The 288,358-nt window shown below is 40.3% G+C and overlaps 2 protein-coding genes across 5 annotated transcripts; one reads left to right on the forward strand and one right to left on the reverse strand.

Annotated features, from left to right (window-relative positions):
- The first annotated feature begins 19,412 nt into the window (after nucleotides 1–19,412).
- On the forward strand, nucleotides 19,413–48,935 carry PANK2 (pantothenate kinase 2). Of its 3 annotated transcripts, none has more exons than XM_020877070.2 (7): nucleotides 19,413–19,467; nucleotides 32,868–33,220; nucleotides 38,330–38,583; nucleotides 39,624–39,800; nucleotides 42,015–42,138; nucleotides 44,522–44,647; nucleotides 48,484–48,935. In XM_020877070.2, the coding sequence occupies exons 1-7, from the start codon at nucleotides 19,428–19,430 to the stop codon at nucleotides 48,532–48,534; spliced, it is 1,125 nt and encodes a 374-aa protein (XP_020732729.1). In that variant the 5' UTR covers nucleotides 19,413–19,427; the 3' UTR covers nucleotides 48,535–48,935. The 3 variants fall into 3 exon arrangements, with proteins under 3 accessions (XP_020732729.1, XP_020732732.1, XP_070328478.1); XM_020877073.2 differs by lacking the exon at nucleotides 19,413–19,467 and adding an exon at nucleotides 19,932–20,040; XM_070472377.1 differs by lacking the exon at nucleotides 19,413–19,467 and adding an exon at nucleotides 20,403–20,772.
- A 5,100-nt stretch (nucleotides 48,936–54,035) lies between these two features.
- RNF24 (ring finger protein 24) lies at nucleotides 54,036–159,144 on the reverse strand. Of its 2 annotated transcripts, none has more exons than XM_020877075.2 (6): nucleotides 159,016–159,144; nucleotides 97,638–97,787; nucleotides 79,828–79,870; nucleotides 77,682–77,723; nucleotides 58,972–59,051; nucleotides 54,036–58,169 (listed from the first exon to the last, which is right to left on the reverse strand). In XM_020877075.2, the coding sequence occupies exons 2-6, from the start codon at nucleotides 97,778–97,780 to the stop codon at nucleotides 58,031–58,033; spliced, it is 447 nt and encodes a 148-aa protein (XP_020732734.1). In that variant the 5' UTR covers nucleotides 97,781–97,787; nucleotides 159,016–159,144; the 3' UTR covers nucleotides 54,036–58,030. The 2 variants fall into 2 exon arrangements, with proteins under 2 accessions (XP_020732734.1, XP_070328479.1); XM_070472378.1 differs by lacking the exon at nucleotides 159,016–159,144 and adding an exon at nucleotides 123,952–124,248.
- Nucleotides 159,145–288,358: the final 129,214 nt, after the last annotated feature.

Raw genomic sequence — 288,358 nt, forward strand, 5'->3', positions numbered from 1 at the left:
ATGACTTCCCAAATCAATTTGCTGAAACCAGAGAGCCATGTTCTCCATGTTGTTTATGGTGGAGTAAAAGGATGTGTGCTTATCTCCTGTGAGAACACCAAAATTGCAGCTAGGTGCTGAACGACTATCCACAGGAGGATGTTGGAACCCACCACAAAAAGATACACATCCGGGGGCAAAGGAGAAACCACAAGATGGTAGGAGGGGTGCAATCAGGATAAAATCAAATACCAAGCCTGCTGGCTGGGCAACTCACAAACTGAAGAACAAGGATAGCAAAGTAGTTCTCCCACGGTTGTGAGGGTTCTAGGGCCCACATCAGACTTCCCAACCTGGGGATCCAGCAAAGGGACTGGAAATCCCCAAGGAATCTGAAGCACAGCAGGATTTGATTATAGAACTTCCCCCACAGGACTGGGGGAAACCGAGATTCTTGGCAGGCACAAACAAAATCTTGTGAGCACCAGGACCCAGGGGAAAGGAGCAGTGACCCCACAAGAGAATGAGCCATACCTACCTTTGAGGATCTCCTGTGGAGGGAGAAAAAGTTGATGCTGTTAAAGTGCTGCACTCAATATGCCAGCAAATTTGGAAAACTCAGCGGTGGCCACAGGACTGGAAAAGGTCAGTTTTCATTCCAGTCCTAAAGAAAGGCAATGCCAAAGAATGTTCAAACTACTGCATATTTGTACTCATTTCACATGCTAGCAAAGTAATGCTCAAAATTCTTCAAGCCAGGCTTCAACAGTACGTGAACTGTGAACTTACAAATGTTCAAGCTGGATTTAGAAAAAGCAGAGGAACCAGAGATCAAATCGCTAACATCCACTGGATCATCGAAAAAGCAAGAGAGTTCCAGAGAAACATCTATTTCTGCTTTATTGACTATGCCAAAGACTTTGACTTTGGATTAAAACAAACTGTGGAAAGTTCTTCAAGAGATGGGAGCACCAGACCACCCTACCTGCCTCCTGAGAAATCTATATGCAGGTCAAGAAGCAACAGTTATAACTGGACATGGAACAACAGACTGGTTCAAAACTGGGAAAGGAGTACGTCAAGGCTGTATATCGTCACTCTGCTTATTTAACTTATATGCAGAGTACATCATGTGAAATGCTGGACTGGATGAAGCACAAGCTGGAATCAAGGTTGCTGGGAAAAATATCAATAACCTCAGATATGCAGATGACACCAGCCTTATGGCAGAAAGTGAAGAAGAACTAAAGAGCCTCTTGATGAAAGTGAAACAGGAGAGTGAAAAAGTTGGCTTAATACTCAACATTCAGAAAACTAAGATCATGGCATCTGGTCCCACTTCATGGCAAATAGATGGGAAAACAATGGAAACAGTGACAGATTTTATTTTGGGAGGCTCCAAAATCACTGCAGATGGTGACTGCAGCCGTGAAATTAAAAGATGCTTGCTCCTTGGAAGAAAAGCTATGACCAACCTAGACAGCATATTAAAAAAGAGCCATTACTTTGCCAACAAAGGTCCATCACTAGATGGACCAAAGCTATGGTTTTTCCAGTAGTCATGTATGGATGTTAGAGTTGGATTATAAAGAATGCTGAGCGCCAAAGAATTGATGCTTTTGAACTGTGGTGTTGTAGAAAACTCTTCAGAGTCCCTTGGACTGCAAAGAGATCCAACCAGTCCATCCTCAAAGAAATCAGTCCTGAATATTCATTGGAAGGACTCATGCTGAAGCTGAAACTCCAATATTTTGGCCACCTGATGCGAAGAACTGACTCATTGGAAAAGACCCTGATGCTGGGAAAGACTGAAGGCACAGGAGAAGAGCATGACAGAGGACGAGATGGTTGGATGGCTTCACTGCCTTGATGGACATATGAGTTTGAGCAAACACTGGGAGTTGGTGATGGACAGGGAAGCCTGGCATGCTGTAGTCCATGGGGTCACAAGGAGTCGGACATAACTTAGTGACTGAAGTGAACTGAACTGTGGAGGGAGGATCAAAAGTGGCCTGCAGGAAGGATAGGGGCTCTGGCAGCAGCAGTCCTGGGAGGCACGTGTTGGCACAAGTCCTTTTTGGAGGTCGACAGTAGCCCCACCACAGAGCCTGTAGACTCCAGGACTGGGTCTGTCTCAGGCCAAACAACTAACATGGAGGGAGCACAGCCCCACCCACTCAGCAGACAACTTGATTAGAGATTTACTGAGCATGGCTCTGCCCACCAGAGAAAGACCCAGTTTTCCCCACAGCCAGTCCCCCACCATCAGGAAGCTTGCATAATCCTCTTCTCCTCCTCCATCAGAGGGCAGACAGAAGAAGCAAGAACAATAATCCTACAGTCTCTGGAACAAAAATCACAATCACAGAACGTTAACTGAAATGATCACATGGATCACAGCCTCGTGTGACTCAATGAAGCTCTGAGCCATGCTGTGCTGGGCCAGCCAAGATGGATGGGTCATGGTGGAGAGCTCTGACAAAATGTGGTTCCACTGGGGAAGGGAATGGCAAACCATTTCAGTGTTCTTGCCTCTAGAACCCCATGAACAGTATGAAAAGACACAAAGATGACACCAGGAGATGAGTCACCCAGGCTGGTAGGTGTTCAATTTGGTACTGGGGAAGAGTGGAGAAATAGTTAGAGAATGATGTCTGGTGGTGAAAGTAAAGCCTGATGTTGTAAAGAACGATATTGCATAGGAACCTGAAATGTTAGTTCCATGAATCAAGTTAAATAGGACTTGGTCAAGCAGGCGATAGCAAGAGTAAACATCAACATTTTAGGAATCAGTGAACTGATGAACTGTGAAATGGACTGGAATGAGCAGATTTTAATTCAGATAACCATTATATCTACTGTTGTGGGAAACAATCCCTTATAATAAATGGAGTAGCCCTGATGGTTTTTTTTTTTTTTTTTTTTTTTAGTTGGAGGCTAATTACTTTACAGTATTGTAGTGGGTTTGTCATACATTGACATGAATCAGCCATGGATTTACATGTGTTCCCCATCCCGATCCCCCCTCCCACCTCCCTCTCTGCCCGATCCCTCTGGGTCTTCCCAGTGCACCAGGCCCGAGCACTTGTCTCATGCATCCAACCTGGGCTGGTGATCTGTTTCACCCTAGATAATATACATGTTTCGATGCTGTTCTCTTGAAACATCCCACCCTCTCCTTCTCCCACAGAGTCCAAAAGTCTGTTTTATACATCTGTGTCTCTTTTTCTGTTTTGCATATAGGATTATCGTTACCATCTTTCTAAATTCCATATATATGTGTTAGGATACAGTAATGGTCTTTATCTTTCTGGCTTACTTCACTCTGTATAATGGGCTCCAGTTTCATCCATCTCATTAGAACTGATTCAAATGAATTCTTTTTAATGGCTGAGTAATAGCCCTGATAGTTTAAAAAAAAAAAAAAAAAGAGCCTGAATGAAGTACTTGGGTGCAATCTCAAAAATAATAGAATGATCTTGGTTTGTTTCCAAGGCAAACTGTTCAAATTCATAGTAGTCGAAGTCTTTGCCCCAACCACTAATGGTGATGAAGCTGATGTTGAATGGTTCTATGAAGACCTACAAGACCTTCTACAACTAACACACACACATACACATCTATATATATATATCCTTTTCATCATAGGGCACTGGAATGCAAAAGTAGGAATTCAAGAGATCCTAGGAGTAACAGGCAACTTTGGCCTTGGAATACAAAATGAAGTAGGGCAAAGGCTAATAGAGTTTTGCCAAGAGAATGCACTGGTCATAGGAAACAGCCTCTTCCAACCACACAAGAGATGATTCTACACATGGATCCAGGTGGTCAACAGCAAAATTAGATTGATTTTATTCTTTGTAGCCAAAGATGGAGATACTCTGTTTAGAGTATCTCCAAGTCAGCAAAAACAAGACCTGGAGTTGACTGTGGCTCAGATCATGAGCTCCTTATTGCAAAATTCAGACTTAAATTGAAGAAAGTAGGGCAAGCCACTAGACCATTCAGGTATGACCTAAATCGAATCCCTTATGATTATACAGTGGAGGTGACAATAGACTCAAGGGATTGGATCTGGTAAACAGAGTACCTGAAGAACTATGGTGGGAGTTCATAACACAGTACAGGAGGAGGTGACCAAAACCACTGCAAAGAGAAAGAAATGCAAGAAGGCAAAGTGGCTGTCTGAGGAGGCCTTACAAATAGCCGAGCAAAGAAGAGAAGCAAAAGGCAAAGGAGAAAGGGAAAGATATACCCAACTGAATGCAGAGTTCCAGAGAATAACAAGGAGAGATAAGAAAGCCTTCTTAAGTGAATAATGCAAAGAAATAGAGGAAAACAATAGAATGGGAAAGATAGAGATCTCTTCAAGAAAATTAGAGATACCAAGGGAACATTTCATGCAAAGATGGGCTCAATAAAGGACAGAAATGGTATGGACCTAGCAGAAGCAGAAGATATTAAGAAGAGGTGGCAAGAAGAACTATGTAAATAAGGTCTTAATGACCCAGGTAACCATAATGGTGTGGTCACTCACCTAGACCTAGACATCCTGGAATGTGAAGTCAAGTGGGCCTTAGGAAGCTTTATTACAAACAAAGCTAATGGAGGTGATGAAATTCCAGCTGAACTATTTAAAATTTAAAAGATGGTGCTCTTAAAGTGCTGCACTCAATATGTCAGCAAATTTGGAAAACTCAGCAGTGGCGACAGGACTGGAAAAGGTCAGATTTCATTTCAATCCCAAAGAAGACAATGCCAAAGAATTTTTAAACTACTGTAGAATTGCTCTCATTTCACATGCTAGCAAGTTAATGCTCAAAATCCTTCAAACTAGGCTTCAACAGTCTATGAACCAAGAACTTCCAGATGTACAAGCTGGATTTAGTAAAGGCAGAGGAAACAGATCAAATTGCCAACGTCTTTTGGATCATAGAAGAAGAAAGGGAATTCCCCCCAAAAATCTACTTCTGCTTCATTAAATATGCTATAGCCTTTGACTGTGTGGATCACAACAAACTGTGGAAAGTTCTTAAAGAGGTGGGAATACCAGACTACCTTACTTGCCTCCTGAGAAAGCTGTATGCAGGTCAAGAAGCAACAGTTAGAACCAGACATAGAACAATGGACTGGTTCAAAACTGGGAAAGGAGTACGTCAAGGCTGTATATTGTCACCCTGCTTATTTAACATATGCCAAGTACATCATGCGAAATGCTGGGCTGGATGAATCACAAGCTGGAATTGAGACTGCAGGGAGAAATATCAACAACCTCAGATATGCAGATGACACTACTCTATTGTCAGAAAGTGAAGAGAAACTAAAAACCCTCTTGATAAGGGTGAAAAGAGGAGAGTGAAAAAGCTGGCTTAAAACTCACCATTCTAAAAACTAAGATCATGTCGTCAGTCCCATCACTTCATGACAAATAGATGGGGAAAAAGTCCAAATAGTGAAATTTTATATTCTTGGGCTCCAAAATCACTGCAGATGGTGATTGAAACCATGAAATTAAAAGACTCTTGCTCCTTTGAACCAGATCTGAAAGAGACACGTGCACCCCAATGTTCATCACAGCACTGTTTATAATAGCCAGGACATGGAAGCAACCTAGATGCCCATCAGCAGACGAATGGATGAGGAAGCTGTGGTACATATACACCATGGAATATTACTCAGCCATTAAAAAGAATTCATTTGAATCAGTTCTAATGAGATGGATGAAACTGGAGCCCATTATACAGAGCGAAGTAAGCCAGAAAGATAAAGACCATTACAGTATATTAACACATATATATGGAATTTAGAAAGATGGTAACGATAACCCTATATGCAAAACAGAAAAAGAGACTCAGATGTATAGAACAGACTTTTGGACTCTGTGGGAGAAGGAGAGGGTGGGATGTTTCAAGAGAACAGCATCGAAACATGTATATTATCTAGGGTGAAACAGATCACCAGCCCAGGTTGGATGCATGAGACAATTGCTCGGGCCTGGTGCACTGGGAAGACCCAGAGGGATCGGGTGGAGAGGGAGGTGGGAGGGGGGACCGGGATGGGGAACACATGTAAATCCATGGCTAATTCATTTCAATGTATGACAAAAACCACTGCAATGTTGTAAAGTAATTAGCCTCCAACTAATAAAAATAAATGGAAAAAAAATGAAAAAAAAAAAAATAAAAGACTCTTGCTCCTTTGAAGAAAAGCTATGACCAACCTAGACAGCGTATAAAAAGCAGAGACATCACTTTGCTACAAAGGTCGATAAAATCAAAGCAATAGTTTTTCCAGCAGTCATGTATGGATATGAGAGTTGCACCATAAAGAAGGCTGAGCACCGAAGAACTGATGCTTTTGAATTGTGGTGCTGAAAATGACTCTCGATAGTCCGTTGGACTGCATGAAGTTCAAACCAGTCAATCCTAAAAGAAATCAACCTTGAATATTCATTGGAAGGACTGATGCTGGAGCTGAAGCTCCAATACTTAGGCTAGCTGATGTGAGGAGCCGACTCATTCGAACAGACCCTGATACTGGGAAGGATGAGGGCAGGAGGAGAAGGGTGGACATAGATGAAACAGTTGGATAGCATCAAGTTAGTAAATGTGAATGTGAGATAGTGAAGGTCGGGGAAGCCTGGTGTGCTGCAGTTCATAGAATCGCAAAGAGATGGACATGACTTAGTGACTGAAGAACAACAACAAAATAGTAACTGTACAACAAAGGAATATTTGTTAATACTTGTTAAATAGCTGATATTTGTTAAGCACTTACTATGTTGTAGAAAAAATGCTAACTGCTCCTTGTATATTATTTAATTATCCCCCAAGCCCATTTAAAAAGTTTTTATCTTTCTATAACACAGACAATATATGTGTTTATATTTTTGGTTTTTTTTTCAGTTAAAATATTGTAGGAATCACTCCATAGCATAAAAATTTTTATAAATTCCTTTTGACGGCTGTATAGCTTTCCATTGTTTAGACCTGTCATAGTTTATTCAAATAAGATTTAGCTGGGTTAAGCATCTTAATCTAAATTGCTCAGTTGGTGCAGCCAAGATTACAAAAGTTTTTGTTGACTCTTAAATATACATTCGAAACTAATCTGTCTCAAACCTTAATGCATGTATTAATCACCTGGGGCTCTGGCTAAAAATGTACATAAAGTGGGTCTGGGAGTGAGGCCTAAGAGTATTCATTTCTTACAAACTATTAATTATGCCTAAGAAAGTCATCCTAGTATGCTGGCTATCAACACTGACTGCACGTTGGAATCACCTGGGGAGTTTTAAATATTACTGATGCCTGGGTTCCACCTCTAGAGGTGCCAGCTTTATTTGTCTGGGATATAGCCTGGCTATCTTTTTTTCCCCAAAGCTCCCCAGGTGGTTCCTGGGTGCAGCCTGAGCTACTCACTACTGCCCCAGAAGTCTGATTGTTCTGAGGGATTCTTCTGCTATCACTAACCTGCTCCTTATCAAGCTGGCTCCTGCTCAGGAGTTGATTGGCATCAGAAGAATTCTAATTGAGAGTAATCTGATGCCATATTACAGCCCTGCTCCAATCATCTTATCTGGAGTTAGTTCTGCTTTTATATTTGTGGCCCACTGTGTGCTAACCATGTATCTATTGGGCCGGGAAAGGGTATACAAAGATGATAAAGCCACAGCTCTTTCTCTCAAAAATGTTTATGAACCAGCTGTTTTTCTCCTTGAGGTAAGCCCTAGAAACAGTAAGAAGAATAGAGAGTATTGAGTTTATGAGCCCAAAGCATCACGCCCCTTTCTAATATTTTTCTAGGAGATGGAGACAGGAGTCCGATAGTGTTCAAAATACCATCTTTCTAAACTTCTGAAGCTAGTTGAAGAGTATGGTTTTAGGTCTATGGATCGTGCTCAAGCCTTGATTTTGACAGTCTTGTCCATCTGTTCACAGTGTTCTGTATACTTCAGGCCTCCCCCTCATCCCCACAGGGCTGACTTCTTACGAGGTGGCAGATAGCAGAGCAGAAAGACACACCCCACAAGCCCCTGACAGCAACAGGGGAGGGAGTTAGGGCCCAGCCAAGCCTGCCCAGTTCCTTCTTTCAAATTGATCAGTGAGATGATACATTCCTTCTTCTATGGGGAGAGAAGCATCCTTATCTTGTACCACATGGGTAGCAGCCATCTCTGGGCATGCTTAGGGCCAGCCCCAGTGCCATGGATCGTTGTGCACATGATTGGAACTTACTGGTTCTTGGAGTCTGTCAGGTTTATTTGTTAACTTCAGCTGCTCTGACTTTTGTGGTCCGCAGGAAAGGTAGGTCACTATGCATGCTTCATCCTTGAGTATTGATAGGTGTTTTGGAAGAGTTTCGTTTTTGCTTTGTTTTGTTTTACAAATCATTTGATTCCTTTGGGGTTTATAGTTAAGACCTTGTTCATTTGGAGACCTTTGATTTCAGATTCAAGATATTTTAGGCAGGGGCCAAATCTGATTTTTCTTCTGCTCAGGTAGTCAAAAATATTTATTAAGAGCACTGTACTAGGCCCTCTGGATCCAGTGACAAACCAGTGACACAGGGTCCCTGCCTCCTGGAATTTCAGTCTGGTGGAGAGCTGAGTTGGAAATGAAAAAAGAAACAAGTATGCAACAAAAAGGAGTTTTTTAAGTTATTGAAAGCTGTAATGAAGAGTAAATGAGGGAAAGTTTCTTTTTTTTTTTTTTGGCAGCATGGCTTGTGGGACCTCAGTTCCTTGACTAGGAATTTAACCTGGGCCCTTGGCAGTAAGAATGCGGTGTCCTAACCACTGGACAACTGGGAAATTTCAAAGGGAAAGTTTCTTTTCTTTTTCTTTTTTTAACTTTTTATTTCATATTGAGGTATAGCTGATTAACAAACAATGTTGTGATAGTTTCCGGTGAACAGTGAAGGGACTCAACCATACATATACATGTATCCATTCTCCCCCAAACCCTCCTCCCATCCAGGCTGCCATATAACACTGAGCAAGAGTTCCATGTGCTATACAGTAGGTCCTTGTTGGTTATCCATTTTAAATATAGTAGTGTGTACATGACCATCCCAAACTCTGTGTTTGGAGGGAAACTTTCTTATAAACATTTGCCATATGACTCAGTCCTTGGGATGAAATCACATACACACAAAAAGACTTGTACACAAATTTCATAGTAGTTTTGATTGTAATAGCCAACAATTGGAAACAACTCAAAGATGCCCACCAGGTGGTGAAAAGAGGTATTTTCTATATAATGGAGTACTACTCAGCAATAAAAATGAACTAACTACTGATACACCAACAACATGGATGCCTCTTGGAAACATTATGCTGAGAAAAAGAATTTAGCCTGAAAAGAATATATTCTGAATGATTCTATATATATGAAAGCCTGGAAAAATCAAATATAACCCGAAGAGATGGAAATCAGATCAGTGAATGCCTGGGTCCAGGGGTGGGAATGCTTGGGAAGGGGTACAAGGGAATCTTCAGGATAATGAAAAAGTTTTTGATTTTGGTGATGGTGGCTACATTTATCAAAACTCATCAACCTGTGCATTTAAAATGGGTGCACTTTATTATATAAATTATACCTCCAATATTTTGGCCACCTGACATGAAAAGCTGACTCATTTGAAAAGACCCTGATGTTGGGAAAGACTGAAGACAGGAGGAGAAGGGGACGACAGAGGATGAGATGGTTGGGTGGCATCACCAACTCAATGGACATGAGTTTGGGTATACTCCGGGAGTTGGTGATGGACAGGGAGGCCTGGCAAGCTGCGGTTCATGGGGTCGCAAAGAGTCAGACACGACTGAGCGACTGAACTGAACTGAACTGAAATTTGATCAAAATGCAATTGGAGTAGAGAGGAAGGAAGTGAAAAAAAGAAGAATGGGCAGGAAAGGGAATACCTATTTAGAGAGGGTGGTGGTGAGGGGTTCTCTGAGGGAGAACATTTAAGCTGAATGATCTGCTTAAATGTATCTGCCTGCCAATGCAGGAGACACAGGAGATGGGGGTTTTATCCGTGGTTCAGGAGGAACCTCCTCCTTTGGAGGAGGAAATGACAACCTACTCCAGTATTCTTGCCTGGAGAATCCAATGAACAGAGGAGCCTGGGGGGCTATAGTCCACGGGGTCACAAAGAGTTAGACATGACTGAGCTTCTGAGCACACCTGCATGCTATGTATGGAAAAGCTAAAGGAATAATGGATGAAGATAGTTGGGCTGGGGTGGGGGAAGGGGTTCTCCAGGCAGGAAGAAAGGCAGATACAAAGGCCTTGAGGTAGGGAAGAGAAAGTAAAACTGCTTTGGCTGTGATAGTTAATTGGATGAAGAAGATTGACCGGGAGATGTCTGGCCTACCTAAAGTAACAAAATATCTGAGAAATTTGAGTAGCACCCTCATAACCTGCAAACATTTTAACAACAAAGCATCTTCATCTATTCACTGGTGAAGTGAAGTGAAGTCGCTCAGTCATGTCCGACTCTTTGTGACCCCATGGACTGTAGCCTATCAGGCTCCTCTGTCCATGGGATTCTCCAGGCAAGAGTACTGGAGTGGGTTGCCATTTACAGGTCCCATAAAGACCTCTTGATACTTTATAAGCCACTCATTTAAGTCAATGTAAGAGGGTACTTGAGAGTAATGAAAATAGTATTTCATTAAAATAACCTTCATTAATGTAGACTGTGATCTCTTTCAGTGACTATGACCAGTAGTAGGGATTCTGAGAGGAGAGCATAATAAAGAAAGTTCTGCAGAAGACTCTATTTGCCAAAATAAGGTAGACATTTCTTCTTTTGTGCATTTCAGTCTCTTCAGCGGCCTGAAATTTAAGGTTCCTTCAGAAATGGATTCTTAGCCCTTACGGTTGTTGTTCAGTTGCTAAATCATATCTGACTCTTTTGTGACCCCATAGACTGTAGCCCACCAGGCTCCTCTGTTCATGGGATTTCCCAGGCAAGATGCCGTGTCCCTCACCAGGGGATCTTCCTAGCCCAGGGATTGAACCCTAGTCGCCTGCATTTCAGGTAGATTCTTTATCATTAAGCCACCAGGGAAGCCTCAGCCCTTAAGGTAGGAAAGTTATAATTCAGGACATTAGATCTAGGGAGAGGACAGGGTAAGTGGCCTTGACAATGAGGGCTTGGTGTCCATCATTATTATTTTAAAGCTCTGGTTTCAGGAAACAATGAAAGCTAGATTAAGAAAAAAGCGGGGGGATAGGGTGACTAGAAGTGTCTTTGAATGTTATGGAAAGAACCAAAAAACACGCATGTGTTTAGTTCAGGAAAAGATGAAAATAGGCAGGACTGGGAGAGCTGGAAAAGCATTCTGTTTTGCTTTGTGTATCTGTTTATTCTTGGGTTTATTTGCAGACCAGCTTTCTCTGTTTCCTTGCCTCCATGGGGAATATGGCATTACACTTTCAGAAGTGAGTCCTCATTTCAAAGTGGTAGGGTTATGATGTATACAAACTTGGCTGTTGGGGCCTAATCTATACATGGATAGGGGGATTTCTTGGAGAGGAGTGGATGGTTGGAAGCTAGGCAGATACCAAACTTGTTTACTACAAAGATGTTAGTATTTTAAAGAATTCCAAAGTTGCTCTATTGGCTTCCCAGGTAGTTCAGTGGTAAAGAATCTGCCTACCAATGCAGGAGACCTAAGAGACGCGGGTTTGATCCCTGGGTTGGGAGGAGGAAATGGCAACCCGTTGCAGTATTCTTGCCTGGAAAATCCCATGGTCAGAGGAACCTGGTGGCCTACAGTTCATGGGGTCGCAGAGTCGGACACGACTTAGTGACTGCGCACACAAAGTTGATATTGCCACTGTAATTATTTCGTTATCAACACATTTGTGTGTGTGTGTATTACTCTGTGACAGGCACTGTAGGTGATATGAAGATGCAAACTCTTATTTTAGTAGTCCTCATAATCTAGCTGGGATTACTATGTATACCAAGAATTTTAAGACAAGGAATTGTTGTAAATAGCATTAAGAGTGATATAACATCTCTTCACAATTAATTAAAATTTGAGATATTTCCCTTTTTATTATTTCTAGTTTTGTCTATTTGAATAAACTTTTTTATTTAGCTAATACTATGAAAGTATTAACTTTTAATTTCTTCATTTTGATCCTTCTACTATGGTTGTGCAGGATGTTAATGTTAGGAGTAGCTGAGTAGGGGTACATGGGAACTCCCTCAGTATTATTCCTGAAACTTTCCTGTAAGTTGAAAAATTGTTCAAAATAAAAGATTTTTTAAAAGCAAAAAAAAAGTGAGATATTGTAAAAGATCAGGAGGTTTACAGCTAATTGTAATCAATGAAGACTTTAAGGAGGAGGTATCATTTGGACTAAGCCATGAAAGTTGGGTTGGATTTCGATAAGCAGAAATATGGTGGGAAGGAATTTCATGTTGGATGAGCCAAGCCTTAGAGCAGAATAAAAGTAAGGTGTCTCTCTGGAGAACTGTGAAATTTACTTTGCTGCATGTTGTGTAAGCGTATGAGAAGTAATGAGGAAAAGTGGAAAAATGCCAAATGGTGGGGTTCTTTGGATATTAAGTTGTTTGGACTTTATTCTATAGACAAAGAAGCCATTGAAACCTTTTAAACAGAGGAGAGATTATAAATAGGATGATGGGGAGTCCCCTGGCGGTCCAGTGGTTAAGACTCCAAAGCAGGGGACACAGGTTTGATCCCTGATTGGGAAAATAAGATCCCACATGACATGCAGCATGTCCAAAAGATTTAAAATAACAGCACAATGGTTTAATAAGATTAACTGATCAGTAGGCTGGAAAGTAGAGAAACTAGAAGTGGAGCACACATTTAGGAGGTACCTGAAATAAATGACTGATTAGATAATGCTTCTTTGTCCAATATGATAGCCACTAGGCACTGTGGCGTTTGGCCACTTTTAGCGTCATAGGTTGAAATGATAGTATTTGGGATATATTGGATTAAATAAAATATAATATTAAAATGAATTTAACCTGTTTGTTTTTACTTTTTAAAACATGGCTACTAGAAATTTTACTTTTTTTGAGGGGTGGGGGCTGTGCGGCTTGTGGGATGTTAATTCCCCAACCAGGGATTGAACCTTACTCTCTCCACAGTGAAAGCATGTAGTCCTAACCACTGAACCACCAGGGAATTCCCTAGAAATTTTAAATTACACACATGATTTACATTTTATTTCTATTGAACACTGCTGGATTCAAAGAAAGAGGGAAATAAATCAAGTTACTCAGGGCAATGGAAATGGCACTATCATTATGAAAACTAAGGAAAGTGGGACTGTGAGGAAAAGAGGATAAACTTGTTTTCAGAAAAAAATGCTTTTACATAGATTTATTTGGGAGTGAAATAAGAAGTTGTACTTAACTTTACCTTAAATTTCTCAAACTTATTTGACCATAGATTGCTTTTCTAACAACTATTAAGTGCTAAAATGTTAGTGCTTATCTAGTGTGGGTGTGTGCTCAGTCACTAGATTGTGTCCGACTCTGTGACCCCCCATGGACTGTAGGTCACCAAGCTCCTCTGTACATGGGATTTTCTGGGCAAGAATACTGGAATGGGTTGCCATTTTCTCCTCCAGGGAATCTTTCTGACCTAGGAATCGAACCCGTATCTCTTGTGTCTCCTGTGTTGGTAGGTGGATTCTTTACCACTGCTGGGAAGCCAATCCACATCAGAGACATTCAGTCAAAGATAAGATAGGCTTTGAACTTGCAAACTAGGAGAAAATTTCAGTCCTTTCAATACCTGGGAAGGAATCAGTTCAGTTCAGTTCAGTGGCTCAGTCGTGTCCAACTCTTTGCAACCCCATGAATCGCAGCATGCCAGGCCTCCCTGTCCATCACTAACTCCTGGAGTTTACTCAAACTCATGCCCATCGAGTCGGTGATGCCATCCAGCCATCTCATCCTCTGTCGTCCCCTTCTCCTCCTGCCCCCAATCCTTCCCAGCATCAGGGTCTTTTCCAATGAGTCAACTCTCCGCATGAGGTGGCCAAAGTACTGGAGTTTCAGCCTCAGCATCAGTCCTTCCAATGGACACCCAGGACTGATCTCCTTTAGGATGGACTGGTTGGATCTCCTTGCAGTCCAAGGGACTCGCAAGAGTCTTCTCCAACACCACAGTTCAAAAGCATCAATTTTTCGGCACTCAGCTTTCTTCACCGTCCAACTCTCACATCCATACATGACAACTGGAAAAACCATAGCCTTGACCAGACGGACCTTTGTTGGCAAAGTAATGTCTCTGCTTTTTAATATGCTATCTAGGTTGGTCATAACTTTCCTTCCAAGGAGTAAGCGTCTTTTAATTTCATGGCTTCAGTCACCATCTGCAGTGATTTTGGAGCCCCAAAAAATAAAGTCTGTCACTGTTTCCACTGTCTCCCCATCTATTTCCCGTGAGGTGATGGGACCAGATGCCATGATCTTAGTTTTCTGAGTGTTGAGCTTTAAGCCAACTTTTTCCCATCTCCTCTTTCACTTTCATCAAGAGGCTATTTAGTTCCTCTTCACTTTCTGCCATAAGGGTGGTGTCATCTGCATATCTGAGGTTATTGATATTTCTCCTGGCAATCTTGATTCCAGCTTGTGCTTCTTCCAGCTCAGCGTTTCTCATGATGTACTCTGTATATAAGTTAAATAAGCAGGGTGACAATATACAGCCTTGACGTACTCCTTTTCCTATCTAGAACCAGTCTGTTGTTCCATGTCCAGTTCTAACTGTTGCTTCCTGACCTGCATACAGGTTTCTCAAGAGGGAGGTCAGGTGGTCTGGTATTCCCATCTCTTTCAGAATCTTCCACAGTTCATTGTGATCCACACAGTCGAAGGTTTTGGTATAGTCAATAAAGCAGAAATAGATGTTTTTCTGGAACTCTCTTGCTTTTTCAACGATCCAGCAGATATTGGCAATTTGATCTCTGGTTCCTCTGCCTTTTCTAAAACTAGCTTGAACATCTGGAAGTTCATGGTTCATGTACTGTTGAAGCCTGGCTTGGAGAATTTTGAGCATTACTTTACTAGCATGTGAGATGAGTGCAATTGTGCAGTAGTTTGAGCATTCTTTGGGATTGCCTTTCTTAGGGATTGGAATAAAAACTGACCTTTTCCAGTCCTGCGGCCACTGGGAAGGAGTAGAACCTTCCATATCTAGGATCTCTATCCCTCCTCAATAGTAGATTCTGGGCTGGGGTCAGGTCTTGGTAGAATGTCTAGGAGCTTAAGAACTTCATGTTCTATATATCTTCGTCCTTTGGGAAAGACTGTAGGCAAGGTTTTGCCAAACTCCCTACACTATTATACTCTGAAAAAAGTTCTTGTGCTTGAAAGAGGCCTGATCTACACTTTTTATTTCCCTGGCACTAATGAACTGTGGTGTTGGAGAAGACTCTTGCGAGTCCCTTGGACTGCAAGGAGATCCAACCAGTCCATGCTAAAGGAGATCAGTCCTGGGTGTTCATTGAAAGGACTGATGCTGAGGCTGAAATGCCAGTACTTAGGCCACCTCATGCGGAGAGTTGACTTATTGGAAAAGACCCTGATGCTGGGAGGGATTGGGGGCAGGAGGAGAAGGGGACGACAGAGGATGAGATGGCTGGATGGCATCACCGACTCGATGGGCATGAGTTTGAGTAAACTCTGGGAGTTAGTGATGGACAGGGAGGCCTGGCATGCTGTGATTCATGGGGTCGCAAAGAGTCAGACATGACTGAGCGACTGAACTGAACTGAACTGAATGGAATCCAGTGAAAGGAGAAAGAACTTGTGGCTTGACATGCTTGTGATCATACTTTTCTTTTTATTTTTCAGTGATGCTTTACTTTAGTTGCAAGAAAACTCAGTGGAAACTCAGAGAGTCTGTCCCCTGATTTTTGAAAAGTACTTAAGAGGATATGGGACTTCCCTGGTGGCTCAGACGGTAAAGCGTCTGACTACAATGCGGGAGATCCGGGTTCAATCCCTGGGTCAGGAAGATCTCCTGGAGAAGGAAATGGTAACCCACTCCAGTATTCTTGCCTGGAAAATCCCATGGACGGAGAAGCCTGGTAGGCTACAGTCCATGGGGTCGCAAAGTCGGACTCGACTGAGTGACTTCACTTTAAGAGGATGTGACTCATTAGGAACCAGAAGGCACACTGAGGGCTCCAAGATGGTTTCCAGTGATTCTTTCTCTCCTGGTATTCTTATCCTTGTGTACTACCAACTCATGTTGGGCTGGTCTGTGTAATATGTAGAATATTGTAGAAATGACAGAATAGGACTTCACAGGCTAGATCTTAAGACATTGCAACTTCTACCTTGTTTTCTCTTGGATCACTCGCTCTAGAAGCTAGCTGCCATGTTGTGGAGACACTCAAGACAATCCTATGAGTGCTCCCATGTTGTGGGAGCTGAGGCCCCCTGCCAACAGCCAGTTTTGTGAGTAAGTCATGTTGGGAGTGGATACTGAACCCTATCATGCCCTCAAATGAAAGATCCTAAACCAGAACCACGCAGCCAAGTCACTCCCGAGTTCTTGACTTACAGAAAGTGTGATAATAAGTATTGCTATTTTAAGCTACTAAATTTGAGGTTATCTTACCTAGTAATCAAATTCCCACACATGTATATATATGTGTGTGTGTATATATATATATATATATATATATATATATATATATAAAATATATAGTCTCTTGATATTTCTTGATTTTTCTGTACTGTAACTGGGTGAATTACTCATGTATTGGGCTTTCTACACAGCTCAGTTGGAAGAATGTGCCTGCAATGCAGAAGACCCCAGTTCAATCCCTGGGTCAGGAAGATCTCCTGGAGAAGGAAATGGCAACCCACTCCAGTATTCTTGTCTGGAGAATCCCATGGACAGAGGAGCCTGATGGGCTACAGTCCATGGGGTCACAAGAGTTGGACCTGGCTTAGCGACTAAACCACCAATGTGGTAGAAATATGTTTTGTTGACTCTAAATTTGCAAGTCATTACTTTAGAATTTGATTAGTTCTTCTGAAGCACTATGCTTACCATGACCCCTGTGCTTCTTATTCTGGTGTGTACATCACAATATTCACTTCTCCCCAAGGATAAATAATTGAGAGAAATGATAAAGAACTTAATAACTGAGAGAAGTGATAAAGAACTTAATAATGCTCTCCCTATAAAATAAACTAATAATCACAGAGAAAGAAAGTCTCTTACTTGCTACTTTCATTTTTTTTTTTGCAAAAAAAACAAACAAAAAACCCCTGAAGCTTAATCATGGATTTACTTTGTTCCAAGTCAAATCTTCAATTTTTTAAAAATAAGTTTTACTTAGATCTAATACACATACAGAAAAAGTGAACATCTGGATGAAATGTTACAAAGTGGACACACTCATGTAACCACCATCCAGACCAAAGAAACCAAACATTACCAGCCTTTTAGAAGCCTGTCTGGTAAATTCTACCTACTACTCTTTTCTTACCCCTCAAAGTAACAAGTATTCTGCCTTCTAAATCATTTATTTATTTTATTTTTTATTACTTTTTAACACCAAAAACATTTTGTATTGGGGTATAGCCAATTGACAATGTTGTGATAGTTTCAGGTGAACAGTGGAGAGATTCAGCCATACATATACATGTTTCCATTCTCTCCCAAATCCCCTCCCATCCAGGCTGGCACACAACATTGAGCAGAGTTCCATGTGCTATCCAATAGGACTTTTGTTAGTTATCCATTTAAAATATAGCAGTATGTTCGTGACCTTCTCAAAGCCCTTAACTATCCCTTCCTCTGCCAGGAACCGTGAGTTCATTTTCTAAGTCTGTGAGTCTCTTTCTGTTTTGTAAGTTCTTTTGTATTATTTCTTTTTAGATTCCACATACAAGGGGTGTCATATGATATTTCTCCTTCTTTGACTTACTTCACTCAGTATGACACTCTCTAGGTCCATCCATGTTGCTGTAAATGGCCTTATTTCATTCTTTTTAATGGCTTAGTATTATTGTATTATTCCATTGTATCTATATATACCACATCTTCTAAATCCATTTCTTTGTGGATGGACGTTTAGTTGTTTCCATATCTTGGCCATTGTAAATAGTGATGCAGTGAACATTGTGGGTGCATGTATCTTTTCAGGCCATGTTTTTCTCTGGATATATGCCCAGGAGTGGGGTTCCAGGGTCATATGGTAGCTGGTTTTTAAGGAACCTCCATACTGTTCTCCATAGTGGCCTTACCAATTTACATTTCCACCAACAGTGCAGGAGGGTTCCCTTCTTTCCACATCCTCTCCAGCATTTGTTGTTTGGGGATTTTTTATTTTTAATTTTTACTTTTCCTGGTTGTGCCACACAGCTTGCGGGATCTTGATTCCCTCACCAGGGACAACCCTGAGTCCCCTGCAGTGGAAGCATGGAGTCCTAACCACTGAACCACCAGGGAAGTCTCTAACGTTTTTTTATCAATGTTGAACATCACATAAGTGGAGACATATAGTATGTATTTTTTCATATATGATTTCTTTTCCCCAATTTATTTACCTTTTTTTAACTTTGGATTATAAACACCTTGCCTAATTGTCATTTGTGTCTGCTTCATCTTTTATTTTGGATAAACTTTAATGACAGCCAGAGACTTCAAGTCCACACTAGTGAGTGAAGCTGTGCCTATGTATTTAAGACGAGAAAAAGCCTCCCAGTAATTTATTGGAACGTCACAGAATCCGTGCCTTTTGGTTATCATAAGGCAGAGAGTAGTTGAATTTCTCAGGAATCCAGATTGTCAATTTTTCAAGCTGTATACCTCTGGATAAGTTGCCTCATCATTCAAACGTTCCTAGGAGGATTAAGTAACACGTAAAGACATGTAAAAAGGGAAGGGTACACATATTTCAAGTGTTGTTTTGATGTTGGGTTTGTCTTGGAAGTCTCAGGTGATGATGATTTTTGATTCTTCAGAGTGATCTATTGGAGCTCAGAGACTTGATGTAAAGTCCCTCAAGTCAAGGAAAACCATATTATTTTTTGTTGGGGGAGGCAGAAAAATATGCATTGTTGGGCACCGAGATTTAGAAGAGTAGCTATAGGTTTTCTTGGTTCTTGTAGGATCCCTATGGTGTGGCTTCCTGCAGGAGGCAGAATTTCCAGAGCTAGGAAATTGGATTTCCAGAGTTATTCCTACAGTGAGGGGAGCTAGTTTTGGGTGAACACGGTAATTCTATTCAACAAGCAAGAGAAAAGCTCATCCTTCTTGTTCAACCTGCCACTAGCTGTCTTAACAGGAAAGATGAACACAAGGGGAATTACAGGCTCTGAGGGGAAGCACTCAAGATATAATTAGTGAGCCAGGTCCCACTAAACTTGACGGAGTACCTAGGGGGAACAGCCTTGTGGATCATTCCAGGCATGGGCAACCTATGGGAGAAGAGCTGCTTGGATGGACCTTCAGTATCTCAGGTGAGTTATCTCAGGGCTGGAGGTGACCACGTTCTCGCCCCCCAAAAGGTGATGATTCAAAAAAACAAACAAACAAAAACCAAACAACTAAACAAAATCCCCAAGAACCCAGCCCCCGAGGCGACCACCAAACCCTTCTACGTCCCCCAGGGCACACCACACAGAAAGAGGATCCAGATTCCATACAAAAGCCAATCCTACTTTCTGGCTCCCACACCCTCCCTCCTTCACTACAGGAGGGTGGTGAAGGATTTACGACCCACCTAGTTCTTCCAGTTGCCATGGATACCAACCCCAGTCCTTTCATTCCTTCTGGTACTGGGAACAGTCTCCAAGGCAGGAGGAATGGAGGGCTCCTTACCCAAACCCGCCAGTGGGAGTGCTGGGGGAGGGGTGGCGGTTAAACAGAGCGCGACGGACTGGAGGTCTAGACTGCAGCGTTAGAATCAGGACAAAAGCTAAGTTCAGCCGCGGTTCAAGCCTTTCTGTTCGCCAACACCTGCGACCAGACCCTGCGGGACACTGCTGGGCTTAGGGGAGGGGCAAGCCGAGAAGACGGGACGCAGCAGCGAGGTGGGGCTCGGGGACGCGAGGCGGCTCCCGGGAGAGTTCCGGGGGCCGGAGCGCCGACCTGTGCACTAGCTCAGGAGGGTGCAGCGGCTGGAAGAAGGTGCAGGCCCCTCCACCCACTTGTCCATTGGGCGGCGGCGCCATCACTCTGCTCGGCAACACCGCTCTCCACCTCCGCCCAGCGAGGATCCCCTCCCCCGCCTTCCTCTGCTCCGCCTCGTCCTGGGAGCTTTTCATTGGGCGGAGGCGCGGTCGATTCTCCTCGAGTCAGAGAGCCGATTGGACAGGAGGCCGTCGGGCCGCCCCCAGCCAGCTTGGATTGGCTGGCTGCGCGTTGGCGCAACGGAAGAGGCGGCCTGCCGAAGGTGCTCTTTTGCTCCGACTGGCTTGCCGCGGAGGAGGCGAAGAGGGGACCAGCTCTGGGGGGCTGGCTCGGGCGGCAGCGGTGGCTGCTGCGGATGGGAGCCGGCTGGCTTGCCGCGCCCATGGAGCGCCACGCCAGGGCCGCCGCCACCTCTGCCTCGTCGGCCCGGGAATCGGTGCTCGGGGGCCCCGATGGGCGGCGGCGGGAGCCACTGCGGCGCCGGGCGAACAGCGCGTCAGCCCCTGCCGTCGGGGCCTCGGCTTCGGCCTCGCCTTCGGGGGAGGGCGTAAGGCGGGATCGGCCAGGCTCCTACAGCGGCGCTACCTCGGCCTCCCGTCAGCGCGTAGAAAGCCTCCGGAAGAAGCGGCCGCGTAAGTGCCCGGCGGGGCGCCTTAGCGCCTCGCCCTGCCCCCTTCCGGCCCGGCCGCCGTTTTTCCCGCGCGCGCGGGCGCGGAAACAGTGCCCCCGCACGGTGGTCCCAGTTGGTGCTTGAGGCTGGAGGCCTCAGGTCCCTCGAACACGCGGGCTTCGGGGTCGGCCCCGTCCGCCCCTTTTGTGCAGTGGTTCTCTCTTCTGCTTTTCAGTTGTCCCGATGGAGCGTCTTTTCTCAGGACCTTTTCTCCGGTTCTTAGCTCTTTGTCCGAGAGTCACATGATTTTTTTTCCTCGAGAAGGCTTTTTGACTCTTTCACCACCTCCCTTCCCCCCGAGTCTTTTGAATCACCAGTGTCTCTCCAAGACGTTACATCCTTTTCATCTGGAGGTTTTGGCCTCAAGGGAGATGGTTGAGTTGTTGCAAGCCTAAAACTGGATTCCGTGTTCTGTGCGCTAAGCTTTTGGCTGCTTTTCTTCCCATGAGAATTCGGGTCATCTCTCACCCAGATATCGTATCCATCTTACTGAATCTCACAATTCATTACTGTAGCATTCTGGGCTTTTTAGGAATTTTTCTTTTGAGGGAAAAAGACGTCTTCCTGAATATCGTCTTGGCGATTGCACATGCCTTTCACAAAGAATCGGTTTCCCTGTTTTATTATAACGTTTCTTTTTCTGCTTTGTGATCTAGTCCAGATTTTTTTTTCTCTTTACGTGTCTTCAGTTCAAGTCCTCTGTCAAGCAGCCATTGCAACTCTTGAAAATATCCACTGTCTTGATACTCTAATGTGAACTTCTCGGATATAATAACAGTTTACTAATCCATATAGTTATGCTGTTTTTTTCGCTTGTTGCCAGATTCCTATTTCAGGAAACCAACTTGTTTTAAATGCAGAATTTGAGAGTGAGAACGTGGCAGTATGAGTGTGAGGTCTTTACTGGATATTACCTCAGTCTTTATTGGATAGTACCTCAGCTCAACAACCCATTTGCTTTACTCTTCTATGATTTGGATGATTAAATATTAAATGCAGCTCTAGTTGGCTATGAACAGTTTGAGAGTTTTCAGTTCTTTTGTCTTTCTCTGTGTTCTTGTAAGAAAGTTGGAAAAGAGATTATTCACTCTCAGCCTATGCCATTTTTAGAGCCTGGTGTTGAGAAGCACCTGATTTTTAAGTGATGCAAAACTCCTTCATGGTTTTGAACTGCTTTAATTCCAGAGATTCAGCAAATAATCGCAGCCAGGCAGCCAGCTCTTTGTGACCATTGACTACAAAGATTCTAAGTAATATTGTAATTTGGATGTTTGCCACAAATCAGGCAATCTTTAAAAAATTTTTTCATGTACTCTTCTGAAAGCTTTAATAAACTCCTTGCGACCCTGTGGACTCTACAGTCGGTGGGATTCTCTAGGCCAGAATACTGGGGTGGGTAGCCTTTCCCTTCTCCAGGAGATCTTCCCAACCCAGGGATCGAACCCAGGTCTCTGCATTGCAGGCGGATTCTTTACCAACTGAGCCACAAGGGAAGCCCACCAACAGGTGTACCACTGAACAGTACAGAAAGACCAAATGGAAGGAAAAACAATACCTTGTCTATTTCTTTAGGTCTCGTTATCAGAAAGATGGTTTTTCATGACTTTTATAAGGACTGGTGAGTTCATTAAGGGCTTTCCCAGGTGGCTTAGTGGTAAAGAACCTGCTTGCCAATACAGGAGACGCAGGTTTGATCCCTGGGTTGGGAAGATGCCCTAGAGAAGGGAATGGCAATCCACTCCAGTATTCCTGCCAGGAGAGTTCCATGGATAGAGGAGTCTGGCAGGCTATAGTTCATGGGGACACAATTGAGCGACTTTCACTTCACTTCACACCAGTTAGCTGTATTGACTGCTGATCCCTTCAAGAGTTATACTTTGCTGTTAACTTTGAGAGAATTCAATAAAGATGAAATCTTTGTATTTTTTATTAGGAGAATTAGGTATAGGGTGGTGCCACCTTTCTTTTGTTTGGAAACCTCACTCTGATGTTATTGTACTACTTATCTAAAGATATAGGAGACTAGTTATTAGAAATTAGGAAGAGCTGTTTGGTTTATCTTAGGAATTATGAACCCTGATTATAGTCATATTCTGCCAAACATGTTCCCTAGAGCAGCGTGATTCCCTAATCTGTCCCCATCTCAGACTTAACACCACACATCGTAGTCCTTAGAGATATGGCTAGGGGTGTGTGTGTGTCTAAGAAGTTCTTTGAACATTTTAGATTAGCTGGAGTATGTTTCATAGGTCTGCGGCTAAGTCGCTTCAGTTGTGACAGACTCTGTGCAACCCCATAGATGGCAGCCCACCAGGCTCCTCCATCCCTGGGCGTCTCCAGGCAGGAACACTGGAGTGGGTTGCCATTTCCTCCAATGCATGAAAGTGAAAAGTGAAAGAGAAGTCACTCAGTCATGTCCGACTCTTAGCGACCCCATGGGCTATAGCCTACCAGGCTCCTCCATCCATGGGGTTTTCCAGGCAAGAGTACTGGAGTGGGTTGCCATTGCCTTCTCCTCATAGGTCTGAGAGAAATATAAAGATTGGTTTAAAATAATGGAAACAAAGATGCTAATGATGGTAACATAATACTTAGGTGTTTATATTAAACACTGAGCCAAATACTTTATAAGCATTTCTTTTGAGTCTTGCAATTATTCTCTGAGATGGATATTTGTGATCTCCAGTTTCCAGATGAGGAAACATTTTCCCTTGGTCCAAGGCCATATAGAGAGAGAGTAAGGGAGCTGTGTTTTGATTCTAGTTGTGGGTGTCTTACGTCAGACCCAGTGTTTCTTTGACTTTCCACATCTTGGAAGGTACAGGTGACATAATCCAGAGTAGTGGTGGAATCACTCAGAAGCTAAAAAACAAAAACTGATCTGCAGAGAGGTCCAAAAACATCTTTTAATTTTTAAAATTTTATTTTTTTAAGTTTATTTATTTTGGTTGTGCTGGGTCTTCATTGCTGCATGGGGTTTTCTCTAGTTATAGCCGGAAGGGGCTACTCTCTCATTGTAGTGCACAGGTTTCTTACTGCCATGGTTTCTCTTGTTGAGAAGCAGGGACTCTAGGGTGCCCAGGCTGCAGTGGTTTTGGCTCCTGCGTTCTATAGAGCGCAGGCTCAGTAGTTTTGGCACGCGGACTTTAGTTGCTCCAAGGCATATGGGATCTTCCCAGGTCAGGGTTCAAACTGTCTCTTGCATTGATAGGTGGATTCTTTACCACTTAGCCACCAGGGAAGCTCCAATTAAAAAATTTTTATTGAGGCATAATTACATACAGTAAAATGTACGATTTTGACAAATGTAACAAGAGAACATACATTTTAATCTGGAGCCCCAGATGTACAGCAGATGTGTAGGAGGTGTGTGAAACTCAGGGATCACAGTGCTTTTTGGCAGTGTGGGGGGATGAACTGGCTCTTGGAAGGTGATGTTTAAGCATGTGAAGCATATTTCAGTACTCCAGGGAAAGCTTCGTGACGTGCTGATTTTGAACTCGTACCAATCATTGAATGTCCTTAACCTCCATTAGTCTAGAAGATAAAGCTTTTGTTTGTAGCTTGATAGTACTAATCTAGAAAATAGTTAGCTTTTCCTTGGTATTTGGGGGAGCAGCAGTGTTGTCAGAATGAAACTGGTGCTTGGGCCCTGAGGGGCTGGCTGCCTTTTATCTGGTGTAGAGTTTCATCTTCAGTTAGGGAATTAGAAAGGCCACCACCAGGAGCTCGGGAAAAAAGTTAGATTTCTATTTCTTTGTAGCCCATTTTTGAGGGACAGAATAGGAGAGGATGCTTTAAAAAAGAAAATTAATTCATTTGGCTGCCTCTGGTCTTAATTGCGGCACGAGGATCTTCCCTTGCGGCACACGAACTGTCTAGTTGTGGCGTGGGCTCGGTAGTTGCTGTACTCTGGCTCAGTTGCTCCATGGGGTGTGGGATCTTAGTTCCGCAACCAGGGATAGAACCTGCGTCCCTTCCATTGCAAGGTGAATTCTTAACCACTGGACACCAGGGAAGTTCATTGACTGGTCACTTAAAATAGCATTGAGGGATTTCCCTGGTGGTGTAGTGCTTAAGAATCATCCTGCCAAAAAAAAAAAAAAAAAAAGAATCTCCCTGCCAGTGCAGAGAACGGGGGTTTGACCCCTGGTTCTGGGAAGATTTCCCATGCTGCAGGGCAACTAAACCTATGCGCCCTAGAGCCTGTGTTCCATCCACAGCAAGAGATGCCACCACAGTGAGAAGCAGGTGCTGCAACTAGAGAGTAGGCCCCACTTGCTGCAACTAGAGAAAGCCCCCAAGCAGCAAGGAAGACCCAGTGCAGCCAAAAATAAATACATTAAAAAAAAAAAAGGATTGAGGTTCTTTGGGCTTAAATTTATAACCTTGTGAGCTCTTTTCAGGTTCATAACTTGGGGTATGAAGTACATACTTGGGGTATGTAACTTTATCTTTAAACACTTCTTTCTCAATGTTCTTTTCTCAGTTTTTGTCAGCAAGGTAGACTAAGATTGAAAGTCCTTTATAATGGCTTAAAGTTTGCTTTCTAAAAGTGAAAGCTATCTTGCAGTTTTTGGTTGGCTCTTAGGTTTTGTTATTTATACTTCTTAAATGTAAAATTTATTGTTGAATCTGCTGGTTTTATAGTAGGTAGTATTTTATAAGTATCTGGTCCCTGAGTTAAACTATTTAGGGAATATTTTTGAGGTCTGTCTTTTAATCTGAGGCCAAAGCTTGCTGCTTAGACCAGCCTAGGGGTTTGGGTTTGCAGTGTCTTAACCATGTGTGTGGTCTGGTAAAGATGTAGTTCATAATGTTGAAAAATTGAGCACACTTTTATAAATCATATATTTCTCATTGGAAAGGATTTCAGTTGGCACCTATTATCAGAGTGCTAATGATTTGTGTATAGATTTGTGAGAGAAAGTTTAAATTCTTTCTAGGAAAGTATCCTAAGTCAAGTGCACATTGTCTAACACAGTGCCTTGGAGGAAATATATCAGAAAATACGCTGAAGGCTGAAAACAGACTCAAATATCTGTGAAAATTGAAAGTGATAAAATAGGCCTTCATTTAAGAGATGAGGAGTGTGATGGCATAGCAAAAGCTACTTTTACCATATCTTTTTCTTGCCAGAAATATGTAATTTTTGAATGAGAATTGGGAGGCTTATTCCAGTTATGTTATAGTATATGGGGCAGTCTCTGAGTCATTGAGAAGAATCTAAACCCCCTTTGACAGGCTGAATGTTTAGAAGTAACGGAATGTATGGCCTGAGAGATTATCAGAGAGCATGTTCTAATGGACCTCCCAGGTCTTTCATTGTCTTTCAGTTCTTATGGGTATGTAAATAGTTTGATAGTATTATAATGGAAAATCCAGAAACCATTGCAATCAGTGAAACCAGTGAATAAGAATATGAACTGAGCTATTATCTTTCACCCTAAGACTCCTTACTTTTTCTTACATATTGTTGGTCCTCTTTTTCTAAGGTATGTGTATTTTTTTAAACTACATTTTACTTAAAAAAAACAAATTAACCCCAAAATATGTGTTTTGTGCCCTTAGGTTTGTGTAGATACTGATTAAAAGATACTTGTTAAAGGATTTAGGAAATCTGGGCTTGAGTCCCACCTTTTCCTTTTCTTGACTGTGACCCTGGGCTCCTTCCTTTGCACTTCAGTTTTTTAACTGAAAGTGAAGTGGGTGATTACCTTGTATGGTTATTGTAAACATTAAATAAGTTCATGCAGTGAAGTGCTTGGCTATTAATAGATGGTCATTTAAAACATAATAGCCGTAAACTAATGTGCCAACTTTTTAATCTAAGGAAAGGGGAATAAGGCTTAATTTGTTTTAAGCCTTGCAATCTTCCATTGGTGTTAGATATGTTCAAACCTTCAGATTCCAGTGCTGTTGATGAGATGTATTTGTTAGTAGAGTGCTGTGTCTTTGCTGTCCTTGAGGTTGGCATCATCTTAAAGTTGATGCTTAAAGAATGGTGCTTTTAGTAGGAAAATAAGAATTGAATCTCCTTGCTTCAGTCATACCTAACATTGTTGTTTTCATGATTGGAGAAACTTTTTATTCTTCCAGTCAGGGCCAGATTTCATGATTTATGCAGTGAAAGGTTCAATTAGTCCCTCATCACTGGGAATGGAGTTTCTGTGGGTATTTTAAAAAAGAAAAAATCATGACTCCTTGCAACTGAGGTGAATGGCTACTGGGGAGTCAACCGTAGTGTTTTCTTTAGAATTGCACTGACATTGTTAGATTAATTTGGGGGAGAATTGATGTTTAATAGTATTTAAGTTTTCCTTCCTGGAACATGGTATATTTTCCTATTATTATGTCTTTCAGTACACCATTTTAATAATAGTCATACATGTTTTAGTATTTATTTCTAATTATTTTATGGTTTTTGTTATGCATGACATTTTTTTCATATTGTTTTCTTGCCGGATTTTGCTTATATAGGAAAAGCTATTGGTATGTGTATTTTTTTGGTGTGTCCAGTTACTAAAAATTTTTAAAATCTGTTGGCTTATTGATTTATCTTAATTTTTACTGTATGGAGTCTCTTGAGCTAATCATGGTTCATCTTCCTTGACTTTGTTTTTTGGTCTAAAGAAAAGCTATATCTTCTTTTCTTGGATATACTTACCAGAAATTTGTTTGTTCTAATGGCTTTCTCAAAGCTTGATTTTACTGATTAGCTCTGTTGTGGCTTTGTTCACAATGATGTTTTTCTAATTACATTTACTTCTTGCTTTCATCTTTAATAACTTTCTTCTGCTTATTTTGAGTCTGTTTTATTTTTCTAGCATTTCAAATTGTATGTGACATTCTCTCATTTGGACTTCCATATTTTGAATACATTTGATATTTAAGGATAGAAGTTTCCATTTGAGTTCCACCTTGGGTAGATATCCTATTGTTTTTGATACATTATGTTCTCATTGTCATTCACTTAAAAACACATTTTGTTTTGATTTCATCTTCAATCTCAGAATTGATAGAAGTGAGTCTGAAGATTGCCAGGTGGATAGACTTATTCCTTTATGTCTGTTGGATTCATTTCTTTTTAAGAAAATATTTATTTGGCTGTGTCGGGTCTTCATTGTGGCATGTGGGCTTAATTGCCCTGTGGCATGTGGAATCTTTGTTCCTCAACCAGGGATTGAACCGTCATCCCTGCATTGCAAGGTGGATTCTTAACTACTGGACCACCAGGGAAGTCCCCTTAGTTTCTTATTTTGAGATATTGTGGAAAGTGAGTGTGGTTTTGTTATTTGGCATTTTAGATCTGCTGATTTGTAGATTTGATAATTTCTTGTTTTTAATATTTTTTGAAGCATATGTCAGGGTCATATCAATTATACTTTTATATGCACATGACATAATTTCTTTTTGTCCCCTTACAATGCTTTTTGTTTTGAATGCTTTGTAGACTGCTAGTATTGTATTTGGTTTCTGTTAATACTTGCTTGATAGAGTGGAGTAACACTGTCCAGGCGTTTGTTTTGCTTACCTGAATTCAGCTGTGTAAATGTGACAAAGTGTGGTGCCAGTGACTCTGCAAGTGAGTTAGGGGATGGTAGACCACTGTTTGGAGGGGCACCCCTTATATTGTGAGCCCTTGATAAATGCAGTGTTGGTCTTGAAACGCAAGGTTTGACTTTTACTATATCATGTTTCCTAAATGTAAGTCAGCTGCTCTATCAGTCTCCAGTGAGGTGCTTAAGATTTTGGTTTACTCATTTTTGACTGAATGTCATTTTCATCTTAAAGCATCCAACTCCTCCTTATGGGACTCCATTGTGAGTGTTTTACTGTTTATTTACCTTCAATCTATTTGTATTATCTTATTTTAGATGTCTCTTTATATAAGCATATAGTTGAATTCTTTGTTTTTGAACTGATTTTTTTCTCCCTAGTTGTTTGAAGGTCATATGTTCATTTTCTCTTCTTCTGAAGTTGCCTGTAAATTTTTGACACATTTAAACCATCACTTCTTTATTCTTGTTTAGAAATAATCAGAATCTATATCTTCTGTTCCTCCACAAGACAGCTGCTGCTTGCTTTGACTTCCCTCTCCTTTCTCTTCCCTCTTTGACTTCTATGTTGAAATCATGCAAGTGTTTTAGTTCCATATTGCTTGTTTTCCTCAAAGTCAGCATGTATTGCTTCCTGTACTTATCATTGTTCCTTATAACTCATATCATCTTGGGTGATTTAAAACATTATATTGGAGTGTATCTACTAACTGTTTTAGAGAAGGTCTTTGAACAGTAAATGTTGAGCTCTTTGATGCATGGAGTTGTCTTTCTCTTGCACTCCCATTTGAAAGCTGATTTGATTGAATGAGTTTCAGATTATTTTCCTTATAACTTTGCCAGTGCTCTGTTTTCATCTAGTGTCTGTGTTATTGATGTGAAGTCTAATTTTACCTTTATGTGATCTATGTGTCTTTATAGGAATTCACTTTTTTCCTTTGGGAGTTTTTAGGATTTCCTGAAATTTCAATAAGATGTCACTGTAAATCTTCTCTTACTCCCCCCAGAAAATTTCTAGAACTCCTAAAACATAGATGTTGGACTTTCTGGTTCTGTGTTTTATATATTTACCTTTCTTTCACCCTCGAGGCATTTTGGGAGAATTTCTTAATTTTGTTTCCCATTTGTTTTTTTCCTGCATCTTTTTTGTTATTAAATGTATCTGTTGAACTTTATTTTGAAAATAGTTTCATTTTTCTGTTATTAAAGTGTCTTTATTGAATATAATTTACATATAATAAACTATATCCACTCTAAGTGTACAGTTCCATGCATTTTGATAGATATATACAGCCATGAATCTCCCCTCTTGCCCCCAACAATTAAGTTTTGGGTTATCACAGAGCGTTTTCTCTTACCCCTGTACAGTCCTTCCCTCTCTCCCTCCCTAAGCCAGTGATTGGCTTTCTGTCAGATGCAGAAATGGTTAGTTTGCATTTTCTAGAGTTTCATATAAATGGACTCATACATTTGTGGAGTTTCTTTCACTCAGGCTTTAAAAAAAAAAAAAAATAAGTATTTATTTATTTGGCTCTGTTGGGTCGTATTTGTGGCATGCCGGGATACTAGTTGCCACTTGCAAACTCTTAGTTGTGGCATGTGGGATCTAGTTCCCACACAGGACCAGGGATCAAACCCGGGGCCCCTGCATTGGGAGCCTGGAGTCTTAGCCACTGGACCACCAGGGATATCCCCACTTACCCTGTTTTTGAGAGTTACTTGTAACTCAGTTGGTAAAGAATCTGCCTGCAATGTGGGGGACCTGGGTTTGATCCTTGGGTTGGGAAGACCCTCTGGAGGAGAGAAAGGCTACCCACTCCAATATTCTGGCCTGGAGAATTCTATGGACTATACAAGTCCACAGAGTCGCAAAAAGTTGGACACGACTGAGCGACTTTCTTATCTATCATTATTATTACCTTAAGTGTATTGTTACCACCCCCCAGAATCCTTTTTTGGTTTTGAAAGCTTTGTATATCATGCGAAATGCTGGGTTGGATGAAGCATAAACGGGAATCAACATTGCTGGGAGAAATATCAGTAACCTCAGATATGCAGATGACACCACCCTTACAGCAAAAAGCAGAGAGGAACTAAAGAGCTTCTTGATGAAAGTGAAAGAGAAGAGTGAAAAACTTGGCTCAAAACTCAACATTCAGAAAACTAAGATCATGGCGTCTGGTTCCTTCACTTCATGGCAGATAGATGGGGAAACAAGGGAAATAATGACAGACTTTATTTTCTTGGGTTCCAAAGTCACTGCAGGTGGTGACTGCAACCATGAAATTAAAAGATGTTTGCTCCTTGGAAGAAAAGCTACGACAAACTTAGAAAGCATATTAAAAAGCAGAGACATTGCTGACAAAGGTACATCTAGTTAAAGCTATGGTTTTTCCAGTGGTCATGTATGGACGTCAGAGTTGGACCATAATGAAGTCTGAGCACCAAAGAATTGATGCTTTTGAACTGTGCTGTTGGAGAAGACTCTTGAGAGTCCCTTGGACTGCATGGAGGTCAAACCAATAAATCCTAAAAGAAATCAAACCTTGACTACTCAGTGAAAGGACTGATGCCAAATCTCTGTACTTTGGCCACCTGATGGGAAGAGTTGATTTCATTAGAAAAGACCCTGATGCTGGAAAAGATTGAAGGCAGGAGGAGAAAGGGACAACAGAGGATGAGATGATTGGATGGCATCACAGACTCAATGTTCATGTGTTTGAGCAAGCCCTGGGAGATGGTGAAGGACAGGAAAGCCTGGCATGCTGCAGTCCACGTGGTCTCGAGGAGTTGGATGTGACTGAGCGACAAAACAACCCCCCACCCCCAACTGGGAAATTAAAATTGATACCACAGACCTTATTTAGATTGAACCAATTTTACCTTAGCTCTTTGGTGAATGTATATTTAGTTCTGTATACTTTTATCACATGTGTAGATTCTTGCAGCCAAAACCATACTTGGCAATCATATCTTAATTTCTAATTTTTCTTTATGGCAGCTTATTCATTTTTAAAATTAATTTATTATTTTTTATTAAAGTATAATTGATTTATAATAGCTTATTTTTCATGGATGAAATCTCCTTTTACCTTGGCCGATATTTATGATTCTTTTAAAGCCTCCTCTTTGTTCCTGCAGCTGTTTCTTAAGATGTTAGCATCTTGTTTTTGTGGTGTTGATTTCCCTTTTGGTAATTCTGGTTTGTAAAGTGATAGTCTCTGGTTTAAGGAATGCTATTCTCCTGTCCGTGGGTGCACTGTCCGTTTACTCATCTGTCAGGATGGATTGTAGGGAGAGATGGGAAATATGGCCAGATGTAGGGGCTTCCCACTTCTGGGTACTAGTAGCTGCGTGGATGCCATACTGATTGTTGAGCTCAAGTGCATGTGCTCAGTGAAGAATTTGCCTCCTTGGAGGCCGAGGAGGGGAGTGACTGGCCTGTCCAGTTGTGCCAAATGCATTTTCCCACCATATGACTTAAATAACTGCACTGGAGCCTGCTTCTGTTTCCCCATGGCAGCGACCTTATCGACACCTTGAATGGAGCACCTCTCTGCTTCCCCCACCTTCATAGCTGCTCCCCATTCTAACAGCATTTTTCTCTTGAGAGTTATGGACAGTTACTGCCTCTATCAACTTAGTTCTGGTGATAGTGTCACTTCTTGTTTCTCAGAATTATTTTAGAAAATCAATACATCTGTCTTTAGTCATTTCTAGGATTTAAGATGGGAGGAGAAGACATGTATAGCTAATGCAGTTTTATCTTGATCCAGTCTCCTTAAGCCATTTTTTTGGGGATGGATTTTTTGGGGGATGCTGTGCCGCATGGCATGTGGGATCCTAGTTCCCTGATCGGGGCTTGAGCCCACACCCCCTGCATTGGAATCACGGGAGTCTTAACCACTGAACCTTCAGGGGAGTCTTGGAGTAGATTTTTGGAGATGGATATTTGAGTCACTGGTAGAGAATCCACCTTACCAACGTAAGAGATGCGGGACTGATTGCTAGATTAGGAAGATCCCCTGGAGAAGGAAACAGCAACCCTCTCCAGTATTCTTGCCTGGGAAATCCCATAGATGAGAAGTCTGGCGCAGGCTGCAGTCCATGGGCTCGCAAGAGAGTTGGACACAACTTAGCAACTAAACAACAAATTTGGTATTAACTTTGAAATGCCTGTTCTACTGATGGCCATTTAACCCTGATTGATTGACATTGACCGCTAGAGCTTATATGTTACACAGGGCTCGGAATTTCTTCTGCCCCTAAGTTGGGTTGGCTATCACTGTGATATTTTTCTTTTTGATCTTGGTAGTTTTTTAAAATAGATTTGCTTCCAGATCAGACAGTCATATTTCTTCTCCCCCAGATCTTTTTGTTTATATTTTGTATGGTTCTTGGGAACCTCAGGGTATGAGATGGTTAATCTAATAAGTGTGAATTTAGTTTTCAGGGGGAAAAAAGCTGTTTTGACTTTTTTTTTCCTTTCCCCATTTAGTTTTCCCTTGGTTTGGCTTGGATATTGGTGGAACCCTGGTCAAGCTGGTTTATTTTGAACCCAAAGACATCACTGCTGAAGAAGAAGAGGAAGAAGTGGAAAGTCTTAAAAGCATTCGGAAGTACCTGACCTCCAATGTGGCTTATGGGTCCACGGGTATTCGGGACGTGCACCTGGAGCTGAAGGACCTGACTCTGTGTGGACGCAAAGGCAATCTGCACTTTATACGCTTTCCCACTCATGACATGCCTGCTTTTATTCAAATGGGCAGAGATAAAAACTTCTCGAGTCTCCACACTGTCTTTTGTGCCACTGGAGGTGGAGCATACAAATTTGAGCAGGATTTTCTCACAGTATGCATTTTTTAGCTTATATACAATTTATGGTAATTTGATTGTTAAAAATAATACCAATAGCAAGTGATGGAATTGTTTCCATCTCTAATGGAATTTGAATTTTCTTGAGTCAAATTAAGATTAAATAGTGATAGGAGTTGCCATTTAGAGATTGTTGTATAGTTTATTTTTTGCCCAATTCAGATGAGTTGAGAATCAGAACCACTGAAAGCGTAGCATTTTGTTGTTATTTTAGTATGAAGAAACAATAAAATTGTAATAAGCAGAGTAAGGAACTACCAGTGAGGAGCTAATATCATTGTTTTGAACAACTAAATTGAAAAATAATTTTTAAAAATTAATGTCATTTCATGTTATAAAGTTGTTTCCAGTCTTATCTACCACAAAAGTTTTCTTAACCTCCTTAATTGTTTCTTGGCAGTTTTACTATTTAGAAATACGAGGAACTCAGGTCCGAAGCAGTGTTTTTTTCAGGCCTCCGGGCTAGTCAGAGATGGTTGACGGTGCTGTATGTGCTTAGTCGCTCAGTTGTGTCTGACTCTTTACAACCCCATGGACTGCAGCCTGCCAGGCTCCTCTGTCCTTTCGGATTCTCCTGGCAAGGATATTGGAGTGGATTGCCATGCCCTCCTTCAGGGGATCTTCGCAACCCAGGGATCGAACCCAGGTCTTCTGCATTTCAGGCGAATTCTTTACCGACTGAGCCGCTGGGGAAACACCATTCTGTATTCCCCAAATGCCCTTTGATGTATCCTGAGCTGCATGCTTGTTACCAGGAGTGTGGACACTAGGGGGAGTGCCAGTGGGCACTTGATTTTGTTTTCATTCAGTAAATGTGTGTAAGGCCTTGAGGCTAGGTCTTTTGAGGGTGGGTGTGGGAATAGATGGGAGAATTGATAAATGAATTTGCCAGGACTCTGATCTTCAGGGTGCAGTGTAGATTTAAAATATCTTCAATGACCATGGTTTTTATGCCACCAATGAAAATGTTATTGCAGAGATTCTGTCTTTGCTTATGTTCTTTTTCATCTATCTCCCCACTTGAGTGTCATTGTGTGTTTGTGACTTTGTCTTCTTTCTTTGTCCTCAATCTTCTTTCTCCCATAACTGAGTATAACCATAATATAGGATTGACATGAATTTTAAAATGAGGTTTCGCTTGAATTTTTCGTGGTTTCTTTTCTACCTGTGAGTTAATGGGGAGATAGCAGGAGGAGAGGAGGTCCCCTCCCTTTGAGGTCGTCGTAGTGGACTCTGGATTGTAACTGATAGGTAAGGGTGAAACTGATAGGCATCACCACCTCGATGGACATGACTTTGAGCACGCTCCAGGAGTTGATGGCCAGGGAAGCCTGTCGTGCTGCAGTCCATGGGGTTGCAAAGAGTCAGACACGACTGAGCGACTGAACTGACTGAAAGGAGAAAACCTACATATTTCTCTAACCTGTAAAGGTGCCTTTGGAACATATTCAAAAACCATTCAGACTGTTACCAGAGAATAAGGGCTTCCCTCATAGCTCAGTTGGTGAAGAATCTGGCTACAATGCAGGAGACCCAGGTTCAATCCCTGGGTCGGGAAGATCCCCTGGGGAAGGAAATGGTAACCCACTCCAGTATTCTTGCCTGGAGAATCTCATGGACAGAGGAGCCTGGCAGGCTACAGTCCGTGGAGTCACTAGAGTCGGACGCAACTTAGCAACTAAACCACCACCAGAGGTTGTATGGTAATCCAAGGAGAGAGGCAGGGTAGATTTTAGACCTTAGGAGTTGCCTCCTAGGCTATTGGGGTTTCTAATCTGTATGCATCAGTGCTATTCTTGAAAACTGTATGAAAATGAAATGCCTTACCAATCCTGCTTGTGCATTGGGAATGATGATTATTTAATAAACCACAGTGAAATATTTCTAATAATATGGAGTTTATCCTGTCTCTTTTTAAATATGAATCAGATTTCCTTGTATTGAGTTTTCTTGTTGGTACAACACCTGCATTATGAGTAATGTGATGAAATAACCTATGTATTAGACATAACTATGTCAGTTAGGCTGAGATTCTTTAGGAATAATGGCACAGCAGGACAGGAAAGATAAAAAGGAGGTCTTGGTGGGCATGAAGTGACAGAAAACTACTTTGATTTCAGTTAGGCCACTAGAGTAAAACAATTTAGCTTTGAAATGAAAATGACACTTGAGATTCAAATGTCAGGAAGTCAGAATTCATTGTGACAGGGAGGGCATGAGCAGATGAAATAAGGGTGGCAGTGAACATTTTCAAGGGTTTGGGTTTTATCAGAGGAGTAACCTAATATTCTTAATTAGGGATTAATTAAGGATTAAAATGAAGTTATCTGTTAACTCCCATCTCCTCTGGATCAGAATAAATTGAATATAAATGTAATCAAACAAGAGTTGAATTAAAGGGGGAGGACTTACGGGGCTAAACTTGGTTGTAAACAGAAATAGTCATTTTATGGAGTTGAGGCATCTTTGTTGCATATATTGAATAGATATGCTGGTAGCATTCGTTTGAAGGTTGGGGTAGAAGTTCATAGGTAAAAAGTGAAAGTTTATATCACCTCTCCAAAGTTACCACTGTTAAAGGTTAAAGGTTTGTGTATCTTTTTTGTTTTTCTGTGTATGACTGTGTATGACATATACATGGGCATCTAAACATGGTTTTAAAGATAGGCAGATAGAATCATATTTTATAAAATATTTCTAAGCTTATTTTTTTGACTTGCTTGGAGTTCTTCCCACTTCATCGTAATTGAGTAAAGATCCTCTTCATTCTTGGGATTTCCCTGGTGGTGTCCAGCTGTTAAGACTCCGCATTTCGACTGCGTGAAGCATGAGTTCTGTCCCTGGTTGGGGGGCTGAGATCCCACACACTGCATAGCATGCCCAAGGGAAAAATAAACACATGTGTGTAAGGATCCTCTTCATTCTTTTACTATGCAGTGTTCCATAACATGGATAATAATTTAATCATTCTTTCTGAATTATTTAAATGAAGTTAAATTGATAACACTTATTTATGTATTTATGGCCCAAGAAAGACTTATTTTATTTATACACCCGCAATACAAATAACATTGTTCCTAACTTTATAGTGGTTGTTTCATTGCTTCTTTTGTCCCTTTTATGGACAACATCCAGTAATTATTTATATATAGTCACTTAGATCATAAAGCAGACAACATTAATGTTATTTGCCTCTTTAACAGGGACTCCAGTATCTGGAATTTTTATTAAGAAGGCTTAATTTGAGTGGTGAATTCTCAACTGTGTGATCTTATAACTAGAAAATGACCCTTTTAACTTTTAAATTTTGATTGTGCTAAACTCCCTCCACCCCCCACAGGCTATCACCAGTTTAAATAGTGAAATATTTTACTTTCTTATTGGACACTTTCAGACCTTTGTTTTTTGGCCACACTGTGTGGCATGTGAGATCTTAATGCCATGACCAGGGATTGGACCTGGGCCCCCTGCATTGGAAGGTGGAATCTTAACTACTGGATACCAGGGAAGTCCCCTGGCCACTTTCAGTTCTTTAGCTGGTTGTTAATATAAATTGTGGCCTACTTTAATGCTGCTCTGTAGCCTTGAAGGTAGTCTTTGGAAGGTAGATGTTAGAGTCCTTGTTGCTCGCACCATATGTTTCTAGGTCCTTGCATCTTAGGTTTCTTAGAATCTGCTTTCTGAGGCGGCTGTGCCCTCAGCTGTGCTCCTGCCCTGTGGCCCCCATAGCAGGTATCTTGTTTTCTGCTTGGGTTTTTGGCACATTTCTTCAGCTCCTATGGTGGTTTATAGGTAGAGTGTATTGGATCTGTGGGAGTAGGAATCATGTCTTGTCAGTCCTTCCCTATATTTGTTGTCTCCAGACAGCAAAAGCAGATCTTTTCTGTAGTTCAGTTCAGTTCAGTTGCTCAGTCCTGTCTGACTCTTTGCAACTCCATGGACTGTAGCATTGCAGGCCTCCCTGTCTACCACCAACTCCTGGAGTTTACTCAAACTCGTGTCCATTGAGTTAGTGATACCATCCAACCATCCCATCCTCTGTCGTCCCCTTCTCCTCCCGCCTTCAATCTTTCCCAGCATCTGGGTTTTTTCAAATGAGTCCGTTCTTTGCATCAGGTGGCCGAAGTATTGGAGTTTCAGCTTCAGCATCAGTCCTTCCAATGAATATTCAGGACTGATTTCCTCTAGGATGGACTGGTTGGGTCTCCTTGCAGTCCAGGGGACTCTGAATAGTCTTTTCCAACACCACAGTTCAAAAGCATCAATTCTTTGGTGCTCAGCTTTCTTTATTTAGTCCAACTCTCACATCCATACATGACTACTGGAAAAACCATAGCCTTGACTAGATGGACCTTTGTTGGCAAAGTAATGTCTCTGCTTTTTAATAAGCTGTCTAGGTTGGTCATGACTTTTCTTCCAAGGAGCAAGTATCTTTTAATTCCATGGCTGCAGTCACCATCTGCAGTGATTTTGGAGCCCCCCAAAATAAAGTCTGTCACTGTTTTCATTGTGTCCCCATCTATTTGTCATGAAGTGATGGGACCGGATGCCATGATCTTAAGTTTTCTGAATGTTGAGCTTTAAGGCAACTTTTTCACTCTTCTCTTTCACTTTCATCAAGAGGCTCTTTACTTCTTCGCTTTCTGCCATAAGGGTGGTGTCATCTGCATAACTGAGGTTATTGATATCTCTCCCAGCAATCTTGATTCCATTTTGTGCCTCATCCGGCTCAGCGTTTCTCATGATATACTCTGCAAATAAGTTAAATAAGCAGGGTGACAATATATAGCCTTGACGTACTCCTTTCCGATTTGGAGCCAGTCTATTCTTGTCCAGTTCTAACTGTTGCTTCTTGACCTGCGTACAGATTTCTCAAGAGGCAGGTCAGGTTGTCTGGTATTTCCTATCTCTTTTAAGAATTTTCCACAGTTTGTTTTGATGTGTTCTGTAAAGCATGCACAAATAATACACATCAATGAGCACTTTTATGGTTTGTCTTATGTAGAGGGGATGCCTTATTAAATGGAATTTTTATTGCTGTTTGGCTTGTTAAAAAAATCTGAATGTATTTTTATTTCATTACAGATAGGTGATCTTCAGCTTTGCAAACTCGATGAACTAGATTGCTTAATAAAAGGAATTTTGTATATTGACTCAGTTGGATTCAATGGACGCTCACAGTGCTATTACTTTGAAAACCCTGCTGATTCTGAAAAATGTCAGAAGTTACCATTTGATTTGAAAAATCCATACCCTCTGCTGCTGGTGAACATTGGCTCTGGGGTTAGCATCTTAGCAGTATATTCCAAAGATAATTATAAGAGGGTCACAGGTACCAGGTAGGTCTTTTGTATAAAGGTCATTGTTTATTTTTGATATCATAATGGGTTAAAACTGAGTTTTCCGGTATTGTGTATCAGTACATCTTCAAGAACTTGTTAAAATTATGTGAAAGGTATATTTCTGTGGGATTATGCAGGCAAATATTGTTACTCTTTGAAAGTTATGATTTCATGATCTACTTCTCTTTAATCTATAATCCTGAAGTTTCATTGCCATAGTTTTACAAAATATCTCGTCAGCCTCATTGAGCCCATGGTCCCTGCCCTTAGATAGTGTATGCTGTGTATATACCATAAAGTAACCAAAGCCACTAGGTGACATTTATAAGGAGAGGGCAAGGCAAGATCTAACCTTTGAAACTGGCCTAGATTTTACATGTATACGTACATATATGTAGCTGGGGGATGTTGTGAGATCTAGAAGTTGAGGTACCGAACAGTAGAAAGATAATTGGGGGAGAGTAGTTAAAAGGGAGGATTAGGTGGCAGGTGAACATAAATACCTTTTGGTTTAAGGATTAGTGATCACTTGAAAAGCAGGAGCTGGAGATTGGGATAAACAAGTTTTGAACATGTGTGAGTTAAAGGAATAATTTTGGGAAAGAAAACATATTCATGGAGGAGTTTTAGTAGGGTAGAGGGGCTAAAGATCCCAGATGACAAGAGTCTTGGATGAGGATGATGTGGGGCTTGCACTTGGAGAGAGAAAAGAAAGAGGTGCCATCATGGCCCTGGTGGGCTGATCTGTACCTGAGACTCCTGGTATCCAGCAGGTGCCCAGCCCGCATTGGGAACGTAAGGAGGTGGGCCCTGTGTTTTGCCACTTTGTTGGCTTGTGTGAATATGTTATCCTCAAAGTGTCTATTAGACACTTTGTTTTTGTCTTTTCACAGACTTGTTTTCTACTAGTGGCATCTGCATGATGGAGATGGGGCAAGATTGGATTGTTACATGAATATGGTTTTCAGATCATAAATTTTACTTTCCTCTTCTTATTTTGAAAAGTGTTTCAATACTATGTTTGTTTTTAATCACAGTCTTGGAGGAGGAACTTTTTTTGGTCTTTGCTGTCTTCTTACTGGTTGTACCACATTTGAAGAAGCTCTGGAAATGGCATCACGTGGAGATAGCACCAAAGTGGATAAACTAGTGCGAGACATTTATGGAGGGGACTATGAGAGGTTTGGACTGCCAGGCTGGGCTGTGGCTTCAAGGTAAGGGAAGAGGGCATGTGTGCTCTAAGAAATACAGGGTGTACAAAATGGAACATTATCAGCCATAAAAAAGAACAAAATTATTTGTGGTAACATGGATGGACCTAGAGATTCTCATGCTGAGTCAAGTAAGTCAGAGAAGAACAAATACATGGTATTTCTTACATGCAGAACCGTAAAAAAAGCTACAAATGAACTTAAGTACAAAACCAAAACAGTTGCAGATGTAGAAAATAAACTTAGTGTTATGGTGGGGGGTGGGTGGTAAGAGGAGGAGGTAGGAATAAATTGAAAGATTGGGATTGACTCATACACACTACTATACATAAAATAGACAACTAGTAAGGACTTGCTGTATAGCACAGGGAACTCTGCTTAACACTCTGTAATGTCCTATATGGGAAAAGAATCTAAAAAAAGTAGATGTGTGTGTGTGTAACAGAGTGCCTTTGCACGTGAAACTAACAGTGCTGTAAATCAATTATATACACCCCAGTAAAAATTTTAAAATGACACGGGAATAAAGTATTAAGTATTGGGTGTGTTTTTTACTCTTTAAATAGCTTTGCATACTATGAAGTCACCTGTTTAAAGTGTACAATTTAGTAGTTTCTAGTATATTTATAGAATTTTGCAGTCATCTTTGTAGTGTAATTTTGGAATATTTTCATCGTCCCAGAAAGAAACCTTGCTTCCATCAGCTCTCTCTCCCCATTCCCTCCCTCCCCTCTCTTCCTGGTAAACACTAGGCTGTTTTTTGTCTCCATATGGCATCATATAACAAGTGATTTTTGTGACTGGCTTTTTCACTTAGCATAATGTTTTCAACATTCATCCTTGTTGTATCATAAATCAGTACTTTGTTCCTTTTATTGCTGAATAATATTCCATTGTATTGATATACAACATGTATATTTTGGGTTTTAACTGCCTTAACAGGTGTAAAAGGATATCTCATTTTGATTTGTATTTAACTGATGAATAATGATGTTCATTTTTTTATGTTTAATAAGTTTAATATTTTAATAAACATTTTTAATATTTAATAAGATTCGGCTTATGGGATCATCCTGGACCAGGGATGGAGCCCATGACCTCTGCATTGTCAGGGGGATTCTTATCCACTGTACCACCAGGGAAGTCTGGGTGCAAGGCTTTTAATAATAGAAAAGGCACTGTATACTTGCTTGTTTACTAATTTTAGGTACTTCGTAAATTGTGTAGATTTCATTTTCTGTGTTTGCAACATTTGCTCAGTGATAAGATCCCTTTTCTGATTGGTTGGGTTTGTGATCAAGTCATAGTTATCTATGTATCAGTTTTGCTCACCAGGCTTCCCTGGTGGCTCAGACGGTAAAGTGTCTGCCTGCAGCTTGAGAGACCTGGATTCGATCCCTGGGTCAGGAAGATCCCCTAGAGAAGGAAATGGCAACCCACTCCAGTGCTCTTGCCTGGAATATCCCATGGACAGAGGAGCCTGGCAGGCTACAGTCCATGGGGTCACAAAGAGTCAGATATGACTGAGCGACTTCTCTCTCTGCTCATCAGGTACCTTGAAGTACTTGATCTTCTAGGGAAATCGGAAACTGTTAAAGTAGTTTACTCAGGGACTCGGCTGTCTGTACTATGCTTTGCTCAGATAAAGCTGTTTACCAGATGTGAATGTGACCCTTTAGCTGAGCGGAACAACTCTACAGTTGGGAGAAGATCACTAATTGAGGCATGTTCCTGGAACTTAGCCTGGTTTCAGAAGGAGCGTGGTACTTTCAGTGGATCTGAATGTGCTTAGTTGCTCAGTTGTGTCCGACTCTTTGCGGCCCCGTGGACTGTAGCCTGCCAGGCTCCTCTGTCCATGGGGATTCTCCAGGCAAGAATACTGGAGTGGGTTGCCATGCCCTCCTCCAGGTGATGTTCCCAACCCAGGGATCGAACTTGGGTCTCCCCATTGCAGGCTGAACCTGCAGGGAGGCCCACACCTGGTGTCAAAGCTAGATTTCGTAGTACCCTCAGGGAATGCCATTTGCTCATTCAGAATGCTTGAGTTCTTGAAGTTGCATTTCTTTTTGAGCAGATGTTCTGTTATTTTGTAATAAAAGTTAGAAGATTTGAACAGTGTTGCCCTAAAAGTTACTTTTATCTTAGTAAAGTACCCTTAAGTTCTGTTATGCTGTTTTACCTTTGGTTTAGCAACCATGTATTTTTTTTCCATCACAGCTTTGGAAACATGATGAGCAAGGAGAAGCGAGAGGCTGTGAGTAAAGAGGACCTTGCCAGAGCGACTTTGATCACCATCACCAACAACATTGGCTCAATAGCAAGAATGTGTGCCCTTAATGAAGTAAGGGGACATGGATTTCTTTAGTTGCTCTGAGGAAAATACAGAACTTACTATGTGGGCCCCACCTTGTATACAGCGTCTGTCTTCTCCGAACAGTGCCTAAATGTAGTTGTAAGTGGTGGATTTTGTTTCATTGGCATAGTTAAAATGCTTCACATGTAGATTAATCTTAACAGATTTTTATTTTATTAATCAAGATAAACACTGCTACAATCTAGAAGTAGAGCAGAAAGCAGAGGAAGAAGGTAGGGAAGGTAGCCAGTTTTGCAGATAATGGGGACTGTTGGGTGGTGGTGAAGGGTGGTGATGCTGAATATAGATACCATGCTCACTGTTGAGCTCAGGAGTCCCTGGGAATGAATCCAGAGGAAGGCACTGAAGCTGGGAGAAAATGGAGTGGGCCGAGGAATGCCCACCCTGCTCCCCTCCAGCTGGCTGCAGCAGAGCTGTCTTTGTGCTTTCAGCTTCTTTACAGTGCTGCCTTGTAGCATTCAGGTCAAGCAGCATTGTACAGGGCTATGAAAGAACTAAGAATGGCCTTCCCTTGGGGATCCAGTTGGTATAACTTGTCCCTATTTATACACTTTGGTTTAAAATAAGGCTTTTAAATAGATAATTCAGGCATGTGACTTAAATCTCAGGTTACAAAAGGATTGTCTCTTTTTAGTTAAAAGATACTGTATTTTCATGAAGAAATTTAAAATTCTTTATTTGAATGTTTTAACACTTCTGTTTTCTTTGTTGCACGTTCCTTTTCTAGTGCTTATGTATTTTAAGATATTTTAGTTGATGTACATACAATTTTGTTTTTTACTTATGTATTATAAATTGCAGGGTTGTATATTTGATTTCTTTTTATATCATAGGTCATTCACATAGAACTGGTCATTTGGTTGCTTGTCAGTGATCGCTCTGTGATAAAGCATTTTTAAGCGTGAAACTATTTCCTTGGATGGTTTTATTTATTTATTTTTTTTAATGTTTATTTTTGTTTATTTGGCTGCAGTGGGTTCTTGTGGCATGTGGGATCTAGTTCCCCGACCAGGGATTGAACCCAGGCCCCCTGCACTGGGAGTTTGGTGTCTTACCACTGGACCATCAGGGAAGTCCCTGGATTTATTCTTGATAAGGGATTTATTCAGGAGTGAGATTTCTTATCTAAAGAATATCATACTTGTGGGGCTTCCTTGGTGGTCCAGTGGCTGAGACTCCACGCTCCCAATGCAGGAGGCTCAGGTTTGCTGCTTAGTCAGGGAACTAGATCCCACATGATGCAGCTGAGACCTGGAGCTGCTAAGTAAAGAGATAAAGTAAATATTTTAAAAAAGAATACCATGGTTATGAATCTTGATGGATATTGCCAAGATGTTTTGCACAAGGGCCGCACCATTTTAGATCATTCTTAGCAATGAATGAATGGATCAGTTTTACCACAACTTGACTAATATTGGGGGTTAGTTAGAATTTCTGTTAGTTGTTTTGCTGACTTTTTTTTCTTTTAGTGCCTATCTAAAATACAGTTTTATTTAAGACTGTGTTTTCCATTTACAGTGCGTATAAAGTACAGTGTTATTTCCTTTCCCTGTGCGCATATTCAGCAGTATCAAGAATGCCCAGTTGTTTACTGTAGGAGCTCAACTTAAAACCGCCTTGGAATTTGTTTGTCCTTCAATGTTTTTGTGTGAAACAATGCTAAATCCATACTAAGTTGATGTAATCAAACTTCAGTGGTGAGCCCAGGTGGAGGTGCTCAGCCACCAGGCCAGCCCCCAGGCATTCCTCCTGGCTAGCCTCCAGTGCTCTCCTATAGCTTGGTAGTGATAGACTTGCAGACTTTTTTTTCCAGCTCCATCTGCCTTTGTTTCGATTCTTCCTTCACAGTTTGTAGTATGTAAGATCTTGGGTCACTCAGACATCCAAGGAAGGAAACTGTCAACATCTAGAGTCTTTGCTAACTTTTAATGGCTCTAAAATTTTACTTTGCTCATTTAGTGAGGTTGAATTTTTGTGTGTGTGATATTTTCTCTTATAATTTGCCTGTGTGTTACTTTTCTTCTTTGAATTGGTCTTAGTTTTTTTTTTTTAACTTATCTGTGTAAAACTTTGAATTTAATTGTAGTTATGGTTTTTCATGTTAATTCAGATGCTTTTCCTAATCTTTATTCTGCTGTGACACTTTCTGGCGTGCTTTGGAGTGGGTTTAGAGTGTCTGGGGCTCAGATTTAAGTAGCCCTGGATCAAATGGAGTAAATGTAAACACTTGTTTTTGGCCAGCAGTCAGCTTACTGACAGAAGCTATGTACATGATACTCTCCTTGGGGTAGCTTTTAGGAGAGAACAGAAATTAACATGAAAACTAATCGCCTTTTTTTGATGTGCTCAGAACATTAACCAGGTGGTATTTGTTGGAAATTTCTTGAGAATTAATACGATCGCCATGCGGCTTTTGGCATATGCTTTGGATTATTGGTCCAAGGGACAGTTGAAAGCACTTTTTTCGGAACATGAGGTAAGCAGAGTTATTTCCTGTGACATGTTACCTTCATAAAGGGTGTGCTGTTCATGCTATGCTAGAATTTGAAGCAGTACTTATTATTTGTTTCTGTACTTGTATAATGTGGTTAACTTTGTTCGTATTCAAAAGCTGTTTCTTACTTGGTTTAATGTAAGGTAAATATTTGGTTAATTTTATTGTGAGCTTTAATTTTTTGATGTCAGTTTTTATCGTGTTAATATAGTTCTTGTGCCAGTTACTTTATTTAAGATGTATGTCCTGAAACCAACTCCCATCAGTAAAAAGCATTCCAGAATTAGAGCCACACTGTTGTAAGAACTTAACACATAGGCTGTGTGAAAAAGAATAATTGAATTGCTCAATCTGATATCCTATTTTGGAAAGTGTCTTTCTGATTTGAGGAACAGTAAAACCAGAGATATGAAAGGGACTTTGTCTTTCCTCCCCTTGGTTTTGGGGCAGTTGGACTCTTAAAGTGTTAAAGGGGATTGCAGATAGTGTTAGCATGAACACTTTTCAGCATTGTGTTTGCATACTTACTTTATGATATGAACCCTTTATCAAGTTTGGTTTTCCTCTCTGGCTAGCCTGTTTGCTCTTTGTCCTTGTATTTTCCATTTTCATTTAGGCCTCTGGCTCTAATGTTGATCTCTGTACTTGTGGAGCTCTGATTATTTTAGGTTCTCTGAGTCATGAAATATACTCCTGCTTGCACACTGAAGTCATTGAGATTACTGTTGTGAAAGCTTTGTATAGATTGTTTTCAAGCCTTTTTCATTTTTCATTGTTCTCATCTCACACTTCTTGGCTTGTAACAATCTCTGTCTGTTACTAGATAGGAACTTGGGTCTGGAGTGGAACTCAGTATAATGGTTAATTTTATCCCTTCTTTTCTGTAAACTAAAACCGAGATATAGAAAATCACGTAAAACAAAAGTGTGTAACTAACTGTTACGACTGCATTTCCTCTGCAGGAGGTGCTGGTTTAATTCCTTGAATGGGAACTAAGTCTGTGCATGCTGCAGGGCATGGCCAAAAAATTTAATAATAATAATAAAGTGAACACCCTTGAATTCTGTCCTCTGGCAGAATTGAGGGTTTCTGAGTGTTGCTGAATCTTGCTCAGCTGTGTCCTCCTACAGTTTCTGACTTTGTCGTAACACGTTTGTGGCTGCTTTTTTTAAGAAATTTCTTTTTAATTGAAGAATAATTGATTTACAGTATTGTGTTGGTTTCTGCCATACACGAACATGAATCAGGCATGGGTGTACGTATGTCCCCTCCTTCTTGAACCTCCCCCCCACTTCCTATCCCTCTGGGTTGTCAGAGCACCAGTTTGAGCTGAGTCATACGGCAGACTCCCACTGGCAGTTTTACATGTGGTAGTGTATATGTTTCACCGCTACTATATTTGTCCTGTTCTCCTCCCCTACTCCAACCCCCTGGCCTCAAGTCTGTTCTCTACATCTGCGTCTCTATTGCTGCCCTGCATATAGATTCATCAGTACCACCTTCTTAGTTTCTATATATATGCATTAAAACGCAATATTTGTTTTTTCTCGTTCTGACTTCAGTCTGTATAATAGGCTCTAGGTTCATCCACCTAATTAGAACCGACTCAGATGTGTTCCTTTGTATGGCTGAGTAATATTCCATTGTATATATGTACCACAGCTTCTTTATCCATTCATCTGTTGGTGAACATCTAGGTTGAGTCCATGTCCTAGCTATTGTAAATAGTGCTACAGTGAACATTGGGGCACATGTGTCTCTTTCAGTTCTGGTTTCCTTAGGGTATTTGCCTCGTAAGGGGATTTCATATGGAAATTTTATTCCTATTTTTTTAAGGAATCTCCATACTGTTCTTAATGGTGTTTGTATCAATATATATTTCCACCAACAGTGCAAGAGGGTTCCCTTTTCTCCACACCCTCTCCAGCATTTATTGTGTGTAGCCTTTTTGATGATGGCCATTCTGACTGGTATGAGGTGATAGGTATCTCATTGAAGTTTTGATTTGCATTTCTCTAATAATGAGTGATGAGCATCTTTTCATGTGTTTTTTAGCCATCTGTTTATGGGTATGGCTATGTATGTTTTCTTTAGAGAAATGTCTTTTTAGGTCTTTTCCCCACTTTTTGATTAGGTTGTTTGTTTTTCTGATATTGAGTTGTATGAGTTGCTTGCACATTTTGGAAATTAATTCCTTGTCAGTTGTTTCCTTTGCTATTATTTTCTCCCATTCTGAGGGTTGTCTTTTCACCTTGTTTGTAGTTTCCTTTGCTGTGCAAAAGCTTTTAAGTTTAATTTTTAAATTTTTGTTTAGTTTTGCTTTTATTTCCATTACGCTAGGAGATGGGTCATAGAAGATTTAATTTTTGTTTAGTTTCGTTTTTATTTCCATTACACTAGGAGATGGGTCATAGAAGATCTTGCTTTGATTTATGTCATCGAGTGTTCTGCCTATGTTTTCCTCTAAGAGTTTTATAGTTTCTGGTCTTAGGTTAAGGTCTTTAATCCATTTCGAGTTTATCTTTGTGTATGGTGTTAGGAAGTGTTCTGATTTCATACTTCTACACATAGCTGTGCAGTTTTCCCAGCACCACTTTTTGAAGAGACTGCCTTTTCTCTATTGTATATTCTTGTGGCTGCTTTTTTTTTTTTTTAAGCCAAGAAGTAGAGTGAAAGGGCAGGCCTCTCTTGTGTGGCCGCGTGTTCTTTGGAGAAGCTTTTCTTGGAAAAGCTTGAGGAATCTGAACCTTAGTTATTTATAATACTGCAGAGTCTTGTCATATGTTCTGTTCCACAGCAGGTCTTTCAGGATCTTCCCATGCTCCTTTTGCATTCACTTCTCTCTCACACTGCCTTACTGTGTGATCACATCCTTTGGAGACTGGTAGATTCTGTATCATTGTACGATTATTCTGATTGTTACTGGCAGTTTCTTTCTGCCAGTATGGGTTTTGTCTCGTTTTCTTTTAAATTTATTCATGTCTTGGTTGTTTTTGACCTCGACTGCTTACTTCAGGAGGTGGTCCAGCATGGTCTTCCTTCAGCCGCTGCTTCTCTGTCTCACGTCTCTGCCTCCCCCCCCGCCCCCAGTGCCTCTGTTCTTCACATGTTGCTCCTCTGACCTCATGCCTCTCTACGTGTTGCCTGAGGGTTCTGTGATCCTGCTGGCTGCTGCCTCGCTCCAGATCTAGACATCTGGTGGGTGTGTACCTCAGCTTTGCACATCCTGTATGGAGCCCCCTTCCTCGCTCTCCACATCTCTTGCTCCTGTGTCCTTGTTCTCAGGGGTGGTGTGACGGGATGTGGGGGAGGGACCTCAACCTCCCTGCCACCCTCCTTCTCTTCTTCAGGCCAAGTCTTGAACCCATCCCACCCTGTTCTTTGCTCTCCACCTCCAGCCCAGCAGGGCCCTCACCCTCTGTGACTTGTCCTGGCTCCTGCTCCATTGCACTTCATGTCTCATCTTCCCTTCATTCTGGAATTATCTTGAAATCCTCCAGGCCCCCATTGCTTCTCATTGCCTCATTCCCCAGGAGACGGCCCAGGTCCTGTCTCTTAACCAGAGGTAATGGCTGCTGTGGGCCTCAGAGCTTGTGGAGCCCTCGCTGAGCGCTCTGGTCTGATGTGCCAGGGTGCCCTCACCTGCCTGGGAGCTCCTCAGAACTGCTCTGCTGGCCTTGGGGTTGGCAAAATGGGCATCAGGAAATGAGTGGCAGGAATTAAGGGCCGTGTTGGCTTTAATACTAGTAATCATATTTATGGTAATATAAGTAAGTCTAAGGAGAATTGCTCTTATTTTTCTTTCTTTTTGCTTTCAGGGTTATTTTGGAGCTGTTGGAGCACTCCTTGAGCTATTGAAGATCCCCTGACTGTTACCTGGGGAGGGGTTCCTGGAACCTTCCACAATGGGATCTGTGGATGGACTCTTTTTTTTAAGACTTACTCAGTTTTATGATTGTGTACTACCTGAATCAAAGCGAGAAAGGACAAGTGTATTTTTATAAGTCATCAAGATAAATTCTTAAAAATTCAGTCTGAACTAATAACCAGTAAGGAAATATATATGCATTAAAAAAAAAAAGTGGACCATGTCGGTGAGGATTCTCTGTATTTAAGTTGCTCTTCAGTATAGCTTTGTTCAACGTGCTGTGTACTTTTGAAATTCAGCATCACTCAGTGGAGCCACTTCAGGAGAGAGCTGTTCTTTGTTCAGCTGGCTTTGGTTTTGTGTCCTGTTGAATTTGGTAAATATAAGGCAAGCAACTCTGTATTACAGTCTAATCACACTTTTGTCAGTGTGGCCTTGGAGAGCGTCATCTTTGCATTAACTTTGTGTGTATGGCCTTGTGTGAACATTGAAAAATGTTTCAAGGTTCTGCAGACTTATCGGGTAGGTGAATTCTTAATTCTGTGCCTGTAACTTTTAACAAGCTACTTTTGGAAGGGCAGTTCCAGGTTCCACTAGATCCGGGGAAGGTCTGTTTGGGATGACAGGATTTCTCCCCTGGGCAGGATTTCCTTGGGTATTGGATGGATTATGGATGTGACAGAAGTGAGTAAGCTAGTAGAAAAAGCATATCTGGAAGGGCCAGACAGAAAAAACAGAAAGGGCTGCTAGTATTGACGTCTTTTCAGGGAATGGGGGGAATCTGGTTATTGCAGGCCAGTAGAAAGGGGAGAATGGAGCTGTCCATCAATTAGCCATGGAGAACGGGGCGGGGCTTCTGCTCCTCCCCTTGTGCTTGCCTGAAAGTGCCTGGGAGTTTGCCTCAGTTGGATATAGTGGAGGGGCTGTATGTGGGAGGCTCAAAAGGCTGTTTGAGGAGAGGCGGATTTTTAGATAAGAGTCTTGGTGGAGGTTGACTTTGAATTTTTTGTTTCTGCTGTGCAAAATGATTTAAAAACCTCCTTGGAGAGAGAACAACATTTGTATCTCATTTTGGTATTACTTGGTGCCTGCTTCCCTGGTGAAGGCAATGAAGGTTTTATGTAAAGCAGCCTTTGAAACAGAAGGAAACCCCAAGGCTCTCTGGCCTCCCTGTGCCCCTTGGCTTCAGGCCAGGAGACTGGCCTGGGAGGGACCACATATGGTAGGTGATATTCCAAGGGACAGAGGGGCACAGGAGAGTGGGCTTGGACCACCGAGGGAGGAGGGAGTTTGACCCCGCAGTCCCCTCCCTCTTGGCTGTTGTCAAGAGTCATGGCCCGCCCACCTGCCCGGAGGGCACAGCCTGCGTGGGGTCAGTGCAGGGCCATTTCCCAAGGGTGGCCACCCTTGCACACGTCCTGGGCACGTGTCGGTTGTGGTGCTGCTGGCTGGTGCAGGCTGTAAGCTGGAGGGACACTGGGGGATGGGAGTTGCAGCCCAGGGCCATGTGATCAGCTTCCTCTGCTGCTGCTGCCCCTCCTGGGCCTCAGCCTGAGTCACCTCCAGTCCTGTCCTTCTGCCTTCGGCCCACTCCAACCATGTGCTTGTAGCCCCAACTTACCCCACGACCACCAGAGTCAGTGCCACCACCCTCTCACTGGTACCATAGTCATGCTTTTCAAGCCCCTTGTACCCCAGACCCTCTTTCCTGCTTCCACTGGGCAGAGGAAGGGAGCCTGAGTAAGCCTGGTTGCTGCCTATGGACACCCAGGTTGGCCTCTTAGGCCTCATGGGGTCCTGCCTTTTCTCCTTGCACTTACTACTGTGTTCGTGAGGCTGTGCCAGTGCTTTTTGTGGGTCGTGTCACGCAGCCCTTGTCATCCCCACCATTTAACAGAAGAAGGAACCTGCCCAAAGTCACACAATTAGGATCCAGCAGAGCCCCCTTTCCTCTTATGCCTTGCAGTTGCCTTCCACCTCCATGGATTCACCACTTCCTGCTCTTGAGAAACTGCTTCTGTGGCTACACTTTGTGCTTCTGATTAGCCCATCCTTTTACTACAGTGAATCTCATTGCTAAATCTGATGGACATTTCATGTTCTCATCTTCTTTAGTTCTATCATTGCAGACCACACTTGCTTTTCCTTCTACCTTCTAGGCCACTTTGTCTCTGTCAGTTTATTCTCCACTGAAGACAGATTGCCAGCTCTCAGGCTCAACCCTGGATCTACTTAAGCAGACATCACTCATTTTGATTTCCAGGGTAGCATGTCTGGTCCAGTCCTTGCCTCTAAGCTTGTCTCAAGGCAGTGACTGCCTTTTTCCTCTGCCCCCTTTTCTGTATCTCCAGGTCATCTTTACACAGAAATGTCTCCATCCTTTCCCCTGAACCTCTGCCAGCATCCTCTCCTAGTTACTGCTACTTCACTTAACTCCAGTTTGTAAGATGCGTGGAAGCTTAACCTTCACCACAGGCACCTCCCTGATCTAAACCACTGCCCTGTCTCATCAGCAGTTACCCCTTCCAGTCTGCCAGCCTGGGTAGCCTGAGGGTCTCACCCCACACTCCCCTACTAGAGGCAGTGGGGGTGGTAGTGGCTGTAATAATGGTGTAGGTGTGAAAGGAAGGTGGCCAGCCTAAGATGGGAGCAGTGTATGGTCAGGTAGAGAGAGGTGCTTTAGTGGGTTTAGAGATGTGGAGATTGGAAGTGGGGGAAGGAGGTTCTGTGAGGGTACTTAGGCTTGCTGGGGGGACTTGATCTTGGGCTGCCTGAATTTTGATGCCAGATAGGCCGCTGGATATTTAGGTTGGAGACAATAGACCTGACAGTGATGTGCATGTAGGTGGGAATTTAGTGAATCCCAAGGTAGAGTGAGAATAACAAGAGATGGACAGAGAAGGACAGGGCTGCGAAGAACATTGAAGAGGGGACTAGTGCAGGGGGCCTGTTGCTCAGGAGACTGGAGGGGAGAGGAACCCTCCAGGCACCCGCGCTAGGAGGAGGTTTCAGAGTTGGCACAGATTTGGTTGCAGGTCATGGAAGGCCGTGAGGGGAGCAGTTTCCCTGAATCTGTGGAGCCAAAGCTGAGCTGTGCAGAGGTCCTAGTGAGTGAGGGTTGGTGAGTAGAAACAGTAGCTGCCACAGGATGGCTTTGGACTGAGATTTTGTTTCTCCTCCAGCAGAATAGTTGGTATCTCCAGGCCTGGGATATAGCTAGAGGAGTGAGGTGTGGGCTGGTTCCACCACTGCAACCCTCCTGGGTACTGGCGTCCACATTTGGGAGACTGCTTGACTGTGTCCCCCCACATCTCCGGAGCTGAGGCCAGGGGTGGCAGGGAGCCCTTGACCTCTCTCTGCCTTCTCCTTTGCTGTGGCCTGGTGCTCTACTGCTCAGCCCTGACTGGCACCCCACACCACAAGGAGACAGGCTGGCTCCTCTGTCAGTCACCTGTTGCTGGTGATCAATTCCCATTTGTTCAGAAGCACTTACCTTGACTTTTCAGCTCTTGCCACATGGGCTTAAATGGGATGTGGGTGACCAAGGGTATGTATGTGCTCAGCACAAAGTATTTTTAAAATCTGCTTTTTATTTACATTTAAGTCAATTACATGCATGTTTTATCTTTTAAACGAGTAATTAGCAAAATGCATTAAGATTTTAAAATAGCAATTAAATATACAAAAATATATAGCTTATAAAAAAACTGCAAATGTTTAAAAATATTCTGCTGCAGAATTCATAGTGTACAAACATGTCTATGAAACCTGAGGCTCAGCGTTTCATAAACTTTTTTTTTGAAGGAGTTATACAATATCTAGTGAATAAACCCCAGTGGGCTTAAAACTACAAGACTAATATCCCCTCTTTCTGGCAAAGATCTGTCAAGAGACCAAGAGAGGACAGTTCAGGAACACTTTCTTGGAAGACAGCTATCATCAGGAAAGAAACACTAGCCCCGTCTTATTCTTCTGTTCTAGGCCTTAGATGGAAGGATGGATGGAGGGATGGTGTGCACCTGGCCCGAGATGCAGATTTTCCAGGCTTGTACTAGCTCAGGGAACTGCAGGGCTATACTTCATCGAAGTATAGCCAAGGCCCTTGACACTGGTAGGTATGTGTCTCTGGAGCAGGGAGCCCCTGACTCTATAGCCACAGAACTGAGTTCTGGGTTGATAAGCCACATGTGCTGATGCTTGGTCTAAAAGTGGAATAAAACTCTGCATCTTGCAACAACAGTTCAGGCTCTAAAGCTGAACTGAAACAATAACAGATTTACTGAATAAGCCCCTCTATTTTCCTCCTCATGTTCCAATCAAATGGAAGCACATTCTGTGGCACACAGGAGCCTTCATTAATCTTATATACTAAAGGAATGTGACCCAGCATTTTCCAGTTATCAACTGCAGATTTCATCAGAATTCAGACACATTCATCTCCTTTGCTCAGATTCCTAAATACTAATAATGAAAGAGGTTCATCGATAGAAGGTGGTTTCACACATAGTTCCTTTCCAAATTTCTGGTCACAGGCTTAAGTTACACTTTTAATCCAGGGAATCCCTGGGCTGCTGCTGTGGGTGGCAGGATACTGGGGAGGTGGGTAAAGAATAAGAGGCACAGGTCCCTGCCCCTCCCCCCAAGGGCTGCCTGGAGGAAGTCGCTTTAACTCTGATCTCCTGCAGAGGGAAGAATGAACTTTTTAGAAAAACTGTTGGTGGGGTAATTTCTCGTTGACTGGAAAAAAATGTTGGGTGAGAAGATTCTGTGGGAACATTTGCTTTTTAGTGTGTGCATAGAGTGGGGAGGGAAAGGGAATAGGTTCACGAAACTTGAACATGGACATTCAGCCATGAGGCAGCTGACCACCTATTTGCTTAGCAACATTTGAGACATCTGCCCCACAAAAAGAATTGCTCAGCCTTCTGCTTCTCCAACTCCTGCCTCAGAAACATAGGTTTGCCTAAGAAACTGTGACAGTTGTAGCCAGATGTCACTGCTGGGCTGTCGGTCCTCACTGGAAACTGGGTTGGGGGCTGGGGTGCACCTGCAGCCTGTGCTGCTGCTCTGAGTGTCCTGCCACAGGCTGGGGACTTCCCCGGTGGTCCAGTTGCTAAGACCTCGCTCGCCCAGTGCAGGGGGCCCGGGTTCAATTCCTGGTCCGGGAACTAGATCCTACATCCCACATTGGGGAAGGAGAAAAAGGAGGGAAAAAAAAAAAAAGCTTGTGCTCTCTGTTATTTAGGCATCTGTGGTTAGGGTCAGGGAGGGACTGTAGTTCGATTTGTATAGGAAACGGAGATTTCATCATGCTGCAATCAGTGGAAAATATGCCTTATTCAAAAGGAATGTGATTCCAAAAATATCCCCCAATTCTGGGCTCACCTTTTACAGATATTCTGACTTCTGGGATGGGTCTTCCCACATGACTAGGAATTGTCCTTGAGTAGTACTTGTCTGGTATTACAGAAGTGGAAAAAGAAAAAAATTACACACATAGAGTTGATTCTTGAACAAGATGGATTTGAACTGAGGTCTACTTACACATGGATTTTTTTTCAATAAATACATTCTACACGGTCCAAGGTTGGTTGAATCCACAGACGCAGAACCACAGATGTGGATAGCTGACTGTCAAGTTACATGCAGGCTGTACAGGGTTTCAGCACCCCTAACCTGTGTTGTTAAAAGAGTCAGCTGTGTGTGTGTATATATACACACACACACACACACACATACACACACACATACCTACATGTACGCGTGTGTGTACTTGGTTGTATATGCATGAACGAACTCTGGAAGTTCACAGGGAACCAACTAATAGTGTGTACTCAAGGGGTGGGAAACTTGGCTTACTGGAGTCCAGGAATGCAAGGACAACTTAACTTTATGATTTGTGAACCACGTGAAGGGATTACCTATTCAAAGAATTTAGAAGGAATATTCAGCACTGAGTGAAACCACATTGAGGAGCACAGTGGGCAAAGGTAAATGGAAGTGACTGAGGCAGATGAGGGGAAAGGGGAGGGAGCCAGGTGAACTGGGGCTCAGCGGAGAGCCCCTAAATCTCAGGAGGCTCTCAGCTGTGGTGGTTTCTATCAGAACAACAGGGGAGTCCCATGTGGCCAGCATGATGATGTCACCTAGTAGCACCAGCACCTATGACCCCCCCAGGCCTGCCTGCTGGGCTCCAGACATGGTAGTCAATCCCCATAAGGGCTGGTGGGGGCACCCTTAGTACACATTCCTGGGCGAGCAGCTAAGGAAACGGGCTTTGAGAGGCTAGGAGAAAGGCACATGGCTAGTGAGTGGCAAGGGGGTGACTGAAAAAACCTGAGCAGCTTTTTGTCCAGAGTTCTGGGGATGTCTCCCTGTGTGCATTTCATAATTCCCAGAAAACCTCTCACAAACAGTTACTATAGTTGTTAACGTAACTTAGAGTGGAATCAGGCCATGAAGATGATAGGCTTTGGAACAGGGATGTGGAAAGAAAGGATCTTTGTTAAGAACAGGGCATTTAGCCATGGTGGGAGGTCCTCAGTATCCCTCAGCCCTGAACTCCCCATGGGCCACTTGCTCCTATCTGACCATTACTTTCTTGGCCTGACCAAATCTCTGTACCTAGTCAGCCAGGAATCGGGTCAGGCTGGTTTTGCTTCCTGTTCCTGCAGCCAGCTGAACTCAGCTGTACCACTAGTAACAACTAGATAATGATTGACCTACCTGTGGAGTCAAGTTGAGGCTAAGTTCTCCTCTAGCCCATGGTATACAAGCCACACCCAACTCTGGGCTGCTTGACATGTTAAGACCAAGTTAAAAAACCATGTCACCTGCCAGCGGCCCAAAAGCGGACCAGAGTCCTCACACAGGTTAATAAAAGGTGAATAACTCATGGAAATAGATCTGGACAGGGCAGCCTCACTGTCTCACTGTGAGGTGTGAGCCTGATCAAAGAGTATTAATGAATCTTTAACTTCCTTAATAATGGGGATTTAACCTTGTCCCTCACACAAAACTGATTTTAATCAATTAAAGGAAGATGTAAGTTAAACCTTGGCCACTCCGTTAGAGCAGTGCAGCCCAGTTAAGTCCTGGAGGAGGACCTAGATGTGGGGCGCAAACACTTGTGTTAAGAGGCATAAGAACTCATGAGTGACACTGACCAGGTGACACTGGCCATGTTCCAGTAGGACACTAAGCCAGGAAAGAGAAGATGACTACTAGCAGAGTGAACACAACCACTTCAGTGTCAAGCCCCACCTTAGTGGGAGAGCTGAGTTTTTAAAAGCCCTCCATATTCACAAATGCTGAGATTACTACAGATACAGGGACTTCATGAGTCTGTTTCCTTGGTACTGACACCCTGAAATCCTATGAAAGCTGTGAGATGAAAATAATATGCAAGCACAGAACACAAGAATTCCTCCTCTGAAGGGAAAAATTCTTTTTCCTATTGGAACTCCATAAGGAAGATGTGACATTTGTCCCAAGGCTGTTACATGAAAATGGTGAGTGTTGGCTGTTGGTGAGGCAATTCCAGAAGCAAGCCTACCTCTGACATTGGTCACTGAAAACATTTTACTGTAAACTGAGTGCTTTCCAGCATTCAACTCTATTGTGCTACAAACAGTGAATGCAGAAATGGTGAAAGTAGGAGTGTACAAATAGTTCTTTTCATGGGTTCCAGACAGGCTAATAAGGCTTTCATATAAAAATATTCCACACTTCCCTTGCCCTGTTTAAAGAAGCAGTCCAGTTGGCATACCACAAATAGGTCACATAGGGTACAGCCAATTCTGACCAATGGATTTGTAATTTTCCAAACTGGATTCTGCCCAGCACTTTCCTAGGGTAATGGGAATTTTCCTCCTCATCTGATCCCAGCCATCTGAGCCAAGGACAGGTTCCCTCTCCCATTCTAAGACAGTAGAGGCTAGATTCCAAAAATATTCCTGGAGACATTCCATGAACAGAGTACAGTTTCCTCCCCCCTCGCTCCATGTCATACACGCTGTATTTCCAATGAGAAACTGCCCCTATTCACACCTGGTGGGGTGGAGCAGAGGCAACACTGTTGAGGAGTCCACCTCTATGATGGAAGGAGGTGGAGAGCAGGGCTGTGGAAAAGAACTTTATGTCTGACCCAGTGCTGCTTCACATAGTGAACTTATAAAGTAGTCATGAATCCTGCTAGACTCAGTCATTTCTAGAAAAGTAAGACAGAAAGAACCAAAGAGCAGCATGCGTTTTTCTCCTATAACGACAGTTATCGTTAAGTCTGAATACTGAGGCACACTACAATGATGAATAGCCCTGCAGGAGCTTCCTGAAAACTATTTATAATTGCAAGTGCATCCCTGGCTTCAGAATTCCATAGGGATCTTATCTGGGATGCTTTAAATAGTTAAAATGTCAACGACAGGCATTTTCTCTTGAAGAAGAAACAGATAGGGAAGGGAAGGGAGGGAAGAGAACAGAGGGCAGGACAAGGAGAGGCAAGGGGTTAGCATCCTCAGCTCAGCAAGGCCAGAAGGACTGGCCATTATCAGAGAGATGCGCCTTTTCAGAGCCATGTGAAGGGCTCACAGCAGCTTCCTATGGGGGCAGTGGGCCAAGACTAGCAGCTACACTGGAGCCACATTGTATATGTGGGGATGTGGGCAGCACCCTGGGGCCCTTGGGTCATACAGGGACAGCATGGGCTCAGAGACCCATCCCCTGCTGGGGCTCCTGATGGTGGCTTGGCTGTGCCTCATTGGTGAGTAGGAGGGGAAATACGAGGAAATGGCTTTTGACCAGACCTTTCCAAGCACATCTGTTTTTAGCTCAGATGATTTGATAAGCAAATGTTGTGAACTTGAGGAAGAATCAGTGGTGGCAGGTACTGCTGCTTTGTTGTAACCAAGCCCCCGGGTTGCCAAGATGGCCTTATCAAAGGACATAATGTGAATAGCCTTGTTGGCACTGCCTCCAGCATTGCAACCGGTTGTGCTTGGGCTGAGGTAACCGCTGTTTTCACTTGGCTTAGAGGCTGCTGGGAGGGTTTGCTGCTACAAAGGTGTGCAGGGTCTGCAGAGAAGCTCGTGTCCCCAGGGTGTGTGTGGGGGGAGGGTAGGGGCTTTAAAGACCTGCCTTCAGTTCCCCTCTGGAACACTTGCGTTTGTCTTCCCTTCTGGTTGATAAAGATTCACCTTGGCGTGGAGATGAGTGTCTGGGAGACAGAATGTAATGGAGTTAGCAAGAGATCCTCATGAGGTTTCTTGAACCAGATCGCGGGCTCATCCGTTCCTCTTGGCACGGGGTAGTGTCAGAGCACTTTGGTTGTCACAAGACCCAGAAGTCTGGGTTCCCAGCCTGGCTGGCCCGAGAGTTCTTCAGGAGACAAAGGAAGCAGCAGCTGGCGCCCTAGGTAGAGCAGTCAACGCAGAGACCACTTGTGTTCCTTCCAGCTCTGCTCCTCCCAGATCCTGCAACAGTTTGGTCCTTGTGGTGAGCTATACAATGTTCTCTGCCCCAGGGAGGGGCCCCTGTAGGGGTCCACGGTCCTGCTTACTGTGCAACTGGGCCAGCTGCAGAACTGGCATGTTGCACAGTGGACATACTTTGCGAACTTCCAGCCATTTAATAAGGCACCTACAGAATGAGACACCACAAGAGGCAAGACGTCAGTCCCGTGTTTGTGGCACCACCTGCCCACACACCTCACATGCTGAACATTTTGGAAACCCAGATCTGGGGAGTAGAGTGAACAGCCAGGTCTTGAAGAGTTCTACCACTGGGTGGAGAATGCATTTCATTCTCTGGAGGACCCAGAGACTCCAGTTTTCCAAGAAGCTACAGTCAGCATATATCCTCAGTCATCCATGACTTCTTAAAGAAGGAAGTACACTGAGGAGGATGGTGGGAAGGAGGAGGAATAAAGTTTTCTAGTATACATACAAAACATAAAATTGTAAGAGAGGGAGGAATATTAAACATGTCTGTAGGAAGGGGGAAGAGATGGTCCTACACTACTACTTACACTGACATTTATTTTGATTTAAAATAATTATGGTTTTGATTAAAATAAACTTTTAGGAAAGGAAATTCTTATTGAAAAGTTCCAGTAAAATAGCTTTTTATAGCCTGGGTCTCCAAGGAGGTATGGGCTTGTCTGACTCTTGCCTTAAGTCCTGCCTTGGTAGTCACATTGCCATTACCCTGGTCCCTCCTAATGTCTGTGTCTGTCTGTCTGTTTGTCTCTCTCTCTCACTTACACACACACACACACACACACATAAATACAAACGCCACTCAGTAAGGTGCTTTCAGCCTTCTCCATCATAAACCAGTCATGAGTCATCAAGCTTGTCCGGTGCTGCCCCAAGCCCATGGGTGAGCTGGTCAATGTGCCTCAAGCTCAGGTCCTCTTAAATAGTGCCATGCTAATACTCACTTTCTGTGGAAGGCATGCTTACATGGACAGATCCCCAACTCATCTCGAGGCTTGAAGTCTTCTAGACACACTGCACAGAGCTGAAAGACAGATTTGCAGATGAGGCAAAGTATCTTCTAAAGTCACTCCCCAGGCCAATGTAAAGTGCAGGCCCCTGAAACCCAGCCATTTGAAGGGACTTCCAGTATCCCACAAGTATTTTGAATGAAAGAAACAGGATCAAATGGGCAAGGCCTTCTGAAGAAGAGTCTCCTGCTCTTCCTGCACATATCTCAAAATTTGAGGGCAGATGAGAGAAGACGGGAAGCAAGGGGCAGGTTCCTTCAGTCCATCGGAAGAGTCTGACTTAGGTTTCTTTGTATCAGATAGACTGAACATAACTTAATTTTTTGTGCTGTGCCAAGGAGCTGACTTTCTGTAGGAAATGCTCTGCCTACCCAGCAGTAGAGCCCCTGAAAGGACTGCTCGGATCCTGAGGGTGCTGGGGCTCTCCTTTTTCTGCTCTTCATAATGTGGAATCTGTAAACCATAGCACAGCCTTCAGTAATATGCCTCTTGTAGTTCCTGGGGTCCCTTACTCTGACACTGTCCTGTCAGTGTCTGTCTTTGTCATATAAAAAGTGATTGAAGAGTCACTGAATTTAAACTTAGCAAAATGTGCAGATGGGGCCAGGACTGCTCTGATAGGTGGCTAGCCTCAACTGCTTGGAAAGAAGCCTTATTCAAACCAGATGATGGGTTCCAACCACTACTTCTTGAGCACTTAACAGTGCCAAGGGACACCAAATATCGTCCCACTTACTCAATTTACAGATGGGGAAACTCAGAGCAGTAACCATGTTGCCTAGAGGCAATGCAGTTGGTGAGTGGCCAGGCCTGGCTGAGGATCCAGGTCTGTAAACATTTTCATCTGCCCAAAGCTTGAACTCCTCCCTGCTTGCTTCCCTGTCCATCTCCAGGGATCCTGGTTAAACCATCACCATTTCTTGTCCAGACTGCTGACCAGCCTCCCTGTCACCCATTTCTTAACCTATAATATATAATCCAATATTCGTAGGTTTTGTGACAGGACATGTGGCTCTTTGTGCCCTGTGGGTAGTGCTATGAATGTTGGTCTTCCATCACCCTTCTCCACAGAACTCTCAGGGCCTTGCGTATGTAGCAGATAAGATCTTCACAGGAGGAGGAGAATGGATAAGTGTCTTCTCAGACTTGGATTACTGCTGACACAGCACAAGAGCAGGGAGGAAAGCAGGACAGATGGCTGGCCTTGGTTTGGACACCCAAGCTGTGTGACTTCTGCCATCATGATGCCTCTCAAGCTCTGTTCCTTCATCTGCAGGGTAAGGATATTATGTGCCTCTCCTTCCCTCCACCTGAGACTGTCATCATGTCATCAGGTTGGGGGCAGGCCTGAGGAGGTAGGAAGGCATTCTACCAGTTTTTATTCATATTTAAATTTAGTGACGGGAACACTATTTTCAAGCCCATTTTTGCTTTCTGGAGGAAGGTTAAGAACAAGCTGTGGGTAAAGATGAGAAACTAGGAGTTTTGGTCTTGGGATGATCTTTTGGGCTTCAGCTTCCCATCTGTAAAGGGGGAATGATGTTCCCACCTCCTACACTATGTGAACAGGTCCTCTGGCCTTAACATCCAGCTTTCCTCCTGGCATAACCTTCTGAAAAAAAACAACAAACACTGTGAGGACTGCTGGCTCTGCCCTGTAGAGATTCAGTGCTGATCCTACCAAAGGGCAAGATGTTGGATGAGTCATTCATTTTTATTTGGTTATTTTCCCAGAATCCAAAATTAGATTTGTAGCCTTTTCAAATGGAGTTACTATTAATGGCTATTATGTTCTTTTAAAAATATTCTAAAACCATAGTCACTTGAAAAAAAAGAACAAGATAAACTCTGACATGTTAAGTGCTAAAGGTGACCAAAAGCCAAGGGCAGTCATGATGAGAAAAGCTTAGATCTGACTACTTAGCAGTTCCCTCAAGGGTCAAACTAATTTTACAAATTTATAGATTGTACTTTGCAAATGAGCTTTATTCTGCAGTATTTCAATGAGACTGTTTTTCTCACTCCTTCTTTTAAAATGGAGATATAATTCATACACCATAATATCCACCCTGTAAAGCATACAATTCAGTGCATGCTAAGTCAGTTCAGTTGTGTCTGACTCTTTGCAACCCCATGGACGGTAGCCCATAAGGCTCCTCTGTCCATGGGCTTCTCCAGGCAAGATACTGGAGTGGGTTGCCAATTCCTCTTTAGGGGATCTTCCTGACACAGGGATTGAACCTGGGTCTCCTGCATTGCAGGCAGATTCTTTACTGTCTGTGCCACCAGGGAAGCAATTCAGTAGTTTTTTTTTTTTTTTTTAATATATTCACAGAGTTGTGCAACCATCACCACTATCTAATTTGTACGTCAGCAGATTTGGAAAACTCAGCAGTGGCCACAGGACTGGAAAAGGTCAGTTTTCATTCCAATCCCAAAGAAGGGCAATGCCAAAGAATGTTCAAATTACTGTACAACTGTGCTCATTTTACATGCTAGCTGGTGGCTCAGATGGTAAAGAATCTTCCTGCATTGCAGGAGACCTGGGTCGGGAAGATTCCCTGGAGAAGGAAATGGCTACCTGCTCCAGTACTCTTGCCTGGAGAACTCCATGGATGGAGGAACCTGGGACTACAGTTCATGGAGTCACAAAGAGTCGGACACAACTGAGTGACTAACACACTATACATGCTAGCAATGTTATGCTCAAAATCCTTCAAGCTAGGCTTCAGCAGTACATGAACTAAAAAATTCCAGATTTATAAGCTGGCTTTAGAAAAGGCAGAGGAACCACAGATCAAATTGCCAACATTTGCTGGATCACAGAGAAAGCAAGGGAATTCCAGAAAAAAATCTACTCCTGCTTCATTGAGTATTCTAAAGCCTTTGACTGTGCAGATCACAACAAACTGTGGAAATTTCTTAAAGAGATGGGAATACCAGACCACCATACCTGCCTCCTGAGAAACCTGTATGCAGGTCAAGAAGCAACAGTTAGAACTGGACATGGAACAGCAGATTGTTTCAAAATTGGGAAAAGAATACATCAAGGCTGTGTATTGTCACCTTGCTTATTTAACTTATATGCAGAGAACATCATGTGAAATGCTGGGTTGGATGACTCATAAGCCGGAGTCAAGATTACCAGGAGAAAAATCAACCACCTCAGATATACAGATAATGATGCCGCTCCAAAGGCAGAAAGCAAAGAGGAACTAAAGAGCCTCTTGATGAGGGTGAAAGAGGAGAGTGAAAAAGCAGGCTTAAAGCTCAACCTTCAAAAAATAAGATCATGTCATCTGGTCCCATCACTTCATGGCAAATAGAAGGGAAAAAGTGTAAACAGTAAGAGGCTTTATTTTTGGGGGCTCCAAAGTCACTGCACATGGTGACTGTAGCTATGAAATTAAAAGATGCTTGCTCCTTGGAAGGAAAGCTGTAACAAACCTAGACAGCATATTAAAAAGCAGAGACATCACTTTGCTGACAAAAGTCCATCTAGTCAAAGCTATGGTTTTTCCAGTAGTCATGTACAAATATGAGAGTTGGACTGCAGAGAAAGTTGAGCACCAAAGAATTGATGCTTTCAAATTGTGGTGCTGGAGAAGACTTGAGATTCCCTTGGACTGCAAGGAGATCAAACCAGTCAGTCCTCAAGGAAATCAACCCTGAATATTCATCAGAAGGACTGATACTGAAGCTGAAACTCCAATACTTTTGGCCACCTGATGTGAACAGCCAACTCACTGCAAAAGACCCTGGTGCTGGGAAGGATTGAGAGCATGAGGAGAAGGAGGCAACAGAGAATGAGATGGTTGGATAGCATCACCAACTTCATGGACATGAGTTTGTGCAAACTCCAGGAGATAGTGAAGGACAGAGAAGCCTGGTGTGCTGCATGCAGTTCATGGGGTTGCAAAGAGGTGAACATTGCTTAGCAACTGAACAACAACAAATAAGCAGTCACTATCCATTCTGCCTTTTCCCCTGGTAACCACTAATTAATTTCCTGGCTTAATGTATTTGTTTATTCTGGTCATTTCAAAATGGACTGGAATCACGAAATGGCATCATACAACATGTGGTCTGTTGTGTTTGTCTCCTTTCACTTAGAATGACACCTTCATGGCTCATCCATATTGCAGCGTGAATCAACACCTCATTTTAATGGCAAAATGGTATTCTGTTATGTTGAATATACCACCTTTGTTTATCCAGTCATCTGTTGATGGCAACTTGGGTTGTTTCTACCTTTTGGCTATTGTGAATAATGTTGCTCGAAACATCAGTGTACAAGCATCTGTTAAAACTCCAATTCTCTTGGAGTTTTCAGTTAGGAGTAGAATTGCTGGGTCATACGGTAACTCTGTTTAAGTTCTTGAGGAACTATTAAACTGTTTTCCAAAGTGGCCAAACCATTTCACATTCCCATCAGCAGTGTATGAGGGCCCCAATCCCTCTATATCTTCAGGTTATTATATCTTGTTGATTATATACAGTCTAGATGGTATGAAGAGATACTTTATGTTTGAACTGGATTGCCCTAATGACTAACGATGTGTTTATTGACCATTCGTACACCTTCTTTGGAGAAATGTCTTTTCAAATTCTTTGCCAGTTTTTTTAGTTGGGTAATTTTTCTCTTTGAGTTGTATGAGTTTTTTATATATTCTAGACACGAATCCTTTATCAGATAGCCAACTGATTTTGACAAGGGTGCAAAAGTGTTTCTATGGTAGAAGGATGGCCTTTCAGCAGATGGTGTTGGAGCAACTGGACATCCAGAGGCACCAGAAGTATGATAGGATCCCTAAAGCAACCAAAAAAAAATTGGTAAACTGGACTTCATCAAATTTAAAAACTTTTTTTCTATGAAAGATCCTATTAGGATAAAAATACTGGGATAAAGTGTTTGTAAATCTTTTAAAATTTTAATTAATGAGTTAATGAATGGCTGTGCTGGGTTTTTGTTGCTGCACGTAGGCTTTTCCTAGGTATGGCAAGTGGGAGCTACTCTTTGTTGTGATGCATAGGCTTCTCATTGTGCTGGCTTCTTATGCTGCGAAGCACAGGCTTTACGTGTGTGGGCTTCAGAAGTTGCAGCACACGGGCCCTAGAAAGCATTGGCTCCTGTAGTTGTGGTGCATGGGCTTAGTTGCCCTGCAGCATGTGGAATCGTCCTGGAACCAGGGATTGAACCCACGTCCTCTGCATTGGCAGGTGGATTCTTTTTTTAAAAAATATTAAACATTTTTTTTAATCAGAGGATAATTGCTTTACAATGTTGTGCTGGCTTGTGCCATTCATCAACATGAATTAGCCATAGGTATACATATATACCCTCCCTCTTGAACCTCAGTAGCAGGTAGATTCTTAACCACTGAACCACCAAGAAAGTCCCAGATCTTTTTATTTTGTAGGCTTTTTATTATTGAGTTGGAAAAGTTTTTTATAAATGCTGAATACCAAACTTTCAGATAAAGATTTGCAAATATTTCCTTCCTGTGATTTGTCTCTACTTTCTTGATAATATTCTTTGAAGCACACAAGTTTTAAGTTTTGATGAAGTTCAGTTTATCTAGGTTTTTCTTTGGCTGCTTGTGCTTTAGGTGTGTACCTAAGAAACTACTGTCTAATCAAAAGCCATGAAGATATATATTTATGTTTACTACTAAGAGTTTGGTTATTTTAGTTGTTACATTTAGGTCTTTGATTCATTTTTGAGTTATTTTGTGTATGGTGTGAAGCAGGGCTCCAATTTCATTCTTTTTCTTCTTTTGCAAGAACTTTTATAGTTAAAATCCCCAATATGACTTCTAAGTTATTATTTTAAAAACTTTTATTTGACTATAGTAAGAATAATATAATTAAATCAATGTAATCCAGTCAACATCCTTTGACTTATTTTCATTTCCAAGGAAAGAAAAATACTCTGCACATGAGTAAATATTAGCAAGTTGAGCACAAAGTTATATATGATGACCAATTTCATTCTTTTGTGTGTGGTTATTTAGTTATCCCAGGACCATTTGTTCTCCCCACTTTATCTTTTTCAAATTATGGGAGTAAGGCAACACATTTACAGGAGACTTGGAAAATACAAAGTTACATATAGTTCTACTATATATTATAATTACTTTTTAAGTAGATAAATTAAGATTTTAATTGGAGTTTCAATATCAAACACTCAAAAATTAACAGAATGACAAGACAGAAAAGTAGAAGGATGTAGTAGACCTGAAAAGCCTTATGAACCAATTCAACATGATTAAAATTTATACAGTTTTCACACAACAGCAGGATACAAATTCTATTCCAGTTCCCGTACACTATAAACTAGGAGACACTGGAACATATCCAGAGACATAACAAGGTGCAAAAGTTTCATGGTCTAAAGGTATTGAAATCATACAGTCTGTTCTCTTATCACTGTAGAATTATGTTAGAAATCAAAATCAAAAGATACTCAAAAATAACCCACATATTTTCAAGTGCAAGGTGACATTTACCAAGAGAGACCTTTGACTTAGCCACTTAAAGCTTCAATAAAGTTAAAAGACTAAAAAAAAACAGAGGGTGATTGCAGAGAAGAAAACATTTAAATGAGAAATTAGTATCAAAATGAGAAATTAATATTAAAAATACTTTAAACAAAATCCCATGTTATTTGGAAATTAAATGTCTACTTTTAAATGATGGGTGTTTTTAAGAAGCCGTAACAAGGAAAATTAGAAAAATATTTGTAGTAGAATAAAAATGAAAAGAATTTATCAGAATTTGTTGCATGAAGCTGAAGCTGCTCAGTGCAACTAAATACAATGTGGAATTTTAAATAAGGTATGAAAACAGATAATGGACACTAGCATAAAATTTGGTGAAATTTGAACAAAATCTGTAGTTATTACTGTATCACATGTTAATTTCTTGTGTTTTTTTTTTTAAACATAGTATTTTTTTTATATTCTCAGAATTGGATTAGAAGTTTCAACCCTCATTCACATTAAAAAAAAAAATCACTAAGATAATAAGCTTTCTAGACTTTTAGCAGTAATACTGAGATGCTAAAGTGGAACTATATCAAAGTTTTAAGTGAATATAAATTAGAAATCTAGCATTCTACTCATACTTAGTCAAACAAGTGAAACCAAAATGTCATAAAATTTTTAGCTAGGCAAAAATAGGATCCCAAGTTTCTTAAAATGTATATATTATATATATATAATTATGTATATATATAATTATATATATATAATATATTGTATATATTGTATATATATTATATACATTATATAATGTATATAATGTATTAATGTATTAATGTATATAATGTATATAATGTATATAATGTATTATATATTATATTATATATATTGTATATATATAATTATGTATATATATATATACACACAAAAGCCTTCTTACTATACTAGATATTGAGAAAGAACAGAGGAGAAATTGGAAAACATAAACTAAATGAAATGGCAATACTGAATATGAAATAGAAAAAGGAAACAAACTAGATAAAAGTAAAAGATCATTATATAATCCAGTTCTTTTTAAAGATAGCTGTTAATTGGAGTCACATCCAGAGCTTTGGAGGAAAAAAAACAATACCTGGGTATTTGTATTTGTCAAAAAATTCCAAGTAATGTGCATCTGGATTTTAAAAAGTGATTACAGGTTTTTCTACTACATGGTAATTTTGGTGATATACGGTTCTATTATTTTTTTTTGACCGTCATGATTTAATGGTATTAAGTGAATAACAGTTACATAATCACAACAGTAAGAGATGTTTATTAGTTTTCACAATCAATATCCAGACAAAAATAAAAGATAATTACAATTGCAAGCCATAATGGAAACATGACTAACCTAACAATATAAAATAATTACATACAATTTAGGGGATTAAGTAGAGTGATGTAGTAACTGGAAATGCTTATGACATGCGTATGTTTTCATCCATCAAGCCAGTCTGTGTCCTTTGGTTGGCACGTTTAATCCATTTACAGTTAAGGTCATTATTAATATGTATGATCCTATTACCATTTTCTTAATTGTTTTGTTTTTTGTAGGTCTTTTGCTTTTCTTGTGTTTCTTGCCTAGAGAGGTTGCTTTAGCATTAGTTAAAAAGCTGGTTTGGTGGTGCTGAATTCTCTTAACTTTTGCTTGTCTGTTAAGCTTCTGATTTTTCCATCAAATCTGAATGAGTCTTCTTGGTTGTAGGTTCTTCCCTTTCATCACTTTAAATACATTGTGCCATTCCCTTCTGGCATAGAGTTTCTGTTGAGAAGTCAGCTGATAACCTTATGTGAGTTCTCTTGTATGCTATTTGTTGTTTTTCCCTTGTCGCTGTTAACATTTTGTCAGTTTGATTACTGTGTCTCAGTATGTTCCTCCTTGGCTTTATCCTGCCTGGGACTCTCTGTGCTTCCTGCCCTTGGTTGACTATTTCCTTTTCCATGTTAGGGAAGTGTTCAGCTATTAGCTCTTCAAATATTTTCTCGAGTCTTCTCTGTCTTCTGGGACTTCTATAATGCTAACATTGGTGCATTTAATGTCCCAGAGGTCTCTTAGGCTGTCTTCATTTTTTTTTTTTTCCTATGTTCTGCTTTGTGGCAGTGATTTCCACCATTCAGTCTTCCAGGTCACTTATCCATTCTTCTCCCAGTTATTCTTCTGTTGATCCTTCCAGTGCATTGTTCATCTCTGTTTGTTTATTCTCTAGTTCTTGTAGGTCTTTGGTAAACATTTCTTGCATCTTTTCTATTCTTTTTCTGAGACTGTGGATCGTCTTCACTATCATTCTGAATTCTTTTTCTAGAAGATTGCCTATCTCCATTTCACTTAGTTGTTTTTCTGGGCTTTTATCTTGTCCCTTCATCTGGGACATAACCTCTGCCTTTTCATTTTGATTAACTTTCTATGATGTGGTTTTCGTTGTGGTGGCTGTGGGATTGTAGTTTTTGCTTATTCTGTCTGTCCTCTGGTGGATGAGGTTAAGAGGCTTGTATAGGCTTCCTTATGGGAGGGACTAGAGGTGGGAAAAACTGGGTCTTGCTCTGGTGGGCAAGGCTGTGCTCAGTAAAACTTTAATCTGATTGTCTGCTGATGGGTGAGGCTGCACTCCTCCCTGGCAGTTTTTGGACTGAGGTGACCCAGCCCTGGAGTCTATAAGCTCGGGTTAATGGTGAACTCCAAGAGGGCTCAAGTGCCAAGGGGCACCTCCTTGGACTGCTGCTGCCAGTGCCCCCATCACTGCAGTGAGCCACGGCCAACCCACGCCTCCACAGGAGACCCTCCAGCACTAAGCAGGTAGTCTTCTGAGGTGACTGTTCCGTTCCCCTGGGTCTTGGCACACACAAGATTTTATTTGTACCCTCCAAGAGTGGAGTCTCTGTTTCCCCCAGTTCTGTGGAAGTTCTGTAGTCAAATTCCCCTGGCCTTCAAAGTCAGTTTCTGTGGGGATTCCTAGTTCCTTTGCCAGAAACCCAGGCTGGGAAGCCTGACATGGGTCTCAGAACCTTCATAACAGTAGGAGAACTTTGGTATTACTGTTCTCCAGTTTGTGAGTCACTCACGAGTATGGGATTTGATTTTATGGTGACTGCAGCTCTCCTTACCATCTTGTTGCAGCTTCTCCTTTGTCTTTGGACATGGGGTATCTATTTTTGGTGGATTTCTGCATCCTCCGGTAGATGGTTGTTCAACAGCTAATTGTGATTCTGGTGCTCTTGCAGGAGGAGATGAGCACATGTCCTCCTGCTCCACCACCTTGAACCAATCTACAGCACCATCTGTTGAATAGACTGTTCTTTTCCTATTGAATGTCTTGGCACCCTTGTTGAAAATCAACTGACCATAAATATATCGGTTTATTTCTGAACTCTCAATTCTATTCCATTGATTTTTATGTCTATCTATCTGCTTGTATCACACTGTCTTAAATACTGTAGCTTTGTGGTAAGTTCTGATATTGGGAAGTGTGAATCCTCCAGTTCTCTTCATTTTTGAGATTGTATTTGGCCATTTGGGACTGTTACATTTCCATGTGAATTTTAAGTTCTGCTTGTTAATTTCTACAAAAAAAGGGCAGCTGTGATTTTGATAGGAGTTGTACTGATTTTGTAAATATTTTGGGGGAATGCTTCTCTATTTAACAATAGTAAGGACTTCCCTGGTGGTCCAGTGGTTAAGAATCTACCTGCCAATGCAGGGGACACAGGTTTGATCCCTGGTCTGGGAAGACTCCACATACCACAGGGCAACTAAGCCTGTGTACCACAATTTGAGTGCTCTAGAGCCCGTGCTCTGCCACAAGGGAATCCATTGCAATTAGATGCCTGTGCACTGTAACCAGAGAGTAGCCACAGTCAGAGAAAACCTGCAGACATCCAGTGCAGAAACAAACAAACAAACCCCAAATAGTAAGTCTTCCAAATCATGAATACAGGATGTCTTTCCATTCATTTAAGTCTTCTTTAATGTCTTTCAATGATGTTTCATAGTTTTCAGTGTACAAGTCTGAGCATCTTTCTTTTGTCAAATTTATTCCCAGGAATCTTACCCTTTTTGATGCCATTGTAATTGGAACTGTTTTCTTAATTTCATTTTCAGATTGTTCATTGCCACTACAAAGCTGATTTTGTATACTGATCTTTATTCTGAAAAATTTCTGAACTCATTTATATCTTGATTTTTGGTGGATTCTTTTGGGGTTTCTGTGGCTACAAAATCATATCTACAAATACAGTTTTACTTCTTAATTTCCAATCTGGATGCCTTTTACTACTTTTTCCTGTTCAACTGCTCTGGCTTGACCCCTCCAGTACAATGTTGAATAAAAGCGATTAGAGTAGGCATCCTTGTCTAATTTCCTCTTAGGAAGAAAAGCTTCCAGTCTTTCAATAAGTATGATGTTAGTTGTGAGTTTTTCATAGAAGCCTTGATCAAGCTGCAGAAGTTCCCTTCTGCTCCTAGTTTACTGAGTATTTTTATCATTAAAGAACGTTGGGGAAAAAAAAAAAAGAATGTTGAATTTTGTCAAATGCTTTTTCTGCATCTATTCAGGTGGTCATGTGTTCTCCCTACCCCTTTATTTTATCAGTTGGATGTAGTACATTGACTGATTTTCCTTTGTTGAACCAACTCTGTATTCCTGGGACAAATTCCATTTATTTATGGTATATAATCCTTTTTATATGCTGATTTTGGTTTGCTAGTGTTTGTTGAAGATTTTTACAAATATATTCATAAGTGATATTGATTTGGAGTTTTTTCTTTTTTATGATATCACTGACTGGTCCGGATATCAAGATGATACTGACCTTACAGAATGAGACAGGAAATCACTCTTCATTTTTTGAACTCAAAGAATAGATCCTATCAGCCCTGTCAGAAACTGGGCTAGGACATATGTTTACTGATTGGTCATTGCATAGATACTTGAGTCCATTTGTTTTACATGATAAAAGGCAGAAAGGTCCTTAACACATTATTGACTAGAGATATATTAATTCATCTTTTGTTACCTGAACATTATTGATCAGAGATGTATTACTACATTTTTTGAGAGTGATACAATTAACATTACCATGTGAAGTTGTTACAGTTTAAAATTGATCAAGGGTTCATTATACAACTTATGATTGTCATGATCATTCACATTTTGCTCTGTTGGGTTTTTCTTCCAACTTTGTGTATGTTATAAATGCTAGTTTATTACTGTAAAATTTTAAAAAATGAGACACTGAAATTTTGAATTAAGAATTCAAATTAAGAATTTTTTGGTAAATTTTATGCAGATACTTTCTCTGTTGTCTGTGCAACATATATACTAGTGTATCAGAAGATGATTTTTCAGAATACACTTCTAATTCAGATATGAATATTAGGCCAACAAAAATGACAAAAGACCTTAGTGATTGATTCTGATATGGAATGTGAAAATGAAGCTCGTGGTGCTGGAGAAGACTTTACAGGTGTGTCAGGTGTAACTAGTGAATGTAATAACCTGCAAAGTGTTAGTGAGACAACAGAACTGATTTTTGGCCAGCCAAAATAAAAATCACCAGCCACAGGCATTAGTTTCGGCAAAAATCCGCTAGTCAATAGCGAGTTAACTGACAGCTCTTCAGAGAATAGAAGGGAGCTGGCATTTCAGAGTGATTTTGCAGCTTGGGGAACAGCAGAAGCTTCAAGTTTGTGGGTGCAATAGGGGCATCATAATGTGAAGGCTCCAGACTAAAAAACATAAAGGGCCACCTTTTTTTCTCCACATTCAGAAGTTGGAGGATATGTCCATTCTCCTCAACTTTTTTAAACCTCAACTGCTATAAAAGCAAAACAAGGAATAACACTTACCTTACTTAACCTAACTTTTTTTATAGTGTGAGTTCCCTTGCTCCTGAGATAAATTATATGAAGAAACAGACATCTTGGTAATCTTGCCACCTGGAATACATGATTCCGGTTTTTTTTTTTTAAATGTTGACATTATACCCATAAATAAAACAAACTTCAAGGGAAAATGTCTTTTAGGGACCATAGCACACTGGGAAGAAGACTAATTTTCTAGTACTCACAGAGTACATGATCCCTAAAATGCCCAAGAAGGAAGGATTTGACATTTTCCAAGAGGCTGACACAATCTGTAAATTTACCTCAAATGCGAGCTAGGGAATGGAGGGTCACATGGAGAAGACAATGTCATACAATGATAATGACCCACAGCTTATGTAATTTAGCCAAAATGATTTTCTTTTAAATAGACAATCATTCTTTGATGGTGGTGGTGGACAATAATTATTACACTTTTCCTTGAATAGTTACAAGGATAATCATATATCTGCAAAGGCAGCATTCCAATTCAGAGGTGTCAGTTAATGTCATAATCTTTGAAAGCTATGAAAGCAACCTAAACATGGCTGTGCTGCTCAGGAGAGATCTGACTTTCTTGTTCCAAACTGGAGTACAACGGGCAGTCCCTTCCATGGCCTTCATGTATTCGTGTGCTCAGCCCGTTACTGTCCTAGCCTCACTGGCTTATGACTTTTCTCTCCTGTCAGAACAGCACTCTTTGAGGGAAGGGAGGGACTATACTCTGCTCACTCAGTTTCTAGGGTCCTGAATATTGTCAGTTCCCTATACATGCTTTGGGTTTGTTTTTTTTTTTAATAATTTTTTACAATGTAAACTTGGGACAAACCTCAGTTGGGTTCTAAGTATTTATAATTTAAAAATAAATTTCAGTAATGTGATTTATAGATTGATCAGTAATCTCAGAAAGATGAGTGGGTTTTAAATCTCCTCCCACATAAGAAAGGGATGTGGCAAAACTTGTAGCAACAGAGTCACCTCCTCACTGGACCAAAGGGAAAGGAGTGGGCTTGTGGGGAAGTGAGAAGGAAAAGATGCTTTTTAAAAATTTTTATTTCATTTATTTTTGGCTGTGCTGGACCTTTGTTGCTGCCCAGGGGCTTTCTCTAGTTGCAGTGAGTGGGGGCTACTCTAGTTGTGGTGTGCAGACTTCTCATTGTGGTGGCTTCTCTGCGGTGGTGTAGAGCATGGGCTCTAGGCGCTCTAGCTTCAGCAGTTGTGGCACTTGGGCTCAGTAGTGGTGCTGCATGGGCTGAGTTGCCCTGTGGCATGTGGGATCTTCCTGGACCAGGGATCAAACTGTGTCCCCTGCACTGACAGCAGATTCTTTTTTTTTGTTTTAATTAAAAAAAAAATTTGTTTTATTATTTGGCTGCACCAGGTCTTTTTTTTTGCACCAGGTCTTAATTGTGACCTGTGGGATCTAGTTCCCTCAAGAGGGACTGAACTCCCTGCATTGGGAGCATGGAGTCTTAGCCACTGGACCACCACGAAGTCCCTAAAATTTTTTTAATGTTAATTTTTAAAATTGAAATATAGTTGATTTGCAGTGTTTCAGGCGTACAGCAAAGTGATTCAGTTTTTAATATATATGTGTATGTATATGTATATAGATACTAAAGGTGGCGCTAGTGGTAAAGAACTCGTCTGGCAGGCAGATTCTTAACCACTGGACCATCAGGGAAGTCCGGAAAAGATGTTTTTAACTTCATTTTACACAAGGGGCGACTTCATGAGGTTACCTTCCTAGAGTCTCTTCCTGTGGAAACGAGGGTAGAGCAAGGCCATAGCATGTTTGCCGCATGACTCCTTTTTCACTCTCTGCCTGACCCAGTTTTCCTGATCCTTGTGCAGCTAGGATCCCCAGCTGCTGAGATGCAGGAAGGAGTAGGTTCTCCTTTCCTTTCTGCAATATCACCCTAACAGTAAAGGGGATGGACCCAAATGTGCTCAAATTTGGAAGCTACATGGATGTCTGTTATCACTGTGTTGTACTCTGTAGATATAGGCCTACGGTTCTGATTGGCCCACATGGCCACAGAAGGTGGACGAGGCCTTCTCTGGGAGAGTGGCAGGATAGAGTACAATACAGACAAAATATTTGAAGAAATAATAGCTAAAAAGCTTGGTGAAAGACAAATCTACATATTTATGAAGCTGAGTAAACTCCAAACAGGAAAAATCCAAAGAAATCCATACTGAAACAAATCATAATCTAAATGCTGAAAACAAACAGCAAAGAAAAAAATGGAAAGTAGCCAGAGAAAAATGACACATTATTGACAGGAGACCAATGATTTGAATGACTACGTTTTTCTCATCAGACACCACAGAGGTCAGAAGGAAGTGGCACAACATTTTAAAAGCACTGAAGGAAAAGAAATGTCAACTTAGGGATAAAGGTGAAATAAAGACATTCTCAGCTGAAAGCAAAGTAACAGAATTAATAGCCAGCAGATCTGCTCTAAAAGAATTGCTGAACAAGATTCATCAGATAGAAGGAAAATTACATAAGAAGGAAACTTGGAACAATGTGCTATTTTTCCCCTCCAGAATTCTTTAAAATATATCTAATGGTTGAAAGTAAAAAATACAACACCGTCTGATGGGATTTTCAATGTATATAGATGCTATATACTTACTATATATAGGGGTAAAAGTAAAGGGATCTATATGGTGGGAAGGTTTCTACATTCCAACTGAAGTGCTAAAAAATTGATTCTAGGTATTTATTTTGTAATCCCTAAGCAACCACTAAAAAATTATACAAAAAGATAAAATCATAATATGATTTTATGAATGTTTAAATGACCCAAAAGAAGGTAGGAAAGGGAAACAAAGGAATAAAAAAGAGGAGAAAAAGCAGATGATAAATAATAAAAGAGTTGACCCAAGTCCAGACATAGCAATAATTACATTAAACATAAATAGTCTAAGCACATCAATTAAAAGACAGATTGGCAGGGTGGATTAAAAAACATAACTATATATGTTTATAAAAACACTACTTCAAATATAAATACATAATGCGTTTACAGATTAGAAGACTCAAATTGTAAAGATGCCAATTTCCCCCTAACTGATTTACATATTTAATGCAAGTAATAATAAAAAAGCAGGATTGTTTGTGTCTCTCTGTGTGTAGTTATAGACAAGTTGCTGCTACAATTTACATGAAAGAGCAAAGGAACTAGACAAGCTAAAACAGTTTTGGAAAAAAAAAATGAAGTTGGAGGAATCATACACCTGATTTTAAGACTTGTTATAAAGGTACAGTAATCAAAACTGTGGTATTGGTGAAGGGAAACAAGCACAAAAATCGACAGAACAGAATCCAGAAATAGACGCAACCACTCAACGATAACCAGAGCTGGGGATACTGCGGTGAACAAATCAAAGACTGAAGGTAAATGACAAGGCTCTTGGGCTTTTCTTAAAACAAAACTCACATCTGGCAATAGCTGGCCTATATTCCCCTGGAGCTGAGTGCTGACAATTTCTTCAACACAAGACATTGCATGCCCCAGTGTGTCACAGCTTCCAGGGCACCTTTCTGTTTCTCTTGATACCAAGATTCCATTAGATGCAATTTATTATCCCACTTACATGACTGTCCTATTGTTTTCTCTCAGAAATCTGTTTCTCTGGATCTATGTCTCTATTAAAAGATGGAGGAAGAAAAGGTAAACAAGGAAGACTATGGGTTTTAAAAGAAGGTATTTTTTCTTTACAGAAGGGCAATATATTCTCATGATTTTAATATGTACACATCATCTCCTTACTTCCACATGTTGAGTGTTGCTTGACTCCTAGACTGGTAGAACAATGTAAACAAAAAGTGATATAAATAACTATAGCTGTAGAGTGGTCTAAGAAGTTGGAGGGGTGGGTGGTGTTTGGGTAGCTGAGTCTGCAAGGTCCCAGGAAGGCTCCATTAGGGGAGCGAAAGCCAAGAAGAAGCAATTGTACAATAGTGGACCCCTCAAGAGCCTCTCACTGTTACTTCAGATAACACATGGCACCCTTCTGTATACTCTTGTGTAACTCTCATTTATAGTCTTCCGTAATAGATGGTTGTCTTTTTTTTTTTTGGTTAATGTCTTAAAAGCAGAGATTAGTTATGTTTCTTTGTGTCCCCATGGTTTATTACAATGTCTGATATGTTTTATGTATTCAGTAACTTTTAAAATTACAGTTGACACTGGAACATAACGCAGGGGGCTATGGGTGCTGACCCTTCATGCAGCTGAAAAATCCATGTATAATTTCTAGTCAGCCCTCTGTATCCACGGTTCCTTTGTATCTTTAGTTCCTCTGTATCCACAGATTCAAACAACACGAAGTTTGACAAAAAATAGTTTCAACACAAAGAAATGCATCCAAAAAGAACCAAATGAACTGTGAAAAATATATGATTGGCCTCTGAAAACAGCTGTACAGCCAGGTTAGGTTTTCTTAGTTACAGTGAAACTGGAATTGATAGGTGCAGCTGGGATAACAATTCTGATACAAAATGATGCACCACAATGTACTTATTCAGGATAAAGATTCTAAACTAATAGGTCAAGCCAATAAGGAAGACTTCTATTTCTGACAAACATGGTTATTCAATATCATTAATGTGTGTTAGAATTTGATCTTTTCAATTATGGTCATCAAAATGACCCCAAACAGAAGAGGATCACTTTCTATTACTGTTTTGGGAAAAAATTTTAAATCAAATAGTAACTGATGCTTGAGTTTAATCCATGATTAAGTCTGAAATGCTGTACGGATTCTTTACCAGCTGAGCTACCAGGGAAGCCCAAAGCGCGTGTTGCCTCCCCGATGGGGAATCCTGGTCTCCCGCATGACAGGCTGGGTACTCACCACTATACAATGAGGATGGTGTACCATATCAACTCTTTGATAAAATATATGCAGAAAGAGCAAAGAAGCTGTGTGTGTGTGTGTGTGTGTGTGTGTGAGTTGCTCAGTTGTGTCCAACTCTTTGCAACCCCATGGACTGTAGCCTGCCAGGCTCCTCTGTCCATGGAATTCTCCAGGCAAGAATACTGGGGTGGGTTGCCATTCCCTTCTCCAGGTGATCTTCCTGACCCAGGAATTGAACCCAGGTCTCTTGCATTGGAGGCAGATTCCTTTTTACTGTGTGAGCCACCAGGGAAGCCCAAACAAGCAGCAGATGACTTCAAAGTGTTCAACAATAACATAAATTACTGTTTTTATTATTACTCAAATACTTTTACAAATTAACTCTCTTTGAAGAGATTGGCAACGTAGCTTCACCACATTAGGTTATATAAAACATAGATATTATAATGTGAAGCTTTTCAAGTCCTTAAACACCAATTAAAAAACTCAGTAGGGGTGGAAGAGATAGGGCTCTAAAAATAAAAATTCTGAACATTCATACTCAGAGGTAACAGGAATAAAATAAAAAAGAATTATTGTAGATTATTTTTTTAAGGTATACAGCAGGACACTCACACACTTATGTATTTAATTTAGAAAGCATAACAACATAGTGAATATCCCAACCCCACAACCTCATCACTAGGTAACTGCAAGAGTTCTTATCTCTCCTTGTATGTTCTTCCCCATTCCATCTTTTTCTCTCACCTCCCCAAATCCCCACTGCAATGAAGCAATCACTGCCTCTTTTGTGGCATTGGTAAGAAAAAACTCTGGGAACATTTTTAAGAGTGAAATTAATGCAAATTCATCTTAAGTAGAAGAACTTGTTTAGATCTGTCTCCTACTCATATAGTGTGGATAGCAAGCAGCATCCCTGCTGCTATGAAATCTTATGTTGGCAACAACCCTGTTAAAAATGAGTTATTTTACTCTCTTATAAGTCTTTGCAAAATGGATTTTTATGTGACCTCATCCTCAAATATTCTATTAAGCTGATCAAAATAAGCCTAATTTTTTTTTTCAGCTTCTGAAAATAAAGACGTTTAAGCATACCAGAGCATACCATTTCTATTAGAATATACTTAGTGGTGGTGTGTGTGCTCAGTTGTGTCTGACTCTTTGCAACTCCATGGACTGTAGCCCACCAGGCTCCTCAGTCCATGGAATTTTCCAAGTAAGAATACTGGAGTGGGTTGCTATTTCCTACTCCAGGTGATTTTCTGGACCTAGGGATCGAACATGAGTCTTCCATGTCTCCTGTATTAGCAGGTGGATTCTTTACCACTGAGCCACCTGGGAAGCCCCCAGATATACTCAAGAACAGATTAAAATACTTATAGGCAACTCACCTCATGCAAATTCAGTTCTTTTACTTTTTCTTTTAATATAACCTGTAAGACAAAAAAGTATGCTTTTATGCCCGTTTTTATCTGTAATTTAAAATATGTCTCATTTTACTCACAAATATTTTTCTTTTATATTCTTGTGTATATAGCTCATATCACCTCATATTCAGTATTGGGGAGAATCTCTTTTACAGTTTGAGACAGAACATTTCAGCAATATTCTTTTAACTTGAGCACTGGTGCAATATTCTTCTGAAAAGCAATTTTAAAATCTCTTTGAGAACAGATTAAATTTTGGGAGACAACATTAATACATGCCAATCTGGAGTAATTGCTAATATGGGCAGGAGGGAGTAAATGAGATTGCTTGCCTCATGATTTGGTAAAACACAGTTTTGACTCATGGGACTGACTGGTAATTTGTAAAAGAATGAAAGGTAAGGTCAACCTTAATTTTTGAAGCTTTGCTTATTATTATACATTACTATCCTCAGAAAACTTTAGCTCTATCCAGAGTTATATAAATGGGCTTGAAATTCATCCAGGTGCTGTTCCTAACCTAACTTTATGGAGACTGCATGCATGCATGCTCAATTGTGTCCGACTCTTTGCCACCCCATGGGCAGCAGCCCAACAGGTTCCTCTGTCCATGGGATTCTCCCCTGAGAATACTGGAGTGAGTTGCCATTTCCTCCTCCAGGGCATCTTCCCAACCCAGGGATCAAACCCATGTCTCCTGCACTGGCAGGTAGATTCTTTACCACTGAGTCACCTGGGAAGCCCAAAGGAAACCATAAACAAAATGAAAAGATAACCTACAGACTGGGAGAAAATATGTGTCACAATTGACTGAAACAGTCACAAATGATGTGACTGAAGAGGGCTTAATTTCCAAGTTATACAAACAACTCTTACAACTCAGTAACAAAAAACAACCCAATTGAAAAATGGGCAGAAAACCTAAATAAACATTTCTCCAAAGAAGACATACAGATGGCCAACAGTCACATGAAAAGATGCTCAATACTAATTATCAGAGAAATACAAATCAAAACTACAAGGAGTGCCACCTCACACCAGTCAGAATGGCCAGCATTAAGAAATCTACAAGTAACAAATGCTGGAGAGGGTGTGGAAAAAAAGGGAATTCTCCTGTGCTGTTGGTGGGAACTTAAGTTGGTACAGCCACTAACTATGGAAAACAGTATAAAGGTTTCTCAAAAAACAATTTGAGACAAAACTGAGACAAACAGATTCATTCCATTAGAAAACTAAGACATTTATCTCTGTAAATGAATCTCACAGTACCCACGGAGAAGAGTGAGGTCACCTATGAATATCAGTGTGGACATCTAAGGAACTCACCAATGAGCTCAGATTTCAAAGCAACACAGACAAAAGATGGGCAAAAAGATACGTAATTCTAAAATGATGACATGGTTCTGTAACATCAGTATCAGCAAGATTAAAGACCCAAATAAACTGAAGTTTGTGCCCCTGCTACTTTCTGCCTCCCAACTACTGAGGATGACAAAAATAATTTCAAAAGAAAATTAAGGAACACCTAGGCCCACTGTTTGGTGTCAGTGGTAAAATATTAATGGACGACACATGGAAGAAAAAAAAAATTTTACGGGCCTTCAAGAAAAGTTAAATTTATTACCTTAAAGAACAAATCAGCAAAGGAACAGAACTAAGGGCAAGGAATTAACAATGACAGAAGTATCTGGACTTCTCAGTGGTATGATGTGAACTAATATTTAACGTAAAAGGGGAAGAGATGAGATCAGTATAATAACTGGTTACCTCCAAGGAACTAGTATGTTTTTTAACAAGGAGGAAGGTAAAAAATTCATTTACTGGACCTCTGACCTCCATTAGAATAACAGTAACTTTAGGATTTTAAGCTACAGCATGTTCGCCAGAGTTCCCTGTTAAATTGTATTATTTTATCATTTGAACTTTCTATAACTTCAAGTAATACTTAAGAATACGTAAAGTGAAGTGTATTGTACTGCAAACTGACAAGCAAAATACTAAAATGAACACAAGCAAATCCAGTCTCAGTTCAAAATATGCGTGGAAATCTGAGCCCTCATTATTTGGTGAAAAACATGATCAAAGCCGGTCTTAAGTAAATCTCTCTCACCTGTTTGTAGGCATAAAATTCTTTGTGTGCTTGATGTCTTAGCCTAAAAGACAGAAATGAGCAATGCAATGTTGAGATTTCCATATAAGACTTTGAAAAAAATTTTAAACTTCCTATTTTTGGTATCAATTTGTATAACTTATAGTTTAAAATCTAGAAGCTTTATTCTAGAATACACTCAAATGACATACCCACTACTATGTTATGAGAAAGTGACCAGTGAATTAGAGAACATTATCCAAACATACAAGATTAAGTGAAATCTCATTAAAACAAAATCTCAAATATTTTAATGAAGCCTCAATTCTTTTTCTATTTATAATATTTAATATATCACATTTTTCTTAATTAAAAATTGAAGTATAATATACATCTAACAATGAACAAAAGCCTCAAGAATACAAATATTAAAAAAATAACTATACACACTAATATAACTATCACCCAGATCAGTACATAGAACATTTCTAGCATCCCTGAAATGACTCTTCCCAATCAATATTCACCCCTAAAACTCCTAATTTTTATCATTGTAGATTAACTATGATTGTTTTTGAACTTCACATAAATGGATCATTTGGTGTATACTCTTCTGTGTTGACTTCTGTCAATCAACAATTACTTGAGAAATACATCCATGTTGCTGCAGTAATTGTTATTTTTGACTGACACAGTGTTCCATTTTATGAATAAATATGAAACTATCCATTTCACTGTTGACAAATATTTAGTTTTCTTTCAGTTTGGGGCTGTTACAAATAAAGCTGCTATACAAATTCTTCTGTGTGTGTTTTAGTGGACACATAGATTCATTTCTGTTGAGTATATACCTAGGAGTAGAACTGCTGCTCCAAAGTGCTTGTACAAATTTTACTCCTATGGGTAGGTAGTATACATGAAAGTTCTAGTTGTTCCACGTCTTTGCCACAGTTTGGTAAGGTCAGTTTAAAACTTTTTGGCCAATCTGGTGAGTGTTCAGTGGTATCTCATTTTGGTTTTCTTTTTCTTTTTTTGATGTGGACTTTTAAAGAAAAGGTCTTAATTTAATTTGTTAGAATACTGCTTCTGTTTTATGTTTTGGTTTTTTGGCTACAAGGCATGTGGTATCTTAAGTGCTTGACCAGGGACTGAACTCACATCCCCTACATTAGAAGGTGAAGTCCTAACCACTGGCCTGCCAGAGAAATACCCTCTCATTTTGGTTTTAATTTTGCATTTCCCAAATGATGTTTAGTACCCTTTCATATGCCTATTGCCTGATTGGATACTTCTTTTTGAGGCAGGGCAGTGAAGCAGAAAAGGATAGCTTTATTGTTTTGTCAGGCAAAGGGAGACAGGACAGGTTTCTGCCTCGAAAAACTATGTGTCTCAACCCCAGAGAACTTGAGGCTTTTTATAAGGGCTCAAAGGTGGGATCTGACAAGATTAGGGTGTGAGCAGGGCTTGTACTCCTTTAATCTCAAGAATCCTGCAATGCAGGAGACCTGGGTTTGATTCCTGGGTCGGGAAGATCTGTTGGAGAAGGGATAGGCTACCCACTCTAGTATTCTTGGGCTTCCCTGGTGGCTCAGCTGGTAAAGAATCACCTGTAATGTGGGAGACCTGAGTTCTATCCCTGGGTTGGGAAGATCCCCTGGAGAAGGGAACGGCTACCCACTCCAGTATTCTGGCATGGAGAATTCCGTGGACAGAATAGTCCATGGAGTCACAGAGTCAGACATGAGAGACTTTCGCTTAATCTCATCTCAGGTGACAGGTCTCCTAATCTTGATGGGCTTCTCTGGTCCCTTTAATCTTGCCTCACTGGTTTCTTGGCTGCTGCCCCTCCTTTGATTAGCAACTGTTTTAATCCCCCCTTTGGAACTCAGGGAAGGTCATGGGAGACTGAAGTCTTGCCTACAAGAAATGGGAGACAGGGAGGGGACATATGTATACTTATGGCTGATTCATGTTGATGTTTGACAGACAACAAAATTCTGTAAAGCAGTTATCCTTCAACCAAAAAATAAATAAATTAAAAAAAGAAATGGGAGACAGAAAGGCCTCCATTCTTGGGAGCCCCATAGGGCCCTGCCTGGTTTCAAGATCACACCTGGTCTCTGGATATAATGAAGCTCTGCTTCTTGACTGCAGAAAGACTTTAAAGTCTCATTGCAGAAAGACTTCAGTGAGAGACAAAGTAAGAAGTGGGTTTATTTAGAAAGAAACACACTCCACAGACAGTGTGGGCCATCCCAGAAGGTGAGAGCTGCCTGGATATATTCTTTTATGAAATGCCTATTCAAGTATTTTGTCCATTTAAGAAAATGAATTGACTGTCTTTTCCTTATTGATTTGTAGAAGTTCTTTAAATATTTTAGATGCAAGGCCTCTGTTGGGTACTGCAATTATTTTCTCCTACTCTATGGCTTTTTTCATTTTTTTAATGTTATCTTTTGATGAACAACAGCTTTTAAATTAAGCCCAGTTGGGTTTCCCAGGTGGCTCAGTGGTAAAGAATCTGTCTGCTAATGGAGGACACTCAGGTTCGATTCCTGAGTCAGGAAGATCACCTGGAGGAGGAAATAGCAACCCACTCCAGTATTATTGCCTGGATAATTCCATGGACAGAGGAGCCTGGCAGGCTACAGTCCATGTGGTCACAAACAGTTGGACAATGACTGAGCACACATGCGCCACTTTATCAACTCTTCCCTGTTTATCAACTCTTTCCAATAACGTCAGTTCTTTTTGTGTGCAGTTAAAGAAATCTTTGTCAACCTCCAGATCATGAAGATAATCTTGTGTGTGTACTGTGAAAATAATTTATTTTACCTATCACATTTAGGTTTATGATCCATCTGAAATTTGTATGTATGACATGAAGTAGAGGTCAAGATTTGTTTTACCCACAGGCAGATTTTCATTCGATTCATTTATTGAAAAGATTCTTCCCCACTGTGTTGCAATGATATATCTGCTGTAAGTCAGATCAGTATGTGGTTCTGTTTCTAGAGTTTCTGTTCTGTCCCATTGGTTTATTTGCCTATTCTTGTGTACTACATTGAACAGAGCCCCCTCAAAATTAATATCAAACTTCTACTTCAGAATGTAACCTTAATTGGAAATATAATTTTTGCAGACTATGTATTAGTTAAAATGAGGTCATATTATGATGAGGGTGGGCCATAAATCCAATATGACTGTTGTTCTTAGAAGAAGATGTGAGGACATACAGAGACACAGGGAAGAAAGCCAGGTGAAGACAAAGGCAGAAACTGAAGTGATGTACCTACCAGTCAAAAAACACAAAGGATTGCTGATAACCACCAGGAACTAAGAGGTAAGGAAAGATCCTCCCCAGATAGCCTTCAGAGGTAGCATGGCCCTGCCAACACCTTAATTTTGAACTCCTAGCCTTTAGAACTGTGAGAGATTAATAAATTTCTGTTGTTTTAAGCCATTTAGCTTGTGGTTCTTTGTTACAGCAACCCTGGGAAACTAATGCACCTTGTGTCAATACCATGCCAGTTTTTTTCTTTTTTTAAAAATAATCTTGGACTGAGAGGATAGCTTCAAAAAATATCAGAGTTCACATATACTTCTCTCCCTAGTTTTCCAATATTCACATCTTACACAACCGTAGTACAATGATCCAAAGCAGGAAATTAACACTGATATTTTGATATTAATACTCATATAGTATTAACCAAACAGATTTTATTTGAATTTCACCAGTTTTTTCACTAATATTTTTTTCCTATCTTATGATCCAATTCAGGATCCCAGTTTGCCTCTAGTTACATCTCCTTAGCTTTTACTAATCTGTGACAGTTCCTTAGTTTTTCCTTGTTTTTCAGGATTCTGATGTATCAAATATGATCACTTGGTTATGGCAGTGTCTACTGGGTCTCCCCACTGTAAAATTATTATTTTCCCCTTTGCAACTGATTGATACCAGTTGCAAATATCAATATGAGTTGGGGGAGAGGTATTGAAATTATGAAAATTTATTTTTTTCTCAAGCTTTCGCCCACTGATTTTACCATCAAGGCATCCTGCTTGCAACAATTCTGTACTGTTTGCCTAGTGGTGGTTTCATAGTTTCCCAATTCCTTGTACATTAACTGGGATTATTCTGTAAGGAAAAGATGCCCCTTCTCCCTCATTTGTTTATGTAAGCATGGACTCATGGATATTTGTGTTAATTTAATATGATCATTATTTTATTGTTCAGAATAGATTTAAGCTTTTAGGCCCTCCTTCAGATTGACTTGTGGCCTTTCAACATGCCCTCATCCTTTTCCATGCATTTTCTAGCTCACTGGCACCAAAACATGTTACAAGCTCATATTTTACTTTCCATGCTCAGTTGTGGAGTTAATGACTTCTCTCAAAGAGCCTTGATTCCTTTTACTACAGAATATCTGGGTGCTGGGTGAACAGCACTCTGTTTTCAGTACTGGACCTTTGTAACAAATTTTGGGGTCTGGTAGAGAAATATCAATAACCTTAGATATGCAGATGACACCACCCTAATGGCAGAAAGTAAAGAGGAACCAAAAAGCCTCTTGATGAAAGTGAAAGAGGAGAGTGAAAAAGTTGGCTTAAAGCTTAACATTCAGAAAACTAAGATCATGGCAACTGGTCCCATCACCTCATGGGAAATAGATGGGGAGACAGTGGAAATAGTGTCAGACTTTATTTTTTTGGGCTCCAAAATCACTGCAGATGGTGACTGCAGCCATGAGATTAAAAGACACTTACTCCTTAGAAGGAGAGTTATGAGCAACTTAGATAGCATATTAAAAAGCAGAGACATTACTTTGCCAACAAAGGTCCGTCTGGTCAAGGCTATGGTTTTTCCAGTGGTCGTGTATGCATGTGAGAGTTGGATGGTGAAGAAAACTAAGCGCCAAAAAAATCGATGCTTTTGGACTGTGGTATTGGAGAAGACTCTTGAGAGTCCCTTGGACTGCAAGGAGATCCAACCAGTCCATCCTAAAGGAGATCAGTCCTGGGTGTTCAATGGAAGGACTAATGCTGAAGCTGAAACTCCAGTACTTTGGCCACCTCATGTGAAGAGTTGACTCATTGGAAAAGACCCTGATGCTGGGATGGATTGGGGGCAGGAGGAGAAGGGGATGACAGAGGATGAGATGGCTGGGTGGCATCACTGACTCGACGGGCATGAGTTTGAGTAAACTCTGGGAGTTGGTGATGGACAGGGAAGCCCATTGTGCTGCAGTCCATGGTGTCGCAAAGAGTTGGACACGACTGAGCGACTGAACTGAGTGTAAGTCCTCAAGCTTTGTTCTTAACTATTTTGGTTATTTTTGGGCCTTTGCATTTTCATATAAATTTCATGAGCTCATCAATTTCCACAAAAAACCTGTTGGGATTTTGACTGAGATTGTGTTTAATTTTTAGATTAATTAGGGAGAAGAACTGACATCTTTGTAAGATTGAATTTCCAACCTATGAATATGGCATACTCTATTTATTAGGTCTTCCTTCTCTGTACAAATTTCTATGTATAACACTTACATATCCTTCACTAAATTTATTCCTAGGTATCTGATAATTTTTGATTTACTGTAAATGGTATTTAAAATTTTTAAAATTCTAATTCTTTGTTGCTACTATATAGAAAAAAATTCAATTTTTGTACATTGATCCTGTATCTAGTGACTTGCAAAGTTCACTTATTAATTCTAAACAGCTTATCTGCAGAAGTTTTTGGATTTAAAAATATACAATTATTTTGTCTGCAAATAGTAAAAGCTTAACCTTCACAGATTTTGTTCTTTATTCTTTATTTTACTTTTTTTCCCCCTGCACTGGCTAGGACCTTGAGTACAATATTAAATAAAAGTGGTGACAGTGAATGTCCTTATCAGTAGTTACTATTAAATACAATGTTTTCTCTAGATTTTTTTGTAGATATCTTTATTCAAGTAAACAAAGTTCCCTGTATCCTAGTTTTAGATTTAAAAAAAAGTCATGAATATGTATTGCTGCTGCTGCTGCTGCTAAGTCACTTCTGTCGTGTCCGACTCTGTGCGACCCTATAGATGTCAACCCACCAGGCTCCCCTGTCCCTGGGATTCTCCAGGCAAGAATACTGGAGTGGGTTGCCATTTCCTTCTCCAATGCATGAAAGTGAAAAATGAAAGTGAAGTCACTCAGTCATGTCCGACTCTTGGACAGCCCACCAGGTTCCCCCATCCATGGGATTTTCCAGGCAAGAGTATTGGAGTGGGGTGCCATTGCCTTCTCTGAGTATGTATTAATTTTTGTCAAGTGCTTTTTTTTCCCATCATACTTTTCCTTTTTACTGTTAATGTGGTACACTGTATTGACAGATTTTCAGATGTTAAAACAACCTTCATTCCTGGAACAAAACTCCATTTGGTTGTGATGTACCACCTGTTTGCACACCCCTGAATTTGATTTACTAATATTTTGTTCATGACAGAGATTAGTCTATAATTTTCATTCTTATAATGTCCTTGTCAGGCTTTGGAATCAAAATTATCTGGCCTCATTATTTGAGTTAAGAAATATTTCTTCCACTTCTCTTCTCTGGAAAAGTCATATAAGAGTAGTATTTTTTCCTTAAATATTTGGAGAAATTCACTGGTGAAGCTACCTGGCTTGCAGTTTCTTTGTGGGAATGCTTTTCTTATTAGATATATAGTTATTAGTACTTTCTATTTCTTCTTGACTCAGTTAAAAATACTATCATTTTTTTACTTGTATTCATATAACACACAATTAACCATCTTAAAGTGTATAATCCAGTAGTACTTATTATAGTCACAACATTGTGAAACCACTAGTTCGCTTTAATTTCAAAACTTTTTTGGGCTTCCCTGGTGGTCCAGTAGTTAAGAATATGCTTTGCAATGCAAGGGACACCAGTTCAATCCCTGGTTCAGGAAGAGTCAGGCTATGGAGGAACTAAGCCAGAAAGCTGCAACAACTGAGCTCACACACTGCAACCACTGAAGCCTGTGTGTCTAGAGCCTGTGCTCCACAATAAGAGAAGCCACTATAATGAGAAGCCAGCACACTGCAATGAAGAGTAGCCCCGATGTGCCAAAACTAGAGAAAGCCCGAGTGCAGCAACAAAGACCCATCATAGCCAAAAATAAAATAAATAAATAAATCTTTAAAACACACACACACACACATTTATTCATCAAAAATATGTGGTACTTATTAAGTAGTTGGTCCCCATCCCACCTTCCCTGCTTTCTGTCTCTATGGATTTGTCTATTATAGATACATTACATAAAATAAATCATACAACATATGACCTTTCTGTATCTGGCTTTTCATTTAGCATGTTTTCAAGCCTCTTTCTAGTTGTAGCAAGCATCAGTACACTGCTACTTTTTTATGGCTGAATAATATTTCACTGTATGTATATGCCACAATTTGATTACCCATTTATCTGCTGATGAGCATTTGGGTTGTTTACACCTTTTGGCTCTCATGAATAATGCTATAAACATAGTATACAAACTTCCTTGTGGACATACTTCTTCATTTGTCTTGGGTATATACCTAGGAGTGAAATTTCTGGGTCTTATGGTAATTCTATGTTTAACTTTCAAAGAGTTGATGAACTCTTTTTCACAGTGACTATAGCATTTTATTTTCCCACCAGCAATGTATGAGGGTTCCGATTTCTCCATATCCTTATCAACACTTGTAATTTTCCATATTTTTGACTATAGCATCCTACCTGTTGTGAATTTTGTTGTGGTTTTAACTTACATTTCCTTAATGACCAATGCTGTTGAACATCTTTTCATGTGCTTGTTGACCATCTATGTATCTTCTTTAGAGAAACGGCTATTTAATCCCTTTACCTATTTTTTTTAAAATATTTATTTAGGCTGTGCTGGGTTGTGGTGGCTTCTCTTGTTGGGGAGCATGGGCTCTAGGCCACACAGGTTTCAGTAGTTGTGGTGTTTGGGCTCAGTATTTGTGGTGCATGGGCTTTAGTTGCCCTGTAGCATGTGGGATCTTCTTGGACCAGGGGTTGAACTGGTGTTCCTTGCATTGCAAGGTGGATTCTTAACCACTGGATTATCAGGGGAATTCCTTTTACTTATCTGAGCTGCCTTTCTTGCTTCTACTTGAGCTTAGTCTCCGGCATTGCCGTGCAGACTGACTCATGTAGAAGCAAGAAAGGAAACCTTACACCACCAGACAATTTTTGGAGGTCTTGTGAGATTAAGCAAGACCAATAAAAAAAAAAAAATATATATATAAATTCAGTTGTCTTCTTGTTGTTAAGAAAAATCTTATTTTTCTTTATTTTCTAAAATTAAGGAGAATATAATATGTTAAAAAAATTTTTATAATGCATTTTGAAAGCCTAAGTAGGTAATATTCTTCCTTAAACTGTTTTACCAAAAATTAAGGTTAGACATCAGAATAAGTCTTCCTCATGTCTGACACCACAGTAGATTTTTGATAGAACAATCACCATTAAATATACATAACAATAGTACTATGCTACACTAAATGTAAAATAACACCAGTAATACAGTCATTACCCCTGGGAACCTCAATCAAAAGCAGTCACCAAGGTTCAGTTCAGTAGCTCAGTCGTGTCTGACTCTTTGCGACACCATGGACTGCAGCACAATGGGCTTCCCTGTCCATCACCAACTCCTGGAGCTACTCAAACTCATGTCCATCAAGTCAGTGATGCCATCCAACCATCTCATCCTCTGTCATCCCATTCTCCTCCTGCCTTCAATCCTTCCCAGCATCAGGGTCTTTTCAAATGAGTCAGTTCTGTCCCATCAGGTGGCCAAAGTATTGGAGTTTCAGCTTCAGCATGAGTCCTTCCAATGAATATTCAGGACAGATTTCCTTTAGGATGGACTGGCTGGATCTCCTTGCAGTCCAAGGGACTCTCAATACCACAGGTCAAAAGCATCAATTCTCCAGCACTCAGCCTTCTTTACAGTCCAACTCTTAAATCCATACATGACTTCTGGAAAAACCATAGCTTTGACTAGATGGACCTTTGTTGGCAAAGTAATGTCTCTGCTTTTTAATATGCTGTCTAGGTTGGTCATAATTTTTCTTCCAAGGAGCAAGTATCTTCTAATTTCATGGCTGCAGTCACCATCTGTAGTGATTTTCAAGCCCCCAAAATAAAGTCTGTCACTATTTCCATTGCTTCCCCATCTATTTACCATGAAGTGATGGAACCAGATGCCATGATCTTAGTTTTTTGAATGCTGAGCTTTAAGCCAACTTTTTCACTCTCCTTTTCCACTTTCATCAAGAGGCTCTTTAGTTCTTCTTCACTTTCTGCTATAAGGGTAGTGTCATCTGCATATCTGAAGTTATTGATATTTCTCCCAGCAATCTTGATTCCAGCATATGCTTCATCCAGCCCAGCATTTCTCATGATGTACTCTGCATATAAGTTAAATAAGCAGGGTGACAATATACAGCCTTGACGAACTCCTTTCCCTATTTGGAACCAGTCTGTTGTTCCATGTCCAGTTCTAAATGTTGCTTCTTGACTTTCATACAGATTCTCAGGAGGCAGGTCAGGTGGTCTGGTATTCCCATCTCTTTCAGAATTTTCCAGTTTGTTGTGATCCAAAGGCTTTGGCATAGTTATTTGGTCTATAGCCATTATCTTCATTACCCCCATCATAGTTTGGCCTCAGGTTAAACAAGAGGGAGGGGACACAGCCCTACCCATCAATAGAAAATTGGATTAAAGACTTACTGAGCATGGCCCTGCCCATAAGAACAAGACCCAGTTTCCCCTTCAGTCAGTTTCTTTCATCAGGAAGCTTCCATAACCCTCTTATCCTTCTCCATCAGAGGGCAGACAGAATGAAAATCACAGTCACAGAAAACTAACCAGTCTGATCACATGGACCACAGCCTTGTCTAACTCAATGAAACTATGAGCCATGCCGTGTTTGGCCGCCCAAGATGGATGGGTCATGGTGGCGAGTTCTGACAAAACATGGTCACCAAGGTGAGGAAGTCTAAAAGGCTGACTATTAATTCAGGGTCCATTCAGCTGACATTAGGACTCAGGACAGGCGTGGGTGTGCATTTGTAATAAACATAAAAGGTAAATATTTAGGGAAGAAATAACAGGATCCATTAGAAGCCTCCACTGTAGGGATGCTAGAATGTTTTGTCAAATCTAAGACACCATTGCCAGTCTGAGGTCATGAAGATTTACCCTTGCTTTCTCCCAAGAGCTTTATTTTTTTAATTAATTAATTTAAAAATTTTGGCTGTGCTGGGTGTTACCAAAACAGCTTGGTAATTCATTGCAGTGTGTGGGTTTTCTCTAGTTGCTGTGGAAGGGCTTCTTGTTGCAGTTTGCAGGCTTTTCAAGTTGTTGCATGTGGGCATCTCTTATTGTGAAGCATGGGCTCGAGAGCACGTGGGCTCAGTAGTTGTAGCACATGGGCTCAGCAGTTGCAGGACACAGGCTCTCTAGTTGCAATACTAGGGTTTAGTTGCCCCTTGGCCTGAGGGATCTTAGTTACCTGACTAGGGATCAAACCAGTGAACATTGCGTTGGAAGGCAGATTCTTAGCCACTGGACCACCAGGGAAGTCCCACTCACAAGAATTTGATAGTTTTAGCTCATACTTAGGTTGCTGATCTAATTTTTTGAGTTAATTTTTATATAGGAAATGAGACAAGGGTTCAAATGTATTCTTTTGCATGTATTATTCAGTTGGTCCACCATTTGTTGAAGATGATTTGTTGAAGACACTATTCTTTTACCACTGAAGGGGCCTGGCACCCTTATCAAAAATCAACTGGCCATACCATACTACCCAAAGCAATCTACAGATTTAATGTGATCTTTATCAAATTACCCATCACACTTAAAATGGGCAGAAGATCTAAATAGACATTCTCCAAAGAAGACACACAGATGGCCAAAAAGCACATGAAAAGATGTTCAACATCACTAACTATCAGAGAAATGCAAATCAAAACTCACACCTGTCAGAATGGCCATCATCAAAAAGTCTGCAAACAATACATGCTAGAGAGGGTATGGAGAAAAGGGAACCCTCCTACACTGTTGGTTCAATATAAATTGGTGCAGCCACTATGGAGAACAGTATGGAGATTTATTGAAAAACTAAAAATAGAGCTACCATGTGACCCAGCAATCCCACTTCTGGGATACACCCAGACTAAACTATAATTTGAAAAGATACATGCATTCCTGTGTTCAAAGTAGCACTATTTACAAAAGCCAAGACATGGAAACAACCTCAGTGTCCATCAGCAGATGAATGGATAAAGATGTGACACATATATACAATGGAATATTTCTCAGCCATTAAAAAAGAATGAAATAGCAGCACTGTTTATAATAGCCAGGACATGGAAGCAACCTAGATGTCCATCGGCAGATGAATGGATAAGAAAGCTGTGGTACATATACACAATGGAATATTACTCAGCCATTAAAACGAATACATTTGAATCAGTTCTAATGAGGTGGATGAAACTGGAGCCTATTATACGAGTGAAGTAAGTCAGAACAAAAAACACCAATACAGTATACTAATGCATATATATGGAATCTAGAAAGATGGTAATGATGACCCTATATGCGAGACAGCAACAGAGACACAGATGTATAGAACAGTCTCTTGGACTCTGTGGGAGAAGGCAAGGGTGGGATTATTTGAGAGATTAGCATTGAAACATGTATATTATCATATGTGAAACAGATCACCAGTCCAGGTTTGATGCATGAGACTGGTGATGCTCAGGACTGGTGCACTGGGATGACCCTGAGGGATGGGATGGGGAGGGAATTGGGAGGGGGGTTCAGGATGGGGAACATATGTACACCCATGGCTGATTCATGTCAATGTATGGCAAAATCCACTATAATATTGTAAAGTAATTAGCCTCCAATTAAATAAATTTAAAAAAAGAATGAAATAATGCCATTTGGATGAACCCAGATTATCATACAAAGTATGATAGTAAATCAGATAGCAGTTAGCAGATGCCAACTATTATACATAGTATAGGTGGTGGAGTGGTAAAGAATCCACCTGTCAATGCAGTAGGCACAAGAGACACAGGTTTGATCCTTGGATTGGGAAGATTCCCTGGAGTAGGAAATGGCAACCCATTCCAGTATGCTTGCCTGAAAAAGTCCATGGACAGACGAGCCTGGCAGGCTACAGTTCACAGGGTCGCATAGAGTCAGACACAGCTGAGAAACTGAGCACAACAACAACAACATGGATAAACAACAGGGTCCTACTGTGTAGCACAGGGAACTATATTCACTATCCTATGATAAACCATAATGGAAAAAAATGTATATATTGGGACTTTTCTGGTGGTTCAGTGGCTAAGACTCTATGCTCCCAATGCAGGGGTCCCAGGTTCAATCCCTGGTCAGGGAACTAGATCTTGCATGCTGTAATGAAGATCAAAGAACCTACATGCTGCAACTAAGACCTGGCACAGTCAAATAAATAAATATTAAAAAAATATATGTATAACTGAGTCATTTTGCTGTACAACAGAAATTAATACAACATTTTAAATCAACTATACTTCAATTAAAAAAAAACCTATATGGAGAGCCACAACCCCCCCCCCCGAAAAAACAAACCCCAAACATCAATTCATCATTGATGTTTGGGTTTACTTCAGGACTCTCAATTCTATTTTACTGATTTGTATGTTCATTCTTATGCTGGTACCACATTTGATTACTGTAGCTTAAAGTAGTTTTGAAATTGGGAAGTATGAGTCTTCCTGCCTTTTTTCTTTTTCAATATATATTTATATGTTTTGGCTATTTTGGGCCCCCTGTAGTTATAAATGAACTGTTATTTTTCAGTTGCTCAATTTTGTCCAACTCTTTGCACCCCATGGACTGCAGCACAGCAGGTTTCCTTGTCCTTTTCTGTCTCCCGGAGTTTGCTCAAACTCACGTCCATTGAGACAGTGATGCCATCCAACTATCTTATCCTGTCATCCCCTTCTCCTCAGGCCCTCAATCTTTCCCAACATCAGGGTCTTTTCCAATAGTTGACTCTCTGCATTATGTGGCCAAATACTGGAGCTTCAACTTCAGCATCAGTCCTTCCAATTCAGGATTGATTTCCTTTAAGATTGACTGGTTTGATCTCCTTGCAGTCCAAGGGACTCTCAAAGAGTCTTCTCCAGCACCACAATTCGAAAGCATCAATTCTTCGGTGCTCAGCCTTCTTTACAGTTCAACTCTCACATCCATACATGACTACTGGAAAAACCACAGCTTCGACTATACAAACCTTTGTTGGCAGACTGATGCAAATTGATGGCTCTGCTTTTGAATATGCGATCTAGGTTTGCCAGAGCTTTCCCTCCAAGGAGCAAACGTCTTTTTTTTTTTTTTAGTTCTACCAGTTTATTGCTACTAACCCATCTCCCTCCACCCTTGTGCACACATGCTCAGTCATGTAACCCCATGGACTGCAGCCCATCAGGCTCCTCTGTCCATGGACTTTTCCAGGCAAGAATACTGGAGTGGGTTGCCATTTCCTTCTCCAAGGAGCAAATATCTTAATTTCACGACTGCAGTCACCATCTGCAATGATTTTGGAGCCTGAGAAAATAAAGTCTGTCACTGCTTCCACTGTTTCCCCATCTATTTGCCATGAAATGATGGAACCGGATGCCATGATCTTAGTTTCTTGAATGCTGAGCTTTAAGCCAACTTTTTCACTCTCCTTTTCCACTTTCATCAAGAGGCTCTTTAGTTCTTCACTTTCTGCTATAAGGGTGGTGTCATCTGCATATCTGAGGTTATTGATATTTCTTCTAGCAATCTTGATTCCAGCATATCATCCAGCTTCATCCAGCCCAGCATTTCTCATGATGTACTCTCCATATAAGTTAAAATTAAACAAACACGGTGACAATATACAGCTATGATGTACTCTTTTCCCAATTTTGAACCAGTCCATTGTTCCATGTCTGGTTCTAACTGTTGCTTCTTGATCTGCATACAGGTTTCTCAGCAGGCAGATAAGGTGGTCTGGTATTTGTTCACAGTAAAGTTTCCTAAAGCCCCCTTAACTTCACACTCCAGAATGTCTGGTTCTAGGTGAGTGATCACATGATTGTGGTTATCTGGGTCATTAAGACCTCTGAGGATCAGTTTTTCCATTTCTGTATCAAAGGTTATTAGAATTTTGTGTCTTTGCACTGAACTGTTGATTGCTTTGAGGAATACTGTCATATTAATAATATTAAGTCTTTCAGTTCCTGAAATCTTTCCATTAATTTAGGTTTTCTTTATTTCTGCAATATTTTATAGTTCTCAGTGTATAAGTCTTTCACCTCCTTGGTTAAACTTATTTCCTAGGATTTTAATTCTTTTGGATACTACTGTAAATGTTTCATCTATTTCCTTTTCAGATTGTCCCTTGCTGGTGAACAGAAATATAACTGATTTTTTTGGTCTTACTTCTATAGTCTCAAAGTTTGCTTGTCTGTTAGTCCTAGTTTTTTTTTTGTGTGTGTATATATTCTATGGAATTGTCTATATATAGAATCAGGTCATCTTCAAAAAGAGACAGTTTTACTTCTTTCTTTCTGATTGAATACCCTCTATTTCTTTGTCTTGTCTAAATCTTCCGGCTAGAACTTTTAGTACAATGTTGAATGGTAATGGTGAAAGTGAGCCTCTTTTTTTTTTTAATGACTATCAATGCTTTTATTTTTTTTCACTGTTTCTGTTAAGAAATCAGATCCTTTTTTTAAAAAAATACACAATGACATACATTATGTCATTATGCTGTGCTTAGTCACTCAGTTGTGTCTGACTCTCTGCAACCCCATGGACTATAGCCTGCCAGGCTCCTCTGTCCATGGGGATTCTCCAGGCAAGAATACTGGAGTGGGTTGCCATGCCCTTCTCCAGGGGATCCTCCCAGGGATTGAACCCAGGTCTCTGGCATTGCAGGCATTTTCATAAAGAATCTGAGCTACCAGGGAAACTCAATGGAGTGAACTAGCCAACCATGAATGAGATGGAAGAAAGAGAAGGAATGCTCCTGAGAAACTGTAATAACTACTTCACCAAACGGTTATTCAACAAGGTCTGAGATGCTTCCCAAATGAGAACTACTCAGTTAACAGTGACTCAATTTGTCAAGGAACGAGTATGATCACTACTACAAATCTATTAAGATCCAATCTTGTTAGTTTTAAGCTAAACATAACATTTGCCTGATTGCAAATACTATCCCCAAAGCACTATCAGTCCTCCATCACACTCTGGGTGTGCTCAGTTGTGTGCAACTCTGTGATCCCATGGACTGTAGCCCACCAGGTTCTTCTGTCTGTGGAATTTTCCAGACAAGAATACTGGAGTGGGTTGCTATTTACTACTCCAATAATACTCTTATTAGGATGGAAATAATCAGAAAAAGCTGAATAATAAAAAAAAAAAGAGAGAGAGAGAAAGCTGATTTACTCTGTCACAGAAAAACAAAGTAACCAAGGAGTCATAGCAATTACATGCATACATATATATGTATAACAATCACTGTGCTGTACACCTGAAACTAACATGACACTGTTAACCAACTATATCCAATATAAAATAAAAAATTAAAAAAAAAATTTTAATAAATAAATAAAACATACATGCTTTTACTGGATATGCTAGAAGTACTCCATATGGATAACAAAATGAAGATGTCCTAGACCATGCAAATGAAATCCACAATTATAGTAACATATAAAATAGTCTCATTGACCTACACATTCTTTTGCTTCACCTGTTCATCCCTCCCTCTCCCCTAGCTCTTGGCATCAAGTGATCTTTTTACTGTCTCCATAGAGTTGCCTTTTCCAGTATGTCATATAGTTAGAATCATATAGTATGTAGCCTTTTCAAATTGGCTTCTTTCACTTAGAAATATGTGTTTAAGATCCTTCTATGTCTTTTCAATGCTAGATATAACTCATTTACTTTCAGTGCTGAATAACACTCTATTATCTAGATCACTACAATTCATTCATTCAATGAAAGATATCTTGGTTGCTTCTAAGTTTTGGTAATTATGGGTACAGCTTCTTTCTACAAACATCAGTGTGCTGGTTTTTGTGAGGATATAAGTTTTTAAATATTTTAGATATGCCATGTAGCAAAATCCTCTTTTTACAGAAATTCATTTCTCTCTGTGTGTGTATATGTGTGCATGCATGCATGTGTGTAATGTTTTCTCTTAGTCATGGATTGCCAGCCATTTTACAAGAAAACACTCCCCTCCAAAAGCCCATTTTTCTGTGGTTTGTTGAACTTCTTTATTATTATTATTTTTTTAAATTTTATTTATTTATTTTTGGCTGTTCTGGGTTTTTGTTGTTGCGTGGGCTTTTCTCTAGCTGTGAGCAGGGGCTACTCTCAAACTGCAGTGCATGGGCTTCTTACTGCAGTGGCTTCTATTGCTGTGGAGCATGGGCTCTAGAGTGTGCAGGCTTCAGCAGTTGCAATTCCCAGGCTCTAGAGCACAGGCTCAACAGTGTGGCTCATGGGCTCAGTTGCTCCATGTGGGACCTTCCTGGACAAGGCTGGACTATGTATCACTGAGCCACCAGAGAAGCCTTAACTAATATTTTAGGTTGCATTATTTTGTCTTGCATTTGCTATGGCAGATGCATTTAACAGAAATATCTTTTTGCTATTCCAGGAAACATTCTAGTAATAACAAATTGTGACTTATTTAGCCATTCCCTTCTCTAGAGGATCTTCTCGACCCAGGGATTGAAACTGGGTCTCCTGCATTGCAGGCAGATTTTTTACCATCTGAGCCACCAGGGAAGCTTGAAAGGAGATAAGAATGGGAATATTTTGTTTTTCTTAAGTATTGGGTTGGCCAAATAGTTCGTTTGTTTTTTTCTGTAGCAACTTATGGGCAAACCTGAATTGAACTTTTTGGCCAACCTAACAGCTTGCCATCTGTTACTAAAAGAAAAGTAAAGTAGGTTCTCGTCTTCATTAAAAAATTCCAGGCTCAAAAATGTTTTAATATTGTAAATCAACTGTACTTCAATAGAAAAGTTTTAGAATATCCTCAGTGTACAAATCTGTCCTTTGAGTGTGATTATGAAATTCTGAAGTGGTTATTTTGGAAACGAAGTCTGAAAAATATGATTTATTTTTATTTTTTTAAGTGGTTAAGAGCACATGCTCTAAGGTCAGACACAACTAGCTTTGGGTCCCAAGTCTAACCAATTTTCATCTGTGTGACTATAGGGAAATTATTTAACTTCTGAAAAATAAAGATAATAAGGTTACCTTGTTTAATTGCAGTGCACACACAGCACAGGGTCTGGCACACAGTAAGTACCTAATAAATATTGATTCCTAAAGTGTATCAAAGTGGTAAAGAATCTGTCTGCCAAGCAGGAGATGAGGGTTCAATCCCTGGGCTGGGAAGACCCTTTGGAGAAAGAAATGGCAATCCAATCCAGTATTCTTGCCTGGGAAATCCCATGGACAGAGGAGTCTTGCAGGCTACTGTCCAGGGGGTCTCAAAGAGTCAAACATGGCTTAGTGACTAATAAAAATTCATAAATATTATATCTATAAATATAGTATTAAAGAGAATGGGCTAGTTGTGGAGGATTTGTGAGAATGAATGAATCATGGACCCACCTTAATTTTAGAACACTTGTTGATTACCATAGGTTTAAAACACATAGGGCAGAAAGCTGAATTATTGACTGCTTAACATATATTAAAGCAACATAAAATGAAAATTGATTACCTAATCAAGTAGCAACAGAAGAGTAAACTAAGGATGAAGACAAATATAGCAGTGCCGAAAACCACAATATATATGTTGAGTGGCAGGTTCTGGAATCCAATATTAGGCATCCTGAAGTTGTAATGTGGGAAATCCGAGCTCATGGATGAACTGTGGGGAAACAAAAGAATGAGAAAAAATTAGGTTATAAAAAACACTAAAAACCATGATTACATTATTTTGTATAATACATGTATAGATAGAAGAAAAATTTTTAATAAGGCTTGATCCCATTTAAAACAAATATGATAGACGAGGGTTAATATCCTTGCTATTAATTCATTCATCACACCACAAATACTTATTTAGTACTTACTATGTATCTGGCACTATTCCAGAAACTTGTGATCCTACCTAAAACACTTTACAAAAAGGTATTCACAGAGAGGTACTTCACTGAAATAAAGGCAATAATCAATAAAATCAATAATCAAAAAATCAATAAATACATGAAAATGTTCACCTCAAAGAAGTGGAAAGGGAAATAAAAGAAGTTTAAAGATTTTTAAAAACTCTTGAGCTTTTAAAGTAATAATATTTATAATGCTAAAATACTGGAAATAACTTACCATCTCACAAGAAGATAATGATTAAATAATTATATAGAGTCATATGTTATAATATTATTTGGCCATGAAAACCTGTTTTCATTAACTTTTAAATTTTAATAAAGATATGCAGGAAAAATTAAGCAATATATAATATATATAAATTGTATACAAAATATGATCCCAATTTGGTGAATTATATATGTAAATACACATGTATATATAGGTGTGGACATGTGTGGCAGAAAAAAGCCTTAAAGCCAACATAGCAAAATTTTTTTTTAATTTGTTTTTTTCTCTTAATATTTATATTTTATTGATATTGAAGTATAGTTGACTTACAATGTTTCAAATGCACAGCAAGGTGAATATACACATACATTATTTTTGAAACTATTTTCAAGATAGTTTGAAAATAATTTCAAAATAGATCTTGAAACTATTACAAGATATGACTACACTTCCCTGTGCTATACAGTGAATCTCTGTTGCTTGTTGCATATCTTTTTTTAAAAATTTGAAATCTAGCACTCTATTCATACTTAGTCAAACAGGTGGAATCAAAATGTTATACATTTTTTAGTTAGGCAAAAATTCATAAGTTTTCTAAAATATATGTATTATGCATATTATTTATATATAGTATGCAAAAGCTTTTATACTACATTTGATAAAGGCTTGAGAAAGAACAACAACATAAAAGAGATGGAGAAATTGAAAAACATAAACTAAATGAAATGGGAGCACTGAATATGACATAGAAAAAGTAAAACAAACTAGATAAAAGTAAAAGATCATCATATAATTCAGTTGTTTTTAAACATGGATGCTCATTAGAAACATATCTGGAGCTCTGGTGGAAAAAAAAGCAATACTTCGGCACTTGCATTTTTCAAAAAATTCCTAGATAATTCAGATATGCATCTGGATTTTAAAAAGTGATTGCAGGTATTTCTATTACATGGTAATTTTGGTGATATAGAGTTCTGTAATTTTTTTGTTGACCAATCATGATACAATGGTATTAAGTGAATAATAGTTACATAATCACAATAGTAAAAGATGTTTATTAGTTTTCACAATCAATATCCAGAAAAAAAAGATAATTATAATTGTAAGCCATAATGGGAACATGATTAACCTAATATAAAATAATTACATACAACTTGGGGGGTTAAGCAAAATGATGTGCTAAGTGGAAGTGCATACACGAACATGTTTTCATCCACCCAGCCAGTCTATGTCTTTTGATTGGTGCATTTAATCCATTTATATTTAAGGTAATTATTGATATATATGATCCTATTCAGCTCAGTTCAGTTTAGTTCAGTGGCTCAGTCATGTCCAACTCTTTGCAACTCTGTGAATCACTGCACGCCAGGCCTCCCTGTCCATCACCAGCTCCCGGAGTCCACTCAAACTCATGTCCATCGAGTGAGTGATGCCATGCAGCCATCTCATCCTCTGTCATCCCCTTCTCCTCCTGCTCCCAATCCCTCCCAGCATCAGGGTCTTTCCCAATGAGTCAACTCTTCACATGAGGTGGCCAAAGTGTTAGAGTTTCAGCTTCAGCATCAGTCCTTCCAATGAACACCCAGGACTGATCTCCTTTAGGATGGACTGGTTGGATCTCCTTGCAGTACAAGGGACTCTCAAGAGTCTTTTCCAACACCACAGTACAAAAGCATCGATTTTTTGGCGCTTAGTTTTCTTCACAGTCCAACTCTCACATCCATACATGACTACTGGAAAAGCCATAGCCTTGACTAGATGGACCTTTGTTGGCAAAGTAATGTCTCTGCTTTTTAATATGCTATCTAGGTTGGTCATAACTTTCCTTCCAAGGAGTAAGCGTCTTTTAATTTCATGGCTGCAATGATCCTATTACCATTTTCTTAACTGTTTTGGGTTTATTTTCTGTAGGTCTTTTCCTTATCTTGTGTTTCCTGCTTAGAGAAATTCCTTTAGCATTTGTTGTAAAGCTGGTTTGGTGGTGCTGGATTCTCTTAACTTTGGCTTGTCTGGAAAACTTTTGATTTCTTCATCAAACCTGAAGGAGAATCTTGCTGGGTAAAGTATTCCTGGTTATAGGTTCTTCCCTTTTATCACTTTAAATATATCGTGCCATTCCCTTCTGGCTTGTAGAGTTTCAGTTGAGAAATCAGCTGATAGCCTGATGGGAATTCTCTTGTTGCTTTTAATATTTTATCTGTTTTAAATTTTTGTCAGTTTGATTACCATGTGTCTTGGTGTGTTCCTCCTTTGGTTTATACTGCCTGGACTCCCTGTGCTGCCTGAACTTAGTTGACAATTTCCTTTTCCATTTTAGGGAAGTTTTCAGCTATTATCTCTTCAAATATTTTCTCAGGTCCTTTCTTTCTCCTCCTTCTGGTACCCTACAGTGTGAATGTTGGGGCATTTAATGTTGCCCCAGAGGTCTCCTAGGCTATCTTCATTTCTTTTCATTCTTTTTTCTATATTCTGTTCTGCAGCAGTGATTTCTACCATTCTGTCCTCCTGGTCACTTATCTGCACTTCTGCCTCAGCTATTCTGCTATTGATTCTTTCCACTGTATTATTCATCTTTGTTCTTTAGTTTTTCTAGGTCTTTGGTAAACATTTCTTGCATCTTCTTAATTATTTTTCTGAGATCTTGGATCATCTTCATTATCATTATTCTGAATTCTTTTTCTGGAAGTTGCCTACCTCCATTTAATTGTTTTTCTGGGGTTTTATCTTATCCCTTCTTCTGGGACATAACTTTCTGCTTTTTCATCCTGATTAACTTTCTGTAATATGATTTTTGTTTAAGCCACTGTGGGACTGTGGTTCTTGCTTCTTCTGTCTGCCCTCTGATGGAGGAGACTGAGAGACTTGTGTAAGCTTCCTGATGGGAGGGACTGGAGGTGGGAAAAATTGAGTCCTGCTCTGGTGGGCAGGGCCTCCCTCAGTAAAACTTGAATCCAGTTATCTGCTGACGGGTGGGGCTGCATTCCTCCCTTGGTAGTTGTCTGGCCTGAGGTGACCCAGCCCTTGGGTCTGCAGGCTCTAGGGTAGGGTTTACGGTGACCTCCAAGAGGGCTTACACCGAGGGGGACCTTCCCGCCCCACTGCTGCTAGTGCCCCTGTTCTTGTGGTGAGCCCCTGCTGACCCATGCCTCCTCAGGAGACTCTCCAACACTAGCAGGTAGTTTTGGTTCTGTCTCCTGTGGGGTCACTGCTCCTTTCCTCTGGGTCTTGGTGTGGGCAAGATTTTGTTTGTGCCTTCCAAGACTGGAGTCTCTGTTCCCCTCAGTTCTGTGGAAGTCCTATAATCAAATCCCACTGGCCTTCAAGGTCAGATTCCCTGGGGATTCCCAGTTCCTGTGCTGGATCCTCAGGTTGGGAAGCCTGAGGTGGAGTTTGGAACTGCTACAACAGTGGGAGAACTTCTTTGGTATTATTGTTCTCTAGTTTGTGGGGCACCCACCCGGTGGGTATGGGGTTTGATTTTATTGTGATTGTGCCCCACCTACCATCTCACTGCAGCTTCTTCGTCTCTGGATGTGGGGTATCTTTTTTGGTGGGTTCCAGTGTCCTCCTGTCAATGGCTGTTCAACAGCTAGTTGTGATTTTGGGGCTCTTGCAGGATGAGATGAGCGCACATCTTTCTACTTTGCCATCTTCAACTGGAAGCTCCAACATATCAAAATGTTAATAATGGCTTGTGGCTTATTAGTCATTTTGATTTTCTTCTTCTTTTTTTTTTTTAAACACTTTATTAAATCAGATTATGGGCAACTCCCTGATGGTCCAGTGGTAAGGACTTTGTGCTTCCATTGCAGGAGGCATAGGTTTGATCCCTGGTCAGGGAACTAAGATCTTGCAAGCTGTGTGGAGTGGCGGGGAAAAAAAAAAAATCTCCCGTATTTTACAGATAAGGAGTTTTGGTGACATAGACATGACTGACCAAGTATGTATGGGAGTCAAGAACTCTCCAACTCCAAAGCCAGTGCCCTCAGCCTATATGCTCTAGTCTTTATAATCAGAAAACAGCAAATAATGTTTAAGCACTAAAAGGGGACTATTTCTGCTGATTAGTTTAATAATACTTACTGATCACTATACAGTTAAAATTCCATGAATGAAGGTTGCCCCCTTCTTTACGGGATAAGCTATAGTGATAAAGTGGCTCATTATACCTTCATGTTAGAATTTTCCTTGTCATTTTGATTCATTAGCAACTGCCAGGCTTGATTATCAAGACCCATAATGGTAACTGGATTACAACTATGACTACTGCCAAAATCAAAACAAAATAAAACCCCATCAAACAAAATGATTCTACTTTTATTAATCAAAGGCACATTACAAATGTGTTTGCAAATCTTTAGTGTCCTTGTTGGTTCCGGGAAGAGTATATTTATATGATAGACAACATTGAGATACTTGACTGGTTGTATCAGAAACCTCAGTGTTATTATCAATTTAATTTCCAACTTCTAATAACTTATACCAGGAAGTCAACAGCTGCAAAGCACTATTTCATCTCATGGAAACTCCTAAGAACTTCCAGACATAAGTAATGTGTAATATTTATTTATGAACATTCAGCCTTTTTCTGCAGATTTTATTCAAATATATAATTTCCTTTTTCTTACACTCAAATCTTCTAGGAAGAGAAAGCAGTAGTTCAGGAGTACCTTATCAAATATATCTAGCACACATATTGTACAGCTCTAAGAAAGTTATAGCTGTGCAAACTTAACTCTTCCACATTGCTAATAGGGCTTCTCTTGACTCCTGCTAAGTCAAGACTATCCCTCAATCCTTTAGAAAGAAGAAGAAATATCATATGACATCCCTTATATGTGGAATCTAAAAAGAAATGATACAAATGAACTTACTTACAAAACAGAAAGAGGGGTTTCTCTGGTGGCTCAGTGATAAAGAATCCACCTGCCAACAAAGGAGATGCAGGGTTTGATCCCTGGTCCAGGAAGATTCCACATGCCAAGGAGCAACTAAGCCAGTGCACCACAACTATTGAGCCTGTGCTCTAGAGCCCAGGAATCACAACTACTGAGCTGCAACTATGAAGTCTATACACCACAACTACAGAGTAGCCACTGCTCGCTGCAACAAGTGAAAAATGAGCAGCAATGAAGACCCAGCATAGCCAAAAATAAATAAAATTATTTAAAAAAACCCAAGACAGAAAGAGACTCACAGACTTAGAGAACAAACTTATGGTTGTGCGGGAAGGGGAATGATGGGGTGGGGAAGGATAGTTAGGGAGTTTAGGATGGACATGTACACACTGCTATTTTAAAGTGGATAACCAACAAGGACCTACTCTATAGTATACAGAACTCTGCTCAATGTTATGTGGCAGCCTGGATGGGAGGAGAGTTTGGGGGAGAATGGATACATGTATATGCATCGCTGAGTCCTTTCACTGTTCACCAGAAACTATCACAACACTGTCTGTTAATGATTTATACCTCAATACAAAATAGAAAGTTTTTTAAAAAAAGAATATACTGTATAGTGCAGGGATTATGTAATGTTTTACACAATAATAACTCAATTAAAAAATGTTTGCCAAAAGAATCAAAGAACCAAAAGAGTTAAAATCTTTAAGTAATAGAAATAGCTACAAAATATAGTCTTATTTAAAATAGGATGGTTTAAGTGCTAGAAAAGGATTAATATAATGCATCTAGGATCTTTTCTGTACTTGACAAATAAAAAGCAGCCAATAAATGTTGATTATTATCGTTAAAAATGTGTTATTTTTATCAGATGACTGACTGAGAAGTACCTTAGTGAAAGCAAAAACACTGTTAAGATTACATATATCTAGATTTACTAAAACAATGATACAAATGAACTTCCTTATAAAACAGAAAGAGACTCATAGACTTAGACAATAAACTTAGAACTGCCAGGGCAGGGGTGGTGGAGAGTGGTTGGTGGGAAAGAAGGGGGGAAGGGATAGTTAGGGAGTTTAGGATGGACATGTACTTACTGCTGTAATTAAAAATGTGAACCAGCAAGGACCTACTGTATGGCACATGCAACTCTGCTCAATATTATGTGGCAGCTGGATGAGAAGGTAGTTTGGTGGAGAATGGATATGGCTGAGTCACTTCACTGCTCACCTGAAACTATCACAATGTTGTTAACTGGCTTTACCCCAATACAAGATAAAAAGTTAAAAAAAAAGTGTGTGTGTGTATGTACATTTTGGCAAGGGGTAGGTGAGAGTCCCTTGGACTGCAAGGAGATCCAACCAGTCCATCCTAAAGGAGATCAGTTCTGGGTGTTCATTGGAAAGACTGATGCTGAAGCTGAAACTCCAACACTTTGGCCACCTCATGCGAAGAGTTGACTCATTGGAAAAGATGCTGATGCTGGGAGGGATTGGGGGCGGGAGGAGAAGGGGACGACAGAGGATGAGATGGCTGCATGGCATCACTCACTCGATGGACATGAGTTTGAGTGGACTCTGGGAGTTGGTGATGGGCAGGGAGGCCTGGTGTGCTGTGATTCATGGGGTCACAAAGAGTCGGACATGACTGAGCGACTGAACTGAAGGGGAGAGGGATGACATTTAAAAAAATAGTAGATAACATAAAAGATGCCCTGGCAAAGATCAAATCTCTATAAAAGATTCTACCAAACCAACTGCTCCTTTCTCAAGGAACTCCTCTGCACACACTGCCAAACTTGTGCCAAACTGGCCACCAGAGGCAGGAAACCTATTCTGGCCAAAGGCAATCATCATATAGGCCAGCTGGGAGTGAACCAGTGGTGTGAGAATCTCACCCTGTAGGGGTCCTTGTATTAGGTGGCACCACCAACAAACTCTGGGGGAATTCTGAACAGAGATACAGACAGGGAGTACTAGAGATAGCACTGTCATCAGAAGGAAGAGATGTCTGCCTCAGTGCTCCTGGAGGCTGGCTGTTTCTTATGAGTCCTCCCTTCTCAGGGAGGAATGGGGGTTGACAGGGGATACACTGATGTAGAACACATTTTAGGAATCCCTACCCTGGTAAATGGAATTGCTTAGCTACAACTGATCTATTTCCCAACAGTCTAAGTAGATGGTGTATTATTCCAAGATGTTAACCTGGTCTATATATATTAATTTTATAATATTTTCATTATAATATTTTGGCATGAAATATGAATAATTTTTAAAAAATAAGTCAACCTTTAAAAAGAAAGCTGCTGTTCAAGATCCTCATAATAAGCTAAGTATTCTTTGCTATTTAGCTATTACAAATGTAAAAGTTACTTAGTAACTGCTCTTTGTGGGAATGAAGAAAAGAAATAGAACATCCAGTACACTGTTGGATCTCAGTTGGCACGTCTGACTTCATTCACATGAAAATTTTTTCCCCCTTTATGCAGTTCCATAGCCCCTGAAATCTCTAATCTCAGTGTAAATTTCAAACTATCTAATAAGTTTATTAAAAAAGAAAGAAAAAGACAGAAATACCTGATTTTTTAAAAATCAGCAATAGGATTTTTTTCCCACCAAGATACAAAAGGAATAGACATTTGGCCCCACTGAGGACCTTAGCTTAACACAGTACACCACAGTTAGATGGGCTGCAGCAGGTGTTTTGTTGAAGTATGTTTGGTGGCCTCATTCTTCTTAGACCAGTTCCTGGCCCTAGCCAGCATCCTCCCAGTAGCCAGTACTCTACTTTTGCTTTAAAAATGCTCAGAAAAAGAAGAGACACCAGTCTTTTCTAATTACACCAGTAATTAGACTGCTGTATTCTTTAATTTATGGTTCACAAGCCATTAAAGACCATATATTTCTTATAAATACAAGACATTCAAGAAAAACTTTCTAAGAAAAATTATTTTAGACTTTGTTAATCTTTAAAAAAACCAGAGATATAATTCATATTAAAAATGCACCCAGGTGTATAGGTCAAGGAATTTGCACAAATGAATATGCCCTTGTTACCACCATTGTAATCAAGATGCAGAATATTTCTTTATCCCCAGAGAGTTCCCCGTATCCCTTTGCCATTAATCATCACTCCCAACTACTGATCTGATTTCCATCATTACAGATTAATTTTCCATATGTTAGGATTTCATATTCAAATGAAATCACACAGACAGTATGTATTCTTTTGTGTTTAGCTTTTAGTCTCTCAATAGGTGAGACTCTTAACAAACAGCTCTATAAAATAATTCATGTTATATCCCTAGTTTGTCCTAGTTATTCTATTATCCACAACTGGTACCCCCTAAAGATCACTAACTTCATCTTTAAATGTATCAATTTTATGGTTAGTTTTTAGGTAGTTATTTTTTTAAAAAAAGGTTTATTTATTTTAATTTTTGACTGTAGTAGGTCTTTGTTGCTGTGCATGGGTTTTCTCTAGTTGAAGCAAGCATGAGGTACTCTTCATTGTGGTGTGTGAGCTTCTCATTGTGGTGGTTTCTCTTATTAAAGAGCACAGGCTTCAGGCAAGTGGGCTTTAGTAGTTGTGGCTCACAGGCTCTAGAGAATGGGCTCAGTTACTGTGGCCTATGAGCTTAGGTGCTCCAGGGCATGTAGGATCTTCCTGGAACAGATATCAAACACCCATCCCCTGCACTGGCAGGTAGATTCATAACCACTGCACCAGCAGGGAAGCCCTGGATATTTATTTCTAAAACAAAATTCCTGGTTATCCTATTTAGGTGTCCCTTGGACTGTCAAGAAGATCAAACCAGTCAATCCTAAAGAAAATCAACCCTGACTATTCACTGGAAGGAGTGATGCTGAAACTCCAATACTTTGGCCACCTGATGCAAAGAGCCGATTCATTGGAAAAGACTGATGCTGGGAAAGATTAAAGGCAAAAGGAGAAGGGAGTGGCAGAAGATGAGATGGTTAGATAGTATCACCGACTCAATGGATGTGACTTTGAGCAAACTCCAGGAGACAGTGGAGGATAGAGAAGCCTGGCATGCTGCAATTCACGGGGTCACAAAAAGTTGGATATGACTTAGTGGCTGAACAACATTATTATCAGTTCTTCAGAGTGTGTGAAGAACTATGGACAGAGGTTTGTAGCACTGTACAGGGGGCAGTGACCAAAACCATCCCAAAGAAAAAGAAATGCAAGAAGGCAAAATGGTTGTCTGAGGAGGCTTTACAAATAGCGGAGGAAAGAAGAAAAGTGAAAGTAAAGGGAGAAAGGGAAAGATACACCTAACTGAATGCAGAGTTTCAGAGAACAGCAAGGAGAGATAAGAAGGCCTTCTTAAATGAACAAGGCAAAGAAATAGAAGAAAACAATAGAATGGGAAAGACTAGAGCTCTCTTCAAGAAAATAAGAACAATTAGAACCAGACATGGAACTACAGACTGGTTCAAGATCAGGAAAGGAGGACATCAAGGCTGTATATTGTCACTCTGCTTATTTAACTTGTGTGCTGAGTACATCGTGCAAAAAGCCGGACTGGAAGACTCACAAAATGGAATCAAGATTGCCAGGAAAAATACGAACAACTTCAGATAAGCAGATGATACCACCATAATTGCAGAAAGTGAAGAGGAACTAAAGAACCTCTTGATGAAAGTGAAAGAGGAGAGTGAAAAAGCTGGCTTAAAACTCAACATTCAAAAAACGAAGATCATGGCATCCAGTCCTATCACTTCGTGGCAAAGAGATGGGGAAAAAATGCAAAGAGTGGCAGATTTTATTTTCTTGGGGTCAAAAATCACTGTGGATATTGACTGCAGTCATAAAATTAAAAGACGCTTGCTCCTTGGAAGAAAAGCTAAGAAAAACCTAGACAGCATATTAAAAAGCAGAGATATCACTTTGTTGACAAAGTTCTGTATAGTCAAAGCTATGGGTTTTTCCAGTAGTCATGTGTGGATGTGAGATTGGGACCATAAAGAAGGCTGAGTACCGAATAATTGGTGCTTTCAAACTGTGGTGCTGGAGAAGACTCTTGAGAGTTCCTTGGACAGTAAGGAGACCAAACCAGTCACTCCTAAAAGAAATCAACCCTGAATATTCATTGGAAAGACTGATGGTGACACTGAAGTGCCAATACTTTGCCCACCTGGTATAAAGAGCCAACTCATTGGAAAAGATCCTGATGCTGAGAACAATTGAGGGTAAGAGAAGGGGATGAGAGAGAATGAGATGGTTGGATGGCATCATCGACTCAATGGACATGAGTTTGAACAAACTGCATGAAAGAGTGAAGGACAGGGAAGACTGGTGTGCTGTAGTTCATCAGGTTGCAAAGAGTCAGATATAACTTACTGACTGAACAACAACAAGAACAGTTGTTACCACTGTGGAAAACTTGGCAAAGTATACAAGGGGTCTCTGTAGTACTTCTTACAACTACATATGAATCTACAATAATTTTAAAAAATCAGTTAAGAAAAAATGTTTCAAAATTCAAATGGCAAATTCAAATGAAAAATATCCATTTCATACAAAAATTCAGGAAAAAGGAGGTGAAACATAGAGAAAACAAATAGCAAATGATACATAAATCAAGCACAGTAAGAATAACATATATGTGAATCAACTACTCCAATTAAAGGCAGACATTGGCTGACTGGATTAAAACAAGCAAAAACAAAACCAAAGCCCCAAGCCCATAAAAGAAGATCTAGCTACATGGGTTTTTTATTTTTATTTTTTAAGCAAGAAATGCACTTTATATTCAAAGACACAGGATGGTGGAAAAAGCTACATCTTGCAAAAAATATGCATAAGAGAGATAGAGTGGCTATGTCAATATAAGGCAAAATATACTTTAACACAAAAAAATTTACCAGAGACAAAGATGTTTTACAAGAAAATAGTCAATTCATCAGTAAGATAGGTCAACGTAACAACTGATCCCCCAAATACATAAGGCAAAAACTGACAAAGGGGAAAATAGCCCAACAATAATAGCTGAAAACTTTAATATCTCATGCTTAATAATAGGTAGAACAGTCAGACCAAAATTCATCAAAGATAACAAGAGTTAAATAACACAATCAACCAACTTGACCTAACTGGCACTTAAAGAACACTCTACCTAATGAGCAGAATACACATTCTTCTTAAGCACAATTTGCAGTCATAGACTATATGGTAGGCCAGTGGCTGGCAAAAAAGTTTCTTAAAGGACCACACAGTAAATATACTAGGCTTATTGCCTATATGGTCTCTGTCACAGCTACTCAGCTCTTTTCAGAAGCAGCCATCGACAACACTTTAATGAACAGGCATGACTGTGTCCCACTAAACTTTATTTACAAAAACAAGCAGGTTGTGCATAGTTTGCAAACTCCTGTGCTAGGTCATAATATAAATCTCAATAAATTAAAAAATATTGAAACTCAACAAAGTGTGTGCTCTGATCATGACAGAATTAAATTAGAAGTCATCAAAAGGATGCACAAGTAAGATATACAAGTAAGCATATTTGTGAAGCAAGCATATAAAAGGATGCTCTACACTCAGCACAGGTAAGCCTAGTGTGCTGCAGTCCATGGGGTCACAAAGAGTTGGACTGAGTGACTGAACAATGACAACTACAACTACATCGTTAGAGAAATGCAAACAAAAACATAATGATATAGCACTTCACATCCACAAGAATGGGTATTTTGAAAATAGCACAGAAAACAATAAGCATTAGTGAGGAGACTGGCACAAACCCAGACATATAGATCAAAGGAACAGACTAAAGAGCCCTAAAATAAACCCACACACCTATGGTCAATCAATCTTTGACAAAACGGACAAGAAAATACAACAGGAAAAAGATGATCTCTTCAGCAGGTGGTGTTTGGGAAGTTGGACAGCTGCATGTAAATCAATGAAGTTAGAACAAATCCTCACACTGTACACAAAAATAAACTCAAAATGGCTTAAAGACTTAAATATAATACAGGACACCATAAAACTTCTAGAAGGTAACATTGGCAAAGCATTCTCTGACATAAATTCTACCAATATTTTCTTAGGTCAGTCTCCCAAGGCAACACAAATAAAAGGAAAAACAAATGGGATCTAATCAAACTTACAAGCTTTTGCACAGCAAAGGAAACCACAAACAAAATGTAAAGACAACCTTTTGTTGGGAGAAAATATTTGCAAATAATGTGACTGACAAGGGCTTCATTTCCAAAATATACAAAGAGCTCATGCAACAGAACAACAACTACAACAAAACAAGTAACCCAATAAAAAAATGTATAGAAGACCTAAACAGACATTTTTCCAAGGAAGATACACAGATAAACAACAGGCACATGTAAAGATGCTGAACACTGCTGATTATTTGAGAAATGAAAATCAAATTACAATGAAATACAACCTTACATCAGTCAAAATGGCCATCATTAAAAAGGCTAATAACAAATACTGGAGGGGAGGTGAAGAAATAGAAACTCCTACACTGTTGGTGGGTGGTAAGTTGGTGCAGCCACTATGGAAAACAGTATGCAGCTTCCTTAAAAAACTAAAAATAGAGTTGCCGTATGATCTAGCAATACTACTCCTGGCATATAGGCAGATAAAACTAACTCAAAAACATACATGCACCTCTATGTTCATAGCAGCACTATTTACAGTAGTGAGGACATGGAAACCTAAATGTCCTAATGTCCATTGACAGATGAATGGATAAAGAAGATATGGTACATATATACAATGGAATATTACTCAGTCATTAAAAAGAATAAAATAACGTCATTTGCAGCACTTAAATGAACCTGGAATTATCACACCAAATGAAGTAAGACAGAAATTTTAAAAAAGCTTTTGAAAATAGAAAGTTAATAAAAAGACGTGGTATATATATGTATACACACACACACACACACAAAATAGACTACTACTAAGCCATAAAAAAGAGTGCAATAATGCCATTTGCAGCAACATGGATAGACTTAGAGATGATCATGCTAAGTGAACTAAGTCAGAAAGTTAAAGACAAATACCATATGATATGACTTATATGTGGAACCTAAAATATGGCACAAATGATCTTATATGGGTTGCCAAGGGTGACAGGAGTTGGGGCAAGGATGGAGTGAGAATTTGGGGTTAGCAGATGCAAACCAGTATATACAGAATGGATAAACAACAAGGTTTTATTGTATAGCACAGGGGACTATACTCATTATTCTGTGATAAACCATAATGGAAAAGATTATGAAAAAGATTTATATATATATAACTGAATTAATTTGCTATACAACAGAAATGAATACAATGTTGTAAATCAGGCATACTTCAATATAAGAAAAAAGAAACTGGTATACCAAGGGATAAAAGAGAGATCACAGCAAAGGAACCAGTTCACAAAACAGAAAGACAACATACTGATTGGGAGAAAATATTTAGAAATGATATGACCAATAAAAGATTAATAACCAAAATATATAAAGAGCTCATACAACTCAACATCAAAAAAAAAAACCCTAAGCAATCTGATTAAAAAATAGGCAGAAGACCCAAAGAGGCATTTTTTTCAAAGAAGGCATACAAATGGCTAACAGGCACATGAAAAGATGTTCAACATTGTTAACCATCAGAAAAATGCAAATTAAAACTATAATGAGATATCACCTCACACCTGTCAGAACAGCTATTATCAAAAAGAACACAAGTAACAAATGTTGGCGAAGATGTGGAAAAAAGCAAACCCTTGCACGCTATTTGTGGGAATGCAATTGCTGCAGCCACTATAGAAAACAGTATGGAGGTGTCGCCAAAAGCTCAAAATAGAACTACCATGTGACCCAGCAATTTCATTCCTGGGTCTTAATCCACAAAAACACTAATTCAAAAATATCCATGCACCCTAATGTTCACAGCAGCATTATGAGATTATAATATATGATTATATAATTGTGTGCAAATTATGGAAGCAACCTGTCCATCACAAATGAATGGACAAAGATGTGGTGTGTGTGTGTATACACACACATATACAGACAATGGAATACTACCACTCAGCCATAAAAAAGAAGGAAATTTTGCCATTTGCAACAACACAGATGAACTTGGAGAGTATTATGCTAAGTGAAATAAGTCAAGCAGAAAAGACAAATATTGTATGATATCAATTATATGTGAAATGTAAAAAATAAAATTAATGAATACAACAAAACAGAAATAGACTTGAGATACAGAGAAAAAATGAGTGGTTACCAGTGGGGAGAGAGAAGCAAGTGGGGCAGGATAGCAGTAGGGGATTAAGAGATACAAACTACTATGTATAAGATAAATAAGCAACAACAATATATAGTTAATAACTATAAATGGAATATAACCTTTAAAATTTGTAAATCATTATGTTGTACACGTGAAATGTATATAACATTTTATATGAATAAAAAAACGTGGTATATACATGCCTCTAAGGCTGGTGATCTGTGAAGTTCCCACCTGCTCCTAGAGCTCTCTGCAGCTGCCCTGCCTCATGACCTCCAGAGACTAGCACAGGACCATGATGTGGACGTGCTGGCTCGCACTAGTGCTGGTGGCAGTCACCTGGATCCACTGTTTCAGTCATCGTAGGACTGAAGACAAGATGGCGGGATAAAAGAATTTGAGCTCACCTCTTCTTACAAAAACACCAAAATCACCACCAACAGATAAACAACCATAAGCAAAAATGACTGGAACCTACCAAAAAAGATATTTTACATCCAAAGACAAAGAAGCCAGGAGACAGTAGGAGGGGCACTTTCACAATATAATCAAATCTTAAAACTGCCATGTGGGCAGCCCACAAACTGGAAGATAATTATATCACGGAGGTTCTCCCACAGGAATGAGAGTTCTGAGCCTCATGTCAGAGGCTGGGGGTCTGGTATTGGGAGGAGGAATCCCCAGAGCATTTGGCTTTGAAGGCCAGCAGGGCTTGGATACAGGGGCTCCATAGGACTGGGAGAAACAAAGACTCCACTCTTGGAGGAGGGTTCATGTACTCTGGACCCAGGTACACCCCACAGGAGTCTGAGCCAGACCTACCTGTGGGTCTTGGTGGGTCTCCTGTGGAGGCAAGCATCAGCTGTAGCTCACTGTGGGACAAGGACACTGGCAGTGGAGGCCCCATGGAATATTCATCTGCCTGCACTCCTGGAGGTCACCACTTTGGCATTGAGACCTGGCACCACCCAGCTGCCTGATGGCTCCAACACTGGGACACCTCAGGCCAAACAACCAACACAGCCTGACCCATCAGCAGACAAGCTGCCAAAAGTTCTCTTGAGCCCCAGGCTGCCTCTAAACATATCCTTTGACATAGTCCTGTCCACCAGAGGGCCAAGACCCATTTCCACTCACCAGTGTGCATACATCAGCTCCATCCACCAGGAAGCCCACACAAGCCCCTGGACCAACCTCACATACCAGGAGACAGACATCAGAAGCAAGAGGAGCTACAAATCTGTAGCCTGAGAAATGGAGACCATAAACACAGAAAGTTAGACAAAATGAGACAGAAGAGAAATATGTTCCAGATGAAGGAATAAGATAAAACCCAAGATTAACAACTAAGATTCATAGTAACAACAGTAAAGATGATCCAAAACCTCAGAAAAAGGATGGAGGCACAGTACAAGACAATATAAGAAATGTTTAACAAACAGCTAGAAGATCTGAAGAACAGAGTTGAACAATACAATAACTGAAATTAAAAACACACTAGAAAGAATCAATTACAGAATAAATGAGGCAGAAGAAAGAATAAGTGAGAAGACAGATTGATGGAAATCACTGCCAGAGAACAAAATAAAGAAAAAAGAATGAAAAGAAATGAGGACAGTCTAAGGAACTTCTGGGACAACATTAAACATACCAATATTTGCATTACAGAGGTCCCAGAAGGAGAAGGGAGAGAAGGGCCAGAGAAAATATTTGAAGCAATAATGGTCAAAAACTTCCCTAGATGGGGGATAAAACCACTCATTCAAATCCAGGAAGTGCAAAGAGTCCCAAGGAGAAACAGCCCAAGACACATATTAATCAAATTGACAAGAATTATAGACAAAGTGAAAATATTAAAAACAAGGGGTAATCAACAAATAACATAGAAAGGATATTCATAAGGTTAGCAGCTGATTATTCAGCAGAAACTGCAGGCCAGAAGGCAGTGGCACAATATATTTAAAGTGGTGAAAAGGAAAAAACTACAACCAAGAATACTCCATCTAGTCAGGCTGTCATTCAGATTCGATGGAGAAATTAAAAGCTTTACAGACAAACAAAAGCTAAGAGAATCAGCACCACCAAATTAACTTTACAACAAATGTTAAAGGAACTTCTCTAGGTGGAAGAGAGAAGTCCACATCTAGAAACAAGAAAACTACAAGTGGGAAAGCTCATTGGCAAGGTAAACATACAGTAAAGGTAGGGAACCACACACAAATATGATATCAAAACCAGCAATTGTGGGAAGAGGTCAAGTACAAATGTAGGATATTGGAAATGCATTTGAAATTAAGAGACAAGCAACTTAAAACAATCTTGTGTATATACAAACTACTCTATCAAAACCTCATGGTAACTGCAAACCAAAAGTCTACAATAGATATACACACACAAAAGAAAAAGCAATCTAAACATAACACAAAAGATACTCATCAAGTCATAAGAGAAGAGAGCAAAAGAGTAAAGGAAGAAAAAAGACTTACAAAAACAAATTTGAAACAATCAACAAAATGGCAATAAGAATACACATATTGATAATTACCTTAAATGTAAATGGATTAAATGCTCCAAACAAAAAGAAACAGATGGGCTGAATGGATACAAAAACAAGGCAAATGGATACATGCTGTCTACAAGAGCCCCACTTCTAATTTAGGGACACACACAGTCTGAAAGTAAGGGGATGGAAAAATGTATTCCATGCAAATGGAAACCAAAAGAAAGGTGGAGTAGCAATACTCATCAGACAAAATAGACTTTAAATACCGTTAAATGAGACAAAGAAGGACATTATACCTAATGATTAAGGGATCAATCCAACAATAAGATGTAATAACTGTAAATACATGTGCACCCAACATAGAAGCATCTCAATATATAAGGCAAATGCTAACAACCATAAAAGGAGAAATCAACAGTAATAAAATAGTGGAGGACTTTAACATCTCACTTACACCAATATTCAGAAAATCAATAAGGAATCATAGGCCTTAAATTATACATTGTACCAGATAGACTTAACTGATATCTATAGACCATTCCATCTGAAAGCAAAAGAATACACATTCCTCTCAAGTGCATATGAAACATTTTTCAGGATAGATCACATGCTGGGCCACAAAGCAAGTTCTGGTAAATTTAAGAAAATGGAAATCATATCCAGCATCTTTTCCAAGTATAACGCTATGAGATTAGAAATCAATGACAAGAAAAAAAAAAGCTATAAAAAAGCACAAACACGTGGAGGCTAAGTAATATGTTACTAAACATCCAATGGATCACTGAAAATGTCAAAGAAGAAATGAAAAAATACCTAAACAACCTAGCTTTACACCTAAAGCAATGAGAGAAGGGAGAAAAAACAAAAACGAAAGGGGAGGGAAAGAAATCATAACGATCAGAGCAGAATAAATGAAATAGAGACAAAGAAAAAAACAGAAAAGCTCAATGAAACTAAAAGCTGGTTTTCTGAAACAGAGAAACAAAGTTGATAAAACTTTAGCCAGATTCATCAAGAAAAGAAGGGAGAGGGTTCAAATCAATGAAATTAGAAATGAAAAAGGAGAACTTACAATTGACACCACAGAAATACAAAAGATCATGAGACTACTACAAGCAACTATAAGCCAATAAAATGGACAACCTAGAAGAAATGGACACATTCTTAGAAAGGTATACTCTTCCAAGACTGAACTTGGAGGAAATAGAAAATATGAATAGACCAGTCACAAGTACTGACATTGAAAGTGTGAAAATAATTTTATTTATTTTTGGCTGTGCTGGGTCTTCACTGCTGTGTGGACTTTTCTCTAGGTACAGTGAGTAAGGGCTACTCTCCAGCTGTGGTGCGTGGGCTTTTCATTGCAGTGGCTTGTTGTTGTGGAGCACAGGCTCTAGGGTGCGTGTATGTGCTTCAGCAGTTTAGCATGTGGGCTCACTAGTTGCAGTTGCTGGACCCTAGAGCACACACAAGCTCAACAGTTGTGCTGCATGGACTTAGTTGTTCTGTGGCATGTGGGATCTTCCTGGATCAGGGATTGAACCCCTCTCTCCTGCATTGGCAGGAAGATTCCTTACCACTGAGCCAAATCTATGGTATGGAAAAAAGATCTAAAACTGTCTTTCCAAACAGTCATTTATTCCAATAGCATTTGTAAGATTTTTTTCTCCACTGTTTAAAACTTCTACTTCTTCCACAGAGTCACTTTTTATACATGCCTGGGTCTGTTTTTGGATTTTGTAGTCTGTTCTTTTTTTTTTTTTTTTTTTCTGTTCATGATGACCTGCATCAGCACTCAAAGTTTTGTTTTAATGTAACTTTAGCATAAGGACAATATTTCCATCATTACTCTTCCTTTTCAATATGTTCAAGGCTATTATTACACAACCTTTTCCAGGTAAACAATTAAAAAAATATCCTGTTGGGAAGTTGACTGGAAGTTAAATTTATAGCTTACTTTAGGGAGACTGGGTCTTTATAGCCAGGCACATGATATGTTTTTTATATATTCCAGTCTCACTTTATGGCTCTCAGTAGATTCTCATACCTTTAGTCATACAAGTTTTACGCTTTTTGTTATTTTATTTCAGTTATTGTGTATATTTTTATTGTTAAGATTGGGAACTTTTTTCCATTATATTTTGTGAGCTGGTTATTCCTGGCATGGAGTGAAGCTACTACTTTCTGTATTTTTATTTTGGAGCCTAACTTAAAGAAACTTTTAGGGTAGGCGTAACTAATTGCCTGTATAAAAATAAATCTTTATAAAGCACCCACAGAACAACACATTTCTGAGCAGTGAGTACTCCATGAAAAACTAGCTGCAAAAACACACTGAGTCAACTGAACATAGTGACTTTTTACTTATATATCACCAAATACAACTTTTATATGAACTAACTGATTTAGAGATCATCTTTCTGGCAACAAAATAAGAAATTGTCAATTTGTGAGGTGGATGAATCTAGAGCCTGTTATACAGAGTGAAGAAGAGAAAAACAAATATAGAATATTAATGCATATATATGGAATCTAGAAAAATGGTACTGATGAACCAACCTATTTGCAACGAAGGGATGGAGACACAGACTTAGAGAAAGGAATTGTGGGCACAGTTTGGGAAGGAAAGAGTGGGACGAACAGAGAAAATAGCATCAACATATATATACTACTATGTGTAAAGTAGATAGCTGGTGAGAAGTTACTATATGACTCAGGGAGCCCAGTGTGCTGCTCTATGATGACCAAGACAGGTGGAATAGGGGGCAGGCTCAAGAGGGAGGTGATATGTGTATAATTATGGCTGACTTATGTTGTTATATGGCAGAAACCAACACATTATAAAGTGATTTTCCCCCAATTAAAAAAAAAGACTCTACCCACACAGGACAGTGCCCAAACACTGTGCTTTAGAAGATGTAACCATTTTATTTTTTAATATATGCTTTTCAAAGCACTGTCTAGGTTTGTCATAGCTTTCAAGTAGCAAGCATCTTTTAATTTCATGGCTTTTTGTTTACTCATATATAAATATATCTTTTGTATCTTTTAAATTTATTTATTTACTTTTGTATCTTTTAAATTTAAAGTAAAAAAATCTGTGAAATACTTGACCAAAATTTGTCTACAGCTACATATAAAAGCTAGCTGAGACAATGTTACTACAGAAATTTAACAAAGAGAATGTTAGTAGAAGTCCATCTATATAGAAGCGTAAATTATATATATATATATATATATATATATATATATATATATAGTTAAACATATATTTTCTGCCATTTCCAGAGTGTGACAGTTAATTTCAAACAGTTAGGTCCCCCAGAAAGCACCCCTACACCAGTGAAGAATACTTCACATGTCACAGAGAAACACTTCTAACAACCACCTATGTTTATTCTAATTCTAAATTCACCAAAGTTATACACTGTTTTAAATTCTTTTTTCCTCACATGACTCCCCTAGTCAACATTCAAGTTTACCTGAAAATTTAATTTCTCAAGGCGAATCTATAAATTGGCAGTCTTGTGAATTTTGTAGCAAGAGTTTTCTAGGCTTCAGTTAGCCCTGAGTAAAAAGGTAAGGCTACATTTCTGTACATGTAAGAGGCCCAGACCCTAAAATGCAGCAACTCAAGTGGAGTGCCTGCACTGAGAGGTTTTGTTCCTGAATACTTAAGCTGCCACTCCTGGATGATTCCACTACCTCACTTCCTTCAAAGTGGTCTAGTCTCCACTACTTACATTTCAGAAGTTTCCTCTGAAGGAGAAATCAAAAGCTTTATAGATAAGCAAAAGTTAAGAGAATTCAGCACCACCAAACCAGCTTTACAACAAATGCTAAAGGAACTTATCTAGACAGGAAATGTAAGAGAAAGAAAAGATCTACAAAAACAAATCAAAAACAATAAAATAAATGGTAATAGGATCATACATATCAATAATTACCTTAAATGAAAGTGGACTAAGTGCTCCAACCAAAAGACACAGATTGGCTGAATGGATAAAAAAATAAGACCCCTATACATGGTGGTCTACAAGAGACCCACCTCAGACTTAGAGACACATATAGACTGAAAGCAAGGGGCTGGAAAAAGATATTCCAGGCAAACACAAATCAGAAGAAAGTGGGAGTAGCAACACACATATCAAATAAAACAGACTTTAAAATAAAGACCATTACAAGAGACAAGGAAGAATGCTACATAAGATCAAGGGATCAATCCAAGAAGAAGATATAACAATTATAAACATAAACATGCACCTCAATACGTAAGACAAATGCTAACAACTGTTAAAGAGGATATCAACAATAATACAATAATAGTGAGGGACTTTAACTGCCCCACTCATACCAAAAGACAGATAGATCATCCAGACAGAAAATTAATAAGAAAACATAAGCTTTAAACAATATACTGGACCAGTTGGGCCTAACTGATATCTATAGGGCATTTCATCCAAAAACAGTAGATTTCACTTTTTTTGCAAGTGCATATGGAACATATTTCAGGATAGATCACATTTTGGGCCATAAACCAAACCTTGGCAAATTAAAAAAATTGAAAATATTTCAAGCATCTTTCCTGACCACAATGCTGTAAGGTGTTTAGTCGCTCAGTCGTGTCCAACTCTTGTGATCCATGGACTGTAGCACAACGGCTTCCCTGTCCTTCACCATCTCCTGGAGTTTGCTCAAACTCATGTTTGTGGAGTCGGTGATGACATCCAACCATCTTGTCCTCTGTCATCCCCTTCTCCTGCCTTCAATCTTTCCCAGCATCTGGGTCTTTTCCAATGAGTCGGCACTTTGCATCAAGTGGCCAAAGTATTGGAGCTTCTGCTTCAGTATCAGTCCTTCCAATGAATATTCAGAGTTGATTTCCTTTAGGATGGACTGGTTTGATCTCCTTGCAGTCAAGGGAACTTAAGAGTCTTCTCCAACATCACAGTTCAAAGCATCAATTCTTTAGCATTCAGCCTTCTTTATGGTCCAGCTCTCACATCCATACATGACTACTGCAAAAACCATAGCTTTGACTAGATGGACCTTTGTCAGCAAAGTAATGTCTCTGCTTTTCAATATGCTGTCTAGTTTGTCAGGAGTTTTCTTCCAAGGAGCAAGTATCTTTTAAACTCATGACTGCAGTCACCGTCTGCAGTGATTCTGGAGCCCAAGAAAATAGTCCGTCACTGTTTCCATTGTTTCCCCATTTGTTTGCCATGAAGTTAGGGGGCCAGATGCCATGATCTTAGTTTTTTGAATGTTCAATTTTAAGCTAGCTTTTTCACTCTCCTCTTTCACCTTCATCAAGAGGCTCTTCAGTTCCCCTTTGATTTCTGCCATAAGGGTGGTGTCATCTGCATAACATCACTATAAGATTAGATATCAACTAGAAAAAAAGCATAAAAACACAAACACATGTAGGCTAAACAGTATGGTTCTGCTGCTGCTGCTGTATCGCTTCAGTTGTGTTGACTCTGTGCAACCCCACAGACGGCAGCCCACCAGGCTCCCCATCCCTGGGATTCTTCAGGCAAGAACACTGGAGTAGGTTGCCATTTCCTTTTCCAGTGCATGAAAGTGAAAAGGGAAAGTGAAGTCGCTCAGTTGTGGCCAACTCTCAGCGACTCCATGGACTGCAGCCTACCAGGCTCCTCTGTCCACGGGATTTTCCAGACAAGAGTACTGGAGTGGGTTGCCACTACCTTCTTCGAATATGGTTCTGAATAACCAAGAAATCACTGAAGAAATCAAAAAAGGAAATTGAAATATATTTCCCTGGTGATCCAGTGGTCAAGAATCCATCTGCCAATGTAGGGGACATGGGTTTGACTCCTGGTCTGGGAAGATTCCACATGCCACAGAACTAAGCCCATGTGCCACAACTACCGAACCCGTGCTCCAGAGCCCATGAGCTGCGACTACAGAAGCCCACAGCTCTAGGGCCCATGAGCCACAACTAAGCCTGCATGCTACAACTACTGAAGCTCATGATCCTAGAGCCTGTGCTTTGCAAGAAGAGAAGCCTGTACACTGCAACAAAGAGTAGCCTCTGCTTGCCACAACTAGAGAAAAGCCTGTGCACAGCAACAAAGACCCAGTGCAACTAAAAAAAAATTAATTAATTTTAGAAAAAGAAAAGATAAAAAATATACAAAGGAAGATATGAATAACTAAAAAGATGTATCCGCTTCTTGGTTGTGGAAATGCAAATATTAGAAAGATAACCATTTCCTTAAATCTATAAATTTAATGCGTGCCAATCACTTCAGTCATGTCTGACTCTTTGTGATCCTATGGACTGTAGCCCACCAAGCTCCTCTGTCCATGGGATTCTCCAGACAAGAATACTGGAGTGGGCTGCCATTTCCTCTTCCATGGGATCTTCTTGACCCAGGAATTGAACTCACATCTCTCACATCTCTTGCATTGGCAGGCATGTTCTTTACCACTAGTGCCACCTGGAAGATCCATAAATTTAATGCAGATACAATTAAAAAATTCTGACAATTTGGCTGTTTCTGGAGAGAGGAAGGTGGTTAGAGAACCTAATTTTAGTTCAACAGGAAAAATGAAAATGAAAGAACAGCCAGAAATGTCCCAAAGAAAGGAAAAACCTGTGTTATTACCACATGAATTGACAGGTTAACAGGACAGGACAGAGATACAGTTGTTAGCCATAGCTACTGTTTGCAAATATCTTCAGTTTTCCAACTAGGCTCATGTATGACTGCAATTCCTGGCTCTTTTATAGTGGGTGAGGTCATGAAGTGAATACTTGTCAATGAGTTGTAAAGAGAATCGATATTTGTTACTTTCAGGCTAAGCAATGTATATGTTGATGGTGTAAGACTCTCCAGAGCCCTCTTATCCTTAGCCAGGACAACTGGCAATGTTCAAGATGGTGGCAAAGAATAGATGCTTTTGAACTGTGGTGTTGGAGAAGACTCTTGAGAGTCCCTTGGACTGCAAGGAGATCCAACCAGTCCATCCTAAAGGAAATCAGTCCTGAATATTCATTGGAAGGACTGATGCTGAAGCTGAAACTCCAATAGTTTGGCCACCTGATGCGAAGAAATGACTCATTAGCAAAGACCCCGATGCTAAGAAAGACTGAAGGCAGGAGGAGAAGGGGACAACAGAGGATGAGATGGTTGGATGGCATCACCGACTCAATGAGTAAACTCTGGGATTTGGTGATGGACAGGGAGGCCTGGCATGCTGCAGTCCATGGGGTCACAAAGAGTCAGATACAACTGAGCAACTGAACTAAAGATGGTGGCAGCCCTGTTAGCCTAAGTTTTTGAGTAGGGAGATGTGGTGCAGAACCCCTAAACAACCCTTAGTAGGCATGTATCAAAGGGAAAGACATTTCTTGTTATAAGCCATTAGGATTTTGGGTTGTTTGTTACTAAGATATAATAGCCTATCCTGGCAGATACAAGAAAGTTGAAGAGCAGCCCACATTCAAGTAGAAACCTAATATGTCACAAAGTTGATATTATCCATTAGTGAGAGAAAGCACTCTCATAACACATTTTTAGTGAAACTGTTAATCAGTAAAATTGGCAGCCTCCATGAGAGGCTGAGCAAACTGAGAGCAACTGAGCAAAATTATGCAGGGACTTACCCACTGACCTAGCAATTTCACGTTTAGAAATTTATCTTTCAAATGCGCTTACATGTATATTCAAAGTGTTCTTGGAGAGACACGGTGAATGGTTTTGAAGCAGGATATTACCTTCTTGCCCAGAAATTGAACCTGATTAGCCTGGATTACAAACTAGAAATCCTAGCCATTAGTCTATCTGCGGCCAGAGGCTAGAAGCAAAGTTGCCCTGGTTCTTGCCTCTTTTGAAAGCAAGAATGTTTCAAGGAGGTAAAAATTGTAAAAACAGGTACAAAGTTTATTATTAGAAGCACAGTACAACATGTGGGAGAGCATGCTGGAGAAGTATATTCAAGGCAGAAACAAAACAGGAATACACACTCACAGAGAAATGGTGTGGATGTCCTCCCTAATGAGGAGTGCAGTAAACAGGTGGTTAAATTTTGTTTTCCTCTGGCCAATTATCTCTTCTTTTCCACATCTGACCTGCCCTAGGTCATATGCATCTTTCCACTATGCATATGCATCTTTTGTCAAGATGAATTTCAGTGCAAAGGCTAAAAGGAGTATGGGTACACATATTATGGTATGATATCCCCTCCCTTTTTGATCACTGAGGAGCCTTCCTGAGTGTGTGTAGTCAGGGAGATTTCCTTGACCTCAGGAGTGATAGATGTGGTTCTTTTATCTCTTTATTCCAGCAGACCTCAGCTCCTGCCATTAACTTTGTCCTTGGAGTATCCAGGGAAAACAAAGTTCCAATTTACTCTGCATGACAAACTCCAGCAACTCAGCCCAGGGGCATGTCTACCTTCTACCTTAAATGACACACATGTACCAAGGTCTTCTTTGCAGCTTTGCCTTTAATAGCAACAGGCTGGAAGCAGTCTAAATATGCAACTGTTAACCAGTTAACTTTAATGGTTAGAGCATATAACCATAATCTAATTCAGCAATTATTTTAAAAAGTGGTATAGATTTATAGATTTGTTGATTTGGCAGTTTCCATTAAAATATTACTATGTAAATAAAACAAAAACAAGGTACAGAACAGTGTATGTGGCATATTACTAGTAATGTAAAAAGAATTAAGAGAGAAGCTAGTTTTGCATATGTCTAAAAATTCTCTGGAAGGGAACATAAAAAACTGGTACTGGTGATTGCCTCTGACAGGGCTGGGAGGAGACTGACTTTTCACTGAATACTTGCTTATGATACCTTTTGTATTTTATAGTATGTACACATATTACGTATTACAGAGAATAAAATAAAATTTTAATTGTAAATGGAAATAGAAAAAAAGGTTCCCTGTTTTGCCTGTAAAGATTTGAAAGGCTTTCTCGAACTCAATTCTTTTAAAAAAAAATTTTAATTTATTTATGGCTGTGCTGGGTCTTCAATGCTGTCCAGGATTTTCTCTACTTACGGCAAGTGGGCGTTGCTCTCTAGTTGCAATGCGCTGGTTTATCACTGTGGTGGCTTCTCTTGTTGCACAGCACAGGTTCCAGGGTGTGTGGGCTTCAGTAGTTGCTGCATGTAGGCTCAGTAGTTGTGGTTCCTGGGTTCTAGAGCACAGGCTCAATAACTGTGGTCCATGGGCTTAGCTGCTCCACGGCATGTGAGATCTTCCCGTACCAGGGATCGAACCTGTGTCTCCTTCATTGGCAGGCAGATTCTTTACCACCAAGCCACTAGGGAAGCTCTCAAACTCAGTTCTTATTTAAAAGACTTGGCTGAAAATCCTGGCCTTTTCTGGATATATTTGGTGAGAAAAATTTTCCACAAAGATTATTAGATATTTCATAAACATCCTGTAGCTGTCTTAAATCATCATTTGCTTAGATAAGGTGATTATTGAATGATAATTTTTCTCCTTTATGTATATATAAATGTATATATAAATGGTTTCTTCTCTAAGTTGTCTAATGTCTCTAGAACAGTATTAAAAATAACATTAAGAGTGGGCATTCTTGTCTTATTCATATTCTAATGAGACTGTTGTTTCATTAGTAAATAGGATGTATATAGCTTAAAACAAACACATTTACCATACTTAGAAGCTTCCATCTATTTCTAATAAACTACTTCTTACTGAATTGGAAAATACATTCTTTGAGGATAACAGATTTTACTTACTTTATCAACTCAGTAACAATTAGTCTTTTTAATATTTCTCTCTACTCAAAAAAATCACTTAAGGACTACTTATGAGTAACTGATGTCACTTGAAGATCTTCTATTCCTTTGACCTCTTCTGGTCTTGGCTTTAGATTGAGAATTTTGAAAAAGAACTTCATTGATCTCTGTGAGGCTGCTTTATTGAAGTGAGTAAATCAATAGACATTAGACACAACACAAGAGAATAATTAAGATCTAATTGAAGCCATACAGCAGCTCTTTACCAAATATCAAATCAGAGCATTTAACCATCTGAAATATGGACTTAGAATCAACTTTACATCTCTCAAGTGTAGATTTAAAAAAAATAAAATTTCATCACAGACAGTTGGCAATACTACTTAAATATTTTCACTGAGCTCCGTGCTTTCAACTTGTTACAGAATAATTTACTTTTGGAAATGAACTACAAGGTTAGAGGTCTCATATAATTGGTAGGTTGGAGACTGTATCTTTCTGAGGTCTCTACTGAAAATAACTCCACAGATTCCATTGATAGTATTCGCTTTAAATTTCAGTAAAACTAACAACCTTGGGGCTTTCATATTTGAAATTCTCTTCCTAGGGTCACAACTTACAGAGCAACAAGGTTTAAGCAACATTGGCTTAAATAAGTAAAAAAAATGTGCATGTAAAATTTCTATATTAAATAGACTATAATTTTTGGCTTACTGCTTTGTGTTTCTTAATCATATTGGTTAAAGTTCAAACTGATTGTTAATAATACAATATTCAAAATATCAAAAGCACAATTATAAATATATCACCTATAGATTTTGACTGCACTCAATGCAGCAGAACAATTAATCTCGGAAAAATTACTGCAGGAGAGCCAGTCTAACATATTCCAAACTCGGGAATCTTTTTTTCTTCAAACAATTCTTTAGGCTATTAATCAAAATAGACAATATGCAAAATGTTTTAGAGAGTCGATGACTAGCATTCACATACATAATTATGAATATGCTGATACATCCTGTATTATCTTCGATGCCTAAGAGAAAGAGGCCCAAGAAAGGCCAATAGTTCAGTTCAGTCGCTCAGTTGTGTCTGACTCTTTGCGACCCCATGAACTGCAGCACACCAGGCCTCCCTGTCCATCACCAACTCCCAGAGTTTACTCAAACTCATGTCCATCGAGTTGGTGATGCCATCCAGCCATCTCATCCTCTGTCATCCCCTTCTCCTCCTGCCCCCAATCCCTCCCAGCATCAGGGTCTTTCCCAATGAGTCAACTCTTCACATGAGGTGGCCAAAGTGTTGGAGTTTCAGCCTCAGCATCAGTCCTTCCAATGAACACCCAGGACTGATCTCCTTTAGGATGGATTGGTTGGATCTCCTTGCAGTCCAAGGGACTCGCAAGAGTCTTCTCCACCACCACAGTTCAAAAACAGAAATTTTTTGGCACTCAGCTTTCTTCACAGTCCAACTCTCACATTCATACATGACCAATGGAAAAACCATAGCCTTGACTAGACAGACCTTTGCTGGCAAAGTAATATCTCTGCTTTTTAATATGCTATCTAGATTGGTCATAACTTTCCTTCCAAGGAGTAAGCGTCTTTTAATTTCATGGCTGCAATCACCATCTGCAGTGATTTTGGAGTCCAAAAAAATAAAGTCTGACACTGCTTCCACTATTTCCCCATCTATTTCCCATGAAGTGATGGGATCAGATGCCATGATCTTAGTTTTCTGAATGTTGAGCTTTAAGCCAACTTTTTCACTCTCCTCTTTCACTTTCATCAAGAGGCTTTTTAGTTCCTCTTGACTTTCTGCCATAAGGGTGGTGTCATCTGCATATCTGAGGTTATTGATATTTCTCCCGGCAATCCTGATTTCAGCTTGTGCTTCTTCCAGACCAGCGTTTCTCATGATGTACTCTGCATATAATTTAAATAAGCAGGGTGACAATATACAGCCTTGACGTACTCCTTTTCCAATTTGGAACCAGTCTGTTGTTCCATGTCCAGTTCTAACTGTTGCTTCCTGACCTGCATACAGGTTTCTCAAGAGACAGGTCAGATGGTCTGGTATTCCCATCTCTTTCAGAATTTTCCACAGTTTATTGTGATCCACACAGTTAAAGGCTTTGGCATAGTCAATAAAGCAGAAATAGATGTTTTTCTGGAACTCCCTTGCTTTTTCGATGATCCATGGGATGTTGGCAATTTGATCTTTGGTTCCTCTGCCTTTTCTAAAACCAGCTTGAACATCTGGTAGTTCACGGTTCACGTATTGCTGAAGCCTGGCTTGGAGAATTTTGAGCATTACTTTACTAGCGTGTGATATGAGTGCAATTGTGCAGTAGTTTGAGCATTCTTTGGGATGGCCTTTCTTTGGGACTGGAATGAAAACTGACCTTTTCCAGTCCTGTGGCCACTGCTGAGTTTTCCAAATTTGCTGGCATATTGAATGCAGCACTTTCACAGCATGATCTTTCAGGATTTGAAATAGCTCAACTGGAATTCCATCACCTCCACTAGCTTTGTTAGTAGTGATGCTTTCTAAGGCCCACCTGACTTCACATTCCAGGATGTCTGGCTCTAGGTGGCTGATCACACCATTGTGATTATCTGGGTCGTGAAGATCTTTTTTGTACAGTTCTGTGTATTCTTGCCACCTCTTCTTAATATCTTCTGCTTCTGTTAGGTCCATACCATTTCTGTCCTTTATCGAACCCATCTTTCCATGAAATGTTCCCTTGGAATCAAGGCCAATTGGAAGTGGTCAAACAGGAGATGGCAAGAGTGAATGTTGACATTCTAGGAATCAACGAACTAAAATGGACTGGAATGGGTGAATTTAACTCAGATGACCATTATATCTACTACTGTGGGCAGGAATCCCTTAGAAGAAATGGAGTAGCCATCACGGTCAACAAAAGAGTCTGAAATGCAGTACTTGGATGCAATCTCAAAAATGACAGAATGATCTCTGTTCATTTCCAAGGCAAACCATTCAATATCATGGTAATCCAAGCCTATGCCCCAACCAGTAACGCTGAAGAAGCTGAAGTTGAACGGTTCTATGAAGACCTGCAAGACCTTTTAGAACTAACACCCAAAAAAGATGTCCTTTTCATTATAGGGGACTGGAATGCAAAAGTAGGAAGTCAGAAAACACTTGCAGTAACAGGCAAATTTGGCCTTGGCGTATAGAATGAAGCAGGGCAAAAGCTAATAGAGTTTTGCCAAGAGAATGCACTGGTCATAGCAAACACCCTCTTCCAACAACACAAGAGAAGACTCTACACATGGACATCACCAGATGGTCAACACCGAAATCAGATTGATTATATTCTTTGCAGCCAAAGATGGAGACGCTCTATACAGTCAGCAAAAACAAGACTGGGAGCTGACTGTGGCTCAGATCATGAACTCCTTTTTGCAAATTCAGACTTAAATTGAAGAAAGTAGGGAAAACCACTAGACCATTCAGGTATGACCTAAATCAAATACCTTATGACTATACAGTGGAAGTGAGAAATGGATTTAAGGGACTAGATCTGATAGACAGAGTGCCTGATGAACTATGGGTGGAGGTTTGTGACACTGCAGAGGAGACAGGGATCAAGACCATCCCCATGGAAAAGAAATGCAAAAAAGGCAAAATGGTTGTCTGAGGAGGCCTTACAAATAGCTGTGAAAAGAAGAGAAGCGAAAAGCAAAGGAGGAAAGGAAAGATATTCCCATTTGAATGCAGAGTTCCAAAGAATAGCAAGGAGAGATAAGGAAGCCTTCCTCGGAGATCAGTGCAAAGAAATAGAGGAAAACAACAGAATGGGAAAGACTAGAGATCTCTTCAAGAAAGGCCAATACTGTACCATAATTCCCAATTTGGACCAGTGAAAAAAAATGTTTTTAAAAAACTTTTAATTTTGAAATAATTTTAGATTTACAAAGTTCAAGAATTCCCATATACACTTCACCTAGCTTTCCCTCATGTTAAAATCCATCCCCTGATTTTTTTTTTTTGGCTGCACCGTGCAGCACGCCACATCTTAGTTCCCTAACCAGGGATTGAACCCACACGCTGGGCAGTGGAAGCACTGTCTTTACCACTGGACTGCAGGAAGTCCTCCCTAATGTTAAAATCTTACACAGCCGCAATACAATGACAGGAAATCATAGTTTTGTACAATACTATTAACTAAACTTCAGACTTTGCTCAAATTCGACCAGTTTTCCCACTGATATCCTTTTTGTTTTCAAGGATCCAATCCAAGATCCTATATCACACTTAGTTATGTCTCTTTAGTCTTCTTCAATCTGTGACAAAGAACTGTGACTTTTAAATTAAAATTAGTCAAGGTTTATTTGATTCTGAAAAAGGCATAGCATTTCTGGAAAGAGCATTAAATATTGAAAACCTGCCTTGGGAATTGCTGGGTCTATGTGATAATCAAGAAAACATCCTAAAATAAAGAGCTACTAAAGAGATACAGTGGTCTTACAGATGGAAAAAAGAATCACTGTTTAAATAAAAAGAAGACTTTGCTGAGATAGTCTGAATTGGTCAGTTATATTTAACATACTTGTCCACAGAAAAGAAGTCAACAATCAGTTATAAATCCCTGGAAAAGCACAGGGTACCAGACAGAAATCAATACAACTCTGTTTAATAGAGTAGTCATGAAAGATTAATTTGTTTTTAAAGGACCTGTATGTGTTCTATCTACAGATAAGGGAACTTAATAACTAAATTCAAGTATACAAAAGGTTATTAGAAGGCATTAAATTTCCCCTACATATGGACTCTCTTTTCTAAACTATAGCATAAAAGTTGCTGAGTTGTGGGTGACTCTAATTGAAACCCTTTGGAAGATCCACAATCTCTACACACTATTTAAGCTACTCAGGGAGAAGTGGCAAGATGGTCCTCTACAAACTTGGGTAGGTTACCTCCTATTTTTGAGGATTCTGGGTTGAGCACATTAATTATAATGATTATAATTATAATGATTAAATATAAATATAATTATACTTTACTAATGAATTCTCAGTTACCTGAAAAGGTAATGGTTTTTCAGAATTCCTACTGGTGCTTAGAATCCCTGAAGAGGAAAGATTAGAAGATATAACTGTGTATTAAAACTGAAACAAGAAAGTTTAGTAAGTCACAAGCAAATCTAGAGTGATCACTGTGGATAGTGCCTGCAGACATGAAATTAACAGATGCTTGCTACTTGGAAGGAAAGTTACGACAAACTTAGACAGCATTAAAAAGCAGAGATATCACTTTGCCGACAAAGGTCCTTATAGTCAAAGTTATAGTTTTTCCATTGGTCATGTATGGATGTGAGAGTTGGACCATAAAGAAGTCTGAGTGCTGAAGAATTGATGCTTTTGAACTGTGGTGCTGGAGAAGACTCTTGAGAGTCCCTTGGACTGCAAGGAGATCAAACCAGTCAATCCTAAAGGACATCGACCCTGCATATTCACTGGAAAGACAGATGGTGAAGCTCTAATAGTTTGGCCACCTGATGTGAAGAGCCGACTCATTAGAAAAGACTTTGATGCTGGGAAAATTGAAGGCAAAAGAAGGGACAGCAGAGGATGAGATGGCTAGATAGCATCACAGACTCAATGTACATGAGTTTGAGCAAACGCTAGAAGACAGTGGAGCCTGGCATGCTGCAGTCCATGGAGTCGCAGAGTTGGACATGATTTAGCAACTGAACAACGAAGAAAAAAAACAAGAACAAGCTAACAAATAAAAAATTGAAGATTCTGTTAGTGTACAGCCTTAAAAACTGAGAAAACAATGTCTTTGGGGTTTAAAAATTTATCAGCCAGGAAATGAGGGTAAATTGGAAGGATCCATGGCAGTAAGTGGGCTCCACAGAAGATGCCATAGCAGAGGCATTGACTTCAGACTTGAGCTTAGCCACACCTGCCACTAAGACTGGCAAGTCTAAATTTTCACATGCATAAAATGAGGATAGTTACAACATCTGTTTCTGAGGGATGTGCCTAGCATATAGTGAGTGCTTATCATCACTAACATCTCTTGGTTCTTTGGTGCAAGATTAGCATTGGGGTTCGTGTCTAAATTTTCCTGAACCAGAGCCTGAGTTGCTGACTGGAATTGGGCCTGAGTCACGCGACTTAGCAGTAGTAGCAGCACATTTCCCTGGGCCACTCTGGTTCAGATACAAATGTTTAAGACTGGGCCACAAGTGGACTCCTTTCTGAATTGACTCAGATACAGCAGAGAGTTTTGGGAAACAGGAATTAAGTTAGGTACATTTCTTTAATAACGATTTCCAGATGAGTAATCTGTATAAATCAAAAGCCTATCCATTTTTGGATCTTAATTTTGCAGAAGGGAAATTCTATAGCCCTAAAACAGCATCTAACATGCTTATGACTAACTCAGCAAACCCCAATAGTTATGAATATAGCACAGTGTGCAGGTTGCCAGATAGTTTGACACTCTTGATAGCCTTAAGTTTCTAGAGATTACTGTCCTAAGCATGGCCTGAAAGTCTCTGCCCTTTGTCTACTGGGAATCATTTTGTTCTTTTAAGAAAGACATGAGAAAATATCTTTAAGATGATTTCAGGCAGTTAATGGAACAGATGAGACAACGGCACAGGTAAAATATATTATTTCAATATTCTGGGGGGTGAGTCTGGTTCTGCTGATTTTGTACTTTCCAAAATTCTAAAAAAAAAAAAAAATCACAATCATTCCAGAACAGTGAATAATTCTCCACTAAATAGGATTTTAAAGGTCAAGACTTGCTTTATCATCAGCCCTGGAAGCTCATATATAAAAACATGTTATAAGATCACTAGTCATGCAAAGCAGTATTATTTTGATTTCATAGATGGTACAAGTTTGTGATTTCTTTCCCTCCTTCAAGATCAGGAATGAGATGGGTGGCTCAGGTCAGATGAAGCCTTACAAGGTATATGGTCCCAGTAAGGTCACTGTACATCTAGGGTTGGGTCTATTCTCTGCTTAACCAATTTCCCCCAGCATTATTGGGCTCAGTGGGAAAAATTTACACTAAATTTGTATGAGGCTGGCTCAGACATCATAATATCAACTGATGAATTCAAACAGGAAATGTGTCTAGCAGTTCTCTCTTGGAAGATCTTGTGATAACCCCAATTTACAGAAGAAAGAATAACATATTCTTAACAGATGATTTATTATATTTTCAGTTTTTTTCTAAAGGACATTTCCATTTAGAGAACCAGTATCAGCAACTAAAAACAGAAGCATCCTTCTTTAGTGGAAGAGATATAATGGCATATATTCCTTGATTTTCCTTTCTATATATCTAGACAGCAGAGACACACCTTCCCTCCAATATCTCTTCTCCTTTTCTCCCACTGTAATCACAATTTTTAGCTTCCCAGCTTTCCTTGCAGCTGTACATGGCCACATGTTTCATGGATTCATACATGATGACTCCCAAGGAAGTAACTGGGAATTATGCTTAATAGAGCACTGAAGGTATTATCAACCAATTCTGTTTTATTCCTTTCTCCACCCTGTAATGTCTATGCCATGATCTTGCTTGATAAGAATATAGTTTATACTCAAGGGGAAAACAGAGTACTAAGAAAAAGGGGATAAATGGTAAAATGCCATCAAGTTCCCTTCATAATGCCATCAAGTTCCCTATCACATCAGTGCCAACTCTTATATGCATAAGAAATAAATTTTAATCTTGTGTTAAACCAATTGTTTTGGATTTTGTTACTCAGAGTTGAACCCATCTATCTAATATACAGGTGTTCTGGATGAATACTATTAAAAATTATTTTGTATTAATTCAGTTCAGCTCAGTTCAGTTGCTCAGTCGTGTCCGACTCTGCAACCCCATAAATCACAGCACGCCAGGCCTCCCTGTCCATCACCAACTCCCGGAGTTTACTCAAACTTATATCCATTGAGTCGGTGATGTCATCTAGCCATCTCATCCTCTGTCATCCCCTTCTCCTCCTGCCCCCAATCCCTCCCAGCATCAGGGTCTTTTCTAATGAGTCAACTCTTCACATGAGGTGGCCAAAGTGTTGGGAGTTTCAGCCTCAGCATCAGTCCTTCCAATGAACACCCAGGACTGATCTCCTTTAGGATGGACTGGTTGGATCTCCTTGCAGTCCAAGGGACTCGCAAGAGTCTTCTCCAACACCACAGTTCAGAAGCATTAATTTTTCAGTGCTCAGCTTTCTTCACAGTCCAACTCTCACATACATACATGACCACTTGAAATAGACATTGGTAAAAGGCAGACCATCTATCTTAGCTCCAGATCAGAAAAATATGATTTTTGCTAAGACATTTCGTTAGCTTTCTGTCATGATACCACATTACCAAGGCACAGAGAGGCTGGGTTTTCCAAAGTAAAAAAGCTGATTTTTTTTTTTTTTTAACTGCAGCCACAAACTTGGCGAAAATATGCTCTGAGGATTGTATTCTATGTATCCTGTTTCTAACAACTCACTTCTACTAATACATAATCATTGATTATCATCAAATAAAATACCTAGCACTTAGCTCATCAAGCTCACATAAAAATTAAAAATGTAGCATGTTACAACAGACAATTGTATGTAACTTGTAGCATGTGACCACAGACATTATATAGTGACTGAGTTATATAAAATGCTCAGCAGGAAAATTAGTTACAACTGGAAAATAGCAAAAAAAAAAAAAAAAAAAAAGATGGTGGTGTAACAGTTTTAGTTAAATCGTCCCACAGAGTTACACATTATTATAATCATACATTATTAATGTACATCAATGCAGCAAAAAGGAATTCTGGGACATAAATCTTTCCCACATTTATACTGAAACATCATTCTTTGTTTTGCAGCCACAGTAATAACTGTTTATAAGGCTTTTCTCATCATTTCTGACTGAACACCCGTCATGTGACACCAATCAACTTTATTTTAAAAAAGTCACATTATCTCTTCCTGTAGGATGCGTTGGTGTGCCTCTAAAAATCTTAATGTAACAAGAAAGGGGTGTACTTCTCTGGTGGTCCAGTGGTTAAGAATCTGCCCTGCAGTGCAGGGAAAATGTGTTCAAGTCCTGGTTGGGGAACTAAGATTACACAGGCTGCAGAACAACTAAGCCCGCATGCCACAGCTAGAGAGACCATGTGCTGGAACAAAGATCCTGCATACTGCAAATAAGACCTGATGCAACCAAATAAAAAAGCTCAGAGATCAAAAAGGGAACATGGAAGAGATCTTGAAAACATCATGCCTAGGTAAAAGATGCCAGTCAAAAAGGACCACCTATTGTATGATACCATTTATCTGGGCTTTTATAGAAAGCCCAGAACAGGCAAATCTATAGGAAGAGTATGTTAGTAATTTCTCAAGGGTGGGAATGGTGTATGTGGGGGGATGGTGGCAGCACTGGGAATGATGGCTATGTGAGTAGGGCTTTTTTGGGGGATAATGATAATGAAAATATTCTAAAATTGATTGTGATAACAGATGCACAACCTTTTGAATATGCCAAAAACCACTGGACTGTAAAATTTAAATGAGTGAACTATATGGGATATAAACAATGTCTCAATGAAGCTGTTAAAAAAAGGAGGCAGATATGACCCAGCAATCCCACTTCTGGGCATACACACCGAGGAAACCAGATCTGAAAGAGACACGTGCACCCCAATGTTCATCGCAGCACTGTTTATCATAGCCAGGACATGGAAGCAGCCTAGATGCCCATCAGCAGACGAATGGGTAAGGAAGCTGTGGTACATATACACCATGGAATATTATTCAGCCATTAAAAAGAATTCATCTGAATCAGTTCTAATGAGATGGATGAAACTGGAGCCCATTATACAGAGTGAAGTAAGCCAGAAAGATAAAGACCATTACAGTATACTAACACATATATTTGGAATTTAGAAAGAGGGTAACGATAACCCTATATGCAAAACAGAAAAAGAGACACAGATGTATAGAACAGACTTTTGGACTCTGTGGGAGAAGGTGAGGGTGGGATGTTTCAAGAGAACAGCATCGAAACATGTATATTATCTAGGGTGAAACAGATCACCAGCCGAGGTTGGATGCATGAGACAAGTGCTCAGACCTGGTGCACTGGGAAGAGCCAAAGGGATCAGGTCGAGAGGGAGGTGGGAGGGGGGATTGGGATGGGGAATACATGTAAATTCATGGCTAATTCATGTCAATGTATGACAAAAACCACTACAATATTGTAAAGTAATTAGCCTCCAACTAATAAAAATAAATGAAAAAAAAAGTTAAAAAAAAAAAAGGAGGCAGGTAGTCTTAGCTACAGAAATCAGACAAGAAAAGGAAATAAAAGGAATCCAAACTGGAAAGGAAGAAGTAAAACTGTCACTGTTTGTAGATGACTATATTATACACAGAAAATCTTAAAGACATCACCAGAAAACTACTAGAGTTCATCAATGAATTTGGTAGGATACAAAATTAATACAAAGAAACCTGTTGAATTTCTATATACTAACAAAGAACTGGACTTCCCTGATGGCTCAGATGGTAAAGCGTCTGCCTACAATGTGGGAGACCGGGGTTCAATACCCGGGTCGGGAAGATCTCCTGGAGAAGGAAATGGTAACCCACTCCAGTATTCCTGCCTGGAAAATCTCATGGATGGAGAAGCTGGGTAGGCTACAGTCCATGGGGTTGAGAAATTAAGGAAACAATCCCATATACCATTGCCTCAAAAAGAATAAAATACCTAAAAATAAGTCTAACTAAGGAAGTAAAAGATGTGTAGTTAGAAAACTATAAAACACTGATGAAAGAAATTGGAAGATGACACAAACAAATGGAAAGATATACCGTGTTCATGGATTTTTAACAGACAATGACAATACTCTCAAAAGCAATCTATTTTTCATAGAACTAGAACAAATAAATACAAAATTTGTACGGAAACACGAAAGACCTTGAATAGCCAAAGTCATCTTGAGAAAGAAGAGCAGAGCTGGAGGTATCATGCTCCCGGATTTCAGCACAAAGCTACATTAATCAAAACAGTACAGTATTGGCACAAAAACAGACACACAGATCAATGGAATAGAATGCATGCATGCGTGTGTGCATGCTCGGTTGTGTGCAATGCTCTGTGACCACAGGGACTGCAGCTCGCCAGGCTCCTCCTTCTGTGGGATCTCCCAGGCAGGAGTACTGGAGTGGGTTGCCGTTCCTACTCCGAGGGATCATCTCGACCCAGGGGTCAGACCCACATCTCCCATGTCACCTGCACTCGCAGGTGGACTCTATCTGAGCCACCTCGGAAGCCCATGGGGTAGAAGTGGAATGTGCTCAGTTGTATCTGACTCTCTGTGACCCCATAGAATGTAGCCTGCCAGCTTCCTCTATTTGTGAGATTATCCTATCAGGGGTACTGGAGTGGGCTGCCATTACTCCTCTAGGAAATCTTCCCAACCCAGGGACTGAACCCGCGTCTCCTAAAGCTCCTGCACCGGCAGGTGGATTCTTTACCAACGAGCCACCTAGGAAGCCATGAAATAGAATAGAGAGCCCAAAAATAAACCCATGGATTTATGGCCAATTAATCTATGACAAAGGAGGCAAGAACATACAACAGAGAAATTAGTCTTTTCAGTAAGTGAGGAAAACTGAACAGCTACATGTAAAAGAATGAAATTAGAATATTTTCTCACACTATATGCAAAAATAAAATAAAAAGTGATTAAAGAGCTAAATATAACACTGGAAACCATAAAACTCCTATAAGAAAACATAGGTAGAACACTCTTTGACATAAATTGCAGCAATATTTTTTTGGATCTGTCTCCTAGGCAAAGGGAACAAAAACAGAAATCAACATGTGGGACCTAATTAAACTCAAAAACTTTTGCACAGCAAAAAGCATGACAAAAGAAAACCAATGACAAAACAAAAAGACTAACTACTGAATGGGAGAAAATATTCACAAATGATATGAACAATAAGAAGTTAATATCCAAAATATATAAATAACACATGCAACTCAACATCAAAAAAAAAAAAAAAAGCAATCTGATTTAAAAATGGGCAGAAGACCCAAATAGACATTTTTCCAAAGAAGACACAAAGATGGCCAATGAGCACATGAAAAGATGCGCAACACTACTAATCACCAGAAAAATGCAAATCAAAACCACATTGAGATATTACCTCACACCTGTCAGAACGGCTATCATCAAAAAGTACAAAAATAACAAATCTTGGTGAGGATGTAGAGAAAGGGGAATCTTTGTACACTCATGGTGGGAATGCAAATTGGTGCAGTCACTATGGAAAGTATGAGGTTTCTCCAAAACTAAAAACAGAACTACATTAGGGCCTAGCAATTTTACTACTAGGTATTTACATAACAACAACAACAACAACAACAACAACAAAACTCCACCAAAACACTAATTCAAAAAGATACATGCATTCCAACATTCACAGCAGCATTATTTACAATAGCCAATATATGGAAGCAATCTAAAGTGTCTATCAACAGATGAATGGATAAAGAAGATATGGTCTGTATACACAATGGAATACTACTCCATCATACAAAAGAACAAAATCTTGCCATTTGCAGCAACATGGATGGACTTGCAGGGTACTGCTGCTGCTGCTGCTGCTGCTAAGTTGCTTTAGTTGTGCCTGACTCTGTGCGACTCCATAGACGGCAGCCCACCAGGCTCCTCTGTCCCTGGGATTCTCCAGGCAAGAATACTGGAGTGGGTTGCCATTTCCTTCTCCAATGCATGCATGCATGCTAAGTCGCTTCAGTCGTGTCTGACTCTGTACGACCCTATGGACAGCAGCCCACCAGGCTCCTCTGTCCACAGGATTCTCCAGGCAAGAATACTGGAGTGGGTTGCCATTTCCTTCTCTGATTTAATTGCTAAGTCACATCTAACTCTTTGGAACCCCATGGACCATAGCCCATCAGGCCCCTCTGTCCATGGGATTTCCCAGGCAAGAATACCGGAGTGGGTTGCCATTTCCTTCTCCATGCAGGGCACTATGCTAAGTGAAATAAGTCGCAGAAAAACGAATACCGTATGTCATAACATGTATGTAGAATCTAAAAAAATACAACACACTAGTGTTGTTATTGTTCAGTCGCTAAGTCATGTCTGGGTCTTTGTGACCCCATGAACTGCAGCATGTCAGGCTTCCCTGTCCTTCACTATCTCCCCAAATTTGCTCAAACTAATGTCCACTGAGTCAGTGAAGGCATCCAACCATCTCATCCACTGTTACCCTCTTCTCCTCCTGCCCTCAATGTTTCCCAGCATCGGGGTCTTTTCCAATGAGTCGACTCTTAGCATTAGGTGGCCAAAATATTGGAGCTTCAGCATAAGTCCTTCCAGTGAAAATTCAGGGTTAATTTCCTTTAGGATTGACTGGCTTAATCTTCGTGCAGTCCAAGGGATTCTCAAGAGTCTTCTCCAGCACCCACAGTTTGAAAGCATCAGTTCTTCAACACTCAGCCTTCTTTATGGTCCAACTCTCACATCCACACATGACTACTGGAAAAACCATAAATTTGACTATATGGACATTTGTCAGCTTTGATGTCTCTGCTTTTTAATATGCTTTCTAGGTTTGTCATAACTTTTCTTCCAAGGAGCAGGTGTCTTTTAATTTCGTGGCTGCAGACACCATCCACAGTGATTTTGAAGCCCAAGAAAAAGAAATCTGTCACAGTTTCCACTTTTTCCCCATCTATTTGCCATGAAGTGATGGGACCAGATGCCATGATCTTAGTTTTCTGAATGTTGAGCTTTAAGCCAACTTTTTCATTCTCCTCTTTCACCTTCATCAAGATGTTCTTTAGTTCTTTGCTTTCTGCCATTAATGTCATATCATCTGCATACCTGAGGTTGTTGATATTTCTCCGGGCAATCTTGAATCCAGCTTGTAACTCATCCACCCTGGCATCTTGCATGATGTACTCTGAATGTACGTTAAATAAGCAGGGTGACAAAACACAGCCTTGAGATAGTCCTTTCCCAATTTTGAATGAGTCCATTGTTTCATGTCTGGTTCTAACTGTTGCTTCTTATGCTGTATACGGGTATCTCAGGAGGCAGGTAAGGTGGTCTGGTATTCCCATCTTTTTAATAATTTTCCACAGTTTGTTGTGATCCACACAGTCAAAGATTTTGGCATAGTTATGAAGAACTAGATTTTTTTAAGGAATTCCTTTGCTTTTTTTATGATCTAGTCGATGTTGGCAATTTGATATCTTAGTTTCTCTTCCTTTTCTAAATCCAGCTTATACATACAGAAGTTCTTGGTTCACTTATTGTTGAAGCCTAGCTTGAGGCATTTTGAATATTACCTTGCTAGCAAGTGAATGAGCACAATTGTGTGGCAGTTTGGACATTCTTTGGCATTGCCCTTCTTTGGGACTGAAATGGAAACTGACACTTTTCAGTACTGTGGCCACTGCTGAGTTTTCAAAATTTGCTGGCATACTGAGTTCAGCACTTTAACAGCATCATCTTTTATGATTTGAAATAGCTCAGCTGGCATTCCATCTCCTGCACTAGCTTTGTTCGTATAATGCTTCCTAAGGCACACTTGACTTCACATTCCAGGATGTCTGGTTCTAGGTGACCACACCATCATGGTTATCTGGTTCATTAAGACCTTCTTTGTATAGTTCTTCTGTGTATTCTTGCCACTTCTTTTTAATCTCTTTTGCTTCTGTTAGGTCCTTGCCCTTTTTGTCCTTTATTGTGCCCATCTTTGCATGAAATGTTGCCTTGGTATCTCTAATTTTCTTGAAGAGATCTCTAATCTTTCTCATTCTATTGTTTTCCTCTATTTCTTTGCACTGTTCATTTAGGAAGGCTTTCTTATCTCTCCTTGCTATTCTCTGGAACTCTGCATTCAGTTGGGTATATCGTTCCCTTTCTCCTTTGCCTCTCGCTTCTCTTCTTTTCTCAGCTATTTGTAAGGCCTCCTTTAAGTAAGCACTTTGCCTTCTTGCATTTCTTTTCCTTGGGATGGTTTTAGTCACCACCTCCTGTACAATGGTGTGAACCTCCATCCATAGTTCTTCAGGCACTCTGTCTACCAGATCTAGTCCCTTGAATCTATTTATCACCTCCACTGTATAAAGGGATTTGATTTAGGTCATACCTGAATGGCCTAGTGGTTTTCCCTACTTTCTTCAATTTGAGCCTAAATTTTGCAATAAGGAGCTGATGATCTGAACCACAGTCAGCTCCAAGTCTTGTTTTTGCTGACTGTATAGAGCTTCTCCATCTTTGGCTGCAAAGAATATAATCAATCTGTATTCGGTATTGACCATCTGGTGATGTCCATGTATAGAGTCATTTCCTGTGATGTTGGAAGAAGGTTTTGCTATGAGCAGTGTGCTCTCTTGACAAAATTCTGTTTGCCTTTGCCCTACTTCATTTTGTACTCCAAAGCCAAACTTGTCTATTACTCCAGGTATCTTCTGGCTTCCTACTTTTGCATTCCAGTGCCCTATGATAAAAAGGACATCTTTTTTTGGTGTTCTAAAAGGTCTAAAGTTCTAAAAGGTCTTGTAGGTCTTCATAGAATTGTTTAACTTCAGCTTCTTCAGCACAGTGGTTGAGGCATAGACTGGATTACTGTGATATTAAATGGTTTGCCTTGGAAATGGACAAGTCTCTCTGTCATTTTTGAGATTGCACCCAAGTACTGCATTTTGGACTCTTCTGTTGACTGTGAGAGCTACTCCATTCTTTCTAAGGAATTCTTGTCCACGGTAGTAGATATAATGGTCATCTGAATTAAATTCGCCCATTCCCATCTATTTTAGTTCACTGATTTCCAAAATGTCGATGTTCACTCTTGCCATCTCCTATTTGACCACACTTAATTTACCTTGATTCATGGACCTAATATTCCAGGCTCCTATGCAATACTGTTCTTTACAGCATTGGACTTTACTTTCACCACCAGGTACACCCACAACTGAGCATCATTTCCACTTTGGCTCAACCTCTTCATGCTTTCTGGAGCTATTTCTCTGTTCTTCCCCAGTAGCATACTGGACACCTATCAACCTGAGGGGCTCATCTTTCAGTGGCATATCTTCCTGCCTTTTCATACTGTTCATGGGGTTAAGGCAAGAATACTGAAGTGGTTGCCATTCCCTTCTCCAGTGGACCACAGTTTGTCAGGCCCTGACTAGCAGGGACATGCCCTTCAGCCACTTCACATAGCTGGATGGTATGTTCGGCGCCCTGGTTGTCCCCCCACTGGCCTCGTCGAGAGTGTGACTCTTCACTGGCTGTTGGATGTTGGTCAGTGTGCCGCCTGGGAGCTGAGGCAGCAGCCCTGCTGGAGTTGCAGGAAAGGGGGTCTGGTGAAGGCTGGAGCCGATGTTGGAGGATGCCCAGGAACAGAAAGTTCCCTGGCCTCACTGTTGCTACTGGCCACTCTGGGGCCAATCTGCTACCTAGGAGCAGAGGACACCCTGGTCTCTTCACTGCCATTTGCTGCCCTGGGGCTGATCCACTGCCCCAACACACTAGTGAATATAACAAAACAGAAACAGACTCACAAACTAATGGTTATCAGTGGGGAGAAGGAAGCAGGGAGGAGCAAGATAGAGGCAGAGGATTAAGAAGTACAAACTACTATATATAAAATAAATAAGGTACAAAGAAATATTTGTACAGCACAGGAAATATAATCAACATTTTATCATGACTTTAAATGGTATATAGTCTATAAAACTTTTGAATCACTATGCTGTATATCTGAAAGTAACATAATACTATAAATCAAGTATACCTCAATTTTTTAAAGTTACTTTCTGAAAAAAAAGGGAGAGAAGAAAACTGACTTAAGATAACCATCAGAAATGAGAGACCCAAAACCTCCTAACAACTTAAGAAAGTACATAGTACCGTTAAGTGGTAATAATTTCTTATATCATCTGACCACTATTGGAATGGAACCTCTAACCAGCCACAGTTCAGCAGCCAGGTTGAAATAGCAGCATAACTGGTCTCATATTTATGAAAAGGGCAGAACTGAGTAACAGAAAAGATTGTTCTTGTGTTCACCCTTTCCATTGCTCCACTCCTTGCCTAACAACAAAGCAATCACTAGGAGAGTACTTTATTAAAGGTGATAAACTATACTCACAATAACCTCTGAAGTTACTCAATTATAAATTCAATAACTCTAAAAAAATAATAAATAAATTCAACAATTCTGAAAGATTCCATTATAATTGTTCCTTTTGAGGCTAAGAGAGGTAGTACTTCACCAAAGCCAAACAGTTAATAAATAGTAGGGCCACACAAGGGCTTCCCTGGTGGCTCAGATGGTAAAGAATCAGCCTGCAATGCAGGAGACTGGGTTTGATCCCTGGGTTGGGAAGATCAAGCCCCTGGAGAAGGGATTGGCAACCCACCCCAGTATTCTTGCCTGGGAAATCCCATGGACAGAGGAGCCTGGCAGGCTATAGTCCTTGGGGTTACAAGAGTCAGACATGACTTAGCTACTAACACACAGGGCCACTTAAGTTACTTAAATTCCAACTTAAAAAAAAAAAAAAGAAACAACTTACTTAAATGCCACATGCTTTCCACCACATCACCTTATTTCTTTTTTGCCTATATAAAAATAGACTTGCAACTTACTGTGTAAAAATATATGCTTAGGTTTTCAAGAGTTAGAAGTTAGTCTGAATAAAATCTAAATGCAGCCTCTGATCTACTGATTTCATTGCACTTGTGGTTAGTTATCTTAGCCCGAAAAAAGTCCTGAACTTCCTCGTGAGGTTTCTTCAGCTTTACAGAAATCTTTAAGTCAGATAATATATAAAATGTCAGAAAAAGAATATTAAAATTACAACCTCAGATCTAATAAATTCAGATGTTACCCATACCTTAACTTCATTAAATGTAGTGGAGTTACTCAACAAGACTGTCTTACCGTGAGACGTGGGATTTCTATAAATTCAGATTAAACAATACCTGGCACTTAAAAGATACTCAGTAAGTATTATGGGGAACTGGACAAAGGCTGCATGGTGGGGCATAAGCACAGAGGCTTCTGGCTGCAAATGAGGGTAAGGAGACAACACAGTTGAAACACATATTTCCAGAGGGTTCTCTGAATCTGAATAAAAGAAATACATATGAAAAAAATTTTTTGTATTAAATTTTGTATTGGCATATAATTGACTTACAATGTTGTATTAGTTTCATGTATACAGCAAAGTGATTTATTCATACATATATTCATTCTTTCTCAGATTCTTTTCTCATAAAGATTACTATAGAATACTGAGTAGAGTTCCCTGTGCTATACATTAGGTCCTTGCTAGTTATCTACTTTATATATAGTAGTGTCTGCTTGTTAACCAAGCTCCTGAATTATCCCTCCCCACTAACTTTTCCTGTTGGTAACCATGTTTCTTTTTTGACATCTGTTTTGTAAATAAGTTCATTTGTAAGTAAGTAATGAACTTGTAAATAAGTTCATCATTTTTAAAAATTAGATTCCACATATGAGTGGTATGGTATTTGTCTTTCCCTGTATGACTTACTTCACTTAGTATAATAATCTCTAGGTCCATCTATATTGCTGTAAATGCCATTATTTCAAATCTTTTCATGGTTGATTAATAATCTATTGTATATATGTACCACATCTTTATCCACCCCTCTGTTGATGTTGATGGACATTTAGGTTGCTTCCATGTCTTGGCTATTGTAAACAGTGCTGCAACGAACTGAGGTGAATGTTGTTTTCAAATTATAGTTTTCTCTGGATATATGCCCAGGAGAGGGGTTGCTGGATCATATGGCAGTTCTAATTTCAGCTTTTTAAGGAACCTCCATACTGTTATACATAGTGGTTGTACCAATTTTTTAATACATTGCTACCAACAGAGTTAGGAGAGTTCCCTTTCCCCCACATCTACTCAGCATTTAGACTTTTTGATGATGGCCATTCTGACTGGTGTGAGGTGATACCTTATTGTAGTTTTGATTTGCATTTCTTTGATAATTAGTGATATTGAGCATCTTTTCATGTGCTTTTTGTCCATCTATATGTCTTATTTGGAGAAATGTTTATTTAGATCTTCTGCTCATTTTTTGACTGGGTTTTGTTTTTGATATACAGTGCATGAGCTATTTTATTGTATATTTGGGAGATTATCCCTTGTTGACTGCTTTGTTTGTAACTATTTTCTCCCATTCTGTGGGCTGTCTTTTCATTTTGTTTATAGTTTCTTTTGTTGTGCAGAAGCTTTTAAGTTTAATTAGGTCCCATTTATTTGTTTTTACTTGCACTACTCTAGGAGATGGATCAAAGAAGATATTGCTACAATTTATGTCAAAGACTGTTCTATGTTTTCCTCTAAGAGTTTTATAGTGTCTGGCCTTACACATAGGTCTTTGATTCATTTTGAGGTTGTTTTTGTGTATAAGTGTTAGGGAATGTTCTCATCTCCTTCTTTTACATGTAGCTTTGCAGTTTTCCCAGCATCACTTACTGAAGAAACTTGTCTTTTCCCCATTTAATATCCTTGCCTTCTTTATCACAAATTAACTGACTATAAGTGTGTGGGTTTATTTCTGGGCCTTCCATCCTGATTTATTGATCTGTATTTCTGTCCTTGGGCCAGTACCATACTTGTAGCTTTGTAGTAAAGTCTGAAGTCAGGGAATGTGATTCCTCCAGCTCTGTTTTTCTTACTCAGGATTCCGTTGGCTATTTGGGGTCTTTAGTGTTTCCATACAAATTAACAAAAATTTTTGTTTTTGTTTTTGCAATTTGATAAAGATTGCGGTGAATCTGTAGATTGCCTTGGGGAGTATTGTCATTTTGACAATGTTGATTCTTCCCATCAAAGAATATGGTATATCTTTCTGTTTATATCATCTTTGATTTCTTTCATCAGCTTCTTAGAGTTTTCAGAGTACATGTCTTTTGTCTCCTTAGGCATGTTATTTTCAGGTATTTTATTCTTTTTGATGGGGTGGTAAATGGGATTGCTTTCATAATCTTTCTTTCTGATCTTTCATTGTTAGTGTAGAGGAATGCGAGAGATTTCCATGTATTAATTTTTATCCTGCAATGTTACCAAATTCATTATTGAGTTCTAGTAATCTTCTGGTAGTATTTTGTTTCTGATTTTAGAGAGAATGCCTCAGCTTTTCACAGTTAAAAATGATGTTAGCTGTGGGCTTGTCATATATTGCCTTTATTATGTTGATATAGGTTCCCTGTATGCCCACTTTATGGAGACTTTTTATCATAAATGGATGTTGAAGAAGTATGTACTTTCTTCTTTATCTGAATAGTGAAAGCAACCATACTACTCAGCACTAAGCATAATGACTTGCATAGAGTAAGTGTTTCGCAATCATCTGTTTTAATTCAATAGGTAGGGAAATGTAATTTTCAGCACTAAAACCATTTTGGAGTCCTGATGAGGAATAATCAGCTCAACTGACTAAAAATGATTATACTGATTTTATCTATGGTCTTTTGAGGCATCCCTCTATAAAGGCATTCTTTATCTTTCAGAAAAGACCCATAGTACTATTATTTTAAAATAAAACAGCATAATCATAGCAATATTTTGCCAAGAGACAAATCATAACAGCACATACATTTAATGATCTCTCAAATATGATTAGAGGTTGTCTAGAGATGGTTATGAAGCTAAAAACACCTGTTTAATTTCCATTTGATATCAAAGTTACTTTCCCCAGAATACACAGATTCAGAAGATAAATAAACACGACTGGCTTAAAGTAAAATGAAACAAGAAAAATAAGTAAGGCTTTATATTTGCATGACTTTACTCAGTAATTTTACTGAATAAGAATGTCAAGACATGAAGTTAAACAAAAGGTATTATGAGAAATAGTAATCAAAGGATTTTTCCCCCATAAAGTACAATTTAAAGAAAAAGAATGATATTCAATGAAGAATTCTCCCTGCCTTTGAAGGTATTTAAGCATTAATTCTATAATACATAACCTTGATTTCTTTAGTCTAGACACAATCTCATGAAAACACTCACTACATGTTAGGGATATACTATGTGAAAAGCTCAGTCTAAGAGTGAATGAATTGGACATTCAAGGACTGGGTCATGCTGACTCTGGAAATCTTTCAATTTTAAAAATTAATTAAATAAGAAATTGAAGTACAGATGGTGTACAATAATGTATAAGCTACAGATATACAGTCATTTTTAAAGGTTATTTATACTATTTATAGTTATTACAAAATATTAGGTCTATTCTCTTCCAATTTTTATTTTTTTATTTTCTCTTCCAGTTTTTAAATTTTAATCTAGTTAGTACTCTTTCCTTTTTGCTGCTTGATTTTAATTTATAAAAGCCTTTCATTTATCTTTATCTGTAACTTCCAGAGCAATTAGAGTGTACATTGTCAATTGTTAAAAAAAAACAAGGACTTCCCTGATGATCCAGTTGTTAAGAATCTGCCTTCCAATGCAGGGTGCATGGGTTTGATCTCTGGTCGGGGAACTAAGATCCCACAAGCTGCAGGCCAACTAAGCCCGTGCATGGCAACTGAAAAGCCTGTGTGCCACAACTACTAAGCCCATTTGCTCCAGAACCTGTGCTCTGCAACAAAAGAAGCCCACATGCCACAACTAGAGAAAGCCTGCATGCTGCAACAAAGAGCCCACATGTGGCAATGAAGACCCAGAGCAGCAAAAAAAAAAAAAAAAAAAAAAAATCATTCACATTTTTACTACAGTACTCAGAAGTTCATCATATATTTATTAAAACAAAAGATTACACAATTCCTTTTATCCAGATTCAAATTCATTATCTCTTATCAAGAACATTAGCAGTGTAAGATTCCTTGGCAGTCTCTCATACAAAATATATTTCAGAGTAACCCAAAACAGTCTTAGTTGATGATATACAGGTCTTTCTATATAGAACTCCTGATAATAAATGTAGAAGAGAGGACAGGATAAGAAAATCACCATTTGGGGATTTCCCTGGTGGTCCAGCAGTTAAGAATCTGACTGTCAGTGCAGGGAACATGGGTTCCATCTCTGTTCTAGGAGGACCCCAAATGCTAAGGAGCAACTAAGCCCTTGAGCCATAACTACAGACACTGCACTCTAGAACCCACGAGCTGCAGCAGCTGAGCCCACGCACTGCAACTACTGAAGCCCTCCTGCCTAGAGCCTGTGCTCTGCAACAAGAAAGGCCCCACAAGAAGGTCAAGCACTGCAACTAGAGGGAAGCCCCTACTGGCTGCAACTAGAGAAAGCCTGCATACAGCAATTTAGACCAGTGCAGCCAAAAATAAATAAATAAATAAAAATTTTTTTAAAAGAAAATTATCATTTTGCCACAAAGGATGCTGACATGACCATCAGTGTGGTCTTTTAGCATCACTAGAAGTGAGGTAGCCAGAACTACCCCACTACCCCAGCAGGACTCTGGATGTGATGCAATATTAAGCATCTCCTAAGCATTCTTGCTAAAAAACTTAAATCTGTTTTAATCAAATCTCAAATATGAGAAATTCCATAAGACAATTGACCTGGTTCCTGTAACTAGTCTATGACGCACAAAGAAAAAGTGGGGAGAAAGGAAGGAGAAACTGCCCTATATCAAAACAGGCATGAGGCACAAAATGACCAAACATGATCTGTGGACTCTGAAATCCTGGTGTGAACAAATCATCTCTGAAAAAAGATATCCTTGAGATAATCAGGCAAACCTTAACAGCATCTAGCTATTAGATGATACCAAGGAGTAACTGTCAATTTTATTAGGTACGAGAATAGCATTTTGGTTCTATAAGATAACATCCTTATTTTAAAAAGATGCATATAGAAGTATGTCAGGAAATATGTACAAAAATGCCTTGGATTTGCTTTAAAATACCTCAGCAAACAAAGTAAAAGGAAATAGGATAAATGACCTATTTTTGAATGTATTTACAGTTACTTATAATAAAAAAATTAAAAAGAACTTCATTAGCAGAGAAACCTGAAAAATAGTACAGGTCAATCTATTTAGTAATATTAATCTCGGGTAGAAAATAAATGGATCAATGAAAAAGTTAACACTGCAGTGCTTATTTAGAAACTGAATGAGTTATATGGAAAATATCAATTTTCTCTTTGTATCATATGGTTAGTGCTAAAAATTGTGCTATAAGCAAATATCTCCCACTGCTCCGCAAATTCACACACTGAAATCTAATCCCCAATGTAATGGTATCTGAAAGTGATTAAGTGTTGAGGGTGACACCCCCAAGAATGGGATTGATGCCCTTATATAAGAGGCCCCAATAAAGAAAGACTCTAGATAGCTTCCTCACCCCTTCCACCACAGGAGGACATAGCAAAAAGACAATGAAAAATACTATCTATGCACCAGCAAGTGAGCCCTTACCAGACACTGAAACTGCTGGTGTTGGATTTCTAAGCCTTCAGAATTATGAGGAATTTCTACGGGTATTTTGTTATAGCAGCCAGAACAGATTAAGAAATCTGACACCTGTGAAATATTAAGTTTTATTCCTGAGGTAGGTTACAATACTGAAAACCCATGGCAAAAACCAAGAAGTTTTATAGGATACATTAAAAAAATTTTTTTAGGAATACAACTTTTTCCTCTCCTCAAAACTGTGGAGTTTATATAATTCTGGAGTTCTAAACAGATGGAGGCAGTGAATTGAAATAGAGAAAACTGAAACACAGAAAACAGAAATCACAGTTTGCATTCTGAACTGAATTGTGTGAGCTTTGGATTATCCAGGTGGACTCTAAACCCAATGACAATGTCTTTTTAAGAAACAAAAAGAAGACCATGTGAACATGGAAGCAAAGAATGGAGTTATGTAGACAGAAACCAAGGAATGTGTGGAGCCATGAAAGGCTGGAAGAAGCAAGGAAGGATTCTCTCCTAGTTTTTGGAGGGAATGCAGCAACTCTGTTGACACTCTGATTTCATTCAGACTTCTGGCCTTTCAAACTGTGAGAAACTACATTTCTACTGTCTCAGGCCATCAATTTTGTAGTAATTTGTTACAGCAATGCTAGAAAACTATACAGCCTCTTTGCTGCATTCTAACAAATCATTTTTATTTACCTCACTTTTATTTACTGCAAAAGTTCTATAATGGTAATTACTTCAAGAGTATCAAAAGAAATAAAAAATATATTATGCTCCCCAAATGTCTCCTTATTTGCCAGCCATTTTCTACAAAGGTCTCTAAATTTCCTTTATCAATAGTCTTTCAGGGAATTCACTGGTGGTCCAGTGGTTAGGACTTGGCAATTACACTGCCATAGCCTTGGTTCTATCCCTAGTCAGGGAATTAGGATCTCATAAGCCACTTGGTGTGCACCCCCTACCCCAGATTGTTCCAAAAGTCCCCGTGCAGGATACCACGTGAAAGTGAAAGTCACTTAGCGGTGTCTGACTCTTTGAGACTGTAGCCTGCCAGGCTCCTCTGTCCATGGCATTCTCCAGGCCAGAATACTGGAGTGGGTAGCCGTTCCCTTCTCCAGGGGATCTTCCCAACCCAGGGATCAAACCCAGGTATCCTGCATTGCAGGCAGATTCTTAACCATCTGAGCCACCAGGGAAGCCCCAACTGAATAGCAAGATACTGACTGAATAGAAAAGATCTGTGTTCTTGTGAAAGTTGACAATATCAACTGAGACATGTGGTAGGTTGGAGAATAAAAGCCTGGGTTCTAAACCTGACCCAGGTGACTGTGTGAACCTAAACAGCTTACTGCTTTGACTTTTTACTTTATCATTAATTAATAATCCTTTGAGGGATGCTGTAAGAAGTAAAGAAGAAATGCGTGTAAAGATTCTGACGTTGTTGTCTAGTCGCTAAGTTGTGTCCGATTCCTTTGCAACCCCATGGACTGTAGCCTGCCATGCTCCTCTGCAAGAGGAGGATTTTTCAGGCAAGAATACTGGAGTGGGTTGCCATTTCCTGCTCCAGAGAATCTTCCCAACCCAGGGATCGAACCCACATCTCCTGCATTGGCAGGTGGATTCTTTACCACTAAGCCAACTGGGAAGCCAAAAAGATACTGACATGAAAGGTTTTCCCTATAGGTTAGCTAATGCAAAAGATGATTTCTGGGTACAATATTGCTTCTGGCTATTGATATACTGTTCTATTATATATATATATAAAAATCTTACTACCACAAAATTTCCTCTGGACTGCTTTCAAGGACAGTTAATAAATTTAAGTAAAATCTTTTATTTAATTATAGCCAAGCATGAAATTTCCAACACACTTCTGAAGAAGTTTCACAATTTCTTTTGCACTAAAGGAAAAGAATGAAAGCCTACACTTTTTGATTTACGTTTTCACCAATTTTCCATAAATTATACTGGCTCATACTTTGATGTTTGCCAAACTTTTTCTCTCAGTCTAAGATGAAGAGCCTATTTGGATATTTCAAGTTAATACCACTGAGCAAAATTTTTCATGCTCAGAGTTTGGAGAGAACAATAAAGAGGCACGAGTAATTTATAATATTTTGGTTTGCCTAGATGAACTTAACAAATAGGTAATACAGCACCATTCAATCTCCAAATTAAAAAAAATTAAAGATAACATAAAGCATACTGGTAAGACTACTAGTGAAGTAATTAACTTTGAGAATTCAATAAACACTGTCATCAAACAAACTACTGATTATACTTGCAGTGCCATATTTGTACTTCTTTTGTTCTTAATTAAATAATTATAACATTAAGTTTGCTCAAGAAGAACTGTATCTAATACAAACACCTGTCTAGTTAGGAAAACATAAATAATAGACAAAATGATTTTAAGACATGTATAATTAATGCTTGACAGAAGCCACAAACTTCTATAGTTGCTAAAATAGTAAGCAACTCTAAATACACCTAACAGTGTTGAATCTATAAATATTCAAGTTGCATTATACTTTCTCAGAGCAAAATCACTATGTAATATGAGGTTTACTTATAATGCTATCTAAAAAGTAGCTTCCTTTCCTTGCCATTCAGGTTTGTTCCAACTCAGATCCATGGAGGTGCAGAGCAACTATCTGGTGTCATACTGTCTTTACAGCAGGTGGAGGGCCTAGGCTGACTTTCCCAACCAAAAGTAAGGCCACTGGACAGTTGTTTCTAGGCCAGCTAGTATGGAACAGTGTCTGAGTCCTACCTTCAGAGCAGATAAAGCTCAGTCAGCTGGCTTTCAAAGGACTGCTTGCACTAGTGTTCACATTTCCTTTGAAACCATCCGGCATTCTTTTTGTATCTTAAATTTATCTAATAATACACTCTAATGTCTGAAATGCTCAGATAATTGGAGGCATCTCCACTGCCTACCTAGATAAGAAACAGGCAGAGTAATTGGTAAGTCAATTACTTCAAGAAACAATTTCTAAAATTAAAAATCAAGACAGAAAATAAGGGGTATAGACAATATAATACGTGGAAAAGCTTTAAGACTCCCTTAAGACTGGCTGGACACAACTCTCCCTACTTTGGACTTCTATTAATACATAGCCTGTCTTTATCCCTCAGTGAGGCCTGTAGAATGGATTTTGTATTGTATTATATATTTATCTTCCCAGCTAGCTAGTAAGTGAAAAGAATAGTATCTTATAACTACTTAAAAAAATCTTTTGATGACATACTGGGTGTTTTAAAAGTTCCATTACCATAAATAAGAAAATTTAATGAAAAATAACATGAATTAACACAGAGAAGCAGCCTCACCTCTGGGCAAGCCAAATAAACAAAGTACAGAACTTGACTTGAAATAAAAATATTTCATCAAGTTATCAAAATGATTTCTCAATGACCAAACTGCTGGGAAGTGCTAGGGGGTGCTCATCTGTCAATGAAGATCATTTAATCAATCTATTGATATTATGTGAGGGTAATGGGGGGAATAGAGGAGCAAGAAATTAGAAAAAAACCCAACAAAACTAAAAACAGAGAGTCACATTCATAGTCAATATACTCTATGAGATATAAATACTTCAAATAAAAATACTATAGTGACCAAAAAAACCCAAAACTACAGTGACCAAGTCAGATCAAACATTAGAAACCAAAGAAGAGTATACAAACAATAACTGTAACTATTTTCATTGTATTAGCCACCATGTCAAGTACTTGGTTTAGCATTTTACATGTTATCTCATTTGACCCACACAACATATGAGGTGGGTACTTTCTTATTTCCATCTTGCAGATGAAGAAACAGAGAGGTTAATCTGCCCAAGGTCATATGGCAAAAAGTGAAAGGAACTAAAATTCAACTCCAATCAGTCTGACTCCAGAATCCAGGTGTAAGACTGCCAATTTAAATTATACTTAGGAAAGAACGAAATGTAATGTAACATAGGTAAAATTCAACCATTAATACAGTCTTCTTAATTTTTCAACTTTCAAGTATAGCAAAAAATAGAGAATAATTTAAAAAATAAATGAAAATTGATTTTCTTGTTAGAAAATTTTTTAAAAAGAGCTATTCTACCAGGTTAAATATGTCAGTTATGCCTTTTTTGCCCATGTACTGAGTAGGTACTTGTGTCAATTGCTGTCCTAGGAACATAGTGGTAAACAGGATAGACGAGGTCTTGCTTTCCTGGAGCTCACTGTCCAGTGGAGGGTAAGAGACAAAAAAATTCAGTCAACAACAGAATTTCAGAGAGTGACACATGGTACAGAGGAGATAGGGAGGAAATGTGTAGACTACTCTTTTGAGACATTTAACCATGAAGGTAAACAGAAAGGGATGGATGTAAGGTCAGGGGAAAGTTGTTTTAATTTTTTGTTGTTTTTAAAGATATCAGAGCATGTATGTATGCCAATATTGGTGGTGCCTTGGAAAGTTGTTGAGGATGTGAAAGAGAGCACAAAAGCAGAAGTCAAGTTCTCGACTAGCTCTGAGCGGGGAGTAAGGTGGGGAGGCAAGTTGGCATCTGATGGGAAGAAAACAGAAAACAAGGATCCTAAGCAAGGTGGATTTATAGATTTGGTGAGGAGAGGATGAGGAGTATCTGTCTGATAATTTTTAAACCCTCAATGAAGTACACAGCCTACTTGTCAGCATGGGGATGGGTGGGCTGCTCATGAAGTTAAAGAGTGGGGAGAGATTAATATAGGCAAAAATTAAGAATTATAAGTTATTAAGAATCTGGCAATTTTCTGGGGGCAGTGATGAGAGTAGTCCACTTCAGATTTTTAGTCCTAAATCTGAAGTTCTCTAGTAATATTCAACTTATATGATATGGGCCCACGGGGAAAGCTAGATGAGGAGTGAAGCAGCTGTAAATAGAAAAAAATTCATGGGTTAAAAAATATTTAAAAGTATGTATCCCTGAGATAAACAATAAGTCACTGACAATGTCCAAACAAGCCCTGGTCTATATAACTCCATTTGCCTCTCTTCTTATCACAGAAATTTTTGCAATAATGTGTCTGTCTTAGTCATGACGTATTTAATCATGAAGCTTACATATTGTTTCTTTTTGGTCATAAACGGCTCTATCACTTCCTAAGGCAGATTTTTAAAAAAATGCAACTGATGGTCTTGATGTTGATTCCAGAGGTGATGACACCTCAATGCTAAAAGAAACTTTCTCTAGTGTTAACTGATATTTCTAGTCAAAAGTAAACTGATGATTTCATTTAAAAGTAAAATAAATAAATAAATAAATAAATAAAACACCCCCTCAAGGTGGTTGCTTTTGATCATCCAACTGTATTCCTAAACCACGATGTTGGCTCAAGACCCAAAACATCCTGGGAAGCACAGGTTGTCTACACAGGTTCAAGGAGAGGAAACAAAGACCGCACCTCTTGATGGATGAATGTCAACATCATGAAGAATAGCAGTGTTGGGTGAGATAGTATGTATGCCTGTGTGCACATATATGTAGATATTTAGGGAAATATTATCTGCCCTACAAGCAAAAGGAAAGATAAAGGAACACCCTGAAACACCATTTTGAGGAACACTATGAAATGTCAGAACACCAGGGATAAATAGAAGATCCTAAAGTCTTTCAGAGTGGGAGGAAAAGAGAATGGGGATTACAACTGGAAGCCTTCAAGAGACAGACAATAATTTTCAATCTAGAATTCAATATCCAGTGAAGCCACCCGTTCAAGTGTGAGGGTAAAATGAAGACATTTTAGATATGCAGCTTCTGAATTCAGGAAGAAATTTCAGAGTTTGTAGATGTTCTTTCTCAGGAAGCTACTAAAGAATAAGGAAGACACAAGATCCAGGAAATCAAGGATGCAACATAGGAGGAAAGCAAAGAGAATTCACAAGAAGATAAGAAGGGAGGTCCTATACGACAGCTAGGAAATAGAAATGAAACAGATTATCTGAATATATTGAAAGATGATCATTTCTGTCATAAAATTTGAGGAGAATTTGTGACTGGTAAAAAGAAAACTAGGCAAATGAAAAACAAACAAAAGTGGCAATTATTTAACTCAGGAGAAATAAAGTTGTACAAGAAAGAAACATAATAGGTAATACGTATCCAATACAGCTCATCTGTGAATTATAGATACACTGCCAAGTCTTATAAATACTGAAAACTGACTTAACTGAAAACTGTAAAGCACAGATATGAGTGGGGGATAGAAGGATGGTTATGTGGAACAATTAAGTACTCAACTTCCAAACTAGAACTCCATGGATAATATACAAAGGTAGACAATCAAGGAATTGCAGTTTAAACATTGAAAATGAAATAAATATAAAGGTAAATGCTAGAAAGAACTGCTAAGAATTCAAAATAATTGAACCATATGAAACCACTGATTTTTGATAACTCCCCAATCTAAAAAAAAAAAAAAAAATGGCAATTTCATATAGTTTAAGCTGCTATTAGGTTAGTGCAAAAGTAGTTGTGGTTTCAGATTGTGAATTTTAAATCATTATAACTAGGCTCAAACACATCTTTATTAATCAAAATAGGAACCATTACAATCAATACATTTTTGTCAACAAGAAATAAGTTTTTTTATTCCTGCTGTGTAAAAATCTGTGCTTCGGGATTCGATGAACTTTTGGAAAGTATTTTCTGCCTCCTGCTGGTTGTAGAAGCATTTTCCCTGGAAAAAGTTGTTGAGATGCTTGAAGAAGTGGTGGTCAGTTGGCAAGAGGTTAGGTGAATATGGCGTTTGAGCCAAACCTTCATAGCCCAATTCATTCAAATTCTGAAGCTTTGGTTGTATGACATATGGTCAGGTGGTGTTGTGGAGGAGAACTGGGCCCATTCTGTTGACCAATGCCAGCTGCAGGCATTGCAGTTTTCAGTGCATCTCATAGATTTGCTGAGCATACTTCTCAGATGTAATGGTTTTGCTGGGATTCAGAAAGCTGTAGTTGATCAGATGGGCAGCAGACCACCAAACAGTGACTATGACCTTTTTTGGGTGCAAGTTTGGCTTTGGGAAGTGCTTTGGAGCTTCTTCTCGGTCCAACCACTGAGCTGGTTGTCATATAAAATCCACTTTTCATCACACATTATAATCTGATCGAGAAATGGTTCCTTGTTGTTGCATAGGATAAGAGAAGACTACACTTTAACATGATGATTTTTTTGATTTTCAGTCAGCTCATGAGGCACCCACTTATTGAGCTTTTTCACCTCTCCAATTTGCTTCAAATGCAGAATGACTGTAAAACGGTTGATGTTGAGTTCTTTAGCAACTTCTCACGTAGTTGTAAAAGGATCAGCTTTGATGATTGCTCTCAGTTGGTTGTTGTCAACTTCCAATGGCCAGCCACTGCGCTCCTCATCTTCAAAGCTCTGTCTCCTTTGCAAAACTTCTTGAACCACTACTGCACTGTATGTTTGTTAGCAGTCCCTGGGCCAAATGCGTTGTTGATGCTGCGAGTTGTCTCTGCTGCTTTATGACCCATTTTGAACTCCAATAAAAAAAAAATTGCTGGAATTTGCTTTTTGTCTGACATCATTGCTATAGTCTAACATAACCACATTTATTTAAGAATGTATTCCAATATCAAATGGCAATTTGCATTCAACAATGCAAATTTGCAATTACTTTTGTAACGATCCGTCTAGTCAAGGCTATGGGTTTTCCAGTGGTTATGTATGGATGTGAGAGTTGGACTGTGAAGAAAGCTGAGCACCGGAAAATTGATGCTTTTGAACTATGGTGTTGGAGAAGACTCTTGAGAGTCCCTTGGACTGCAAGGAGATCCAACCAGTCCATCCTAAAGGAGATCAGTCCTGGGTGTTCATTGGAAGGACTGATGCTGAAGCTGAAACTCCAATACTTTGGCCACCTCATGTGAAGAGTTGACTCATTGGAAAAGACCCTGATGCTGGGAGGGATTGGGGGCAGGAGGAGAAGGGGACGACAGAGGATAGAGATGGCTGGATGGCATCACCGACTCGATGGACATGAGTTTGAGTAAACTCCGGGAGTTGGTGATGGACAGGGAGGCCTGGCGTGCTGTGATTCATGGGGTCGCAAAGAGTCGGACACGACTGAGTGACTGAACTGAACTGAATAATACATTATGATAAGATTATTACTAACTTTAGCATAAACTGCCATTTGAAACAGAAAACAATTAGTATTTGGCTGCACAGCATGTAGGATCTTAGTTCCCCCACCAAGGATCAATCCGTGCCCACTGTAGTGTAAGCAGAGTCCTAATCACTGGACCACCAGGGAATTCCCAGAAAACAATTACTGACAGAATGCTGGGAGGATAATGTATCCCAGTTTGGGTAATGAAGTGTCACCACATATACTATTACTATCACTAACATAACAATATTAGTATTTCTAATGAATGTAAAGATTATGTTTATTAATAAAACAGCTCGTAACCTATTTTGACAATATAGATATTACTTTGGAATTTTTCTTCAATCATCCTACAAAAATGCAAAACTATGGACTGGTAAAGATTTTGATTAACAGAATGCTGAATAACAAGGCCAGGATGTTTTTAGTTTCCTTTGTTGGTACAAACAATAGTTAAGTCATGCTTGCAAAATTAAAGTTGCACAATATTGTAGTACTATGCAAGCCTATTTCAGTGATAATTCCGGTTACACTATGCTGTTTATTTAAGACTTCCCCTTATGATTTGTTTCAAAAGGCTTCCTAAAAAAGAAAAATCTTATGCAGGCAATTCATAAGTTATTTGGGTTGCTTCAGTATTAGTGACACTAGTTAATGTAATTAATGAAGCACTCATTCATAAGTTGCCTTATTTTGAGTTAAATTCATAAAAATTTTATTTAAATCTGACATCATAAAACCAAAATTTCAAATTGAAAAATCAACTTTTATTAATTTTAACTTTTACAAAGAAAGAATTTGATTATGCTAACATAAGGTAAGATTTTTACCAAGAATAATGGATCCTGTTCCAACCAAATGGAAAATTTCTCTTTCAAATTAAAAGCAAATGTTTGCAACAGAGGGAATATACATAAACAGATGCTATGGAAGACTGCTTAGTTTTGATTTCATTTTGCACCAAAAACTACCAGGAACTAAAATATATGTTATTAAAAATAACCTTAAAGGGAATCTTAAAACTGAATCAATTCAACTATTCATATCCTCTAATTAGCTCCTCACTTTTTTTTTTACTGCTTCTATTCTGAATCAAAAGATCATAACAAAAATATATTAATATTTGGAGGTATGTTTCTTACAACCACTAAGTTTAGTTAATTTCCTGTCACTCTGCAAAATTCTAAGGGTACAAAAAAGAAACAGCAAATGCAACCAACTATCTTCTAAAACTTATAAGATCTAGTTTAAGAGAGAAAAAGGTCCAAGTGAAACAGCAAGGAATAGCTGGTGCTATTATAACTGCATCTTTTTAATTGGTCCATATCAACTGTGACTCCTCATAACTTCACAGAGACAACAAAGTCAGGCAGTCAGTCCCCACAGAGCCAAAGTCTGTGGGAAACTGCAGAGCTTCCTCCTCTCTCTGGGGAGGAGGACAAAAAAAAAAAAAAAAAAAGGTGTTCTGTTTTCCAATAGTCCTGTAAGAGGTGCCACTGAGCTGGTGCTGCACAACCATACAACAGAGCACAGGAAAATTCAGATCAAAGCAAGGGCGCATGCCAGGGAAATATGCAATAAAACCCTTTGCCAAAGAATTACGGGGAAAAAAAAAAGCAATGAGGCGGAGAGAACCTGCTGGACCACCTTCTTATTAACACAGGGAGGCAGGAAGAAACAAAATCTGCCTGTACTGAGGAGCCTAGAAAAGTGTCCTAGATATACTGGAGCGTTTCTATAGACAACGTATATCAATATACAGACATAACAACCAATTAACTAAAAAGCAGTGTTCTATATGTACTATTCTCATGTACATATACATGAGTATATGACCACTTACCAACACCCGGAAAGCAACTGTTCTGGATATACTGAGAATATAGACATATATTGAGAATATAGACACATATTTTAATTAACAAAACCCACTGGTTTTGCAGCAAGAAACAAAGAAATACTGTTTGAAAGAAATGCCAGAGACAGAATTGGCTGAAGATCTGATGAAGTAATATGTCCTTTTTTCCTCATCCACTTTAAATGATCTCCGACTCGCTCATTTCGGAGGTCAAAGACAAACCATTAAGTCTCTGGAAACAAAAGAGGGGCCTTAATTCTCTGGCCTGTGGAAGCATACACGGCCCCCCACTCACAAATACGAGGCCAGCACCTGACTTTCATTAATGAGTAAGCGAGGCAAGAGGTCTCATCCCAGACCATAGCTTATACCCAGTGACAAACGGGCATGAGATAGACGCCACAAAGAAAGGGGAGGAGCAGACGGGGACCAGGAAAACACTGCCACGCCGCGCCCCCCCAAGGCGCGTTCCCACGGCCAACAGGGAGGCAGCCGTCTTCGCCATCCTCGTCCTCGCTCCGGGCACATCCCAGCAGCTCCCACGCCCGGGGACAAGACGCGGGGCACGGGCTAGCTGGGCGCACAGGGCGCCGCGAACCTTATCTCTGTGGTCTCCCGGTGACAGCTCCGCGCCTCCCTTTGTGCGGGACCACCCTCCTGTTCGTGCGCGGACCCTTTTCCGCGCCCCTCCCGGCCCAGGGCCGCTGTCCTACCCGTCCCAGCTCCCGGCCGAGGCGCCGGGAGTGTGAGTGGGGGAGGCTGGCGCGGGCCCACGGTCTCCTCAGCATCCCGAACCCGGACCTGCCCGGTCCCTTACGCCCCAAACCAGGGGGCGACGGTGCTCAGCGGCCCAACCCTCGCTTGCTCACTTACTCTGTCGTGAGGGCAGCGGCGGCGAGCGTGCTGGGACCGTCAGCTCCGGGCAGTAAGCAGAGGGCGTCTGGCTGAACCGAGCGCGGCTGAGGTGGCAGCTGCAGACGGCGCGCCACAGCCCCGGCGAGGGGCGGGCCCAGCGGGGGAGGGGCGGGCGCCGCGCCTCTCATTCATGCAGCGGGGGCGGAGTGAGGGAACCCGGATGGCCGGGCAGCCCCGCCCACCTCCCTCAGATGGCCTGTGCTTCAGAGTCGGTAGTGCGCAGGCGCGGCTCTCTGGAGCGCGAGCCTGCCTCACCCGCTGGGGTTGTCCTGGGGAGGAGTTGCGCCCTTTTGCATCTTATCTTTAGTATTTTTGCACGACCTATAAAGTTTTAAAGTGAGAAATTGGAACTGCCACCTCTTCCTAGCATTCAGTGCACCAGCATCGCAGGGACACAGAGTAGCATGAATAAGGAAGACACCGCCCCTTCCTCCAACTGCTTCATCTGCAGCAGGTCCTCTCAGACCTCTGAGAACCAGAATCTGCCCAAATACTGGAGAGCAGCGTGTGCAAGAAAGAGTGCATTACTTTAGTTGCATTGACCTAGTCTGTTCAGTCCCCAGCTCCCATTTCATAAGGCAGGCAAAAAACTGACCTTTGTCTGAGAGGTTTGACTTTCCTGGTGGCTCAGCCGGTAAAGAATCTGCCTGCAATGCAGGAGACCAGGGTTTGATCCCTGGGTTGAGGAGATTCCCTTGGAGAAGGGAATGGCAACCCACTCTAGTGTTCTTACCTGGAGAATTACACGGCCAGAGGAGCTTGATGGGACCCCAGTTTATGGGGTTGCTAACACTCCGAAGTAGCTGAGCAACTAACGCTTGGAGGCGGGTGGTTTAGCGCATCTTGTAACAACAAAGCCTACGGTCAATCTAATGCTGCTTCAAGAGAAGAGGCGTCTCTTCTTTGGCAGGGAGTGTATTCTCAAGAGACGCCTCCTGTTCCCAGCTCCTTGGCTCTGCTATTCCTGGCCCTCAGAAATCTTTGGTGCTGTTGGGAGTCTGCAACAGGCCTCATAGTGGTCTCATTTGAGGCACTTCAGTTGAGTGTGTGGGCACTGCAGCTGAGAGAAGATAGAGAAATGATTGCCCACTTTCCCTCACCTTCCCCCTTTGAGGTTCTCCTTCTGTTGCAGGGAAGAGAGTGGGAGGTGTGAATGTGTTGGGGAAGCACACTGACTGAAACTGCCCACCCTGGCCAGGCACCATAGCAACTATGTGCATGAGTTGTTTTACCACGGGAGGTCCTTGTATGGAACATGGACCTAATAAGCCACCACCAACCGGAAGAGTTTGGGAAACTCTTCTGTGTTTCCTAAAAGGAGGCACCACGTGTCTGCCCACCTCCCAGAATCCTTCTTGCTGACATCCATCTTGGCTGAACAATGCGTGCACCACCAGGAAGGACTCTGAGTCAGAATGATTGGGCAAAGACAACCCGGAAACTAATCCCATCACCATAAAACATGAGATTGCAAGCAGAGCATCTCTCCTGGTTTCCCTTACCCTACTGCTCTCCACCCCGGGTTCCTGTCCCAATAAAATCTCTTGCTTTGTCAGCACATGTGTCTCCTCAGACAGTTCATTTCTGAGTGTTAGACTAAGAGCATGGTCTTGGGCCCTGATTGGGGGGGAGGGGTGTCCCCCTTCCTGCTACAAATGGCGATTCTCTTCTTTGCAGCGACTGACATCCTGATCACTTGGGGTACTTGGGGACTAGCTTGCCTGCTGATGGACCAGACCAGTGGCCTCAACTGGGACCCTTTTGTCCCTGGTCTCCTCCTGATGCAGACAACTAGCCAGAGTGCCCAGACTGGGTAAGGAATGAGAGACTTTATTGACCTCTCTCGCCTCCCCTCTCGCTTTCCTCTCCTTAACCTTTCCCATCCTACCCTTTTTTTCTAGTCCCCTGGTCTTGGAGCAGGATCTGGTTGAAGGGCCTCAGCCTGAGCTGAGGATCAGAGGCTGATCACCTCTTCTTGGCAGAGAACTGGAATTCTGGTTCTGTTCTGATCTGGTCTGGTTTCTGGCAGGGCTGAATTCCAGTCTTCCCTTTTCTGGAGGCTCAGGGTAAAGTCCCTTAATGCCTGGATATCTGCAGGTGGCAAGAGATATCAGAAAGTTCACCCATTTTGCCCCCTCTCCCACCTCATCCCCTCTTCTTTCAACCTGGCTTCCTTTTCTCCCTTTAAAATCTTGGAAGACCTGAGATATTTTCATTTACTCTGTTAGTACTTGGGTCTGAAGTTCTATGTCTCTACAGGATGTTTACTGAGAGACTGTAATCTTGTATTTAAGGGAGTGTCTGATTAGGACTGCCAGGTCTATGTCTGTGTTTTATACTCTGTCTTCTGTGTTGTAATTTGTGATGGCCATTTGGCTTTGTGTGGCCACCATTTGGTTTAGGCCTGCCGCCATTTTGTTAGAACTTGATTTTCTTTCCCTGTGCTTTGAGACCAGAGCTCTGAGGAACACTTATGTAGACCATCTCTAACTCCTGAGACTGAGGAAAAATGGGAAGAAGACTTTAAAATTTTTATTTATTCCAATTATTTTTTATAAACTAGTAAATTTTATACTGTAATATCTAATTTACAACTAAATTTAGAAAATGAAGCTAGATCTCCTATTGTGTCTGTCTGAATATGTGTCTGTCTTGGTATGTCTTTGTATCTGGATAATATTTTTGAGATTAATTTGTAAATGAGTTCTATTTAATTGGCTTAAAAAATATAAGTTTTTACAAAGCAAACAATTCTAAATTAAGCTAAATGAATTCCAGATTCATGTGAACTGGGAAATATTCAGTATTAAGTTAATACCTGGTTTTTCAAACCATCAATAATACTTCTGTTGTACCTAGGTTTACTAGATGTCAAATAAGACTGTATTCCATTACAAATTTGTCAACCAGAAATGTACCTCATTGTGGAAAATACTTTAGGGAAACTAAGATGGGTTTTCAGTAGAAGAAGATATAAAAAAAATTACTGAAAAGAGTTATACATGATCAGGATTTTCTAAAACTGGATTAAAATTCATTGGGTAAATGGATTTCATTAGGAATGACTCAGTCATAGGAAAACTGGTTAAAACCAACTAGGTCCAAGATGGTGGAATCGACTTTGACTAGACTTTGAGCCTCTTTATGTACACCCATTGTAAGATATGCAGGCTAAGTGACACACCCATCAGCATTGGCTAGATCTGACTGAATGTTCTAAACCCTTTTGATTTTTTTGGACAAAATTTCCTAAATCAAATTCTATTAAAGTTCTTTTGACATCTAGCTACCTTTGGGATGCTTCAAAGGGCCCCTGAAACATCCCAAAGAGAGATATTAAATTAATTTGCGGGGGGTTTATTTGGTTGGTTAAATTACATGGGAAATATTATCAAATGAGTAATAAATCCTCTCAGGTTATATTGTATGGTAAATATTACTAACATATATATCCTAGAAATTATATGGATTTCCTAAAACTCTGACATGTTCTGTTATTCTAAGGAGAAACCTGATGACTTTACAAAGGTTAACAGAAGAACTGAACTGGTAAATATGCTTATAACTTTTACGGTTTCTATCTGAAAAGTTCTGGGTTTGACTCCGTGTTTTCCGGGAGTAGGGAAAACCTTCCCCTCAAACTAATTATGACAATAATTTGGTAAAATTATATTTTATAAACGGAAACATTTATCTTGTCTACCTGACCCCTCCAGATATTGGAAACTCTTAGGTTTCCAGTAACTTTATCAGATAAGTTAGAAAGTTATGTCACTAACAAGTACAGAAATCTCAAGGAATTTTTAAGACCTTGAAAAGAGAGGAATTCACATAGATGTGTTAGGTGAAATCTGTGATAAGCCTTTGGCAAGACTTTCCTAGCCCTGAAAGGTTTTGTTTTGAAAGTTCAGCCTGAGACTCTATAAAAGTTTCAGCAAAGTAAAAACTCTATGATTAGTTATGGTTATATATAGCATCAGGCCAAGTTTATTGAGACCAGACCTATTTCACAAACAAACTAGTCTTAATTTGGTTATATTTGGTAAAAACGAGGGTGATTTTAGGGAGAAAAGGATGTTTCAATGAATGTTAAATCCCAGTTTGTTAATCAAGTTCTTTATCTACTAAGACTCATTTCCTGGATAGTTCTTTGCTGTTAAGTGAAAGTGAAAGTGAAATTGCTCAGTCGTGTTCGACTTTTGTGACCCCATGGACTGTAGCCTACCAGGCTCCTCAGTCCATGGAATTTTCCAGGCAAGAGTACTGGAGTGGGTTGCCATATTAATTTAAAATTTAATTGAATTATTAAAAGATACCCTAAATTTGTTTCTGAAGCTTATTTCAGTAACCTACCTTTGGACAAAGATCAGATGCCTCACAACCCACAAACAGGACTGGAAAAAGACATAATTTAAGGGACTGTCTCCAACCTGGAGGGAAGGACATATTATCAGAGGAGAAACTGCACTACACCAGGACAAGAAAAAGACATCAGAAATAAACAGCTTGCCAAAGATGCTGGACCTGATTTGTATAATCATTTATAATGTTTTCTTGACTTCTTGGACTTTTACATATAAATCAAATATTTTTCTATCATAGGCATGATCCTATGCTAGTTTTAGAAATCAATCCAATTGTTGGGATTGTAGTCAATTACCTGTGTTTGGTTCTGGGTTACCTTGGTGAATTTCTCTACTCCAATGCTCAAATTGGTTGGCCCTGAAGAAATTTACTTTAAAAGGAAAGTTATAGTCATGTATAGGTCACTATTGATATTACTAGATGAGATCCCCTCACCTGGTCAGTAAAGCCTGCTCTGACCCTGGCCATGAACTTGAGTTTTCTTCTATTACTAAAGCTCAATTAGAGCAAGAAGCAAAGTTTCAGCAAAGGAAAATATCTCCCTCAATTATGGGATGGATTTATATAGATAACACCAGGCTATGGTAATTTAGGTTTAAAGTCTCTTCTGTGTTGGGAAGAATTATATCATACTAATGATAATCAGTCTAAAAACACTAGAAAACTGGGCTATGTGCCTTATAGACAGTGCCAATATACAATTTCCCTAAAAGATAATGATTACAGAATAGTCTAAGTCAGATGACCTGGGATATACTGGGCTACATCTAATGGAAGATCTTAGCTTAATTCTTACTTATGACTTTACTAATACTGCTGGCTATGGTTTTTGTATTTCACCTATTTTACAAAATTGCTGATTCTTACACTGCCAGTGGAGAAGGAAATGGCAACCCATTCCAGTAATCTTGCCTGGAAAAATCCCATGGATGGAGGAGCCTGGCAGGTACAGTCCATGGATTTGTCAAAATTTGGACACCACTGAGTGACTGCACTTTCACTTTTCCACTTTCACCCTAGGAGCAAACCTTGGAGAAGGAAATGGCAACACACTCAAGTTTTCTTGTCTGGAGAATCCTATGGACAGAGGAGCCTGGCAGGCAACAGTCCACGGGGTTGCAAATAGTCGGACACAACTGAGCGACTAAACAGCAACAACACTGCCAAATGTGTGACTGAGCCTCTGATGAAATAAAATATAGTTGCATATGAGATCAATGATGGTAACAGTGTAACTCTAGATACCGGAAGAAGCAGTAAGAGGGAATGTTTTCCTGGACTAAGAGGCTAGAAAGACAGTGGTCCAGAGAATTTTGGATACTATTTATGGCCTAGTCAAGTAACAGCACATTGAATGCCCTGTCAGCAAAATCTTTGTCAGACCTGAAAACCAGCATTTTCACCACCGTGGGATGAAATGGTCATGAAATGCCCCCCTGCCCCCAAATCATGGTCAAGTTTATGACCAAGAAGGAACCCTGCCAACTGGAAATTGGCATGTACCATCTACCTCTTCAAAGATTAAATCATGGCCACTGCAGCTGCTGACCTTCAATACCCCTAAAAGGAATTCAGGGTAAAAATCAGTAATAAGGCACTCTGTGCTATGAGAAAAACTTGTGAACAGGCCTTCAGATAGTTAGATCTTTCTAGGAGATGATTTTATGAGTCCCAGTTCTTATATCTTCTCATGCCTAGAGAAACTCTGACATCGTTTATGGTGACATCTGCATTGGCTATTAAGGAGAATATTACAATTAAAAGTCAAGATAGAGTAGCTATCTTGGTTCAGACATCCAAGGAAATAACTAAGAGACACTATGGATGCAATTTCAGACTAGTCCTTATACTGCTAAAAACTTGAGTTTTCTGAGTTGTGTCAGGCTTGGATGCCGCTGGACATTTTCACAACGTCTACTGGCAGCTAGTAATTGCAACCTTACTTTTTATAAAACTAGACAACTGGCTTCCTGGCTACAAGTCTCCCTAAAGTGCCAGTTCTGGACTGGGTTTCAGGCCTATCCTTCTGAAAAAAAAAATGAGATTTATATTGTCTATTATAATTCCAGTTGTCACTTTTCTAACTACTTCTAATTGGGTGTGTTACACCAAAATGGCAAACCAAGGTATTGAGATTTTAATCATCAAGACTCAGATCTAGACTTGGAACTCAGAAATACTTCCATTTCCATGTCTGTTCTCCAAACTGAGGCAGTCTCCTGTGTCCCATTTTGATAGGAATTTATCAGAGTCATAGTTGCACAGTTCCCTGAATTAAAACTGAGCAGCCCCAAAGGGCAGATTCAAACAGTTGCTGACCTTGGAAGGGAGGGGAAACAGAAAATAGAGAAGGAGCAATCAAATGATGGTATGGCCTTGAGGCTGTGTCCTGGTTCCTGCTCAAGAAATACACATAACAATGTCTTTGAGTTCTTCTGCAAAACTGGGGCCCCCAACCTGGTGAAGGATGGTAACTTCAAGCTGAGCACAGGATTCCTGGAGCATTGTTCTGTTGCCTCATCACCATCAGAAGAAAGTCACACACCCTGCAGCCCTCACCCCAAATGTTGCCTTCTCTTTCTGGGGCCCAGTGATCACCATCTTGTTAGGCCTCCTGTTTGGCCCCTGTCTATTTCATCTCTTACAGGTCCCAACAGTTTCAAGCTAAATTGTTGTTCTGACAAGGGTGAATGGTAGTTTCAGGCACAGAATACCTTGACTTAGATACGAGAGAGAGAAACTTCTGCTCTGCTAGGCAGGCCTACACCCATGCATAGCAGGAAAAAGTTACAGAAGTTGGCCTTGGAACTGTCAGGGTACGAGGAGGCATGTTATTTAGCTTGCTGATGTGTTACAATGGGAGTTGGCTCATCCACTATCTTGGACCATGTCCTTGGGCGATGTCATTCTTTTAAAGGCTGTGTCCTGCCCCCTTCTTGTTTCACTTCCTTCTCCTACCCTCCAGGTCTCCTCAACAAAAACCATAAACAGCTCAGGTGCTTTAGAAAGCAAAGGTCCTCGTGAAAAGAGCCTGCAGGCAAGTTCCTTCTGCTTTGGCAAACCAAAAATGCCCTAAGTAAGAGGCCAAGTAAAGACAAACAGCTGCAAACATCTCAAGTTACCAAATAGTCACAGTCCCCAAGGTAAGAGATAGGTGGAGGCAGGTGCTGGGTAGAGTGTGGCAAAAGAAAGGATGCCTGTCAACACCTATCCCCCAGCTACTGACACCAAGAATTTTGGAGTCCTTTTCCTTTCTCTCTTCCTTCCTAGCTCAATTGGAGCAGTTACCAGGAGGGCCTTCACAACTCCAGTTGGTTGATACCTCTCTCTCTGTCTAAATTAGGCCTCCTCATCTCTGTCCAGGGCTTCACTGGTGGCTCAGAGGTTAAAGTGTCTGCCTGCAATGCGGGAGACCCTGGTCGATCCCTGAGTCAGGAAGATCCCCTGGAGAAGGAAATGGCAACCCACTCCAGTATTCTTTTTTTATATTCTTTTTTTTTCCCATTTATTTTTACTAGTTGGAGGCTAATTACTTTACAGCATTGCAGTGGTTTTTGTCATACATTGAAATGAATTAGCCATGGATTTACATGTATTCCCCATCCCGGTCCCCCCTCCCACCTCCCTCTCCACCCCATCCCTCTGGGTCTTCCCAGTGCACCAGGCCTGAGCACTTGTCTCATGCATCCAACCTGGGCTGGTGATCTGTTTCACCCTAGATATACATGTTTCGATGCTGTTCTCTTGAAACATCCCACCCTCGCCTTCTCCCACAGAGTCCACAAGTCTGTTCTATACATCTGAGTCTCTTTTTCTTTTTTTGCATATAGGGTTATCGTTACCATCTTTCTAAATTCCATATATATGTGTTAGTATACTGTAATGGTCTTTATCTTTCTGGCTTACTTCGCTCTGTATAATGGGCTCCAGTTTCACCCATCTCATTAGAACTGATTCAAATGAGTTCTTTTTAATGGCTGAGTAATATTCCATGGTGTATATGTACCACAGCTTCCTCATCCATTCGTCTGCTGATGGGCATCTAGGTTGCTTCCATGTCCTGGCTATTATAAACAGTGCTGCGATGAACACTGGGGTGCATGTGTCTCTTTCGGATCTGGTTTCCTCAGTGTGTATGCCTAGAAGTGGTATTGCTGGGTCATATGGCAGATCTATTTCCAGCTTTTTAAGGAATCTCCACACTGTTTTCCATAGTGGCTGTACTAATTTGCATTCCCACCAACAGTGTAAGAGGGTTCCCTTTTCTCCACACCCTCTCCAGCATTTATTGCTTGTAGACTTTTGGATAGCAGCCATCCTGACTGGCGTGTAATGGTACCTCATTGTGGTTTTGATTTGCATTTCTCTGATAATGAGTGATGTTGAGCATCTTTTCATGTGTTTTTTTTTTTTTGCCATCCGTATGTCTTCCTTGGAGAAATGTCTGTTTAGTTCTTTGGCCCATTTTTTGATTGGGTCATTTATTTTTCTGGAATTGAGCTGCAGGAGTTGCTTGTATATTTTTGAGATTAATCCTTTGTCTGTTGCTTCATTTGCTATTATTTTCTCCCAATCTGAGGGCTGTCTTTTCACCTTGCTTAGAGTTTCCTTGTTTCATTAGGTCCCATTTGTTTATTTTTGCTTTTGTTTCTAAAATTCTGGGATGTGGGTCGTAGAGGATCCTGCTGTGATTTATGTCAGAGAGGGTTTTGCCTATGTTGTCCTCTAGGAGTTTTATAGTTTCTGGTCTTACATTTAGATCTTTAATCCATTTTGAGTTTATTTTTGTGTATGGTGTTAGAAAGTGTTCTGGTTTCATTCTTTTACAGGTGGTTGACCAGTTTTCCCAGCACCACTTGTTAAAGAGGTTGTCTTTTTTCCATTGTATATCCTTGCCTCCTCTGTCGAAGATAAGGTGACCATAGGTTCGTGGATTTATCTCTGGGCTTTCTATTCTGTTCCATTGATCTATATTTCTGTCTTTGTGCCAGTACCATACTGTCTTGATGACTGTGGCTTTGTAGTAGAGTCTGAAGTCAGGCAGGTTGATTCCTCCAGTTCCATTCTTCTTTCTCAAGGTTACTTTGGCTATTCGAGGTTTTTTGTATTTCCATACAAATTGTGAAATTATTTGTTCTAGTTCTGTGAAAAATACCGTTGGTAGTTTGATAGGGATTGCATTGAATCTATAGATTGCTTTGGGTAGTATAGCCATTTTGACAATATTGATTCTTCCAATCCATGAACACGGTATGTTTCTCCATCTGTTTGTGTCCTCTTTGATTTCTTTCATCAGTGTTTTATAGTTTTCTATGTATAGGTCTTTTGTTTCTTTAGGTAGATATACTCCTAAGTATTTTATTCTTTTTGTTGCAATGGTGAATGGTATCGTTTCCTTAATTTCTCTTTCTGTTTTCTCATTGTTAGTGTATAGGAATGCAAGAGATTTCTGTGTGTTAATTTTATATCCTGCAACTTTACTGTATTTGCTGATTAGCTCTAGTAATTTTCTGGTAGAGTCTTTAGGGTTTTCTATGTAGAGGATCATGTCATCTGCAAACAGCGAGAGTTTCACTTCTTCTTTTCCTATCTGGATTCCTTTTACTTCTTTTTCTGCCCTGATTGCTGTGGCCAACACTTCCAAAACTATGTTGAATAGTAGTGGTGAGAGTGGGCACCCTTGTCTTGTTCCTGATTTCAGGGGAAATGCTTTCAATTTTTCACCATTGAGGGTGATGCTTGCTGTGGGTTTGTCATATATAGCTTTTATTATGTTGAGGTATGTTCCTTCTATTCCTGCTTTCTGGAGAGTTTTAATCATAAATGGATGTTGAATTTTGTCAAAGGCTTTTTCTGCATCTATTGAGATAATCATATGGTTTTTATCTTTCAATTTGTTAATGTGGTGTATAACATTGATTGATTTGCGGATATTAAAGAATCCTTGCATTCCTGGGATAAAGCCCACTTGGTCATGGTGTATGATTTTTTTAATATGTTGTTGGATTCTGTTTGCTAGAATTTTGTTAAGGATTTTTGCATCTATGTTCATCAGTGATATTGGCCTGTAGTTCTCTTTTTTTGTGGCATCTTTGTCTGGTTTTGGAATTAGGGTGATGGTGGCCTCATAGAATGAGTTTGGAAGTCTACCTTCTTCTGCAATTTTGTGGAAGAGTTTGAGTAAGATAGGTGTTAGCTCTTCCCTAAATTTTTGGTAGAATTCAGCTGTGAAGCCATCTGGTCCTGGGCTTTTGTTTGCTGGAAGATTTCTGATTACAGTTTCGATTTCCTTGCTTGTGATGGGTTTGTTAAGATCTTCTATTTATTCCTGATTCAGTTTTGGAAAGTTATACTTCTCTAAGAACTTGTCCATTTCTTCCAAGTTGTCCATTTTATTGGCATAGAGCTGCTGGTAGTAGTCTCTTATGATCCTTTGTATTTCAGTGTTGTCTGTTGTGATCTCTCCATTTTCATTTCTAATTTTGTTAATTTGGTTCTTCTCCCTTTGTTTCTTAATGAGTCTTGCTAATGGTTTGTCAATTTTGTTTATTTTTTCAAAAAACCAGCTTTTAGCTTTGTTGATTTTTGCTATGGTCTCTTTAGTTTCTTTTGCATTTATTTCTGCCCTAATTTTTAAGATTTCTTTCCTTCTACTAACCCTGGGGTTCTTCATTTCTTCCTTCTCTAGTTGCTTTAGGTGTAGAGTTAGGTTATTTATTTGACTTTTTTCTTGTTTCTTGAGGTAGGCCTGTAATGCTATGAATCTTCCCCTTAGCACTGCTTTTACAGTGTCCCATAGGTTTTGGGTTGTTGTGTTTTCATTTTCATTCATTTCTATACATGTTTTGATTTCTTTTTTGATTTCTTCTATGATTTGTTGGTTATTCAGAAGCGTGTTGTTTAGCCTCCATATGTTTGAATTTTTAATAATTTTTTTCCTGTAATTGAGATCTAATCTTACTGCACTGTGGTCAGAAAAGATGACTGGAATGATTTCAATTTTTTTGAATTTACCAAGACTAGATTTATGGCCCAGGATGTGATCTATTCTGGAGAAGGTTCTGTGTGCACTTGAGAAAAAGGTGAAGTTGATTGTTTTGGGGTGAAACGTCCTATAGATGTCAATAAGGTCTAGCTGGTCCATTGTGTCCTTCAAAGTTTGTGTTTCCTTGTTCATTTTCTGTTTAGTTGATCTATGCATAGTTGTGAGTGGGGTATTAAAGTCTCCTACTATTATTGTGTTACTATCAATTTCCTCTTTCATACTCGTTAGTGTTTGCCTTACATATTGCGGTGCTCCTATGTTGGGTGCATGTATATTTATAATTGTTATATATTCTTCTTGGATTGATCCTTTGATCATTATGTAGTGTCCATCTTTGTCTCTTTTCACAGCCTTTATTTGAAAGTCTATTTTATCTGATATGAGTATTGCAACTCCTGCTTTCTTTTGGTCTCCGTTTGCGTGGAATATTTTTTTCCAGCCCTTCACTTTTAGTCTGTATGTGTCCCTTGCTTTGAGGTGGGTCTCTTGTAGACAGCATATATAGGGGTCTTGCTTTTGTATCCATTCAGCCAGCCTTTGTCTTTTGGTTGGGGCATTCAACCCATTTACATTTAAGGTAATTATTGATAGGTATGGTCCCGTTGCCATTTATTTTGTTGTTTGGGGTTCACATTTACACCACCTTTCTGTGTTTCCTGTCTAGAGAAGAGCCTTTAGTATTTGCTGAAGAGCTGGTTTGGTGGTGCTGAATTCTCTCAGCTTTTGCTTGTCTGTAAAGCTTTTGAGTTCTCCTTCATATCTGAATGAGATCCTTGCTGGGTAGAGTAATCTAGGTTGTAGGTTATTCTCTTTCATTACTTTAAGTATGTCCTGCCATTCCCTTCTGGCCTGAAGGGTTTCTATTGATAGATCAGCTGTTATCCTTATGGGAATCCCTTTGTGTGTTATTTGTTGTTTCTCCCTTGCTGCTTTTAATATTTGTTCTTTGTGTTTGATCTTTGTTAATTTGATTAATATGTGTCTTGGGGTGTTTCGCCTTGGGTTTATCCTGTTTGGGACTCTCTGGGTTTCTTGGACTTGGGTGGCTACTTCCTTCCCCATTTTAGGGAAGTTTTCAGCTATTATCTCCTCGAGTATCTTCTCATGGCCTTTCTTTTTGTCTTCTTCTTCTGGGACTCCTATGATTCGAATGTTGGGGCGTTTCACATTGTCCCAGAGGTCCCTGAGGTTGTCCTCATTTCTTTTGATTCTTTTTTCTTTTTTCCTCTCTGCTTCATTTATTTCCACCATTTTATCTTCTAACTCACTTATCCTATCTTCTGTCTCTGTTATTCTACTCATGGTTCCCTCCAGAGTGTTTTTGATCTCATTTATTTCATTATTTTTAATTGACTTTTTAAAATTTCTTCTAGGTCCTTGTTAAACCTTTCTTGCATCTTCTCAATCTTTGTCTCCAGGCTATTTATTTGTAACTCCATTTTGTTTTCAAGATTTTGGATCATTTTTATTATCATTATTCTAAATTCTTTTTCAGGTAGATTCCCTATTTCCTCCTCTTTTGTTTGACTTGGTGGGCTTTTTTCATGTTCCTTTACCTGTTGGGTATTTCTCTGCCTTTTCATCGTGTTTAGATTTCTGTGTCTGGAGTGGGCTTTCTATATTCTTGTGGTATGTGGTTCCTTTTTATTGTGGAGGTTTCACCCAGGGGGTGGGATTGGACGATTGCTTTGTCAAGGTTTCCTGGTTAGGGAAGCTTGTGTCAGCGTTCTGGTGCGTGGAATTGGATTTCTTCTCTCTGGAGTGCAGTGGAGTGTCCAGTAATGAGTTTTGCGATGGGTCTTTTTGTTAGGTGTGACTTTGGACAGCCTGTGTGTTGACACTCAGGTCTATGTTCCTGCGTTGCTAAAGAATTTGCATGGTATGTCTTGTACTAGAGTTTATTGGCTCTTAGGTGGTGGTTGGTTTTAGTGTAGGTATGGAGGCTTTTGGATGGTCTCTTATTCCTTCATGTTCCGTGTAGTCAGGAGTTTTCTGGTTTTCTCAGGTTTTGGGCTTAAGTCTCCTGCCTCTGGATTTCAGTTTTATTCTTCCAATAGTCTCAAGACTTCTCCAACTATACAGCACTGATAATAAAACTTCTAGGTTAATGGTGAAAAGATTCTCCACTGTGAGAGACAACCAGAGAGATTCACAGAGTTACATGAAGAATAGGAGAGGGAGGAAGGAGATAGAGGTGAGCAGGAGGAGAAAAAGGGGACTCAAGAGGAGAGAGACAGATCTACACAGTTATCTGTTCCCAAAGTGTTCTCTGTAGCCCAGACACCCACAAAGATTCACAGAATTGGATTAGGAAGAGAAGGGGAAAGGAGGAAATAGAGGTGTTCTGAGGTAGAAAACAGAGAGTCAAAAGTGGGAGAGTAATCACCACACTCCTAAATAGAAATGGGAACTGAATATTGGATTCTTAAATGTCCAAAATTTATATCACATACTGAAAAACAAAGATTAAAAATCTAGTGTAGAGGTTAGACTCTTTGAAATACAATATTTAAAAACAAAAACAAAAACACACAAAAAAATTAGAAATGTATATGAAGTTTGGTTTAAAAATAGAGTTTCTTTTTTTTTTTTGGCAAGGTTATAGTGAAATGAAAATGAAAATTAAGGAATAATAGAGGAGTATTAGAGGACTTCAAAAGGAAATAGAAGAGAAAAACAAGAAAAAGAAAAAAAAATTTTTTTTTCCTAATTAAAAAAATCGTAAAAATATATGAAAATGAAAGTTGAGGAGTAATGGGGGAGTAATAGGGAATTTTAAAAGAAAATAAAAGAGAAAAAATAAAAAATTAAAAAAAAGGGAAAGAAAAAAAATTTTTTTTAATAAATTAAAAAAAAAAAAACCATATATATCTAGGAATTCCTCTGGAGTTGTTGCGGTCAGTGTAGGTTCAGATAGCTCCTCTTTCCAGCTTACACTTCTAGATATCTATAGGCCCCTTCCGGTGTAGTCGGTGTTACCTTCAGGGATTTTAATCTGTTGCACCGGTCCTTTCTGAAGCGGTTCCCTTTGTTTATTTTGGCTTCTCTTCGGTGTCTAATTTCCGCCCTGACATTGGCGGGCGGAGGTGCTAGTTCAGTTTAGTCCTGCTACGGGGAGGGCGGGGCGCTGCAGACAGATAGATACCGCTCCGTGTGGCTAGCACTCACCGGCCACACTGGGTTTGCCCCGCTCACGGGTGTCAGTGCTTTCCCCGTCTACACTGCTCAGGCTCCCGGCTGCTTTATATGGAGCGGGCCCTGCGTTGAGTGCAGTTCCAGTTTTCTGGTACTCCACAAAAGCGCGGATTCGGTTGCACCTGCGTTTTGTGTCTTTCCTGGCCTGAGCGGCCCAGGCAGCCAGAGGCTTGGGCGCACTCTCTCCGGTACGGCGCGCTTTTCCCCTCCGCGACCCCAGCGCGCGCCGCCAGTCGGGTCTCAGGAAGTCTTTAGATAGGAACCAGGGGCCTGTTTGCAATTTGGGAGGGGGTGGCTTCTCAGGGGCTGAGTTTGCCCTTTTCCCCTTCCCCCTGCCTCCTACCTCCAGCGGGGACAGGCCGGCTCTTTTCTGGACTTTCTCAGTCCCTTTGTTTTGCGAACCGCAGGCAGTGTGCTCCGGCCGGTTAATTTTGTCCCACCGTTTAAAAAAAGCTCCCTCCGATTGCTCTCAGGGTCTTCAGGCCGGTCCTTACCCTAAGCAATGCCGCCCGCTCCTCTCCGTTCCGCTCCCGCTTGTTGCTGGCGGGTGCGGGCGTCTGGGGTACTTTTCTGCTGGGAGTTGCTTTTAGGCACGTAATCTGTGGGCCTTATTTAATTTTTCCTCCCAGTTAGATTGCCGAAAACTTCCCCCAGTCCCGCCAGTGCGAAGGTTTCCTGGTGATTGGAAACTTCCTCTATTAAGACTCCCTTCCCGGGACGGGTCATCGTCCGTAGCTCTTTTGTCTCCCTTTTTATCTTTTATATTTTGTCCTACCTCCCTTTGAAGACAATGGGCTGCTTTTCTGGGCGCCTGATGTCCTCTGCTAGCGATCAGAAGTTGTTTTGTGAAATTTGCTCAGCGTTCAAATGTTCTTTCGATGAATTTGTAGGGGAGAAGGTGATCTCCCCGTCCTATTCCTCCGCCATCTTGGCTCCTCAGCCCACTCCAGTATTCTTGCCTGGAGAATCCCATGGACGGTGGAGCCTGGTGGGCTACAGTCCACGGGTCGCAAAGAGTCGGACACTACTGAGCACCTTCACTTGAACTTTCATTTCTGTCCAAGTCTATTGCCGAAGTCTCAATCCATTCCCATGAAAGTCAATTCTCATGATATGCAGATTTGCCCATTTTACTGTCTGTTCTCTGTCCCTGCCTCAGTGATTCTTTAGCCCTTATTTTCTAGCCATTTCCAGAGCAGCACCAGGGTGTTTCACCTTCAGTACCTGTGTTCCTGCTGTTCCCTTGATTAGGGAGGCAACTTATCTAGCGACACTCAAGAGTCACTATTTTTTTCTTTTTTTCTTGAAGGATAGTTGCTTTACAGAATTTTGTTGTTTTCTGTCAAACCTCAATATGAATCAGTCACAGGTATACATATATCCCCTCCCTTTTGAACCTCCCTCCCATTTTCCTCCCCATCCCACCCCCTAGGCTGATACAGAGCCCCTGTTTGAGTTTCCTGAGCCATACAGCAAATTCCTATTGGCTATCTACTTTACGTATGGTATGTTACTCTTTCCATACATCTCACCCTCTCCTCCCCTCTCCCCATGTCCAAATGTCTGTCCTCTATGTTCGTTTCTCCATTGCTGCCCTGTAAATAAATTCTTCAGTACCATTTTTCTAGATTCCATATATATGTGTTAGAATACGGTATTTATCTTTCTCTTTCTGACTTACTTCACTCTGTATAATAGGTTCTAGGTTCATCCACCTCATTAGAACTGACTCAAATGCATTCCTTTTATGGCTGAGTAAGACTCCATTGTGTATATGTACCACAACTTCTTTATCCATTCATCTGTCAGTGAACATCTAGGTTGCTTCCATGTTCTAGCTATTGTAAATAGTGCTGCAGTGAACAATGGGGTACTTGTGTCTTTTTCAATTTTGGTTTCCTCAGGGTATATGCCTAGGAGTGGGGTTGCTGGGTCATATGGTGGCTTTATTCCTAGTGTTTTAAGGAATCTCCATACCGTCTTCCATAGTGGCTGTATCAATTTACATTCCCACCAACAGTGTAAGAGCGTTCCCTTTCTCCACACCCTCTCCTGCATTTATTGCTTGTAGACTTTTTGATGATGGCCATTCTGTAAAGTCACTATTTTAAAAATGAAGTCTTTCTGTCATGGAGTCCAAGTTTGTTCTGTTTGCTGCATAGTAGGCCAATGAATCAGAGATGAGGTGTTAAGGCAAGGACTATGACTTTTTTCGGAAAGCTAGCAGACTGAGAAAATATCTCAAAATAACCAAAAGCAGTAAAAAGCAAAGGTTAAAGTCAAAGAAACAGATTCAACATGGAGTCAGAATTGGCTCTTCCCTGTAATATTTCTTCCTGCCTCACCTTGTTACAGACTTTCTTTTGGAATTCCCCACCTGTGCCCTGTAACTATTTCTCAGCAACAGCCACACTTAGGGTTCCTACTTTGCATATTTTCTTCCCCAACCAGAATGTCTTTTGGAGACCCAGCAGATGACTGGCATACAGTGGGTGTGCCATAGTTATTAGTGATGATGTTCCCTTGTGGGTCAGAGAGGGTCTACTGGGGAAAGAAGGGATACATTCCTTTTGATTTCTCCTGCCTTCCCTCCTTCCTCACCCTGCCCCATGTTCGGAAACCTGTTTTGTTTAGAAGGCTCAGCTAGGAATTTGCTAGTCCAAACCGACTGTAAGGTAAAGGGTAAAGTTCCAGCTTCTTATCCTTTATCCTCATGAAAATTAGGAGGGAAGGATACAGAAAGAGAATGCTTAAAACTGTAAAGAGTAGGGGCCATGTTAAGTTGCTGTTTTAATTTTCATATTAAAATTTTGTTGAGGTATCAGCTAGTCCAACTGCCCTTTGGGGTCAGGGAGAAAGTCTCGCCTTGGGACTGGATAGGTGGAACATGTCTTCACAGTTTTCACAATATATAAAGCGGGATCCCACTCTTCTGTCTGTAGTAGTGAATTGTTTCTTATCCTGTTTGGGGGAAGCAGTGAATGTTTTTGTTCTTGTGGTGTCATTAGCTGAAGATTCATTGACTGATAACACAATCTTGTCTGCTTAGTGGTACAGAAGGTTCTATTTTCCCCTCATGCCTCCCAATACCTGTTTCTTTAGGCAAAATGCTTATGGTGGGGTATGGGTGTTTTAAGGAGTTCTGAGCAGTTTAGGTGGTGGTTAAACCTTCCCTGGTAGTTTAGCTGGTAAAGAGTCCACCTGCAATGCAGGAGGCCCCAGTTTGATTCCTGGGTTGGGAAGTTCTCCTGGAGAAGGGATAAGCTACCTACTCCAGTTTTCTTGGGCTTCCCTGGTGGTTCAGTCTGTAAAGAATCCACCTGCAATGTGGGAAACCTGGGTTTGATCCCTGGGTTGGGAAGATCCCTTGGGGGAGAGCATGGCAACCCACTCTGGTATTCTTGCCTAGAGAATCGCCAAGGACAGGGGAGCCTGGGGGGACTGAAGTTCATGGGGTTGCAAAGAGTCAGACACAACTGAGCAACTAAGCCCAGCATAGCACATCCCCAAACAGCAGCCATCCATGAGGATTCTGGTGGCAAGCATTATTTTGGAATCTTCCCTCTGGCTTATTAGCACTTGGATAAAGCCTTGTCCACTAGCCTGTTTGCACATGAACTGAGAAACCTCAGGCTAAGTAGCTAGTCAGATAGGGACGCAGCCCCTCCTACCAGCCTGAGCACACAGCTGCCCTAGAGGGCCCAGGATCTAGCCCTGCCCACCAGGTCATCAGCACTAGTTAAGGACTTCTGGGGCTCCCCTGCTAGTTGCTGGGACCTAGCCCTGTCCACCAGTGGGTCAACTCCAGGACACACAGGGGCCTGTAGCCAGAGACTTAGGGACTTGTCTCTGCCCATCCTGACATTACCACAGGGAGCCCTTCCAGGGTGCCAGACACACCAACTAACAGGCTGATACCAGCTTCAAGACACCTTGGAATCCTCAGTCAGCTGTCCTGGGATCCAGCCCCACTAACCAGTGGGTCAGCATTAGGTGTGAGACATATCAGACCCCACAACCAGCTGTATTGGGAATGGACACCACCCATCAACATGTCATCACTAGATCCAGTTCTCTAAGCCCCTCAATCTCTGGCTCTGGAACCCAGTTTCACTCACCAGTGGGCCAGCACTAGCCTGGGGAACCAGGGCTGCATAGCCAGTCACTTTGTGACCCAGCCCCACCCACCAGCAGCCAACAGTCTCTGTACAAAGTAGGGCCTGGCAACCAACCAGACCAGGGACCAGCCACATGTACCAGACTACCCAAAGTAGTTAGCCTACCACAACAGAAGGGCCACACAGCCCACATAGGAGGCACCCCTAGAGGGTATAAATCTGGTGACTAGAGGAGTGTGCTGCTGGGAGGCATAGGGCATCTCCTGAAAAAGGCATTTCTTTAAGACTGGAAAATATAATTAACTTACCAAACACATGGAAATAAGAATAACAAATTAGATGGAGTTAGGAGACGGAGAAATAAGTTCCAAATGAAGGAAGAAGCTAAAACCCCAGAAGAAGAACTAAGTGATGTGGAGATAAGCAATCTACTGGATAAAGAGTTCAAGGTAATGATTGTAAAAATGCTCAAAGAACTTGGGAGAAGAATAGACAAACTGAATAAAAGATAGAATTTTTAAAAATTTACTTTTTATTAAAGTATAGTTGAATTACAATGTGTTAACAATTGCTGTCCAGTAATAAACAAACTCAGTTATACATATATTTATATATTTATGTATATTTTCTATATATCAGTTATGGCTTATCATGGAATATCGAATATAGTTCCCTGTGCTATAGGGTAGGACCTTGTTGTTTATCCATTCTCTGTATAATAGTTTGCATCTGCTAATCCCAAACTCCCTCTCTGACACTCTTCAAACTCCCTTGCCCCTGAAAACTACCAGTCTATTCTCTGTGTCCTTGATTTTGTCCTCTGTCTCACAGATAGGTTGATTTGTGTCATATTTCAGATTGCACATATAAGTGATATCATGTCTTATTTGTCTTTCTGACTTAACTTCATTTAGTATGATAATCTTTATATGCATGTGTGTTGCTACAAATGGCACTAGTTTGTTCTTTTTTATGGTTGAGTAAATTCACATCTTTATCCATTCATCTGTTGATGAACATTCAGGTTATTTCCATGTCTTGGATATTGTGAATAATGCTGCTCTGAACATTGCGATGCATGTATCTTTTTGAATTATGGTTTTGTCCAGATGTATGCCCAGGAATGGAGTTGCTGGATCATATGGTTATTCTATTTTTAGTTTTCTGAGCAACCTCCATACTGTTTTCCACAGTGGCTATTCCAACTTACATTCCCACAAGTGGTGTAGGAGGGTTCCCTTTGATAGATAGAATTTTTAAACAGAGAGTTAGAATATATAAAAAAGAACTGAATAGAACTAAATACAATAACTGAAATAAAAAATAACTAGAAGGAAACAACAGTAAATTAAATGATACAGAAGAATGGATCAGTGAACTGAAAACACAGTAGTTTCATGATCTGGGGTGGGGGGTCTATCTTTCAGTGTCATATCTTTCTGCCTTTTCATACTGTTTATGGGTTTCTCAAGGCAAGGATGCTGATGTGGTTTGCCATTCCCATAAGCCCCTTATCCTTCTCCATGAGAGGGCAGACAGACTGAAAACCACGGTCACAGAAACTAATCAATCTAATCACATGGACCACAGCCTTGTCTAACTCAATGAAACTATGAGCCATGCTGTGTAGGGCCACCCAAGATGGATGGGTCATGGTGGAGAGTTCTGACAAATTGTGGTCCACTGGAGAAGGGATCTTTTCAGGAAAATTAGAGACTCCAAGGGAACATTTCATGCAAAGATGGGCACAATAAAGGACAGAAATGGTATGGATCTAGCAGAAGACAATGTTAAGAAGAGGTGGCAAGAATACACAGAAGAACTATACAAAAAAAGAGCTTCATGACCCAGATAACCACAATGTTGTGATCGCTGACATAGAGCCAGACATCCTGGAATGTGAAGTCAAGTGGGCCTTAGGAAGCATCACTGTGAACAAAGCTAGCGGAGGTGATGGAATTCCAGTTGAGCTATTTCAAATCCTAAAAAATGATGCTGTGAAAGTGCTGCACTCAATGTGCCAGAAAATCTGGAAAACTCAACAGTGGCCACAGGACTGGAAAAGGTCAGTTTTCATTCCAATCCCTAAGAAAGGCAATGCCAAAAAATGCTCAAACTACCACACAATTGTGCTCATCTCCCAGGCTGGTAAAGTAATGTTCAAAATTCTCCAAGCCAGGCTTCAGCAATACATGAACCATGAACTTCCAGATGTTCAAGCTGGTTTTAGAAAAGGCAGAGGAACCAGAGATCAAATTGCCAACATCCACTGGATCATTGAAAAAGCAAAAGAGTTTCAGAAAAACATCTATTTCTGCTTTATTGACTATACCAAAGCCTTCAACTGTGTGGATCACAATAAACTGTGGAAAATTCTGAAAGAGATGGGAATACCAGACCACCTGACCTTCCTCTTGAGAAACCTGTATGCAGGTCAGGAAGCAACAGTTAGAAATGGACATGGAATAACAGATTGGTTCCAAATAGGAAAAGGAGTACTTCAAGGCTGTATATTGTCACCCTGCTTATTTAACTTATGACGCATCTCATGATGCAGAGTACATCATCAGAAATGCTGGGCTGGATGAAGCACAAGCTGGAATCAAGATTGCTAGGAGAAATATCAACAGCCTCAGATATGCAGATGATATCACTCTAATGGCAGAAAGCAAAGAGGAAATAAAGAGCCTCCTGATAAGTGTGAAAGAGGAGAGGGAAAAAACTGACTTGAAACTCAACATTCATAAAGCTAAGATCATGGCATCTGGACTCACCACTTCCTGGCATGTAGAAGGGGAAAAAGTGGAAGCAGTGACAGATTTTCTCTTCTTAGGCTCCAAAATCACCGCGGATGGTGACTGCAGCCATGCAATTAGAAGTTGCTTGCTTCTTGGAAGGAAAGCTATGACAAACCTAGACAGTGTGTTGAAAAGCAGAGACATCACTTTGCTGACAAAGGTCCGAATAGTCAAAGCTATGTTCTTTCCAGTAATCATGTGTGGATATGACAGTTGGACTATAAAGAAGGCTGAGAGTCAAAGAATTGATGCTTTTGAATTGTGGTGCTGTAGAAGACTCTTGAGAGTCCATTGGACAGTAAGGTGATCCAACCAGTCAATCCTAGAGGAGATCAACCTTGAGTACTCATTGGAGGGACTGATGTGGAAGCTCCAATACTTTGGCCACCTGATGTGAACAGTCAACTCATTGGAAAAGACTCTTATGCTGGGAAAAATTGAAAGCAAAAGGAGAATAGGGTGGTAGAGAATGAGATGGTTAGATGGTTAGATAACATTAACGACTTAATGAACATGAACTTGGCCAAACTTGGGCAAAAAGATAGTGAGGGACAGGGATGCCTGGCATGCTGCAGTCCATGGGGTTGCAAAGAGTCAGACATTACTTAGCAACTGAACAACAACAACAAATAAGGCTATCAGCTTACTTTTCAGTAGAAACTGAAAGTAATGAAAGGAAAACACCTATAACCAAGAATATTCTACCAGACAAGGCTTTCATTCAGATTTTATGGAGAGATCAAAATTTTTACAGACAAGCAAAGGATATAAGAGTTTAGTATCAGTAAACTGGCTTCACCAGAAATGTTAAAGGGACTTCTGTAAGTGAAAAAGAAAAGATTGCAACTAGAAATATAGAACTTATGATGGAAAAATCAGTAAAAACTTGGTAAAGGCAAGTATACAGTAAAGGTAGTAAATGAACCATTTATAAAGCTAGTAGGAAGGTTAAAAGACAAAAGGAGTAAAATTATCTATAGCCAAAATAAGTATTTAAGGGATATACAAAACAACATGATGTAAAATATGATGTTAAAACAGTAAATATGGGGGGAGGGGGAGCAGATTTGGTATAAAAAAACAAAGTTGTTAAAACGCATTTGACTTAAGAGACCAGCAACTGAAAATAATCATATGTAAGTATAGATTGCTGTGTATAAACTTCATGTTGTGTGCCTGCATATTAAGTCGCTTCAGTTGTGTCCAACTCTTTGGGATGCTATGGACTGTAGCCCACCAGGCTCCGTTGTCCATGGGATTCTCCAGGCAAGAATACTGGAGTGGGTTGCCATGATCTCCTCCAGGGGATCTTCCTGACCCAGGGATCGAGCATGTGTCTCTTATGCTGCCTGAACTGGCAGGTGGGTTCTTTACCACTGGCACTACCTGGGAAACCCACAGAGGGAACATAGCTTAGTAAAATAAAAACTATATATGACAAGCCCACAGCTAACATCATATTCAATGGTAAAAAGCTGAAAGCATTTCTTTTAGAATCAAAAACAAGACTAGGATGCCCACTGTCACCATTGTATTCAACATGGTATTGGGAACTGTGGCCATAACAATCAGAAAGAAGAAATCAAGTAATCTAGATTGGAAAGGAAGAAGTAAAACTATCACTGTTGACAGATGACATGATAATATACATAGAAAACCCTAATGTTGTTGCCTTTGTTTAGTCATTAAGTTGTGTCTGACTCTTTTGCAACCCCATGGACTGTAGCCTATCAGTCTTCTCTGTCTAGGGGATTTCCCAGGCAAGAATACTATAGAGGGTTGCCATTTCCTTCTCCATGGGATCTTCCTGACTCAGGTATTGAAGCCACGTTTCCTACATTGGCAGGTGGATTCTTTACCACTGAGCCACCAGGGAAGCCCCAGAAAACCTTAAGCTGTGCTATACTTAGTCACTCAGTCATGTTTGACTCTTTTCGACCCCATGGACTGTAGCCTGCCAGGCTCCTCTGTCCATGGGGATTCTCCAGGCAATAATACTAGAGTGAGTTGCACACCCTCCTCCAGGGGATCTTCCCAACCCAAGGACTGAACCCAGGTCTCCCACATCACAGTCAGAGTCTTTACCATCTGAGTCACTAGGGAAGTCTAAATGCAAGACCGGATGCTCTATAACTGCTAGAGAAAAACATAGGCAAAATACTCTTGGATATAAATTGCAGCAATATTTTTTAGATTTGTCTCCCAGAGTAATGGAAACAAAAATAAAATAAACAAATGGGACCTAATTAAACTTAAAAGGTTTTTCACAGTGAACCAAACCATAAAATGAAAAGACATCTCCTGAATGGGAGAAAATATTTGCAAATGATGTGACTGACAAGGGATTAATTTCTAAAACATACAAACAGATCATACAGCTTAATATAAAAACAAACAACCCAATCAAAAAATGAGCAGAAAACCCAAATAGACATTTTTTCAAAGGAGCCCTAAAGATGGCCTACAGACACCTGAAAAGATGCTCAACATCAGTAATTATTAGAAATGCAATTAAATGTATCACTAATTATTAGAGAAGTGCAAATCAAAACTACAATGAGGTATAATCTTACACCAGTCAGAATGACCATCAACAAAAATCTACAAATAATAGGGCTTCCTTGGTGACTCAGTGATAAAGAATTCTCCAGCCAATGCTGGAGACATGGGTTTGATTTGTGGTCTGGGAGGATCCCACATGCCATGTGACAGCTAGGCCCACCACCCACAAATACTGAGCCTGTGTTCTAGAGCCTGGGAGCCACAACAACTGAGCCCATGTGCTGCAACTACTGAAGCCCATGTGCTCTAGAGCCTGTACTTCACAGCAAGAGAAGCCATCTCAATGAGAAGCCCATGGAGAGCAACTAGAGAGTAGCCCCTGTTTGCCACAACTAGAGAAAAGCTTGTGCAGCAACAAAGATTCAGCACAGCCAGAAAAAAAAATTAATTTTTAAAAAATCTACAAATAAGAGAAGCACCTGCTTGCCACAACTAGAGAAAAGCTTGTGCAGTAACAAAGATCCAGCAAAGTCAAAAGAAAAAGAAAAAAATAAAATTTAATGTTTTTTTTTTTTTTTTTTAAAAACTACAAATAATAAGTGGTGGAGAGAGTGCCAAGAAAAGAGAACTCTCTTAGTCTGCTGGTGGGAATGTACACTGAGGCAGCCACTAGGGAGAACAATATAGAGTTTTCTTAAAAATCTAAAAGTAAAGTTCCTATATGATCCAGCAGTCCCACTTCTGGACCTATATTCAGAAAAGATAAAAACCTAATTTAAAAAGATACATGTACCCCAATGTGCATAGCAGCACTGTGTACAATCTCCAAGACAAGAAAGCAACCTCCAAGTCTATTGACAAATAAATAGATATATATTTACAATTGAATATTACTATAAAAAAGATAGGCCATTTGCAGCATCAATGGACCTAGAGATCATCATACTAAGTGAATGACTCATACAGAAAAAGAGAAATATATGATATTACTCATATATGTAATCTAAAAAAAGGGACACAAACTTTTTTTATAAAATAGAAATAGACTCACAGACATCGAAAATTAATTTATGGTTATCAAAGGAGAAAAGATGGGGAGGAATAAATTTGGAATTGGAGATTAACAGATACAGACTGCTGCTGCTGCTGCATTGAGGTGGCTTCTCTTGTTGTGAAGCACAGTTGTGTCCGACTCTGTGTGACCCCATAGATGGCAGCCCACCAGGGTCCCCCATCCCTGGGATTCTCCAGGCAAGAGCACTGGAGTGGGTTGCCATTTCCTTCTCCAATGCATGAAAGTGAACAGTGAAAGTGAAGTTGCTCAGTTGTGTCCGACTCCTATTGACCCCACAGACTGCAGCCTACCAGACTCCTCCACCCATGGGATTTTCCAGGCAAGAGTACTGGAATGGGTTGCCATTCTCCAGTACTCTAATTTGGCTGGTACATGGAACAAACATTTTCCCGAGGACGTGAAAAAAAGAAAAACAAAAAAAAAGACCCAAGGCAGAATACAGGCAGTTACAGATATTCATAGTAAGCAGTATTTGACCTGCAGAAGTGAGTGCCAAGGGGGTATATGGGGTGCTGACAGCATCAGCTATGCCCTGACACCTCCAATGAGAGAGTGAAACAAACTCTCATGCATCACAAAATAACTTCAGAGAAGGAGTCTTGGGAGATTCTGGGGTGGGAGCCTGAGAAAACAATCAGGACAATGAACCCTGGGTCCCATTGGAAGAATTCTAAGGATGGGGACTTTTTGCCCTGAGAGTAGGAGAGGATCTCTCAGAAGTAAGACTTCACGGCTTGAGGACTGATGGAGACCACCCAAAAATAGGGCTAAGTTCCCGTTGCTGAATTTCACCCATGCCACCTAACCCTCTCCTCTATTAGAGTCAATGCCCTGCTGTGAACAGTAGGGGTTTTCTCTAGACAGTTGGCAAAACTGGCTTTTATTATTTACTTAGAACTCTTAGCTCTTTCTTTCTAGCAAATTATTGGTGTAATGAATGTGCATCTTGGCAGAAAAATACAGATGTGCAGGAATATCTTTCAATTTTCACAACCTAAATTGAACTCAATTTCTTTTTTTTTTTCATTTATTTTTATTAGTTGGAGGCTAATTACTTTACATCATTGCAGTGGTTTTTGTCATACATTGAAATGAATTAGCCATGGATTTACATGTATTCCCCATCCTGGTCCCCCCTCCCACCTCTCTCTCCGCCCTATCCCTCTGGGTCTTCCCAGTGCACCAAGTCCGAGCACTTGTCTCATGCATCCAACCTGGGCTGGTGATCTGTTTCACCCTAGATAATATACATGTTTCGATGCTTTGAACTCAATTTCTATTGTGAACTTCATTTTGTGTTGATGTCACCTTAATCTCAGTCAGTTGTTGCCCTAAGTTTCCAGGATGCTTTCAGAAATTCAAAGCATTGACAGATGACTTCTGACCAGTATCATCACTGTCAATGTCAGCATCATACAAGATATTCTCTTTCAATCTTGTCTGCTGATCAGTTCTCACAAGGCCTTGCTGGCCCAACCCTCATCCTTGACTGAATGATTCCTTGGGGGCTAGCTGTCTCTCAGCCAGCCGCTGTGTGCCTCTTGATTCACAGGATATTCTAATGTTCTAGTGATGGGCCAAGGGGACTTGGTGAATCCTCCAGATCCTCTGGGCTATTAAAAAATGTACACAACTCATTCTATTACTTCTACACTTTGCTGTCTCTTGGGAGCCCTCACCGGACTGGCTCAGCCTCCATGTGCACACAGCCAACTCTGTTGGGAAGTCTGATTGCCACCCTAAGATCTACCCAGAGTTCTCTCTGCACCTGGAATTCCTACACTGATCTGGGTTCACTGAGGAAAGAAAACAAGATATAGAGCTTTTTTTTTTTTTTTTTTTCCAGACACCCACCATCATGTAACTTTCCTCACTATCCAGTTTGGGGATTTCTTCTGGTATAGTATGTGTGAGTGAGTGCTTGCTCTCAAGTTAAATATGTTCTCTCAAACATGTTACATTGTCTACACATATATTCCTCTAGATTTCTTTCTAGTGTACTTTTAATTTCGAGATAATTGTAGGTTCGTATGATTCTCTAAGTAATAATACAGAAAAATCCTTGTATCCCTCACCCATTTACCTCCAGTAGTAACATACTGCATAACTATAGCACAAAATCAGAGTCAGGAAATTGACATTGACACTGATTACTTAGTTATCATCCTCTGTGTGTGTGTATGCTTGTGCACATGTATGTATTTAGTTTTATTCTATTTATCACAGATGTAGATTCTTGTAATCACTGCCATACTTATGCAAAACTGTGTGATCACAAAACTCCCTTATGCTGTCCTTTATTTATTATTTATGGCTGTGCTGGGTCTTCATTGTGGCTCATGGGCTCTTCATTGCCATGTATGGGCTTTCTCTAGTTGGGGCAAGTGGGGACTACATTTTAGTTGTGGTGCACAGGCTTCTCTGTTGTTGAGAATGGGGTCTAGGAAGCTCGTGTTCAGGAGTTGTGGCACAGGGGGCTTAGTTTCCCCGTGGCATCTGAGATCTTAGTTTCCAGATGAAGGATTGAACCCATATCCCCTGCATTGGCAGGTAGATTCTTAATCACTGGGGCCTCCAGGGAAGTCCCTGTCCTTTTTTAAAAAATTATTCATTTATATTTATTTATTTGTGTTGGGTTTTGGTTGTAGCATGAGGGATCTTTAGTTCTAGCCTCTGAAATCTTTTTTTTTTTTTTTTTTTAGTTGCAGAATGAAGAATCTTTACTTGTGACATGTGAACTCTTAGGTGTGGCATTTGGTTGGGATCTAGTTCCCTGACTCGGGATTGAACCTGGGTCCTCTGCATTGGTAGTGTGAAGTCTTAGCCACTGGACCACCAGGAAAGTCCCCCTTATGTTGTCCTATTATAGCCACATCTATATTCCTCCCAGGGCTGTCCCTAACTCTTGGCAATTACGAACAGATTCTCCATAAGTATACTTTTGTCATTTCAAGAATGTTATAAGTGAAATCACACAGTATGCAATCTTAGAAGTTTATTTACACAGCATTATTGCCTGGAGATTTTTATCCAAGTTGTGTGTATCAAGAGCTCATTCCTTTTTATTGCTGAGTAGTATTTCATGGCATGTATGTTCCACAGTTTATTTAACCATTCACCTGTTGAAGGACTTTCAAACTGTTTCTAGTTTTGAATATTATAAGTAGTCAAAATAATACAATAGCGGTGAATATTTGTTTACAGGTTTTTGTGTGAATGTAATTTCTCTGGGCAAAATGCCCAGGAGTGCAACTGCTGAGTCATATGGAAGTTACCAAATTATTTTCCAAGCAGCTGTAAAATTTTATATTCCTACCATCAATATATGAATGATTCAGGTTACTTTGTATTCTTGTCAGCATCTGGTGTTGTCACAACTTTTAATTTTAGCCATTTTGGTAGGTGTATAGTGCTATCTCATTGTAGTTTTACTTTGCATTTTCCTAATGGCTAATGATATTGGATTTTTTTTCATTTACTTATTTACTATCTGTATATCTTCTCTGGTGAAATGTTAGGTCAGATCTTTTGTTCATTTTCTAGTTGAGTTTTTCTCTGTGGGTTTTTTTTTGTTGTTTGTTTTGTTTTCTTTGTTTTTGATGTGTATGTTTTTTAAACTGTTGAGTTTTGAAAGTTCTTTATATAGCCTAGATACTAGTCTTCTGTTGGACATGTGATTTGAAAGTATTTTCTCCTAGTCTGTGGCTTTTCTTTTCATCCTCTTAAAGGATCTTTCATAGAGCAAAAGTTCTAAATTTTTATTAAGTCCAATTTATCAAAAATTTTCTTTTATGGATTGTGCTTTTGATGTCAAATTTAAGAACTCTTTACCTAATCTTAGATCCTAAGGGTTTTCTCCCAAATTTTTTCCTAAAGATTTAATTATGCATTCAAGTCTATGACTCATGACTCATTTTGACTTAATTCTTGTGTAAGATGTGATTTTTAAATTGAAAGTTTTGTTTTTTTGCCTTTGGATATCCAGTTGTTACAGCACCATTTGTGGAGAAGGCTATCCTCCTTCTGTTGAATTGTTTTTGCAAGAAACAATTTTTTGTAAGAAGTCAATTGGGCATATTTGTGTGTGATTTATTTGTGGGTTTTCTATTCTGTTCCATTGATCTATGTATCTATTCTTTTGTTATATTTTGTATGTATGATTTCAGTTATTTTAAATTAGTTGAGGTTTGTTTTATGGCTCTGGTCATGGTTTATCTTATGAATTCTTGAAAAGAATGTGTGTGCTCTTATTACTGGTTGTGATATTCTTTTTAAAATTAATTTTTATTGGAGTATAGTTGCTTTACAATGGCAGTATTCTTCATATGCCAATTATATCCTTTTGGTTGATAGTGTTGTTGAGTTTTTCTACATCCTTATTGATTTTCTAATAATTTAATCATTGCTGAGAATGGGGTTGAAGTCTTCATTTATATTTGTGGATTTGATTATTTCTTCTTTCAGCTCTATCAGGTGTTCCAGCACATATTTTGAGACTCTTTTGCAAGTATGCACGTGGGATCCTTGTACTTTCCTGGAGGATGAGTTCTTTTATTCTTATGTCACGTTGCTCTTTGTCTCTAGCAGGAAAATTATTATCCTCATTTACAGATGAGGAAACTGAGGTGTGAAAGAATTTAAAACTAGGTCTAGGGATTTCCAGTGGTTAAGACTCCATACTTCCACCGCATGGGGTACAGTTTGGATCTCTGGTCAGGGAACTTAAAATCCCACATACTGTACTATGTGGCCAAAAAGAAAAAAAAAGAAAAAGAAAAAAAAGAAAACAGAAAACATTACAACAAAACTAGGTCTAAAAATGAGGGAAATAGAAAGTTGCCACTAGCCAACTCTACAGTAATATCAGTAGCAGGCAAGCTCCACTGATGGTCGCTAAAATTAGTGGATAAAAATCGATGAGAAACAAAATCTGAAAGTAGCATATTTATTAATTATAAAGGGGTAATATAAAAGTGTAGAATTCTGGCTGCCAACACTTTAACCAAGGGATCAAGGTCAAGATCACTAATATTAATTGTGTTGATATTACATATCCCCTGACATGAAGGGTACACTATTGCTTCTCACTGCAGTCTAATCATGATAAAACAGGTAAACCCAAATTGAGAGACACTCTGCAGAGTCCCATAGAGGTGCCTGGATTAGAATCCAGAGCCCATACTATTTCCAGTTTAGTCAGGAGAGGTATGGAAGCTAAGGATATGGACGTGTCTCCTTTCTGAAGGGACATGCACTTGCCTCAATGCTGACTGGATGGCTACTTCACTGCTTGGGACTCACTACTTCAGTGCTCTCTGTGGCTTGAATCCACATATCTTTGTCTGAGGGCTTTCTCCAAAGTGTGAAGGTAGTTCTGTTTGTGTTGGCCGAAGAATACCCTCCCATCATTCCTACATGGCCCTCAACCAATGACCAAGAGGAGGAGTATATAAACATCCCACTCAGTTCCTTTTCCCATCAGGCAGAGGTTTGGGGGGACAGGGGTAATGCTAGGACATGTTCTTCACTGACTTCCAGAGTTCCTCTGTGGGATTGAGCCCTAATTGCCCACTGGCAGCTTATTGATAATGTGCCTTTATTGACTGCCTTCCCTTCACTGTCTCATTTCCTCACTCCCCTGTTCACATTTCCTGGCATCACCTCTCAATTAAACTACTTGCATCTAATTCCTTGTTTGAGAGTTTGCTTCTGGGAGAACCTCATCTAAAGCAATGCCTGAAGGACACCATTATCCTACAGTCACAGACTGATTGAAATTAGCCAAGGCATTATGCATGAGCAGTACCAAACAAAGCTGCCAGGAATAGTTTCTCGGGTGGTGCAACATACAGTTACTGGAGTTGTACAAATTGATGCCTGTATTAGTTTCCTGTTGCTGCTGTAACAAAGTAGCTTCAAACAACACATATTTGTTATCTAGCAGTTCTGGAGGTCAGAAGTTCAAAATGTGTTTCACTGCACCAAAATCAAGGTATTGGCAGGTATATGTTCATTTTAGGGCTATACCTAGGAAAGGATCTGTTCCTTGCCTTTTTCAAGCTTCTTGAGACTTCCAGTATTCCTTGATTTGTGGCCCCTTTCTCCATCTTCAAAATCAGCAGTGTAAAACCTTAAAAGAGGCTATGTATGAGGGGGCAACAGTGTGCAGAGAAAGCACAGTGAGAGAGAGGGAGGTGGCCAAAGGAGTTATGAATACTCATTGGAAGGACAGATGCTGAAGCTGAAGCTCCAGTATTTTGCTCATGGGATGTGAACAGCCAACTCATTAGAAAAGTCTCTGATGCTGGGAAAGATTGAGGGCAGATGGAGAAGAGGGTGTCAGAGGACGAGATGGTTGGATGGCATCACCAACACAACGGACATGAACTTGGGCAAACTTTGGGAGATGGTGAAGGACAGGGAGGCCTGGCATGCTTCAGTCCATGGGGTGGCAAAGAGTTGGACATGACTGGGCGACTGAGTATCAACATACATATCATATATTTATACAATTTGTATATAATATATTATTAACAAATTATTGGTATATAAATACACACAGAGAGAAAGAATGTGTGTGTGTGTGTGTGTGTATGTGTGTGTGTGTGTGTGTGTGTGTAGCACGTGTTCACTAACATATGGCTTCAGGGAGCGAGGTGGAGTGAGTGGAATAGTGATAGGATCTGGAAGGAACAAGAGGAATTTTAAGGAGAAAACAGATAGGATGGGTCTGTGTCTAAGGAAGTGGCCCTATTTGAGGTAGGACTGCAGAGAAGTGAAGCCAATGGGTTTTATAGACAGACATCTTAAAAACCACCAGGAAGGTGTACAAGATGAAAAGAAATGGAAGGGCATGTGGTCTGTGGCTCCAGGCAGACCAGATAGTTGGTAGAGCCTTCCATAAATGTCCCGGATTGCAGAGACAGAAGAGGCAAGGCTCTGAGACCAGGAAGGCGAAAAAGGAGAAGCTAGGTTTGTTATGGGGAATAGGGCTGCAGTTTCATATTTGGAAGTGCTTGTGTTTGGGATTCCCTGATGACCAAAGTGGTGAAGAATCTGCCTGCAATGCAGGAGACCTGGGTTCAATCCCTGGATAGAGAAGATCCCCTGGAGAAGGAAATGGCAACCCACTCCAGCATTCTTGCCTGGGAAATCCCATGGACAGAGGAGCCTGGCAGGCTGCAGTCCATGGGGTTGCAAAGAGTCAGACACCACTGAGTGACTATAACTTTCACTTTTCACTGTGTGTGATGAGTAAGTGTAGGGTTTAGCAACAGGTTGAGGAAGAAATATTACACTTGCAACTTCTATAAAACATTTTGTTCTTTATTAAAAATCCTTGCATATCAAGTGAGATGCGTCCATGAATTCATATAACAAGCGTTGAGCTGCTGCTTGGCACTGAGCAGTTCTCCGCACTGGAGACAGAAACAGCGAACAAATAAGGAGAGTGATGGACTCAGGGAAATAGCTAAAAAAGAAAGAGAAGACAAGCGTATGAATGAGGGAGTGGGTGAGTAGATGACAGAGGCAGAAAAGGCCTTTCTTGGCAGGAGGTGATGTGGATTTTCAGTATCCATGACACCTGCAAAGAGAGGCTTGCCTAGCTCCCATCCTCCTGCCCATCTGGCCTGGAGAGCAGATTTAAACCAATGTTCCCCATTATCTTCCTCCTTGAAGTCCTTTCTTTTTTTCTTTTCTCCTTTTCTTCTTCCCACGTCTTCCTTTACCCTGGAGCTTGGGAGGACCAAGCCTGGAAGAGACAGAGACTATGATGTCCTTCACTTGCTTCCATTTTTTTCTTTCCATCTTGGACCCAACTCAAAAAACAACAATGTGTGGAGGCCTACTGCAGGGAATACAAGATAGGAGACTCCCATTGCCAAGGGCAGTTGTCCAGCAAAGGGCATCTGGGAGCCATTAGCAGCCAATGTGCCCAAGAGCTATAACAGGGTGTATCAGATTGTAAAGGGGATCTGTGTCAGGCAGCAACAGTGTCCACAAAAACATTTGTAAAGTAGCAGATAAACTTACACTTGGCTGGAGGGAATGCACATTGGTATAATACTTTGGAGAGCAATTTGATAATATGTTACAGAGTGGAAGACAAAAGTGTTCTATGACCCAGTGCTTCCACTTCCAGTCATATACCCTAGAGATTTGTTTACATATGGGACAGTCTTATGGAGAGGGAAAGAGGAGTGTTACAGACTGGGCCCTCAGGGAGCGCTGACATTTAGGCAACTGGAAGAAGATGGAGACTCAGTTGTAGACTGGAAGAAGTAAGAACTGTGGCCCTGCTCACTGCAATGTCCCCAGTGACACGTCTGCCCATGAGGAAAGCTCCTGGGGTGCACAGAAAGGAAGGAAGAAGCAGTGAAGGAGACAGAGGTCAGAGAGAATAAAAAATGATGATCCCTCACCCTGAAGACCAGAGGAAGAGATTGTTAAAGGGAATCAGACAGTGAGAAATAAAATACTGCCTGCCATATCAGTAAACGAAGAATGTCACAGTCATCAGCAATTGCAACCACCCTTAATCGTGTGCCCTGAGGGAGTTCAGGGAGGAATGCCTGAACTCTAGCATCTAGCAGCCATCAGACTGTAGCTACCACCAAAGGTGCAGCCTGAGGAAACAGGATGAGAAAACACAGAATACCGATCCCAGATAGCTGAGGTGCACATCAAAGGAATGACTTCAGTCAGCTGAGACTTGCATCTTTCCACACATGGAAAAGTGATAAACTCCTTAACTTGAGATATCTAGTTTTCTTTTTATGACAGTAGCCAGAGCTGTGTCATAGCCATCCTTTGGGTCCTCTGCTGCAGAAGTAGAATCAAGTCTCAAATAAAATCTTTTAAATTACATCTACTAATACTATAGATGTAGGACAGTACTGTATCATACTTCTGTGAATGTAAAATATCTTGTACCTGCTTTATGATATGTAGTAGTGACTATGCTTTATCACAGCTGTTTTTAATGACATTGTTCTAGAATTTTTTTCTTTCCAGATGGTGATTGAAAAGCTAATAAAAAAATGGTGCCAAGTACCACAACAGTAACAGAACTTTGCTATTTTCTGAGTTTTGTTTTTTATCTTTTTTTTTTTTTAATGGAGTGTGCTGGATGTCTCTATAATTTTGCTCAGATGACTGTAGAACCTTGAAAAACTGTGGATGATATTGATGTATAACATACTGATATTGGTCTTTTATATGAATAAATGAATCTATCTATATCTAACTTGAATTTTTAGAAACTTCAGCTGTGCCGTCAACTTTGGAAAAATATCCCAGTTGTACATGTTGGTTGGCATTGTACAGAAATTAACAGCCAGATCGGTGTGCTGGGTCTTTGTTGCTGTACTTGGGCTTTCTCTAGCTGCGGCTAGCAGGAGCTACTCTCTAGCTGCAGAGTATGAACTTCTCATTGTGGCTTCTCTTATTTTGGAGCATGGGCTCTAGGCATGTGGACTTCCATAGTTGTAGAGCATGGTTTTAGTTGCCTCTTGGCATGGGGAATCCTCCCGGACCAGGGATCGAACCCAAATCCTCTGCATTTGGCAGGCGGATTCTTAACCACTGAACCACCAGGGAAGTCCCAAGACACTTAATTACTTTGGAGGTGTTTTTTTAATCCATTCAGCGAGGACAAAAAACCCAGCCCATAGCAGTGTCATGAGGATTAGAAGCAATACATCTAAGTGGCCAGTAGAGTCCCTGTGTGGCAGTCAGCCTCCAGTATAGCTCCAGTGATCCTGGCCTCCTGGTGTTCCCCTCTCACATGGACTAGGGCTGGGCTGTGTAACCAGTGTGGAAATGTCGATGTGTAACTTCCAAAGCTAGGTCACAAAAGACACTGCCGCTTCCATCTTGTTCTCTCTTGGATCCTTTACTCTTGGAAAAGCAGCTGCCATATCAGGAGGACACTCAAGCAGCCCTCTGGGCAGGTCTACAGGGTGAGGAGCAGAGGTCTCCTGCCAATAGCCAGCACTACTTGGCCAGTTGCATGGAAGAGCCAACTTGAAAATGGACCCTCCAGTCCCAGTCAAGCCTTCTGATGTCCACAGCCCTGGCCGGCCTCTTGGCTGGAATCACGTAGAAGACACTGAGCTACAACCACCCACTTAAGCCACTTCCAAATTTCTGACCCTCCCAAACTGGGCGAGACTCTATCAGTATTGTTATTTTAAGCTGCTAAGTTTTAGGGTAATTGGTAGCACAGCAATCGGTAACTAATATGCCCTGGCACATGGTTTATATAATAACAACAACATAAAAGAAATTAACAGCCATATTGGTCTAGAAACATTAACATATTTTTTTCCATTTGTATAGGGGCAATGTATTTAATAGTATTAAATATGTAAGATCTTATCTAATGAGTTTGATTACAGAAACTAATAAAGTATTCTCAACCTCCCACAAACAGAAAAAAAGCAGTAGCCTTTTGTTCTGACTATGTGATATTTTTGCAAAAACTCCTGTATATCCTGGCTCCCCCAACCCCTCCCTTCCTCTTTAGAACAGTTTTCTTAGAGCTTATGTGAAAGCCTGTCTCCTAGGCTTGAAGTCCTAACAATATCTGCTGGAAAAAACATAACTGTCAGTTCTGGTTCAAGATGGCAGAGTAGAAGGATGTGAGCTCACCTCCTCCTGTGAGAGCACCAAAACTGCAACTAGGTGTTGAACAGCCATTGACGGGAGGATGCTGGAACCCACCAAAAAAAGATACCCCATGTCCAAAGACAAAGAAGAAGCTGCAGCAAGATGATAGGAGGGGCACAATCACAGTAAAATCAAATTCCATATCTGCTGGGTGTATGACCCACAGTCTGGAGAACAATAATGCCAAAGAAGTTCTTGCACTATTGTGAAGGTTCTGAACCCCATGTCAGGCTTCCCAGCCTGGGGATCTGACAAAGGGACTGGGAATCCCCAGGGAATCTGACCTTGAAGACCAGTGGTATTTGATTATAGGCCTTCCAGAAGACTGAGGGAAACAGACACTCCAGTCTTAGAGGGCACAAATAAAATTTTGCATGCACGAAGACCCACAGAAGAGGAGCAGTGACCCCATAGGAGACTGAACCAAAACTACCTGCTAGTGTTGGAGGGCCTCCTATGGAGGCGTGAGTTGGCAGGGGCTCACCACAGGGACAGGGTCACTAGAAGGTCCCCCTTGGCATGAACCCTCTTGGAGTTCACCATTAATCCTACCATAGAGCTTGCAGACCCCAGGGCTGGGTCACCTCAGGCCAAACAACTACCAGGGAGGGAGTGCAACACCACTCAACAGCAGATAATTGGATTAAAGCTTTGCTGAGCAAGCCCCTGCCCACCCAGCAAGACCCATCACCAGTCCCTCTCATCAAGAAGGTTATACAAGCCTCTTAGCCTCATCCATCAGAGGGCAGACAGAATCTAAAAGAAGCACATTCCCACAGAGGCTAAAACAAAAACCATATTACAGAAAGCTAATCACAATGAAAAAGCAGAAAGTTATGTCCCAGATGAAGGGACAAGATAAAATCCAAGAAAAACAACTAAGTGAGGTGGAGATAGGCAACCTTCCTGAAAAATAATTCAAAATAGGGATAGTGAAGATGATACAGGATCTTGGGAAAAGAATGAAGAAGGTTTAAGAAATATTTTCCAAAGACCTAGAAAAACTAAAAAACAAACAAACAGAGATGAATAATGCACTAGAAGGAATTAATAGCAGAATAACTGAGGCAGAAGAATGGATAAATGACCTGGAGGACCGAATGGTGGAAATCACTGACACAGAACAGAATATAGAAAAAAGAATAAAAAGAAATGAAGACAGCCTAGGAGACCTATGGGACAACATTAAATTATAACATTCTCATTTTAGGGGTCCCAGAAAGAGAAGAGAGAGAGAAAGGACCTGAGAAAATATTTGAAGAAATAATAGCTGAAACCTTCCTGAACATGGGAAAGGAAATAATCACCCAAATCCAGGAAGCACAGAGAGTCCCCAAAAGGATAAACAAGAAGAAACACATCAAGATACGTAGTAATCAAACTGTCAAAAATTAAAGACAAAGATAAAATATTAAAAGCAATAAGGGAAAACAGACAAATAGCATACAAGGGAACTCCCATCAGGCCATCAGCTGACTTCTCAACAGAAACTCTGCAAACCAGAGGGGAATGGCATGATATATTTATAGTGATGAAAGGGAAGAACCTACAACCAAGACTACTCTACCCAGCAAGACTCTCCTTCAGATTTGATGGAGAAATCAAAAGCTTTCCAGATAAGCAAAAAATAAGAGAATTCAGCACCACCAAACCAACTTTACAACAAATGCTAAGGGAACTTCTCTAGGCAGGAAATGCAAGAGAAGGAAAAGACCTACAGAAAATAAACCCAAAACAATTAGGAGAATGGTAATAGGATCACATATATCAATCATTACCTTAAATGGAAATGGATTAAATGCACCAACCAAAAGACAGAGACGGACTGGGTGGATGAAAACATGTGCCTGTATGCACTTCCACTTACCACATCACTCAGCTTGACCCCGCTCCCTGCTGCTGGTTGCTGCTGCTGCTAAGTCGCTTCAGTTGTGTCCGACTCTTTCTGACCCCATAGATGGCAGCCCACCAGGCTCCTCTGTCCCTGGGATTCTCCAGGCAGGAACACTGGAGTGGGCTGCCATTTCCTTCTCCACCGCCCACCCCAATTGTACATAATTATTTTAAATTGTTAAGTTAATCATGTTCCCATTATGGCTTGCAATTGTAATTATCTTTTACTTATTTTGTCTGGTTATTGATTGCAAAAACTGATATATATGTCTTTTTCTATTGTGGTTATGTAATTTAAAAAAAAATTTAAATTAATTTATTTATTCTAATTGGAGGCTAATTACTTTACAATATTGTAGTGGTTTTTGCCAAACATCAACATGAATCAGCCACGGGCGCACATGTGTTCCCCATCCAGAACCCCCCTCCCACCTCCGTCCCTATCCCATCCCCCAGGGTCATCCCAGTGCACCAGCCCTGAGCACTCTGTCTCACTCATGCGGTTATGTTTCTATTATTCACTTAATATCATTGTATCATGGTTAGTCAACAGAAAAATAATAGAACTCTATATCACTAAAACTAGCATCTAATAAAAAAGAAAAAAACCTGTAATCACTTTTTAAAATCCAGATGCTTATCAGAATTATACGGAAATTTTTTGAAAAATACAAATGCTCAGGTGTTGCCTTTTTTCTCTAGAGCTCCAGATATGTTTCTAATGAGCAGTCTTGTTTAAAAACGACTGAACTCTATGATGATCTTTTACTTTTATGTTTGTTTCACTTTTTCTATTTCATATTCAGTGCTCCCATTTCATTTAGTTTATGTTCTCCAATTTTTCGATCTTTTTTGTTCTTTCTCAAGCTTTTATCAAGTAAAAATTTTCTATACATATATATATATTTATAATATATATTTTAGAAAATGTATGAATTTTTGCCTAAATTAAAAAATTATGACATTTTGATTCCACTTGTTTGACTTAATATGAATAGAATGCTAGATTTCTAATTAAAAGTGTATATACAACAAGCAACAAAGGTTTACTGTACAGCATAGGGAACCATAGTCAATATCTTATAATAACCTATGATGGAAAATAATTTAAAAAATAATATATGTATATTTGTATAACTGAATCACCTTGCTGCATACCTGAAACATTGTAAATCAACTATACTTCAATAAAACATATACATTAGAAAAAAGAAAGCATAACTCTTAACTTTTAGGTTTTGCTTTTTTTTTTTTTTCAGTTGATAGTTTAGGTGACCATGAAGGGACCAGAGCAACTTTCTCTCCTTTGCCTGAACTCTGTAAGGATCCAGAGCCTTGGTACCAGCAGAGACCTCCTGTGCCTATTTTTCTCCTTGGAGAGGCCAGATAAATTGGGTGAGTCTCTACGGGTTCTCAGATCTCCCTATTTTTGGTTGATGATCTTGAGTTTTATTTGGCAGTATCTAACAAGCAATTTGTTTCGCAGTTGAAGGATATCAGAGAGTGACCCCTGCAACTGAAAGATATTAGGGAAGCCTGGTTGAAAAACACTGAGACTCAGTTTAGACACTGAGTGGATTATCATCAGTGAAAGCCACTAGGAAGATTTTACTCAGTTTAGACTGACTGGTTTATCCTTGGTTGAAGGACTGGGAAGGCTTTGTTCACTTAAAAGACTGAGTAGTGTTGGATTGGGTAATTAAGGAGAAGACTGGTCTGTCATATTTCCTTGAGTTGGCTACACTAGTGACATTATCTTGACAAACTGACCTCTGAATAGGGAATAAAAATTTTCAAAACAAGAAAGACACATTGCCAGCCCCCACCTAATATTCCACCCAGGTTTATATACCTGCAAATTAAAGGAAATCCACCTTAAAAATGAGGAGGCTCTTTTATTGCATACATAGTTAAGTTTAAAACACTAGCTTGATAAAAATAGTTTTTCAGAACTCTTACTGTAAACAAAGGCCTTCTAGAGGAAACTTGCATTTCTCTTCTTGTGTCTTTGAGATGAAAATGTTCTACCTGATCTTAGGGGGTTTTGTGTGTGTGTGTTCTGTGTGTGTGTAGAAATCTGGATCTCGGTCATACTATTTTTAGGAGTGAACTTTCTGCATATTTTTATTTAGGTGACATCCTCCACCATTCTTTCATGGAAAAGCCTCTTATGTCTTAATGGTTTGAATTACTATTAATATATACCTAATTAATAGCCAAATATGGATCCTTTAAACTGGAGAAACTTCTAAGTTGGTAAATTTTTAGAGCACTCTCATCATAAATATCTCTTTTATTGGTACTTGTATAAAAATCAAATTAAATGGAGAAAAAAGAAATATGTTTAATGGTTAACCTACAAACTTCTCTAGTTTAAAGCAAGTAAGAAAACCAGTTTGGGAAGCTTTATTTGTGGTCTTCGCTTCCCCTCAATGGGTTTTACAGATGCCAATAAAACATTAGAATAATGAACGTTAACAACAAAAAAAACCTGTAAGGAAAGTCTAGATACTTGTTGGGACAAGAAAGAAATTTTATTTTTATTTTATTTTATTTTTAGGAAAGAAATTTTAAAAAGGACTTATCTCAAATGAATAAAGAAATCTTCAGATGGTTATTTAAAGTGGGATAAATAAAATAGACATGTATGGGATTAAAACACAAGGTTTTGATATTATATTAACTAAGATTAAATGGATCAAAAGGGATCCCCTACTAATCTCCAACATTAAAAGTCACATGAGTCTGCTCTATTTACCCCAGTTTTTTAAATATATATTTAAGAGGCTGGAAAAAATTTTTTTTACACTGAGATGCTTAACCAACAATTACTTGGGGCAACCGTTAGGCCAAGAGCCTGAATTCCTTGACTCAAACCTCTGTTGACTTAAAAAATATTAGCAACCTAAAAGTTGAGAGTTATGTTTTATTCAGTGGGAATTTTTAGGACTTTAGGCCAAGAGAGAGCATCTCAAAGAACCCTGACAGAACTCTCTGAGGAGGCAAGGGGAGGAGCCAGTTTATATGGAAGTTTTGCAACAAAGTAGTCTGGACATCAAAAGATTATTGTTAAAGAAAACTAGATATCCAAAGGTAAGGAATTTTGCGCTTTTCTTTGTATGGGAAGATGCAAGAGTCTGTCTCACTGAAGCATTCCTTTGATATGCACCTCAGCTATCTGGGACCAGTATCCTCTGTTTTCACATTCTGAGTTTCCTCAGGGCTCAACATAGGGAGTGGGTACTGTCTGATGGCTGCTATATGGCAAAAATTATTATCTTCCTGAGTCCCCTCAGGGCTCACCAGCTCACCATCTGTGGTGGCTGCAATTGCTGGTGACTGTGACATCCGTGTTTACTGATATGGCAGGAAATATTTCATTTCTCACCACCTCTGGGGATCCCAGAGTATTTTATATAAAATTAGATAAAATGGGCAGGGAATAAAGGAGAGAAACTTCTAGGACTTCTCCTATAAGATTGAAACTTGTTGACTGGATCCTAATGAAAGCTAACTTTAACTGTATAAAAGTTGATAGGATTGGGATAAAGTATACAAAAATTTGTATATATATCAGTTCAGTTCAGTTCAGTCACTCAGTCGTGTCTGACTCTTTGTGACCCCATGGATTGCAGCACGTCAAGCCTTTCTGTCCATCACTAACTTCCAGAGTTTACTCAAACTCATGTCCATTAAGTTGGTGATGCCACGCAACCATCTCATCCTCTGTTGTCCCCTTCTCCTCCCACCTTCAATCTTTTTTGTTTAATTATGTTGTGGGATAGACATGTTTCACTGAGAAATGCTTCCCCTGCGTGTTATTATAAAACCAGGAATATAGATCTGCCCCTCAGGAAGTATTAACTAAACATACTAAAAGAAACCAATAGGATAATCTGATCCATACAAATAAGTAAAAACTGGAAACTAGCATTCAGGGGTTAATTAAAGTAAAATTAGTGACTTTTGCTTGTAAACTTTAACTTGTAAACTTAGGAAGGTGAAAGGTCTTTGCTGAATGTCCTATGCAGTCTTTTGAAGGCATGATTAATTAAACTCTAAAAGATAGAATTCATAAATTTTAGGTTAGTTAGAAATCTTTTCACTGATATATAGTCAGACAAATCAATCTTTTAAATTCATCTAGGTGACTTCCCTGGTAGCTCAGATGGTAAAGCGTCTGCCTACAATGTGGAAGACCCGGGTTCAATCCCTGGGTCGGGAAGATCCTCTGGAGAAGGAAATGCCAACCAACTCCAGTACTCTTGCCTGGAAAATCCCATGGATGGAGAAACGTGGTAGGCTACCGTCCATGGGGTCGCAAAGAGTTGGACACGACTGAGCGATGTCACTTTCACTTTCACGTGTGACAGACCGGAGAAGAAAATGGCAACCCACTCCAGTACTCTTGCCTGGAAAATCCCATGGATGGAGGAGCCTGGTAGGCTACAGTCCATGGGGTCATGAAGAGTTGGACACGACTGAGCGATTTCACTTTCACTTTTCACTCTCATGCATCGGAGAAGGAAATGGCAACCCACTCCAGTATTCTTGCCTGGAGAATCCCAGGGACAGAGGAGCCTGGTGGGATGCTGTCTATGGGGTTGCACAGGGTCGGGCATGACTGAAGCAACTTAGCAGCAGCAGGTGATAGACCAATTCTTTGGGAAACTAAAGCAACTGTTGATCACTTGTAAAGCTCTACAAACCAGAAATGGAAACAGAGTCACGTGGACCTGAGGTTGAGCCTATTAGCTCAATCAGGCAGAACTTGAAACCAAGGGAAAAAAATGACAAAGTGGCTGTTCAAGCCACTGGGAATTCTCCCTCAGCCAGGCTTTTCAAAGAATAAAACTTAAGTCTTCTGAACAAGCAACTTTAATGATTCCAATTGTTCTTTGTAAAATAGTAAGCTTATATTGTAATACCTGATTCATAACTAAGTTTTCTTTCTAAAGGTAAGCCACGAGATCTCTAGTTTTGCCCATTTATAGATCTGTGTACACATTATACATATGAGATATCTCTATCTCCAGAAAGTATTATCAAAATTGAATTTATAAAGAGCTCATTTTAATTTGAAAGTAAGTGTTTACAAATTAAATATAAAAGAAACCAGCAAATGACTTTCAGACTCACTCATATTGGGAAATAGTCAATATTAAATTGATATCTGGTACTAAAGTTAAAGTTTGTTGATCTAATTAATATAGACATGTCTTTAGAGTCATCAGCATTAAGTATAAATATAATACTTTATTGTATCTAGGTTTAATAGAAGTCAAATAAGACCTTATTATATCTTTTGCAGGGGCTTCTCCGCAAAAGTGGTAAAGAATCCCCCTGCCAAGGTAGGAGATGTAAGAGATGCAGGTTTGATCCCTTGGTCAGAAGATCCCTTGGAGAAGGAAATGGCAACTCACTCCAGTACTCTTGCCTGGGCAATTCCATGGATAGAGGAATCTGGTGGGCTACAGTTCATAGGGTCTCAAAAGAGTGAGACACAACACAGTGGCTAAACAACAACCAGACAATGTATCTGTTGCAAGGAAAATAACTTGATATGATGAAACTTTAAGGTAAATGTAAATGAGAGAAGAGCTTGTGAGTAAACTCTTTCAGAATAATTATATTTTAGAAATGTCTACTTAGAGACTTCCCTGGTGGCACCATGGATAAGACTCTTCCTGCCAATGCAGGGGATATGGATTTGACTCCTGTGGGAAGATCCCACATGCCTCAGAGAAGCTAAGCCTGTGTGCCACAACAACTGAGCCCATGCTCTAGAGCCCATGAGCCATAACTACTGAGCCCTCATGCTGAAACTACTAAAACCTGTGTGCCTAGAGCCTATGCTCTGCAACAAGAGAAGCCACCACCGTGAGAAGTTTGTGCTACACAAAGATTAGACTTCACTCTCCGCAACTAGAGAAAGCCTGTACAAAAGCAACCAAGACCCAGTGCAGCCAAAAATACATAAATAAAGAAGTAAAATGGAAAAAAAGTTTCATACTGAATTATTTGTTTTTAAAAAAAGAAGTGTCTCCTTAAAATGATTTCTTAGGAAGAAATGTCTATTTAAATGTCTACTTAAAATGAACTTTGGTAACAAAGTTCTAGAGTTTTGCTTGTTGAAGTGACAGAAGTTTATGAATATGTCAGTCATTCCCAAATAAAATAAGATGCTGAGAGAGCAATTACTAAACAGAGAAACAAAAGTATTTAGGACTATTAATAAAAATGTTTGGTGTCACCTTGAGATGTTTTTAAAAATTATCACTGATAGGGTTGGGCAGGAGGCATAGTTCAGGTGTTCTGTCCACCCCTGCGGTGGTACTGTGTGCTGGGATCATGCACAATACTCTGCTTTCACTCCCAGTTCAGTCACTCAGTCATGTCTGACTACTTGCGACCCCATGGACTGCAACACACCAGGCTTCCCTGTTCATCACCAACTCCCAGATCTTGCTCAAATTCATGTCCATCAGGTAGGTGATGCTATCCAATCCACTCATCCTCTGTCGTCCCCTTCTCCTCCTGCCTTCAATCTTTCCTAGCATCAGGGTCTTTTCTAAAGAATCAGTTCTTTGCATCAGGTGTCCAAAGTATTGGAGTTTCAGCTTCAGCATCAGTCCTTCCAGTGAATATTCAGGACTGATTTCATTTAGGATGAACTGGTTGGATCTCCTTGCAGTCCAAAGGACTCTCAAGAGTCTTCTCCAACACCACAGTTCAAAAGCATCAATTCTTCAGCACTAAGCTTTCTTTATAGTCCAATTCTTACATCCATACATGACTACTGGAAAAGCCATAGCCTTGACTAGACGGACCTTTGTTGGCAAAGTGATGTATCTGCTGTTTAATAGGCTGTCTAGGTTTGCCACAGCTTTTCTTCCAAAGAGAAGGCATATTTTAATTTTGTAGCTGCAGTCACCATCCGCAGTGATTCTGAAGCCCCCCAAAAGAAAGTCTGTCATTGTTTCCATTGTTTCCCCATTTATTTGCCATGAGGTGATGGGACTGGATGCCATGATCTTAGTTTTCTGAATTGAGTTTTAAGCCAACTTTTTCACTCTCCTCTTTTACTTTCATCAAGGGACTCTTTAGTTTCTCTTCGATTTCTGCCATAAGGGTGGTGTCATCTGTGATTCTGAGGTTATTGATATTTCTCCTGGCAATCTTGATTCCAGCTTGCGTTTCATCCAGCCCAGCATTTCTCATGATGTGCTCTGCATATAAGTTAAATAAGCAGGGTGACAATATACAGACTTGATATACTCCTTTCCTGATTTGGAACCAGTCTGTTTTTCCATGTACAGTTCTTGCTGTTACTTCTTGACCTACATACAAATTTCTCAGGAGGCAGGTAAAGTGGTCTGGTATTTCTGTTTCTTTAAGAATTTTCCACAGTTTGTTGTGATCCACATGGTTAAAGGCTTTGAAGTAGTCAACAAAGCAGAAGTAGATGTTTTTCTGGAGCTCTCTTGCTTTTTTGATGATCCAGTGGATATTGGCAATTTGAACACCGGTTCATCTGCCTTTTCTATATCCAGCTTGAACATCTGGAAGTTCATGGTTCTTATACTGTTGAAGCCTGGCTTGGAGAATTTTGAGCATTGCTTTTCTAGTGTGTGAAATGAGTGCAATTGTGCAATAGTTTGAATATTCTTTGGCATTGCCTTTCTTTGGGATTGGAATGAAAAGTGACCTTTTCCAGTCCTGTGGCCACTACTGAGTTTTCCAAATTAAGTGACATAGTGGATATAGCATTTTCACAGCATTATCTTTTAGGATTTGAAATAGCTCAACTGGAATTGCATCACCTCCTCTAGTTTTGATCATAGTGATGCTTCCTAGGGCCCTCTTTACTTTGCATCCCAGGATATTAGGCTCTAGGTGAGTGATCACATCATTGTGATTATTTGGGTCATGAAAATCTTTTTTGTATAGTTCTTCTGTGTATTCTTGCTACCTCTTCTTAATATCTTCTGCTTCTCTTAGGTCCATACCATTTCTGTCCTTTATTGTGCCCATCTTTGCATGAAATGTTCCCTTGGTATCTCTAATTTTCTTGAAGAGATTTCTAGTCTTTCCCATTCTATTGTTTTCCTCTATTTTTTTGCACTGATCACTCCCCACCATTTCTGAGGTTGATATTATAGCCTTTTTGTATGCTATTGTTCATAATTTGCACGTGTGAGGTGACAAAGGCCCAGTGTGTCAAAACAGAAATTGAATTCTACTGCCGCAGTTGCAGAGAGATAGTGAATGGAGACAGGCACACCATGGGGCACTTTATTGGGAGCTGAATGATATCTGGCAGGCTCTTCTTGGTCTTCTCTAGAGTATGGAGGAAAGTGGAAAATGCTTCATTACTTTGGACAGCACGTCTTCCTTCCACTGTTGTCTGTGGGTTTTGAGGATGAAGATATATTTTTCATCTATGGTGTGTCAACCTTCACTCAGACCATAAGATGAATCTCACTGTGAGAGTTCACACGTGGAGTTCCCTGGAGCCTGTGTGCTCTGAGATGACAGCCTTTTTTAATGGATGCAGGGAAGTCCACTCTTCTCTATAATAAGCCGGTGCTGACTTGTTAAGAGGATGTACCAACTGTACACGACAAGGCTATGTGGTTTCCTTTTATCTGTCAACTCACAGGGAACTCTTCAGCTCAACCAATTATCACTTCCTGTCTTCGCTAAGGGATGCTGAGGGGCTCTGCAAGGCAAATACCACTGCCACCATCTCTCAGCAAGGGGACACATTTGTTTTTAATCAGTTGTCACTCTCTTTGTTGGTTGGTTGTAGCAAGTATCCCAGGGATATTCAGTGACAGTGGTTTCCTCATGACTGAGAAGACATGGACTGTATTCTTTCACCCTTGGAAATCCACCAACAAGAGTGAATAGAAGCAAACTTTTCACATGACTTCATGGCCGATACTGAGGGAATCTAGGTTGTATTTTCAGGAGCTTCAGGCCGTAAGAAACAAGCTAAAGAAGCCAGGAAATACGTCTGCTTTCTTTCAGGTGTCTGATTAACTACTCGGTGAAGAATCTGTACAGTGCCTTCTCCCAGGGAAGGCTGCGTACTCAGGTGATGTCCTCCAACAAAGTGATACCTAGGTGCTGTCCAGTCTGCACCAGGACTGTGATTTTAGCCCTTCCTTTCACAGTTCATGCACCACATGAACCAGTTCTAACCCAACTGTCTCTCCTGTTCCCCCAAAGATCCTGTCCATATGCAGCCCTTTAAGTAAATCACAGATATATGACCACTGCAGTATCTGTGGAATCAAATGTGGAAGGTCGTGAGGTCACGTCGGCTCTCATGGTTAGTTTTGAAAAATACTGATGATCAAAATGAAACTTCTTGTTATTTCCAGAGGAAATGGAGATTCAAATGTCACAACATAAAGAGATTTCCTGGTGGTAGCCATATTGTTGATGTTGCTGGTAAGTTTGGTGGGATTGATTGTTAACATTCAATTACTTTTTGAGTAGGAGTCTTTTTTAATTTGTGAGTTTTTTTGCAAAATAAAATATTGTTTTAACAATAATAATTTCTTTTTTTCAAAGGCCACTAGAGTGATTCTCCATTGAAAAAGAAAAGAATAAAACTCACATTGAAATGGACATCACTTGGTCACTTTGGAAACGTTTGGGTGTCCTGACATAGGTGGTTGCCCATAATTATGTATGGGCTTCAGATTTGGTTGAATCCAATGAACTTTCCAATTCAAGCCTGTGGGTTAATTTCCACTTGATGGTCCTGGCAGCAAAGTGGTGTTCCCTTTAAATTGAGACTGAACCATTTTAAAAACTATTGATTAATTACAGTTGCTATGAAATAATTTTCTTCTGCATTAGCGTGTTTACAAAATTACATTGATAATGAAGTGAAGGGAGCAAAATGCCAGTAAGTGGTCAATTTGGGGAAAGGTGTATGAGAATTTTTGTTCTGATTTTGCAAATTTGAACTTTTAATACAAATTTTAAAGTTATAAAAATTGCATTGACAAAAAGAAGAAATTATTACTGGTAATTTATGTTCACCAATCTTCAGAATACTAAAGTAAAAGATAGTTCATAACTGCTTATTTCTTAGTTTTCACCAGATATTAAGGTTTTAAGAATTGAGGATTCTAATTTAAATACATAATTAAAGCTAGTAGAAATAATGAAGCATTTCAGTATACAGTAAGAAAGTCGAATGTATGTTTTCAGTAAAGAAGGTATGAGGAGTGAAATTGCATTTTATTGAGGGAAAAGAAAGAAAGTATGTTTTAGAGCTGACTGTTTTGGATGGCAAAACAGGACAAACTGATATTGATACAGAAAGTGATGAAAGGTTGTGGAAAGGAATCCTGAGGAAAAAAATTTTATGCATGGTCAGGATCATTAAATTTAGGTTGAAGTTGATTAAGTGAGTGGATTTTATTGTTAAGTAATCTAGTACAAGACTGGAATTTTATTTCTTTCTCTGTTAAAAGAATGAGGTTTCATAGAGTGCTCCGTTTTGATAACAGATTGTATGAATTTTGCCCTAAGTCATCTGTATTCATTTTGTGTGTGTGTGTGTGTGTGACTTTGGTTAAATGAATGTTTTGTTTCATAGTGACCTATAATCCTGTTGTGTTTTAAAACCTTTGTGATATTTTTGAGCCCTCATGAAGGGTGGACAGGCAAAGGCCCCAGGAAAAGTACAGTCATTTCTTTATAAATTATGTGGCTATGAAAGTGGGAGTTTCACATATGGCTTTTTTTGTATAATCTGGTTAGCAGATAGTTAGTACATTAGAGGCCTCATTAAGTCTCCAGCTTCTCTGACTCACAGTACGAGACATCTATGGGGTGAACCAGAGGAAAGAGCTCTGAGGAGGAGTCTGCCTGGTGGCCTACCTATGTGGGGTCAGGTGGGAATACATTTTGGGGCCTAACTATGATGGGGGTAATGAAGATAGTGGCTATAGACCAAATAACTATGCCAAAGCCTTTGGATCACAACAAACTGGAAAATTCTGAAAGAGATGGGAATACCAGACCACCTGATCTGCCTCCTGTGAAACCTGTAAGCAGGTCAAGAAGCAACAGTTAGAACTGGACATGGAACAATGGACTGGTTCCAAATTGGGAAAGGAGTATGTCAAGGCTGTATTGTCACCCTGCTTATTTAACTTATATGCAGAGTACATTATGTAAAATGCCAGGCTGGATGAAGCTAAGCTGTAATCAAGATTGCAGGGAGAAATATCAATAGCCTCAGAATCACAGATGATACCACCCTTATGGCAGAACGCGAAGAAGAACTAAAGAGCCTCTTCATGAAAGTGAAAGAGCAGAGTGAAAAAACTGGATTAAAACTCAACATTCAAAAAACTAAGATCATGGCATCTGGTCCCATCACTTCATGGCAAATAGATGTTGAAACAATGGAAAAAGTGACAGACTTTGTTTTTCTGGGCTCTAAAATCACTGCAGATGGTGACTGCCTCCATGAAATTAAAAGTCGTTTGCTCTTTAGGAAAAAAAGCTATGACAAGTCTAGATAGCCTATTAAAGAGCAGGGACATTACTTTGCCAACAAAGGTCCATATAGTCAAAGCTATAGTTTTTCCAGTAGTCATGTAAGGATGTGAGAGTTGGACCATAGGGAAAGCTGAGCACCAAAGAAATGATACTTTTGAACTGTGGTAAGAAGACTCTTGAGAGTCCCTTGAACTGCAAGGAGATCAAACCAGTCAATCCTAAAGGAAACCAACCTAGAACATTCATTGGAAGTGAAGTGAAGTCAAGTCCGACTCTTTGTGACCCCATAGACTGTACAGTCCATGGAATTCTCTAGGCCAGAATACTGGAGTGGTTAGCCGTTCCCTTCTCCAGGGGATCTTCCCAACCCAGGGATCAAACCCAGGTCTTCTGCCCTGTGGGTGGATTCTTTACAGGTGAGCCACAAAGCAAGCCCTGTGGAAGGACTCCACTCATTGGAAGGACTAAAGCTAAAGCTGAAGCTCCAATACTTTGGCCACCTAATGCGAAGAGTCAACTGATAAGAAAAGACCGTGATGCTGGGAAAGATTGAAAGCAGGAGGACTAGGGAGAGGACAAGATGGTTGGATGGCATCCCCGATTCAGTGAACATGAGTTTGAGTAAGCTCTGGGAGATGGTGAAGGGCAGGGAAGACTGGCGTGCTGCAATCCATGGAGTCACAAAGAGTCAGACACAACTGAGTGACTGAACAACTCAAAGTCACTGATTTGGATGTTGTTCAGTTATGTGTGACTCTTTGCTACCCATGCACTGCAGCATGCCAGGCTCCCCTGCCCTTCACTATCCCCCATAGTTTGCTTAAATTCATGTCCATTAGGCCTGTGATGCTATGTAACCATCTCATCCTCTGCTGTCCCCTTCTCCTCTTGCCCTCAATCTTTCCCAGAATCTGGGTCTTTTCAAATGAGTTGGCTCTTTGCATCAGGTGGCCAAAGTATTGGAGCTTTAGCATCAATCCTTCCAATGAATATTCAGGGTTGATTTCCTTTTGGATTGATTGCTTTAATCTCCTTGCAGTCCAAGGGACTCTCAAGAGTCTTCTCCAATACCACAGTTCAAAAGCATCAGTTCTTCAGTGCTCAGCCTTTATGGTCCAACTCTCACATCTGTACATGGCTACTGAAAAACCAATATTGACTATATGTATATTGACTGTATGGACCTTTGTTGACAAAGTGATGTCTCTGCTTTTTAATATGCTTTCTAGGTTTGTCATGGCTTTCCATCCAAGAAGAAAATGTCTTTTAATTTTATGGCTTCAGTCACCATCCATAGTGATTTTGGAGCCAAAAAAACCTAAAATCTGTCATTGCTTCCACTTTTTCCCCATCTATTTGCCATGAAGTGATGGGACTGGATGCTATGATCTTAGTTTTTTTTTTTTTTAATGTTGAGTTTTAAGCCAGCTTTTTCACTCTCCTCTTTCATTTTCATAAAAAGGCTCTGTAGTTCCTCTTCACTTTCTGCCATTAGAGTGGTATCTGCATATCTGAGACTGTTGATATTTCTCCTGGCAATATTGATTTGAGCTTGTGAGTAATGCAGCCTGGAATTTTGCATGATGTAATTTTGCATGATGTAATTTTGCATGATGATAAGCTAAATAAGCATGGGTGACAACATACAACCTTGATGTATTCCTTTCCCAATTTTGAACCAGTCCATTGTTCCATGTCTGGTTCTAACTGTTATTGACCTGCATATAGGTTTCTCAGGAGGCAGGTAAGGTGGTCTGGCATTCCCATCTCTTCAAGAGTTTTCCATAGTTTATTCTGGTCCACAGAGTCAAAGGCATTAGCTTAGTCAATGAAGTAGATGCTTTGCTGCACTTCCCTTGCTTTCTCTATGATCCAATGAATGTTGGCAATTTGAACTCTGGTTTCTCTGTCTTTTCTAAACCCAGCTTGTACATCTGGAAGTTCTTTTTTGAAAAAAAAAAATAGTTAATTTTTAAAAATTATTTATTTTATTTGGCTTTGCTGGGTCTTAGTTGTGGCATGTTGGATCTAGTTCCCTGAGCAGGGATCAAACCTGGGCCCTCTGCATTGGGAGCGTGGAGTGATTGCTTTACAGAATTGTGTTGGTTTCTGCCAAACATCAACATGAATAATCCATAAGCACACGTATAGCCCCTCTCTCTTGAACCTCCCACCCACCTCTCTCCCATCCGACCCTCTAGGTTGTTACAGAGCCCTGGTTTGAGTTCCCTGTGTCATACAGCAAACTTCCATTAGCTATTTATTTTATATAGGCTAATGTAAGTTTCCATGTTATTCTCTCCATACTTTCCATCCTCTCCTTCCTCCCTCTGCTCCCGTGTCTGTAAATCTGTTCTCTATGTCTGTGTCTCCATTGCTTCCCTGCAAATACTTTCACTAGTACCATCTTTCTAGATTCCATATATATACATTAGTGTATGATATTTGTTTTTCTCTTTCTGACTTACTTCACTCTGTGTAATAGGCTCTAGGTTCATCCACCTTATCAAAACTGACTCAAATGGGTTCCTTTTTATGGCTGAGTAATATTCTGTTGTATATATGTACCATAGCTCATCTGGAAGTTCTTGGTTCATGTACTGCTGAAACCTAGCTTAAAGGATTTTGAGCATTACCTTACTAGCATGTGAAATGAGCACAATTGGTAATTCGAACACTGTTTGGCATTGCCCTATTTTGGGATTGGAATATTACTCTCATCCAAAACTCCCTCACAGAAATATTCAGAATAATGTTTGTCCAAATGTATAGGCACCCTACAGACTAGTCAAGCTAACCTCCTGACTTAAAATGTCTTCACCAAGCAATAGAAATGGTAGCTTGCAGCCCCTGAGAACTTACCTTGTGTTGGCAACCTTGAGTTTACCTCCTAACACACCCACATGATAAATGTTATGCTTGTTTCATAGAGGAATCAGCTGAATCTTCCTCAGTGTGATAGCTAATGTTTGAACCTCAGCTGGCTCTCTTTTCCCATCCGGTAACCCCTTCTCCAACTGCTGACAGTGCAGTGGCTTAAAGCTTGCATCTGAAACCTTCTCTGGGCTGATGTCCTTGTCCAGAACCTCCTGAGAACTTCTGTTGTCCTCTTCCATCACACATCCAATTCTTCAAAGGTGGACAATGACTGATTGACACAGGAATGTAAGAGTCTGACTTGCTTTCCTTAAAAGGGGTTAACTCCTTTTAAGGAGCCCCTGCAGAGCTCCACATGAGATCAGGTGGAGGTTAGACTCCAACTGAGACCTCATGTTTTGCTGAGCATTCCCCCCATCCTGTCCTAGTTCCCTTCTTTCTTTTTTATTGAGATCATTTCCTCTGTAAATCATGTACCCATGAATCTCCATATCAGGCTCTGATTCTAGGGAATGGGATTTAAGATACCTGTCAGTGAGGAATTTAAAGTCAAGTCTAGCTGGGTTCAGAGCTGGCCCACTGAACCTCCACATTGTCCATCATTGGGGATGGTAAACTGGTAGGCATGCATGCCTTCCTGGGGAACTGGGGTCTTAGGTGAGGAGAAGAGTCTTAGCCTTTAGGAAGGTCTTGGTGGCTTTGTCACTCTTCCCTTGCTTGCTCACCCCCAGCTGGTGTCTCATTCCACAAAACACGGCATCAGCAAGAAGCTGCCCACTTAGGTAGCTTCACAGGGGTAGGAAGGGGCAAGTCGAAGATTACACTTGTCATAGACTCTGGGTCTGGATTTCCAGACTCTCAGAGCTGAGTCTCAGCTTTCAGGAGTAGGAGGCCAGATGTGCAGCAATGATGGACTCAAAAATCCTGAACTGCTCCTGGGAGCAAGTATTAGCCAATCCAGGCAGGTAGACCTCCTTGTCAGCAGGCTCCAGGCCTAGGCTGTGGTCCAAGACCCCTAGTTATAGCCCCCAGCCTGTGAGAATGCTAAGTCACCATGGATTTTTCCATAAGTTGGAGGTTTGACACTGTTCCAGTTAGAATTTTGCTCTTTATTTACCAGGTGGTCTCCAGCCCTCTCCAAGAGACAGCTGCTTAAGGATTAAAAATAGGTGAGATGAGAGAGTCTGTACCTGAGAGAGGGGAGCCAAAGCCTGGCAGAGGAATTGCTGGGGATGGCTGTGGAGTGAAGGAAGGGCTTCTTGCTGGACTCCATAGAGACTTCTACTTCATCTGATTAAATACAAGAAAAGATGAGGCACCTATTGGCAGAAGGCTTCTCCTAACAAAGAGGAAGGTTGGGCTGTTCTCTTTGGTTGAAGACCTTTACTATTGCCTTCTGTGTTAAACATTATAGTGTGGGAACTATAGTGTCAAGTAGACCTGATTAAAAACTTCTGTTCTATCTGTATAAATTTTGTGATGCTGAGTAAGTTGCTGAATATTTCAGAATTTCAGTTTCCTCATCCAGAAAATGGGTGGCCATGCTTAATGCACAGAGGTATTATCTGGGATGGGGCAAGTCAGAAGAAGGAATTAACTCAGCAAGAGACAGAGATAAACTTGGTGGACTAGGAATGCTAAAGAAAAATTTGGGCAACTTCACCAATCTGCTTCTAGAGCTGGGGCAGTGGCATAAGATCACTGCTTACCCATTCAAATGCTCAGGCAGACATTATTAATTATAGTGGTTTTGGTGTTGGGTTGCTAAGCCTGTCTTACTCTTTGCAACCCTATGAACTGCAGAATACCACTGTTCCTCACTGTCTCCTGGAGTTTGCCCAAGTTCATGTTCATTGAATCAGTGATGCTATTCAATCATCTTATCCTCAGTCCCCCACTTCTCTTGCCCTCAATCTTTCCCAGCATCAAGATATTTTCCAATGAGTGAGCTCTTCGCATCAGGTGGCCAAAGTATTGGAGCTTCAGCTTCAGCATCAGTCCTTCCAATGAATAATCAGGGTTGATTATCTTTAAGATGGACTGTTTAAATCTCCTTGCAGTCCAAGGGACTCTCAAGAGTTCTCCAGTACCACAATTAGAAAGCGCCAGTTCTTCGGCTCTCAGTCTTCTTTATGGTCCAACTCTCACATCCATACAAGACTACTGGAAAAACCAGCATGTATATTATCTATAGTGAAACAGATCACCAGCCCAGGTGGGATGCATGAGACAAGTGCTCGGGCCTAGTGCACTGGGAAGACCCAGAGGGATTGGGTGGAGAGGGAGGTGGGAGGGGGGATCGGGATGGGGAACACATGTAACTCCATGGCTGATTCATGTTAATGTATGACAAAACCCACTGCAATGTTGTGAAGTAATTAGCCTCCAACTAATAAAAATAAATGAAAAAAAAAAAAAACACCAACCATAGCTTTGACTATATGGACCTTTCTTAGCAGTGATGTCTTTGCTTTTTAATACACTGTTTAGGTTTGTCATATCTTTCCTTCCAAGATGCAAGTGTCTTCTAATTTCAGGGCCGCAGTCACCATCCATAATGATTATGGAGCTCAAAAAGAGAAAATCTGTCACTGCTTTTTCTTTTTTCTCTTCTATTTGCCATGAAGTGATGAGCCCAGATGTCATGATTTTAGTTTTGTGAATATTGAGTTTTAAGCCAGATTTTTCACTCTCCTTATTCACCCTCATCAAGAGGTTCTTTAGTTCCTTTCCAATTTCTGCCATTAGGGTGGTATCACTTGTATATCTGAAGTTATTGATATTTCTCCTGGCAAGCTTGATTCTAGCCTGTAATTCATCTAGCCAAGCATTTTGCATGATGTACTGTACATTTAAGTTAAATAAACAGGGTGACAGTATATAGCCTTGCCAAACTCTTTTCCCAATTTTGAACCTGTCAGTTGTTCCGTGTAAGGTTCTGACTGTTGCTTCTTGACCCACATACAGGTTTCTCAGGAGACAGGTAAGATGGTCTGGTATTCCCACCTCTTTAATAATTTTCCAGTTTGTTGTGATCCACACAGTCAAAGGCTTTCATGTAGTCAATGAAGCAGAAGTAGATGTTTTTCTGGAATTCCTTTGCTTTCTCTATGATCCAATGGATGTTAACAATTTGATCTCTGGCTCCTCTGACTTTTCCAAACCCAGTTTGTACATTTGGAAGTTCTTGATTCAAGTTCTACTGAAGACTAACTTGAAGGATTTTGAGCATAACCCTACAAGCATAGGAAGTGAGCACAATTGTCTGGTAGCTTGAATATTCTTTATCACTTCCCTTCTTTGGGATTGGGATGAAGACTGACCTTTTCCAGTCCTGTGGCCACTGCTGAGTTTTCCAAGTTTGAAAACCTATTGAGTGCATTAATTTTACAGCATCATCTTTTAGGATTTGAAATAGCTCAACTGGAATTCCATCACCTCCAGTAGCTTTGTTGGTAGTAATGCTTCCTAAGGCCCACTTGACTTCACCCTCCAGGATATATGGCTTTAGGTGAGTGAGCACGCCATTGTGGTTGTTGAGGTCACTAAGACCTTTTTTGTATAGTTCTTCTGTGTATTCTTGCCACCTCTTCTTAATCTCTTCTACCTCTGTTAGGTCCTTACTGTTTTTGTCATTTATTGTGTCCACCCTTGCATCAAATGTTCCTTCTATATCTCCAATTTCCTTCAAGAAATCTCTATTGTTTCCCATTCTATTCTTTTCCTCTGTTTCTTTGAAGGCCTGTTCATTGAAGATGGCCTTCTGATTTCTCCTTGCTATTTACTGGAACTCTGCATTCTGTTGGGTATATATTTCCCTTTCTCTCTTGTTTTCACTTCTGTATTTTCCTTAGCCATTTGTAAAGCTTCCTTAGACAACCATTTTTCCTTTCTGCATTTCTTTTTCTTTGGGATGGTTTTGGTCACTTCCTCCTGTACAGTGTTATGAACCTCTGTCCATAGTTTTTCAGGCATTTTGTATACCAGATCTAATCCCTTGAATCTATTTGTCACTTCCACTGTATAATCCTACGGCATTTGATTGAGGTCATGCCTGAATGGCCCAGTGGTTTTCTCTACTTTGTTCAGTTTAAGCCTGAATTTTGCAATAAGGTGCTGATAATCTGAGCCACAGTTAGCTCTAGGTCTTGTTTTTGCTGACTGCATAGAGCTTCTCCATCTTTGGCTGCAAAGAAAGTAATCAATCTGATTTTGGTATTGACCATTTGGTGATGTCCATGTATAGAGTTATCTCTTGTGTTGTTGGAAAAGGTGTTTGCTATGACCAGTGTGTTCTCTTGGCAAAACTTTGTTAGCTTTTGCCCTGCTTCATTTTGTACTCCAAGGCCAAAGTTGCCTGTTTCCTCAGATATCTCTTGACTTCCTCTTTTGCATTCCAATCCCTTATGATGAAAAGGACACCCTTTTTTTTGGTGTTAATTCTCCAAGGTCTTGTATGTCATCACAGAAACATTCATCTTCAGCTTCTTTGGCATTAGTGGTTGGAGCATAGACTTGGTTATCGTGATGTTGAATGGTTTGCCTTGGAAATGAACTGAGATGATTCTATTGTTTTTGAGATTGCACCCAAGTATTGCATTTTGGACTCTTGTTGATTATGAGGGCCACTCCATTTCTTCTATGGGATTTTTGCCCACAGAAGTAGATATAATGGTCACCTGAATTAAATTCACCCATTCCTGTCCATTTTAGTTCACTGATCCATAAGATGTCAATAACTACCCTTGCCATCTCCTGCTTGACCATGTTCAATTTACCTTGATTTGTGGATCTAGCATTCCAAGTTCCTATGCAATATAGTTCTTTACAGCATCAGACTTTATTTTCACCACCAGGCACATTCACAACTGAGAGTTGTTTCTGCTTTTGCCCAGCCACTTCATTCTTTCTGGAGCTGTTAATAATTGCTCACCACTCTTCCCCATCCAACCCGGGGGGAATCTTTTGGTGTCATACCTTTTTTTTTAATTTGAAAAATAATTGCTTTACAGAATTTTACTGTTTTATGCCAAGTATCAACCTGAATCAGCCATAGGTATACATATGTCCCCTCCCTCTTGAAACTCCCTCCCATCTCCCTCCCCATCCCACCCCACTGGATTGTTAGAGTTCCTGTTTGAGTTCTTTGAGTCATATAGCAAATTCCCATTGGCTATCTATTTTACATATGGTGTTGTAAGATTCCATGTTACTCTCTTCCTCTCATTCTTACATCTCACCCTCTCATTCTTCCCCTCCTCCCATGTCCGTAAGTTTTTTCTACATGTCTGTTTCTCCATTACTGCCCTGCAAATAAATTCATCAGTATCATCATTCTATGTTCCATATATATGTGTTGGTATATGATATTTATCTTTCTCTTTCTGACTTACTTCACTCTGTATAATAGGCTCTAGGTTTGGCCACCTCACTAGAATCAACTCAAATGCATTCCCTTTTATAACTGCATTGTATCTATGTACCACAGCTTCTTTATTCATTCATCTGTTGATCAACATCTAGATTGCTTCCATGTTCTAGCTATTGTAAATATGCTGCAATGAACATTGGGGTACATGTGTCTTTTAAAATTTTGGTTTCCTCAGGGTATATGCCTACTAGTGGGATTGCTGGGTGATATGGTGGTTTTATTCCTAATTTTTAAAGGAATCTCCAAAAACCACTACAATATTGTAAAGTAATTAGCCTCCAACTAATAAAAATAAATGAAAAAAAAAAGAAAGAAACATGGACGAAATGTCAAAAATAAATAAATAAATAAAGGAATCTCCATACCATCTTCCACAGTGACTGTATCAATTTACATTCCCATCAGCAACACAAGAGGGTTCTCTTTTCTTCACACCCTCTCCAGCATTTATTGTTTGTAGATCTTTTAACGATGGCCATTCTGACCAGAGTGAGGTGGTATCTCACTGTAGTTTTGATTTGCATTTCTCTAATAATGAGCGATTCCCAAAGACTAGCAAGGAGAGATAAGAAAGCCTTCCTCAGTGATCAGTGCAAAGAAACAGAGGAAAACAATAGAATGGGAAAGACTAGAGACTTCTTCAAGAAAATATGAGATATAAAGGGAACATTTCATGCAAAGATGGGCATAATAAAGGACAGAAACACTATGGACCTAACAGAAGCAGAAGATATTAAGAAGAGGTGGCAAGAATACACAGAAGAACTATACAAAAAAGATCTTTGTGACCCAGGTAACCACGATGGTGTGCTCATTCACCTAGAGCCAGACATTCTGGAATGCAAAGTCAAGTGGGCCTTAGGAAGCATCATTATGAACAAAATCAGTGGAGGTTATGCAATTCCAGTTGAGCTATTTCAAATAGTAAAACATGATGCTGTTGAAGTGCTTTATTCTTTGATTTCTTTCATCAGTGTTTTATAGTTTTCAATGTATGGTGAAAACCACTACAATATTGTAAAGTCATTAGCTTCCAACTAATAAAAATAAATGAGAAAAAAAAATACTAGAGTGATTAAAAAAAAATAAAGTGCTTCACTCAATATGCCAATATGGAAAACTCAATATGCCAATATGGAAAACTCAGCAGTGGCCACAGGATTGGAAAACGTAAGTTTTCTTCCCAATCCCAAAGAAAGGCACTGCCAAAGAATGTCCAAACTACTGCACAATTGCAGTCATTTCCCATGCTAGGAAAGTCATGCTCAAAATTCTCCAAGCCAGGCTTCAACAGTACATGAACAGAGAAATTCCAGATGTTCAAACTGGATTTAGAAAAAGCAGAGGAACCAGAGATCAAGTTGCCAATATCCATTGGATCATAGAAGAAGCAAGAGAGTTCAAGAAAAACATCTACTTCTGCTTTATTGACTATGTCAAAGCCTTTGACTGTGTGGATCACAGCAAACTGTGGAAAATTCTTAAAGAGATGGGAATACCAGACCACCTTACCTGCCTCCTGAGAAATCTGTATGCAGGTCAAGAAGCAGCAGTTAGAACTGTACATGGAACAACAGACTGGATCCAAATTGGGAAAGGAGTACATCAAGCTGTATATTGTCACCCTGATATTTAACTTATATGCAGAGTACATCATGCAAAATGCTGGGCTGGATGAAGCCAAGCTGTAATCAAGTTTGTCAGGAGAAATATAAATAACCTCAGATATGCAGATGACACCACCCTTATGCAGAAAATGAAGTGGAACTAAAGAGCTTCTTGATGAAAGTGAAAGAGGAGAGTGAAAAAGTTGGCTTAAAGCTCAACATTAAAAAAACTAAGGTCATGGCACCTGGTCCCATCACTTCATGGCAAATAGATGGAGAAACAATGGAAACAGTGACAAGCTTTATTTTCTTGGGCTTCAAAATCACTGCAGATGGTGACTGCATCCATGAAATTAAAAGACGCTTGCTCCTTAGAAGTAAAGCTATGACAAACCTAGACAGCCTATTAAAAAGCAGAGACATTGCTTTGCAGACAAAGGTCCATATAGTCAAAGCTATAGTTTTTCCAGTAGTCATGTAAGGATGTGAGCATTGGACCATAAAGAAAGATGAATGCTGAAGAATTGATGCTTTTGAACTGTGGTATTGGAGAAGACTCTTGAGAGTCCCCTGGATGGCAAGGAGATCCAACCAGTCCATCCTAAAGGAAATCAGTCCTGACTATTCATTGGAAGGACTGATACTGAAGCTGAAACTTCAATACTTTGACCACCTGATGCAAAGAAATGACTCATTGGAAAAGACCCTGATGCTGGGAAAGATTGAAGGCAGGAGGAGAAGGGGCCAACAGAGGATGAGATAGTTGGATGGCATCACTGACTTGATGGACATGAGTTTTAGCAAGATCTGGGAGTTGGTGATGGACAGGGAAGCCTGGCTTTCTGCAGGAGTTGCAAAGAGTCTGACATGACCAAGCTACTGAACCTACTTTCCTATGTTGGGGAATTTTCAACTGTAATTTCTTCAAAACTTTTCTCAGTGTCTTTCTATTTTTCTTCTTCCTCTGGGACCCCTATAACTTGAATGTTGATGCATTTAATATTGTCCCAAAGGTCTTGAGACTATCCTCAATTGTTTTAATTCTTTTTCCATTATTCTGCTCTTCAGCAAGTACTTTCACCATTCTATCTTCCAGCTCACTTATCCGATCTTCTGCCTCAGTTATTCTGCTACTGGTTTCTTCTAGAGTATTTTTAATTTCAGTAATTGTGTTATTCATCACTGCTTATTCTTTATTTCTTCTATGTCCATGGTAATTATATTAACTGCGTTAATGGTTTCTTGCATTTTCTCCATACTATTTTCAAGTCTTCAGATCATCTTTACTATCATTATTCTGAATTCTCTTTCAGGTAGGTTGATTTTTTCCTCTTTGTTTATTTGGTCTTGTGAGTTTGTTGTTTCATTGTGCTGTATTTCTCTGTCTTTTCATCCTCCCCTCCAACTTACTCTGCTTGAGGTCTCCTTTTTCCAGGCTTTAGGTTTGCATTCCTTCTCCTCTTGGTTTTTGCCCTTTGAGGGGAAGGTTGGTTGAGGGAAAGGTTTGTGTTGACTTCTTGTTAGGGGTAACTTGTGCCTGTGTTCTAGTGGGAAGAAGTGAGGTTTTTTTTTTTTCCCCCTATGATAGGCAGGACTGTGTAAGGTGATATATTTTTGAGTGTCTATGGGACTCCTGTTTCTGATTGGTTTTGTGTTTTTGTCTTGCTTTTTGTTTGGGTAAAGTGTCCTGGAGTGTATGCTGTCAACAGTTGGGTGATAGTAGACTTTGTGTACAGTTGTTAAAGTTCTTAGTAATTAATACCCCCTGGGCTTAGGAGTCCTCTGGTAGTCTGGGATCTTGGACTCAATGTTCCTACCTCATAGGTTCAGGTGTGATCCTTGGTCAGGAGATCGGGGCTCCATAAGTACCTTATTATGGGATTAAAGGGGGTTAAAGCAAACTCACCAAGACAAAAGTGCAAAGCATGACATGAAATAAAAGATGAACCCAGATAGATAGTTAATACAAGATCAAGCAGGTAATTACAGAAATAATGGTACATTTTCACACACTTCCACACACACAGTTATAACCAAAGTATTCTAAAGAAAAGAGTACAGGAGATTGACTTGGTGAAGAAGGGAAACCAAAAGTGATATCAGTCAATTAAAAGCAGCGCTAACTAACACTCAATCTGAAAAACTGAGACTGAGCAGAGTGCCAATTGTGGAATATAGTAAAGAGAGCACAACAATTTAACTTATATGGTGAAAAAAGAAAGAGTGAAGGAAAAAAGAGAGACAAAAAAGAAAAAAAGAGGAGAAGGGAGAGAAAAGAGAAAAAGGGTTGAAAGAAAAGGTAAAGAAAAGAAAAGAAAAATAGAAAAGCAAAGATAAATAGACATATGTGAAAAAGATTTATATATATTCAGGAATAGCTACAGCCTTTAAAGAGCTATAAGAAAAGCAATCAAATATATCAAAAGCAAAATCAGAAAAATCACCAAAAAAAGAGTGAAAAAAATCTTTAAAAATATATATATATATTTTTTTAACAAGAAGAAAACTCCACAGTGCCACAAAAGGCTAATGTGAAGTTAGAAATATGTAGGGGGAATAGGCATATTTAAAAGAGGAAAAGAAAAAGCTTCTCAAGGTTGTAGTTCTTCTTGGCTGTGGAGTCTGCCCCTGTGGATGGGTCTGGATTAGTTTCCTGTGAAGTTTACCTGGTTGGGGGAGCTTGTGCCTGTGTTCTGGATGACTGAGCTGGATCTCATCTCTCTGAAGGGCAGGGCAGTGTCCAGTAGTAGGTTTTGGGGTGTCTATGGGTTCATTATGTCTTTGGGCAGTCCTTCTGACTTTGGCAGTGTTAAACACGTCTATTTCTGCAGCTGTGTCAAAGTGGCCCTCTCAGCGTATCTTCACTGCTGCCAGCCCCTTCCATGTCCATTGAATCTATGCCAGTACTTCTGTCCCCCATCCTGCCCTGCACTGCAGGCTGAAGCTTGCTAGGTAGGAGCTTGTTTGGATCTTTTCTTGACTTTTCAACCCTGCCCTCTGCATCTCAGAGACTTGTATGGGGCTTCCCTCAGCCCCCTGAGCTTGCCCTTTATGTCGCGAGGCTTGTGTGCTCTTCTTTGGGTTTCATGGGCCCACAGTCTGTGCCTCATGGTTTGTGTGCGCTGCAGAGGTTTGTGTGCATGCCTCTCTTGGCACCCTCGACCCACACTCTGCACTGCTGGGCTTCTGTGGGCTTCTCTCAGTTCCCCAAGTCCGCCATCTGGTCAGGGCCACAGTATGTGAACTGTTTGTGGGCTGAGAAGTGCAGCTTTCTTTGTTTTCTGCTCTCTGGGTCCCTGCTTTACCCAGCTTTCTGAGATTCCGCAGCTCCCACTTGGGCCTCGTTTGTGAGGGAGTTTCCCAGTGCACGGGAACTCTTCCTTCTTCAAGGTTCCTTCCCTCCCTCGGGGCACCAGCTTCCATAAAGAAGTTTTCAGTCTTTTCTCTTTATATGTCCCCATTCTCTCTCCTACCTCATTTCAGGGAGCTTAGCCATATCCCCTGGAGGCCTGGCATCTTCTGCTTCTCCTAGAGGTTGCGTTGTAGGAGTTGTTCCATGTCTTGATGAGTTTTTGATGTGTTTGTGGGGAGGCTTCAATCTCCCCATCTTACTTCTCCTACCAACCTGTTGGGCTCATCATCTGATGCCACATCTTTTTGTCTCTTTATACTGTCCATGGGGTTCTTGCAGCAAGAATACTGGAATGGTTTGCCATTTCCTCCCTGAGTGTACCACTTTTTGTCAGACCTCTTCACTTGGACCCATCTGTCTTGAGTGGCCCTGCATGGCATGGCTCATAGCTTCATTGAGTTGCACAAGCCCCTTTGCCTCGACAAGGCTGTGGTCCATGAAGTGGATTAATTATAGTTGCATGCCTTCAATCCCAAGATGGTGGAGTAGAAGGACATGTGCTCATTTCTCTGTGAGAACACCAAAATCACAACTAGCTGTTGAACAACCATCGACAAGAGGATGTGGGAACCCACCAAAAAGAGACATCCCATGTCCAAGAACAAAGAAGAATCCACAACAAGATGGTAGAAGAGGGGCAATCATGTTAAAATCAAATTCCATACCTGCTGGGTGAGTGACCTACAAACTGGAGAACAATAATACCAAAGAAGTTCTCACAGTGTTGTAAAGGTTCCAGGCCCCACATCAGACTTCCAAAGCCGGAAATACAGCACAGAGAGTTGGAATGCCCAGGGGATCTGGCTTTGAAAGTCAGCAGGATTTGATTATAGAACTTCCACAGGAATGGGAAAAACAGACTCTTGGAGGGCACAAACAAAACCTTTGTGCACACCAGTGACCCCACAGGAGACTGAGCCAGACCTGACTGTGAGTGTTTGAGGGTCTCTTGTGGAGGCATGGGTTGGTAGTGGCCTACCACATTTACAGGGCACTGGCAGCATCAGTCCTGGGAGGTGGGTGTTGGGATAAATCCTCTTCGAAGTCACCATTAACCCTACCATAGAGCCTATAGATTTCAGACTGGGTTGCCTCAGGCCTAACAACTAACAGGGAGAACAGCCCCATCCATCAGCAGACAATTGGATTAAAGATTTCCTGAGCTTGGCTCTGCCCACCAGAGCAAGATCCAGTTTTCCCCACACCTAGTCCCTCTGATCAGGAAGTTTGTAGTTGATCAGGAAGCCTCTTATCCTCATGCATCAGAGGACAGACAGAAGAAGCAAGAACTAGAATTCCACAGCATCCAAACAAAAGCTATAATCACAGAAAGCTAACCAAAATGATCACATGGATCACAGCCCTGTATAACTCAAAAAAACTGTGAGCCATGCTATGCAGATTCACCCAAGATGGACAGGTCAGAATGGAGAGTTCTGAAAAAATGTGGTCTACTGTAAAATGAAATGGCAAACCACTCCAGTATTCTTGTGTCAAGAACTCCATGAACAGTATGAAAAAGCAAAAAGATATGACACCAGACGATGACCCCACCAGGTTGGTAGGTGTCTAATATGCTACTGGGGAAGAGTGGGGAGATAGCTCCTGAAAGAATGAATAGGCTTGGTCAAGCAAAAACGACACACAGTTATGGATGTGTCTGGTGGTGAAAATAAAGTCTGATGCTGTAAAGAACAATATTGCATAGGAACCTGGAATGTTAGGTCCATGAATCAAGGTAAATTGAACGTGGTCAAGCAGGAGATGGCAAGGGTAATCCTCAACATTTTAGGAATCAGTGAACTAAAATGGACAGGAATGGGTGAATTTAATTCAGGTTACCATTATATCTACTACTGTGGGCAAAAATCCCATATAAGAAATGGGGTAACGGTCATAATCAACAGAAGAGTCCAAAATGCAATTCTTGGGTACAATCTCAAAAACAATAGAATCACCTCAGTTCTTTTCTGAGGCAAACCATTCAACATCAGAGTAATCCTAATCTGTGCCTCAACCACTAATGCCAAAGAAGCTGAAGTTGAATGGTTCTATGAAGACCTACAAGACCTTCTAAAACTAACACCAAAAAAATGTGTCCTTTTCATCATAAGGGATTGGAATGCAAAAGTAGAAAGTCAAGAGATACCTGGGGTAACAGGCAAGTTTGGCTTTGGAGTATAAAATGAAGCTGGGCAAAAGCTAACAGAATTTTGCCAAGAGAACATAACTGAGGAGCAAAAGGGAGAAGCATTCATCCATTGGCTCTTAACTGTCATTTGTCAAGGGAAACCCCACTGATTCATTGTTGTCTTTTTGTTGAAAGAGCTTAGGGGTTAAAGGAGGCTGAAAAGCAACTTCCTATAAATCAAAGGAAGCTGCTTTGCCTGCTTTGTAAATCTGGGTATTCAGCTATGCGTGCCTGGAGAAGTAGCAAATGATAGGATTATATTTCAAAGGGACATGGAAAAGTTCAATTCACTTTTTAAAAAAAATATTAAAAAGCCTCTATTTTCTTTTTTTAATGTGGATTTCAGTTTATTTATTTATTTTTATTTTCCATTTATTTTGATTAGTTGGAGGCTAATTACTTTACAGTCCCTCTATTTTCTTAAAGTACATGTGAGTTAGGGCTTCCAAGGTGGCTCGGTGGGAAACAATCCACCTGCCAAACAGGAGACAAGGGTTGGGAAGATCCTCTGGAGAAGGAAATGGCAACCCACTCCAGTATTCTTGCCTGGGAAATCCCAAGGACAGAGGACCCTGGTGGGCTACAGTTCATCAGGTTGCAAAGAGTCAGGCATGTCTTAGTGACTAAACAACAGAAACAAACATCTACTGCTTTTAAACTCCCATTGGTCAAGGGAAACCCCACTGACTTGTACTTCTCCCACATTTCTGTATTGATCATGCATGAGAGCCAGGTAGGCTCTCTTGGGGTTCCATTTGGCTGTACTGAAGAAGCCCTAGGTTAGGGTGAAGGCTTCCTAAAACAGGTCAGCTAAGCACTGGAGGCAGATGTTTGGCCAAAAATTTATTGAGGCAGTATCTAAAGAGTGTTGGACACATTCATCTTTACAATAAGAAAGAGATTCTGTAAGAATTGGGCTGAATTCAATGCCTAGATAACACAGGACCTGGGTTAGGGTCCTGAGGTCCTGGGTAGAACAAGGGCTATGGCAGACCTCGCCCTCTAAATCTAGAGTGTGAGGCTAAGGGAAGGCCGGGGGTAGGGCAACCCTGAAAGGCTGCTGAGCAGAGAGGGGCTCTGTCAGGTTAGTTCATCGGGCCTAGGCAAAGAGGCCCAAGCAAGACAGTGGGAAAGGCATTGGGTTCTAGGAGACGAAGAGGAAATGGCCAGGAGTGATCCCCTGGGCCAGGTGTGAAGTGAAGTGTGTCCTAATAGGTACCTGAGGCCTTGCTCCTGTCAGGAGAAGAAAACTGATGAAGCCACAATATGTAACAGAAAAGGTACACTGACAAACCAGACCACAGTCTCCTTAACCTGATGTCAAACCCCTGTAGGTCCTGCATGGTAACAGTGGGTTGTGTTCTTTTACAGTTTTACTGATCATCTACCATCATATTAATATCTAACCTTGATCTGTCTCAGGGATATAAATCAATCTGAAAGCAGCCACTACCTTTTATGTATATTACAGGCTAGGCCAAGGGTTCTTAATTTAAGGTAATATGGATACAATTTAGGGGGTCCATGAGACATAATTGAAAAAAATTACATATATATTTTGCTCTAAATTAAATAAAAAGTTTCCTTTATGAGTATAGACAACAAATCGCATAGCTGAATCTTTGTTCCCAACAGAAGCCAAATATCTTCATATCACAGTACAGTTATAAATATGTTGAAAGATCATTATATATCAAAATTTCAGTAGTTATTAGACACTATCCTTCCCACCACTAGATCTTGTTGTATAGCATATCAAAGATGAAGTACATGTTATATATTTTTAAATATTTTAATAAGAGTATTTCAATATAATTGGTTTTCTTTATAGTCTGATGTATTTTATTTTATGCATTTTGTTATTTTTAGAAAGGATCTATAAGGTTCATCAGACAAATGGTTCAAGAGTCCCTGTATTAGACCATGAAAGGCCAATATTGACCTGCATGCTAGGACCCCTCTTGTCTGTCCCAGTGGCAGGCATTACTAATCAATCATGACAATCTTTCCAGCAGATGCCTCTGCAGTCATCTTCTGCTAACTCATCTGTGTAGACATATGAGGCCAAGTTTGTCCTTCCTGCTCTATAATGAACTATATGAGCCAATTAGGAATAAAGCAAGGCAGGACAGGGATATGATTAAGCGCTTCTTTGGCAAGCACAGCAAATTAGAGTGAAGTTTGAGACTAAAAGTGCAAAAGGCCTTAAAGCAACAGGAAACATAATCGTGGAAGACTCCGGAGTGAAGTATTGAAGGAAAAACATAATTTTGAGATATGGAGAGAGGAGGGTGACATGGTATTCAGGTGTGTGAGGAGGGGCAGAGGTGAGAAGTTCAAGAGTGGAAAGAATCAGAAATATCAGGGGACACTGTGGAGACCAGGCTTTGGAGAAACTGCAGTAAATGAAACAGGTATTAACTTCATTAGGAAGACTTTGAATACCTGGGATGAGGAGCTTGGTCTGGGAAGTCCCTTAGAGTCAGTGAAGAGGGGACAAAGGTTATACCAGTCTGCTTTTGCTGTGTAAGCCAGAGTTTATTGGTTTAATACCACAATGATTATTTCTCACTAATCTATGAGTTGGCCAGCTGGTTCTTCTGGTCTTGGTTGGCTTAGCTGATTATGGTGGTTCCCTCAAGCATATTAGGTCAGTTAATGGGTAGGCTAGGGACTGGTTGATTCAGGATGGCCTCATCGCATGGTTGGCATTTGGCTAGCTATTGGTTGGGCCAGTGGGATTCTGGGTCAAATGATTTCTCATTCTTCAGAAGGCTAGCCTGGGCTTGTTCACATGGTGACTGGATAGATTTCCAGGAAGTGGAAATGCACATGGCCTCTTGAAGCCTACTTGGAATTGGTACTTTGTCATTTCTACCACATTCTATTGGCCAAAGCAACTCACAAGGCAAACTTAGATTCATGGAAAGGGGAAATAGACTCTGCCTCTTGATGGGAAGAGATACAGTCACATTGCAAAGAGTGTGGATAAAGGCGGAGAATAATTGTGGCCATGTTTGCAATTAATTTATCTCACAGGGTTTTGATGGTAGTTGGTGCAACATGAAAGAGTAAGAGAAGAGCCCCAAGGTCAGGGAGACTGACTGGAAAACAATGTCAGTAGTTATCAGGAAGACAAGGATAAGATGTTTGCCCAGATTCTAAGATGGAGTAGACCTAGATGGCAGACAATAGAGGAAATGGGGATGAAACAGGTCTCTGAATTTGGAGCCTGACCAGACCAGGCAAAGGACAAAACCATTTACAAAGCTGACATGTCAGCAGGTGGCTTCTGGTGAAAGACCTGTCTGATTTGGAGCCCTACACTGGAAGGGCCTTGGACGTTTTGAGAAATGTCAGCTTTCATGTGCATTTGAGTCCTGATGCCTCTGCTATCTATAGGCTTGGAGATCTTGTCAAACCCTTTAACATTTCCTAGGCTTGGTGTTTCCCTCTATAGAGTAGGGAGAGAAATTTAAATGTTATAGGGTTGTAAGATGATAGATTTAGAGGCATAATATGTGGAAGCATTTTGTAAACTTTTTGGGATGAACACTTATTAGTGGTTTCATGGCTTGGTTTTGCTTTTAATTTAAGAGATTTTAGTCACCTAGGGATGGTGGTTAGGAGGGACCTAGTGAAACTGCACCTAAGCAATGGGACTCACTCGAAGCCAGTCACACCTCAGATGGGACTTGAACCCACAATCTTCCAGCTGAAACCACACAACTTATCTCAGGACTTAATGAAGCTCAGGTTCTTTTTGTCTCAGAAGGAATTCAGTGAGAGGTAAAGATAATAAGTAGATAGATTTATTAATAACCTTTGTAAAGAGGTTGTGGGAAAACAGGGCACAAGGAGTTGGTCATGTCCCAAATCTTGATCAAGTTCCTGGGATGGGCCACCAAGTGATGGTTCTTGGCTTCTTGCAGGAAAGAATTCAAGAGTGAATCACAGTAAAGTGAAAACAGAAAACATATCCTGTAGGCAGAACATGATCTACCTCTTAAGGCAAGAGTGGCCTTGGGAGACACTCTCCATGAACAGGTGAGAGCGGCCCCAAAATGTTAAGATAGTTTTTATGGGCTCCAGTGGATCTTCCCGACCCAGGAATTGAACCAGGGTCTCCTGCACTGCAGGTAGATTCTTTACCAACTGAGCTATCAGGGTGGTATTCTTGGGCTTCCCTTGTGGCTCAGCTGGTAAATAATCCGCCTGAAATGCAGGAGACCTGGGTTCGATCCCTGGGTTGGGAAGATCCCCTGGAGAAGTCAACAGCTACCCACTCTAGTATTCTGGCCTGGAGAATTCAATAGTCCACGGACTCCCAAAGAGTTGGACACAACTGAGTGACTTTCACTTTATGGGCTTGGTAATTTCATAGGCAAAGAGTGGGAGGAGTATTCCAACTATTTTGGGGGAGGGATGGGGATTTTCAGGAACTGGGCACTACCCACTTTTTGCCCTTTTATGGTCTCAGAACTGTCATGGTGCTGGTGAGTGTGTCATTTAGTTTATGCTAATGTATTACAACAAAAATATAATAAGGCTCAAGGAATGTCCCACCATCTTGGGCTTCGTTGGTTCTAACCAGTTTTTTATCATGTTCTCAACAGCTCTATCATTCTTTTAAAGGTTGTGCCCTGCCCTTTCTTCCTATCTCACTAGGAGGAAGCATGAAGAGGGAAGAGGAAGACTCAAGGTTTGAGGGAAAGGGCTGCTATTAGAAGCTGGGAAGAAAAGAAGGATCAAGAGAAAGAAAGAGCATGGCATGTCCAGCATCTCTACAACTTGGGGTTGGGGAAGCCTCAGGACAGCTACAGTGTGGGGCGTTCACTCATGGCTGTTCTGTGCTTGCTCAGATATTGTGCTCAGAGAATTGGGAGTCAGAGTAGGGGCAGTGTGGTGGAAGTTATTTTCCATGCTTAATCTTCCAAAGGCAAACTTCTGGGAGGTCTGGACCAAGGTCAGCAAAACTCTTCCCTCTTTTCTCCCTCCTTATGCCTGCTGCTCTGAAAAGTCCAGTGGCATCACTGCTTCCAGATGTGGCCTCCAGATGTGGCCTGGAACTGTTCCAGGCAGATAAAGGATGCAGAGACTGTAGTCAATCTCCTGGCTTTTCCTCCTCCCTCGTCCAGTGGGGCCTGTCCAACGCTCTCCCTCCTGTGCTTCCCTTCCTTCACTAGGTCAGGGTACCAGGTGCCTTGTGGATGGATAAATAAATACCAGTTATGAATAAACCTGAGTCAGACAGATGCATCTTTATTCATGCTGGAAAGAGCTTATAACTGGGGGAGTGGAAAACTTTCAAATGTTTCCATTCTGACCACTCCCAGAGGCTCTCGGAGAAGGAAGTGAGCTGTTTCTTTGGTTGGGAAGCTGCCAGGGCACTGGGCTCAGGGCCAGCCAGGGCCTGGGAGGAGCTCCTGAAATCTTCCCTCTGAATGGGAACAGCCTAGGCCCTGGTGTCTCACCAGGATGGAGCCCCAGTTAGGGGGGAAAGGCAGCTCTTTTATTAATAGCAGACCATGCTATCAACCCAGGTGGTTCTGTTAGAAGTGAGTTCTCCGGTTGCTGGACAAGTATGTATTAGAGTGTACCATGTGCTTGAATTCCCTAAAGCTCTTGTTCAAATACAGATTCTGATTCAGTCCACGTAGGATGAGGCCTGGGTTCTGCATTTCTAACTAGCTCTCAGGTGATTCTGAAGCTGCCAGCATGTAGACCATATTTTGAGTAGCAAAAGTCTAGACTAGACATCTAAAACATATCTAAACTTCTCTTTTCAACTCTTAAAAAAATTTTTTTTAATTGGTAGAAAATTGCTTTACAATGTTGTGTTGGTTTCTGCCATACAACATGAATCAGATATTGGGCAACAACATATATACATATATAAATTATGACTGATTCTAATATGTATATGTATATATAATATATACATATATATACCTTCCCCCTCTCACCTTCCCCCATACCATTCCTTTAGATCATCACAGAGCACCAGGCTGGGCTCCCTATGTTACATAGCGAATTCCCACTACTTTGCACATGATAATGTATATATAAAATTAAAATATGTCTAAACTTTCTGACACTTTTTCCCTGTAGGTTTTCCTGATTTTTTTTTGTTTGTTTGTTTTGTTTTTTTAAGTTCCCGAAGTACTGGAGCGTAGACAGTGAAAAAAATCTACTTTTGTCCCCAGCAATCCAGTGATGCCTTCCCATGGCCAACTGGTGTTGTTGGTTTTTGTGTATATTCTTCCATAGATATTTTATGAACATTCAAGCAAGTATATATTTTCTCCTCTCTCCTTGCCCTTGTATACTTGCCTGATGCATACTGTTTTGGTCTAGGGCTGTACCATTCTGAACATGTGTAATCTTTTTTGATATATACTGTTTTGCAGTTTGCTTTTTTGACTTAACAGCATACCTTGGACTTCACTCTAGTTCCTTTTTTCTCTTTTTAAAGTCACACAGTTTCATCATATATCATAGCTTCATGGGCAAATCCCTTTTGATGGATACTTGATACTAATTTTTTGTTCTTGCTACTAGTGGCACAATAAACATCTTAGTATCCTATTACTTCTTCCAGATGTGAGTCTATTTGGAAGATAAATGTCTTCAAGTGGAAATGTAGGATCAAAGAATATATGCATTTGTAATCTTGATGAATATTGTTTTTTTTTTTAATATTGTTAAACTGATCTCCACAGAGGAGTTGTGCTAACAACATGAGAGAGGGTCTATTTCCCTTACTCTCACAATGCCACATGTTAACAAACTCTGATATTTGCCAATTTGATGTGTAAGAAATAACTACTCGTTTTTTGTTCATTTGTTTTTGGCTGCTCCACGCAGCTTACAGGAACTAATGGCAGTGAAAGCACCAGTGGTCCTAACCACTGGTCCACCAGGGAAGTCCCCAAAACTCTTCTTTGTGAAGCTTTCTCTTTCTTTACTTTCCATTGTTCTCTTCAACTACATTTGTCTTATAATCATTGAATTCATCTTCTCTAGGCCAGTCATCTTATCAGGTGCTAGGAATCCAAAGGAAAACAGCACATGAATAATCCTTATGCTTTTCTTTAGTAGGAAAGACAATTAATTAGTCAATAATTCCTGATACTCAGGAAGAGTGCTATGATAAGGGGGAATGACTTCTTAATACAGTGCTACTCAAACCTCAATGTGCTCATGAGGATCTTGCTGTAATACAGAATCTGACTCCACAGGTCTAGGGTGGGGTCTGAGATGCTGCAGTTCTAACAAGCTTCCAGGTGAAGCTGAGGCTGTTGGTCCCAGGACTGTATTTTGAGTAGCGAGGGCCTATAAAGCTTTTTCTGTAAAAAACCAGATAGTGAATACTTTTGGTTTTGTGGGACACATGATCTCTGTTGTAGCTATTTACTTTGTCTTTGAAAGCAACCATAGACAATATGTGAATGAATTGATAAGACTGTTTCAATAAAAGTTTATTTACAAAATAGGAAGTGGCTGGATGTGGCCAGCAGACTGTGGATTGCTGACCCTTAGTCTAGAATAGTACAGGCATCCAATAGCTGTTTTTGAAGTAACGTCTAAAGTGTGCTATTTGAGTAGCAGCAGGCACCTGAGTCCCTGTGATCCATGGTACCTGGAGGAATGGTGTATTAGTCAGAGTCCTACCAGGAAAACAAATACCAGGTTTTAAACCAAAATAATTAAATGCAAGAAATTTTACATAGTTAATGGAAGAGCTCAGATGTCTACCAGGGTCACTGAGAGATTAGCAATAGCAGGAAGCTGTTACCATCCCAGGGAAGAGAAGGGAGGAGATGGTACTGTTGGGGCTGAGGTCACCCAGTGGGAGCTGGAGCTGTGGTGAAGACACAGCCATGGTTGGAGAGCCTGGGAAGAAATATCATTGGAAACTTCTTCTTCTTGCATTCCTATCTTCCATCATTTGGCCAAACTCGGCTGTGATCCAATCTGTAGGCTGTAGGGGCCAACCCTTGTCATACGGAATAAAGCAGGAGAAATCAAGCATTGTCTTAGGCCAACAGGTCAAGGTCCAGTCAAATGGACACTTAGAATGAGACCTGAAGTGCTGATAGTTGACCAGAAAATTGGGAGAGGAAAGGTGGATATTTCAGGCACAGAAAGCAGGCATAGGGTGTGTAGGGGTAGGATGAGGCCAGCAGGCAAGCCAGTCCTTTAAGTGGGATGAGATTTATGCTTTAGAACAGAGGTTGGCAAATATCTTTGTCAATAGTTTTATCCTTTTGTTTAAAAAAACATGTAAACATGTTAAAGAATCTGCCTGCATTTCAGGAGACCTGTGATTCGATCCCTAAGTTGGGAAGATCCCCTGGAGAAGGGCATGGCAACTTACTCCAGTATTCTTGTCTGGAGAATCCCCATGAACAGAGGAGCCTGGCAGGCTATAGTCCATGGGGTCACAAAGAGTCGGACATGACTGAGTGACTCAGCACAGTACACAAACATGTAGAAGCCGTTTTTTGCTCAAACACTGCACAAAAACAGGCCTCAGGCAGCCTTTGGCCCATAGTAGTTTGATGGTCTGTTTCAGAAAGATCCACTTTAGAAGGATGGATCAGGTGGACATGAGATTGAGAGACAGAGAGGTTAGAAAGGAGGCTGCTGAAGATGCTGGGAAAGAGATGGTGGGAGCCCCAAAGGCAATCATAGTGGTGAAGAGAAGATATGAGTCAGACATGTAAAATGGACAGAATGCAGAGTGGCTGGTCTAAACAGAAGGACTAGGCTGGGTCTGGAGGGATTTGCAAACTGACACATTGAATATTCTTTTGGTTACCTTGGAACCCCTTCCAAGCTAAACCTTTAGGGAGTGATAAGAAATCCTGTCATGCTGGCAGTGTACTTCCCACCCCCACTCCACCCACATGCACTAGGTAGAAAAGCAGAAGAGCAGGTTGTGCTGCCTTTTAGTAAGCCAGGAGTCGGTTGCTCAGCTGTTGGTGACTCACTGGTTGCTTAATGTAGTAGCATCGTACTAAGGCATCGCCTGTCTTCAGTTTTAGGACTTGGCTGCCATTCTGGAATGACAGGGGACATCCCACCAACATTCTGTGACACTCCCTGTGGCATTTGGTCCAGATTAGAAATGAGGACTGGGAAGTCCCTTACCCGGCTCTAGGCTCAGTCACCTGCTGGTAGCCCCTGCCATCATATTGATCACAGGCTGATTGTAGCACAGGCAAGGCTGGGGTTTGGTCTTAGTTTGGATCTCCCAAAATAAGAGGCAAGGATTTGAGTGGCAAGAGTTCATTGCACTGGGAGGAAGTAGGGAAGAGAGATAGGGAAGAGAAGCAGCCCATACAAAATGTATTATGGAGCCACTTACAACTGGGAGCAATTGGAACTTAAACCTGATGGGGAGTCCTGGCCTTCAGGGTGGAAAAAATGCCACAGAGTTATGCTGTCTGAACGGAAAGGAAACTAGGGAATACGTCCACTAATTCCTGAAAGTCAGATGGAGGGCTCCTCCAAGGGATCTCTGGCACTTACAGCTGGCTACCTGGCTTTTTGAAGCTCGGGAATGAAAGCTCTCAGGATGCACACTTGAACTTGGGAGGCAGCTGGAGCTTCTTGAAGTGGTAAGATCCCAAAGAGGTGAGCAGGGTGCCTATAGAACCCACTAAAGATGGTTATCATCTCCACTTGACACATAGCGAAACTGAGAAGCAAAGTGAAACCTCCAAATCATACAGTGAGTTTATGACAAATGTGGGGTTAGAACTCAGAGTTTGTGGGTCCAGTGTCTTCCACTAGATTTTAGCCAGTCCCTACTGTCATGGAGCTTCTGGGCAGGAGAGGCCCTGCCTCTGTGTCTCATAGGTTGATTCCAGTTGCTCCATTACCCAACTGCTACATTCAGTCTCCTGTATATTCCCCAGTTTCCAAGTCTACCCAGAACTCAGAGCCATATTTAGAGGAAGGGAGAGCATGCAGGACATGCAAATATGGCCAATATTTGGCTTCCTTACCTAAGGGCTTCCCTAGTGGCCCAGCAGTAAAGAATCTGCCTGCAATGCAGGAGATGCAGGTTCGATCCCTGAGTTGGTGAGATCTCCTGGAGAAGGACATGGCAACCCACTCCAGTATTCTTGCCTCGTGAATCCCATGGGCAGAGGACACTGGAGGACTACAGTCCATGGGGTCTCAAAGAGTCGAACATGACCGAAGCGACTTAGCACGCATACACCAAGGGCCTAAATGGAGCTTGCAGAGCCTGAGGAGCAGGGTAAGTAGGAAACAGAGTGGGGTCAAGGGTTGGGAGGTAGTCCACTGGCCAAGCTGTAGGGGCAGGGTGTGCTGAGCAGAGATAGACACAGGACAGGATAGAGTCAGTGTGGAGGGCACCCAAGGGGACTGCAAAGTGGGCTGGGCAGGTTCGAGTCCCCTGTGCCTTGTCCTGCTTACTTGAGACCTGGGACCCTTTGTATAACTGGGAGCAGATGTTTCAGGCCTCAGCACTGTAGTCTGCCTGGTTCAGGATAGAGCATAGTCTAATCATTCAGGTGTTCATCCACTTGAGGATCACTTGTGAGGCCCCCTATATCCTAGGTATTGTGCCAACCACCTTGGGGAACTTTTGGAGGAATCAGGCTATTGGCTGCTTTCAGAACCTGTTGCATCCTGCAGTGGGAGTAGGACAGCTTTCTTCCACCTGAACTCGCCAATTCTACACCGAGTCCTGAGTTGAACGGTAGAAAACAACATAGTTCTGAGGGAGCCCCTAGTCTGAGCAGGGAGACATACTCCAAAATCCTGGTGTGGAGTCACTCCCTCTTCAGGGATGCTTAGAAAACAATTTTGTTTCTGAAGTCTTTGATACTAAATTAGGGAGTGGGGGGGGTCACTGGAAGCTCCAACTGACTGGCCCAGCAGAATCCCCTTGAAACCTATCCCATTCCTAAACCCAGCCTGTAATGACTGTAACATTTCCCTCTTTTTGCAATATGGCTTTACAGCTTCTCCCACAAGGGATCTATTCCTCATACTTTGAATCGGGGCTTGTGCATTAGTCAGAGTTCTCTAGAGAAACATGGATAGAGGAACTATCTATCTATCTACTCATCTATAGAGAGAGATTGAGAGAGAGATTTTAAACAGTCGGCTCACCCTATTCTGGAGACTTGGTGAGTCCAAAAATCTGCCAGGTGGGCTGCAAGCTGGAGACTCAGGGAAGAGTTGCATTTGAGGCCCAAGGCAGTCTGCTGACAGAATTCCTTTTTGTTTGTGGGATGGGGGGTGGGGGGAAGTAAGGAAGGATTGGGGGTAGGGTAGGGGGTTAACTTTCAACTAATTGGATGAGATTTGCCCCAATTATTGAAGGCAATCTACTTTACTCAAGGCCCACTGACTTAAATGTTAATCTCATCCAAAAAATACCTTCACAGAAACATCCAGAATAACCTTGACCAACTATCTGGGCACTGTGACTCAACCAAGTTGACACAAAAATTAACCATCATAGCTAGTCTGCCACTTGTTTTGGGCTATAGAATGTGGTTAAAGTGGTGGTATGTAAGTCGTGAGCTTAGGCCTCAAGAGGTTTTGCTCAATTATACTCACTTTCTTGGAATTATGCCCAGCTACTAGGGAACAATCTTGGGCTAGCCACTAGAGGATGAGAGACCATGCAGAACAAAGACGATTTGTACCAACTGATGCCAGGCCCCACCCAACCTAGCAACTGACTGCATATGTACATGGGAACTGAGCCAAGAACAAACTGCCCAGCAGAGACCAGCCCAAATTGCTGACCCACAGTACTGTGAGCTAAATAGGTATTGTTTTAGGCTACAAAGTTTTTTGGAGTGGTTTGTATACAGGAAAAGCTAACTGATACACTGTCCAACTTCTGCAGTGCCCCCACACCTCTCCACCCGAGGTAGTCTATCAACCTGTCATCTTGGCTGATGAAGAAGACACAAGCAGACAGAGGGCATATTTCAGGTTTTGTAGGGCCCTGTGGGTGTCTGTATCATTAATGTCAGGTGTGGATATTCTCCAACTCTGATATTTAGTGTATGTCTTCCCAAGCACGTTCTAGCCTGGCAGGCTCCCACAGTAATGTGTAAGAACAGAAGAGTTGAAATGGAGTGAGAAGAGCAAGGGCTGGGTCCTGGAGACCATCTCTGTAGACCTGGGGGAGCTTCAGGGATTCATTGTAGGATGGATCACAGAAATAGAACTTGGGAAGCAACAAACTAGGGTCAAATTCTGCTTCTGTCTCCTGGGGCAAGTTATGTTTCCATTCAGAGCCTCAGCTTTTCTAAGAGCAGAGTTAGGTTTTGTGGAGCCTGGAGCAATTACTAGTTGGGAACCCTTTTTAAGCAGAAGAATACTAAACTGATTACAAAATTGCAGGAGTTTGGAAGGGTTCAGGCAAGTGAGCTTAAGCTTTGTTAGCTTTGCAATGAATTGCTTCTGGCTTCCTTACTGGGAATAGGGAAGTTAATACTAGCAATTGAAAAGGATTGTTTGGAAGGTCAAATGAGTACACCATGCATAATGGGTATCCTTGTGGGTGGAATCTAGCAGGAAGGCAGCTTTGCAAGAAATGATTCACAGGGAGGAAAGTGGCTGGTTGGTGGGCTTCTGGGAGAGTGATGGAGCGGCATGAGAAGGAATAGAGGGAGAAGGATAGTGTGGTGTCTATAGTCTCATCTGGTCCATGGACTGCCCTTGAGGTGTAGAGAAGTCTACAGAGAGGGTCTACAGCCAGATGCAGAAGCTGATTTCATGACAGTCTTTGTGAACTTCTGGGGCCTAAGTAAGGTTGGGACAGGGTTTTGAACAGGAATGTATTCAGAAGAAAAAAAACCCAAGCACGTGTTTTTTTTTCTAGAGTAAGAGGCTGAAATGGGGATTCTTGAGCAAATGAGTTATTGAAGGCATGCTTTCAGAGAAGAATAAGAGACAGAGAAAATCAAGACAGGACAGGGGAAGATGCTCAATAAGGAGAAAGTCTCCACTGGAGTGTAGCCTCATCCTGATGAGGGAAGAGGGCAGGTTCCCCTCGACCCCGCCCTGCAGCCCCACCCATGCCAATTCATTGTTGGGAGCAGGATGGGGAGTAGGACTGCCCCCCGCCCCTCCCCCCACCCCGTCCCCACCCTGGGTTATCCATCAGTCAAGGGCAATTCATAGAAGGGAGCAGGCTTTGCAGCACTTGTTCAGTCGCTCAGTCATGTCTGACTCTTTGTAATGTCATGAACTGCAGCATACCAGGTTTCCCTGTTTTTCACTGTCTCTTGGAGTTTGCTTGAATTCATGTCCATTGAGTCAGTGATGCTATCTAACCATTTCATCCTCTGTTGCCCCCTTCTCCTCTTTTCGTCAATCATTCCCAGCATTAGGGTCTATTCTAATGAGCTGGCTTTTCACATTAGGTGGCCAAAGTATTAGAGCTTCAGCTTCAGCATCAGTCCTTCCAATGAGTATTCAGAGTTGATTTCTTTTAGGATTGATTGGTTTTATCTCCTTGCATTCCAAGGGACTCTCAAGGGTCACCTGGGAAAAGGGATCTGGGAAGGACACCAACAGAATCTACTATCAGAGTTCTCTACAAATTTCTGCAGGATACTCAAATCGACTATGGTATGGGGTAGGTAACTTGGGGAGTGAAGGAGATAAATGGATGGAACTTAAGAGGAAAAACAGTTATGATCCTTAGGGCACTCTGACAGGGGCAGTGGACATGTTCTTCCACCATGTAGTTTCTAAGGACTTGGCTTTCTAGTGCTACATTCATGTGGGACAGTCTGGGAATATCAGAAATAACTGGGGCAAGTTGAGGGGCCATGGATCACCCAAGGTCTGCAGGTAAGGGCACAAGCCCATGAAATGTATGTTTTGCCTATTAATGCAACCTCACTTGTGTCCCTGGGCTGGTGAGGCTTGGAGGAACCCTGGTGACGTATGGAAAAGAGATTTATCAACTCTGAAGTACAGGATGATTCCCAGGACTGTGAATATGATCAGTTGGGAAGGTAGTTCCCTGCCCTGTGGGAAGACCAGAGATTCATCCCAATCCTGCCAGTAGCCCATGAACTGGTTCATGAAGAAGGGAGATAGGCAGGAGGGTTTAACAACTTGGTACAGTTGGGGTCATAAACAGTGTAATTTATGTGAGATGGATCTTAGGATAGAGCAACTAGAACTGGCATATGGTGTAGGTAAGAGGTAAAATGGGACAACCACTTTGGAAAATGGTTTGGTAGCTTCTTATGAAGTTAACATACACTTTTCATATGACTTAGCAAATACTGCTAGCTATTTACCCAAGAGAAGTGAAAACATACTGTACTAGTTATCTACTCTTGTGTACTAACTTATGCCAAAACTTAGCAGCTTAAAAGGACAATAAACGGGCATTATCTTCACAATTTCTATGGATCAGGAATCTGGGAGCAGCTTTGCCGGGTGGTTTTGGTTGGAGATGTTTCATCAAGTTGCAGTCAGTATTGTGGCATGCCGATGGGAAGGCTTGGTGCAGCTGGAAGATTTGTTCCCAAGATGGCTCACTCACACACTTGACACGTTATTGCTGAATGTTGGTAAGAGGCTTCAGTTATTTTCCACACGGACCTCCTCTATGGCTGCTTGAGTGTCCTTATCACATGGCAGCTAACTTTTCCCAGAACAAGTGATCCAAAAGAGCAAGGTGGAAGCTGCTATGTCCTTTATGACTTAGCCTTGGAAGACACACTGACCCTTCTGTAACAACCTTCGGACTACTTGGCCAGCTCTATCCAGTGTTGTAGGGATGACACAAGGTCTTGAATATCAGGAGGGGACCATCACTGTAGGCCATCTTGGAGGCTGGTGACCACAGGCATTAGCGTAGCAGTGCTGCGTCTGTTTTGTGCAAAGCAGCATATATACTTTTGGCAACTTGAGAGTCTATTAACCTGAGCCTTGAGTATCCCTGGGGTGGGTATGTAGCGGGGGCTTCAGTTTTAGTGGAGCCATATCAGCAACAAAAGCAGCAGCAGCAGCAGCAGCAGCAGCAGCAGCAGCAGCAGCAGCATTTAGCAAGAGGCTGTACAGAGGGGCTGAAGTGGTGTGTATGAGTCCCTGAGTGAACATGACCTTGTTTCAGGAGGTAGTCCAAGTATGCAGTGTGACTTCGTGGAGGTTAATTTAGACCTTAAGGAAGGAAACAGAGGGATTATCTGGTCTTCATTTTTTAATATGCATTGAAACAAGAGTCCAGGACCCTCAAGGTAGCCTCTCAGCTGGTGTGTCAGGTTTAAGCAAAGAGTGGATACAGAACACTTTGATGAAGAGGCATCTCCATACTCATTATTCTCACCCTGGAGTCTCCCCAGCAGGGCAGAAATGTGTGAAGGGTTTCTCTCTGTGCCACAAAGCCAGGCTAGTGTTAATCCCCAAATCATTGTCCTGTGAGGCTTCTCCTGCCTTCCAGGTTGGAGAGCACGTCCTCATCCAGTTATGGACCTCTATTATCCCGCCATGTGCTTTAATAAACAGGTAACTCCAGTAGAGTTGTAGAGAGTTCTGATTGCTGGGTTCCTCCCTAGAAAGCTGGGTCCTAGGCTGAATATATAAGTTCTCAGACCCCAATACCTCTCCCCCTACCCCACCAGCTCAGCTTCTAGGCTGGAAGCCTTGTGGAGGTGAGGTTGTGCCTCCCTCTCTATCTCTATGGGCTCTGTAAGGGGATGGAGGCAGGAAAGCAAGATGTAACCTCTAGGCCTTAAGGACAGCCCGTGTTTCTATAATGAACTTTGGACCTCAGTAAATGAATTTGGAATAAATACGGAGGCTTAGGGACCTCACAGACAAGAGGACCCCTTTTTTTCATCATAAAAGTCTGCATTGCTTAAGGGTATGAGTGAAGAGAGGAGAATTGTAGAGAGAAAGAGGCATTAGGCTTTTAAAGGAGAAGCCAGGGTTTGCAGAACAATGTAAATTAGCATGCAAATGGATCTATAAAAGCAGACTTGGGACCTAGGGGCAGTGGACTTGGATGAACCAGTGTTCATGTGCCAGTTTGCCCAGCCCTGAATCTTGGTTCCCTGCTGGATGTGAGAAGAGGTGGTACAGCTCCAGAATTTCTATAAAGGAGGCACTGGGGTAGGGAGCACAGTCTGGCTGGAAAAATGGGAGACTGTGAAAAATCGTTGAACTGATCTGAGAATTACACACTTTTTATTGATTGTATGTTTACTAGAGGGTGGCTTTCCCTCTCAACTTTCTATATTCTATTAATGTGACAGCAGCAATCAATGTTGCTTTAATAACTCTCCTACCTAATTCTTTGGCTCCCTTTGTCTACCCTGATCATTTATTTTGGAATTTCAAAAACAATTCCTCTTTTTGTGTTCTTTTACTAACTCGATTTAGCTGTTCTCATTATGCATGATGGAATTTGACATCTTTCCATGTATTTGCCTGGTTCTGTTATTCCAGTGACTAATGTAAACTTCTTCCTGGAACTCCAGAGCTAAGTAGGCTAGGGTCTTATAAACACCCCTCTGGATATCTCCCAGGGAGCTCAAACTTAGCATGTCTGAAATGAAATCTATAGTCCTCCAAAATACAGTTCTTTTGAGTAATCCCCGCCCTAATCTCATGTCACAGTAAAATGGTGACCCCATCCAACTAGTGCATAAAGGTTGAAATCAGTTTGTACACCTCCTTTACTCTCATGCTCCTTGAAACAATCTGTCTCTAAGTTCCGAGTCCTCTTATGCAACACTTTGATTATTTCAGTGATCCTTAACTGGTCTCCCTGCACCCAGTCTTGCTATCCTCCCACTGCCAATACCAGTTTGTATGCAGATGTCAGGGTTATCTGCATCCCCCACCCTGAGGAACTAATTTACCTGTGTAACACTGGGAAAGTTGCTGCTGCTGTCTGAGCCTTGGCTCTCCATTGGTCAAAGGGGAAGTTGATCTAGACACTTGCCAAGGATGAGCACAGATTAATTTCTAGGGTGTCATGGCACTGAGAAATTGGCTGCATTCTGGATAGAGAGTAGCCCTATGGTGGGGTGGGGGACACCCGAAGGTCCAGGAACTACAGTGTAAGCAATACTTGGACTGTAAGGCTTTTTAAGATTTTTGCATCCTTCCAGTCACTTCCTGCCACCAAGAGGGAAGAAGTATTGTAAGCTACTTCTGAAATTCATATGTCTGTTTTAATCACTCTTTCCCTCTCCTCACACACCGAAAATATGTGCTTGCTCCTTTCCCATTCCAGAACTCAAACCCAATGCAGTCTAAACCAGGTTCTCACTGATTTTATATACTAATTATTTTAAAATTTTATATTTGGAAATTATTATCATTTCACGGAGAGTTGCAAATATAGTACTCCTCATCACTTTCCCCCCAATGGTTGCATATTAACTAACTATATTGCAGTATCAGAACTGGGAAATTGATGATGATACAATGCATGAACAAATGGCCAACATCCTTTGGATCATATGAAAAGCAAGATAATTCCAGAAAAACATCTACTTCTGCTTCATTGACTACTCTAAAGCCTTTGACTGACTGTGTGCATCACAACAAACTGTGGAAAATCCTTAGAGATGGGGATACCAGACCACCTTACCTGCCTTCTGAGAAACCTGTATGCAGGTCAAGAAGCAACAGTTAGAACCAGACATGGAACAACGGACTGATTCCAAATTGGGAAAGGAGTAGACAAGGCTGTATGTTTTCACCCTGCTTATTTAACTTATATGCAGAGTACATTATGTGAAATGCCATTCTAGATGAAACAAAAGCTGGAATCAAGGTTGCAGGGAGAAATACCAATAATCTCAGATATGCAGATGACACCACCCCAATGGCAGAAAGTGAAGAGGAACTAAAGAGCCTCTTGATGAAGGTGAAAGAGAGTGAAAAAACTGGCTTAAAACTCAACATTCAAAAAACTAAGGTCACGGCATCTGGTCCCATCACTTCATGACAAATAGATGGGGAAACAATGGAAACAGTGACAGACTTTATTTCCTTGGGCTTCAAAATCACTGCAGGTGGTAACTGCATCCGTGAAATTAAAAGATGCTTGCTCCTTGGAAGAAAAGCTATGACCAACTTAGACAGCATATTAAAAAGCAGAGACATCACGTTGCTGACAAAGTTCTGTATAGTCAAAGCTATGGTTTTTCCAATAGTCATGTATGGATGTGAGAGTTGGACCATAAAGAAGGCTGGGCACCAAAGAATTGATGCTTTTGAATTGTGGTATTGGAGAAGATTCTTGAGAGTCCCTTGCAATGAGATCAAACTAGTCAATTCTAAAGGAAATCAACCCTAAATATTCATTGGAAGGACTGATACTGAAGCTGAGGCTCCAATACTTTGGCCACCTGATGCAAAGTGCTGACTCACTGGAAAAGACCCTGATGCTGGGAAAGATTGAAGACAGGAGAAGAGGACAACAGAAGACAAGATGGTTGGATAGCATCACCGACTCAACAAACATGAGTTTGAACAAGCCCCCGGAAATGTGAGAGTTGGACCATAAAGAAGGCTGAGGTCCAAGGAAGTGATGCTTTCAAATTGATGTTAGAGAAGACTCTTTAGAGTCCCTTGGACAGTAAGGAGATCAAACTAGCCATTCCTAAAGGAAATCAACTGACTCATTAGAAAAGACCCTGATGCTGGGAAAGATTTAGGGTAGGAGGAGAAGGGGGTGACAGAGGATGAGATGGTTAGATGGTATCATTGACTCAATGGACATGAGTCTGAACAAACTCTGGGGTATAGTGAACGACAGGGAAGTCTGGAGGGCTGCAGTCCATGGGGTCCCAAGGAGTTGGGCACAATTGAGCAAATGAACAACAGCAACAATGTCTGTGTAATTCTATGCTATCTTATCACTGGTGTCGATTTGTTGTAATCACCACTCTTATTAAGATAAAGAACAATTCCATCACTACAAAGATCCTTTATCTGCTGCTCCTTTATAGTCACACTCATTCCTCTCCCCACCATCCTTAGCCCTTTGCAACTAATAATGTGTCCTTCACCTCCATATTTTTGTCACTTTGAGAATGTTATATAAATGAAGCACATGGCATGTCACTTTTTGCATTTTTTCCTCACAGAATCGTGCCCTTGAGATCCATCTAGGCAGTTGCATATACCAATAGTTTCATTTTTTGAGTAGTAGTCCATGTTTGGATTACCACAGTTTGTTCAATCATTCACTTATTATAGGACATTTTGATTGTTTCTAGTTTTTGCTATTATAAATAAGACTGCAATGAATAATTGTTGACAAGTTTTTGGGTGAGCATAACTATTTCTCTGAGGTAAATGCCTAGGAATGCAATTGCTTGGTTGTTTGGTAACTGTACGTACTGTGCTGTGCTTAGTCGCTCAGTCATGTCTGACTCTCTGCGACCTCATGGACTCTAGCCCACCAGGCTTCTCTGTCCACGGGGATTCTCCAGACAAGAATACCGGAGGAGCTAAGTGTACTTCATTTTTTATGAAACTGCCAAAAGCTGTTTTTTAGAGTAGCTCTACTTTGTATTCCCACTAGCAGTATACAAGAGATCCAGATTCTCCACAACCTCCTGAGTATTTGGGGTTGTAACTAATTTTTATTTCAGCTGTTCTGATAAGTGTGTAATGATAGCTCATCATGGTCTTAGTTTGCAGGTCTCTACAGGCTAATGATACTAACAATCTTGCCATGTGCTTATTTGCTATAATGTATATCCTCTTTGGTGAAATGTCTTTCATGTATTTGCTATTTTCTGATTGGATTGTTTGTTATTTTTATTTTTATTACTTGGAGTATAATTGGCTTAGAATATGTTTGTTATTGTTAAGTGTTGAGTTTTGGGCATTTTAAAATAAATTCTGATGTGTATCCTTAGTAACATCCTATGCAGAGAAAAAGTTGTTAACCTTGATGAAGTCCAGTTTGTTGATTTTATGGATTGTGGTTTTGGTAGCACATCTAAGAACTCTTTGGTTATCCTCCCTAGGTCCTGATGATTTTCTTCTCTAAAAGTTTTATAGTTCTATGTTTACATCTGTGATCCATTTTGAGTTACTGTTTTGTATAAAGTGTGAATTTCAGGTCTAGGTTCATACTTTTGCCCATGGATATCCAATTGCTCTATCACCATTTGTTGAAAAGACTCCACCGAATACCTTCTGAACCTTTGTCAAAGATCACCTGGTGGTGCTTACTTTTGGCTTCTCTACTCTGTTACATTGATCTATGTGTCTGTCTATCTCTCTACTACTAATATATTGTCTTAATTACTGTAGCTATACACTAGGCCTTAGTATTGACAACTGATTCTTCTCACTTTATTATTCTTTTTCGAGATTATTTTAAGGGTAATCTTGTTTACATAAAATACATCTTCCTGGGATTTTGATAGGAATTGTATTAAAATTGTACATCAATTTGAGAACAATAGACTTCTTTACTATAGTGAATTTTCTAATCCATGGACACATTATCTCTTTCGGTTTAGATTTTCTTGATTTCTGTTATAATCAGTGTTTTGTGGTTACTAGAATACAAGTGTTGTACATGTCTTTTAAAAATTTATGTGTAAAATCTCATTTATTTTGAGCAGTTTTGATGATATTGTGTTTTTTCAGCTTTACTGAAGTCTATTGACAAACAAAAATGTTATGTGTTTAGGTTGTATAACATTTTTTAAAGGAGTACAATGTGATATTTTAACAATATATATATGTGTGTATATAAATACACACACACACACACACACACACATGGTGACATAATTACCACAATCAACTTAATGAATACATCCATCACCTCATGTAGTTACTGTTTTCTTTGTGTGTGGTAGGGGGAACATTTAGATTATTCCCCCAGCAGATTTCAAGTATATGATACAGTATTACTAACTATAATCACCATGCTCTAAATTAGATCCCCAGAACTTGTTAAATGTATTACTGAAAGTTTGTATCCTTTGACCAACATCTACCCAAATTGCCTATCCCTACCACCCTAGCCCTGAAAAACACCATTCTACCCTCTGGTTCTGTGAGTGACTTTACAAAACTACCTGTAAGTGAGATAGAACAGTATTTGTCTTTCTCTATCTGGCTTATTTCACTTAGTATAAGTAGTAGTGTTAGTTACTCAGTCGTGTCCAACTCTTTCTGATCCCATAGACTGTAGCCCACCAGACTCCTCTGTCCATGGGATTTTCCAGGCAAGAACACTGGAGTGGATTGCCATTCCCTTCTCCAGAGGATCTTCCTGACCCAGGGATCGAACCTGGGTCTCCTGAATTGCAGGCAGATTCTTTACCACTTGAGCTACAGGGAAAACTAGTATAAAGTCCTCTAGATTCATTAATGCTATTGTAAATGGTAGGATTTCCTTCATTTTTATGGCTGAATAATATCCTTATTCATGGATCACAGACTTGTGGCAAAGAGGCTTGTGTAACTCAATGAAACTATGAGCCATGCTGTGCAGGGCCACCCAAGATGGAAGGGTCATAGTGAAGAGTTCTGACAAAACTTGGTCCACTGGAGGAGGGAATGGTAAACCACTCCAGCATTCTTGCTGCTAGAACTCCATGAACAGTATAAAAAGACAAAAAGGTATGACCCTGGAAGATGAGCCCCACTGGTTGGAAAGTGTCCAGTATGTTACTGGAGAAGAGCAGAGGGTGATTACTAATAGCTCCAGAAAGAATTAAGTGGCTGGGCCAAAGCAGAAATGATGCTCAGTTGTGGATATGTCTGGTGGTGAAAATAAAGTCCAGTGTTGTAAAGAACAATATTGCTAACAATCTGCAAAATTAGGTCCATGAATCAAGGTAAATCGGAAGTGGTCAAGCAGGAGGTGGCAAGATTGAACATTGACATCTTAGTGAATTATTCATAAAATGGACAAGAATGGGTTAATTTAATTCCGATGAATATTATTTCTACTACTGTGGGCAAGAATCCCTTAGAAGAAATGGAGTAGTTCTCATAGTCAACAAAAGAGTCCAAAATGCAGTGATTGGGTGCAGTCTCAAAAATGACAGAATGATCTTGGTTTGTTTCTAAGGCAAATGATTCAACATGATAGTAATCCAAATCTATGTCCCAACCACTGATGGCAAAGAGGCTGAAGTTGACTGGTTCTATGAAGACCTACAAGACTTTCTAGAACTAACACCAAAAAAGATGTTCTTTTCATCATAAGAGATTGGAATGCAAAAGTAGGAAGTCAAGAGATACCTGGAATAATAGGCAGGTTTGGCCTTGGAGTACAAAATGAATCACGGAAAAGGCTAACAGAATTTTGTCAAGAGAACACACTGGTCATAGCCAACACCCTTTTCCAATAACACCAGAGATGACTCTACACATGGATATCACCAGATGGTCAATATCAAAAACAGATTTGACTGTGTTTTTTTGCAGCTGAAGATGGAAAAGCTCTATACAGTCAGCAAAAACAAGACCTGGAGCTTACTATGGTTCAAGATCATGAGCTCCTTATTGCAAAATTCAGACTTAAGTTGAAGAAAGTGGGGAAAACCACTAGGCTGTTCAGGTATGCCCTAAATCAAATCCCTTATGATTATACAATGGAGGTGATGAATAGATTCAAAGGATTAGATCTGGTGTCTGAGGAACTATGGACAGAGGTTTATAACACTGTACAGGAGGCTGTGACCAAAACCATCCCAAAGAAAAAGGAATGCAAGAGGCAAAATGGTTGGAGGAGGCTTTACAAATAGCTAAGGAAAGAAGAAAAGCAAAAAGCAAGGGAAAAGGGAAAGATATACCATACAGAATGCAGAGTTCCAGAGTATAGCAAAGAGAGATAAGAAGGCCTTCTAAAATGAACAATGAAAAGAAATAAAGTTAAAAAATAGACTGGGAAAGACTAGAGATATCTTCAAGAAAATTGGAGAGGTCAAGGGAATATTTCATGCAAGAATGGGCATGATAAAGGACAGAAATGGTAAGGACCTCCCAGAAGAAGAAACTAAGAAGAGTGGCAAGAATACACAGAAGAACTATATAAGAAAGATCTTAATGACCCAGATAATCATGACAGTGTGGTCACTCACCTAGAGCCAGACATCCTGGAGTGTGAAATCAGTGGGCTTTAGGAAGCATTACTGCAAGCAAAGCTAGTGGAGGTGATGGAATTCTAGCTGAGCTATCTCAAATCCTAAAAGATGATGCTGTGAAAGTGCTGCACTCAATATGTCAGCAAATTTGGAAAACCTAGCAGTGGCCACAGAATTGAAAAGGTTCAGCTTTCATTCCAATCACAAAGAAGGGCAATGCCAAAGGATGTTCAGACTACAGGGACAATTGTGTTCATTTTGCATGCTAGTAAGTTTATGCTCAAAATCCTTCAAGCTAGTACATGAACCAAGAACTTCTAGATGTAGAAACTGGATTTAGAAAAGGTGGAATAAACAGAGATCAAATTGCCAGCATCCACTGGCTCATAGAAAAAGCAAGAGAATTCCAGAAAATCATCTACTTCTGCTTCATTGACTATGCTAAAGCCTTTGACTGTGTGGATAACAACAAACTGTGGAAAATTGTTAAATAGATGAGAATACCAGACCACCTTACCTGTCTCATGAGAAATCTGTTTGCAGGTCAAGAAGCAACAGTTTCAACTTTACATGGAACAAGTGACTAGTTCAAAATTAGAAAAGGAGTAAGAGAAGGCTATATATTGTCACTCTGTTTATTAACTTAAATGCAGAGTATATCATGTGAAATGCCAGCCTGGATGTATCTCAAGCTGGAATCAAGATTGCAGGGAGAAATATCAACAACCTCAGATATACAGATGATATCACTTTAATGGCAGAGTGAAGAGGACCTAAAGAGCCTCTTGATGAGGGTGAAAGAGGAGAGTGAAAAAATTGGCTTAAAACTCAACATTCAGAAAACTAAGATGATGGCATCCCATCACTTCATGGCAAATAGAAGGGGAAAAAGTGGAGGTAGTGAGTGACTGCAGCCATGAAATTAGAAGACAATTGCTCTTTGGAAGAAACACTATGACAAACCTTGACAGCTTATTAAAAAGCAGAAATATCATTTTGCAGACTAAAGTCTGAATAGTCAAAGCTATGGGTTTTCCAGTAGTCACGTACGGTTGTGAGAGTTGGACCATAAAGAAAGCTGAGCACTGAAGAATCGATGCTTTCAAGCTGTGGTGCTGGAGAAGACTCTTGAGAGTCCCTTGGACTGCAAGGAGATCCAACCAGTCAATCCTAAAGGAAATCAGTCCTGAATAGTCATTGGAAGGACTCATGCTGAAGCTCCAATACTTTGGACACCTGATGTGAAGAACCAACTCATTAGAAAGGGCCCTGATGCTGGGAAAGGGATTGAAGGCAGGAGGAGAAGGGGACAACAGAGGATGAGATGGTTGGATGGCACCACCAACTCGAAGGACATGAGTTTGAGCAAACTTCAGGAGATGGTGAAGGACAGGGAAACCCGGTGTGCTGCAGTCAATGAGGTCACAAGGAGTTGGACACGACTGAGCAACTGAACAACAACAAATAAATGTACTACAGTTTCTTTACCCATTCATCTGTTGATAGAAATCTAGGTTGCTTCCATGTCAGAACTATTGTAAATAGGTGGCGAAAGTTTTACTTAACACGGCCTTTGCAGCATCCATGAAAATGTTAGAAAGAAAAGGGAAAATGGCATTTTAGTAGTATTATAAAGCTAATTTTGGTCCTCAGGTCCATGGAACTACAGGTGTCTGTAGACCATTAAGTGAGAATTGCTGACATAAAGCAAGAAGTCTTAACAAGCTATGAGAATGTATTGAATTTTATCTTGATCACATTTCATGGGATTTTAGCCAGGGAGAGATAGGATTTAATTTGCATTTTTAAAAGAAGACAAAAAAATTTCTTAACTGAGAAAGTGTTTGATGGTGCCATTTACAGACAATTGTGGAAGACTGTAAGACAATGTGAACAAGGAAATATTGAGTTGTTTGAGACAAATTACGTTTGAATTGAATATGTCAAGGCTGTATATTGTCACCCTGCTTATTTAACTTACATGTAGAGTACATCATGCAAAATGCCAGACTGGATGAATGGAAAGCTGGAATCAAGACCATGGGGAGAAATAGCAACAAACTCTGATATGTAGATGATACCACGCTAGAGGCAGAAAGAGAGGGGGAACTAAAGAGTCTCTCGTTGAGGGTGAAAGAGGAGAGTGAAAAAGCTGGCTTAAAGCTCAATATTAAAACAAATAAGATCATGTCATCTGGTTCCTTTGCTTCATGGCAAATAGATGGGAAAAAGTGGAAACAGTGACAGATTTTATTTTCTTGGGCTCCAAAATTACTGCAGACAGTGACTGCAGCCATGATATTAAAAGATACTTGCTCCTTGGAAGAAAAACCATGGCAAACCTAAAAAGCAGAGACATCACTTTGCTGACAAAGCCAGTATAGCCAAAGCCATAGTTTTTCCAGTAGTCATGTACAGATGTGAGAGTTGGATCATAAATAAGACTGAGCACTGAAGAGTTAATGCTTTCAAATTGTGGTGCTGGAGAATACTCTTGAGAACCCCTTTGACAGCAAGGAGTTCAAACCAATCAATTTCCATTGGCTCTCTATTTCACATATGATAATGTATACGTTTCCATGTTAATCTCTCCTTACTTCCCACCTTCTCCTTCTTCCCTGCCCCACCCACATCCATAAGTCTGTTCTTTAAGTCTGTATCTCTATTGTTACCCTACAAATAGGTTCATCATTACTGTCTTTCTAGATTCCATATATATGTATTAATATACAATATTTGTTTTTCTCTTTCTGACTTGCTTCACTCTGTATAATAGACTCTAGTTCATCCACCTGACTCAACTGCAACTGACTCAAATGCATTCCTTTTTATGGCCAAGTAATATTCCATTATATATATGTACCACAGCTTCTTTATTCATTTATCTGTCGATGGACATCTATGTTGCTTTCATGTCCTAGCTATTGTAAAGAGCGCTGCAATGTGTGTTTTTCAATTTTGGTTTTCTCAGGATATATGCCTACTAGTGGGATTGCTGGGCTCTATGGTGGTTCCTCAGTGCGATTTTGATTTGAATTTTCCCAGTGGTTAATGATATTGAGCAGCTTTTGATGTGCTTGTTGGCTATCTGTATGTATTCTTTAGAAAAATGTCTATTCAGGTGCTCTGTCCACTTTTTAATTGGATTGTTTGTTATTTTTGATGTTGAATTGTATGGTTCTTTGTATATTTTGGATATTAATCCCTTATCAGGTATATGATTTGCAAATATCTTCCCCCAGTCAGGCAACCTTTTTCATTTTGTTGGTAGTTTCCTTTGCTATGCAAAAGGTTTTTAGTGTGCTGTAGTCTCATTTTTTATTGATTGTTTTTCTTTTGCTTAAGGAGACGTTTCCTAAAACATAATGCTTAGACTGTTATCAGTGAGCATACTGCTATGTTTTCTTTTAGAATTTTTAAAGTATTTAATCCACTTTGAGTTTATTTTTTTATATGGTGTGAGAAAGTAGTCCAGTTTTATTCTTTTGCATGTAGCTGTCTGGTTTTCAGTACACCGTTTGTTAAAGAAGCTATCTTTTCCCTACTGTTTATTCTTGCCTCCTTTGTCATAGATTAATTGACCATATAAATATGGGTTCATTAGTATCATTTCTGGGATCTTTGTCCTGTTCTATTGATCTATGTGCCCATTTTATGCCAGTATGGTATTGTTTGGATTACTGTAACTTATAGTATAGCTTGAAAGTATGAGTGTAATAACTCTGGCTGTATTCTTTCTCAGAATACTTTTGGCATAGAGGGTCTTTTGTGTTTTCACACAAATTTTAGAATTATTTATTCTAGTCCTGTGAAAAATATACTGGCATTCTGATAGGGATTGAAATGAATATGTAGGTTACCTTGGGTAGTGTTTTCACTTTAACAATATTAATTCTTGCAATTCATGATCAAGCTATATCTTTCCATTTATCTGTCATCTTCAGTTTCTTTATAAGACATCTTTGGTGCCTTATAGTTTCTTTATAAGACATCTTCAGTCTCTTGGAGCTTCTTTATAAGATTTCTTCAGTGTCTTACAGTTTTACAAGTACAGGTTTTTACCTCCTTAGTTGAACTCATTCCTAAGTATTTTGTTCTTTTGATTCAATCACAAATGTGATTGTTGTCTTAATTTCTCTTTCTGGTAGTTCGTTGTTAGTGTTTAGAAATGCAATGAATTTTTGTATATTAATTTTATATACAGCAACTTCACCAAAGTTCACTGATGAGTTCTTATAGTTTTTAAGTGGTGTCTTTGGGATTTTCTATGTATGGTATCATGTCATTTGTCAACAGTGACAGTTTTACTTCTTCCTTCCCAATATGGTTTTCTTTCATTTCTTTTCCTGTCTGATGGCTGTGGCCACAGCTTCCAATATTATGTTGAATAAAATGGTGTGGGCATTCTTGTTTGTTTCTGATCTAAGAGGAAATACTTGCAGTTTTTTATCATTGAATATAATGTTAGCTGTGGGCTAGAAATTGTTGTTCAGTCACTAAGTTATGTACAACTCTTTGCAACCCCATGAACTGCAACATGCCAGGCTTCCCTGTCCTTCACTATCTCCCTAAGTTTGCTCAAACTCATGTCCATTGAGTCAGTGATGCCATCCAACCATCTCATCCTCTGCCACCCAATTCTCTTCCTGCCCTCAATTTTTCCCAATTGACCCTTTTCCAATGAGTCAGCTCTTTGCATCAGGTGTCCAAAATATTGGAGCTTCAGTTTCAGCATCAGTCCTCCAATGAATATTCAGGACTGATTTCCTTTAGAGTTGAATGGTTTGATCTCCATGCTGTCCAAGGGACTCTTAAGAGTCTTCTCTAGCACCATAGTTCAAAAGCATCAGCTCTTGGGCATACACACTGAGGAAACCAGAATTGAAGGAGACATATGTAAGCCAATGTTCATCGCAGCACTGTTTACAATAGCTAGGACATGGAAGCAACCTAGATGTCCATCAGCTAACATCTTATCCATCGAACGGATAAGAAAGCTGTGGTACATATACACAATGGAATATTACTCAGCTCTTAAAAAGAATGCATTTGAATCAGTTCTAATGAGGTGGATGAATAAGTGAAAAAGTAATAAGGCTTTAAGTTAGGCTTCCATGGTAGCTCAGATGGTAAAGCGTCTACCTGCAATGCGGGAGACCTGGGTTTGATCCCTGGGTTGGGAATATCCCCTGGAGAAGGAAATGGCAACTCACTCCAGTACTCTTGCCTGGAAAATCCCATGGATGGAGGAGCCTCGTAGTGTATAGTCCATGGGGTCACAAAGAGTCAGACATGACTGAACTACTTCACTTATAACTTATTAAAAAGAATGCATTTGAATCAGTTCTAATGAGGTGGATGAAACTGGAGCCCATCACACAGAGAGAAATAAGTCAGAAAGAAAAACACCAATGCAGTATATCAATGCATATATATGGAATTTAGAAAGATGGTAACAATGACCCTATACGAGAGACAACAAAAGAGAACAGACTTTTGGACTCTGTGGGAAAAGGTGGGGGTGGGATGATTTGAGAGAATAGCATTGAAACATGTATATTACCATATGTGAAATAGATCACCAGTACACGTTTGATGCATGAAACAGGGCACTAAAAGCCGGTACACTGGGAAAACCCTGAGCGATAGGATGGGGAGGAATGTGGGAAGGGGGTTCAGGATGGGGGACACATGTACATCCATGGCTGATTCATGTCAGTGTATGGCAAAAACCTCTACAATATTGTAGTTATTAGCCTGTAATTTAAAAAAAGAAAAAAGAAAAAGAAAGCAAACCCTAAAAAAAAAAAAAAGCATCAGTTTTTTTGGTTCTCGGCCTTCTTTATGGTCCAACTCTCACATCCGTACATGACTACTGGAAAAACAATAGATTTGACTATACAGAACTTTGTTGGCGAAGTGATGTCTCTACTATTTAATATGCCGTCTAGGTTTGCCATAGCTTTTCTTCCAAGGAGGAAGTGTCTAAATTTTGTGGCGGCAGTCACCATCTGTAGTAATTTTAGAGCGCAAGAAAATAAAATCTGCCACTGCTTCCATTGTTTCCCCATCTATTTGTCGTCAGGTGATGGGACCAGATGCCACAATCTTAGTTTTTAGAATGTTGAATTTTAAGCCAGATTTTTCACTCTCCTCTTTTACCTTCATCAAGATGCTCTTTAGTTCCTCTTCACTTTTTGCCATTAGAGTGGTATCATCTTCGTATCTGAGGTTGTTGATATTTCTCCCGGCAATCTTGATTCCAGCTTGTACTCATCCAGCCCCGCATTTCATATTACGTACTCTGCATATAAGTTAAATGAGCAGGGTTGATATACAGCCTTGATGTATGCTTTTCCCAATTTTGGACCAATCTGTTTTTCCATGTACGGCTCTAACTGTTGCTTCTTGATCTGTATACAGGTTTTGCAGGAGGCAGGTAAGGTGGTCTGGTATTCCCATCTTTTTAAGAATTTTCCACAGTTTGTTGTGATCCACACAGTCAAAGACTTTAGCATAGTCAATGGAGCAGAAGTAGATGTTTTTCTGGAATTCTCTTGCTTTTTCTGTGATCTAGTGAATGTTGGCAATTTGATCTCTGGTTCCTCTGCCTTTTCTAAATCCAGCTTGTACGTCTGAAAGTTCTCTGTTCATGTACTGTTGAAGCCTAGCTTGAAGGATTTTGAGCATTACCTTGCTAGCATGTGAAATGAGTGCAATTTTCTGGTAGTTTGAACATTCTTTGGCATTGCCCTTCTTTGGGATTGGAATAAAAACTGATCTTTTCCAGTCCCATGGCCACTGCCGAGTTTTTCAAATTTGCTGGCATATTGAGCTCAGCACTTTGACAGAATCATCTTTTAGTATCTGAGATAGCTCAGCTGGAATTCCATCATCTCCATTATCTTGGTTTATAGTAATGCTTCTTAAGGCCCACTAGACGATGTCTGGCTCTACATCACCATGGTTATTCGGGTCATTAAGATCTCTTTTGAACAGTTCTGTGTATGTTTGCACCTCTTAATCTCTTCTGTTAGGGCTTTACCATTTCTGTCCTTTACTGTGCACAGTTTTTATTATATTGCAATATATTTCCTCTATATTCACTTTGTTGAGTTTTTTAAAATCATAAATGTATGTTGAATTTTGTCAAAAACTTTTTGGGCATCTATTGAGATGATCATGATTTTTAGTCTTCAATCTGTTAATGTATGTGTACCACATTGATTGATTTGCAGATATTGAATCATCCTTGAATCCCTGGGATAAATTCTACTTGTTCATGGTATCGATCTTTTTAATGTATTATTTATTAGGTTTGCTAATATTTTATTGAGGATTTTTGTGTCTATGTTCATTAGTGATATTGGCCTGTCATTTTCCTTTTTGAGATATCTTTACTTGATTTTGGTATTAAAGTGATACTGATGTCATATAATGAGTTCAGAAGCATTCTTTCCACTGCAATTTAAAAGAAATGTAGCTTCAGAAGAATATTATTAATCCTCTAGATGTTTGGAAGAATTTATCTGTGAAGCCATCTGGTTCTCGACTTCTGTTAGGAATTTTAAAAAATATTGACTCAGTTTCATTCTTGGTGATCAGTCTGTTAATATTTCATATTTCTTTCTGGTTCAGCCTTGGGAGGTTGTACGTTTCTAGAATATTTTCCATTTCTTCTAGGTTGTTCATTTATGGAGTATAATTATTCATAGTAGTCTCTTGTGATCCTTTGTAATTCTCTAATGCTGGTTGTAACTTTTCTTTTCTGATTTTATTCATTTGGGCCCTCTCTTTTTTTTCTTGATCAGCCCGACTAAAGGTTTATCAATTTTGTTTACCTTTTCAAAGAACTAGTTCTTAGTTTCATCTATCTTTTCATTTACCTTTTATTTCATTTATTTCTGCTCTGATCTTTTCTTATTTCTCTCCTTGTACTAATTTTGGGGGCTTCCCAGGTGGTGCTAGCGGTAAAGAACCTGCCTGCCTGTGCAGGAGACATAAGAGATATGGGTTCTATCCCTGGGTCTGGAAGATCCCTTGGAGGAGGGCACAGTACTCCACTCCAATATTCTTACTGGAGAATCCCAGGGCCAGAAGAGCCTGGCGGGCTAAAGTCCATAGCGTTGCAAAGAGTTGGACATGACTGAAGTGACTTCACACACACACACACACACACACACACACACACACACTAATTTTGGGTTGTATATATTCTTCTTTTTCTATTTCAAGTGTAACGTTAGTTTGTTTATTTGAGTTTTTCTTGTTTCTTGAGGTAAGATTGTATCACTATAAATGTCCCTCTTAGAACTGCCTTTCCTGCATCCCATAGATTTTAGGTTGTGATTTTATTTTTTGTTTCCAGGCAATTTTTTAATTTCATTTTTGATTTATTTTTACAGGTTTTTTCCCCTTGTAGTTTATTTCTAGTCCTATAGCATTGTGGTCAGAAAAGATGTTTGATATGATTCCAATTTTCTTAAATTTACTTAGGCTATTTTGTGGGCTAGCATGTGATCTATCCTAGAGAATGTTCCATCCTAGCAGAATGTATATTCTGCTGCATTTGGATAGAGTATTCTATAAATATCTATTAATCCCATATACTCTAAAGTGTCCTCTGAAGTCAGTGTTTCCTTATTGATTTTCTATCTTAATGTAAGTGGGGTGTTAAGGGCCTCTACTATTATTGTGTTACTGTCAGCTTCTCCCTGTTATGTCTGTTATGATTTGCTTTCTATATTTATGTGGTACTTTGGTGGGTGCATATATATTTACAATTGTTATATTTTCTTGTGGGATTGCTCCGTTTATCATTATGTAAAGCCCTATTTGTCTCTTGTTAGCAGTCTTTGTTTCAGTGTCTATTTTGTCTCATGTAAGTATTGATCCTCCAACATTTTTAAAATTTCCATTTACATGGAATTCTTTTTTTGCATGGAATCTTCTCATTTTCAATCTTTGTGTGTCTTTTGATCTGGAGTGAGTCTCACGTAGGCAGCATATATATGGGTCTTGTTTCTGTAACCATTTAACCTATGTCTTATGATTGGACATTTAGTTCATTTGCATTTAAATTAATTATATTTGGTATGTACTTACTGCCATTTTGTTAACTGTTTTTGAGTTATTTTTATAGTTCTTTTTGGGAGTTCCTTGATGGTCCAGTTGTTAAGACTCTGAGCTTTTACTGCCAAGGATGTGAACTCAGTCCTTGGTCAGGGAACTAAGACCTTTGTGTATGTGTGTGTGCATATAGATTTTTAGTTTATATGCATGATCTTTGGTTTGTGGTTACCATGAAGTTTATATATAGCACCCTATACATGTACATGATCATTTTAAGTTGCTGATGTCTTAAATTCAAATGCATTTTAACAACTCTGCATTTTTACTCCTCTTCCACATTTATCATGTTTGACATCATATTTTACATCTTTTTGTTTTGTTTATTTCCTAACTACTTATTATAGATATAGGTGATTTTACTCCTTTTGTCTTTTAACCTTCCTACTAGCTTTATAAATGGTTCATCTACTACATTTACTACATATTTGCCTTTACCAATGTGATGTTTCCATTCTAATTTTTATATTCCTAGTTGTGGCCTTTTCTTTTTCACTTAGAGAAGTTCCTTTATCATTTTTGTAAAGCCAGGTTAATGATATTAAACTATTTTAGTTTTTGCTTATCTGTAAAACTTTTCTCTTTCATTCAAATCTGATTGATAGCCTTGCTTGGTAGAGTATTATTAGCTGTAGGTATTTTACTTTCATTAATTTAAATATATAGTGTCACTATATTCTGGGCTGCAGAGTTTCTGCTGAAAAGTCAGTTGATAGCCTTATGGGAGTTCTCTGGTATGTAACTAGTTGCTTTTCCCTTGCTGCTTTAAATATTTTCTCTGTATCTTTGATTTTTGCCATTTTAATTGCCATGTGTTTTGGTGTGGTCCTCTTTGGGTTGATCCTGTTTGAGATTGTGTGTTTCCTGGAAATGTCTGTTTCCATTCCCAGTTTAGTGAAGTTTTCAAGTATTATGTCCTTAAGTTTTATCTTCTCTGCTGCTTTCCCTCTCTCCTATAATGAGGATGTTAGTATGCTGGATGTTGTCCTGGAGGTCTCTTAAAACGTCCTCACTTTAGGGCTTCCCTGGTGGCTCAGTGGTAAAGTACCCGCCTGCCAATGCAAGAGACACAGGTTCAATCCCTGGTCCGGGAAGACCTCACAAGCTGCAAAGCAACCAAGACTGTGCACCACAACCCTTGAGCCTGTGCTGTAGAGTCTGGGAGCCACAACTGCTGAGCCCATGTGCCAGCCGAGAGCCTGTGCTCTGCAACAAGAGATGCCATCACAGTGAGAAGCCTGCACACAACTGGAGAGTAGCCCCTACTCCCCGCAACTAGAGAAAAGCCCACACAGCAACGAAGACGCAACACAGCTGAAAATAAATAAATACAAGTATTTTAAAAGTCCTCATTTTAAGAAATTCTTTTTATTTTTTATTTTTTCTGTTTAGCTTGAGTGATTTTCACTGTATTGTCTTCCAGCTCACTGATCTATTCCGCTATATTATCTAGCACATTGTTGATTTCTTCTAGTGTATTTCTTATTTCAATTATTGTATTATTCAGCTCTGTTTGGTTATTTTTTATATTTTCTAAGTCTTTGTTAAACTTCTTATTGTGTTCACCCATTGTTCTATTGAGTTTTTAAAACATTTTTACAGTTGCTGCCCTGATATCTTTATTGGATAGATCACCTCTTCCACCTCGCTTAATTCTTCTGGTGTTTTATCTTGTTCTTTCATTTGGAACACGTTCCTCATTCACCTCATTTTGCCTAATTTTCAGCTTTTATTTCTGTACATTAGGTAGGTTGGTTATGTTTCCTGATTTTGGAGAAGTTGTCTTGTGTAAGAGACATCCTAGGGCCCCAGTAGCCCACTCCCCTCTGCTCACCAGAGCTATATGCTCCATGACTGCGCTTGATGTAGGCTGTGTGAGTCCTGTATTATGATGGGGCCAGCTACTGTGAGCATACTAGTAAGAATGGCTGGCCCTCATCTCAGTCATTTGCTAGACCCTGCCTGGTGTAGACGCTGCCAGCTGCTGATGGGTGGGACTGGGTACTTGTGTGGCTGGCTGTATGACCCAGGGAATCCCAATCCTGACCTGCTGGTGGGCAGAGCCCAGTCACATGGTGGCTGATTGCAGGGGGTGGGGGGCGGGGGGGGGTGGGGTGGGCAGGAGGTCTTGGGACTAGTCTCAGCCTACCAGTGGGTGGAGTCGAACCCTAGGGTCTCTGGTGGGCAGGGCCACTTTCCAGGATTCCTGTGGGGCACAAGGGTGTTTATGGCAGCTGGCCCCGGTGGCGCTAGTGGTAACGAACCCACCTGCCAATGCAGGAGACATAAGAGATGTGGGTTCAATCCCTGGGTCAGGAAGATTCCCTGGAGGAGGGCATGGCAACCCACTCTAGTATTCTTGCCTAGAGAAACCCACAGATAGAGGAGCCTGGTGGGCTATAGTCCACAGAGTTGCAATGAGTTGAACACAACTGAAACGACTTAGCATGGCCTGCTGATGAGTTTGGCTGTGTCCCATACAGCTAGCTGCTTGGCCTGGAGGATCCCAGGACTGGTGCTTACTGGCTTATGGTCAAGGCCTGGCCCCAGCCCTAATAAGCTGGAGGGATAACTCCAAAATGCTGCTTGCCAATACCAGTGCCTTTGTGGTAGGAAGAGCTCCCCCAAATGGCTGTCATCAGCATCTATGTTCCTAGGATGAGGTTCATTTCCTCCCTGCCTCTCTAAGAGTCTCTCCCAGATCAGCAAGTGGGTCTGATCCAGTTTCTTTTGAAACTACTGCTTCTGCTCTGGGTCTCATAGCATGTAAATTTTGTGTGTGCCTTTTAAGTTGCACATAAGAACTGGCCATTCAGCAACCTGAGTAGCCATGGTGGTCTTAGATTGCTGGAGGCAGAATCAGACATGTGAGATGGGCTGAAAAGCCTCTGTGGTGACTCCTGGAGGAGTTAAGCTCACAAGCAGCATATGGCCCATTACACAGTTTCACTAATGATTTTATTCTTGACAAGTTCAACTTAAAATGGGCAACAGAACCTCAAAAATAGAAGCAAAGGGGTGTCAGAAAGCCAAGCTCTGACTAACACTCCAGCCAGATTCATGTACAATACATACAGAGCTCATACTTGCAAGTATCTAGTTAAAAGGGGAAATTTATACTAAAGGAGATATTAACTTAAAATGGCCAAATTTAGATTATTTTGATATTCCAAAATTTATATTTTTGTGCACACAATTAGAAAAAGCTGGCTGTGCTTTCTTTGATTGGTATCTAGAAGCTTCTAAAAGAGGAAATGCTAGAGTAACTACTTTGCACTGTATAATTGTAAGGGATTTGATTTAGTTATTGACCATCTGGTGATGTCCATGTGTAGAGTTGTCTCTTGTGTTGTTGGAAGAGGGTGTTTGCTGAGACCAGTGCATCCTCTTGGCAAAACTCTGTTAGCCTTTTCTGATATAGTTTCAAGCAACAAGAAATTGCTTGAACATATCAGAACTAAAAAAGGCTGCTGTGTTGGCTATGACCAGTGTGTTCTCTTGGCAAAACTCTCTTAGCCTTTTCTGATATACCTTCAAGCCATATCAGAACTGAAAAAGGCTGCTAACACTAACTCTGCCAGGCCCCAGGTCTAGTGGGGCTGGGAAGTCATGTTTGGTATTTATGCTATTTGGCTTTTGATTTCGGGGCATCACCTTGCCATCTTTTGGGGGCACTCTTGTCACTTGGTTTTTTATTTCTGGGCATCTCTTTCTTTGACTTTTGCTTTATTTGGAGTGTGACTCCTGGCTGGTCACAGGAGGTTCTGGTTTGGTTTGGTTTTGTTGGTTTGAGCACACAGGTATCCGGTTCAAACTGCTTGAGCTAACATGGGAAGTGCTTCCTCTAAGTTTCCACACCCCAGCTGGGAACTCCTTGGAATAATTTTTAGGTAACTGGTCAGCCTATAGGTATGATCTAAGGATAAGAAAAAATGGCCTAAAAAATTAGCTCTTTATTGACATAGGATAAGAAAATGGACTGAAGTCTCCTTATGTCTAGGACTTTCTCTTATAATCAACAGCCTGGGTCTGATCAAACTAAGACCCCCCACTTCCCTAGAGGGACAATCCCTGCTGGGACCAATCTGCCCTTGTTACCAGGCCCAATTTGAGTACTATCTGGTATAAATTTTGTCTACTAAGATTCTGGTTGCAATCAGTCAGGGTCTAGGGTTGCAGAGTCAGACACGATTGAGCAACTAAGCAGAGCACGCTACTTCCTAGAGCTCTCTGGCCCCATTGACCTTCAAAGCAAAATGTCCTATAGGCTCTTCTTCCTGATGCAGGAGCCCTAGGCTGGGGAGCCTAGTGTGGGCCTTGGACCCCTCAGTCCTTAAGGAGAATCACTGCAACTGTGATTATCCTTCTGTTTGTGGATTGCCTATCTGGAAATGTCAGTCTTGACAAAACTGTCTCCATCCCTCCTACTTGACCCGTGTGGCCCCTTCTTTATGTCTTCAGTTGTAGAAGATATTTTCTTCTAATCTCCAGGTCATTCTCATCAATAGTGCTATGTAAATAGTTGTCACTTCAGTGAGTCCAGGGAAGGGGGTGAGCTCAGGGTCTTCTTACTTTGCCCCTTGGCCTCTTCTCCTGGCTTTTTTCGCCTGAGGAGGAGCTGTGGAGGTTGTCTAGCTGCCCTTTTGGCGGCCAGCACAGCCTTCCTCCCCTGATGTCTCATTCTCCAAGTCTTGGTCAGGCAGCAACTGCACATCTTATGGTCACATCCCTTTGGTTCCCAGGTCCCAGATGGTGAGGGAAAGGAATGAGGACTCACCAGTTGTCTCACTTCGCCCTCTTTTCTGCTGCGTCTTCATCAGGAAAACTTTAAATGAGGGCTGGGCTGTATGATGCCCTTCAGCTTCCAAGAAGATCCATGCTAGAACCCCAGCTCCCCTGCTCTTCAAAGCTATTTTTGTATGTTGTAAACAGATTCCGAGAGTATCAAGTTGTGGGACAACCTGCCTCAAGCCTCCTTGGTCTGGTCTAACCTTCACTCTTTTGCCTCATCCACTCTACGTGTTATTTGCAGTCTGTAGATTCTATCATGGGGGTTACCACCAGCCTCCTGCCCATTCTATTAGTTCTATTATTACACACGTTCTGAAGTATGTACTATTCTGACTCTCACATGTGTCTGTGTCTGCAGTTCCAGGCATTTGCAGAAGAGGGGAAGCTCTGGGGCTCCCCCACTGCTGTCTCCCTCTCTCTTCAAGGCCTCATACCCCTTGTCAAGTCTTCTCCAGAACTGCCCTTTGGATACAATCTCTCAGCAATTGTAACTGGTGCCCACCCACATTTCAGGGCAGCTTTAATTAATGGGAAGGGCACAAGCTTCCCATATTCTGAACTGATGATGGGGATTTATTCCCCCAACATGTTCTGACATGGTTTGACAGAAAGCCCAGGATGAGCTGCTTGTATGGTGTGGACACCTGGAGGAGGTGGTGTGGGTGTGGGTGAGGAGATAGCTCTCTGCATCCCGGGTGGTAGGGTGGGGTCATTGTGCATCTGGTCCACCTGCTTTGCATGTAGCCCTTTCCTAATTCTCAGGAAAGAAGACATGGGGCAGGCTCTCTCCAGCTCTTGGAAAGAGTTTCACTTCTTTTTCTCTTCCCTCCCTCCTTCCTTCCCTCTCTCATGTCTTCACCTTGACCCATGCACCTGATTTGAAAAGCCCCTGACCCCTGTTTTGGCCATGGAAATAGTTTACAATAGGAAAGGAAAACTGTCTGTCTCCACCAGATCTAGGTGCCTGCCACAGAAAGAAATACAGTGAAGATGTGAAGACTATCTGTCTGTTGATGGGGTTTTACCATAAAATTGTCATTTTTATTTTTATTTTTTTACTGTCTTCTTGGGCATCTTTATGGACAGGAAGCAAAACAGAGATTCTGAGTCAGCCCTCTACCCCCAACACTGACTGCCAGGGGCCTTTGTTTTGATGGGATGAAATGTTTTCTGTCCTTGGGGGATCCGCTCAGACTGAGTCTTATTATAGAGCCTTGAACTTCTCAGGGGTCCAATATTGAGTTTTGGGTAGAGATGAGCAAACAGCACCATGTCAGAGAGGTAGTGGGATCAATGAGTCACAGAAGCTTCAGAAGGGCACATGGTAAGACCATGAGAATGGGCAAGAGAGCATGAGATCTCCCACATGCTGGGGTATAGCATCTCATAAATGGTGCTTTAAGGGTTAAGATCACTTCTGAGACTAAGAAACCCAAGCTTGGAAGGTTTTTGAGGGAGGTTAGAGGGGGGCATTGAGGGCCGTGCACGCTAAATCGCTTCAGTTGTGTCCGACTCTTTGTGACCCCATGGGCTGTAGCCCGCCAGGCTCCTTTGTCCATGGGATTCTCCAGGCAAGAATACTGGAGTGGGTTGCCAGGCCCTTCTCCAGGGGATCTTCCTGACCCAGGGATCGAACCCACGTCACTTATGTCTCCTGCATTGGCAGGTGGGTTCTTTACCACTAGCTCCACCTGGGAAGCCAAAATGACCTGCCCATATTGAGGGACCAGCCCTCACCTAGTTGAAGGACCCAAACCAAGCAAATTCCAAAGGCTAGAAAAGATGTTGACTGAGGCTAGCTCCAGACACTCTAGAATATAAGCAGGTTTCTTTGTCATAGGAAGCTTAGGGGCTAGCCTGAAGGGAAGTTGGGATGCTAAAGAAGCAGCATTAAAGGCGAGGAACAAGATGAAATGTACTAAAGCCAATCTTGGGACAGGAAAATTCAAACTTGTGGGCAGAGGAGAACAGCACAAAGTCCAGGCAGCCAGGGCTATTTGAAAGACCATAGGACAGTGGGCTGTGTAGCAATGGTTATATTCACCTGTATCATTAGCTTTTGCTGTGTAACAAACCATCTCCAAACTTAGATTATAATTGCATTTGATGGTAGACCTGCACAGGTACCCCCAGGGGAGCCAGATAAAGGTGAATTGTTTCTCTCTGAAGAGGAAGAAGCTTTTGAGATAGATACTGAACAGCACACATTAGCCAAATCTCTAAGAGCAAATTATGTTCTAGTCGCTGATTGGATTTAACCAGTCATTTAAATATTGGATGTGGGGATCTTATTGGGCAAGACAATAATATTAAGATTATGGTACTCCATTGTGAGGGAGTACTAAAATTCTTTCTAGGTTCATGTACAACTGTTAAATGGAAAATCAGTGTGGAGACTCCATCTCTTCTCTAAAAAAAGTCTTGTATGATCCTTGAAAGTCCTGTTTAATTTATTCTGGGGCCATGTTAATATTTTAAATGGAAGGGAAGAGGGAGGTCTGTTGGTTCCATTTCCCAAGCTGATTTTAAGTGCCAATGACTTAATTTAATTGTATCACTCATTGGGTGAAAGCATGCATGCCCTCTGTGGAATATTTTAGAACAATGGATGCTATGACTGTGGAAAATTTAGTCAAGGCAATAGTTCTTATGGCTAAGGTGAAGCATACCTGTTAAAGTTGTTTTGTGAAATTTGCTCAGCTTTCAAATGTTCTTTCGATGAATTTGTAGGGGATAAAGTGGTCTCCCCGTCCTATTCCTCCGCCATCTTGGCTCCTCCTGTATACCTGTTTCTTCTCTATTTTATTTTTAGCCAACCCCCTTAAGATTATAGGGCATATCTCATTTAAATTTACTGGGATTCCCTGGTCTAAGTATAATTTGAACTCCAGTCTTAAGGCATGAAAGTGTGCCAGTTGGTGCTTTTCAGCAGATATGAACGTTAATTCAGGACCCATGTTGCAGATGTGCAAAAACCAATTGGCACCCTTATATCTTGTCATTGTATATATTCTTTTCATATATATCTTTTTGCAAATTTTGGATTTCCAATCAGATCATTTCCAATTTCTACCCCTGTATCCAGGTATTTTGGGGGGAGGTGAAGGTGGTTATTGAGTATACTTTGGGGCTGACCTCCTCGACCCTTCTCATATTTATCCGTTTCTTCATCTGCTGCTGCTGCTGCTGCTACGTGACTACAGTCGTGTCCGACTCTGTGCGACCCCATTCCTGGGATTCTCCAGGCAAGAACACTGGAGTGGGTTGCCATTTCCTTCTCCAATGCATAAAAGTGAAAAGTGAAATTGAAGTCACTTAGTCATGTTTGACTCTTCGTGATCCCATGGACTGCAGCCCACCAGGCTCCTCTGTCCATGGGATTTTCCAGGCAAGAGTACTGGAGTGGAGTGCCATTGCCTTCTCCGTTTTTTTCCTCTATGGAGCCTCAAATCAGCATCATCAGGGTTAGAGGCCTCCTCCATGGCAACTATCATCTTATTGGCTAAGGAACTACAGCCTAAGAAGGGAGCAGAGTTGTGTTGATAAGATATCACACTCAATTGATGCCAGAGTCTTTTTGGTCCCTTTTACAGTTGTTCAATAAGGTCATGGTGTCCTCTAGCCCTTTAAGAGGGGCAAGGATAAAGTATTTGAGGCACTTTTCACAAGAATCTGTTCCCTGGGGTGCCATGGTGTCTCTCCCATCACCTTTTGCATTGACAGCAGCAGCAGAAGTACTTGAGGTTCATAGGGTCCTAGTGAGTCATCTGCTTTTAGGAATGTGGCCCTCAGCAAGCCACACAGTGACTGTCCTCTTTCACATGAGTGAGCATCATTGGGTCTGACCAGCACTCAGGGCATTGGTCACACAACCATAGTTGCAGTGTAAGAGTCATTCCCTGAGCCTAGTGTCAGCTGTGGCTTTTGCTGGAATTGGGACATACAATTCAATGATAATATGTTACATACAGTTACATTCAATTATGTACATACATACAAAGACATACAATTCAATGATTATATAAGACATGCAATTCAATTATACACATATACATATATATATGTATGTGTATATATACATATTGTGTATCTTGGCTAGGATATAGGACAATGCGGGACCATTTTAAGTAGGGCCCCAATCTCACACCTCTATTCCTAAATGCCAACAATTGAAACTTCTTAACATGGTCTGGTAAAATCTATAACATGGGTTGCACATTGTGTTGTTGTGCTTAGTCGCCCAGTTGTGTCTGACTCTTTGTGACCCTTTGGACTGTAGCTCGCCAAGCTCCTCTGTCCATGGGGCTTTCCAGGGAAGAATACTGGAGTGGGTTGCCATTCCCTTCTCATTAGGGCCCAGAAAATGCAGCATGAACAGTACAGCTCAAAGCATAACCTAACAAGCAAGCAGCAGAGCCGGTTAATAAGCCAAAGAAAGAGAAGTGAGACTTCCTGTAGTATTGGTCATCACTTAGGCTCCCTGCTTAGCTATGCTGGGGTTCATCCTGCCTCCCTGGGTTGACAACACATGTTGAAATATTGTGGAGTGATGTGTCATGATGTCTGCAACTGACTTTGGAAAGCTTCATCCTGAAGGCAATGGGGAGCCCTTGAGGGCTTTAGGCAGAGGAGGGACAGGCTGATTTGGGCCAGAAAGAAATCACTAGTGGAGGGGGCAATTGCTGCAGTGGGGGTGAAGGGATGGAAGTGGGAGAAGTGAGATGAGATGAGTTTTAGGTAACCATTTGAATAGTTCCAGGAGAGGTGAAGAACCTCCCACTCTGTGTTGGGAGGAGAGGGGAAAGCAGTACTGGGGAGGGAATGAAGGCAAGACGTTCGTTTTTGGGAATACAGTGCCTCAAGAAAAAAAAAATAAGCATAGCTTAGAGCCAGGTTACTTGGGTTCAGGGAGCAAATGGGCACATTATTTAACCTCTGTATGCATCAGTTTCCTTATTTGTAAATGGGATGTATTCATTTACAAGGGCTGCCATACAAACTGGGTGGCTTAAGCAATTTAAGTTTATTTTCTCACAGTTCTGAAGGCTAGAAGTCTGCGTTCAAGCTGTTGGGAGGCTTGGTTTCTTCTGAAGCCTCTTTTCTTGGCTTGTAGATGGCCATCTTCTCCATTTTCTTCATATGGTCCTCCCTCCTTAGGTGTCTGTCCAAATTAATTTTAATAGGGGCACCAGTCATATTGGATTAAGGTGCATCCTAATGACCTCATTTTAACTTAGTTATCTCTTTAAAGACCCTATCTCCAAACACAGCCACATTTTGAGGTTATTGGAGGTTAGGACTTCAAATGCGAATTTTGGGGAGATAGAACTCAGACCACACAGGAAGATAATAACAGAATTTACTTCACAGATTTGTGAGAATTTATTGAATTAGAACATGTAAAATGCTTAGAACAGTGATGAAAAATGTTTTCTACTGCTATAGATGACATATGAAATGACATGAAAATGAGGCAGCCATTTCACAGATGTCTCAAAGCTCCTGCCTCTCTTGAAGTGGCTCCTTTGAGTCCTAACAGTTCTCAGAGCTCCTTTAGAAGCATTCACCACTTGCTTTGTGTGTCTCTGAGATTGTAGCTGTCAAGGGTCAAAATCCTCTATAATCCCCTTCGCCACAATAGGGCAACTAAGCCTGTGGTTCTCAAAATGTGGACTTCAGACCATTAGCTAATGGGAACTTGCTAGAAAGGCAAATTCTTGGGCCAATCCCAGACCTACTGAGTCAGAATCTCTGTGTTTTAATAAACTCTCCAGATGATAACCCTCCAGGTTAAGAACGATGAAACAAATGTCTCTTCTTATTGGAAGAAATCAAATCTGCTGAAATACCACTTGGGGGCAGCACAGGACTACGAGGTAAGCACAGGCTCATTAAAAGCAACCCACTTTTGAAAGATTGAGAGCAAAAGAAGGGGGCAAGAGAAGACGAGATGGTTGGATGACACCACTGATTTAGTGGACCTGAGTTTGAGCAAACTACGGGAAATAGTGAAGGACAGGGAAGCCTGGTGTGCTGGAGTTCATTGGGTCGCAAAGAGTTGGACATGATTTAGCAACTGAAAACAACTTTTACTTTTATTGCGGAAGCTTCCACCTGTCCCTCTTGCCTCTGGTCTTGCCCCAAGTTTCCCTCAGTTCTCCCTGCAAGGCCAGAGAAACAAGACCTCTAGAAATCTCAAACCTGATTGTGTCACTGGTTCAGAATTCTTCAGGGGCTCCCTCTGGCACTAAAGAAAGATTTTTTAACTTCCCAGTAGAATCCCCTGTCTCCTCCATCTTGCTCATTCCCATCTTCTTTTTGTATCTGCCCTGGAGTCAGACCAACCTGGGTTTGAACTTCAGCTCTGCCATTTGTCATCTGGGGATGGCTTGGGCAAGTCACATCATTCTGAGCCTCGGTTCCTTCATTGGTGAAATGGGGGCAATTAGTAAGACTTTTCTCATAGGGCTATTATTAGAGAGAGCCTAGTTATAAAGGAATTCTTCCCTGATGGCTCAGATGGTAAAGAATCTGCCTGCAATGTGGGAGATTTGTGTTTGATTCCTGGGTTGGGAAGATCCCCTGGAGGAGGGCATGGCAATCCACTCCAGTATTCTCTCCTGGAGAATCCCTATGGACAGAGGAGCCTGGTGGGCTACAGTCCATGGGGTCGCAAAGAATTGGACATGACTGGGCGACTAAGCACAGCACACAGTTATAAAGGAATTCTGGTCTCGGGTCTCACAAACAAGGCTCAGCATGCAGCATCTCTGCTTTCCCATGTGCACTGCCAGGCACAAGATACTGTCTGCATCCATGGGCTTCATGCTAGGTGCACTGGTTGCTATCTGAGCCCCACTCATCTCTCCAATGTCAGGACTGCCACCTCCCAGCATCTGTGTCTCTTTCCATGGGGCTTTCTCTGGCTGCTGGCCTCCACTGTGGTGCCAGGACCATAAAACTCCATATAATGGAAATAATATTAGTGCCCACCTCTTGGCACTGCTAGTTAGTCCCCTGCATAGACCTTTGCTGTGTGGAGACCTAGCACTTGCACTTGTCCGTCTCTGTACTCCCCAATCTACAGGAGTGGCCGTGTAAGCCTATCAGGCAGTGGATAAGGGATGGTAGACCTGGCTTACTTGTGGCTCTCTGCTCTACCATTCCTGACCTCCTGCCCTTGGGTCACCCAGATTGGTTTCTGTCCACCCCTTTACAAAAGACACCTAAGACATTGTGTCATTTGGATGTAAGAGGACCCCAGGCTCTGGGGGCTGCCAGATAACCCTGGCACCCATGGCAGGGCAGTTGGTGCTGTGTATACTCATAGAACCTAGACTATCTCAGGCTGAATGTTTGGGGGTGATGCAGCCCCTCAGCCCACAGCCTGCAGGGCCAAGGGCACATGACCTTGTCCAACAGTCTCTGATATCAGGATGCCACTCTTTTCTGTGGCTGCCTCTATTGGGGTTGCTTTGCCCTTGGTCTTCATGGTCTTAGTGGAGCTACCCTGGATACAGTAGACAAGCATCTACATGGCCTACAGGGCCCTCCAAAATCATCCTTCTCCACCCTCAACCTAAATATCTCCTCTACCAGGCTGTCCTACGGTCTGACTCTGTATAAAACTCTGGGGTTAAGTGTTGTCCTCTTCCAGGTACTCTGAAAAAGTTAGCAAAATGCGCTCAACCAGCTATATGATTTGTGCAACTCTGTGCAAAATGCAAATGCATGGGTTCTTATTAAAAAATTATGAAGAATTGCAAGACAGTGGAGCATTAAGCCAAGTGTGAGGCTCTGTGAAACTGTACAGATTGCATACTCACAAAGCTACTTCTGACTGCATTCCTTACTTCTTAGTGTGATGGAGCTTGTTAACAACTTTGCTTGTACCAAGGAGGAGCCCTGGAGCTGCTCAGAGAAAATGCAAGGACATAAAATCAAAATGTGTCCCTTTCTCAACTCAGGAGACAACCTGTTGTCTCAGAGATACTTGAAGCAAGTGTTCTCTGCCCAGCTAGCCTTTCTCTGGGCTGTCCTCTAGGCCCCTGGAGTCCTGGTAGCATATAAGACCTTTTATGCCTCTGGCCTCGCTGATCCCTAGATGAGTCCTTACTCATTTTCTCTACTTTGTGTTTGTCTTGTCTGCTCTGGGATGTGGGTCTGACTCCTTGAGGGCTTTTTCCTCTTCCCTGGACAGCCCCTGGACAGCCACCAGACCTCTGGGTTTAGATCTTAGCAGCCCCTGGAAAGTACCCCCAGACAAACTCTCCATACACAGGGCTCTTTTAGGCTCTCTTCAAGCCCACTCCTTTAGCTTCTCCTGGCCTAGGGGACTGAGCTGTGTGACTACTTTAGTGGGCTGCTTTTATTCTTGCTCCTGGTTGGGTGTGATCAATAGGAGCAGTAGCAGGAAAGTAGAGAAGGGAGAAATAAGAGAGGCGAAACATTTATTCCCCCAGCTCCTTCCTGGGACCTCCTGGACCCTGGCTGTGTCCATCATTACTTCTTGTCAGGCAGCCATCTCTCAGGCAGCCCTCTCTGGCTCCAGGTTTTAATCCTCCTACCTAACACCTCCCTCCCTTTGGCCTGTCAGGACTGGGGTGGCCTTAGACTCTAGCTGTCACTACTGTTCTTTCCCTTGAGATTTTCCCCTATGTTGCTAAACTTTTGTAAACAGTCCATCTATTAAATTATCCCAGAGTTATTCTAATTTGAATTTGCATCTAATTCCTTCTGGGACTCTGACTGGTACTAAAACTGAGTGCCCCTAAAACTTGCCCCTTAGAGTTTTCTTCCAAGTTTATGGTTGACCTCTCTATCCAAAACCTTATTCCCTTTCTTGTCCTACACCTGCTCCCCTCAAGATTGAGAAGCATCAAAGAAAAGGGTGAATTGAAACCGAGAAGGACCCTGTGGGGCCCTCCCAGGTACAAAAGCCTTTCCATGACCCCTGTTTCTTGTTTGCAGAAAAAAAAACTTCAGCTTCCTAGACCTGTGAGTTCTGAAGTGCAGATTGAAGCAGTTACCAATTAGGGGAGGGAGGGAAATGCAGAAACAAAGGAAAAGCAGTCAAGAAACAATAGCAGTAACAAAGCAGCGTCCTAGTTCCTCCTCAAGGGATATATAGAACAATTTGATACTTGGTTTGAGTTACTCTGCAGAAACTAAGGTCTGTTCCCTGCCCCTACCCCCTAGGGGGAGGAGGTAACTACATACTACATGCTGAGATCCCAGACTGGTTGGAACCAGAAGGTTGATGACTGAGATTCTTGGAACACCACATTTTTATCTCACCACCAATCAATCAGAAGAAAGTCTTGTACCCTGCAGCCTTTGGGAACTTTGGGTCTTTCGAACTTAAGCCGCCTGTATGTACTCAGTGCTTCGCACATTCAAAAAATGCTCTAATTTCCTAACTACTGCCCTGGTGTCAGTAAGTTGGGTTTGTTGTGTGGCAGGTGAGTGGACCCAAGTTCAGTCTGGTAACAGCACAAGGATCTTTGTTCTCTGTTGTACCCCTAGTATATCTTTGGAGCCCTCAGTCACTAAAAACAGCCAAATCAAAGGGTGAGTACCCAGGAACTCAGTTCCTAAGCGAGCACCCAAACAGAAGTGGGGACTCTCCTTCACGTTGCCCCAAACAAGTCCACCATACCTTCTGTCTGTAACAAATTGGGAACCAGGACCCTAGAAGTTATGTCTTCCTTCTTCAGCTTCAGGGTCTAATAAAGGCAAGATGACCCCCTTAACCAGAGCACCCCACTCCCAGACAGGTCTCCTTTGAATATGCAACCACTGACAAGCAGAGAATTAAAAAATAAGGCCATCAGATAACCAGACAATGAGGCAAGAAGAAAAGTAGGCAGAATTCTCGGAGATGCCTATCTTCTGGTTTTGCTGTTCCACTTCTAATTCTCCCTTTTCTTGTAGAATATTTTCCCTTGGGGAGCCTCTCTTTACTCTCTCTCAGCACACTAGCTCACCTTGGACCTAGACCTAAGCCGATTAGTCAGTTGGGCTTCACCGAAGCTGACTCTGGAACCTGAGTAACCAGAAAGAGTTTCTTTCTTGTTGCATTTGCTAAGAGGCAGTAAATCTGAAGCTGTGGCCACCCTTTTAAATTCAAGGTCGGAACCAACCTGGAGGAGGGCAGGGTTGACAGACAGTCATTGTTTGGGCCCTGATTAAGCCATTCCTAAAGCTAGCTATTCTGGAAACTCAGTTATGTGAACCAATGCATTCTCTTTTTGCTTAAAGATAATTTATACAGTGTTCATTCTCTTGTGTGTGATAAGAAATACACACCCTTGAACAACAGGGGAGTTAATTTAAGTATATAGTTGTTCTGAGGTTTCTTTGCATCCTTAGAGTCAATCAACTGCATATCATGTAGTCCTATAGTATTTACTATTGAAAAATATCCATGTATCAGTGGAAATGGCAATAAGAAGGATTTCCTTCTTTCCCATGATTGAATAATATTCCATTATATGTATGTGAACCATATCTTTTTTATCTGTTAATTCATTGACAGGCAATTAAGGTTAGTTCCATATCTCTCCTGTTATAAGTAATGCTGAAAAGAGTAAAGGTGTGCTGAGATCCAGTTTTCATTTCTTTTGGATATATAATCCAGACGTGAGATTGCAGGATCCCATGGTAGTTCCATTTTTAATTTTTTGAGGAGCCTCCAAACCGTTTTCCTTAGTGGCTGCACTGACTTACATTCTGAAGTAGGGGGCAGTCTTAATCTGTGGGGTCTGATGCTATCTCTAGGTAGATAATGTCAGAATTAAATTGTAAGGCAACCAGAGAAACGAATTGCATTGTTGTGGGAAAAAACCCATACGTCTGATGTCTGAAGTATTTTTTTTTTTTTTTTTGGCAGGAGTGGTGGGTAGGATCTTAGTTCCCCGACCAAGGATTGAACCTGAACCACTGCAGTGAAAGCACCAAGTCCTAACTACTGGGCCACAGGGGAATTCCCTGGTGTCTGAAGTGTTCTGTGTGAGATTGTAGAGAAAGTTTTCCCAGACTTTGCCAAAGAAAGAGCCCTGGATGGGATTAGAGCCACTGCAACTTTGCTCTTCCACTGGCCTGCTTTTGAGCATGAGAGGGATCAGGGCAAAGCTACACACGTGAGAAAAAGCCTCTCATGCATGTGGGAATCCCTTGGGAGGTTTGAGCTTAATCCTGGGTCTGCTTTTAATGGGCTTGGTCAATGGACATGTTCCTTCTGTTCTCAGGGCCTTGGGTTTCTCACAGGTAGCTAAGGGTGAGACCTTCCTTCTCTGCTTTACCAGTGCATGGGCCTGAGTGTATCATTTCCTAGGAGCTGCTGGTGGGGTATAGAGACCAGAAGCGGTTGACTCAAACTTGGCTTTCAGAGCATGAGGCCTTGTTCCATCTGGGAGAGGAGCCAGGGCCCTCCTGCCCTTATTCTTCATTGAGAAAGCTTGGGCTCCTAGCCAGGGTGAGAGCCTCATGTTGTGTCAGCTGAGCCTTCTTCTCTGCTTCTGAGCTCCTCCTCCTCTGTACTCTTTCCCCAAATCCTGTCCTAAATCACTGTGCCCAGGAGAGCTAAGCATAGAATGTTAGGGATGACTCTATCAGGAAAGCCCCACTGCTTTCACAACTCAGCTTTTAATCATTGGGAATTACCCATCCCACATGCCAGAGTAGTGGTTCTCCAAGTTTGGACTCCACACCAGCAGCGAGAGCAACACCTGGGAACTTGTTAGGAATACAAGTTCTTACACCTCATCCCAGACCTACAGAATCAAGTACTTGAAGTGCAGCCCAGCACCATATGTTTGAAGAGCATCACTCCAGAGGATGCTCCTCCCAAGTGTGAGAACTACTTGGATCTGTTTGAGAACCAACTTGGAGCTATTGCTCACACAAATGATGCCAAGGGTATGGCGTGATACATGCTTAGATCCCTCATCTCCTATGAATGCGGTTGGCTGCTAAGGCTTTCAACTGGCCCTTCTCTTGAACATTGCCATGTGCTAAATCTTTATGCCCAGAAATGCCTCAGAAACTATGTACTCACCCCCCATAGGTGGACCACAGCCAGTGACTGATGGACAGGGTAGAGTAGGCTGCTCTCTTATCTCAAGTTGGGATACTCTGCTGTGAATTACTGTCTGGAGCCCATCTGTGAATTAGGTCAAGGCTAGACTTTAATTGTTCCCAAGTTGCTGTTTATCTCAAATGCCAAATGGATTGGGTACAATACCTTGTTGGTACAATAGGTATGAATTGACACACAAGACCATGATGTAAAAAGAAAATGTCACTTGGCTTGCTTTGGAAAAAGAAAAATAAACTGAGTTCCAAAGCCCTGTCTGCCAAGATGGTGTATTGGTGTCTTCCTTTGAATGCAGGCTTGCAGTCAACCAGGAGGATCTTCTGCAGTCTGGGAAGTTGGTGAGGCCCCTGAATCATAGGCCCTGGTGGCCACAACTGTGATGGGCCATTTGCCTCTTGGTCTTAAAGAATCAACTAATCTACCCTTAGTCCAGACATCACAGGGAAATTCAATATCATGGTATGTCTTGATATATGTAAATAAATCAAATATGAAAAAATATTTCCAATTTTGAAGTTGGTGGTGGGGTATATTGAAAATTTATACAGGTGTTTGTCATACTGTTCTTTCCATTTTTTCCCATATGCCAAGAAATTTTCATAATACCAAGTTGAGGAAATAAAGGTTTTTTAATGATGTGGGTGGAGAGGAAGCTAACACTTAAGGAACAAGTGTGGGAGTGTTTATAATTATCCTATGATTTTATTTTAAATTATTATATACATAATTCATGTTAATCATAGAAAGTTTCAAAAATGCAAACACAAATGTAAATAGAAATCACCCACAATCACAGCTCCCAAGGGGGAAAATGTAAACAGCAAAAAAATAGCAAACAACAGGAGTCAGAACTCCAGATCCCTGAAGCTCCAAAGCAAGGAGATAGCTAGAACTTAGACAGGACCCGCTGTCCGGTCCAGTGCCACCTTCTGTTGGTCCCAGTGGGCTCCAAGAAGGTAGCAGATGAGAACTGTATCAGGTGTGAGGCCTGAGGCAGAAACTGGGACTGGGGGAGAGATGGACACCTTCTCAGGGACTGATAGGGCTCTTTTCATTGTTTTCAGAATGTTTCAGGAAAAGAAGTGTATGTCTTCAGTTCAGTTCAGTTCAGTCGCTCAGTCATGTCCGACTCTTTGTAACCCCATGAACCGCAGCACACCAGGCCTCCCTGTCCATCACCAACTCCCAGTGTCCACCCAAACCCATGTCCGTTGAGTCGGTGATGCCATCCAACCATCTCATCCTCTGTCGTCCCATTCTCCTCCTGCCCTCAATCTTTCACAGCATCAGGGTCTTTTCAAATGAGTCAGCTCTTTGCATCAGGTGGCCAAAGTATTGGAGAGTCAGCTTCAACATCAGTCCTTCCAATGAACACCCAGGACTGATCTCCTTTAGGATGATTGGATCTGGTGATTTAGGACTGGTTGGATCTCCTTGGGGTCCAGAGGACTCTCAAGAGTCTTCTCCAACACCACAGTTCAAAAGCATCAATTCTTCAGCGCTCAGCTTTCTTTATAGCCCAACTCTTACATCCATACATGATCACTGCAAAAACCATAGCCTTGACTAGATGGACCTTTGTTGGCAAAGTAATGTCTCTGCTTTTTAATATGCTGTCTAGGTTGGTCATAACTTTCCTTCCAAGGAGTAAGCGTCTTTTAATTTCATGGCTGCAATCACCATCTGCAGTGATTTTGGAGCCCAGAAAAATAAAGTCAGCCACTGTTTCCACTGTTTCCCCATCTATTTCCCATGAAGTGATGGGACCAGATGCCATGATCTTAGTTTTCTGAATGTTGAGCTTTAAGCCAACTTTTTTACCCTCCTCTTTCACTTTCATCAAGAGGCTCTTTAGTTCTTCTTCACTTTCTGCCATAAGGGTGGTGTCATCTGCATATCTGAGGTTATTGATATTTCTCCTGGTAACCTTGATTCCAGCTTGGCTTCTTCCAGATCAGCGTTTCTCATGATGTACTTTGCATATAAGTTAAATAAGCAGGGTGACAATATACAGCTTTGACATACTCCTTTTCCAATTTGGAACCAGTCTGTTGTTCCATGTCCAGTTCTAACTGTCGCTTCCTGACCTGCATACAGGTTTCTGAAGAGGCAGGTCAGGTGGTCTGGTATTCCCATCTCCTTCAGAATTTTCCACAGTTTATTGTGATCCACACAGTCAAAGGCTGAGTGGGGGAAATGAGCTTCCTTTTTTGTGCTTTGTTCGCATTGCTTGAGGTTCATCCAATGGGAAACATCTGATAGTTGGGAGTTTATGTGAAAGGTAAGGAGACCCATCTAGACCCAAGACAGACTTGTGAGGCTTCACAGTATGTATGGCAAATGACCCGTAAGAAATGTGTGGCCTGAAAGAAGTGAGTTGAGCCCCAAACCTGGAGGAACTGCCACATTTGAGAGTTAATCACAAGAAGAAGACCGAGAAGGTGTGGCTAGAGATGTGAGAGGGAGGCCAGGACCTGGTTCTTTGTGGCAAACAAACCAAAAATACTACCAAAGAAGGAGGAAATGGTTAGTGAGCCAAATGATCCCAAGAGTTTAAGTCAGATGAGGATGTGAAGATGATATCATTGAAGGACAATATCAGTAGAGTAATAAAGGCTAAAGCAAGATTCTAGGGACTTAGATGATAATAGAAACCAGAGTAGCAAGATACCAATGAGGTTCTGCTTTATGAGCAAAAGAAAGGAGTTGAAAGTTGTGGATAGGTGGATGCAGGAAGGGAAGATTCTTTGAAAATGGGGTCTCCCATTCTCCATTGTTCCTCAGTATCCAGCTAGTGAGGTGCAAAGCTATGATGGGACCTAGGAATGGAGGAGGATGGTGGTAACTGCCAAATAAACACACCACCCAGGGAAGTCAGCCAAGGCTGGGCCAAGAATATCTGGGACGGAACCCATGTTTCATCTGCAGCAGGAAACGGTGTTGGGAGCTAAGTTTACTGTGGAATTTCCGAGCTGTGAGGATGTTCCTGGTGAATGCTTTTTATTTATTTATTTATTCATTCATGAAAAAGTTGGAATTAAGTCACCAGCCCCTCCTCTCTCACTCAAAAAAAAAAAAAAAAAAAAAAAAAAACCAAAACATTCCTTCCCGCAGAGGAAGTGCTTAATTTAGCCTTATGCTCCAGTCGAAAAATATCCCTGAGGTTTGGAGGCTTCTGCTGGTTGTTTGTCACCCTTGAATACAGCAGGATGTTAATGCATATGGCAAGATCGGACTCTTTGTGTCTTTTTGTTTTTAAATCATGAAGATACGATAACATATTTACCGGAGATTGGAAAATACAGAAGAAGGTGACATACAGTTCCACTATATACTGCAATTATTTTTTAAGGTAGATAAATTAAGATTTTGGTTGGAGTTTCGATAGCAAACTCTCAAAAATTAATATAATGAATATACAGAGAAGTAGAAGTATATAGTAGACCTGAAAATCACTATGAATCAATTCAATATGATTAAAATTTATTCAAATTTTAGTGCAATGGTAGGATACAAATTATATTCAAATTCTCATAGACAATAAACTAGGATACACTGGAACATATCCAGGAACACGAGACCAGGTGCAAAAACTTGATGATCTAAAGGTGTTGAAATCATACATAGTCTATTCTCTTATCACTGTAGAATTATGTTAGAGATCAATATCAAAAGATACTTGAAAATAATACATGTATTTTCAAGTGCAATGTAATATTTACTAAGACACATCTTTGATTTAGCCATTGAAGGTATCAATAAGATTTGAAGATTGAAAAAACAGAGAGAGTGAAAAAACATGCAGAGAAGAAAGCATTTAAATGAGACATTAATATCAAAGATACTTAAAAAATCCCATGTATTTGGAAATGGACTCTTTGTGTCTTGATTTCAGCAGAGGTCCTAAGAGAATAGGTGGCACCACCCCAACCACCCATCCTGTTAGACCATCTATGCAAGACGTGGAAAGAGTATCTCTAAAGCCAGCTTTAGGAACCTTAGATGACCCTCCCGTCTCTGGCCCATAAAAGAGGTTGGCAAGGCAGAGAAAGAGTGCTATGGGTCTTTCTCCCTTGGGGTAAGATAGGGGGTGCTCTCCTTTATCTAGAATCAAATGAGAGGCACCGCTCAGAAAGCTTTATATGTGCCCCTGAAGCTTGCAGGACACAGCAGACTGGTCTCTGATTCACCAAAGAAACTTGATTTGTGAAAGACTGTGTCTCAAACTGACTATGTTTGGGAAGTACTGCAGCCTGTGAGGTGGTGGATCAAAGGAACTAGTCTTTTTGTACCACATACAAGAGGCAAAGATTACTTAGAGCCTTCCCCAAAGGCTATCTGGCATAAGGGGGTGATCCCAACATGAGGAACCTGGAGGTAAACCATCCTAGATATGTGGGTATTTAAAGAAGGTGGCTTTGAAAAGACATTCTAAGCAAGTGTTAATATTGGGACCCCAAGGCTTTCTCAAGCATTTATGGTTAAGTGTTCTTGGCTGTACAGTAGGCATCTGTCCAGCAGCAAAGATCAGAATGCAGCTGTTCTTTTCACATTTGTGATATTGTGATTTATCATGGAAGGTATATATTTGGTCTTTTTCCCTGACTTCTGTTATGAAACTTTGAAAACCCTTGGGATTTCTTAAGTAATAAGAACAATAAAGGTGTCTTGATATTAATAACAAGCCCCCTTCAACCTCACCTGAGTTTATGTTAATGGGGTGACTTTTGGAAAGCCTCTAAGGATGGAAGAGCTGGTTGCCATGGCAACCAACTTTCAATCCCATCCCCTCTGACCTCCAAAGAGGGGAGAGGGGCTGGAGGCTGAATTTAATTACTAATAGCCAATGAGTTATTCAATCATGCATATAAGATAAGGAGAGTGATGTGCCTGAATAGAGCATAGAAGCTCCTCACCCTTCTCTGTACCTTGCAGTATGCATCTTTCTGTCTGACTGTTCTGCAATTATATTTTATTATAACAAACAAATAATATAGTAAATAAAATATTTCTATGCATTCTGTGAGCCAGAACTTGATCAAACCCAAGGAAGGAGTTGTGGGAACCTCTGATCTATAGCCAGTCAGTCAGAAGCATAGGTGACAACCTAGACTTATAGCAGTTAGTGTCTGGAGTGGGAGGGGGGTGTGTTGTGGGAATGAGCCCTTAACCTGTGGAGTCAGGTTCCTATGAATAACCCCTGCCTTGAAAGTGTGGAGTCCTAACCACTAGACCACTGGGGAAGTCCCAAAGCCCATTTTAAAATGGAAAATACTTAATCTCCAAATGACAATTCTAAGGCCAAAGAACAAAAGTACAGAACCAAATGAGTCAACCTGGGAACTCGGGGCAGAGATATCACTATACCTGCCCACCAAGTGTTGTTTGATCACAGCTTAGACTACTGACTGCTGGGCAAGTTTCCCATTCTCCCATTTTTCAAATGAGAGTATTCTTTGCAATTATCCTGTTTCTACTCCAGCATTGCACACATTGCCATGAGTGGTAGGGTCAGATAATTTGTCTTTTATTTTATAGGTCACTGCATGGAGATTACTTCTTCCAGATCTGATGGGGAAAGTAGCACACCTTCCCTAGACCTGGATGTTGAGCTAGAATCGAATGATTCATTGGATAGCACTTTGGGGTCATCTTCCTTGAGGAGGGGCAAAGGTTTTTCTATGTATGAGCAGAAGAGTTTCCATGGCCAAAATGGTGAACTGATAGATTACTAAATTGTACCCTATATTCTCTATTTTCCTTTTATTCTATGGTAGTAGAACTTTATGATAGGCACTAGATTGCTCCTCTCTGACCCAACTTCCTAGATTCCTCAGTGTCTTTTAAAGTAGTAACATTGTTTGGGATTAGGCCTTGATAATTAATGAACTCAACCCTGAATATTCACTGAAAGGACTGATGCTGAAACTGAAGCTCCAATACTTTGGCCACCTGATGTGAAGAACTGACTCACTAGAAAAGACCCTGATGCTGGGAAAGATTGAAGGCAGAAGAAAGGGACAACAGAGGATGAGATGGTTGGATGGCATCATCAACTCAAAGGACAGGAGTCTGAGCAAGGTCTGGGAGATGGTGAAGGACAGGGAATCCTGGTGTGCCGCAGTCCATGAAGTCACAAAGAGATGGACACGACCGAGCAACTGAACATCAAAAACAGATTTTCTACTGCTTATTTGAATGTGAAGTTAGTTTTCCTGAACTTTTAGAAGGATGTTGGCCAGGACTTCCTGTACAAGGTGAACAGAAGCAGTGACTGGATTTTCCTGTCTTATTCTAGAATTTTAAGGGTAAAAATGTAATGTTTATCCTTAAGTATTGTTTTTAAAAGAGGATCTTGATAAATTCCTTTTTCCAGGTTTAGGAAGTTCCATTCTGTTTCTAGGTAACTAAGAATTTTTATTTTAATGGGTATGAATTAAATTTTTAAAATTTGAGGTAATCTTGTATATTTTAAAAATAATGAAGTGAATATTTAATGCATTTTTTACATTTTGAAAGAATTCTTTACCTATACCATTTATTTATTCAACAGTTTACAGAAGATTTAACAGAATAAAATTAACCATAATATTTGTAAATTCAAAATTTTTTTTAGCCCAACAAACATTCTTGACCATCTTCAACATTCAACAAAGGAATTCAACAAAGTGATTATATTATCTTGAGCTAAGTTACCTGAAGGCAAGTTGAAAATAAATTACATTCATGTGCTGTGTAGACTTCAATACAAATTTGGTAACAATTGTATTTAAATATCAATTCTTTCTTCACTTAACAATTGCATGCCTGTGAGCTTTATTGAGAGAATTGTGAAGGAAAAAAAAATTGATATACAAGTTTTAAACAAAAAAATTTATTTGAAAAGTTTTGGAATATAGTTGCATATTGAAACAGAGCATTATTTACAACTGTAAATAATGAAATAGTGAAAACCAAGTGTTTTGCTTTCTAATTTTAAAAATTTAAACAAAATCTTGAACTTTTTATTTTGTATTAGGGTATAGTCAATTAACAATGTTATGATAATTTCAGGTGAACTGTGAAGGGACTCAGCCATCCATATACATGGATCCATTTTCCCCCAAACCTTACTCCCCTCTAGGCTGCCACATAACATTGAGCAGATTTCCATGTGCTGTACAATAGGTCTTACTGGTTATCCATTTAAAATATAGCAGTGTGTACATGTCCGTCCCAAACTCCCTAACTATCCCTTCCTCCCCGGCAACCATAAGTTTATTCTCTAAGTCTGTGAATCTCTTTCTATTTTGTAAGTAAGTTCATTTGTATCATTTCCTTTTAGATTCCACATATAAAGGATGTCATATTTCTCCTTCTCTGTCTGACTTACTTCACTCAGTATGACATTCTAGATCCATCCATGTTGCTGCAAATGACATTATTTCATTCTTTATAATGGCTGAGTAATAGTCCATAGTATAAATGTACCACATCTTTATCCATTCCTCTGTTGGACATTTAGGTTGCTTCCATGTCTTGGCTATTGTAAACAGTGCTGCAATGAACACTGGGGTGCATGTATCATTTCTGAGCATGTTTTTCTCCAGATATATGCCCAAGAGACAGAATGCAGGGTCTTATGGTAGCTCTATTTTTATTTCTTGAAAGAACCTCCATACTGTTCTCCGTAGTGGCTGTACCAATTTGCATTCCTACCAACAGTGTAGGAGGGTTCCCTTCACTTCACATCCTTTCCAGCATATAATCTTTGTGGATTTTTTTGATGCTAGCAATTCTAGCTGGTGTGAGGTGATATTTCATTGCAGTTTTGAGTTGAATTTCTCTAATAATTAGCAATGTTGAACATTTTCTCATGTGCCTATTGGCCATCTGTAAGTCTTTGAAGAAATGTCTATGTAACTCTTCTGCTCATTTTTTGAGTGGGTTGTTTGTTTCGATGCTGTTAAGCATCATGAGCTGTTTGTAAATTTTGGAAACTATTCCCTTATTGGCCACATCATTTGCAAATATTTTCTCCCAGTTTGTGGGTTGTCTTTTTGTTTTGTTTATTGTTTCCTTTGCTGTGCAAAACCTTTTGAGTTTAAGTAGGTCCCATTTGTTTATTTTTGTTTTTATTTCCATTATTCTGGGAAATAGATCAAAAAAGATATTGCTGCAATTTATGTCAGAGAGTGTTCTGCCTGTGTTTTCCTCTAGGAGTTTTATAGTGTCTGGTCTCACATTTAGGTCTTTAATCCATTTTGAGCTTATTTTTGTGTATGGAGTTAAAGAATGATCTAATTTCAATTTTTAACATGTAGCTGTCCAGCTTTCCCAGCATAATTTGTTGATGAGACTGTTTCCAGCATTGCATAGTCTTGCCTCCTTTGTCATAAATTAATTGACCATAGGTGCATGGGTTTATTTCTAGGTTTTCTATCCTGTTCCATTAATCTATATTTCTATTTTTGTGCCAGTAACTTACTGTTTTGATGACTGTAACTTTGTAGTATAGTCTGAAGTCAGGAAGCCTGTGTCCTCCAGCTCAGTTTTTCTTTCTCAAGATTGCTTTGCTTATTTGGAGTCTTTTGTGTCTCCATAAATATTTTGAGATTTTTTGTTCTAGTTATGTGAAAAATGTCATTGGTGATTTAATAGGGGTGGCATTGAATCTGTAGATTGCCTTGGGTAGTATAGTCATTTTGACAATGTTGATCCTTCCAATCCATGAACATGGTATATCTTTTCATCTGTTTATGTCCTCTTCAACTTCTTTCATCAACATCTTATAGTTTTTAGAATACAGGTATTTTGATTCCTTAGGTAGGTTTATTCCTAGGTATTTTATTCTTTTTGATGAGATGGTAAATAGAATTGCTTCTTGATTTCTCTTTCTGATCTTTTATTTTAGAGTATAGAAATGCAACAGATTTCTGTGTATTAATTTTGTAACCTGCAACTTTACCAAATTCATTGACGAGTTCCAGTAGTTTTCTGGTAGCATCTTTAGGATCTTCTGTATATAGTATCATGTCATTTGCAAGTAGTAACAGTTTAACTTCACCTTTTCCAATTCACATTCACTTTACTTCTTTTTCTTCTCTGATTGCTGTAACTAGGACTTCCAAAACTATATTGAATAAAAGTGGTGAGAGTGAACATCCTTGTCTTGTTCCTGATCTTTGAGGGAATGCTTTCAACTTTTCACCACTGAGTATGATGTTAACTGTAGGTTTGTCATATATAGCTTTTATTGTGTTGAAGTATGTACCCTCTATGCTCAGTTTTTGGAGAGATTTTTTAAAAAAAATCATAAGTGGGTATTGAATTTTGACAAAAAGCTTTGTCTGCATCTATTGAGATGATCATATGGTTTTTATTCTTCAATTTGTTTATGTGGTGCATCACATTGAATGATTTGTGGATGTTGAAAAAATCCTTGCATCCTTGGGATGAATCCCACTTGATCGTGGTGTATGATTTTTTAATGTATTGTTGGATATGGATTGCTAGCATTTTGTTGAGGATTTTTTTTTCATCTATGTTTATCAGTGATATTGGCTTGTAATTTTCTTCTACTGTGGTATCTTTGTCTGGTTTTGGTACCTGGGTGATGGTGACCTCATAGAATGTGTTTGGAGGTTTTCCTTCCTCTGCCAGTTTTTGGAACAGTTTCAGACATATAGGTGTTAATTGTTTTCTGAATGCTTGATGAAATTCTCCTGTGAAGCCATCAGGTCCTGGACTTGTATTTATTGGGACATTTTTCATCACAGTTTCAATCTGAGTGCTTGTGATTGGTCTGTTCATATTTTCTTTTTCTTCCTGGTTCAGTCTAGGGAGACTGTACCTTTCTATGAATTTGTCCATTTCTTCCAGGTTGTCCAAATTATTGGCATACAGTTGCTCATATTCTCTTTTAAGCCTTTGTATTTCCGTAGAGTCAGCTGAACTTCTTTTTCATTTCTAATTTTATTGATATGAATCCTCTTCCTTTTTTCTTGATCAGTCTGGCTGAAGGTTTATCAATTTTGTTTATTTTTTAAAAGAACCAGCTTTTACTTCCATTGATTTTTCAATTGTTTTCTTTGTTTTTATTTCATTTATTTCTGCTCTGATCTTTATGATTTTTTCCTTTCTACTAACTTTAGGTTTTATTTGTTTTTATTTCTGTAGTTGGTTTAATTGTAAGGTTAGATTGTTTATTTGAGATTTTTCTTGTTTCTTGAGGGAAGATTATATTGCTATAAAGTGAAAGTGAAGTCGCTCAGTTGTTTCCGACTCTTTGCGACCCAATGGACTATAGCCTACCAGGCTGGTCCATCCATGGCATTTTCCAGGCAAGAGTACTGGAGTGGGTTGCCATTTCCTTCTCCAGGGGATCTTCCTGACCCAGGGATCAAACCCAGGTCTCCAGCATTGCAGGCAGACGCTTTACCGTCTGAGCCACCAGGGAAGCCACATTTTGCTTCCTACCTTCCCTCTTATGGGATGCTTTTGTTGCATCCCACAAGTTTTTGATTGTTGTGCTTTTGTTTTCATTCATCTCTAGGTATTTTTTAAAATTTCCTCTGTGATTTCTTCAGTGGTTGTTTAGTAGCATATTTTTTATCCATCACATGTTTGCATTTTTTAGATTTTTTTTAAATTGTAGTTTATTTCTATTCTCATAAGTGTTGTGATTAGAAAAGATGCTTGATATTATTTCAATTTTCTTAATTTATCAAGGTTTGCCTTGTCTTCCAGCATGTGGTCAGTCCTGGAGAATGTTTTTTGTGCACTTGAGAAGAATGTGTAGTCTACTGCTTTTGGATGGAACGCTCTATATATCAGTTAAGTCCAATTTGTCTAAAGTGTCATTAATTTTCTGTCCAGATAATCTGTCCATTCATGAAAGTGGAGTATTAAAGTTATTATTAATAATATTAGTAATGTGTTACTATCAATTTCTCCTTTTATGGTTGTTAGTATTTTCCTTATGTACTGAGGTGCTCCTATGTTGGGTACATATATATGTGTAATTGTAATATCTTCTTCTTGGATTGAACCCTGGATCATTATGTAGTGTCTTTCTTTGTCTCTTATAACAGTGTTTGTTTTAAAGTTTATTTTGTCTGATATGAGTATTACTATGAGTATTATATAATTATACTATGTATAATTACTATACACAATTACTAGTATGTAATTACTATTACAGCTTTCTTACAATTTATTATTACCACTTACATGGAATACCTTCGCCCATCTCCTTACTTTCAGTCTGTAAGTGTGGCTAGGTCTGAGGTGGGTCCCATATAGACAGCATATATACAGGTCTTATTTTTGTGTCCACCCACGCAGTCTGTGTCTTTTAGTTGGTGCATTGAATCCATTTACATTTAAGGTAATTATCAATATATGTGATCCTATTACCATTTTCTTAATTGTTTTGGGTTTATTTTTGGTAGGTCTTTTCCTTCTCTTGTGTTTCCTGTCTATAGAAGTTCCTTTGCATTTGTTTTAAAGTGGTTTAGTGGTGCTGAATTCTCTTAACTTTTGCTTTTCTTTAAAGCTTTTGATTTCTCTATTTAATCTGTATGAGTCTTGCTGGGTATTATATTCTTGGTTATAGGTTCTTCCCTTTCATCACTTTTAATATATCCTGCCATTTCCTTCTGGCTTGTAGAGTTTCTGTTGAGAAGAGAAATCAGCTGATAACCTTATGGGAGTTCCCTTGTATGTTATTTGTCTTTTTCCCCTTGTTGCTGTTAGTATTTTATCTTTGTCTTTAATTTTTGTCAGTTTGATTACTCTGTATCTCAGTGTGTTCTTCCTTAGGTTTATCTTACCTGGTCCTTCCTGGACTTGATTGACTATCTGCTTTCCCACGTTGGGAAATTTTTGCACCTATTATCTCTTCAAATATTTTCTTGGGCCCATTTTCTCTCTTCTTCTTCTGGGGCCCCTATAATGTAAATGTTGATGCATTTAATGTTGCCCCAGAGGTCTCTTAGGCTGTCTTCATTTCTGATTTACAGTAGTGATTTCCACCATTCTGTCTTCCAGGTCACTTGTCCATTCTTCTGCCTCAGTTATTCTACTATTTATTCCTTCTAGTGTAGTGTTCATCTCTATTTGCTTGTTCTTTAGTTCTAGGTCATTGGTAAACATTTCTTGCATCTCCTCCATTCTTTTTCTGAGGTCCTGGATCATCTTTACTACCATTATTCTGAATTTCTTTTCTGGAACGTTGCCTGTCTCAACTTCATTTAGTTTTTTGGGGGGAATTTATCTTGTTCCTTCATCTGGGGCATAAACTTATGCCTTTTCATTTTGATTAGCTTTCTGTGATTGTGGGACTGGAGTTCTGTGGGACTGTAGTTCTTCTTGCTTCTTCTGTCTGCCCTCTGGTGGATGAGGCTAAGAGGCTCGTCCAAGCTTCCTGATAGGAGGGACTGTCAAAGACAAAGATAAAATATGAAAAACAACAAGAGAAAAAAGGCCAATAACATATAAGTGAACTCCCATAAAGTTATCAGCTGATTTTCAATAGGAGGGACTGGTTGTGGGGAAGTCTGGGTCTTGCTGTGGTGGGCAGGGTCTGCTCAGTAAAAGTTTAATTCTATTATCTGCTGGTGGGTGGGGCTGAGTTTTCTCCTTGTTAATTGTTTAATCTGAGGCCACTCAGCCCTGGAGTCTACAGGCTCTAGGTAGAGCTAATGGTAGGGTGAGTGGTGACCTCCAAGATGACTTACATCAAAGGGCACACCAAGACTGCTGCGACCAGTGCCCCCGGCCCGGCAGTGACCCACTGTAGACCCATACCTCTGCAGGAGACCTTACAACACTCACAGGTAGGTCTTGCTCAGTCTCCTGTGGAGTCACTGCTCCTTTCCCCTGGATGCTGGTGCACACAAAGTTTTGTTTGTGCCCTCCAAGAGTGAAGTCTGTTTTCCCCAGCCCTGTGCAAATCCCACAGTCAAATCCTGCTGGCCTTTGAAGTCAGATTTCCTGGGTATTCCTAGTCTCTTTGCTGAATCACTAAGCTGGGAAGTCTGATGTGGGGCCCAGAACCTTTACAACAGCACAAGAATTTCTTTGGTATTATTATTCTCCAGTTTATGGGTTGGCCACTGGTAGGTATGGGGTTTGATCTTATTGTGATTGTGCCCCTCCTACTGTCTTATTGTGACTTTTCCTTTGTCCTTGGATGTGGGGTATCTTTTTTTGGTGAATTCCAACATCCTCCTGTCAATGGCTGTTCAAAAAGTAGTCATGATTTTGGTGGTCTTGCAGGAGATGAATGTACAACCTTCTACTCTGCCCTCTTGAACCAATCTGAATATTTTATACATTTTAATGTTTAAATATTTCTGAATTCTGGAAGTAAATATAACTAGGGTATGATATATTGTTGCTTTAACTATCTAGCTGGATATATATATTTTTAGAATTTTGTATTGAATTCTCATATCTATGTTTATGAGAGATATTGGTCTGTTATATTTCTTTCTCATTTTATTCTTGTTTGATTTGGACTTTCAGGATTTTCTGACTTCATAAAATAAATTGGGGCATGTTCTCTTATTTTATGGAACAGTTTTCATGAGATTGGAATGATCTGTTCCTTGAATGTTTTGAAGAAACTGCCTATAAACCCATCAGAGACTATTTTCTAGTGGGTAGATATGTTTTAAAGTTTTGATTACATTTCTCAGATGTTTTTCAAATTATTTAGCATTTCTATTTCTTCTTGAGTCAGTTTGGGATAGATACAAAATGAAGACATTACCCATTTCATCTGAGTTTTCATGTTTAGTAGCAAAAATTTTTCATAGTTTATAGTTGTTTATGGTTTAAATTTCTGTTTTTTTATGTAATTAATTCTTACTTTTATTATTTTATTTCTTCTGCTTTCTTCAGACTTATTCTATTATTTTTTTCTTCCTGTCTAATGCTGACTGATTAACTCAACAATTTTCAACCTTTCTATGTGTAGAATCTAGAAAATACAACAAACTAGTGAATATAACAAAGAAGAAACAGATTTACAGATGTGGAGAACAAATTATTGGTTACTAGTGGGGAGAGGAAAGGGAGGAGGGGGAGAGGATTAAAAGTTACAAGCTATTACGTACAATAAATAGATATAAAGATATATTGTACAACACAGAGAATATAGCCAATATTTTATACCTTTTAACCATGAATGGAGCATAACCTTTAGAATTGTAAATCACTGAACTGTACATTTATAGCATGTAATATTGTACATCAACTGTACTTCAACTAAAAAAACCAATTTTCAGTCTTCCTTCTTTTCTACTGTTATTATTTATTATTTTATATCCATTTTATGCCATATTTCCTAGAAGTAGAGCCTAAGAGCCTAAGATAAGAATTCTTGTGTATATAGTTTATTGAGAGAGGGCTCTCAGAATAAGGGAGTTGAGGGAAGCTGAAAAAAGTAGAGGAACGAGTTAAGCAAAGACATGGGCTCAGTTGAAGTCTCCCTGGGCCTGATGCGTGGGGAGCTCTGGAACACGACTGGTCATAGAACTGTTCCTATCTGGAGGCAAGCAGGTTGGACATTTGTATTCCTACTTGAGTTAATGACTGGTTACAGATTGCTGGTGGGAGTGGTAGTTGGGGGGCATAATCTCCTGGGTGAGATGGCTCCCATGAACTTAGTGAGGTTCATTCACTGGATAAGGGGCAGACATGAATTTCTAGCAGAAATACTCACAGATGCTGGAGACAGGCACACTGACCTGTTGAAGGGGCACAAATAGCAGCTACTACATCCAATAATATATAGGTTTCATTTTTATTATTTCATATTTGTACTACTATATGATTTTATGCTAAATTTATTTTATCTATAAATGATTTATAAATGAGTTGAAAATCTTTGTTAGATTTATAAACTAACTGTTTTGTATTAAGAGAATATTTATGATACTCACTTTTTGCTATTGGTTGTGAAATGCTCCATTTTGTAAATTTATATGAGTGCTTAAGAGGAATGGTGTTTTTTTTTTAACCTCTTGTTGGGTGCTAGGTTCTACATATGCCTTTTATATCAAGCTTGCTAATACTGTGGTTCAACTAATCTATATTTCTAAAAATGCTTAATATATTTTTCTCAATAATTGAAAGAAATTTAAAAATTTACTCTAATATCATTGATTTATCAATTTATTCTTGTAATGCTAAGACATTTTTCCTGTTACAGTTCATCAATTCTAAGATACACATTTTCCTCCACATTTTAACATTTTTGTTATTGGGATGCATTTTACAACTGAAGGTACCTTGTTACTGCTTTTGGCCAGGTAGAGGTCCTAATGAAGTTGTCATTGCCTGAGCATGGATCACCTTGGGCATAGTTATTCTTATTGCCATCATTTCATGTGAATAATGTGCCTGTTGGTACATCATGTGTAATGATCATTTTACATTGCCAACAATATTACATTAACTCAGCACTGAAATAA

Source organism: Odocoileus virginianus, chromosome 9, assembly GCF_023699985.2.
Source record: "Odocoileus virginianus isolate 20LAN1187 ecotype Illinois chromosome 9, Ovbor_1.2, whole genome shotgun sequence".
In the NCBI taxonomy this organism is placed as follows: Eukaryota; Metazoa; Chordata; class Mammalia; order Artiodactyla; family Cervidae; genus Odocoileus; species Odocoileus virginianus.

Excerpts from the sequence above, each read along its gene's own strand:
- RNF24 (XM_020877075.2), bottom strand. The coding sequence starts at position 97,780 with ATGAGCTCGGATTTCCCACATTACAACTTCAGGATGCCTAATATTGGA. Across the intron at positions 77,724-79,827 it reads AATTTTATGCCTACAAACAG|GTTATATTAAAAGAAAAAGT; the intron begins GTGAGAGAGATT and ends TTTGTCTTACAG. Across the intron at positions 59,052-77,681 it reads AAGAACTGAATTTGCATGAG|CTCTGTGCAGTGTGTCTAGA; the intron begins GTGAGTTGCCTA and ends TCTGTCTTTCAG.
- PANK2 (XM_070472377.1), top strand. The coding sequence starts at position 20,496 with ATGGGAGCCGGCTGGCTTGCCGCGCCCATGGAGCGCCACGCCAGGGCC. Across the intron at positions 39,801-42,014 it reads GGCTGGGCTGTGGCTTCAAG|CTTTGGAAACATGATGAGCA; the intron begins GTAAGGGAAGAG and ends TTTCCATCACAG. Across the intron at positions 44,648-48,483 it reads CACTTTTTTCGGAACATGAG|GGTTATTTTGGAGCTGTTGG; the intron begins GTAAGCAGAGTT and ends TTTTGCTTTCAG.